Raw genomic sequence first — 253,005 nt, 5'->3', positions numbered from 1 at the left:
TAGGAATAGGCCAGCAACAGTCTCTCAGGATCTTCTCTTCCTCTCTCCCTCCTTTGCCCCCCAAGTTATTTGGTTGTCTACCCTCCCTGCTGAGGCTGGGACTTGATCCGCTCGATGTGTCAGATAAAGCCAGGAGCTGCGGGTCCCGTTGCTGTGGACGGGTCACCCCGCAGCCTGAGGTGACCATCTCTTCTCGCCCACCTCTTGAGGAGCAGAGGTGTGGGCTGGAGGTGGCGCGCCCAAGGCTGGCTGCTCCCACATCTGGGTGGCAGAGGGAAGAGCGCAAAGAAAACTCCTCAGTCTCCCTGTCCTTGGGGCTGGGTTAAACATCTGGGCAGACCCAAGCAACAGGGGACAGTTGTAAAAGCAATTTAAAAGGTTTTCTGGAGCAAGGCCCAAAGTAAAAAGCTTTTTCTAGGCATTACAGTACATATGTTTTCCAGCCCAGGCACAGATACATGCACTCCCTTCCCACGCATCTGACTCTCATTCCAGGCTGTAGTGCTTTATCTGAGGGCGAGAGGCTGAATTTGGGAATGATGCCCAGACACAGAGCCAAAGAAACTTTATTGGCAAGCCTCTGAAAGATTTTTTAATTTGTTTTCTTTCTGCTTTGGAGCAGTTTCTTACCCTCCGTGGCCATCCTGTGGCAGCCTGCAGCTCTGAGGATATCCGCCCAGCTCAGCGAGACAGTGATTCAGCCCCAAAGCGTCTGACACTTGTTGGGATAGCGTCATCGTCCTACGGTGCAGTAAGTTTGTGCTGCAGTAAGTTTGTGCTGCAGGGACCTCAGGGGTTCCAGCTCTCTTTTCAGTTTCGAAGGGAGCTCAGCATTTTTTCAGCTACCGAGATTGCTTTGCACAGCTTTTCATTTTCACCTTTGTCCTCTCAAAGGAAAAGGCTACAAACAGACTGCACAAAGGCTGAGATGCTCCTTTCCATACCACGCTTTGCATCCAGGGGGGAAGGGGTGCGTGGATTTTGGAAACCTGCCTCTGCCCTGCCAAGTTCAAGCCATCTTGGCAGTAGTGCGAGTGGAGCGGTGGGAGAACTGGTAAGCATCAGAAGCTGCCCCAGACCTTAGAAACCTCAGCGTAGGAACAGAAGAAACTGTAGTGCCTTCTTCCCAGAGTAACATCAGTAACTTTATTAAGGACTTGCCACATAATGGTGGTGTTTTATTTCTCTCTCCAGCACACCTTATAACCCACCTTGGGAAAACCAGTTGCTAACCCTGAGTCCCTGCAGAGGAAGCAATCAGCTGCACCATCTGCTGGTTGTACCTCCTGCTGCCTCCGCTCTCAGGCAAACACAGATGAAAACCCACAGAATCACCCCAAGAAAAATATGCACTGGTGTGTTTTGGGCAGGTTTTCAAATCGGGAGTCAGCATGAGGTACAGCCACCCTGCAAAGTGGTTTTCACCTGTCCTCCTCTGAATTTACTTCTCTTGACTCAGCCCAGCTGAGTGTGAGTGTGACAGCTGCTGCTGAGATCCCTAATTCGTGTTTTAAATGACACCCTCTCATAGACTGACTAGTTTAAGTTAAAAGCATTACCACAGTTGGATTAAGGGTTTTCCCCTCCGAAGTATATTGGGGACAAAATTCATGTTATCTGTTTGGGGGATAAGTCTTAGGATTTTGTCTGACATATACCAGGCCTTGGCTTTTATCCCATAATTACTGTATTAAATCAATAATTTATTTTTGAACTATCACTTTTATTTTTAAAAAATAACCCAGTCTTTATTTAAAAGGTAAATATGCCAACAGCTTCAAATATGGACTATAAGCTTATATTTAGACCCTTAAATGTATGCATCTACTAGAGCAGAACCTCACTACTCAAAAATTCACCAATGCAAACAACTGAATTGACTGAACACTCATCTGCAGCTGCTATTGCTGCCCCTGCCATCATTCCTGCTGGAAAATTGAGTTTAATACACATACTCTAGAATTACTCTTTTTTTCATTTTGTCCTTTGAAAAAATACCAATTTGCAATGAAAAAACTCAACAGAATAACTGAAAAGTATTTACTTGCAGAGCAAATCAGCACCACACTGCTGTAATATGAGTTTTTATTTGTTTGTGAAAGATCTGGTCCTTAATTATTGAATTGTGTGGTTCCCCTGTAAATGACTAGGGTGATATGGATGGCTTTTTTCTTCATTTTCTCTATTGGAAAAAAATACAAACAAGGAGTACCTTTGTATGCAGAATTTTCAGTCCTTTTTTTTTTAATTGAAGCATTAAACAAGATTAACTTAAATGACTGAAATGTTTTCTTTAATTCATATTAAATATTTGGATGTCTCTTCTTGTAAAAAAGACTAAGTTACATTTAGCTAAACTGGCTTAAAATGTCATTTAGAAAGTAAGAGTAAACGTGTTTTCAGAAGTTGATAAATAATTTTGATTGACTCAAAGCAAATTTTCATTAAATGAGCTGTCTTTTCAGTCGATGATTAATAATTTTTTTCTCACCATAAGTATCCAGACTTTAGAAGTGTAGGGCATCAGTAATTCTTTCATTTCCATTGTAATAGAGAGCGCTCAGCTTTTGGAAAAAAAACCCAACCCAAACCAAACCATTGTAGATATCAGGTCTAAACACTGACTTAATTGACTAGCTGTGGCTTAAATTTGAAAATGTTGTTGATTGTTCCATTAAACTCCCTCCTGGAGGCACAGTGGTTTTTGCCATACCTTCCCGCTTTACTTTGCTGTTGGTATGGATGGTCTGAAAGGTCAGGAAAATCCATCGTCTTTTTCCTAAGTTAGAAACGACAACAGCAGCACTTCAGGGCAAACTTTACTTCTCCCCAGGGCACGATGGGTGCGGATTTCCCGGACCCCCTGAGAAATATTGCTCTGTGTGCTAAAACAGTGGGATGGGAGTCACTGGCATTCATGAGTCACCTGCGGCAGTTAGCGGTGCCTGGGCTAAAAGATGAACCAGAACGTTTCCAACAGCAGATGGCAGCTCTCCCTTGTCTCTCTTTCATGCACACACCACCACTGTTAGTTCTCTTGAGCAGGGAAAGTAATTCATCCCTTCTACACACTACACTAAAAACGTATTGGACCACCTGCTTTACGTGCTGACCACAGAAAAGCCACGTCACAGGACCCCTTCATCGACGGGCTGTCAGTGTAAAAAGACCTACCCATAAAAATGGCAACACCCTTTGCCAGGAGGCGTAAGATATACTTTAGGTCCTTCTCTTCTTCTTTCAGGTGTGGAAGATAAGGGAGCTGTAATTCACCTCTCAAAAAAGCTAGATGTGCAAGAGACATGCATGACCTGGGTTCAGTGGCTGCCTTTAGTGCTTTTGTCTAGCCCAGCGGTGTGGTTTCAAAGCAAAGCTCCCATTTGCTTCTATGGCTAGTCTGGTTCTCAGAGTGTTGCGGATGGAGTGACGCACTTCACTCCTAAGAGAGAAGCCACAATATGTTTATTGATATAAAAGAGTGATTTAACAAAGTTTGATATTAAATGCGACAGTGGTTTAACAAGATTCGATGGCAAGGTACACTTGATTATTTACTGCATAGAGGACAGGGTCAGACAGAACTGTCAGGGAGACCCTCCCATTGAGTCATGAGGTTCAGAAAGAACCCCCTTGCGTTCTCGGAGGGGTGTCTAGGTGTGGCTGGATGCACTCCTAGTCCCAGACTTGGTGAACGGTTTATGTCTGAAGGATTATATATGCGCAATCAATCCTTTATTATCACTTAGCTAAGATTTCAAAGTTTAGCATGCTATTAATCACTTACCGAGAATCTATTGCGGTAAGGAATCTCTCAAGCTCGAGGAGTAAGGGATCTCTGCAGCAGGTGTAACCTTGAGAGACGTCCCTACTCAAGGGGAGATCCTGGCATGCAGCCTGCTGCTGTGCAGGAGAGCTCAATAGGCCCTGGGCTGTCCACTATTTACGGAGTAAGATGATTGACTCACAGTCATGTTTGCATACTGACTACAGATGTTAGCTTCTTCCAAACTTGGCTTGACTCGGACCTTGACCAGCACTGTGGTTAGGTGGGCGCATTGCTCAAATTAGCCCTTGGCTATTGTGTTGTTATCTGCTTCCCCCAAATCCACTTTGAGCCGGATGCAGCCATCACGACCAGACACATCCATTACGACCACCACTGGTGGTTATCGCTTGAGCAGGGTTACGGGAAATAAAGGTCAGATTGGGGCTGGGCAGGGGGAACACACCACCACACGGAGTGCTTTTGAGGAGCACAAACGAGGTGTCTTCTGGGGAAAGGCAGTGAAATGCTGTTCCACTCTGGCACTTCATGGAAGTGGAAACATCGTCTTCTAAATCCATATGTGGGCTGCACTACTTCAAGATCCTCCAGCATGTTACATAGCACATGTGCCAAAAGAAGACTCTCAAACTATTCAGAGCTCCCACAAGATCCTGAAGTGGTTCTTGTGCTATATGTAAAGGGCCAAGTGCCATAGGCACCTTCCTATTTGCCAGTATCTGCCAGCCTTCAGCTCTTTGCCACCACTCCATCATCCACTGACACTTGTAGTCTGAAATCCTTTCCTGTCTTCAGCTGCTTTCCCTTCTGTTGTCAATGCCACTTGCTGAACCCCTCATTTCTTTTGTCAGATCTTTTTCTTACTATCCATTTGCCAACTGTTCTCTCTTCTGCCTTTAGCCTCCTGAAAACTCAGAGAGTTGTGACTTGGGCCCCTTATGGAAGTGGTAGTGCTTGTTATTCCATGAGAGGGACAGAGGTTTCCTGGGTAGCAGAATAATTTGCTGGCAGAAGGAGGAGGTTGCTAATATCATGACTACTCGTGATATGAAAGCACTGGCAAGCAATAGCCCACAGATTTCAGGACAATAAAGGTGATCCTCTTAAAGTCCCATTACACCTCATTGAGAGCATGGCAGACATGTGCCTACTGTGTGAGCACGACATGGCAGCAGCTGCTTACGTGGACTCTGTCACCATGGTGGAGAACCTGGAGAAATGACAGCGCTTTGACATGGCTCCAGGGTTCCTATTCTTGAATCCCACAGAAGATCCCTTCGAGGTAATACTGTAAAGTACCTTTTTTACCTCCTCCCCCCTATAGCTGGCATCAGCACCCCTTTATGCATACTCCTGTTTCCAACACACTAAGTGTCTGCTTTTCTATACATGTTGCTTGGCAGCGGGGACGAAGCTTCTGACAGAATTACAGCTTTGGGCTCAGATCTGCAGGAAAGGGATGAATATCACCAGACTGCCCAGGAGAGCCGGCACACCTCTAAAAGCAATTCCACAGGGGCTGTGAGCCACAGGAGAAATCATTCACACAGCAGCTACGTGAAACTATCAACAACGATCGGAAACTGCATACCCAGTCCTGACCCAGTATGGATGACTTCACCTCAAAGCCGTGCAACAAACATTGTAATATATGTGTAAAACGAATGGTAGCACGGCTCCTTCATTCGTTCAGCAGGGCTGACAGCTATTCCAGATGCCAGACTGGCTACGTGGAAACAAAGGCTCTGGAGAGGTGCCATGGCCCCACATCAGTGTCTCCCTCCAGAGCCGCCAAGCTGCTGCACACACATCCTGCAGGCAGGCCTGTGGCAGGAGCCGGAGGAGGAGGGAGTTCAGCACCTTCCGGTGATTGACGTGCGAGTCCAGCCTCAGAGAGACAGTCTTATTGCACCAAATTATATGCTACTGTAGGCATAGCCCATGGCCATTTAAAGATCTTGCTTCTCATGATCCACCCGGCCAAGGAAAGGATCCTCAAGGCAGACAATTACACATCTCTCGAGCCCTGAAACCTCCAAGCCCTGCTTCTCTTACTGCTGTTCTCTTCTACTTAAATCTCTCCTTGCCCTAAGTGTAGTCAAAGCAGAAAAACGAGGAGCGTATCTTCTCCTTACAGTACCCTTTCTGAACACAGGTAAAAGTGGGCCTTACACTCCCGGGACCTGCTAGAGCTTGTAGAAGGATGCTACATATCCCACATCTTCGAAAAGGTGGTTGTTTAAATGTACGGCAGTAGTGTGTGGTACCACAGTTGAATTGTATTCGGTGCTTCACACCTACATGTACCTGCTTCTTGTTCTATTGTCATTTCCCATTAAGCTACTGTTCTGTGTTGCTTTTTCTGCTGATCATTCATAATCGTGATATACATACATTGAGTATAAGTCCAACAGTCTCTGCTGCCCACATGGGTTTTTCAGATACATAGACATTAATTTACTGAAAGCATGCCTTGTAATTTTTGCCAGTCCCCTGCATGCACTGTAAACTGAGTTGCGATTGCTGCAGTTTGCAGCTCACTAATCCTCTCTTTTAATGCCTGATTAGGTCCCAAATCCATTATTGTTAGTGAGATGTGGGTGTGGGGAGGGCAGGAGGATTTAATCCTCTTGGCTGAGAGTTAAGCTGCTAGAGGTACACCCGACTGGTGCTGTACCAGTGTATTAATTAGCTTGCCTGGAAATTTCGTTGGTGCTGTTCAGTGAGGTTGTTGAAAGGTCAGACACTCCATTAGAAGTGTTGTGCTTCAGCTGTAAGTCATAGCACTTGACACTTAACAAATCTCTAGGAAAAAAATCAAATAAAGCATTAGCATAAAAGTATTTTTAAAAACTCGAGTCTCCACTTCAAGCAGCATTTGAAAGAACACTGAATCATAATAATTAGCATCTTTGTAGCTCCCTAATTACAAGGATCTCACTTCTTCATTCTTCAAGTGAGCTTCACAAGGACTTCAAGGTAGGTGGAGTAGTGGTCACCACTCCACCTTGCACAGTGGGAAACAGAATTAAAGGTAGTTTAAGTTACCTGCCCCCAAAAGAAGACACCAAGTCCCTGGTGGATGTCTCCATGTCCCAAACCCTGTGAAATGAAATTAATTATCATTAAAGATGTCATTTTATTGCTTAAAGTGTAGCACTGCAGTATGAATGAAAAATACATGCCATCCTTGCAAGAAAATAAAAACATGGAATTAAATGGCAAAAAGGCAGAATTTGTGTGAGCTTTGTGTATGTGTGTAAAAGGCAGTCATCTGCCTTTCCTGCCAGACGGTGCCACCACTCTGGTAAAGCAGTATGACTGTGGTACGGACAACAGCCAAGGGCTTAGCCATCAGATAAAATAGGTGACAATTTCTGAAGCTGAAGGAAACTGCCAGCTGAGCTTTCAAACCCTTGCTGTGCCTGCTCTTACCACCCCTGGGAGGTGGGAACGTGCTATCTCGGACCTCTGCCTCAGCTTTAAGGTAGGACACGTGTGTCTCATAGCCAGGTGAGCTGAGAATACGTGTCCAAGGCGTTAGGGCAGCCCGGGGGACTGGCAGCTGGCGAAGCTGCTGTAACTCGACCGCGTTGGGCTGCGGGTGAGCCCGGAGCAGCAGGGCAGGCTGTCAGCTGGAGGGTCTGCGGGAACAAGCCCTTCTCTCCCACCTTTGCTGCGAACATCCTACGTGTGCTCTCGCCTTGTCTCTCCCTTCCCATCACAGCTAAAAATACGGTGTGTAAGACACTCTGACAAATGTTTTAGAAGTGTGCCTATGGCATATGGACTGCATTTAAGCCTTCTTCAACCATCTCCTCGAGCCCTATTTCCAGATGCTCTTTGCAGCTCTTCTAATAAGAAGGCAGGGTTTAACCTCCTTTTGTCTGTATTGCAAGTGGTAAACTAAATACAGCTAAATGGATCACAACGTAGCCCTTTTTGAAAAGAGAAAACTGTTTAAACCCACAAGGTTAGAGCTAACAGTCGGGAGGCTGCTCTCCATCTCTGTGTGTCTAACACCAGAAACATAAGGCCGGACAATTTATAGAAAAGATCAAAAGAGGGCAGGCGAGAGTACACAATTCCTCCTGTGCTAACGACGCTATCACAGCTAAAGCTGGAAAAGGGCAGCGTGTGTTTTATTTAATGGTTCATATTGCTCCATTGCTGAAGTCACATTTCTGAAAGCAAAACAAATCAGCCGTAAAAGCAGGGAACCTCTGCTGCGGCAACTGTGTATGGCCTGGAAATTCAAAGTTTGGGTCTAGATCCAAACTCTCCCCAAATGCCCAAGGACTTGCATTTTAAGATTTAGATTGTGTTCATTTCTATTTATGGTAAAAAAACCCAGAAAAAGCTTAGCACACATCTATTAGCAGCTGGCCTAGGCTTCTTACGCTATTGTAAATGAGGTTAGCAGGACTCTGCAGAATATTATCATAAGGTTGCAATTAACAATGAGAATTATGCCACACACACTTTACATTAAAGGAAACAGTTGCAGTAAAAGGTTGTTCAATTCAGACATCAAAGCACGCGGTTCATGTAAATTAATAATACACCAAAATATAAACTTTAGATGCACAGACACACCAGTAGTTTATTTTTTAAAAAAGCTCTTGTTGAGAAGGTTAGTCACACTTTATATGAATTTTTCATTTTTGAATATTTTATAAAAGGGCACTAATTTATTATTATCTTGAATACAGACATGATTTTTATGGGTATGAATGTGTCAGGGAAAAACATGAGTTATATGGATATGAACATGTCAAGGAAAGGCATTTTGTTAACTAAAACCCTCTTTAAAAGTAAATTTACTGAGCTATTACATTTTTTAAAATAGTTAACCATATACTAGCCTGTCTGTCTATTCACCAGTTGCTCTCTACTTAGAAGCTATTGATGCTTTATATGCTGTTTAGGAGTAGAACCTTGCAGAATAAGGTGACTTGAAAACTTTGAATTTTTGACTTTATAGCTAACACCTGCATGTGGTTCTCCTTACAGTCAGTGAGATTGCTTCATTAGCTGTAATTGGAAAAAAGATTGGGTCCTCTCTTTTGGAATAATGACACCAAGGTTTCTATATTTAAATCAATTTATATGGAAAGGCTGGTTGGCAAACATATTCTGAATACAGAGAGCACTGAACTGAATATAGTGGGGTAACTTTAGTATTTTAGATCTTTGCCTTGTTTAATTTTAATGTATTAATTTTGCATTTCTATACAGCATCTTTCAACACAGAAGTACTGGGCTAAATTTAGTTCCACTTAATGCAAGCTCCACTAAGTAAGGGCCATGAATGCATTTGACAACATCTTCATGAAGGGCTGTAACAGCACAAAGCACCTTCTTGCAGAGAATCCCAAAGGGAGGCTCAGAAGTCCGTGACATCAGGGGGCAAATGCACGCAGCCAGTGCATCTGTGTCAGCACATCATGACAGCGTTTGCTGCAAGGGTCCTTCCGAGCCACAGTCAGGTTCAAGCTGCTGTTTTCCAGGCAGAAGCCTCGTGGAGGACAGCAATGTAATTTTCCTAGGCCCTCAGTTGAGGCTGCTGGTGTACTGTGTGTGTGTTACAGTATCCTGCTTTCCATACTCCCCCAATGGGGCAAATTATGTCTAGAAAATCTCATTGCAGGACTGCTGAGTATTTGACAGGCCATTAGTGAAGCGAGAAGAGAAAAGCAGTAAATCAGAGCCTGTAATATAGCAAAAAGCAGCCAAGGTGGTTCCACAGGTTGAAAACAATCTTCGGACACAGTGCCAGCAAGGGAAATGTCAGCTTAGCCAGAGAGCCGTTGCAGTGGGAGCTCTCTGACCGGCAGCGGCTGTGGCTGAGCCATTGCTAAGCTCTGGCAGCTCTTGGGCTGCACGGCGGTCTTGCTGTGAATGCTTTGTGCCATGGCCATGGAAGCGGGTGGCGAGGCTGACTGCTGCTCCTCTTGCAGCAGGGGTGAGGAACAGGCCCTCGTGACACCACACTCTACACCCAAATGGTTGGTTGGGCTTCTACTGTCCACCCTGTAAGTCTCGGGATGTTTGCTGGCAAAGATGACAATCATGTTGTCCACTCTTGGTAGCGGTCAGGCATGATGAGAAGTGCAGGCTCACATCTCTTTTCAGCTGGCAGTGCAGTTGAGAGAGGCTAACCCTCTTGTCCCATGAGCCACATGCCAAAATTTGCCAGTCTTATGTCACGGGCATCCAAAGAGCTGGGGTAAGTCCAGCAGCCATCCCTCCTTCCTAGTGATAAATTGAACAAGGCTTGGGTTGGTACTGGGCAGCCTGATTAGTTCAATTTGAGCATGCATATTAGGTTTGCCCCCCAACCTGTGGATTTTGCTAACCCAGCAGAACATGAGCTATAGGTCTGGAGAGGATCTGTGCTTCATCTACTTGGAAGTAGCATGTAGCTGCTGGTTGATCACCCGTTGTGCAGAGAGCCGCAATCTGCTGCCCAGGTTTCACCTAGCTCTGTGTGAGGACACCACGTGCCTCAGCTACGCCCTGTGTCCCTCACATGTCGATATATGCTGTGGGTGGGCTGCTAGAGGTTCTTTCCTTTCTCACCCATGGACATGAGGATAAAAATACGATTACCTGTCACTTGCTTCCCTTCTCAAGCTTAACTGTCCATGAGATGGTGGTTCAGCCAAAGGACTAAATGGATGATTTGCACCTCATTCCCCAGACAGCCACGCCAGCAGTCTGCAATTCAGAGCACTCTATGTAAGAGCGTTGTCTGTTCTATCATGGTTTTGCTGTTATTTTTAAACTTTTCTTTTGCTACATCTCCAAAAAATCTGCAGAGTTAGCTAATTTGGCTTTGTTTACTGCAAGGATTTCAACATTCAATGAACCAGACCGAATTACTAATTTCAAATGTCTGATCTATAGCATGGATAGAGTCTTGAATCAATTACAACTAGCAGAAATGATGTGTGTGCAGAAGCGCAGACTGGTTCTAGCACCATACCTCTTTCCATCTCTACGCTTTTCCCAGGAACTGAGGAGACCTGTTTCAACAAGACACAGAGTCTATGATTTTACAACGGTGCTTTCTAGAGATCGGTTTGGTGGCTATGCCCTGAAGTTCCTTACACTCTAAGGAACAAGGCTCAGCAAGAAACTTGAGAACAGTCTGTCTGACTGGAGCATACATGTTGTATGAGGAGACACCTGAGGATACAATTTTCCTAAATTTTCTTCCTGAATGGGCAGTTGCCTTCCTAGCTGTAGTATAGTCTAGAACCACTGTGAATAAAACCACACAACTGGCCACTGCTATTGTAATTTAAAGCAGTTTCAGCCATCAATGGTTCATACTGCAAAGCATCGGTCTTCTTAGAGCTCTTTCATGAGCAAGGGGACCGTCATGGCTGAAGGAGCTACCTCCCTTCAGGTGAGCCCTGGAAGCCGACCCTATATTCATTTGTTATTGAGTTAACAAGTGTGTTTTGTTCCTTGGGTGAAGCAGATGGGAAGAATACGAGAAACTGTTGCCAGGGTCGTGGCACCTTAATAGCTTTTGATGTTTGTCCACACCTTTCCCATAACTGTGAGTTGCCAAGGTTGACCTGCTCATGCCAGTCACAAGCGCTGTGTTTATAACAAATATGTTTTGTGGCTACCAGAGCTCTTCCCTAAGGTCTCAGCTGCTGGTGCAGAGGAATAAGCCTCTCTGCATGTTTCACTAGCAACTCTTCCTTCATTTGCTCAGATTTTCTACCAACTTTATCACAATTTTGTAATAACTAGGCTCAGGAAACACATTTGCAAAGTCCCTACTAAAAGATTCTTCCTTCTTCTTAAATAGCAATTTACCCTAACATCATATATGAAATAATTGTATGATATGATAAATTCACACCAAACTTTGGTTGTTCCAATTGATCCAACCGTTTTCCCCAGTTAATGACGACAATTTTTTCTGTAAAATAAAAATGAATCAGGTCGTTTTATAGACTTGCAAGCTGAGCTTTTGAATGAATTAATCCAGAAGTTTACGTTTCTGGGGTGGATTCATAGTGCTAAAAGAGTAGGTGTATATGCAGCAGTTTAAATAATCAGACTAAATAATTCACAGTGTATATATAAAGTTGCAAAATAGTCACCTTAAGGAAAACACGTTTGAAGAACACTTAATGTTTATTTTCCTATTATTTGAGTAATTTTGAAAGGGATTTTTCATGGATACAGAGTGTTAAGTAAGAAATATGACAATATTTTGCCTTAGGGGGATTGTGTTCTTATCTTCTGACTTGCAAGAGGCACAGGGTGAAATGTCCAAGCTGTTCTAGCTGTCATAGCTACATAATACCACTTTGAAGTATGTTAATATTCTTTCTGAGCTGTTCCACTGCAACCCTCCCATTACAAGTTGTCTACAAATAACAGAAACAGCTCAAAGAAACCTTAATCTGCAGGGCCGCGCTATGCTGCTTTAGACGCGTTGCAAAAGGGGACAAGAAATTAAAACTAACTGATGTGGTTAAACTGTGGAAATTCACGCGTCTCGAATTCCATGGACTTATTTTAATCAGTCCTGCGATCTGTTTAGTTAAGCTGTTGTAAATCCTAGTGTAAACACTACGAGGGATATTTAGTAAGGCTAAGACAAGGAAGACTTGTTTCCCTAGGCTCTTTCCACAGTCGCGGGAGAGAGAAAAAGGCTTTTCCAGGAGAACAGCTGGGGATGTGGATCCACTGAACTGATCTCATGAAAAGGATGCTGAAAGAGCGATGTCCCTTCCTCCAGGCTGTCTGCTCCCTCCAGCTAGCTCTTGTACTTACTGGGCTTTCCCACCAGCCAGATCAGCTTTCTAACACAGAAGAAAACGATGCTGTATTTTTCTGCTGGGTTAGTCTGCTGCCAGGCTGGTGGCTGAACTGGCACACGGGGTGATCTGGCCTTCTCTAGGTAGGGACTCCCCTCACAGGGTGATGAGCAGTACTTTGAATCATTGAGCATCTTCAGAGAACTCTGTGCCTTATAGGGCATCACCATTATTCTACATTACGTATATGTACATATATATCTACACACACATATATACATACACAGGTATATATCAATATGTATATATGCCTTTTTAAATACTAACTATAGAGACATACTTACCCCTACATTTGCCTAAGAGGGGGCTACATAAGTGTATAAAAACTATGTTGAGGAGCAGTTTTTTTAAAAAAGTGTTGCTATGGCTGCAGTGGCTTTTGTGTATGGTTATTTAAAAGTGGGTTTATGCAGAATGAAGTGACAGGCAGATGGGTATCTTTGTGTGGTCAAATTGCCACTGGCTGTTGGTTCAGCTCTGCTTGCTAGTTATGACAAAGGACAGCAACTCTCCAGTATCCTGGGTGAGCAAGTCTGGAGCTCACTACTCATAGCCATCTTCGGGCAGCTGTGACTCAAACAACCACTCTGAAACTCTCTGCTTGCTTGAGAAAGGAGGTGGATGTGTGTCATTTCCTTGCATAGACACATAAGCATCATTTTCCTTTCTGTTTTTTTTTTTTCCCTGAGATGGCAAATCACTTGGGACCTACAATGCAGTGCAAACTGCATAGCAAGGCGAAGGCTTCTGAGCATGAAAAGACTGAAGGATCTGAATTTTTTAATGGGTCTTCATTTGAACTCCTAAAAAATCCAAGAGGCACCTGAGATGGCAAGGCACTTAAAAATGTTGTCCTTGGATTACACAGTGGGAAAGCAGTCAGTGAGCCTATCAAACAAGTTATGAAACTTAACTCGAGAGGCATGGGAAGGAAATGTGTCATGGAGTCTGGGGCTGAAAGGACCGTAGGAGAAGTAATTTTAAGCAAAAGCAAGTAAGTGCTTGGCAGACATGAAAGGAATACTTGTTCATCTCTATGGGATAGTCTAGCTTACCAGAAAGAAATATTTCAATGGTCTGATATTGGGGATTATTTTTGTCCTTCTTGTTTGTTGTCTTTTGGGGAATTAAATCAGTCAGTGGCATAATCGCAGATTTGAACAGTATGATCCATATCTGATGGGCTGTAACAGTATTATTTCCAGTGCTCTGTTCATTGCTCTGTTGCTTTCCATTTTAATTTACCTTCTTTAAAAAGCACACGCAAGAAAAAGGCAAAAATAAAACAATGAGAAAAGAGAGGGTAAGGAGAGAAGATACTCAGACTTCCAAGATCTTAACACAATTGATAAAGCCCTGAGTGTAAATACCAAAATGAATATCATTCCTTTCTTCTCCCAGTCTTGAAAGCGTTTATGAACAGTATGCCATTTTTCACTTGCTTGGAAAGCCCAAGTCCAAGAATTGTGCTATTAATGAGGTGTGCACAGTGCAGATCCCCATAGCACGTTAGCAGAAGTCTGCACACTTCCTCATTTCTAGGTCAGAGTCTGGGTTTTACCCATAGAAAGGGTAGGTGAAGTTTTGATCTTTATGCTCTGCATAGGATGCCAAAAGGTTTAATCCTTTTGGAAGAGGAAGACTAAATAACAGGTTGGTCCCAAGCCACCCATCTTTGTGGGTCAGCAGCGATCTGGTGCTCTGTACAGACCCTTGGCTTCCCCAGGAGTCAATGGGCAAACATTGTGTGTAGCAAATAGATCCAGATCCCATGAGACCCTCTCTGCTGTTTTGGATCAACTCTGCCAAAAAAGTCTGCCAAAAGTCAATTTGCAATTGTTTCCATAGCTGTGTATTTATAATGAGGTCATTAATTATCCTCCATGTTATTTACAAAGCAGTTCTAGTGATTTTTGGACTTGGCCTTTCCATGCTGATATCTTTGCTCCAGAAATGTATTGACCAGGGCCCTGATGCCCCGTGAGCTCCACCTGGGCAGACTCTTGCTCAGGTGACCTCTCTGGAGATGCAGAACCTCCACCGACCAACCACAATGGATCAGGGCCCAAAGGTTTTGCTTCCAGAAATTTCAGAGGTGAAATGTGCTAGAGCTGGGCAGAGAGGAATGCCAGGAGAGCTGCTCTCTGCCTGTGAAATTAAGAGAAAATGAATGGTCTTGATTTTATGGATGAAATTCTTGGATGTAACTTGTATGGTGCATCCCTAGTGCGTACTGTGTAACTACATATGCCACCATATGCATGGAATGTATCATGCTATGACATGTTTAAGTGCTGACATTGAAATACTTGCATTAGCTGAAGGTGTTATATATTTTTTTACAGTTGCTCATCTTCATAATTACAATCAGGATTTGTATTTCCCATTCAAAACTTTGGAAGAATGTTGATTCTTTTCACTTCCTGCCATGACATTATCTGTTGGACTTGTCTGGTTTTTCCTCTCTGAGATGTACCTCAGCAGGATTTCAAGTAGCAAGGATTTGTTCAAACCACCCACTTTTTGGCAAGCACAAGGTAGAAGCACAAGTATGAATAAATTCCCTAGCAACTCCTAACTTAAAAGACAGGGATAGAGAGATCAGAAAGATAGTACTTAGTTGGTGAGGGTTCAGACTGGTTTGGCTAGAAGGTACCTTTCTATCCACAGGAGAGATACTTTCTGTCATCAAAGACTTTATAACCTGATATACCAATTACATTCGTGTGGGTGGTAGTCTGTGCTCATAGCTGCGCCAGCATTGGCATACCTGTTATTCACCATCAGGTGTAAATACTAACAAGAAGTAAAAAAATCTGTCAATCCTTATCTGGGAGGAAGTGTAGCAGAAACAGAGCATCTCCCAAGGGGTTGTACACTGCAAAGTAAACCCAGCACCTCCATAAATAGAAGTATGGGCCTCCCTAGTCTGAGCTGAAAGTTCATTCTCTGTGATTAGATAGGGGAAGATCTGGGTCTGAGCACTGCACATGATCATCCTCATCACTAAGCTGGTGGTGGGCACCACGGCATGGTTTTCTCCCCTCATTCACAGTTTGTAGGGTCAACATTGCTCCTGCAGGCCTCTTGGTCATAGCCACCACATCCAGGTGAGCAGTACTGGTGCAAATTGCAGCACGCCATGACCAGGAAACAGCCTGTGCACCATTTTATCTTCTAGCTTGGATGCAGCCAAAAATCTAGTGCTCAAGCTGAGCAGTGCAGTCAGTCCTTGGCCTCTGTGTTTTGGGTACCACCTGGGAGATGGAGCAGATGCTGGTGACCATCACACACTCAACATATTGGGCCAAATACGTGAGTGAAACTGTGGACCCTACATAAGGATTAGGTACTTAAAATCCTCATTGGATGTGGGTCTTAGTCACCAGATAGGGTACTGATTAGGCATTTAAATGGGTAACTGTGGCTCTGAAAATCCTTCCTCAGTAGACACCAAGGACCACAGTATCTAAACACCAAATGTCCTTCATTTCCTGACGTTAAAGTTCCCCTGACTTTTGACCACTGTACTCTGGGCCTGCAGATCTACAAACAAGGCACTTGTCCATGTACATCTCATGAGCTTGATACACGAGGCTATCACAGTACACTGAGGAGACTCCAACAGAAAGGGGCTCCCACCAAGTGCAGACAGCTGCAGCTCCCTGAGAATAGCAAACCCAGCGTTGTCCCCCTAGAAGGGGAGAACCCCTCAGCAAAGCACTTACTGAGATCCTAGGAAAGCCGGGTTCATTACTCAGCTATGCCTACAGGGATGCACATTCCCACTTCCTAGGACACCACTCTAACCACAGAGTCTCAAAGAGAAGACGCCTCCCAACTTTCACTTGAAAGATATTCAAGATACATTTTGTCAGAAAGAGAGCAAATACAAATGTTAATATTAAGGTAATCTCTTGAGGGTCAGGAATCCTGTAGTATAAACTTTCCTCCTGGATCTACTGATGCAGATGATTTTCACATGAGTGCACGGATAGTCCCAGGAACAGAGGTTGAAAGTCTGAGTGATTGTCCCAACCACTAGTCAGAGACTGATGCTGGGTGCCCCAGGTCTTAAATGCTCCAAACTTCACTCGTGGAAGAGTGTGCATACAACACCTTCCTCACTATGATGCTGTCTCCCATGTTTTGAAGGAGTGGATTTTAGTGCTATGAAAGTGCTGAGGTCCCTCTCTTGGTGGGGGGCAGAATATGGATCCCAGGTGGATGGGGGCCCAAGTTGGCAGCTCTAGGAAAGACCCTCATCACTGCATGTGGTTGAGGCTTATACAATTCTTTCTGCTCTTCCCCCAGCAACCTCATGATCCTGGATTACACATTGAGGGCTTACTCCTTGTATAAGGAGCCCAAGTACCCAGCACTGATGATGGATTTCTCTGTGAGGTATGGGCACACATTGCTGTGATAATAAGACACTTCCATCAGCTCCTGAACTCGTAGTGCTGCAGGGATGCAGCCAACACAAACCACAGGTCTACATCCCAAACCAAATTGTGTTGTGCAACCTTAATAGGGAATAATAGAATTTATTCGTAAAGCACTGTATGAGCAATAGGAGGAGTTGTTAGTCACTGGATTGAGCAAACAGACTACTGTTGACTTGTCTCTTTGGCCAATCAGTTCTGTTGGTTATCGAACTGTTAAATGCCCAGTAGAACCAGTTGAGGTTCCTGAATATTACCCTTGTTCTCCAGAAGTCAGGGTAGGAAGGACAGATGGCTGGACCATATGCAGCACTTGCTCTGTATATGTTTGTGTCTGTATGTGTGCATACATGCCTGGACTGAAAAACACAGACCGTGTTCTAGTTTATATTGCAAGTACATGATGCAATACTGTACCACTTAAAGAGTGACATTACAGTATTCCAAGCAGGCAGTGTTTTACAAGAATCAATAATCATGTTAATTAATAATGGCTAAAACCTCTACAGACTTGTTTTCCAAGGATATCAAAGTACTTGGCAAGCAGGGAACTAATTCATGCTCCTATATCATCATATTGACTTTATTGGAGATGTTTATGTAGAAAAAGGTATAGGAACATTTGCCTATTTCATACCAATGAAAGCAGAAAAGGTGAGTGAATCTTGTGTGGTTTCTTTTCAGAAAGGACCTGGCATTCCTGGCTTGACTGGATGCAATATTGGCAGTCCATTTTATTCTCTTCTTTGCTCTAACTTCTATGAGACAAGGCTCCTCCTCAGGTCTACCTTTCAGTACTTTTGATATTCTGCTGGATTAGATTGGCGGTTTACTAAGTCAAGAGAGATGATTCAAGATCCCTATTGTCACGTTTGGCCGTGTGCTGGGGTAATCGAAAGGAAGAACTATACTACGGTATTGGCTTTGTGTGGCAAGGTTTTGGTAGCAGGGGGGGTTACAGGGGTGGCTTCTGTAAGAAGCTGCTGGAAGCTTCCCCTGTGTTCGAGAGAGCCCATACCAGCCGGCTCTAAGACGGACCCGCCGCCGGCCAAGGCCAAGCCAATCAGCCATAGTGGTAACGCCTCTGGGATAACATTTTTAAGAAGGAAAAATAGTTGGGACGGAGGAAAACGGCAGCCAGAGAGAGGAGTGAGAACATGTAAGAGAAACAACCCTGCGGACACCAAGGTCAGTGAAGAAGGAGGGGGAGGAGATGCTCCAGGCGCCGGAGCAGAGATTCCCCTGCAGCCCGTGGTGAAGACCATGGTGAGGCAGGCTGTCCCCCTGCAGCCCAGGGAGGTCCATGGTGGAGCAGATATCCACCTGCAGCCCGTGGAGGAACCCACGCTGGAGCAGGTGGGTTCCTGAAGGAGGCTGTGACCCCGTGGGAATCCCACGCTGGAGCAGGCTCCTGGCAGGACCTGCGGATCTGTGGAGAGAGGAGCCCACGGAGCAGGTTTTCTGGCAGGACTTGTGACCCTGTGGGGGGCCCACGCTGGAGCAGTCTGTGCCTGAAGGACTGCACACCGTGGAAAGGACCCATGCTGGAGCACTTTGTGAAGAACTGCAGCCCGTGGGAAGGGCCCACGTTGGAGAAGTTCGTGGAGGACTGTCTCCCGTGGGTGGGACCCCACGCTGGAGCAGGGGAAGAGTGTGATGAGTCCTCCCCCTGAGGAGGGTGAAGTGGCAGAAAATAACGTGTGATGAACTGACCGTAAACCCCATCCCTGTCCCCCTGTGCCGCTGGGGGGGGTTGGTAGAGAATCCGGGAGTGAAGTTGTGCCCGGGAAGAAGGGAGGGGTGGAGGGAAGGTGTTCTGAGATTTGGTTTTATTTCTCATTACCCTACTCCAGTTGATTTGTAATAAATTGAGTTAATTTTCCCCAAACTGAGTCTGTTTTGCCCGTGACGGTAATTGGTGAGTGATCTCTCCTGTCCTTATCTTGACCCACAAGCTCTTTGTTATATTTTCTCTCCCCTGTCCAGTTGAGAAGGAGGGGGAGTGATAGAACGGCTTTGGTGGGCACCTGGCGTCCAGCCAGGGTCAACCCATCACAACTACAGTAGAAAGAAGACCCTGTATGAAGGTATCACTAGTGAAACTGCTCCAGGCATCTTCTACTAGTGTGTGACACCATCTCCTTTCCACTTACCAACCTGTGTAACACCCATCCTAAGAATTTTTTTGCTGCTGTAGTATCAAAACAAGTTCTTAGAGATTGGAAGGTCAATGAAACAAGCAAGCCATGATTTATAAATGAGACATTTGTGAAGGTGAAAGAATAACCACTCTTCCTGGATCCAAAAATTCTCATTCAGTAGACCCTCAAATCCAGGCCAGCCAAGATTGTTTCTCATGCAGGTTTCAGAGCAAATGACTAGGCACAGCCACGCAAAGCCACTAACACACAAGAAAATGAAAAGGAGCAATACATGAGAAATCGTAGAAACATCGAAAAATTCAGGTTGGAAGGGACTTCTAGCTGTCACCTTATCCAGCTCTTCACTCAAAGCAGGGCCAACTACATGGGTTGCTCCGGGCCTCATCTAGTTTTTTACTGTCTTCCAGGATGGAGATTTCCCATCCTTTGGGCAGCCTGCTTGCCCAGTGCTTGTCTGTCCTCATAGTAAATTTTTTTTTCCTTAGTAGGAGAGTTTCTCACTCTCCTACTTGTGTCCATTGTTTTCTGTCCTATTGTTGTGCACCTCCAAGAAGAATCTGGCTGTGGTTTCCAATACCCTCCCATAAGGCTGTTGAAGACAGCAGTAAAATTGCCCTCAGCCTTCTCTTTTTAAGGCTGAACAAGCCCAGTTCCCTCAGTCTCTCCCTGTACATCATGTGCTCCAGACTCCCACCTATCCCATCTGCTGACTCCTCTCAGACCTTTTTGAATCCAGGATAGATCAGTGCAATTGAGAGGGACAGTGACCCACTGTCCAAATCGTGCCCTACTAGAGTAAGGAGCAACTGCACTGAGGTTATTGGGGCATTGTCAGATCTATCTGGGCTCCAAAATATTCCTAAACCAGCAATTTTTAAAATGGCAGCAGTCTCTGGATCAAAAGCGCTCATGAGTGTTGCTGCCAAGGTAGTTCTAAATTTCTGCTCATTGCAGTTACTGCTACGGGAACATTGCTGGCGTAACATTTTCTCCTGGAGTCTTTCTAGAGCACCTGCTTCATTCACCACGTGTGCAGACATAAGCCAGGACAGATGCTCAGGGAAAGAGCTGAAACCCCAAAGCTCACAGGGCTGACGCCCTTTATCAGAAAAGAGGCCACCCAAGTTCTTGATTTAAGGGGGGAGGCAGAAAAAAGTCTTTGGAGAAGAAGCAGCTTCCTTAAAGCGTTTAAGGAAACCCTTTCCAGAGACAATATTAAAAATGCATGGGTGGGGTGAGAGAGAAAGAATTCTTATTTATATATAAAGTTACACATGGAGACAATGTCCAAAGTCACTGAAAAAAAGAGTCTGTGTGTCTCTGTTTTCCTGAGTTATGATAGCATGTGTTTAGTATTATGGCTAATCCGTTTTAGGAGCCAAAGTTAACATCTTCCAAAGCATAAGGGTTTTTTTTTAAAGCTCAGTTAAATTCTAGCAATTCAAACCTATTTAAACACAGCAAAAAAAAAAAAAAAAAGATCTCTGGAAACTCTTTATTTAGTTTTCTGTAGTTGAAACAATTATGTAATTGGATAAGCAATCAGGCCAGTTCAAATTGGTGAAATTTTGCATTACAGAGCAGAACAAATTATATTTGAACCTGGAGAAAATAGTAATATAAGAAATGTAGTGCTTTTTTTCCATTAAGAAAGGATAGCCACATAGCTCTAGTCTAAAGGGGTCTTATTTTAGCTTAAGAAAACAAACCTAAAGACTTCATGGGATGACATATTGTGCACATCCCACAGCACACAGCTGTAACAGGACAGTTGGATGCAATGAAAGGTGGCTAGAGAGGGCATCTTTGGAGGCTTTGCACAGTTCTCACATCCCAGTGTATGACATTCCACTCACTGAGGTTGTTGCCTGTGGGTTTTATGTGCTCAGCATGTTGAAGTGAGCAGGCTCTGGAGGTAGCGAGTCGCAAGGAGGAGATAGGAGAAGTTCGTGCCTCCCCACCCTGTCTTTTCAAGCAGCACAGCCATCAGATCAACAAGATGGTTAAGGCACATATGCGTTTCCCAAATGGCTTAAGTCATTTGTCTTTAACTCAAACCTCTTTTTGTTTGTGGAATAAGGGATTTCACTTTTAACAAGATCACTTCAAACAAAACTGTTGGGAGCTGTGAGTGTGTATATTTTGTTAGGGGCTTTCTGTAGAGTTGTTGGTAGGAACAACATAAAAAGGAAGGTTGTAGAACTGGTGCATTAGGTGGATTTCTTACATAGGAGAGGGCATAATGCTAAAAGGGATGTTACTTTCCCCAAAATCGGTCCTCCCACATCCTCTCCCCTCTGATGGCCTTCAACTCGGAGCTGGCTGGTAGTGACAGTGTCCTTGCCATGGTGCCATGCTGTCAGGAGCTGTACATGAAACACTATGAGAGCAGCAGCACGTAGGCAGGAGATGCTCAGTTTGCCTGGTTGGTTCTGCCAGGACCAGGTCTTCTGCCCTGGTCTTCAGTTCAGGACTAACAGAGTTGGATTACTTTTTCAGACTAAGAAAGCACAGTACTTCTATTAATTGTTGACACGGGAGCTTTCTTTAATGATTTTCTTGTCTTAGGGACTTAAAGACAAAGGTCAGGACTCAGCGCAGCACTTCATAATGCCTGGAGAAGGGCACTGCTGACAGCAAGAGCCGTGATCCCTTTCAGGAGTCAGCTCTGGCAGGACAAGGAAAGCACAAAGCTGGTGGAGTTTCTGCACCTCATCCCTCCCTCATCCAAGGACAGTTAATTCCATATGGTTTAAAGCAGGGAAATTGAACAAGAAGCAAAAAGGCCTCTTAATTAAAACCTGAGGGATTCAGTACGGACTCAGTGCCACCCGGTGTCAGCCAGAGTTCCCATCCATCCAAGCTTAATTTCCTACAATTTGTTTCATCTCACCAAAATACTGCATAACAAATCACCTTCTCAGACAGCACGGGGAGATAAGCTGTAATTCCACAACACAGTACTGGCAAACAAAATGTTATCGAGGTCTCCTTGGGCAAAGAGCAACCCAAGTAGTAAGAAGATGACTTCTGGTGGTTTTCTTCATGAGCAGAGCAATTCATTTTTTTCATTAATCTTGCAGAAAGAGCAAAATACCGAACTGTTAACTTGATTGATACTAGCACTGTCCAGGCTGCCAAACATTTAGCAGCTGATAGCTAATTTGTACAGCTGCTTTCATCTGACTGATCCAGTAACTTTTCCAGAGTTTTAGGGGGGAACATGACCAGATCCAATTTCTATAATTTTTCAGGGAATTGACAGGAGAGCAAGCCAGATCAAACACGGCCATATCCTTTTTCTACACATAAGGCCAGGAGAGAGTGAACCACAGGAAAAAACATGAATTTTCAATGTTTTTAGAACTGGATGGTTCAGCTAATCTCCATCCAATGAACCAAGGGAAACAGAGAGGAGAAAATGCTTTACTACAGATCACCACTTCAATGGCAAAGACTTACTTCTGTGGGAGAAGAGCCACCTCACTGTGATATTTGCTTGTCTTCTCAAGCTTGGCCCCTGTGTTTTATCTGTTCACAGCTTCCTTGCCATTCAGGTCTCTCCACCTCACTCTCTATCTGAAATTCAGAAAGAAAATATTTTTCACAGCTGAAGGCCCGTCTGCTCTGCAAGGATGTTTGTGTTTTGTACAACATTAGAGGTGTGCTCTCCTCTGTGGTTATAATATTATTTACCCTGTACTTACCTGGCCACCATTCCCTGGTGTTATGTACTCATACTTTGCAGGGGGAACTTGGATACACTTCGATGAAATTGCTTTAGGAGAATAAAAGCAGCAGTTTTGTAATTCTCACTATTTCTCAAGCCCAGTTGCGAATCTCCCCATTCCTCCCATGCAGGCAGAGACATCTTCAGACATAAAAGCTTTACAAGGACTTACAGATTTCATTAGGTAGATTAAATAGACACAAAGATGAACTTTGCAGTGATCTTCCTGAGAAGCTGAGCAGTGGATGGGAACAAGAACCTCCTTACCAATTTGAGGTCTAATCACTTTAACCCCTCTGTGTTTTAGAGGCCCGGCCAGCAGATAGAGATGCTCAGGAAAATCAGGCCATCCAAAACTGTTATGAGGGTTCGGTGAGTGCTCTGCCCAGTCTTCAGACATTTCTGAGATCAGTGGTGGGACATCATAGGCTGGTAGGAGTCACAGCAAGGATTAGCCATGGTGTGAGGGACCCACATGAGTTGCTACAGGCTGGAGGGCAGAAACTTTCAAGGTCACATCCAGTCTGCTCGCTGCCCTGCGAGGGATGGATGGGTGCAGGCGTGGGAGCTATTCACACCACCTACTGCTGGGGCTGCCGGACCATGGCTCTCCAACAGTGAGATGTCAACTCTGTATTTAGGTAGCCTATTATAAATGACTTATTTAAGCGCCAAAATAGCCTTTCTTTCCTTCACTCACCTCTTAGAAGAACACAAAGCAGCAAAACTAGCTGGACCCTGAGTGCTATGCTCTTCACCTTCACAGTAAAAACCCAAGTATGTGACAAAAGCAGCACTCGTCAGTTGTGATTTTGTTCACAACCACCTATCACACAGCCTGGAAGCAAAGCCAATGAGTAATGGCACTCCCACACTCAGATGCATAATTGACCAACTATTTATTCCATACAAGAGGCATGCGCACGCGTCCCCCTGCAGACCCCCTCAAAGCAATCTTCCCCATAGGTGTGTCATCAATATGAGTACAATTTGTTTCACAAATAAGCTTGTGTTGCAAAATATAAATGCTTGCTGAATGAAAAAGTCCATCTAGCCTGGTCTTCTCTCTGACACCGACAAGAAGCAGATTCCTGGGGAAAGAGGTAGGAAACATGGCAAGTACCGAGTTACCTATTCCCTGCTTATGCCATCCCAGCCTAGTTGTCTGTAATCAGTGCTTTAAGGACCGTGAGCTATAGGTAGCATCTGAACTATCTTATTTAACAGCTCTCAATGGATTTCTTTTCCCTGAGTTTGTCTAAACCTGTGTAGGCTTTTGGCCTCCACAACATCCTGCAGCAATGAGTCATGATTCAGTTATGCATTGTGTGAACAAGTACTTCCCCTTGATTATTTTAAAACGAATCTGCTACTTGCTCTTTTCACTGGGCACCCTTCAGTTCTCATGTATAACAAATAATGTCCTGTTGTTCCTCAGCCACCTTCTCCACACCATTTGTAACTGTAAAACCCTCTTTATTACCCCACTTTAATCATTCCTCATGTCCTTCCCATTTATTGCTATTCCGTCCCCCTGGTATCAGGAATCCAACAAGATCAGTGCCCTCAAATGCAATCCAATATTTTCTGCAGTACCACAGGGGCAGAATAGTCTGGTGTCACCTATAAATGCCAGCAAGCTTGGAATTAGACAATGGCAAATAGATTAGGCTGTTACACCATGAGATACAAGCTTGCTTTCAGTGCTCATTATGGGCAGAATAAAGCTGAGCAGAGGATTTATTTGGCTCTGGAAGTGCCCTCATTTGGGGAGGCCACCTCGCGTTTTCCTGCCAAGAAGGATAAGACCTTGCCTGCTTTGTGAGCTTTTTGACTGGACCCCAAGTCAGACCTGTAAGCTGTTCTTCCAGTCTTGTGCTTTCTGAGGAGCATGCACAGATGCCTGAACCAATAATGATCCCCTATGAAGTGGATTGATCATTTTATGACCCAAAGGTAAAAGTACCCATGAAAAGACGAAAAAAATCCCCAAACATATCACTTCAGGATGGTGAAACATACATCTACTTCTAAATGCACCAGCTCTCATACTCCATTTTGCTACAGTAAGTTTAACCAGAGCAAAACTGAGATCAGCAGGGCTAATCATCTGAACACTGTGGACAGAACTGTGTCTCCTGGCTAAAACAAACCCACCTTGACTTTATTTTGTTCAGTAACGAATCCTTGGACAAATTAGTCCAAAGTACAGCTCAACAGAATTTAAAGGAGATGATTGATGCCCAGTTATCACCAATATGTCTCTGCTTGTCTTTGAGTCACATAAATGTAAGATTTTGGAAGTTTAAGGCGTGGAAATGCTATTGAAACCACACATCCCTTTGGGTTGTAACTGGAACATCCTTTGGCTCGAGGGTTTGCTGAAAGAACAGAATGAACCTCAAACAACACCAGAAATTGTTTATGGTTATAGAAAATTAGCTAATTATCCAACATGGGGCAAGGATTTGTTCATTAGAACAAGCAAATGCTTGCCATGTTTATTGGCATCTCATGACCGGTTAACAAGCTGTAATGCTTTGCTTTCAAAACAGTTTGACAATGCAATTTGAAATGAGTACGAGTCATGGGACTGACCCCATTGGACTGGTGTAAGATAAGGTTATACCAAAGGAATCTGACAGAAGTGCAGAAAAAATGTCTGCCTACTATGCCCACTGTGTATGTGCCCCTATGAGGTAGCCATTTTAACAAACCTGGTTTTTTTTTTCTTACTTATTAATAGTACAGCCAGGCAGATGAAAGCACAAGTATAAAAATACAAAAATTTTAAAAAGTTATAAATACTGGTAGCTGTAGATGAGCCCTTAAAATAGTGTCAGAGGTCAGGTAGCATAATCTCCTAACCCTGATGGCCAGGGACTGACAGAGTCCAGGCCTGAAGTTTGGTAAAGGAATTTATTCTCCAGAAGTGATGGATTGAGGTTACATTTCAGCAGCAAGGTCACAGCAGTAAGATAAGGAAATACAAGGGAATCTGTTACTCATCATAGGTTTATCTCACTGGCCCACATTGTTGCTACTCCTAATTTGCATCATTGCAAAGGTGAGCTGAAGGAGTTCACCGCTGTGTGAGTGCTTGTGTAAATAAAATGTGATGTGTTTCACCAGCTATGCCAACACTGAGCTCCTCTTCTGTCAGCTTGGGGATTCCCCACGGGGGAAGGTCAGGCACAAGATCAGAAGGGATCTGTGGTGCCCAAACAGGTCTCCTGCTCCAAACAATGTGGGCTTTAATGGTGATGAGCCACAGACCGACCCACAGCACAGCCTGGGCACAGCCCCAGTCCCAGAGCTCCGTCCTGGTCTCTGAGGAGCCAACCACCATACCACAACTACAACCTGCTGGTGGTTTTTTACCTGCCTGGCAAGCCATGGATGAAATCCTCACTGGAGAGCTGTTCCTGGCACCTGCAGCCAGGCAGGCACACAATGATCCCGTTCTTGATGGACTGGGTGCTTGGGCAAGGGTGGGATTTCCCCAGGAACCAACTGAGTTCAGATGCTGTAGTGATGGGTCAGCTAGAGATTCTCAGCAAAAAATACATTAAAACATATTGTCTTGCTTCACTCAGGGAAACAGAGTGAGTGGGGACAGAAAAGGCACCTAGAAGCAGAGCTCAGATGGTTTCTTCTGTAAGATGGTGAGACTGTCCCCAGAAGTGCATTGATTTCTACACTTTTTGCTCTCCAGCCTTCTCAGTTTTTCTGTGCCTTTCTATGCACTGCTAGCCTGTGGCTCTGGGCAGAGGGAGAGGAACTTCTTTGATTTTCCAAAAAGCAAGAACAGACTCTGCCCAGTGCTGGGAACTGAGCATATTGACCCTGATCCTGTTCGTGGTGAAGCTGGAGCAGAGTTAAGGCCCATAAAGTAGAGGCATATCCAACAAAAGAAAGGATGACTGAAATAGCACCTACTCTGGACTGAGCTAGAACTGGCAGAGATAAAAATTGCAGTTCCACAGCTTGAGCTGTGAGGCTGGCTATGAGAAATCTGCGATGGACTTACAACTCCTACTCTTTAGCAATGGAGAAAGATGCCATGTTGGTGTTATGCTTGTATGCTTGCTGTAGAGAGATCCCTTATTTCACTGCTCTGGTAAACTGCTGCCAGCAAGGGGTTTTGTGTGTTGTTTTTATCTCCTCTCTGCTTTCTTTGGTGGGGAAAATAATTTTTCTCCTTTCTGAGTTTGGAAGTTTCTGGCCTTTGACCCCTGTCTGCACATGGAGCAGTTCAGGGTCAGCTCCCAGGTGAGGAAGGGGTCAAAGCAAGGGATATCAGGAGGATGGCTCTGGAGAGCATCATTGCAAACATTTTTGAAGGACACTGAAAAATTGTTCTTGTTATGTCTGGTGTGGAGCCATCGCAGCCAATGAAGATGAGCTCTCCTGCTAGAGCCAAGGGTATGGCAGGGAGCTGTCAGATAACGCTGCTCTACAACTGTGAGCCTTTCTACTCTCAAAGAAAAAAGGGCCTTTCCCTTTATTCCTCCTTTCTGCTCTCCTTGGCTGTCTGTCCTCATTCACCAAGATTGTGTGCTGGAGAGAGGAGAGAGAGGGCATACTGGGTTTGGCTGGCGTAGTGTTAATATTCTTCATAGTAGATTGTATGCTTGCTGCCTGCCAGGGTTAAACGGTGGCGGAGGGAAAAGCAGCAGTTCCTCTTGCCTCCCTCTGCACTCCCACACCCCTTCCAGCTCCTCCGGGAGGTCCTGACGTCTCTGTCTCACTGCTGGAGGAAGCCCCCCCTGGCAGCACTGTGGGGTGGGATAAAGCACCTCACGCCTCCGACTCGCTGGGGCTGAGAGCAGCCGTACACGAAGAAGGCTTTGAGATGCTTAATTTTAAGTTTCCTCTGGGACCTTCACTGCTCTCACCTAAATAAAGCAAATGCTGGCTGAGAGCCCTGCTCCACCTGGGAGCTGAGACCCTGTGCTAGATGGGATGGAAAAGCCTCCATCAGTCTACACTAAGAGTATTTTCTTCGCTCGTGAAAAGTCAACGACCCACGCAATCGTATTGATGGTGCTATGGGAAGAGCAGCTCTCCAGGAGGAGGAAGCTCTGACAAACTGGCCCTGAACAGTCAGCACAGGCTGCTGTTCAGCTGAAGAGCAGCTCAGTAGGGTTTTTAGACCCCCACAAGTACACAGACCTATCTGTAATCTGGACAGTGGCATGGAGGGGTGGTAGGGTGATGACCAAGCATAGGTGCTCCGGGAGGGATGTTTTGCTTTGTGGTCACACTCGGGCAGCATCTCCCAGGGGACCATGGGTTCCCATTGTGCTCCCTTTCAGTGGCAGCTATACCCAAACCACCACGGGGTTGTGTTGGCCAGGACTTAGATGCATCCTGGATATTACCAATAGTGCTACCTGAATATTTGCTGTAGTTGCCACCTATGACTGACAGCTTCATGGGGGAGGGGGTTCCTCAGACCCACATGTGGTGAGGAGCTCTCTGTAGATGCATGAGCAGCAGAAGGATTAAGCATTAGGATTTTGCACACCTCCATATGTAACTGGCAGTGTCGGAGGGATGGAGGGTTGCAGAGCTCACCCCTGGGACTGAGGTTTGTGGGGGACACCAGGGTGTGGATGCAGCAGAGGGACTTGGTACACCTCCCCAGACAGCACCTGCATCCAGGCCAGACCACGGAGAAGTAGGATGCTGCCGCACCTCCGGCCAGGTCTGTGCAGACAAGCTGGCCCCAGCAAGCAGCCCCGGTGCTACTCACACAAATTGTGGTGCTTTCCCACAAGATCAGAATCAGTCCCTTCAGCCTTGCACTGTCATCTTGTTTGCTTGCTTAGCCTTTCCCTGTATATTGCACAGACAGTGCAGGGAAACGTGTTTTTTCTGGTATGGCCATGCCCATGTGCATCTGAGTAGGCTGACATTTTCCCAGCCTGAGCTTTTGCCATTCTAATGGCTTCAGGTTTAATCATAAAGCACTGTTATAAATAATGAATTGTGAGAGACGACGTCTTCCAGTAAATCCCGCTGTGTCTGCTTATGTTTGGATCACCGCATTATGCTAAAGTCAGCTGTTCAGAAGCTATTAATGTGGGGAGGTACGGAGTGGATGAGGGAGAAAGGGAGAGAGTCATTAATTTGCTTTGTTGGGTGATGATTAAGGGGCAGTGCTGGGGTGACTGGTCTGATGCTCAGAGTGGCCTCACTGCTCCATGAGAAACCACGGGCAAAACCAAGGCTAAGTCCAGTAGGAGCTGGATCAGACAGTTGTGTGTTTTGTTCACAGTGTAAGGGGGATTTAAATCATTAATGAACTCACCCGGGAATTTTGATAAAGGGGTCATTTGACTGCCAGGTGAGGGACAGATTAGCAACCAGGGAAGCAGGGGAATGGCAAGGAACTTCAGACAGGGATCAAAGGATATCCCCTTCCACTTTTACAATGGATCCATAGGGATTTCAGGTGGGATCTGCTAACCCCACAGTGAAAATGTTCATATTGCTTGTACATCTGGAACACACCAGTCCTCAGGACCAGGGTACACAGGATCAGCAGTAGGAGCTTGTCCTTGCTAGGAAATGTTTTACATTACACTGACTTTTCTCTGAAAACAATGTCATGATTGGACAAGGCCTGAATCGAATTAAACAAAAGTATTAAACGTCCAAGTATGCTGCCCAGCTCAACTTTGCAAGACCTGCATGACGCTGGCGACCAAGAGCGGACCCATCTGTGTGACAGACACTGTGCAGAGACCCTGAATGAGCACAGGCTTTGCAGGCTATAGGATCAGAAGCCGTACAGCTGGGTTGTAGCACTGCTGTACCCGAGGGGAGCATCTCCCAGCGAAGGTGGGCTCCCGGCCAAAGCATGCGTGGGTCTCATGTCTCCCTGCTCCTCTCTCTGCTCAGTATGTGCTGTGCTGTATCATGCTACCAGCCTGCCAGGCTCACTCACATTTCACTGTACAAAAATGCCCTGAATCTCCTCTTCAAAAGTGGCTCAGTGCAGGTCCCCACCTCCGAAGGTTTGCTTTTATAACACCCCCGCACAGCTAGCCATGGATAATTAATGCTGATGGAAACAAAGGACTTCACGAGCCTACCCAGAAATGGACTGATCGGAAAGTCCTGCTGCTCACTGACCTGTTTTAATGAAAGTAAACGACGCTAATGAAATATCGTGCCGTGAACAACTGCATACTGGCTCCAGTCTGACTTAGCACAATTCCCAGGGCTCTCTCTGCCCTGCGTGGCTGAAGATGGCAGTCACACATCCCTGCCTCTGCCTGGAGATCCAGTTCACAGACCCTTTGTTTCTGGGATATGCACTGTCAGCCAGGCCATCCTGCTGCTCAGCCATTGCCACCGAGGGGTCACTGTCCAGACTGGGGCTGGAGACACAGGTAATGCTTCAGCAGTGCAAAGCAGGGAACGTCTTGTGTCTCCAAATATCCCATCTCCCTGACTTTGACTCAGCCCATCTCCAGGGACCTTATGTGTTATAGAAATCTGGATGGCAAATTTTGGTAAGAACCTGAAATGTTGTCAGTAAGCAGCGCTCTTGAGATAGGAGATTACTTTTTAAATAGCACAAGAGCTCTGGCTATTTATCTACTTGTTCAGCGCTCTCAATTTTTAAGAAAAACTTTATTTAGTTTTGGTGTAGAATGGAACATTTCCTGGTGTTTCAGGATCATTCACATTTTTCACTCATTTAGGTTTTGTGGGGCTGTTTCTCCTTCCCTGCTTTTCCATCCTGAATCCTCCTATCTGGCAGTAATGGAACTTGGAGAAAAGGAGGGGAAGAAAAAAAGAAAACCATTCCCTTTTTTGTGTGTTAAATCACATTGAGCCAAAATGAGAAACACGGTTTTACTGCAGATTGGAAAAATTCCATAGGAAAAAAAAAGAGAAACATAAATTGTTCTAATCATCTGCTGACTAGGACTGCTCTCATGTCCACCAGCTTCCAGTTCCCAAAGCCCTTGCTGAGCAGGCAGTCCCCGTGCCTGCTGAGGGCTGCTGCAGAGCACTTGTCTTACACTCCTGCCTGCAGCATTTCAGCCTCCAGCCAAGACGGAGAGTGCTGCAGACCCCAGCATTTAACCTCTCAAAGGGCTCCTCTGTCTTGGAGACACACCATGCAAATCTTCTCTACTCAATGTGAGTTCTTGGCCTGGCCCTGAAATATTGAGTGGTGATGGCAGAGAAAGGGTCTGTGATGAGTGATCAATTTAAGATGGTAAACAGGCTGTCAAGGGCTGTTCCAGGAAATAATTTTTTTTTTGAGTCATTTTTATGTGAGAACATGAGGACGGTAAGTAGAGGAAGCTAACAAGTGTATTCGCTTGGAATTAATAAAATCTGAGTGAGATACACAGGCTTCCCATTAGCTAGCAGTAGCACAGAGACATCCTGGAACCTAGATTTTAGGAATGGATAAAGAATAACAAACGCAAGTGACGTAACTACTGCAGAAAATCAGATTTTTCAAGGCAGCATTCACCTGTTAGGCTGGTCATCTCCTTCCAGTTCACCGAGGCACACTCCTGTTTGGGATGGCATTTTATTCTCAGGTCAAACCGTTCTGGGCTTGGAGAAGCTAGAGCCTCAACTGCTTCAAATCAGCACTATCCCCATCACCACCCAAAGCCGGGGGAGTTAAGACATTCACACCTGTGGAGTCTTCCTCAGGAGATCTGTGGATTGATCTCAGGGAGGGCGGAGAGCTGAGGAAGGGCTGGGCAACAGCAAAGAGTTTCTGACCTCCTGTCCTGACCCTGAAAGTTTCACCTAGTGTAAGAAAAACTAAGTGTTAATTTTGTTTCTCTCTCTCTTTTTTTTTCCTTACTTTTTCCCAACACCAAGCAAACAGGTGTCCACAACGGGCCTCCGAGCCTCCCCCCCACCCCCCAGGGATGCCTGTATCTTCCCTCATCCAGTTTCATAGGACTCAGCCCTTTCCTTAGGGCACAGCCCATCTCCTGGATGCACTTCCTGGCCAGCCCTCCAGCCACTGGAAAACAGGGTCTCTCCATTGCTTTTAACAGTGCTTTCTGGTTTGTCCTGGGTGAGAATTTAGCTCTTTGACTTTCATGGGAGTTGTGTGGCCCCCGGGTTATGCCTTAGAGCTCCTGGGCCTCTCTGGTCTTGCTATGGATTTGCTTAGGGTGGGCAAGCTGGTAACACCACTCCTGTCACAGGCTTTGTCTAAATACTGAAGAAGACCTAAACAGCTCCTAATACCCCTCCCATACTTGTTCTCTTTGTTTCCCGTGTTATTTCTTCTCTTGCCTTTTGCTGTGACTCAGTCTGGGAGCCTGGGATGAAAGCAGCATCTAACAGCAGCAATGGGAGTGGGACAGCACTGTTACCTGTTCACTTGGTCCCAGGGGTGACGATAAAATTGTGCTTGGAGGAAAGGCTCCGCAGAGCCCATTAACCCAGGGATGATGGCAAGTGAGAGTTGCCCCAGGGCTGCAAGCTGACATAGTCTTTATAGGCTGCTCATTTGTGTATCTGTGTGTGTTTAGTAAGTTGAGTTTGTTCAGTAATTGCTACAGTGAAAGCAAGCCAGCTATAATGCGATGTAATGTTCAGAATTATTTTACTATTTAATATTATCACAGGGAGATTTTCTCTTCCATTGACCCTTGAACACTCTTGCTTTTATCCTGTCATGGTTCTTTGCCCTCTCTCTGGATTCTTCTCTTGTCTCTAGGTCATGTTTTCTCTTTAGTCCCACACTCTCTCATATGAGCGCAAGTGTACTGCCTATCTCCTTCACCCTGACCTTGCTTTGTGCCATCTTCCACACCATCCCCTCCACCAGGAACATCATCTCCAAGGTGGGCTGGTAGTTCTTCCATGCAACATCATCACAACAGACCCGCATGCCATTCCTCACTCCTCTCGCTGGTTTGTGCCATGTTTCTCCTGTACTTTTCCCCCTCCATTTCCCTTCCTGTGCCCTTGGATGAGGTCAGTGCACAAGCCAACTTCTTTGAACTCTTCACCACAATTAGGCAACGAAAGAGCTCCAGGGAGAAGAAAGCGCTGGACCTCTTTGGTGAGAGCCAGGGTGCCCGTGGGCAGGAGTACAGGAAAAGCTGAGGGACCCACAGAGCAGTTCCTGGTCAGAGTGGGGCTGAGTGGTGTAACAGGGGGGCTTACTCCATAGGGTCTTGACTGCATAGCGTGCTTTACTCATCCTCCCACTTCCAGGCACTGGTATCTTTGGCTATGAGTAGTTGTGATAATATTCTGTTCTATTCTATTCTAGTCTAGTCATGTCATGTCATGTTGTCACACAACTTAAATATACTCCTCTTGGATCAGAGCCTGCTGTCTGCTGGACATGACCCACCCATTGCACATACTCAGAAGTGCTAAAGAAAGGTAATAAAAACATATATGTCTTTTCCATCAGTGGATCTTGGGGTGCTCCATGAAAGATGCCTGGACAGTCTCCTTTGCATGAGAGGAAGCTGAGGCTGTTAAGGGTCTTGTCCGAAGTCACCCAGCAAGCCAGGATTCAAATCTAGGGATCCTACACTTCGGTGCAATGCTCTGTGTCGTAGGTCTTTAAACAAAATGGCACAAAACACCTCTCCCTCTATTCTCACATTCCTGGACTAACGAAAGTTACTTTGAAGTCCCAGGTCACGTTTCACACATTGCCTGCTGTGTGTCTGCATCCACCCTCCCCTCCAGACTGGGACCAGGAGGATCATTCAAAGCGGCAGAAGAGACTATTCCACAGACAAAAGCCCCTGGCACGGACACATGAGGGTTATTGCAGGTTCAAAAGCCATGTGTGAGTTCTGCTGACACAATCTGGGCAGGAAATTTTACAAACATGCCAACTTTCCTGTGTAACTTCATTTCTCCTGGAAGTATATGCATTATTCATTCAGGCATATCTTTACTGCATACTTTTCCCATTCCTTTTCAATTTATTTATTTATTTTCTTTGAATTGTGTCTCTCTCTTCCCTTTTCCAGAGAATGCACTGTCATTTCACCACTGCAGAGAAAAAATGTGAATTTTTTAAAAATAAAGAAAAAAAAATCATATTTCAATCTCTTTTTTGAGTATTATGATGACAGAAATCATCATCAACAACCCACAAGTCAGGAAGATCAGTTACTGCCACAGTCAAGCCCTTTACCTCTTATTTTTCTGTTTCTTTTTTATATACTCATTTATTCTTATAAATCCTTCCTTTTACAGCCTTCTGTTCTTTATAAACACACCTTTTTTATACCTTCGGATCACGTTGTGGTTTAGGTATGTTTTTCTGCCTTCTTAAGGTCTGAAACTGTACGGTCTAATGCTTGGTATGGAGTTATGCGACAGCTAGGGGGTTATTAGCAACAAATTAAGCAAGGATTAATTCTTCGCCCACACATTTCTTGCAGCAATCCAATATCTGTTTAGTATGATGATCTGGCAAAAAATACAATGAGCTCTTGGTGTGTTTGTCTGTATGGTTAAGCAGCAGCTGTAGCAAAATGGCCAGGAAGGATTACGGGAGGTGGCCCAACAGCAAAAGGCTTGCAAGTGGGACATTGGTTTGGACAAGTGAAGCCTCAAGAGGTCTAAACAGGGTTAGTCACTTCAAAGGTATTTTTTTAACAGCCAGAGAGGTGACTAAAGGTGTAGAAGCCTTCCATGACAGCATCTTGTTTGACTGATTGCCGAAGATAGAAAGTTTTGCCACAATAATAATTACCATGCATTGCCTAATGGTTTTTTTGGAGGTGGATAATGTCTAGGACTTTGCAAGGGAGAAGCAGGGAGAAGAGGGTTTGGAAAAAGAAGTTACAGCTCCCAAATACACAGCTTAGCTTACGCTGTCAGAAAGATGCCAGAGCATCCAACTGACCCTGGGGCCTGTGCATGGAGCTGGACTCAGAGGACTGAGGTGCAGTACCTGGTGCTAACCTTTTTCCACCTTCTGGCCAAGCCAGCTCCTGACTCAGTTTCCCCATTTGTAAAACAGTGCTAATCATATGTTTACTCCCTTTGTGAAATGCTTGGAAGCCTACTCATAGCAAATGTTACCTACAGGGCTGGTAATGGCTATTATAATGAAATTATAATAAAATTATATATATATAATTTGTATATACATCATAATTAAATTATAATTAAAACTGCTATTAAAATTTAATTTTGTCATGACTTGAGACAACATACACAACAGTTCCCAGTAAGCCAGAAGGTCGCAATTTCTTTCGGTATAGAGCAAAACTACCATTAACTTGAAGCTGGAGTTTTAGTGTAAGCAAACCAACAAAGGAAAACCTAAATTAAAGAAAAGTATCAAGGGATTCCAGGATTGTTAGTATTCTACTGAGCAGTTAAGTTATTTAAGCAGAGGTGCTTTTCAACATTGTTTTGATAAACACATAAAAGTAGGAGTAACAGAGTTCAGTCCTCTGCATCAAAAGTGAAGATCCAGATCTGGTTTTGTCCATATTTTTGTTCTAAGCTCAGCATCCCTAATTCGTAATTCAGACAGATGTGTTGGCTTTTTTGAAACTGGCAAAAGGTTTGATTCTTCCTTAATTTAAGTGGCTGTTGGCTGCCAGTCAGAGGCAACTTTACTCCTTCCCACTGGTTTGCAGTATAAGAATAATTCAAGCTTTGCATTAATTTGAAAGCTCTCTCCTAGAACTCCAACTTCCAGTAGTTGTTCAATTTAATAAAAAAAAATTGAAATGTAAGCCAGGTTGATTTATATATGACTCAAATTCCCTGGGAGCATGATCTCCAAAAAAGAAAAAGAAAAACATTAATATAATGCAACCAATGTCAGATGCAGGACAGAGTTCTCTAACTGAAGATGGAGTGAATTACATTTCCAATTTACCAACACATCAGTCACCTTTGTTTCAGAGGCTCTGTGACATTTAATGAGTTTGTCTTCTTAATGGGGCACTGGATGCATTACAGAATTAGGGTTAGAGCCAGAAATGCATTTAGCTGCTTAATGCCCAATTCCCATTAATTTCAGTAAGAGTGAGGCGCAAAAATACCGCTGTGGGGTCCCTTTGCATTTAGCTGTGATGGCTTTATATATTAGAGGAATAAGGAACAAAATGCAATCTTTTGCTTAAAGTGTTCAACACCTCTTTTGTTGCATTGCTATGGCAAATCTACCAAATCCCATCCCAGCAGTCCCCCTGAGTGGGTGACTTCCCTTCAGACCCCCCGGGCTCCCCAGCTCCCCAGCAAGCCTGTGAAGGACAGGGCTGAGGACCACAGTCAGTACATAACAGATCGTGGGACTCCCTTTCCAAGGTCACCATCTAAACATCCCCTCAGCAGCGGGCCGCCTTCATCCTCCCCACCCAGACCATACCAAGACGTACCTCCAGCTTGCAAGCCGGGGATTTGTGCAGAAATTGGGCACAGTGAATGGGAGGAGGATGACCATGTTGTGATCTTGCTTTGACATCTGGGGTCTCTAGTTTGTACCATGGACCGCCCAGGCCCCAGGGCTGAGCCCTTCCCATCTGTTGGATGTTACCTAAAGGATCTGGGCAACCAGCACAGTGCACATGAAGCCTCCAACAGCAGGCAGCAGAGAGAGCTCAGCTGGACTTGGCTGCAGCTCTCAGGAGCTATTTGTAACACACTTGGCGTGTTTAGAAAGATGCCCTCAGCTCGCCTGCCTTCAAAAGCCTCTCATTTTGCATACAAGTGGTGCTGTGAAATCATGCCAGTTCTCCTGAATTCTCGATGATGGCAACATGGTTCCCATAGTCACAGCCCAAGCGTTGCTCCTACTTCTGGAGAAACTCTTGACATGTTTGTCTCTTTGTGCTGAGACACTATCACCGTGGCTCTGCTCTACGGCTACATGATTAGATAAATTACTGTTTTGTGGAAACTACGACTGGTGCACACTTCTAGTTCAATATCTGGAGGAAGACTAAGGCTTTATTTAGGCTATCTGCTGCAAGGAGATAAAGTGCTCCGTGCACTTCTCACTTAGACATGAAAGCTTTGCCATCATCTGTAGTTTATGACTACTGTGTTGTAGTTGAAGATATGTTAGAGCCCCAAATCAAAACTGGAACTCTCCTTTGGTGGATGCTGCAGAGGAGACAGGCTCTGCCACCCAGTCCCAACATATCTAAATAAGCAAGAAAGTCATCAGGAGAAAGGGAGGACTGTACAGGCTGGGCCTTGAGGCAGAGGTCCTTAGGGCATACTGACCTAACTTAGTGGGAATTAGGAACCTGGATATTCGAGAGGAAGTTTAGTCTAAGGGACTTGCTGAAGGTCACACAAGGAACCTGGAATACAGTTAGGAACTGAAAGAAAATGCCAAACTGTTGGTCAGCACCTGCACCACAAGGAAATTATCTGATAATGTTCTTTATTGTGCTTTTAGAACAATTGCGCAGTTGCCCAAGAAAGACAGGCAGAGGGCTTGGTCTGGCATAACTCAGCTCCTGCCAGTTTTGCCCTGTGAGTATTTACCCTTTAGGACCTATAGGCTTCCTCCTTTCCCTTATCTCTGTGGGTATCTTGGCAGCCATTAAGCTTGAGTAAGAGCTTCCAAGCTGTAATTTCTAGAAATATAGGTAATTATTTTTGCCTTGAGTTGCTTTTGTCAGCAACAGGTGCTGTTGGAGAGTTTTACAATGGCTCAGGTGGGAGAGGTTTCAATAGGGGAGAAGGCAAGGAGAATCCTGGGAGATCTAAAGAGCCTCTGGGCTGAGAGAGGAGTTTTTGAAGAAGGAGCAGAGAAGACTTTCTCTATGGGGAAAGAGTGTGAGCAGGCAGGAGCCATACTGCAGCAAGAGACTGTGGGTAACAACAGTTGATAAAGGGGCTTCATTGTGCTGAAATCTGGTTTATCTTGCTGAAACCCAGTCAGTAGGAAACACCACTCTGGATCTGAGTTTCTCATTCTCCTGTACAACTCCAAGTGAGCCCTTCACAGTGCCACTAGGTTAGTCAAGATGAAAGCTTTCAAGGCTCATGAATACATCAGGTGTACCTTTAAAATGGAAAGAGGTTTTGCAAGAACTAGGAGAAATCAAGATTTAGCATGTGAGATAGAGGTGGAAGCTGCTTTAATTATAGATTCAGTGCACATTGCATTAAGGATTACTCAATAATGAGATGACCACTCAGTCCCCATATAACCTCATTAAAGACTGATAAGCTTGTCTTTTAAACATTTGCTCTTCACTGTGCCAGATCTTAAATGGTTCTCTCCCAATAATGCAGCTGTACCTATTCAGCAGACCTAGCTTTTTTTAGGTTATTGAAGATGCACAAAAAAAATGAATCTGCAATGCTTCAAATCTGGGATCTTAAATGCTGACTGCTTAGCCTCTCAGAGGACCTGTGGAGCAGCTGCTGGACTTCTAAAGATTAAATTCTGCAACCAAATTCCATTATGTTTTTAGCAACATCATCCGCGTCTGGCTGGCTCAGTTACCGGCCTGATGAGTGCTGCATTGGCAGCCCCGCATGGTCAAAGGTTTGGGTCATGCCTCATGTCTGCATTTCAGTTTGCAGTTGCTTTTCCTGCGTCTCCCAGGATGTACAGAATCTTTCTTGGTGGTTGTGAAAGGACCACAGGAGATGCGAACCCGCCAGGATGCTAGCGAAAACTCCGAGGGGGTGGAGGAAAAGTGTTGGAGACTCACCACCAAACAATACCCGAGTGTTTCTGGCAAACTGTCACTCATCTTGAAATGAGCTTAGCCGGTTTCTTATAGGAGGAAAAAAGGCTTATGCATCCTAGACACTATCTGGAGTCAATGCCACCTTTTCCATAGATTACTCCTGTGACTTCAGAAAAGTAACTTATCTTTTCCTTGCCCCATTCGCAGATAAAATAATAACAAAATTTGCCTATGATTTGTCACCATCCAAAGTTAAGGTAAGTCAAGAACATCTCAACTGGAGTCAATGGATTTGCAAGGATGTAAAAACAGGTGAAATAATAGTAATCGATTACAAGTCTGCTTAGAGTTAAGGTGTCCCTGGCTGTGTTTACACCTCACTGCACGATGTGTATATAATACTTGGCACACTATGTCACAATCTCACCTGGAGTCATGAGATGATTCTATCTGATAATTAATAAACATGGCCGCACTCACTGTTGTTTAAATATGACATGCAAAACTTCTAACAGCAGAATAATTTTCTTTTGATAGTCTCAAAACACTTTCAGAACAATACTCTGATTTCTACTTTAAAAATCTGTGCCTTTCAAAGGTCTCATGCAAAGAAAACAGCCCCGCCCCCCTTGTCTCTCAGTCTAGAGAATGAAGGGGAAAAAAGCATTTATATGTCTTTGCATTCCTGCCAAAGTGATTATCAAAGTCTTTAACATTTACAGCATTTTGAAGTGAATCACCAGCCTGCATCTCATCTGAGCATCTATTTTTTCCCCATAATCTGCTTTTAGAGGGGCTTTTAACAGCATCAGACTTTTCTTTCCCATTAAAATGCTGTCTGGATGATTGGAAAATAGAATAGCCAGTCCTCATTGCTTAGTTTCCATAGTGAATGTCTGGAGCAAAGGTCTGTGAGATTATTCAATTACTGCAATAATGGCCTTTGACCTGGTAAAAACAATCCAAAAGACAGAATTCATCTATTGGATTATTTTTAACATTAATCATATTCTATTTAGAAATCACAGTAGAACAGCTAGCGTTCAAGACAGACTGCAAACTATTTGTGTGTACTTTATTGATGTGGCTTAAATTTTTATGTATATAGTTACACAAATGATGTCTTTAGGGATTCCCCCCCCCCTCACATTTATATACTTTGCTAAATGTGCTTCACATTGCAAAGCCTCCTCTCTCAGCAGCACATTACCAGCATTAAATACAACAACTGGTGTGATCTGAGCACTCTGTGTAGGTATTAAATTGCAAATAAAAAAATGTTCTTGATCCTGAAACTGCAGAAGCAAGGCAAAGCAACACCTTTTGCTTGAGGCTGAACTGTTTGTTTCCATGGATTTAATGAAGAATGAAAAGACTCAAACAACTGTCCCCCCTTAACTTTGCCCCCTGTCCACATGTCATAACCTTCCCCATGATTCCACTTCTTGCAAGACATGACTTCGGAAAAGAGTGAATCCCTGCTCAGAAAGGACTTGTCCCTGGACAGATTCCAGGGAAAGATTCCTGGGATCACCAACACACGCACCATCTAGACACGCTCCCCTAATGCCCCCCACGCTGCCGACTGTAGCCGGGGGCCGGCAGTGCCACAGCAGAGCCGTGCCACCCCTCCCAATGCACAGCGCTTACCGACTCGCAGCCCAGGCCCTCCCAGGGAAGGAGGAAAGATACAGGGCTAGCAACAGAGGTCTGTGAGTCTGTAAATCATGACTAGGTTTTAAGTTCAAGTACCAGCTGAAAAACGCTCGCTGTTCTTGCAAACTAATATAGGATCAGATGGTCTTGCTGAAATTTCTGGAGGTTTTTTTTGGCACTATGCTACACCCATAGCAAGGATGCATTAAGGACACTGGCAAAACAAATAAACATCTGAAAAAGGAATTCACATAGCAGTAATTCTGGCAACACGTGGCTTCCCACCCAGCCGTTTTAGAAACTACAAAACACATCTGCTTGGAACCCTGGTGACTGTAAAGAAGATGCACAGCTGACCAGGAGCACAGTGGCCCGCTTTAAACACCTTCATCCTACTGTGGGAAGAAATGAATTTATGTTTTGGCATCTGAGGCAGTGGTATCAAGGGCACCAAACCCTCCACACAGGCTCCCACGGGGGAAACCACCACCTGGCTGCTCACAGCAGGTTTGCTGGATGCCTGACGGACTTGCTTGGTACATCTCACTGGTGGTATAACCATGCAGCAGCATGTCGATTACTGAAAATCAGTAATCGACAGTAATTACAGTGGTCCCGCTGGGCTGATTGAGATGAAGGGATGGGAGCATCCTTCACACCAGTGAGACCTCCCTCGTGCCACGTCCACTCATCCAGCAACCTCCATTGGCCAAACACTGGCTACACCTGCTGCTCCCGCACCCCTGTGACCACCAGGACTCTCATGTGCTTTAAGTGGATGTTTCTTTTGTGTTGTCTCATGCCAACATACTCATTTCCAGTGAAAACCTCCCCATCAGGAGTATATTTGAGGGAGACATGTTTGCTCTCAGATGCACAGTAAAACGAAACTTTTGCTGGTACAAAAGGATAGACGTCTGCCCTGGAGCTCCTGAAATGCTAGGTGAGACAAATCCTGCAAATTGCCTACTAAGAGCAATTGTTATGCTGCGATGTTGTGACTGTGAGGCTGTGCCCTTACACCGGGGCCAAGTCGAGTCCAAATGGATTTAGATGCTTGGTCTGTCCTGGCTCTGCCCCAGGGCTGGATGACTTTCAGAAGTCCCTTTCAGCCCTTATTTTTGATGATGCTCTGATAAAATTTGAGAGAATGAAGAAAAAGTATAACTTTTTTTCCCTTGAATAAAAATGAGTAATTTCTTAACAGAGGCATACCCAATAAATCACGAGTGCTCACTCCGACAGCAGGATATATGGCACCTTGTGACAGGTCAGATATAAATGGCCCAGCAGAAGAATCTGTTTTATGCTGGGTGAAATCAGAAATAATTCAGTCAGAGCAGGTGACATGGCTTTGCTGAGGGGAAAATCAGATGCTAGAAACATGCTGCTGCGTGGAGGAAGAAGCTAAATGCAGAGAGCTGCTACCTGGAGGAAGAGGCTGAATGCAAAGGAGTTCCTAAAAGCCCAATTCTTCCCTGAGAGCCCTCCAGGTCCCTCCCAACTCGCTGGAAGCTTCCCTGCTGCCTCCTGCTTGGCAGGAATGTGTGTGTGTGTGTGCACACACACATGTGTGTTTCTCTGTGTGTGGCCAAGATGCACGAACGGCGTTGCCCTGGTTTATCAGTTAGCCTTACCACTGATAAGGCTCAGTGCTGAGAGCAGACAAGAGTGCTGACGGTGCTCGGCAGCATCCCTCTAGCCAGCGACATGCTGCAAGAGGATTTTCCTGCACCGAGGTTTTGCAGCATCAGTGATCACGGCAGGCAGGGAGTGAACAGGGACCCACCACACAGGTGGCCATTGCTGCAAGGAGTACCGTGGGCATATCTGCTGCCCCGAGAACTCGCAGCACGTGGGAGGTACGAGAGCAAGGTGCAGCCCAGTGTGTGGCAGTCTCAAGGAGGCAACGAGGACAGATTCACGTGATCCGGGGGGATACATCACAGAACATGGCTTTGCAAAAGGTGTTTGTGCTTTACCCCCTCAAAATGTAATGGGATGGAAAAAGCAAAGCAAATAAATTTGAAGCCCACTGCAAAGTGCTGCAGGGACAAAATCCAGGGCAGAAAGGGTGAAAGTGAGCCTGCGACATGACGTCCCTGCCTGAGGAAATGCCGCACAGGCTTAAGTGGTGCAAGGAGTGAGAAAAACAACCAAAGCGCCAGCGGTGGCTGGTACAAATGGAGTGCTGCCAGATGCCAGGTTGAGCATCCCTGGGATGAGCCTCTTGGTCAGCTGAGGATCGTCTTCAAAAACCTGCCCCTGTACAAGGGTTGCGTTGGTTGGTGCAAACCAGGGCTGTGCCCCAACCCATGGGGTGCAGACAGCCCTCACAAATGGGGGTCTTCCAACCCCCCCAAAAAATTTGGGCCCCACAACAGCAGCCACATGCCCTCCTTTCATCCATAGGCTGCTTTCCAAACCCAGCTCTGAAAAGTAGACTTCTGTCCCCAGATTGACACAAGCGGGGTCTGAGCTGCTGAGCACTCTTGGTTTCTATTGGGTTCAGGGCTAACTGGGTGTTTCCATTTAGAGTGATGGTAACCCACTGGTCACGGGTAAAAACTCTTTATCTTAGGACTGGGAATTTCCAGTCCCCTGTCTGTCTTGGAGCAATGACTTTGCAGGGCCTCTGCCCAATTACCCAGCAGCACACCCGGCATTTTGGCCATCCAACTGTTTGAAGCGGTATGCAGCTAGCTGGAAAGAAATCAACGACTTCAATTCAGGAGATGTATAGACAGATTATAAAAAAGCAAAGCAAGCACACACTAGCACAGGCTTCTGTAAAAGCGGTGAGAGCTAATACATCTCGCTGTGTAAGTGCTGCTTTTGATAGGGCTCTAATTAGGAATTTTTATTCAGCATTGACTCTCTTTTATCAAGTCCTTGTCTGCATGAGGTTCTTCTAGGCACAGTAAAATGAGATTCATATTACCACCTTTCTGCTCCTCCAGGCATTTTCACATTGCTTTTCCCCTCTGCAGATGAAAAGCAACACAGTAATAAGCGGCATTTCTGAGAATATACTGCCTCTAGACACAAACTGCATTCACAATTACTTGTCCCTATGGGGAAAATAAGGCGACTGAAGACATAATGATAACAGTACCTTACCTTTGCTAGGCTGCTTTGATCCTGGAGGATCTCACAGAATTCCAGGAAAATCTGATCCTGAAGCAATAAATCATGTGAACTGGGCCCAGCATTTCCAGGATTATTTTTTTAAATACAAACAATGGTCATACATAGACAACGCCTGAGACGTTCTGACTGTCACATCTCTCATGACAGCTTTGCATTAAAAGGGTGAGAGCATATGAAAAATGCCTGTGGATTACCATACACCCAAACGTTCTGGATTTTCCTTAAAAACGGAGTCCCTTACTTGCATTTCCTAAATCACGGCCATGTGCTGTTGACTAGCAAGAGATGTGCAGGTAGGGTGTGTGGCCATTACATGGATGCAGCTGTGATTCAAGCAAAGCAAGTGGGGCCGGGCATAGCCCAGAGATCTGGAATAAAACCATTTTGTTTCGTCTGTGGCTGCGAGGGACTGGAGTTACACCCATCTAGCTGTGGGGAGACCTGGAAGCCCATCTCTGCTCCTGGAAAACCCTTGTCCCAAGTATCCTATAGCCTGGATGTTAGGGAACTACCCTGCTAGAGGGATGTTTGCATTGTACCATGTGGAGAAGGGCTTTGGGCATGTGTCTTCTACATCCATAAGTACAAGCTCTCTGAGAGCAGCTGGAGCCCCATCCCTCTAAGTTCTTGTTTTCAGGGCACAGGCAGTCCTGCACAAACCCAGAAAGAGAAATGTATGTGACAGCGGGAATCAGATTAGGCAAGAGCTGAATGTCAGTGGCATTACACTTTCGAATGTAAGAGTCTCCATTTCCTTCAACCTAGCTTAAAGACAGGTGATGTCAAACAGGTGCTTTGCAGTCAAATAAGACGAGCTTAGTGCCTGGGGTATTCCCATGGTAGTAGTTTTAGCTGTAGTAATTCAGAAAACATCTTAGCTTGAACTACCTACCCAAGGCACTGACCATACCTAGTATTTTTGAGTGAGCTGTAAAGCACAGCAGGGTGATTTAAGAAAAATGGTAGGGGGTCTGGCTCTCCTTATGTAATAAAATAAATACAGACAGCCTGTGTGTGAACAATACACTTCACACCCAACAGGAGCTTGTGACCACAGATTGACTCATGAAAGGGCATGCTAGCAGAGGTGCTGCATACAAATTCTGCCATCGGCAGAGCTGCAGGTCCTAAAGCTTTCTTTGCCCTCACACTGTGTTGGTGGAAAATTTTACTTCCAGTGCCTAGCTCTCAGGCAGGTTTCTTTTCGACTTGGTTCTAAACAGCCTCATTAGACCATTCCTTAGGTGACTTTGGTTGGTGCAGCTTGGCTTCCTGAGCCACCCGCTCAGGGACTGAAACTGAAATGAGAAGGGAAAAAACCAAAAAGTAAGACAGGATGGTTTTGCTTATCAGCTGCAAGTAGATGGTTTCACAGGCCTGACTAGGAAAGTCTTCCCAAAATCTGCTTTCATAAGCTCTCCAATCTGCCCTCCACTGGCTGGCTCACAGAGACTCTGCTGGCTCGGTAATGAGCTGTTATAAGTGAGACTCCTGTAAATCAGATGACTCTGTAGTCATTTGATGCTTATATTTGGCATGCTGAGTCATAAGGACAGAGGTTACATCATGTGAATTTAACCATGCAAAACGAATTACAGATGAAACAGCCGGCACCCGGGTGCGCACTGGGAAGGTGCGTTCATGCTGCATGGGTGGGCCCGAGGCGCAGGAGCTGGCTGCCCTTACCCCATCCACGCCTCACTGTCGATGGGGCTTTGTCCCCCACCTTGGCTCCTGGCACAACTCTTCTTCCTCTGGTAGGAATATCTCCTGTAAACACTATACACGACAGACCTCTACAAGGCCCCAGATAACGGCTGGTCACACACCCAGGTTCAGAGCAGGGTCAGACAGGGTGTCCCAGCATGGACTTACACAGAGGACACTGTATTTTTCTTTAAAACAAAAAAGCCAAACGATGATATTTTCCAAGGCAGGGGTCCCTCTTAACAGCCTGTCCCTGACCCTGCCTGTTGGCTGTACTCTTCCCTCGCTGAGCTACAGCTTCATCCCTGTGGTCCCTCATTTTCTGCACCTTCGTGCCGCCTGAGTGGTCCCCAGCCCTGTGCCCTCTGCCTCCTTGTCTTCATACCCATGTGCTGACTCTCACTCTGTGATAAATGCTAGGCAACCTTTAGACTTCCTGAAGGTAACAATCTTCATTTGAGGGCTTAATGCAGTAGCAACCTCTCTCAGCAACCCCTTTGGATAATTATAGTCGCTGTTAAATACTGCCCTGTGCTGCAGTTGGATGTACCCACTTCTCGCATCGAGCTGTGGGATCTCTTTGTGCCTTTGGCTGCTCAGAGTTCACAGTTAAACCATGTAGACAAGCGGAGGGGAAAACAGCCATATTATCACCTTCGTTTTTCATAGGGGTGGGGCACCTTAGAAGAAAGAGCTTTTCACTCCACTTGTCTTAGAGTAGTTTTGCACCATAAAATAACTCAAAAGCCTGCAAGCTGAAGCTAGGAGTAACCTCACAAAAACCCCAGTGTTTGGATAATGTTATTCTGGTATTCTCTGGTGAAATATTTTGCAAGTTGCCTCTGACAGGACGCTCTTCACTTTCAGTTTTTCCTTCGGATTGCAGAAGGCAGAGAAACCTCAGCACATCTGCAGCAGGGGAAAAATGATAACTTTGATGGTTTAGCAGTCAAGCCACTCACCTAGGAGAAGGGGCACTCTACTCCAGAAAACCATTTCCTTATTTTATCAGCTAAACATTTAATGCAAAATGCACAACAAGGTTTGGCAGCCACCTACATACCCTGACCACTAAGTCACAGTCATATTTGCAGTGGTGCCTGCTCTATCTGATCAGAGTCTAAGTTCCTTGCTGCACAGCAGACCCATTTTCAGCAAGAGTGATGAGAAGTCCCACCAGCCCCCATTGGACTAACTAGTTAGCAAGCATGGATTTGAATCCCTTCCCTCACCAAACCTGGCTCCCCCACTTCTTGGACCACAGCTCCAGCCTCTGCGTAATCACTGAAAAGGAGGAATGACAATTCATTTGAAAAGAAAAGCAGCAGCTCTGGTGAGGTTCATGAAAGGTGCTGTGTCTACACCTGCCCGCCAGAGAGGGTCCCGGGTGGTGGATTCCAGCTCAGTGTAGGTGTCTCCTCACAGTCCTGAAAAAGATGCTGGTCCCATAGAGGGACAAGTTTTCAGGTATAACCTATGCTGGGTGGTAATACCCCTGTGGTAATGATGTCAGCCACTGACAATCACTCTGAAGAAACCAGTGTGTTTAATGGGCCACTGCAGGTGGAAACCAGGAGAAGGGCAGAGGCCACGTGGCCAGCAGAACCTCACCAGCTGCTGGACAGGGCTCTGTTCAAGCACACAGTTACAGAGTCTCTGCTTGAATGCTCCGAATCTCTGCAAGGCACAATGCTGTGCTGAGATGCCCTCACTTTCTGTAGAGTAGGAGGGCGTTATTAGGGAGTCCAATTACCTCTGATGGTACAGGAGTACCTTCCCTCTTACCAACTGCTTATCCCTCCTCCAGCCATATACATATTTCAGTTATGCGACCACTTTTGTGTTTGGGATCATTTTTTTGCTCACAAGCAGAGTATTTTCCTAGGGAGATCAGTACAAGAGCATCACGAGTTTGATTTTCATCCCTATTCTCTGGAAAACAGCACAGCCTGCCCGGCAGCATCAGGCGAACCAAGGAGGAGAAAAGCCATCTCTGCGAGTCCTCCCGGCCGGAGACGGTGCTGTGCATGGTGATGGCTCCTGTCACTGGCAGTGCAGGAATGCAAGTTTTTATGGCAGGCAGTAAGCAGTGGCTGCAGCTGATGGCGTGTCGTGTGCTGGTGGCACGGCCGTCCCTCCCCGTGTGCCTGGCTGAAGCCATAAATCCCTTGCAGCAGCAGCAGCAGCTGAGTCACTCTCATGCTTTCCCTTTGCAGAGGTACAGCACGTCTGAAACAAATAAATAGCAGCAGCCCTGCTGAAAGGCTCCCACCTTACTGGGGACCAGATGCAAGCTCTGGTGGGCAGCAGGATCAGCTTTTCTGAGCTTTTCCCTCCTCCAAGCTTTCTCTCCCTTCTCTCGTCTGTGAGCAAAGGGGGCAAAAATCCCATGGCCACAGCTAGCCCCCATCCTGGTGGGAGAGGGGATGCCTGGGCATGGAGGGGCACAGCTCTCACTGCCAGGGAGAGGTGCAAAAGCAGAGCAAGGGCTGCATGAAACCTCCTTCAGGGCTTCAGACTTTGGCCTCTGTGCTTTTAAGCATGAAGAAAAATGCTCTCCCTTCATCCCTGGGATATCCCCCAGGGCGGGAAGGGTTTTGCAAACACTCAAGATGTGGCAGCCCCACCCAGAGAGATCAGCAGATGTCGGCCCCAGAGCAGACCAGAGGTTGGTCTACAGCAGGAGTGAGCAGAAAGGTGAAATCCCTTGCACAGAGGGAATGGCGGCAGCGCTCGCTGCAGACCAGACCCTGGCCTCTGGGAAGCTGAGCGCACGCCGTGCTCTGAATATCTGATCCAGTGTGAGTCACGGCTCTCCCCTCTGCCATAATGCCTGGCGAGCTCAACAGCAAACAACTCAGCCGCATGCTGCAGAGGTTGCAACACCGAAATGATCCTGCAGCACTTCTCTGTCTTGGGGTTTAATAACAGCCCTGGCCATTTTCCCTCCTCACTCCCCAAGCAGAGCTACTGTGCAATATGAAAGTGCTCAGGTTTTTGGAGAACACCATGTGCAACTCGATCTCCTGAGGATAAGTAATTATAACATTGTCTGCTGGTGCCTGTGGGGACCAGCAACGCACTTCTTGGCAGCACTTACATGTTGTTCAAGGCAGATTTCCTGCATTGCATAGATGCAGGCACTGGCTGTCAGCCACAGGTTGGACGGAGACGAATGCGCCTGCTCAGGAAATTGATAAAGGAACCAAGCGAATGCTTTTGTTTATGAAGCTGCATCACTTGGAGAGCCGTGAGACCCCCTTCCAGAGGCAAAGGCAAAGCGTGGAAATCGCAAGCAGCTCCTAACCTCGTGCCACGCGTTGGGTCTCGCTGGGTGAGCGGCGTGTGTGATCCGGCAGCTGCCACAGCGGTAGCAGCATCCCAGAGCCGGCCGTGGGACGGAGCAGCGCCGTGTCCCTCTGCCACTCCCACCCCTGCTGGGGGGGGCCCGTCCCAGCCTGGCCACCGGTGGGGATTTGGTATCAGCACCATGAGCCACCCCCATGGAGTCACAGAGGGACACCACTGCTGTAATGGTGTGTGTCTGGGGATCCCCAGTGGGAAGGACTGACCCCAGGTCTGTATTGGTTGAGGTTCCAATGCTGAGACCTCTTGTCACCTCAGCAGAGGAGTCCTGAGCAGGAATGAATTTTCTTCCTGATACCTTAACCATCAGACAGTTTTATCCTACATTAGCACTTGCCCTGGAAGCTACTGTCTTAAGCTGTAACAAAGATTTACTTGAGGTGTTATAGATATTTCTATAATCCTCAGTCACAGAGGATGGCTTCTGATTAACTCAGATGTTAACTTTCAACAGCTTTTTGTTCTTTAGTGCACTTTTCTTCTGCCTTACTGGGTGCTTCTTGCCACCTGATAGGCACAGGCTGAGCGTAAATTGCACACATAGCAAAACAAACCCATCAGCCTTCCTTACCTGGTCACTGAGGAATTACCGTGGCTGCACAAACTGTGCATGCAGGGAGCCAGCACAAGAGCATGGCAGTCAGCTGACACTCAAAAGGGCCTTAATTCATTGTCAATTCCTTTGGGAATCCAACTGATGGGGAAGGGAGATGGCCACAAGGATGGTGATGCAATTGTTATGAACTCATCTCTGTAAAAAGTAAAAGGTTTTTCTTTACGAAGCCAGCCTTGGGAAATGAGGGGAATGATCTTGGCATGGATGAAGCCGAGAGAAAGAGAGAGCAGATGCAACAAAGGCTAATGGAGTGGCAGATATTACACAAGTGCTGCATAAATCTGCAGTAGATAGAGAAGACCTATTAGCAAAGATGGACTGGATGGATTTCAGTACTGTGGAGACCCTGGGGTTAAAAAGCCTTTCTCACGTCAGAGATTACTTTGCAGAGATGAGTCATGGATGAACTTTACAAATCAGGCACCCTCCAAGCCCACAAGCTCTGGAGCAGGGTCTCTGGCAATACCCAGAAGGAAGAGGTGCCCACCAGCCAAAGCATTTTCCGAGAGATGCAAGAGCCCAGTTCAAACACTTTCCCTGCTGGGCCGAAGGATGTTTTCATGTGGGGCACAGTGCCTCTGTTCTCCATGGTGTATCCAATGCTTACAAAAGGCTCTTGTGCAGTGAGAGGTCACCTTCAGACACCCTTCTCCAGGAAATGGAGGGAATTGCTCTTCAGCTTCTCACCTACCAGAGGACTCCTCCAAACACTGAGCTATTGTGTGCAAAGGCGGACGGGCACGGCCCCAGCTGTGTTTTGTGACAAAAGTGTGGCTTGGACATGATCTCCAGGAAAGAGTCCATGGTTACAAATCCAAAGTGTGAGTAGGTACCTTTACAGCTCAGAGCTAAGTGACTATACATATTTGCAGGTCCCTGCTACTCTCCTTGTTATTTTCTGCAGGCTAACTTAGGTGATTGCTCCTTGTTGGCTTTGGTGAACCTGACTTGTATGTGCCCAGCTCTCCCGGGACTCAGATCAGAGCTGGATAGGGAAACATGTGAGGTAAAACCCTGAAATACTCAACCCTGTGGCAGCTAAGTCCTCTCACGGTCCTACCTCTATGTCTATCTAGGTAATGCATGTCACCCGGGTAGCTAATAGATCGTTACTTTTTTGGCTGGTTAATGGAGGAGCACTGATCTGACCACTGTGGAAGAAATCTTTCTGCACTGATATTTTCTCTTCAGCTGGGAAGAGAAGATTGGAAAACAGAGCTACAGAAAACTAACAGGTTTTAGATAACCAGTGGGCTTTTTTTCTAAGCTCGCAGTACCTCTTCATAGCCCAATGAAAATAACAATGAAAAATGTGTCCTTGTGAAAGAGAAGAAGTTTCTGTAATTGATTTTCTGGGACTCAAATGGCTGAGACAGAAGGAGAAAAATGAACTATCCTTATAACTGGACAAGTCAGAGTGTGCAAGTAGTTTCATATAAAAATAAAAGCTTTGATATAGTTGAGGTTGATATATTTCACTCAGAAACATTCAGATATATTTCAATGAACCTTTCAAGGTTTTTTTCACAGAACACTAACTAAAACAGTCTTTCTGGGTAAATTGAGCCATTACACCTGTTTGTCTCAAAAAAGAGGCCTGAAACTGAATGTATTTTACTAGGAATATCTGTACTACACTTTTGCATTACTATAGTTTGATGAGAGTGCAGGAGACTAAACTGGGCCTAAGGCTTTTCCATGGTTTACAGCAGTGAAATCTCTTCTGCCCAAGCTTTGATCTCTGCCTAAAGGCTTATCAGGAGGAGGCTACAACAGAAAGCAGAGAGGGGACTGTTGTAAAAGGCACAAAGAGCAATAGTAGAAACTCTCCAAAAAAGAGTTGAGGCACAGAGGACCCAGTCACATCAACAGCAGAAGCTGATGTCTTTACAAATAATAAACATGGAGAGGGTCATTCTCTACAGTCTCTACTCTGTCAGCCTGAGTCAGATGCTGAACTATACTGAAAAGTCCAGTATCTAAATGGCTTTGAACAGCTGGTCAGTGGAGCTTGGCATAAGGAATGGCTGAGTCAGGACATCAAAGCCTGACCCTACAGAGTCTCACTGGAGACTGCATATTTTCCTCCTCCCTTGCCCCATGGATGTGCCGATACATACTCACATGCATGCACCAAATACACGCACAGAAAAAAAAACAAAACAAGTAACAAGATCCTTGAAAATCAAGACCAATATTCTGGAGTCGTTGCTCAGTCCAGCAAAGTGGTGTGGCCCCAAGTAACTAAGGCCCCTGGAAAAGATCTCAGGCTAGAGAAAAAACAGCAGTGTAAACAGCTGGCCTAAATTTTCTTAGAACAGTTCCATTTTCATGCATCTGGACTGTGCAGGCTAAAGGCCAGTGCACCTGGGCTCCTTCAGCATCAGAGAGGCTGCAGCGGAAACCACGTGGTGTCTCGCATCTTCACTTTGGATGTGCACAGTTCCAACAGCTGAACAAATCATGGACGTACTTAAAAAGGAGGGATGGGGCAGGAAGAGGAAAATTGAGAAGGTCTTCTTTTATTTCAGGCAAAATATTTTCATTTTTTCTATCTATTTTTTCCATGCACAATTATTAGCTTTGCCTGCCTGTAGGAACAGTTTCAGGCAACTTCTAAACTTGCTTCTAAGTTCTCCATTCTGTTCTTGCAGTACTGTTTAAAGTAGCAAGACTACAGGATGGCAGAAATGAGTGACACCCATTTGGCCCCAGTGAGCTGTGTTGCCTTACTTTCACATTGCATTTGTGCCAGAAGAGGTTTGTGCATCTGCGATGAGAGCAGCTCTCTAAGCAGATTTTTACCTCGGGGAAGTGACTAGCTGGATGTTACCAGCAGAGATTGTATAACTCAGCAGATCCCAAATCACAAAAGCCAAGTGGGAGAAGTCACTGGAACTTGTCCATGCCACATAGACTAGAACACCTGATCATCTAGAAAGTTAAGTAAAACGTCCTAGAAAAAAAGCACAGAGGCAGATATGACTGATAAGACAATAGGTAATTCAGGAGAAGTTGCAGGATCTTGCAGAATCTCAAATAGCTGAACTGGCCAGAGCATAAATCTAAGCAGAAGACATCTTCAAATAAGAATGGGCACACTTGAGGAGGCCATTGAAGGGGAGCGGGGAGGCACTTGCTGGACCTTCTGTTGGACATGGCAGCATGAACATGTTTCCCAGGACAACGCAGCTCCCCACTGGCCCTAACAGACCTCAGTGGAAAAATCTCCTGCCACCCGTTTTCCACGTTTGCCCATGCAGTGGCAGCACCATCTGACGAATAATCAGGAACTGAGGATCAACACTAAAGAACAGAGGGACTCTCACTTGGAGGCGGAGGAAGACGAGAAGGAGGAGAGGGGGATCAGGGCCTCCACAAGAGCAAGGATATTAATTTGGCTGCTAGAGTGCAAGTGCAGAGAGGAATGTAGGAATCGAGGCTTGGAGACAGTTGTGCAACCTGGGAAGTTAAAATACAGAGTGACAGTGACATCGGGTCCCGTGGAAACGAAGGAGCTTCTCCCACTTCAGAAATGTACTGTTGCAGAGCAGCTGGGGGGCTAGAGAAGACACTGCAAGTCTCACGCAGCCGGCCCCCCTGAGAACAGATGCCGGCGGCTGATCGGCCTTCCTCCAGCTCAAAGTTTCAAAGGCACTAGCTATGTTCCCCACATTTTGCCCATGTATTTGAGGATCAGGGAGGCATTCAGCCCCATTAACCTTTCAGTGGTATGAAAGCTGCAAAGCAAGAGGACAGCTGGGAGTCTTCCTCCCATACATACTGTTGCTGACCTATAGAAAAGTCATCTGAATGCACCGGTGTGTGGAGATGTGGTGAGGGCTGACCCAGCCGACACTTCGAGAAATTGCTCAGGATACCTCCAGGAAGTAGATTTCTAGCCCCTACTCTCCGGTATTATTTATATTTTTGGCAAGACAATGTTGTTATTGTGCAAATTGACGGGCTGGGGGAGGAGATCAGGTGTGCCGCAGCCAACACCAGCCGGCAGCCGGTCCGTGCCCTGCTCTCCCCCTGCCATTGTGCTCCTGCACAGGCTGCCCTCCTCCGACAGCACGGAGGGAACGAGGTGTGCCGGGCCAGAGCCATAAATCCTACTGGAAGAGCCTTACCTGTGAAACGAACTAGATCACACATCCAGAGAAGGAAGTTTCTAGCAAGAAGCCCAACTACTGTTGCTGTCCAGTAAGCACGTACAGAGAGAACAGAATCACAAGCGCCCTTGAGGAGCTGTCTTCACATGTGCTTCAGTGTTTGGAGAAGATGAACTGCAAGGGAAAGAGGAAATCAGACAAAAGAAGTAGGAATGAATGTAGAAAAATAAATAAGCAGCTCAGAACAATTCCAATCTACCCATTATTCAAATTGTCGAGATCCAGAACAGATGTGCTGACCGAGCTTTAACAATGTAAAACTGAAACTTCTTTGGCTAGGTTCAGTTGTCTGAATGTAGGCAAGTGGTGCTCTCTGAGACGACCACGGTATCCTGCCTTGCCTTGGCTGGCCTCTCTGGAAGAAGACAGTTTATCCTGGTCCTGTGTCAGATCTGCCAGCCCCATGCAGATGTCTAGGGGCCCTAAGGTGGCTGGATGGGCACTATGCACCCGTGCACACGCAGGGAAATGGAGAAGCTGGACTGAACCCATCCTGCAGGCTCCCTGTGCAGTAATGGAGAGGTGTGTGCTGTGTCTTCAGCTCTCAGCGCTGGAGATGGGGGAGGAATCTCCCCTCAGAGGTGCATTTCTCTTTCCAGGCACTGTAAAAAGATCCCTGAAAATTAACTTACACTGTACATGTCCCTCTTAGAAAACTAAAGACACTTCAGTTATTCCCTTAGTCACGCAAACATACTCCTCCCCAATACCTCACTTTTGGGTCTTTGTAGACTCAGTGGGAAACAAAGGGTCCAGAAATATCACACCACCAACCTCCTTCTGATAGGTAATGACTTTGCCTCTCTCTGGGACATTGCTCAGTTTGTGGCCTGGTCAGGCCTTGCAGCTCTGCCATGCCACGGCCAACTCAGCCTGGTCTAGGGGACTAAAGTCACGACAAGCAGAGAAGGGATACGGAGCAGCAAGGCTGCACAGCAGATGGAAAAAGGCCCCCAGACAGGCAGTTTTCCCAAACCACAACCCACCGGGGCACTTTCACCAGGGGCTGCTCTTCCCCCGCCACAACCCTTCTGGGGTACTAAATGTCACGAGAAAGGTCTAATATTGTCTTTTTTATCTTATTCTTGTTTGCAGCCCCCGAGGGAGTGTCAGCACATTGCGATTGCTTTTCCCTATTCTTCTGTCATCTGTCCATGTTTCCATGACACGCTTGCCCTGAGGCCACCAGACCCAGCTGCCAGCCCTGAGGGCATCTCCACCTGGCTAAACATAACGAGCAATGCAGAAAGGACGTTTTCAGAGGATGAGACATTTGGATTTTACAGAGAAAGGGCATGCTCAGAAAACTGTAGCATTAACTCTATTCACAGGTTGAAAATGCTTGCAGAGAGCAGCAGGAAGGCTGGCAAGAGCCTAGGGAGGACAGCCTGAGCTTTGTCCCTGCAGAGGTTGGCCAGCAGGTCTCTCTATGTGGTTGTGCAGCTACAACAAACCAGCAGCCCGGCTCCATGTAGCCGGCATGTGCAAACAAAACATGCTGGAGTCCACTAATTGCAGCTCTGTGTGTGCTGTGCCATTTCCAAGTCCTGGTCCCCTCCATCAGCACCTCAGACAACCCCATGTTTCAGCAGCGACTGCACTGTGGTGACACCTGGTCCAAAGGCAAGGAGCTGCTGATTTCTCACCATTTCCTTCATGAAGGGGCTGTCCCTCTCCCTTCATCTACATTCAGGAAGACTCTGTCTCATGGAGTGCATTCAGTAAGCAAGAGGCACAGAGCTTTCATAATGGCCTCAAGAGAAAACGCTTTCCAGACCCAATGCTGCTGTTTATTCATGTTTCTGGTTCTTCTGAGATAAGGAAGATGTGAATCCAAACCCTCACCCTTGCAAAACAGACTGAGAACCGAACCCGGACCATCAGTATGCCAGGAGAGTGCTCCATGGACTGGAGTCTTGTGATAAAAGTGGGTACCACCCTACACCACTGCAGGTGGAGAAACCCTGACCTGCTGGTGTGGATAAAGTATGCTCCAAGGACACCTAACAAAACATTTCTGGAGATACAGTGGCTCAGCAGGCTCAGAATTCCAGGTGGACTGAAATTCTCCTACAGGACAGCTGTGGGCACATGTGGAAGCAGATCCAATCCCTGAGCAACACAAAAGAGATACCTCCAGAGTGTATTTGTGTTCAGTATTAGACAGCAGCCCAAGCAGAGAGCTGGGGTGCTTGGCAGCACAGTGCTGGACTAACTTCTGCACACGTCATGCTTCAAGCTCTGAAACCTCCTTTGAATCTAGTCCCCAACTATGGATCTCTTCCAGGTCCTGCCCTGCTACTTCCTGCACTGGAGGGTGACATATTGGTGCATTCCTTATCGTGCACACTTTCTGCGTTTTACAGGAATTCACTACTGATACCAGAAGCAAAAATAAAGCTAACCAAAAAAAGAACTGCTACAAGAAGTATTTTGGCTTTGTAGATGCAAACACGTGGCTGAAATGAGTAAATAAGGGGAAGCTTCCAGTTGAGCTGTTCTCCTCTGTGTGTGTGTGTGTGTGTGTGTGCTTGCATCTTCATTTTTACTCGTACTGTTGTCATCTTCACTAAATATTTTACTATGTTCAAAAGCATAATTTTTAAAGGGCTGTCAACAGTCGGAAACAACACATGGGTTTTTATTTCTCTGCTGCACTAAGAATAATTCGCTTGTCACATGCCACACCACTCTCCTGATCAGCTCATTCTGCAAATAGAGATAAACCACATCCTATGCGCACAGAGAAACCCTGAGTCACCTCTCTATCTTCTGATTCATCTTCATGTTTGAGCAGCGACAAGCTGGGGGCCTTGGACCAGCTCTGCTGTTCAAGGATTTATGCCATCAGGCATAGGTAGCAGAATATAAAGCTTAAGAATATAGTACTCTAGCAAAATGTTTATCAACTGCCACTACTGCTCCTACCCAAGTGGTGTCTCAATAGACCATGCTGAGATGGTGAAAATCCTCTTTTTAAGTCCTTTTGAGTTCCAGGTGGGTGTAAGGGACTCACACAAGCAGAGCACTTGTGATCTTACACTGCCACCCTATAGTGAAGGCTGTGTCTGTCACAGGCACTGGCCCAGCACTGTGGCAGTTGGTTAATATGGGCTAGTGTATTTAACACAAACTTTGGTCTCATCTCTTGATCCTCTGCAGTAGGTCACCTCATCACAGGCATCTATAGTCCCATAGACACCTGCGGTGGCATTCCTCTCACCTAACTGTGGGTAACTGAAGGGTAGGTCTCTACACCTAAGCTTGGTATCTGGTCTCCCAGGGCATTTCAAGGGGTCAAGGGTCTACAGTCATGGAGTCAAGACTGTAGGTTGCATGGTCCATACAGACAGTGAAGTCAAGAGCACAGTCTCTTAACAACCACATACAGTTGGATGACTACAGTCCTTTGACTACAATGGGACACAGTGTGTAAGCTTTTATTCCATAGACATCTGAAACCATGGGAGTTGAACCCTAGCCTCAGAAGTCCACAGACCCTACTTCTGATGGGAGTCGGCTCTCCTATGCTCTTCTAGGCACCAAATCCCCACAGTCCTGGCTGGGCCCAGCTAACTGGTGTCATGGGGGTTATGCTCATTAAGATGAAGTAAGGGTTAGGTATGATCTAAGCTGGGTGCCAGAAGCAGTACAGCCACACTTGTTGCCTTCCTTGTCATAAATGCCAAGGAAGCCAACTCTAGCATGAAGCCTTGAAGACCCTTCCTACTCTGTGCTCCTTACCAATACCACTGCAATACTCACAGTCAGAAAGCAGAGGTGACAGTATGGGCAAATTCCCTGCCTTTAGCAGCACTCACCTCCTGGCTCACACTGGTTGCTCTCGTTTTCTCCTCAGGTCCCACTAGGATCAGGGAAACTTGTCCCATTGATCTCAGTGAGCACTGGATCAGACCTAATGCACATTCTTGTACAGCAGCTGGTTTTGGTCCCACGCTGGTTGCATGCGGAATGGGCAGCATGATTTCCATGTTTTGTAAAAATTACTAATGAAAGGCATAGAGGGGCTTTGGGATTTTTTTGTCTGATGTGCATTGCATAAATGTCTGAGCGTTATCGTACGTACAATGCTGAAGATCTACGTATAATTTATATTTTGCTGGTTTTCACCCTTGATGGTGTCAAGTAGCTGGCCACAAACTAAAGTTCATTCCTAGGATGTGTCTCGAGCCGCTTGCTTTGTTGGGTGACCAGGGTTTAAGTGTGTGATTTTTAAGGATTGGCAGGTGAGCAGGAATCCTTCTGCTGGCTTCAGGGAGGGTTTGGATCATCCCTGCCTCGCAGGGAAGGGAAAATCCCGGGGTCTGCTCCCCCTTCTTGCACGCCTCTCTGCGTTCTCCCAGGGCAGCATGCAGAAACGTTCCTTGCCATTTCTCCATCCCGTTCCCCCTGGGGCTCTCCTGGCTCTCTCCATCACTGGGAGGCTGCTGAGCTCTCCGTGTCAGCTTGCCCTCTCAACTGGAGCTGAGGGAGCGCAGCAGCCAATCGGGCAGCCGGGCAGCCCGGGTATCCTTCATCAATCTCCCTAAGTGTCTTCGGGCTCTGCTAGGAACATCCACATCACTCCTTTTCTCCCTCCGCAATGACCTGAAGCTCCAGCTCTGCAAGCAGTGATCAGTCAGGCATAATGCAATGCAGAGCAGCCCGGAATAATCTGGTTGGCATCCAAGGATGTATATTCACCGAGAGGCTAAGGAGTGTGTCAGCATTTAGTTTCAGTCTAGCTGCACTTTTGCTGCAGCACAGAATCACAAAGTGTCCGTCTCCTCCTCTGGATTGGGACTGATTCTGCACTGGGATCCTCTGAAAAGACAAAGTTTTCCTCTCTTGTTATTGCTGTACCACCATAATCTACCAAGATGTGTGACTGCTTTCATCTAGTTCTTCCTAACTGGCCAGGATCTCCAGCCAGTGGTGGGCTTATATTTTCTATACTTTTCTGTATTCTGCTTCTGCTTTTCTGTGCTCTGCTAGCTGCGAATCAACCTCCGAGGCAAACCCTGCAGCTTCTAGGGTGTGGCTTTCTCTGATGCTGCATGAATCAGATAAGGAAAAATAGAGTTAAGAAAAGCCTGTCGTTACCTCCTCTAAACTTTCCTCGGTGGCTGCATTATGTTGAAGCTAAGCTTTAGGAAGCCTTTGACTTTGTGTACAAATTAAATTCAGTTGTGTCTAAATTAACTGTTTCGTGTTGCATGCCTTAATTCACATGCTTGCCCTTCATTTCTCATAGCGATTAGGAAGCGACAAGCAGGATACAGTGCATGATACAATCTACCGGGCATTTACAATAGCTAAAAGCTGCGCTGTGTAGTGTATGTTTGCAAATTCAAGGTGTCCTATGCTCTGTATTCAATCTGTCGGCTGAACAATACAGCACTCTGGAAGAAGGGCTTTTTTTCCTGTCTTTCCCTACTGCAGAGCAGAAGGAAATTAGCAATTTTACCTCTTTTTTAAAGGGGAAAATATACACATTTTAATATAAAATATTGCTGAAGCAGAACAGTGATGATTGGAGGAATGACTCAAAAGAGTAATGAAAACCAGTTCTTAGCTGGCAGAAGCGTATCAATAAATTACAAATCTGCTCTTTAGTTTATGTACAGATTAGCCAGTTTTAAAATAAGCAACTCATAGTCTTAAGGTTGTGTCTACAAAAATGCCAAGAATCTGAAATTTCTACAGTATCTTTTTTTTCCTTAAAATATACAAAACCTATGTTTATCTACATTCTGCAATAAATTTCCTCACTATTTATTCTGGTAGAAGAAGTTATAATCTACAAAACACAGTCTGTAAACATTTTGATAGCCTAAAAGTGGAGAGCTTTTTTTTTTTTAAATATGCCTGATTATTTCTGCTTTTCTTTTGTAAATAGTTTAGGATTATATTTTCCACAACAATGGAAAGTCAGAAATTGCTTGTCAGACTCCCAGTCGTACAAAGTAGCATCTTATTGCTTAAGTTGCCTTGTTGAAATCGAGGAGACAACTCAAGGAATAAGTCACTTCTCTCCACCCAGTGAAAAGATACAGTCCAACCCTCTGCTCATTACCTAGTGTTTAGATTAAGTAAATGCATTGGTATAAGGTTATAGCAAATATTTTAGGACTACACCCAGACAGTAATTTAATATGATTTACTCAAAATATACTTGATATAAGTTTTGGAGGAAAGATTTTCTTTCATAAATTTGACTTTTTCAGTAGTATCATTTTCTTAATGTTTGTCTGCCTGCACAGATTTACTTGTTTAGCAAACAAACTAGTTATGTGGCTCTTACTATTTTCCACATCAGAGACATTGTTGGGACTTCTAGGTGCTACTTAACAGAAACAAATAAAAACATAACACTAACAGAGCCCTCCAAATAACCACCCTCCAGGCTTTCTCCACTGATTAGCAAAAAGGTTTGAGGGTTTTTTTTTGCTAAGGAAACAAAATTCTCCCATGTCACGAACATGGGTTGTTCTCTCTCCAGTACCAGCTTTCTGGTGGTGTGAAAGGATACTGCGGTGGGTCACACGCAAGGGGAGCATCTTCTGCACCGGGTTGTGCCACGGCACCAACCGGACCCCAGTGCCTGGCCTGGGAGGTGCAGAGCGGGAGCGGGGCCATGGCACCGACAACAAGGTCCGTGCTGGGAAAGGACATGGCAGGGAAAGCCAGTTCCACGTGAAACTTGACAGGCATCTGTTTTCCAAACAGTTATTGCTGATGTTTCTTGGCAAGGGGTTATCATCCTCAGAGGTCAGGGTGTGGCAGGGAAAAGCAGGTCTGTTTTTCTCAGACAGGTAGGCTGGCTGGCTGCCTGGGGCATGTGATATGCGTTTGAGAAAGCCTACCAAGCCCAGGAGAAAGAGAGAAGTAATATTAGCATGGTGATGAGGCAGGCTCATCTGAACAAGGGTGGGGAAAACCGCACCATGAATCCCACATCAAGAAGCACATATTAAATCCCTTGTTTCCTCCACAGCATGGAAGGAAGGCTTGTTAAAAATAGGCTCGTTTCGTAAGCTGCTGTCTCTGCTGGCTATATTCATCTGCCCTTGCTTTAGCTGGCTGTCATGATGACACAGGTGAGAAACAGATAAACAAAAATTTGCCAGTTTTCTTTATCAGCCAGGCAAGCACAAGCACGCACTCAGATCTGACATCTGGAGGATGCCGGGAGCATTTTGCAGTTGTTGGTGAACACCTAGACAACATTTTCCATGGATAATTTTTGAGTCAGAACAACAAATAAGTAGGAGAAGAGAACGTCTGCATCAGCAAACTGTGGCAATTGGCCAAATCCCAAAATATAAAGGTCTTTCTAACACAAACATTTTTTTAAACCTATTCTTTACCTTGCTTGGGGAGTGATCTAAATGCCCAGAAATTAATGGCAGTCTTTAAAAGACCCCATTCAGTAAGACACTTGAGCAAGTTTGCATGGCCTCCTGATTGCCACAGGGTTGGAGCACAGGGTCAAAGCAAAACATATTTTAGGACTTTGCCAAACGGGCACTTGAACTGCAATGTTGCTGCTTCTCAGCTGCCAGGTTCATCTTTGTGCTGTGTGAGAACAGCACAAAAGTGGGTTCCTGAGATCAGCCAGAGCAGTGAAAGTCCCTGGGCAGGACTCCATTGCAAGCTGGGACATCCAAAAAACGCTAAAAGCATGGTGATATCCCTTCTCCTCTGTTCTTATCTGTGATGCCAAAGGCATGACTAGGGCTGGGTGTCCATTCTGTCTTACGAGCTGCGGAATATGTCCCACAAATTTTGAGGATCCAAAACAAAATGCCAGGTGAGCTGCATTTTTTCTTAGAAATATTTTCTCAAGATGTTTGTCTACGAGTTGCAACAGTGTCTACTCCAGCCCCATTACAAGACAGAGATAAACAAAACCTGTAGGAGCCAGACTCCCAGCTCGGGTGAGGAACACCCTCCCCGACTCTCAGGGGAGGCTCTGACCTGACATGCCAGCATATTTCATTTTCCCTCTCTTTACTTCTTTCAGTGAATATGATGTTAAAATGACACAAGCCGTTTCAGTTTCGGCAGACACTCGCTGTCTGTCCAGCAATGCTTCCCAAATATACGCTCGTTCTACCCATGGTGACACCAAAATAACTGTGGTGCCAGCACAGACTGAAAGGGAATCTGATTCATCTGCTCTGGCAGAGAGCTCCCTGCCAGCACTGTGAATCAGGCTCAGTAAATTGCATCCCTCTGGCTTCTCTCTGTTCTCCCTCCCTCCAGAGTCATCTCCTTGCCTCCAGAGTTTTTATTTTTGGTTATTAGTTTCACACTTCTATTTCCAATGGGTACGCACAGGCCCCTTGGTGACATATGAGCACCAAGTGGAAAAGAAACATCAGCGTGACAGAGTCCCACAGGCAACAAGGCTTTCTTTGTCCATCCACTGTGCAATAAAGTGTATTGCTGTTCTCCGCCTAACTGCAAGACTCGAGGATGGTATGTACCCATTAGAGGCATAGCACATTGTGTTTGCCACAGTTTCTGATTCATGTGAGGAAGGGACATACCCTAGGAGCAAACCAAAACCAGCTGAAAAACGTTGATCTTTCTTTACTGCTGCATTGCAAAACTTCAAGGAGGAGGAAGAATTAACAGAGATCTCAAGTCAGCTTTGGTAGAGCGCTTGTCCCTTAGCAATTTGCACTTGTGATGCGTTTGCCCAGCAGTTTGTGTGCCGTCTGTTTCTGTCCAAGGCACTCTGGCTGCTCCAGCCTCTTTTCCAGGGCCCTTGTTTCTGTGCGAGAGGTGGAAGAATGCAAAGCAAAGGCCAGCGAGAGCCCCCGCCAGCGAGGGCCTCCGGGGCTGCTGCTATTGCTACTCGCTCTGATGATGGCTGCTGCTGCCAGAGATAAATGACACCCCCAGTTCGATGTGGGGACTTGCTGCCAAGACAAACAGTCAAACAAACAGCCAGGCTGGGCTTGTCCATACAGAGGAGCGGCTGCAAAATAAGCCTGGATCTGAGCCTGCGGCACACACGGTCACCCAGTGCCAGTGTCCCACGCAGACGGACCTTGCGTTTCCTGGGACCACAGCTCCGCACGCCCTTGTCCCAGTCACAATCCCGTCCCCGGTGCGTCTTTCCTGTAGCATCTGCCAGCGCAGCCACCACGGGTAACCTGAACCCTGGGGTGCTCGGGGCTGCGTTATTTAGCAGTGGGATATCCCCATGGGGTTTTGGTTGGCAGCGAGGTTGCAGGAGGGTTATTTTCACCCTGGTCTGAATTCGAGTGCACCTTTGGGGATGATGTGGCAGTGAGGAGGTGCAGGGGAGGGGATAACGAGGAGCTCCTAGGGCCAGTATTGCTGTCAAAGAAAAGGCACGTGGAGCTGGTCTTCTGCACGAGGAGCTTCCTCCAACTTGGCCGGCCCATGCTAGAGCCCATTCATCCTAGGAAATGAAGGGCACCAATCTATCAAACACCAAAGGAATAGCCATCTCTCAAGGATACATCCCTGCCTTTATGTCAACACAGACAATTACATAATTATATTCAGTTATGAGACACAGATGAGTTTGAAAATGCCTACAGGATCCTGATTTTTCTAGGCTTAACCCTGTGTGCTTACTACTAGTAGCTACTGCTGCTAAATAGTAGTATCTATGTGCCAAAACTTCCTGGTGTAACAGCTTCATTTTGCGTCGAAGTATCTTTGGGGCCATAAGGGTTGCACAAGTGTAACCTTTCATTCCTGTTTCTCCATTAGTTTGTTCCTGCTAGCCCATGTGCCTGCACAGAGCCTTGCCGTGGGGATAGCAGCCAGGTCTGAGGTTAAAGTAATTAGTCCTGGCTGGGCTTGCAGGGTTTTCTTTAGTACAATTGCACCATTAGATTTCTATCAGTGTGAGTTCCTCTGTCAGAACAGGCTGAAAAAAATCTGTCCAGTTGTTAAAATGACTGTGGGAGAAATATTAGTAAATTTATGCTGGTAAATTAACTGTAAATTATAGCAGGCACTCTTTTACCTGCATTTAATGCTGCATTCCTAGAACACATAAGAAACAAGAAACAAAACTGTTTCATCTGTCCTTCACTGCTACAGGGCTTTCCCTCTCACCTCAACACAAACTTTTTGTAATGAAACACACAGCTGGGATGGACCAGCAGATTAGCCCAGTGTTAGAACATGATGCACACCTGTGTACCAAGAAAAGAAGAGGAAATAGCCCTATCACCTTCACCTTTTTCTTAGGGCAGAGAAGGTAGATGAACTGCATAATCTGGGAAGTTTTCCAGACTCGCTCTCTTTTATTTTTAAAGTTCACGACACACAGCATGAAGCAGAATGCTTTAAGCTACTGTCGCATCACACGTTGTTCAGGAGAGGTGCTGTGAATGTGGATGAATACAGAACAGATCAGGTTCCCCACGCTTTTGTTTTTGAGGTCTGGCAGTACCAAAGCAGTGCTCAGCTTGGACTGATGATCAACAGCAGTAAATCCCTTTGGGACTCAGCAGTAGCGTGAAAGGGGTAAACCCACCCCAGACTCCTGAGGGACGAGGAAGCCTGCTGCCATGGGCTGGAAGAGGAAATGGGATAGCCCTGAGTGAAGCCAATGCTATATGGGGTGGTTTCTCCCAGACATTCATATCCAAGTTCCCTCTGCCTCTATTTAATGAAACAGCAAGAAAGGATTCTTCCACTAACCCCAAATTCAATACAACCATGCCATGGAAGACTCAGCACTTCTGTGGCACCCATTTTTCCAGTGGGATCGATGTTCTGGTAGGACAGGGACAAGAGATGGGGACTCTTTTGTTGACTCCTATTGCTGACTGTGAGGTAATAAAATCAATGGGGATTTCACCACAAAGCCAGGTTGGACCCTTGGTATGTGCCTTTGAGAATATTGCTGCCGCCTTCGTGCCTCACCCTGAAAATTATTACCTTTGTCTTTATTGGGCTCCTATATTTAATTAATGGCTGAAAAGCATCTGGAGAAGGTTGAAGTAGGCAAATTATGCAACTTAAATCCAAGTCTGATGATTAGTATCACCTATTCCCAGACTACAGTCTCTCTTTGATATTGGGAACAACAGCGAGAAAGATGCTGACAATGGTGACATTGGTTTTGGCTCTAGCTGATGGAACATACAGTCATCTCGTATCTTATAAACCCAACTACACCAGCAGATTTACTCTGGATTCACACTAGTGTAACTGGAAGAGGTAGCTGGACCACAAAAAGCTTTAGTAAATGGGGATTAAAGCAATGATTAGGAAAACAAGAAGGATTAAAACACAAGGTATGGAAAAAGATGAAAAAAGCAAGTTTCAGCAGCAAAGTGTGAAGGAGCGGATCTCAAGCTGTTGTGAAGTATAGAGCAATTGGTGATCTGGCCCAACAGCCAAACTTTCTGAGCCTTCAACAGCTGTTCTCTACATTACAGAGAAGGGCCAACAACCTGATGAGAAGGGAGAAGCAGGGTTGGGTTCCAGTCCCTACTCGGATGAGGAGGAGCAGGAGAAAATATGAGACTTGGAGAGCCACACAGATCCTGCATCACCAGAAAGGCAGCAGCAGCATTAAAGGGAGGAGGAAGGAAAAAGCCTAGGAAAGCTTTGCCATGAATGATCATGAAATATGTCAAGCAACCTATAAACAGTCTCAGGGAGAAGCTAAATAACAAGACTTTTCTTGCCTCCCTCCCTCCTTTCCCCTTTGTGTCCTCTCTTAATCCGGAGTGACCTTAGCAAAACAGCACAAGAATAGTTGGGCTCCACCTAATTCGGTCTAAGGATAACTTACCTCCTCCCTACCCTGTTTCCAGTTCTTTGCTTGACTTGTGCCACGTTTGTCTCTTACACTCTGATCTCTGTCCTGTGCCACAGGAGGAGTGAGTAGGGAAAGGAGAAATGATAACCTTTTCCTCAATAAGCAGAGCATGACTGCTATGGGGGGGACCACAGTGCCTTTGCTTGGCCACTGAATTAGTCAAGCAGGGGAAAAGCTGCCATTTGCGTGCCACTATCCTGATTTCCAAAAGGGAAAAATTCATAAAGGAGAATATGCTCCTCACCATCATCAATCTTGCAGTTTAACTGAACTTTAGCAAAATGTTTGCTGGGTTATGTAATAGAGATGGATTACAACAGCCTGCCACATGGCTGAAAACTGCAGTTTTAACCCCTGGACAGACTGCCTTGTGATAGATAAATATAAGCAACATCATGGGGTTGTAAGATTAGTCCAGCTCAGACAAACCTCTAAAACACAGTTTGAGGATCCATCTGAGAGAACTGCAGCAAATGCCTGAGGCCACTTTTCCTCCTGATCTTCTTGGGTATGCACGGCCTTTCTGTCTCTCTTCTCACCTCATCTCCTCAGCGGTCTCGGAGCAGGTCCTCCCATTCCCCAGGTGCCTCTTTCTCAGGCTTCCCACCCTTTCTAGCTGCTGAGGACCCCTTGGAGATGTTCCCTTGCAGCCAGTGAGATTTTTAGTGTCATCCTCTATGGCCCAGCCACTCCTCCTGCAACTGCAGGTGTTGTTAATTACCTCACTATTACCTTAATTCAGTGACCCGTGCCAGGACTGGGAGCAAAGTTGTGGTAGTTTTGGCCGCAGAGCACTGCAGAAACCAAGGCACGAACCTTATTATGGTCATTAGCCCCAAGCCACCATCTCTTCTCTGATGTTGTTATGTGCGTCAGCTGGATGAATCTGCCATAGGCAGAGCAGCACCTTCGTTTTTCAGCATAGCTCCAGCCTAGGCTTTAAAGTCTCTTTACATCTGATCAGCTATTATTTGGGCAGCACTTAAAAACTGGAGAAACTGAGTATCGTAGTTAATTAACTGAGCCAGAAATACAAAGAATGTTTGAAACAGAAGAGAAAACAAACAAAGTCTTGGCGAGCATTCAAAGGCAAGGCAGACTGGTTGCAATTTGCCGCTCAACACACAGAGAAGCTCATGAAGGCTTACAGAAACATGGGTGAAGGGAGTTGCCTTTGGGAAGACCTCGCCGTGAAGGGCTCACATGATGCGAGGCGGGGTTTGGAGCTGAAGCCGCCCCAACCGCCCCACCCTGGGACCTGGGCCCATGAATGACCCAAAGCACCTCATTCATCACGGTGGGGACAGCTGTCAGCTAGGAGACAGAGACCGAGACCGAGACCTGCTCACGGCTTCCAGGTAGGAGCTTACTTCTTGCAGCATGGCTCTCGTTGCCTTGCCTCGCCTCGTGCTGCCTTGCAGTCGCTGCTGCAGACGTGCAGGAGGAGAGGTGGCTGGTGCCCTCGGGAAGATGCAGCTTCTTGCTTCTCTGATCACATACCACATCAAGAGCTTCCACCTGTGTGTTAGGTCTCTTCTTTCTCTTTTCCCCAGCTGCTGAGGTTTGAAAATCTTGCTGGATGTGTGCTAAGGCGATAAACGGGTTTTATTTCCATTCTCCTGGTACTGCTGTTGTGACAAACAGAGGAAAGTAGGGTACCCCCTGTCCTGACAGAGCAATTTACGTGTACATTTGCTTTCTTTACAAACGCCTGCAAAATAGAGAGTGGCAAGGAGATTCTTGAAATGGTTATGAATCATTGAACTTAACTGGCACCCACCCAGGCCCCCAGATGGGAGAAGAGGAGCTTTTTCTAAGCCCTTCCCACATTCTTGTGCAAATAGAAGGGATGAATGATCACCATCCCCAATGCCAGACAGTTTTCTGGGCCAAATTCACACATGAGTCTAAGAAAGCCAAGGGGAACTGAAACTGGTGTAGCTCTCCCTTCCTTCCGCTTCTCACAATGACTATATTTCATATGTTCAAATCCTTCTGGGATTGCTTAGACTGACTTTGTGTAATTATTTTCATCCTTGGATTAAACAGGCCAAATATGTAAGCTGGATCTCAGCTTGTTGAGATTTTATTTTACACCATATTTTGTCCCTTTGGCATATACGTTACACAGCAGCAGATTGGATTTAACTAGTTTTTTCAGAATAAAAGTCTGTCTTTGCTTGAGGGTGTCAATTTTCTAGTAATTCTTGCTGCTCTATCTTGTATGGATACTTGAAAGGATCATGGAAAAGTCCTAAATAGGGCATCTACCCACGCTGGCTCTCAGTAAACACTGTCTGACACCCCTCCAGACTCAGAGCATGCACAGATTTCTCAGACTAGAGGTTAAGGGGGAAGGTGTGACTTGGTGCAAAAGCCTGTAACTACAACCTCATTTCTACCAACTGTTCTTGTCCTTCATTGCTTGTGATCACTGATGAGATGTGCAGATTCATGGACATGCCTAAACTTGGGGGATATTCCTATTTTCAGATTAAATAGAGAATGGCACTCATTGAAATTAAAGACAAAAGGATACAAAGGCTGTGGAACCCCCAGGAAGGAGCAGTGGCTTTGAAATCAGCTTTTAGTTGCCTTGTTAGCTGCCAGTAGGTATAGAAGAAAGGGCAGACTTTCAGTGCATCATGCTATGGGAAGTCCTGAGTCCATCCTGCGTGGAGTGGTGCACTATTTATGCATTATGAAACATTTAACGTGTTTCATCTGCTACCAGGTCAGGGTCAACAGGTGCAGTCAAAATTAAAAACAGTATTTTTGATGTGTACCACCTTTCTGCTGGCAAAGTGCCACTTAAAAGCTTAAATCTTTCATGATTGAAAATTATTTGCTGAGCTGCCAGATATTTCCAAGCTTGCCAGGGGAATAACAATAGTTTTGAAATTTCCAGCTGTGGGTCTTCTGTATGTTGGTCTTTGTTAACTTTTGCTGTGAGCATTTGGGGTCTAAAATGGGAATTGTGTTGTCTGGCCATCACTAGAGACACCTTGGCTAGAGAAATCTTACTGTCCAATTTCTACATTACTATTAATACATGCTCAAAGTCTTCCTCTAGGCTCTTCCCTATGAACTTGAGTGCTAGAGGATTTGTGAAATGCAGTTGTGATGGGCGGAAAAAGCATGAGGGGCAAATCCTAGCTACACACCTGAGCAGACTGTTTCCCACCAGACTCATCTCTCCAAGACTCCCTTCCTCCTTGCTCCACACAATAAATTCCAGCTTCTTCTGCACTGCTGGTATCTGTCTCAAAGAGCTCAGGAGGTTTCCACCATGCTCCTTGTTCAGTCTAGGTGAAGATGTGCTCTCCTTGGCCAAGCCTTGACTAGGTCCAACCTGTACCTGAGCCTAATCCCTCCAGCAGGTATTGCAGTAATGTCTGCCGTAGTTCTTGTCTGCTGTGTCCTCTCTCCAGCTCTACAATCTGTGGGATTGGTCCCAAGCAGGGGCTGATATGCTGCCAACCCCTCCTGCCCTGAGAGATGGATGTACTCAGCAGGGACATGTTTTGTCCAGAAACAGGGAAGTTTTAAGGCGGAACAAACAGGGCCACTGAACTAAGTTAGGTAGCTAAGAAAATCTTGCAGTGGTTGGGAAGGAAGGACTGCTTCAGGCTCCTGTCTGTCTCATGTTGGCTTTTTCAGGACGCATACCCAATGGTCTCACCATCCTGGCTCTGGCCTGTTCTCCTGCTCTGCCTATTGCCTGGTCAGTCTGGTCTTCATAAAGTGACTGTTTCTTAAAATGCATAGGCGGTCTTGCTGGTAAGGCTCTAGGTGACATCTGGTAGGATGACTTTTTCCTTTTTGCAGATCACTGGATGACGATCTTGAGCTGCTGATTCCCAAACCTGTTCTGGTTCGTAGGCACCCCAAGGGCTGTTCTGCAGTGCTGCTGTGTTATAACTTGTTCCCTTCTTAAAAGTCAAAAGCTCCCCCAGATTAAAAAAGTGTAAACTAAGAAAATGAAATATTAATGCTGTACCTGAAATGAATCTCTTTTCCAAGCTGTCTTTTAAGATCTCACTAAGGCTTCTCTGCCATGCAGTTACCCAGGACCAATTCATCCATGCCCTTGCCTCTCTGTCTCACAACACTTGGTCCTCCTCTCTCCAAGTTTACTGGAAAGTTAGGTGGGTGCTACAGAGTGCAAATAAATCTTCAAAGCTGTTGCTGGCATCCTTGCTCTCCCTCCTTCCTCCAAAATCAGTGCAGGGAGTTAGATTTGCAGCTTGGTTGAGATTTAGGCATTTGTGAGGCTGTAAATAAAACATTGTTCGAACTTGTCTGCAGTATCCATGGTCGTCTGGATTTGCTGATTTTGCACTAGGCTCACACTGCTGTTTAAAAGTGAATTGACTGCCCTGTCTCATCTCTTCCTGGATAGCATGACTCACATTAGAAACCTCCTCATGGTTTTCTAATAACTTTATTATGGGGTGTGTACATACAACATCTTTTTGATGGTCTCGGAGTTTGTGAGATGTGGCTAGATTTTCACAGAGACCACACATGATACGATAATAAAACTGACTAATTGCGCATTTGGGATGTTTCACTCTATTCCTTTGCCAGTTTTAAAGTTTCAGGTTGTTGCTTGGGGACTTCCCATTGCCTCCAAGGGCTTCTGATTTTCTGTGGCGCATGACCAGTTTGGAAATGGGGATGGTTAACGGGTGCTTCATTTCTTGCTGAAGAATCTTTAAGGAAGGAAAAGTTCAAAATCCAGGAGAGGACATCCATTATTTTCCGTAGAGAAAAAATCCATTTCTCTTTGAGTGAGAATTCTATATCTGAATATAAACCATGTTTCATTTGCTTTTCCCTGTTGAAATTTTGCTGTCCGGCAGAGGGATGAGAGAACCTTTTCAGCAAGGAGTGAGAGGATACTCAGGAAAGACAATCTTCAGCCTTTCTGCTGTGGTTCCTTGGCAAAATGGGCTATAGAAATAGTCTAAAACAGGGAAAGAATAGTCCTAGGCCACAGCATTACAGATGTGTTTCCAGAATTAGTCTTGAAAATGCTGAAAGCAAGGGAAGCAGAAAGCTTGTGTTTGAGGAGGTCATGCTGGAAACACTGAGCACCTGATGCGAGGTGCTCAGTCCCTCCAGCTCCCTCCTGCAGCTCAGCAGGAGGCAAGGTGGTGACATTCGTGTTTCTTACTGAACGCCTCCAATGAGAAAGGCTCAGAAAAGAGAGTGAAGGAGAAACCCTCTGAACCCGACTGAAGATGAGAGGAGGAGGGAACACGAGATAGATCAAATCTGGTTAATGGTTGTTGTTATGTTGTTGTGTTTACATGCTAGGCAAAATCTGCTCTGCCATCTTATCCCCACGTTCACAGGGGTATAACACAATTGCACCTCCCTCCGCCATCAGCGAGAGCTGAAAGGCACCTGGGGAAACAGATCTGGTGAACAAAGTCTCACCCAGGGTGCACGTGCCATTTTTGCCCATGCATTTTTCAGGACTGAAAGACAAATATTGTTGTTAATAAGCTAAATTATTAGCCCCTGTAGTTGTACTTATTTCTACAGAACTACAACCCTACACCCAGTGAGGCCCATTTTCCACACAGCATGAATCACTTGCTCGTTTTTTGTGCTCGCTAGTTTCACATTTTAATTTTCCATTCCTCTGGCTTTCTTCATGCAGATGAATAATGGACCATTTATAATACATCAACAATGTCAGAGCATACGATTATGGCTTCAGTCCATGTAATCCCTTCAGACAGTTCGCAGAGCACGAACGCCTGTCGTGCAAAGCCACATCCTATTTGCACAAAGAAAACAGAAGGGGATGCCAGCCTGGCAGCTTCTCTCCTCTGCCACTCGAAATAGCTCTCAGGAGCTGAGTCACGAAGTGCAGCCCAGAATAATGAGTGATTCCTTTAACCCAGGGACAATCATCAGCTGTGCTAACAATTACAGATGGAAATGGGCTTCAGGCAGTAGTTTATCGTAAGACACGCTGAGCCCTTCTATTGCTGTAAATAAATGCCTGGGTAAACGTTCTTCAAGTCCAACTAAATAAGGCTGTGTAATCAAACTTTATTCTGTTGCATTAGGGGCTGAGCCTGCTCCTGGAGCACGTAGCTGTGACGACTCCAGTGGGTCGCTGCACAGAGGCAGCCCCGAGGACTGAGCCCGTGCTCTTTTCCCATGGCACTGCAGGACCTGTGCTGGGTGCTGGCACATTCAGCATCCTTGTCTTTCATGGATACTGCTTTAAGGGTAACATGCTTCTCTTCACGCATCCAAAGACCTTCATTAAGGACTAACAGATCAGACTTCAGCATGTGACAGATGCTAATTGCAGTTCTGCTCTTCTATTTCCTTATCACACCTTTTCCTCTGTCGTGTGTATGTTGAGTATTTGGAAAAGGAATACTTTCCTGAAGCCAGGGTTTTGAGTTTGGAAACCTGTAGTGTTGGTGCTGCTTAACTGAATCACGCTATACATAGGATGCAGTCAGCAGAAAGTGATGAACCATGTGTCTGTGTAGTGTGAAATGGGAAGCCTTCGCAGAGCTGCTTGTGAGTTGTCACATGTGTTTGTTGCCCGAGTCACTTACATTACTCAGAAACATAGGGATGTGGCACGCGGGTCTGCCCCGGGGAGGAACCTGGTCCATGCAGGATCCTGCACCTGCCAGTGGGGCTCGGAGGGAGCTCAGGACCGTGTGAGCAGGAAGGATCGCCTAAGTGTTGCCATAAGGAGCACTACAGGCATCCATTTTAGTTGCTTGAGCAAGAACTTAGCAGCAGCTAAAAACTACATTTAAAATTTCCCCGGTAACTTCTGTCTTGCCCATTTATCTATAGGCATACTTATTTTAAATAAGCAACTTTTAAGGACACTTTTTCCCTTTTTTTTTAAAAAAAGAAAGGTGTTTAAACAAAGCTAACATATAACTAAGCTGACCAAGCATGAGGTAGAAAATGGCAAAGCTACATCCCCTCTCCCTTTTTTTTTGCTGTTGTATTTTTTCACTGGTCAATCTAGGTATTTCTTGGGATTCTTTTAATTAATAACATATTTTTTGGTAACTTCCTATTTGAAAAAAGATAAAGAAAAAGCTAAACTATCATTACTTCTTGAGTTAGCTTTCCAAATACTTTAATGAACATTGTGGAAAAATCTTTAAAATTCAGTTCTCCTCCTACTCCCCAAATACTTCCAAAACTGCCTTTTTTAGGAAAAGGAAAATTAATTTTTTTTCTTTACAAGCAAAGAAAGACTGAAAACACAAGCACTCATGTGAGATAACAGATTATGGAAGAATAGGACTCAATGCTGACAGTGTTCAGTTTGCTGTGTTCCCAGAGAAAGCGCTCTTCTCTGCTCCTGACCCCCCAGCCATTTTGGGCTCTGCAGACTTTCTTCTCAGCCTGTGTTCACAGAGATTGCATCAGAAACTGAAGAGGACTTCTGCTGTCAAAACTCCACAGTATATATAACGTCTCCTCTTAAAAAAAATGTGAGTTATTTGCTCTCATTTCATTGATTCCTATCTATGGGCAAATGCAGCCAGAACCAACACAGCACTGTGTACTCTGCAAGACTGAACAGAAACTTTGTTTACCGTTAGCATCATTAACAAATTAGGAGGAATTAATTATTAGGCATTGGGTTTGTTCGTTCAACCGAGCAGTTGGCAGCTGAACTCAAAGACATTAGGGCAGTGGTGAGGAAAGGTTTTTTTTTTCAGTATGTCACTGGTACCAGGGCTCCTTCCTTCCCTCTACTTCGCACACAAATGCTACCTTGCTACCAAGTACTTCACCGGAACCTGAAGAAATCCTATTCATAGTGATCAAGCTGATTTTCTCTGTCAGCAGCATCAAATACAGTTTAGATTCAGTTTCTGGATGTGTATTGAGGAGTCGGGCAGCTTCCATACTAACCATCAGTAATATTTTACTCTTCTCTGGCACTGGCCTCCTGAAAGGCAACATGAAGTATTTCTCACCCCTGACTGAGGTCAGTTCCTGTTGTTCCCCCTGCCCTGTTTAGATGGAGGAAGTCAGGAATGAAGCATTAAAGGGCTCAACCTTGCTCCCATTAAAGTCGAAGGCAAAACTCCAGCTGATTTTAGTGACAACAAACGGGATGAAAAGGCCTGCATCTACAAAGCACCGAGATGCTAAGGTGCACCTTAATGCCCCGAGATTTCATTGCAAGTTTGAGGATGCTGAGAACTGCACAGGGTGAAGCCAACATTGCACCACAAGCACATTGTGGAAGGAGCAGTCTTTTTCTTACTCCCTCTTGGCTGCTGTTTCCCACAGGCTTCCTTTCTGGGGCACCAGCAAGCCAGTTCAGCCGAGTAAACTGAAGTGCAGAAGTCAGATAACTATGCAGATTATCTGATTTTTATTTACCCTGTACTTCTGGCTTTTCCCTTTCCAAGGGAAGGCTTATGTGTAATGGGATGTAGGGCTTTGAGGTGAATTACGTGTCATTGGAAAATCAGTCTCAGCTCTGTAAGGAAGCAGGAGACCTCACAGCCCCAGATGGAATTAACCAAATGTATTTTCATCTCTCACGGATGTTGTTTACACAGTGCAAGCCAGTCCAGAGCGGTGAATGGTATATTTAAAACAAGGTCCTCTAACATTTGGATCCACCCCGTCACTCGAATTAACAGATACTTGATACTGATCAAGTGACTCACTTCATTAAGAAATAAACCCTGCTGTGTTGCTGACCTCGATGGCAAACAGTGAGCCCCATTGTCATCTGCTGAGTCCTTTCTCTGTCCCAGCCCACACGCCCTGAAGATGCACACCGAGTCACGGGCACAGCAGCAGCACTGACCTTGTTTTTCCACGGTGGTGTGTGCCAGCTACGGGCACACAGCAAACCCCTGTGTGCATGAAATACCCTCGTTTAATCCCCTGCAATGGAAGGGCAAACCAGAGTGATCATTCATGATCTGGAGGTAGACAGTTTATTTTATTGGCAGGACAGGAGCTGGTGTTTGCTTGTTCCCAGCTTCAGGGAGTCCCTCCTGTTTTTCCCGTTCACCTGGGCTTCTTGCTTGTGCTCGACGGCAGCATCGGCCAGCTCCTGCCCACAGAGCAGGGCCCAATATTGGCTGCAAGTAATCCAATAACAGGTGGTATTCAAGATGCGTGCAAGGGCCTGGGTTAAAGCAGCCTCAGAAAGAAGTAACTGTAAGAAATGTGCTCCTGTGCCCAGAGCCACTGCTGGCAAACAGCCCTTTCCTGAGCGAGACTGCCCGGGTACAGCCAGGTCCCCAGGTGAATATTTACACCCCTTCCACTACTGAGGACGGGTTTCACTGGGACCCCAGAGCCAGAGGAAAGGGATTATTTCAGTGCAGTTCCCAGTTATTCCTTTATCTGCTCCGCTTCAACAAATGTACTAATCGCTGGTGGTTCACTAAATGCCATGGAAACCCCAGGGCACATAGTGAGATCATCTGCCAGTACTTTTTTTATTTTAAGATTTTTGTTTAAGAATGGTTTTTAAGGCTTTGGGAAAAAAAAAAAACCAAGGGACGGTTCACTGAGAATCATTTCCACAGCTGGAAATAGACTTTGTCATAAGCCCTGATCATACAAGCCCCCACAAAAAAGTAAGAGTTTATACCCCTCCATACAGTGAGTGGGAAAAAGGAAAAGAGCCAAAAAAAATCATAGTGAAGCAACCGAAATGTGCTTTGTTATAACAACTGAAAACTTTTGCTTTTTCCAATGGCATCTGAGCTACTACATGAAATGTTTTTACTGGCCTTTTATCAGCTTTTTATATGAGATCTAGAAACATCAGTGGCAACATCCTTTAACTTTCAATTTGATAGAAAAAAAGTGTCTCGATCAAATACAACAAATATTCCACAAAGATTCTTAAAAGTACTGTTCTCTTCAGAAAAATCCAAGTCAGTAGGCAGTCACTTGAAAATACAGAGCTTGTGAACGTTGTATTTGCAGTTTGGCAGGCTTTAGGGTTGTTTTTCCTGGATTTCCAAACTGAAGAAAAATGACCAACTTGGTGATAACTAGAAGTACCAAAACTGTGGCAAGAAAAGGACTTAAGGCAGCATAATGACATTGCAGAAAGAGAAATAATATGGTTCAAATCATTAATTTTTCAGATACTTGAGCATTACTACCTAGTACAATCAGCTTATTCATGGGTAATTAACACCTATCTTTTCCAGCTTGAAAAGATGCTTTTTTTCTCATGGCGTTGGCTATTTGTCACTAATATTCACTTTTCAGGGAGTAGCCTGGTTCTGCTTTCTATCCAATACCATAGGTTTTGAAATAGTAAAATAATAAAGGTCCAGGGTCAGCCAGCTCCGAACTCCAGTTGAGCGGAGAGTTAAAAACAGCAGAGAGAAGGGAATGAGATGGTTGGGGGGAACATGGAGTAAATATTAACTTTTAATTAAAGCCCTCCACAGCACACAGTCTGGAGATGGATCTCCGCCGGCAGAGGAGGAGGATGTTGGTTAGGTGACCTGTCAGGCCAGGGTGGGCGAGTTGTTCTGCAGGCAATGGCTCTGCTCCGCTCTGCTCTGAATGAGCTAATACGCAGCTGATGGGGCAGGAAGGCAGCAACTCCACGAGGACCGTGGTTTTCTGCAATTCCTGTATGGGCCTTGCTAATTATAGCAGTTTTCCCCCAGGTCTGTGGCCATGGCTGCATTGCCCCTTGGTCTGGCTGGCTCCCTTTTTCTGGCTCATTCTGTCCGGGCTATTTTGGCTGCAGAAGGTCAATGCCAGCACTGTCAGGGGCAGTGGAAATGCATGTGGGGGACAAAGGGAGATGGAGCATATGCCCTAGGACAAAGTAAAAGAAACTGTCCAGAGAGAATTAGTTTCCTTTTTCTTGTCCTCCTGTTAGTGAAAGGATTGGTCTTGGAAATGTCTCATTTTGTTTAATTTCTAAATAATGCTTTCTCTGTTGTTGGTGGGGGTTTTTATTTATGCTGGTTGTGGATCAGCATTTTTAGCTTCCTTTTTTTTTTCATCAGCAAGAATATTAACCACTAAAGTGAAAAAATATGTATTTAGGAGTCCTGGAAGAGAATATTTGACTTTCTGAAAACACACAACTCTTCACTGGGTTTGTTTGGGCTATTTTCCCTTGAGTTTGGCTCTTACTATTCCATCCCTGGATACTGTGGAGTTGACATTTGTTTATCTTCACAAAGAAGAAACCTGTTACTACATGAAATACTAGCAGTTGCAGCTTGCTGTCAGTGCAGCATGCAGGTAGTGTTAGTAGAACCTACCAAGAGCAGGTAGACACTGGAGCCTCTTTTGAGTAAATTCTCAGATGAAAACGTTATAAAGAACACAAGACTAATCTATTTGGAGGACAGACTCCAGTTAGGTTACAAGATACGTGAATGACACCCATTCACTTTTTGGGGGGAGAATTCATCTGAATTGACTAACTTCAGAATGAGGTCTTTGAGTCCAACACTGAGGCTTCTTAAAAGAGGCAGTGATGAAACCTCATTTCCATACCTGGCTCTCTCTCTGTTTATGAGGTTATATGCCTACCTGCACCTGGAAGAGTTCTATGCAAAAAAATGTTGAAGCAAATCAATCAAATTAATGGCTTCTGTATTGCAAAAGAGAAGAAATTCAGAAGAAGTTTGTGTGGCTGGCTAACATACCTTTTTAGTTAAAACTAAATGATTGCAAAATATATAAATATATACATTTCCATGTCTTAACAAAATGTGGAGTCATGGGAGACAAAGCATAGGAGATGTCTGTAAATTGGTGATTAATGTTATATTTATCTTTCTCTGGGCTTGATCTGAGAGTTGGTGGCCAGATCCCTCCACAGCCATCTATTCATTCCTCTCATTGCTAGTCCGACATTCAGTTCCATCTACTCCTCTAAATCTTCTGTTCACACTGATCTCTGCTTTCCCTTTCTTTTTCTCTCTTCTGTGGGTCCTTCTCTTGGCAAACCATTTCTCTTTAAGCTGGGGTCTTCGATTTTTTTAACTCCTTTCTGAATTGTGCTGACAAGTTCACTCCTGTAGCTGGTCTTCTCTGCTATGGAGTCTTGTCTACATGCAGAAGTTTGTGGCCTCATATTTTTCCCCAAAATGTCTAAAGATTCATAATTGCTAAAAAGGAAAAAGAACAGAAAAGATTACCCTTGCATCCTCCACAATAACCTACAGGAATTTCTGTTTCAGAGCATGCGTTACTATAATCGCAGTGAACGTTTTGTCTCTCTTCTTTGGACCAAAGAAAACACAAGAAAATTCCCATTGTTTTTCGTCTCATTTCTCAGTTACTAGTAAAGCAGCACACCCTTGTGAGCAGGCCTAACATCAGTCCATTCACAGGTCAGGGTGTGAATAACACTAATAAAAGAAAGCTTGTGCCATTTGATTGTGTGTTCTCAGCCTTACCTGTGAACCAAGTAAAGAAAACAAAGTTGTAATATAGGAAGTTGGGAAACGAGGTTAGAGGTGGGATAGAGAAATGTGAGATACAATGGTGCTCCCTGGCAAGGCAATAAGAGCAGAGAGGAACTTTCAATATTGCCCCAGCATAATTCAGAATCTCTCTTTTAATATTTAGATGTCTATCAAGAAAAGTAAACACAAAGGGTATTTGGAGTATGCCCACTGAATAAGTCATCTCTGTTGTGCTGGAATAATTTGGAGAATTGGAAATTATCAGCTTGGTCATATTTTTTTAATAGCTTGGTAGACAAGCAGTTGACTCGATAAATACTTTAAAAAAAGTGAAGCGAGCATTATGCATTCATGTCATTCAAATAATGTTAAAATAATTTGATAGTCATAGAACTCCACCATAGTGGCTGACAAGAGGGAAGATTTTAGGCTTGAAGATATGTGGGGATAATACTCCAACATAGGAGTTGCATTCACTGGAGTTACAGCAGCAGGGCACTGCTCAGGCATTAGGGCTTACACGTTCAGTTCCACGATGAAACTGGTGACAATGAACATAGATTTCCCAATACCTTGAAAAAGAATATAGTCATTTCTTCCAGGTTTATGGAAAAACAGTTGGCTTCTCTCAACTTAGCCAGGGTTTTGTCTCATGTGGGCTTTAAAAATTCTTAAAAGATCGAAACAACGCCCATTGATATATTCAGCAAAGACAGCTGAAATAAAGCATTGAATGGGGATCGAGCACACTGCTGCTGTTACACCATGGTCTGTGCCCTGCTGAAGTGCTGCTGCTTGCACCGCTGGCTCTGGAGGTAGGAGCCAATTTTCTGCATCCAAACGAGCTGTCTCTGCATCCAACCACAGTGTCGGGTTGGGCTTCTTGTTTTGCATGTCTGTTTCTAAAAATATATGTTGTTTGCCAGGATGATGTTGAAAGATGGTTCAGAAAGGCTGGACCTCGGTATAGTCCCAAGGACTGAGCACAGAAATAGGGACGGCAGCAGAGCAAGCCAAAAACTAGTTATTAGAGAGGTGGTGTTCCCTTTCCCAGTCATCACAGTTTATTTTCCTGCTGCTGACCACACCTCAGGAGGCCTTTATTGCTTCTGGTCACCCCCATCCTTGAGGCAGCTGTGGCAGGTCTTGCTTGAAACGTCTCGCCTTGAAGAGTCTCACGTCCCCTGTGCTGATGCAGTCCCACCACCTCATCTCCCTCCTTTGCTACCATACTTCCCTGCACTGGCTACGGCCAACATATTTTTTCTTTCTTGATACGGATGCCACACTCACAAGATAGAGGTTGCATATGAACTGCATAGTGCTTCACATAATATTTATATTAATTATATATGATTATATATAGTAGATAATCTAATCAAACTTTATATATTATATATTTTATATATATACACAATATAATCATATAATAAAAACACATTTTATGAGGGACTTCAGTTCATATGCAGACAAACTGTGTATATTAATTAGATAAAATTACACATAGTATTTCTAAATTAAACTATATACGTGATCTTATATAATTAAAATATAATGTATAATTAGATATAATAGTCTACATTACTCACACAACAGTCATTACAGAATTTGCTTTAATATAAGTACTATTGTTCTGTTAGGACCCAGCTTTCACAAAATGCCTGTGTTAAATATCCGCACAGGATGGAAGCAGAGCTATACACTTGGTTTTTACTGTCAGATTTCCACATGCCCTCTGTAGAAACCTTGCGCACCCATTCTAATCTTGGGTCCAGAAATCCGACATCTACAGAATTGCAGGTACTGAAATGTATTCAGAGCCAACAGCATAAAAATCCCCAGCACAACATCTGCCCCAACACGAAATGAGGCTACTCTGTAAACACAGGGGTTTTCCTTTGGCTGGTGTGTTTTTTACCTGTTCACATCCTGCTCTGGTGTGTTGGCAAAGCAGTCAGAGGGATTGCAGGACACTCCCAGAGCTGCTTATGTGTTGTTTGCATTTTGCACCCTCTCTCACCTTACACCTATTTGACAGCGTGCAAACGAATGGCCAAATACTTCTGTGAAACAAGGACTGAAATCTGTTGCTGTGATTTTTTTTAAAGCTTCAGGGTGGAGGAATCAGAGGATCAGTGGAGTTCCTCAGAAAGGGTGGAATCAGCTGTATTACAAATTTCTTTCCTTTGCAGGGGGTGGAGAAATAGAAACAGGTGAGAGGAGGGGCTGGGAATTTTAATAAATTCATTTCTGCTGGCACTAAGCGGCTTTCTTCATGTGTTAGTATCAGGACACACTGCAAAGGCAGCACTAAGCACACCGGCACTCCCACGCTGCAAGCCATGATAACGCTTCATTTGGTGTAAGGTCTCTCAGCTCAGCATTCAAGGTTTTTTTCAGAAAAAATTAAGCTGCTGACTAAAAATGAAAAGGAAAAATCAACTTAGAGAGGACACTAGAACAGCCTTGAAACCCATTTGAACCACGCTGTTGTGACAGACCGCATCCTCTTGTGTGTGCATGCCTGCATGAGAATTTACTAATACGTATAATGTTAATTACCCACTTATGTCCTGAAGCAAGGCTGGGAATGAATTTCAGGAAAAGAGATGTTTGTTTTGTGCGGGCGCCCACATCCCATATACTTTCGGTGCTGAGGAAATTGCCCCGTATCTCCACCCTGTGTACGCTCGTGCCTGTAGCTGTAGGCAGTAAGCTGGGAGAAGAGACGGAGCTTACGGAAACCCGTGTATCCCCGTTCCTCCACGTCCCCCAGCGTGGAAAGCCTGACCAGCAACAAGCCCGGGGTCTATCCGCTGCTCCCGCCTGAGCTGAAGCCGTACAGCTGTTGCCTTAGTAGAGAAAGGGATTGGATTTCACAGGCTGTGTAATCTGCGACAGCGCTCTTTGGCTTGGGGATAGCAACAAGCCTCACCCAGGCTTAGCCATCCCCTTTCTGCCCGTAGAGGAACGCCCCAGTCGACATAGAAGGAAAATTGTTTGCTGAATTTCTGCACAGCCCTCCTTCCAATTGCTGGGGAGAGAGGGGGAGTGAGAAAGAGAGAGAGTTTAAGGCAGGCTCTGCGCTGGTGTTCTGGGCTATTTCAACTTCAGGGCAACTTTAGAGAACTTCAGTTATTTTTGGTAAGTTCTTTTAAAAAAACAAACCCTCCTCTTTCTCTCCCTTTCTTTCTTTCTTTTTAATCTCCGATGCAGATTGCACAAGTTTGCAGTAGATGATGGGCTTTTAAAATTGCAAAGAGATGTGGGCGTGTGTGTTTTGCGTCCTTTGATACAGAAACTGGACATTCTGTTTATAAAGACATAATGTCGCCAGCTGCTGTACTTGATAAGCGAAACCTGAAGATGATGTGCGTTAAGTGATACCGCCACGGAAAAGTATGGTCAGAACGTCAGCCAAGGTGCATCCCACCTGGCGTAAAGCTTTGTCTCTTTCTTGTGTATGGGAAGAAGTGAGATCAGGGGTGAACAAACGAGTTCAGCCTGCTAAAAAGTTTCTGATCCACATTTTTAATGCAGGGGTTTCAAGCTTGTGCACTAAGCCTCCCAAAGCTTTCAGAGGGATGTTGGTTCTCAGTCCTATACACACCCCTCCATTCAGTAATCTCTATTCCAGATCATGCACGTTGTTTTTCTTACTTCCTCTGTCTGTATACTTAACCCACCGTACGATCTCAAAGATAGTGAAACTTTCTTTTGTAGTACAAAGAGCCAGTCCCAGTTGTTGCAATGAATTGCAAGGTGCAAGCTGCAATTTACTTACAGTGAAGTTGGTTTCTGATGAATACGAGTTTTCTGTTATTTGTTTGCCCCATAGATATGTTTGCACTTTTATAGTATCTGTGCTTCTACACAGGAGGAATTCTATTTGTGTGGATATTATATCTCAATAGATACCGTTTGCAACATATATATCACAATATACTGACTTGGCACTAGGATCTCTGTATGTTAGTGGTATTTGAGACTAAGATTAACCTTGAAGCATTTAAAAAACAAGTCCATAACCTTGTCAGTAGAAGTGGGATCCTCTGTGTGTTCCCTGCAAGGCTGCTGAGGCTAGTTCACAAAGTGCTAGGAAATATGCTGGGTAAAATTATTCTCTCTGCCTGTCTAGGTCCTTTGCCCCATCCATGTACCTTAATATGTTTCTGAACACACGAATACAGATGATCAGGAGCAGGACTTGCATCTGTAGCCACCTGCAGGGAGAACGCAAAGTACACGTCCTTAAGGCTTTGATAGAAAAGAGAAAAAACATTACTCACATGAGAGAAACCCCCCAAAGTCTACCCCTCTACAACAAAAATAACCATTCTTCTTTATAATTTATGAAACAATAAACACGGAAAGTTGGAAGGTGACTCTTAAGATATACAGTACTTAGCTTATGATCACCTGTTGCATGCACGAGGGAAAACTTCTCAGTATTGCCTTGCTATATCTCTTACTATAATAAAGAAAAACTATAAGGAATTTTGCAGATCCAAGCAAATTAGAGGAAAAGCAGTTTACGACAGCCAATTTACTTCCAAAATGTGTCCTAACATAGGTCTAAAATCCAGCATGAAAAAGTTTCAGATGTTTAACAGGAAAACTTATAACATCTCAGAATTTATTGGGTTTTATTAGCTATGTTTAAAAATGATAAGTGTGACTGGAACTTTTAATTGCAGTAACTCTATAACAATGGAGTTAACAATAACCCTTCAGCAATAAACTGAAAACTATAAATCTGCGCCAGGCGCTCTGCAGTGCTGACATGTTCCATGATGGCTGTAGCTTTTCTGTAGAAGTATGTAGATTTGTTAGCTAAAATTGCATTTTACTATCTTTGGTGTGGCACTCTCGTAAAGTAAACTCTACTATTATATTACAAGACTTGTGTAAATCTCTGACTGAAGTCGGTTTGACTCTAGTCAGTGCTCATAAGCAATCCATCAAGGATGGCTGCCTTCCAACCTCCTCTACAGTGAGTGTTAACGTCTTTTCAGTCGGACGGGGCAGCAGTAACTTCTAGCACTGATTTGCCAGGGGTTTGGAGATGGCACGTATTTTCTGCTTTTAATTGTCTTGGACGCTCAATCTGTATTCACAACTATGAGGTCAACATGCCTCTATTCACTTTTGGCTGTACTTGAAGCTCATCAGTGAAACAAAATCCAACAGTCTGTAATACATGGTCAGGGGAATAGCTATGATCTGAGTTAACCTCCTGTTGACTTCAGTGGGTTCAGTGCCCCGTGCCCAGAGGCATCCTCCACTGGGAAGCCATGCCAGGAACTTCACAGGCACTTTATTTAACGTTGTCACTGTGAGTGGAGGGAGTAGGATGTACAGCATCGGGATCTTACTGAAGTGTCATGTCATGTATGTAGCCACAAGAATGTATATTCCCATGGTTTGAACCTCTAAAGATGCATAGAGCTTTGGGCTGGGTTTTTTCCCTCATTCTATGCAAGTATAAAACACTGAGGGTTTTAAGTGAGATTTTTTCCAGGATTCCTCACATCAGGAGACCTAAATAATCAGAATATAAGGCAATGTATTTGAAAGGTGTGAAAGCTACTGGCTTACATTATGAGTAAATATTTGAGTAAATAGATTCAATCTATTATTTACATCTGGCTGTTTTTGCATTCCATAATGTCTCTCACATCAGGGAGCAGCAAAATATGCACTGGAAAAATCAGGGTTTCCACCTCTGGGAAGACATCTCACTGTGTTTCTGGGCTCTACGTTGCAGGTTCAATCTAAACCAGTAAGGTTTTGAAAAGCCTCGACATTAGCCCTGCTCTGAGTGAGGAGGGGGTCTGGCCCTCTGCACCAGCCCGGGCAGACCAAGCAAGGGCGAGCTTTTTCTTTCAGGCAGTTTGCCACGTCCCTGAGCCCTAGTGTGCTAAAAAACTGTTTTCCTGACAACATCATCTAACAACTACTGCCTTTCCTGCTTCCTTTAGCTGTAACTTCCAATCTGCCCAGGAGGCCTTTCCCTCCAAAGCCAAGTGGTGGAGCAGCACCGAGCAATGTAGGGGATTCAGCTCCTGACGGGGCTAAGATGAAACCCTACCAAGACTAGGTCGTCATCTCTCCACATGCGACAGAAATTGAGACAACACTCTTGTGGCAAGAAAGATCCTTTGGATGACCCTCAGCTGTGCCTAGCCCCGGTGCAGGAGGATTACAGCTGCATGTAGGGAAAACTTGCTAAATCCACACATTTCCTCGTCTCACTCCGGGTTTAAAGTCAAGGCTGGAATTCGTTATTTTATATTGGAAAACAAAACTTCAGGCTAGGAGAGGACCTTTCATGTACTAAATACTTCCTATCAACACGTTTACTTCCTGAAAGGAGGCTATAGGTAGCCAAGTATCTGGAAGTAACTGCTGACTTACTGCAGAGAAGGGGCCTACAGTTTTCTATCAGAGAAGGGGAACCCGTGGGTTCACCATCCAAATCTGACCGAACATGTAGTCCAGAGTGGCTGGAGCAAGCCAGAGTATGTTACAGTTATTATGGCATGTGAGTAAAAAATAAGCCAAGGTAACTGATAGGGGACCCATCTGCTCCTATGGCATAGGGACGGCAGCTCTGCAGGGAGCGAGTCCCAGGCCACGGTAACAGCCCAGATCCCAGCGAAATTCCATGGAGCAGGAATGCAAGCGCCTGAAGAAGAGCAGGCACCAAGCCCACTTCATCTGCCTAATAAAGATAGCAGTGTCTTCAGAGGGTAAAGTTATCTGTTTTTCAAAAACACAAACAAGGAGATAAGGTTTATGTGATTTTCAAGCCTGCTGATAAATGCTTGAGACTCCAAAGACATAGTAACTCTTCTTCACTGTTGGGCAAATGTTATTTCTTCTCTGTAGTTAAGAGAACAAACACCACTTGCTTTTGATAGCAGTGCACTGTGCCTGACATTTGCAGAGTCAGGGGAGCAGCTGTTATCCATGCAGCCATCTGATTTTAAATACCTTTCTACCTGCCCACTGACCTCTCAGCTCTCCCTCCTTGAAGAGCAGTGTGTTTGCAGCCTCAGTCGACCAGCGCTGAAAAGCAAAGGTTTCAAGCTGCATGTATTTCTTCCCATTTCTACAAGTTCTAGCTAAATAGTCTAATAAACTACTATAGATATAAAATCTTCCACCTTGCAGTGAGTCCTGGAAGCTCACATGTTTTATTAGTCCAACCATCCCTATTTTTCCTAAGTATCCCATACTCTGTACCAGCTGTCATTCAGCTTTCCACAGGTCACCTCTTCATTTATGTGCTGTGTGGTTTGCCCCAGCACCCAGCCCTTTGACTGGCAGCCAGGCAAAACGCTCTACTTTTCCCTCAAAATATGTATATGCAGGAACTTTTGTTTTCCTTGCCTCATGTCATTCTTATTTTAATCCAAAGATCCAGTCTTAGCAGAATTACTTGGAGGAGTGAATTCCAAAGTGGAAATTTTGGCGTGAAGAAGAAACTCAAAGGACATGCATGCAGGAGCAAAAATTAGAGTGTAGTGGCAAATAGGATAATAACTTTTCTACACAGCAAAAACTGCTTTAACTGATGTTTGCATTATATTCTGAAGGGAAAAAATGTCTAAGTGGGATTAGGCATCTTTATTTTGAAAAATAGATAGAAATCAGCTTTTGGTGAACCTCAGAGAAGTTAGCAGCTCTCCCTCAGATCAAATAAGCATCCAAAAGGTTGGGCTGGTTTTTTTGTTTGAAATGTGTGCGGGTTTATTGGAAGGTATATGAGCCAAAGATCTGTGAAACTATCATGAGAAAGCTAGTGGTTTCAATTGCTGATATTTCCTGGTGTGAGCTGAGCTTTCCCTATTCCTGCTTGTAAAATCAGCTGAAAGCAAATAATTTACAAGAACACAAAAATGTCATTAAGCATTCCCCAAATATTTTCCTATATGTCAGAGCTGATCAGATTTATGCTTTAGTGAAAGGTTGCATTGATTTTTATATGAACTGTGTCCTCACACTCCTTAAGGTTGACTTTTTCACATAATGGGCTTGATTATGAGAAAAAAATGATTTGCGCAATGAATAGCTTGGACGACTCGGTGCCTAATTAAAGTAACCAGTTAGTCAGAGCCCATTTTGGAGGCAAACTGGGCATTTTTACATGAGAATGATGACTACAAGTGGCATTTGTACTTGTGGTCATAGATGGCTACAAAGACAATGAGTGATGCGTGCAGTTGTGATGCTAACTTATTAACCAGGCTTCCTATGAACAGACAGTGCTAGAGCAGTCGTGAAGGGTAATACAGTTTTAGGCTCTGCTATTGCTCTCTTCTTTTGGGGCATGTGTTGGACTAGAAAATTATTGACTGTGTAAAGTGGTGTAAAACAGACTTTTGAAAGTTATTTCACACCCAGGTATTTATAAGGGGACATTTCAGTGATTTACAGAGCTGGATGGAGGCAGGACCCCCACAGAACTCTTATGAAAGGAATACATTTAGTAATGGCACTCTGATCTTACATCTATATTTGGATTATATGTCCACAGTGGATTTAACAACTGCTTCAGTCAGTCTAGGAGGAATCTGTGAATGAAATGGTTTGGATAGAGATAGCAGGAGAAACAATATTTTTCTTTTTAAAATTATCCTTCCTCCGAGGTTAAAAAGAAGCTTTTGGAAAACTGCACTGGGTTATGCCAGGAAAGCTCATCACAGAGATTATAATTAGGTAATTAATGCCCTAATGTATACATTGCATGCTTCACCAACCAAATATATAAACCTTATTTATTCTAAATAAACCTTAAAGCCCAGAGAATAAGCCTAGCACTTGCAGATAAGCTCAAGAATGAATGTAATCTCTCCTAAATATACCAGCTTGTTCCTTAGAAAGAAAACAGGGTGCTCGGTGCATGTGACAACAAATCATCCCTGGGTCTCATGGTGAGATCAGAGCAGCTGTCAGGAGTCTCCGAGGAGCCCAAGCAAACTGTCCACAGCACATTTTCCTAGGAGCTCTGCCCCGTGCTTCCCCCTCCTTCTCTCCCTGTCTCCCTTTTTCTGCTTTTCTACTGTGGATAAACAGTCCCAGTCCTGCAGAACCGCTCCCATTCCGACCATGTGGCCAGCTCTAGTCCATGGGGCTCCTCCTGGAGACCTGGACCATTGCTCCCCTTCTGCTGCTGCTGAGCACAGCAGGACTGAGAGCATGGGCTGGTACCTGGATGCATGGGGTATGCCTATTCAGAGACCAGGCTGCTCAGCGAGTATTGGAAAATACAATGTCCCAGAGCGGCAGAATCTCAGCAGCTGTAGGTAGGGGAAATCTCGTAGCACAAATGTTGTTTGGAGGGCAGCAGTGTTTTGTCGTTTTGGGGGCAGCACGCATAACTGCATGTGTCAGCAGCATTTACTGTATATCCAGTCAGTACCTGGCAAGACGACATCCCAGTCAACCTATGGGTCCTGGAGCACGTTGCCGTACAAATGCAGAAATGTCTTTCTCTCTTGATTTAAGAAATGATGCAATCCCTCTCTTTCAGCATAAGACCATGGCTTGCCCAGGAGACAACTGCACAGTGCAGCAGCCCAGAAGGCTGTGGCAGGCAGATGGCAGAGCAGATGGGTTGATGGTTCAGCAGGTGGGGTGTTTGCATGCAGGCAAATGGTGCTCAGCCCAACAGCGTGATGCCAGGGCCATTCAGGGCACTCATCACGGGAGGGACGCAAGGTACTCTGAAACAGAGGGGCTGAAGTAGCTGAGTTGGATGAACTTGTTGGATGTGGACCATAGCTGATGGCAAGGCTTGGGTAGGAAAACCTGTGGAAAAAAATTGATTTCCTATTTTCAGTTTCTAGAGTTTTTTTCTGAAGAAAAGTTTAAATTCATATAGCACCCATGAAAGAAGCTTGTGACAAGCCCACCTTGAAGCCCTTCACAGGCTGGTATCTGTGGGGTCAGTCCAGCTGGCAGAGGCAGCGTTGAGAGAAGATACCCTGGCATAAAGACAGGTTTGGCAGCAGGGAACTCCACAGCACGCCCTGCTGCCACAGCCCACTGCCTCAGCAAGACTGCCTAAAGGTGCCTGCAAACCCTCGTGATGCAGTGGTGGGGTCAAAGATGACCCCAGAGCACGGACAGAAGCAAATGACAGGGAAAGAAAACCAATGATTTTGGATTATTTCCCAAGGGCACTGAGAAAGCAGCCAGCAGGGCCACACACGCACGTGTCCAGCCACAAAACAGTGAAGATCAGCGTGGGTGAGACAACCCCGTGCAGCAAGACCCCCTCCTCACCCTCGTGGGCAACCACAGCCTTTCCAGCCCAGGGGAAACACCTTGTAGGTGTTGCATCAGACCCAGGTGCTGCGGAGCTGTATTGGCACGTAAGCAGCGAGACGTGCAGCAGTCCTCACAGCGGTCAGGGTGTCCGGGGTGTTTCTGCTGACCGCTGCCCCAGCCATTCTCAGCTGTGTTTTATTAATTTATTTGCACTCCTTTGTGTTTGGGGCTCATTGCTGCTTCATGTTCAGTCTCTGCCCTGCTTTGAAAAATGGGGATTGGAGTCAGCAGATCTCCACCCTGCCGTGTGATAGGGAAGCAGCGCTTTTGCAATGCTCTCCCAAGTTCTGACATGCATTGAAAACTGGTCTTCTGCCAGCAGTCCTCTGTGTGGGGAACTGCAGGTAAATTCAGGTGCTGCATGAACACCTCTCCACTATCGCACTGTTATTTCATGGCCGGGGCTGACAGAAGTCAGGCCGCTGGGCAGCACACACAGAGACAGCCCATGAGCCTGGGCCTGGGGCTTTCATTTGCACCAGAGCAAAGGGAGGGCAAAAGAGGTATAAGAAGCCATGAGCATTTTCTCTTTCCTACAAATCCTTCTCTTTTAAATGCCCAGTAAGGGATGGAGAGGGAGGGAAAATCATCATCCTCTAATCCAGAACAGGAGCTGGCTGTCACATCAGCACAAACAGACCATGCTAACTCCTCCACTAACTCTCTTCTTGTGAGGAGACAGAGATGGACTGCGATAAGGTTTTGGCTCTTGGACACACTTGGAACTACGTGCAAGGCTAGCCAGAGCCTGCGAGCTCAGGGGAAGGGAGCTGGGACTTGCTAAGTTGGCACTGAAAATTGCAGCAAGGAGCAAAGTCCTTGACCTGGCTGCAATAGCTTTGAGGAGAAGGAGTGAGAATTTCCTGCTCTGCAGAGACTATGCAGAAGGCAATGTCTCTGGCATGCAGGCAGACTCAAATCTGTCAAACTTACTATTGTTGCACAAAAATGGCACAGCCCAGCCACGTTTGTCAAGACTTACTCTTGTCATTTATTGCTGCTGCAGTCTGATGGCACATCAAGGTTCCCACCATGTTAAGTGATATATAGCCACCTACCCGGATGTGCCTTGGAGGACTTACAAGCTTTATATCAAGCAAGTTTAGCAAAACAGAGGTGGCAGTATTGAGGAAATAGTGGAAACAGTTTTACAGAGAAAGAAGGAAGGCTTTTTTGGGCTGCATTTTGGTTTGTTTCATTGTCTAGAAAATCTCCGAAATTCTCAGTCATAACAAATCCCTGTCGCCTGGAGCAAAGCTGTGGATGCAGTTATCCAGCATATGGGTTCGTGCAAAGCGCTCGTGGTGCAGGCACATAGTATGACTGAGCATGAGCACTGCGATCTTGCCATGTGTTGGATCTCCTGCTGCTCTCCTGCAGAGGGGCAGAGACCTCTGCTTGGAGATCTGAATGCAAAATGTTGTGTAGATTTGTTTTCTAGTCAAGAAAAATGAGGGAGTTCTGCAAAGAGGAGATAAATATTTTAGGCAACCTGCAGCTGCTAAAGTTTTTTTCCCACTGTCATGCCTCTTGGGTGTTTGGGGGAGAGAAGGGTACAATGTGCAATGCTGCATTTCTTTTTAACTTCTGTCCAGCTCCCCTGAAGTACCCTTCGGTAGCCAGAGAAACACATTGCCAGTGGAGTTATAGCAACAGCAGCACAACACCTACAACTCCCAGCTGGATTTTTATGATGACAGGCAGGAAAAATGGAATGGCATTCACTTCAAGGGTGAAAAAAAAAGGCAAGTAAGAGTGTGTTCAACCACTCAGAGACATAGACTGACCTTGGGCTGACAGCAGTAAGGATATTCTGCTGACAGGACATGATGTATTCCCATGGAAATGAGATTTACATTGCTTTTGGAAAATACATGGAAGTGGCCCTCCACACAGACACCATAGATAGCTTAATGAGCAAATTTTACATATTTGGACATTGTAGTCACAAAATAAAGCAAGGGAAAATTAATGCTAATTAGCCATCAGTCTTTAAGCAGACCCGAGTGGGTTCAAAGGAAGAACCATCCTGACATACCTTCCTACCTTTTGACAAAGTAAAAAGGTATAGAGGCTTGTTTTAAATCTATACTTGGAAAAATCATGATGCAGTATTTTTTTTTTTTTAATAGTAGTAGATCAGTCTATTCACTGCTCAGCTGAGTTACAAAAATAGTATTTTTGTAATTAGTGGTTCTTTGCAAACTCATGAAATATATATATATATATATATATATAAACAATGCCTATCTGTATAAAAGTAGTATGTGCTTAGATGAGTTTTGCACTGATAGGCCAGTTGGCAAAGAAATTGCTTTTAGCTGTCCATTAGGGCTGGATTCAATAGAAATGTTGGCTGACTTCACCGCAAGCCTTGGAAACCATCAGAGTATTCAAGGCTTAGGCAGTCAGATGCCTGCTTTAATTTCTATTGACAAAGGAAAAGGAGGGATGAGTAAATGTAAAACATTTCCTTCCAGCGTTGAGCTAAGAGAGGCAGCGTGGTGCAGGGAGGAGGTAGAATCCAGGACATCTGGGTTGTATTTATTGCTGGCTCTGCTGCCAACTTGCTTTGTGACTTTGAGCAAGTCATTTTTTTGCTTTGCTACCTTACTTTCTGTGAGGCAGAGAGAACTCACCTGCTTTCATATAGTGCTCTGGGCAGGTGCAGGGACTTTCTTGGTGACCATGACCAAATGCTGCAGTTGCCAAGCTGGCATATTCATATGCTCCAAGCAGTGCTGTCTCAGTGATTGATACCCCAGAGGGTACAAGGGGTAGCTATGCCCTTTGAGAGCCCAAAGAGAAAGATGCTCATTAAGGAGCACTGTGCCTGCATAAGTAGGTATCCATAAGTACTAGTAACCAGTGCCTTCTGCTACTGCATATCAGAAAGTCATTCAGAGCAGGAGTTGGGTTGGGAACCTCTTTCCCCTATACTTACGATCCCTTATTTCATTTACTACACAACTCCCAGGGAAGAGCAGTTGCTTTTGGGCTAAGTCACAGGGAATGAGGTGGCTATTTTGAAATGGTCTCTGTATGGTGCTTCCAGTACCCAGAGCTCTTTTCAGGCTCTCAACGTGGAGGAAAGAAGCCTGGCATCTTTTTTTTTTTTCTTTTCTGTAAGATGCACTTTCTGCCAAATGTGAAGAACTGAAAAAGCATGTGAAAGCAAAGAGAGAGTCATATATGGCCTTCTGCATGTCACCAGCAATTGCTCTGTAGTTCAGAAGTGATATTTAGGCTATAGCTGGAAAACTTCTGCCTATATCTCATTTGCCTTTGTTTTTCACTTTATACAACACTGACATCATAATGCTACTTGCAGTATACATCAGTTGAATCCATGGCTAATCTACAAAATGCTTGCATTTTTTTCTAAAAGCATTTTCTCTTAGAAGGATGCAGGCATGGTTACTGTTTGTGGTGCTGTGTGGTCTGCTGGATTTTATAAGATGGAATCAAAGCTGATCTCAGTCCATGTCACAGTCTGAATTACAAGATGAATGCGATGTAGCATGCCATATATCAGTTTCATTGAGGCCAACGAATATCTTGCTTGAGTAGGCACACAATGAAATCTTAATACTTCAAGATTTGATCCCATGGCACTAAATGACCAGCAAGTAAGATCTGAGTCGTACAGATTTTTATAAGCTTCCGTTTATGGCATTGTCCTGTTTATCCTACTGATGGGTCAAGATGTCTTTCATGAACATCCCTTTGGAAATAACTGGAACACTAGAGCTTGGGCAGACCTACCTCTCCACAAAGAGGTATACGATCTCTAGACTCTGCTGAGTGTTGGGATAGATGATGGAAGAACTTGCCATGAATTGTGATAATCATATGCCTTTATGTACGGTACAGATCTGTGAATAAAGATGCAATATGTAGTCTAGAGCCAGAGTAATTAATATCAATAGAAAACATTGATGGAAACTGATCTGTATTTATACACTATACAGCAATACTCTCCTTTATTTTTTTTAACTCATGAAGGAAAGGGGTTATTAAGAATAACAGGGCAACATCAGTATAAATTTTGCCTGACATAATGTAGCTTTGTTGTAAGCTATCCTAGTTTAGGAATCACTTTAGCTGTATTGATTTTCCCTCCTCTGCAGGGTACATAATGTATTCTTCTCACATAACATATTTGGCAACCTGAATCAGTCAACTGAACTGGGGTGCAAGACACTTGGGTTCAACCTCTGATTTGGTGGGTGGTGCAGTCACATCGCCTCTCTGTCTTTGCCTCCCACTCTCTCTCTGTCCATCCTCCTCTCCCTTTGGCTCTCCCTGTTAGTTTGACAGAAAGCTCTTTGGGGCCGACATTGTTCTCCATTGTGTATTTGTACAGCATAATGAGGTGTCAGTCTTGGGACAGGCTCTTGGAAACTACCAAAGTATGAATTGTAATAGAAATAAATTAAGTGAATACCAGTGTCCTAGGTGTCAAGGCAGAGTGTAAAAATGATCTCGAGTAAAGTGGTCTGAATGTTTTAAAGAGTGATCCAAAGCTTCTTCAGACTTCAGAGGCTTAAATCTATCCCTTAACATGCAGCCAGGACTTCCTGCAATGTAGTCTAGTCCTGCACAGACAACTTTGAGATGTGAATTAAAAGATGTACTTGAATCATCGTGGGTTAAAGCCGGTTATTCCCACAGTTCCCATTTCCTAATGTTTTCCACTCATGATGTTCTTCTCTTTTAATGTTCATAGTAACTTGTGCCAAAAAAGGTGTTTCCTATCATGTTCTCCTCACATTGTGTGTTGTGGTTTTGTTTTTTTTTTTTATTCCATATTTTTAATCCCCAGAGAGCTAAGGTTAGTCATAAACATGCTTTTGGCTATCAGATTCATGTGTGGTTTGCTATAGCAACAAACAAAAGCATTAGTCAGAAACTGGCATGAAGCTATAAACACATATTTTTTTGTGATATTACCCAGAGTTAGCTTAATTTATGTGGTACACTGTTGCCACAAAAGTGCATCATAGTTAGACTATTGTGCTTGTTGAATAGGAACTTCATAGAAAACCTGAAGAATATGTTACAGAGAAATAAGCAAGTCTGTTAACTGATGTTGTCATCTGAAGATCACAAGCCAAATTCTGCTATTGCACTGGTATAAATCCAGCTGAACTCCTTCAGAATACACATTTAGATCAGAGGACAAAATCTGAATCTATATCTATTGAACAACAGGAAAATTATCATCATGAAATCAAACACTCACTTTGCCTTTGCTGTTTTCACCTCCATAATTTTACTGCAGCAAAATGATTAGAGGTAAGCATTATCAGATTGCGGTAGATGGTTTAAGTTCACTGCCAACACACTTGGAAAACATTATCTGCAGCATGGCAGGGAGAGCGAGGCTTAGTTAAAGATAGTCTCTCTCCAGCTGTGCCTGTGCAGCACTGGGAAGGTGCAGTTTGTGCAGAGCTGGTGTCTTTCCAGCCTGTCTGGGGAAGGGGAGGGATGGCTTGTGCAGCAGGGACTGACTTTCCTGGGGAGTTGGTTGGGTTTGTACAGCATTCACTGAAATCCCACAGCTAGACAGCTACTGGTCCCTGAGCCAGCTAGTTTAAAGGTTGCTGTGAAGGCTCTACAGAAGCGGTGATTCTTGCCTAGGCAGAGTAGGCACATTTCTGTTAATGCTTTATTCCAACCATTTGTCTTCTCTTCACTGCACCTTTTCAGGAACATGAGCCATCCTTTTTTTTGACAGCTGCATTTAATAAAAAAAGCATACATGAAAAATGTGTTTTCCAGTATCCCTGAGCTGGCACTGCTCAGTGAGAACTTAAACTTCCCTAGAAATTGTTCAGATACATTTTCAGACCCCTCTCTTCAGATTTATAGCTGTGAAGTGTTTGTGACCTTCCCTGCTGCAGAGGTGTGCAGAGTAACGTGTAAGTCATATACACATGTGCCCAAGTGATAAGAGTAACAAAACCCTCAGAGCCTTCTTGTACCTACCAGTCCAGAAGTTTTTAACTGGGCCAGTGGTTCCAGCTGCAGAAGATAATCCCGCAGCAACATGAAGTTTGCACATGCGGGCAGAGGCCTTCTGAGAATGGGCTTTTGACGTCCAGGGATCAAGAACAAGTCCTAGCACCAAGCATTGGCCAAGCTGTGTTCCAAAACCAAAGAGTTCTTTTCCCAAACCGAACCTGTAAGCAGAAGAACATGGCTCAGGAGATCCTACGCTTTAGCTCTGGCTCTGTTCACTGTGCTTTGCTTAGTGTTGTTGGTTCTGCGTCCTACGTACTTGAGACCCTGGCGTCTTTTCAAAACCTTTTGAGACAACCTTAACATGGTAGATTTACCTGGTGTGGAAGTGTAAAAGGGCCTGGTTTTCAGTTAGTAGCTGCTGAAGTAGGACTTACTCTGGCTACACATGGGTTATCTTTGCCCTTTTCCTATCTGGCCCCAGTTGCCTCAAGCCCTGCATTGAAAGATGTGAAACACTTGATTTCTCTGAAAACTGGAGAGCTCTGGCTGTTTGTCTTTTTCAAAGATCAGCCCAGTGCTTTTCTGTTTCCTTTACTCCCTGTTGGTCAAATGGGGACAGACCTTCCCCATAAGAGTGTTCAAAGTGTGATTAAGTAGTGTTCAAAATATTTGCAATGAAGAAAAACCAGTGTAGTTGCAGAATGCTGTCAAAACTGACCGCAACAGCACTACATAAAGCAAATATTTCAGTCATTGCTAAAATGTTGTTGACATCTCAGTTCATGGAGGACTTTGGGACTGCAGTATTTAAAAATGTCACAGTAAGGTGGTGGTGGAGCTTTTTGTTTGTTGACGGTAAAGTGAAAATTATTCGACCTTGTAAACAGCAGACAGGATAATTTCACGGTAGCAATTGTTCTCCTTTTCTGGCTTTATTGACTGTAAGCTGTGTGTGGTGGTGGGGCAAGGAACGCAGACACACCTTTCTTAGCAGAGAGCAATAGTCTCTCTGCTGCACATGATGAACTGCAGCACACAGACAGAAAGCGGAGTCCTCGCTGGGGCCATTGGATGAGGCAGGGTACAAGAGAGCATGAGTAGTAAAACACCATTGGTTTTAAAATACTCTTTGCAAGGATGTGCAGAAGAACCTACAGATGGACTGAGGGGCATCTCCAGGTGCCTCCCATTCTATCCACTTCCACTCAAACTCTCCACAGCTCTGCAAATCAGGTGGTTGTTGCCATTCTGCAAAGTGGGCACAAGCCACTGGATTGTCCTCCTGTTGCACAGATTTAAATTACTCTAAAGAAGCCACCTGAGAGAAGAATCAGATCCACCTACTTGCAGTAGATCTCAAAGACTCTAACTGAAGCCCCGGGGTCTTCCTTTTCTTTATGCTAGCTTTGTAGTGGTACAAGTCTGTTGATTTCAGTAGAGCCCTTGATCTAGCTAAAGGTCAAAATGTAATTTACTCTCCCTTATACATTAGCCTGAATCGAGTGCAGCTGTTCATCGAGAAAAACATTACCATGTGTGCTCAAAAAGAATGCATCTTCTTTTAACTGAGTTAAAGAATATTTAACCTGTGTGTGAATAGACCATTATGATAAAGAAACAGTTACTCATCTCCATAAGATATCATTATTTTCTTATTACAGAGATGCTCTGAATGTTTGAAAATGTTATGAATCAGCCTTAGGGTTGATAATCAAATCCAAGAAATAGTCATCTTAGTGCTTTCAAACAACTCCACCCATATCAATTCATTCACCAGTTACCACATGGACGAAATGCAGTGTAGTTACTTTCTCCCCATTTGAGTGTTTAATCAAAAAGAAATCCAGAACTGCAGTAATGAGTCTTCAAAAAAATGGTTTCTCCCTATCATTTGTGCTAGCCTCTGTGAAACGTAAAACTGAAAAATATTTCCTTAACTAAGCTGTGTTTTCCTCTAATCTATTAGGCAAGCATGCTGGTTTGTTATTTTTGGGTGCCTCAGAACTGGTTAGAAGATGCAGAGAGGGAAAATGAGCACTGAATCGTTTAAAAACCACATGCAAAGATTCAAATATTCTTTTTTTCAAAAATATAATGCAACAGAAGTTTGTCATCTTCAGTTTTTCCTTCTATAACTTAACATGCACTTAAAATTCCAATGCTTTTCAGTCTTACATATCTAATTATTTCTAATTTCAAACAGTAAAGATTAAGTTCACAGATTTAATTTGTAAAAGAAGATAGTTATCAAATGGCAAGTTTAGAAAATGCTGGGACAAGGTATACATCTGCTAGGGAAAGACATTCAAAAAAGGTGAGAACCAATGAACCGAAATAAGGAGACATCATTTCTTTAAAAGAATTTGGTAGGTCATCTGTTGAATTCTTTAGAAATCTGACTTTTTTGGACTGAAAACCAAGTTTATAGTCCATTTATTCAGATTTGAATTACATTGATATGAACAGAACTGTACTAATTAAATTATTTATCTGACTCAATGGATTAATTTATCTGTAAATGAGCTTTTATGCTTTTGTAAACTCAGTCTGCATCCAGAAATTCTCTCTAATTTTAAAGGGACTCTCTTACACCACACAAAAAAAAAGAGAAAATGAGCTGTGCCAAATACTATTTTGCTACCACCACTGTTTATTGACAGAAAATATTTTTATCTTAACAAAGTGAGGGAACTGCTAACTTTATCTTTGACATAAAATATTTTCCCATAATAATTTTCTGTCACCTTTTTCCCATATCTCTTGTATTACATATATATAAAGGAATTTAAAAGCTTAAAAGATATTTTCTTCTATGGTGATTTACATCCAAACAAGTTGCCCAGGGAATTTTCTCTCAAACTGAAAACCTGTTTCCAAGGGCAGATGTTTATATAAAAGCCCCCATAAAAGGTTGTGGAAAAAATACAAGGGTTTTGCTGCATTCCTCTTTTGAGAGGGCCTATGCCCAGTATACCAGAGAGATGGCCAAAGTAACATCAGTCCATTAATATTGCTGGGCACTTACTTTTGCACTAAATTTTATCAATGGAGTAAAGAGAAATGAAAGTCTTCCTAGACCATAAGGATCTTTAATGTCAACTCTCTCTATATGTATATGTACATATGTATATGTTTGTATTTATATATAAATACAAAAATTTTTACTGCGCATTGATTCTGATGGGGATATTTTCAAGCAGTGGTTTTGAAGAGCAGTTTGGGCTGAAAAGTCTGTTTGTGACTTGGAGTGGTAAGTGCCATTTATATAAAGCCTGTATCAGTTGCTTCGGGCTTTTTGTATAATGTTAGTAGATCCTCTATTCTTATCTTAAGACCTATTCTTAGGGGACAAATGTGCTCTCTACTAAAAGCACCAAGAATTAGCATCTTCCTTTAATGTGTCAGAGAGAGGACAAAGAGTAGTCAACTTCCCTTGCTACCTCTCCGGGTCAGTACTGGGCTCCCTTAAGAGACAGCTTGGGGTTACGGCCACTGCTTCTCAAGCAATACAGACTCTGCGGCCAGAGAAATTGAGTTTCTAGGGCTGCCAATCAAGCTTACATGGGCAGAACGATCATTTTTAATAAATGTATTCATTTGATTCATTTCTAAATCTGAGCAGGGCTGTGCTTTGGCAGTGGAACAAGCAATCTGCTGTGGGAGAAGCCTGGATTCTTGGGGGGGTGAATCAGCGAGGAGAAGGAATGTGGGAAAGTTAATTTTCATGAGCTTTATGGGCCTTATCTGCAATATGCACCCACCTGCCTCTGCTTCTAGGCAAGTCATGATAAGAGCTGAGTTCACAGCTATCTAACAGGGAGGATAGTAGGAATCAACTGCCCCTGGCTCTGAGAGGAAGGCAGCTTTGCATTCACTTTCCAAGTCTAGTTTGTTATGTAGGTGAAGGGATTTCTTTCAGAGGGAAAAAAGCTGCAACATGCCTAATCAATGTATTGGATAACCAAATAACTGCAGAGTAGTTTCTACTGGGGTTTCTGAAGCTGGTAAGCAAGTGAGAGCACTTCACTTGCAACATGCCCCTGAAGCCCTTCTTGAAATCCAGACTATCCAGATGGACAGTGACACCCTAGGACATTTTAGCTGGGTATCCATGCAACTATTTACAGCACTGGTAGAGACTCAATCACAAGTAAAAACAGTGTATCTCAAGAGAGAAATCTGTTGAGGACCACAGTAGATTAGACCAGTCTTTATGGCTTTATTTGGCTATGAATCTTTAAATCACTTTTGCCCTATCCAAAAGGGAGGTAAGCAATTTTTGTTCAGACTGGGAGCTAGGACATACATAACAACAATTGCTAAAAAGTGGTTCCCTTCCCTTACTGACTTTGTGAGAATAGAGGACCTGCAGTCCTGGAAAAATTGTAATTGATAATTATCAGAGAGGGTCCTAATGTCACATCATCATCACAATAATTATACACCAGAACACCATGGGAATTTATGCAGGAAGTAAAACACACATTGGAAACCCATTCTGTCACGTAAAACGTCAGAGAGGAAAATTCCTGCCTAAGACAAGCAAACACACAGACACAGGGCAGGACATTACACCTACCCTCCAGGCAATTGATAATGCAGAACTTGTGCTTCTGAGAGAGAACCATTCAGTAAGGGAAACAGTACTGAACTTCTGGTCGTCTGGTGGGTGCCATGAGCATTTCTCCAGCTGCCTTTTTCACCCTGCCACTTGCAGCTGTATTTTAACTAGCGAGAGGGGGGAGGGACCAGGAGAGAGAAATTCAGGTATCAACCACTGCCGCCTGCTTTTGCTGTCTCTTTTGGACATCATTCTAATCATGTTCTCACAACAAACTTTGGTTGAGAGCTTATTTTCAAACACTGTGTTACTCCTATGAAGCATTATTCTTTTTTAGCAACAGGTGAAATATTGGACTAATAAAATATTTTAGTAAATATTTTATTCTTGTACCAGAAGAGTTATGTGGATCTGGCCAAACTGCATTTCCTATATAGCTAAGTAACCAAAAAATGGTGATAGCTGGATGAAACTCATTAACCCAGGGTCTGGGAAATTTCAATTTGACAATTGCAAAAAAAATAGTCCCCTGTGCTTTTCATGTTTAAATATGACTCAAGCTGAGAAAGTCTGTGCAGAGTCCCACCAGCGTGATTTATGCTCATGCTCTGAAAGGTCCTATGGATTCTATTAAGTTTATCTTTACCATCAGAGGAAAGATAGACCGCTGTAAGAATAAAGAGCTCCTTTCTGATCAGTCTCACTAAAGGTTTTGCTCCTATTGCGAAGTGTGAGCAGGCATGCTTTTAATGGTTTTAAATCTGTGGGCAGAGCTTATCAATAAATACACACTCACAGGAAAGCCATTCACTCTTGTTTGCATCTGGGGGCTGCTAGTTTCTCTTTTTATGGTAGTGTTTATATCTGTTCTTAGTTGCCAGTGCTCTTCCACAACCTCCTTGATATTAGTCAACCTGTAGAAAATGCTCTATAAAATCCTATAGAGCTCAGTATGGTCTGCAAGAAACCTAAATTCCCTAGACATTTCTCTACTTGGATGTACTTTGCAGAGCAGAGTACCGTTCCTTTTGATAAAAGTAGGAGCTAACTCCACAAACAGGTCTCCGGCCAGGCAAGGAGACTGATGATTGTAACTTACGTATATTTTCTCTTTTCGGGAGGTTTTGAGATGAGATGATTTGAAGGCTTTTAATGAGTACTCTAACTGCCGACAAGGGCAGCTTAACATACCAAGGCATTGAATCAAAACATCTTGTTCATGCCTTGAATGGAAGGAAACTATTCATGCATTGGTTATTTGGGAGTAGCTGCTCCTTGAGCTCTGCTGTGCTACAAGCCCCTGCTTTTGGCTCCGGAGTCTGAGCTACATTCATGGCAGTACAAGTATGCAGCTCAGTGACAGAGTGCAGCCAGGGGGCATTGCCAAACCAAATGCAAAACAAAGGCGGGAGTACAGCTTAAACGCAGGCCTAGCTGGTTCTGATAGCATCCTGCAGATAACAAGGCCTGTTAAACCCCTTTAGCAGCAAAATCTTTATCTTCATGCCACAGACTAGTCCTTTGCCTTCATCCCAGAGAAACAGTTAGGGAGACCAAAATTTCGGGGCTTGGTGGGGAGGGTCCTACTCCCAGCACAGGGCAGAGTGTAAACGCTAAAGGAGTTATCCTCACTTTATCACTTTTTTCTGAGGCAGAAAGGCTACTTTTTCTGCTGTGGCAACCGTTCATTTCAGAGCTGACAAGCTGGTTCGTCTAGGTGGAGCTACGGGGTGCCCCCGCTGTCCCGCTGGCAGTGGTTCAAGTGAAGTAACATTGCATTCCTGAGATGGAGGGCTGGGAGAGGCAGCCTTCTCTGTGACATCCCACCCGCATCTCCCCATTGCCATGTATCCTGCCCGGATAGAGTGACAGCCACAGCATTCCCGCCGCGGTCCTGCCGTGCCCCAGAGCCCTGCCCGGCAGTTGTTGTAACTCAGTCCGTGGGATCTTGCAGGACAATGGAATGAATCCAGGTCTCTGGAATGTGCTAGGAAATCTCTGTAGAAGATGAACCTCTTGATTTTTCGCTGATGGTTTTCCCCAGCATTGTTGGAGCTGCTTACTGGGAATGCCATGGGTGTGCTGGAGCTCATGGTCAAGCCTACGCAGACTGTGCAAGAGTCTGTGCCATGAGCTGTGCTTTAAACCTCGTGGCAGCTTCCTCAAGGAACACAGTGCATGCATGAAAGAGTGTATTTGCAGACACTTTCAGGTTCTTATTTTGCCAACTGATGCTCGCAGGATCGTTTTCCTCCAGCATTGCTTGCTTGGAAGGACGTGACTCCTCCACCAAACTGCCCAGGAGGATTTGGGTGGTGAGGACGATTGCTCAGAACTGCCACAGCCAAGCCCCTCACCCTGCTACACTCATGTGTTCCTAGTTGTTCTTGTTCACGGTCTTTACACTTGGTTACCTGGCATTTACACTTAAGGAAATTCACAGCGGAACCCAAGGTGCAGTGTTAGAGCAGATGCTCTTTGCTGTGTAGCCTCCAGACAGCAGTCCTGGACAATAAATCTGCCATGGTTTGTTTCTTTTTAACAATAGACCTTGAAGCATTACAGTATCGCTAGGCTTTTAGTCCTCTTTAATGTAGCATTAGGTCACCACTTCCATTTGTAAGTTGAGCCGAGGAAAAAAAAACTCGGGGGGAAACAAAGAGAAACAGTGAAATATTTCAGGCCGCTGCTGATACTGAGTAGCTATTTTTGTGCTTGTACATATCATTTGCACAACATTTTTAGTGGGATCGGCAAATTCTGTCCTGACAAGCTAACTGATGCAGTTAACAGAACACAAACAACTCCTTGTGGATTCAGAGATCTTTAGCACAGCTGATTTTGGAAACTGGTGAAAATAGTTCTGTTAAGTGCCAAAAATTCATGTTCGTATTCAGAAAATGGTAGCTGAGATGGAAAAGGTGGTCCTTTTGCTGTCATTGTAACTTTGTCTGTAAGGGCTTTTAAAAAAAATCTGATTTAGGTCATTTTTCAGTCATGGGACCTTTAAGAAAACCAAACCAAGAATGCAATAGCTTATATGCTTGATGACACTGCCTAGCTGAAGTGATGTTTTAATTAGCTGGTTGATCTACATTTATTCGTCAGTCACTAGTCTTCTGGGATATCCTGGGAAACCCAAAGAACCCATTTTAAGGTGCATTAATTTAATAACTCATCAAAATAATAGAGACAGTGGATTGGGATGGGTATTAAAAAAAGACGCAGACATGGAAACTGAAGCACTGAGATTGCCAAAGAAAAAGTACAGTGTTTGAATTGCTGCCTTTTTGCCCATAACCTCGAAGTGAAAAATTTCTCTTAGTAAACTAAAGTCAGGTGAACTTACCTATCATCTGAAAAAGTGCTCTTGAGAGGCCAAGATGAATGCCAAGCATATGCATAGCGTTCCTATTATCAAGTGCTTTCCTGAACTGGGACCCACGATTTTAAATATTCTAACTATTCTAAATATTCCCTATTTCAAATATAAGAAGTGAATCAGAAGGGGCTGCGGGGCTTCGCAGCAGCACTGCTCAGGAGGCTGTGAGAGCTCTGAGGGAAGAAAAGGAATCCCAGTTATTGCAATACCTGCAAGAGAGGGAGAACAAGCTGTGGGAAAAATATCAGGCACACTACCCGTTTTGAGAAAGGGATTTAATTTAAAAAGCAGGAGGAATTCTGGGACAGTGCATTAGCAGTGACTAGCCATGCACACATGAGAAGTAACAGACCCATGACAGGGTGCCAGAGGGCACAGGGACAGACAGATCGGCAGGTACAGGGACTGAGGGTTGCAGGAAGAGAGGTCTGATACAGAAGCCAGCTAAAGCTGTCCATGACAGCAGCGATGCACAACCTTATTTGCAACAAGGCATAAGCACATGAGGGAGCACTGTGAAAACTGCTGACCTACATGTATGAATTCTTTGCTGGGTCAAACACAGTGCCAACAATGATAATGATACTAAATTATTATTGTTGTTGTTTGTCTTGCAACTATTCCCTCCTCCTTCTCCTTATTAATAATACAAATCAGGTTATGTGCCCAGAGTGTGCTTTGCGCTGTCAGACAAGACCTGATCTAATGATGGCTCAGCCTTGCCCACACGTCAAGGCACGAGTCTTCTAACTGGCTATGGGCTCAAAGCTATTATTTCCACAATACTGCACAAACAGGACTGCTTGTTTCTTATCATAGCTAAGAAATGGTAACTAGCAAACTTCAAAATCCTAGTACAGAAAAGGCACAGGTTGTGACCTTCGTATATTAACAAATAATAATAAATGAGTGAGCAAAGCATGCATGTTTTCACCTGTGGACAGATGTTTACCACAGATCAGGTTTCTGTCTGTTAAGAGAAACTAGTTGTTGAAGTGAAGTTAGATAATTCATACCAGTCAGTACATGGCAAGAAGGAACCTCTTCTCCTGGTGAAGATTTTACTTGAGAATGAGCAATATTTAACCTGCATCTTTGTAAGAAATATGTGCATTGCTACCATTGCTACTCGTCAGTTTTAACTGATCTACATTAAAATCCCAGTGAAAACAACACAACAGCAGCATTTTAGTTCTCTCTGACAAAACAGAACAAAATTAAATAAAATAAAACAGAACAAAGCCACTTTTAGCAGGAAAGATAATGCCTAAGAAGTCGATGCAAGGAAAAGTTATATGCTTAAAGATAAGAGCAGATTACTTAAATTCACTACATCCATATGCAAACATAACTTTAGTATAAAATCTTAAAAAGCAGAAAGCCCAAATCTAAGAATTGCAGAGAAAGTGATATAATTTGTAAGCAAGGAAGCTAGGATGATCGGCAAAGGATGTTATTGTTTCTTTTTTAACAGCATCTCTGGAATTCTCATTTGCTGTTTTATTTGATTTTAAAGTGTACAGATTATGGTAATTTTATATGCCAGTGTCCCAATTAAAGTTAGGTTTCTCTTCAGTTTATACAACAAATTAAAGCACAATTCACTTGAATTCAATGACACGGTCACACTTGAAATTGATTATAATGTCTCAAATGTGGTTTTGGAGACTGTTACCCACCAAATGTGAATACCAAAAAAATAACCTGGTTTTATGTTTTTGTGGTTTTACCCAAAGCAGTCCAGCTGAGTTGTTAGATTAAAGATAAAATATTTTTTTTTAAATTGCATTTAAAAAAGCAAATACACTTTTCAGTCATATGATATGAAAATGTTCCAGACTATATAACTCCTACTGCGTACTTTCAAAAAATTCCCTTGTTCTGAAGTCAGTTCAGTGGCTATTAGAAGTAGTCACTGATGTAAATTCCATCTTGTTTATGAAAACATTTTGAACAAAGCATTGATTGTCCAGGGTTTATAAAAAAAGTTAAAACCTATAAAATGTTGGCATCACTGCTATTTGGGGCATGAGAATGACATGCATATAAATCATAGTTTATTGGCACAGTCTTTTATACACAGAAAGAAGGCTTTGCTGAAAATGGAAATCATCAATGTACTGTAATTCCCCTCTTATAGATTTGCTTTTAAAGTACTCTGAATCGGGAAAAAATCTGAAGCAAATCTTAGTCTACAGTAGGAATCAGGGGCACAAGAAGGCTTTTATGACATGGGTTAGCTATGGTAGAGGGGCAGAGTAGGCAGAGTTTGGGGAAATCGGGGTGGATGGAAAGGGCTCGGTGTGGAGCTTTGGGAGGGAAGGTCATTTGTGTAGCTGATGTGCCTTCATGCAATATCTCAGCCACATGTCTATTAGCCCTGGGAACAGTAATCTGTTGCTCCATTTTGTAGGAAAGAGTCCAACTATCACTATTTAGGAGAGGTAACAGTTTACTAAAGGCTTTCACAGGAGGACTCTGTCCCTTCCTACCCATCATGAGGTGGGTGAAAGAGGCCTTTTATGCTGACAGTTTTTCCTTTTAACAGCAGGGGATTTTTCTGGTGACATTTTGGCAAACCTTGATCCGCAGCCCCTCTAGCAAGGACAAGGAGAGCAATTGCCTGCCAATACTTGGCCAAGGATGTGAAGCCACCCTTGTGCCTCATACACCACTGCTTTGCTTGATCAACAGCTGGTGAAAAATACGAAACTTCTCTCCTGGTCCAGGCCCAGATGAGGTGTCATCCAGGCCAGGTCTATCTCTCTATGTCCATGCTGAACAAGAATTGGCAGTGTCACTTGTTGCTTTAAAATGGCATCCCGATGGGAAATAGGTGTTCAGGTGTTCAGATGTTTAAAACATCTGGGTTTAAAAGTTTCACCTCTGTTAGAACCCGTAGGATAGCTGCAGTACCCTAGACTCAAAGGATATGCCCCACTGGATGGTGAAAAGTCAACAGCACAGACTATACAGGACCATTCAAGTCCTGAGAACAGAGCACCCTATACTTGCATTGCTTCTGTTCTAGACGACTAAAATGTCAGTGAAGTTACACCAGAGTAAAACAAGAGAAACAGCAGTGAACCAGCCCAAGAATTCTCCCAGATAATTCTTTCCTTTTTCTTTTCCAGTAGTAAAATTACTGGCAGCCACTAGGGATCAATGCTGTCATTAGCCTTGAAGTGCTGCACTGAAGAGCAAATGCTCTAGCGATCCAAGCAATATTCTGTTAAGTCATTCTACTGGACTGCAGGGCTTGTGGGTGGGATTCTCCCAAGTGAAAAACACAGCAATGCCGCAAGACTAAGTCCTTACTATTTCTTGGAAATTTAGTAACAGCCATAAAATTCACTGTTGGCACCTGAATTTTTAGAAGCACTAAGCAAATTAAACAATCAAGCCTCAGTCCTGCAGCTCTTCTCCTCATATGATGCTTATTAAAATATATGTGGTAAAGAGCTTCATGAATGGATTCCAGAATTTTCAAGCAGAAATGCCTAAAATCAGATTCATAAATCCACACCTAAATTTTTTAACAAGGTTATGCTCATTTCATAATTTTCTTGAGCTTCTGAAAATTGCATATGCTAGAGTTTTTTAAAAATAGTCAAGCCAATTTATGCAGGTCTTTAGTCTGAATTAGGGTCTGCATTAAGACCATTTTCTAGAATTGTCCATCGTAGGCATTGGGACTAGTCCTGTGAAGGCTAAAGGAGGCATGGTCTGGCAACCCTGATGTGTTCTGAGTTGATCCTAGTTCTCTAGAGCTAAAATACCACAGGAGAGCTGATTAAGATGATGTACATGTGACTAATGAGGATGCCTTCTAGTTTATCAAGTTTGGAAACTTGGCGCACAGACTGACATGGGATATTCCCACTGGAAGTACACTACTTCCATTCATCTTAACGAAGTGGTCCATCACTGATCACATGGCATAACTCTTTCAAAACCCTGCCTGTACTAAATAATTTCATCTTCAAAAAAGTCAATGAAAAAATAAATAAATTTTTCTACTCCTTGCTTCATGCTCAGTTGCCGCAGGGCAAGTTCCTCCACCAGCCGCCGACTCATCAGGGTCCAGCCTCCTCCTCTCTGCCCTTGCTCAGGCAGCTTTTCTTCCTCCAGCCCCTGCTTGAGATCCTATGTTGCTCCAGCATTTCTCCTGCTCTGACATCTCTCCTCTCTCCTCCTGCTCTGGTGTGGTCTTCTCTGTCTTTCTCCTCCTCCTGTAGTGGTGTTGTCTCTTTTTCTCAGTGTTTACCACTCTTTCTTAAACACATTTTCACAGAGGTGCCAGAAACTCCTCCGATCGGTTCAGCATTGCAGGTGGAGCTGGCTGCAAGTGGCTGCGTCCAGCACAGGGTGGTTCATGGCCTCCTCCCACAGAGACCACCCCACAGCCACACCACTGCCAAAACCCTAACAATCCTGCCCAATACACACCTCAAGCCCCGCTTGGTAATCCAAAAAAAAAAAAAAACCAACCCCCACAAACCAACTCTGGCTAACTTCTAGTTGTACATTTTCTCCAATCTGGGGAATTTTTCCATCACAAAAGCCTTTACATTTCTGGATATGAGTATTTCTGGTATCTTTGGAAAGATTGACCTGATGAGATTCGAGATAAGGAATCTAAATGAAAGCAAGCCTTTCTACAGCCAGCCCGTCCACATCCCCCAGGCGTGCTGCCCTGGAGGGCTTCAGCTTGCAAGCTGACTGCTCTGTGCTCTGCGTGGCTCCCACAGACACCAACAACCTGTATGCTGCTTTCAGGTTCTGGACGACAGCTGAGACCAGCCGAGCCTCCAGGAGATGCTGATGCTGATGTGGATGCAGAGGACGAAGATTCTGTGAGTTTTTTTAGAGTGGGATTTTTTTTGGAACGGGGTTTTGGCAGTTACCTTGTTAAAATGGGATCCTAAATATTTCGTTTACAGCTGGGTCTTGCTGGCAATTTTTTTCCCCATCAAAAATGTTGTATTTCTGCTTGGGATTCTCCTGCCAGCTGAAAAGCTGGTATGATGCTTCAATATAAAGTGATCTGCTCTTTGCCATGATTCACCAGCATAGGTTTAATACCAAGACTTAGCAAACTATTACATGGCTGTTGACTACAGTAACTTTTCCTTAAAGCTTTAGCCGGTTTAGGTTCCCTATCATTTGACTCCAGAAGGAAGCATGCCAAGCACTTGTCAGCAGAAATTCCTGCTGGGACTCTTTCATGGTTTGCTTGGTTATAGAGAGCAATAAAGTTTGAAGCCACAGGATGCAAAGGTTAAGTGTGCAAATAAAGCAGGGGAGGGAATTTTTATTGCCTTTTTCAATTATTACTAATTGATCTGTCAGTATTCTTAGTCTGTTTAGCCCATAGATGCATACAATACATATAAAGAAAACCAAAATCAGCATACCATTGGTTTTGTCTCTCAGGAGTCTGTCCCTTGTGTTCTTGAGTAATATCCTTAAATGAGAATTGCATTTGTTCTTGACCTAAGGAAAGAGTTACTGGTTACTCTACATCCACCTTTACTAATGAAAGATTTGTACACAGAAGATTATGCCTAAGTAGAAAAACTCTCCTAAAAAAAATGCGTCATCGTTTAATGGTGGATGTTCCTTTCCACCACTCATTTCTTTTCCACAGGTTAATGAAGTGGCAGTAGAAGACATCCGTCCAAGGCCACAAGGATCCTCTCCAGTTTATGAATATTCCATAGAAGAAGAATATTTAAAGGCAAGACACTGAGTTTTCATCACTGAGTTTTGATGCAGGCATGGCTTTACCAAGTTCATTCAAGAGGCTTTAGCTCCTACAACTAGCCGAGACTCTCATGTCACATAGGATGTTGTTGCAGCAATATTGTCTTCCTGTCCCCACCAAAATCAAGGCCATATTCACTGATGGTTTTATATTGTACTGGACTTGTTGTTGGCCATGTTCTTGTTTCTTCGCAAAAAATGCATTTGACTTCATTCCTTAAAGGACCTGGGGCACAGAGTGTCAAGAAATCACAATGATTTTCTATTAGAATATTTAGCTGGCTTGAATCTAACTAATATATATTTCAAAATTGCCTGTACGTCTTGGTTATTCAAAGGTAAAGATTTAATTAGTCCAGTCATGTTAAGATAATCAGGCAATAGTTTGAAATTCATGCTGAAGTCAAATAAATTAAAAAAGGGTACATTCACAAAGATGAAAGCATGAGAAATGTGCTGCATAAGTAACACAGAAAAGCTCCCAATGTCTTAATACAATTGGTCTCTGGAGTTCATTTCATGCAAATTTTGGTACAATGCAGGGAGGCCTTCGCATCTAATTTACGACTGGGAATAATATAGTTAAATCATTCACATTGTACATTGCACTTGTAGATCCCAATTTTGCTCTGTTGCCATTAAAGACAGCCTCAGATCTTAGTCTAAACCAGGCATTTTAACTGGTGTAGGACTTCTGTTGTACTTTACAACAGCACGACTTCTGAACACTAAATAATTGCAAATTATTTTTCAGCTTCAAGAAGAAAACAAAAAACATTCTACAGTCAGATCAAAACAGAGTCATCCACAGGTCAGTCTAAAAGCACTCAGTAATTTTAGGCATGTGGTTTGCAAAACAGTAAAGTTTGTTACAACACACAGACATGGATGGGTGGACAGAGGGAAGGACAAATAGACAGTCACTTTAGACTTGTTTTGACCAGAAACTTCACAAATTGCCTAGCTGTGGCACAGGCATGAACACTTACCTGTCCTGTTTGGGGTCCTTCCATATTTTTTTTTAGCATTCTTTAGCCTTCTCCAGTTTGAGTACAGTACAGCATTAGCTCTTTGTCTTTTCGGGACCATTGACTCTAATTCAGGTGCTTAACATCTTCACAGAAAATACAATCTTCCAGCCCTAAAAGTTTCCGTGTTTCATGTTTTAAAATTACAACCTATTTTCTCTATGGCCCTGATCCAGCATAACCCTAATGCATGTGCTTAATTCTTATTTAGAGCAGAATCAAACCCCCACTGAACAAGTACGTTCTCTATTTTAGGTAATCTTTCTTGAGCTACTGAAAATATACCTGAGGAGACTCAACTTTTTATTGTAGAATAATGTAGAACACTTTGATACAATTGAATAAAAATTGTAAATTCACACTTTTTTCTATATCTAGGAGATAATGGAAGTGACCCTGAAAACAGAAGTGGAAGCTGGTGCTAGTGGTTTTAGTGTGACGGGTGGAGGAAATGAGGGAATATTTATCAAAAAAGTACTTAAGGAATCTCCTGCTTCAAAAATATTTAGTCTGAGAGAAGGTACAGTCTGATTTTCTGTTGTTTTGTTGTTTGGGTTTTTTTTAAATATATCATAAAACAATCAGGTATGTAGCTGTGTGTGCATATAGATACCTACCTGATCTGTCATCTCTTTAGGTAATAGAAATAGTAGATCCCAAACCAACTAATATTATGCGTGAGCTTAACCTTTCCATATTAATAATTTCAAAGATCAGTTTCTTTAAAAATAACAAAATTTGATTTTTTTTTAATACCATAAAAAAAATTTCTAATTTTCACTGCAACAGTGAAAAAGATACATAGAAAGTAGTGTATACACAACTAAAATGAAAAAAAAAACCAAAACCCAACTCATAACATTCATGAAGAACCTGCCTTTGATTCTTTCACAAAAGAGTATGCTGCAAAACTACAATAAATAATGATTTAAACAAGAACAAAAGTCCAGAGTCTAAATACTGAAAAATATAAGAAAAAACCTTTGTTACTGTCAGGGTGGTCAGACACTGCAACAGGTTTTCCAGAGAGGTTGTGGAGTCACCATCCTTGGAGATACTCAAAACCTGACTGCACGTAGACCTGAACAACTGGCTGTAGCTGATCCTTCCCTGAGCAGGGCACTTAGACTGGATGATCTCCAGAGGTCCTTTCCAGCCTTAACTATTCTATGATTCTGTTATGTGAACAGAATTTCATATTTTAAATAAATAGGATGTGGTAATTTTTTTTTGTGGGTATTAATTCAACAGAATTTGAAAAAGGGCAAGAAAACACTGATTAAAATGATGTCTGATTCCACTTGCAGGTGATCAGCTTCTAAGTGCTACAATATTTTTCGATAATATCAAATATGAAGATGCACTCAAGATTCTCCAATATTCCGAGCCGTACAGAGTCCAATTCAGCCTCAAAAGAAAAATTGCTGGGAAAGAAGAGCTAGAACACATTCACTCTACAGCCCACTACAAAAAGGAAAGAATAAGCCAGGTAGATATTTGATTTGTTTACAAAGTTTGGATAACACTGTAGTATTGTGCTGTGTGGAAATAGACCAGAAAATACACACTAGTGTCTTCTTAAGACTTAGGTATGTGTTTAAACTTACTAACATGAATATTCATGAGAACAAAAAAATCCCACACAATATTTGCAGCTTTTTAAATATCCTGGGCAAGACTATAGGTTTTGGATAAAGTCACAATCTTGCGTTAGGGTAGAAAAACATTCTCTAGCAAGTCAGCATTTTTTTGTTGTTGTTAAGTATCCACTGATAGAGCAGGCCCAGATAAGCTCTGTAATATATTAAAATATCAGTAAATATTTTTCTCAAAAGATCACCAATGAAATTTTCTCATAAAAATATGTGTTTAATCACTGATATTTCCATAGACATGATCTGCTCATAGGTCTCCATCACATTCAAAATGATTTTTCTTTTCATATACATATATATAAATATTTTATATTTGTACAGACATATATAGAGAGATACAGATACAAACCTCTACTTACTGCAATATTTTGCAAAGAATGTAAATCTCCAGAAATCTACTTATTACAGTCATATAATCCATTTGTTTTATGTAATTTCTGCCTGAAGTATATATACCATTTTTAGGAATTTTTTATATAACAAGTAGATAGTCTGAATAAAAAGCACATTTTTCTACATGTTTTATAGTATGTATTTTATTTTGTGTTGCATCTGTATTTAGTTTACTTTTAGTCTTCTGACTACTATTTGTTCTTTCAGGAAAAAGAACTCAGTGAGAGCATTCCTGAAGAAACACTGCATGTTTCAGGAAAAGCCATTTCAGAAGAAGACAGGGAAACATTAATTGTAAGCCAAAGGGTAGGAAGGAGCAAGAGACCTAAAAAAGATAGATTGTCATGGCCAAAATTCCAGTCGATTAAAAATAAAAAGATACTGGGGCACAGAAGATCTCATAGTACATCAGATGCATATGAGCCTGCTATACAGGATATTTCCCCTACAAGCACAGACACAGAGTCTCAATTTCAACAAGAAGTCCATATCAAAGAAAAAAAAGGAAGCCAAAAGAAACTGAAGTTCCCTAGCATTGGATTCAAAATGCACAGATCCAAACCAGAACCAGCAGACAAGCAAAAAAAAGAAATAAAAACTACACTGTTATCTGAAAGAGAAAAAATACATAAAGAAGATATCAGCCTGGAAAATCCCGAAATCCTAACTGTTGAATATACCACATCTCCTGCTTATGAAATTAAAACAGGGGAGGTACCTGAAACTTTAACAAAAGACTTAAAAGATATGAAAAATGGCATTCCATCTCATGCAAAAAAATGCCCTGAAGTGGAAATAACCATTAAAAAAGAAAAAGACAAGGAATCAACATCAAAATTTATTGTACCTGAAGTACCAGCTATAACAACACAGATACCAAAGCCCAGTTTAGAAGCACCTGATCTGAAAGAAAGCCCAACGAAACAAACACCACAAGCCTCATCAAAATCCCGAAAAAAGAAACAGAAAGGAACAGCAGATAAAAAGGAACAAGAAAGTGGAATTAACATAGACATGATGGGTCACACAGCACAAGGATCTATACAAGTAAAAGGTCCAGAAATAGGCACTGCTAAAGCAGAATTACACACAACATCTGACACACTGCAAACAGGAGAAAAACAACCAGAAGATGACACACAAATACGAACAATTCAGAAAACAAAATTTGAGATTTCAGTGCCCAAAATAAAAGAGACAGAGACTGAAAAAACCAAAATGGGAAGTGATGTTCCATATTCAGTACCAGAAAAAACAGCTGATACAAGTTCAGAGGAAAGCAGGAATTTGGATGTGAAACCTCACATGCCTGATGCAGAATCAGAAGTATCTACTTGGAAAATACAAATGCCAACATTCAAAATGGCCAAGACACCTAAAGCTGAAATGAAAATATCAAAAGAAGAAATCACAGCTGAATCAGTAGATACTGGAAAAAAAGGACAGATAGAAGAAGATGGCATGTCAACAAGTGATAAAACCTTAAAGATGGATATTGGCATGAAGACAGGAGAAAAGGAGACAGAGGGAAAAGAAAGCAAATTCAGACTCCCAAAGTTTAAATTGCCTACATTTACCTGGGCAACTACAAGGGATGACACAGGTCAAATTGAAGGTCAGATAAGTGAAATCGAAGGAAAATTGCCAAATTTACAAGCAAGTACAAAAAAGGCAGAAGGGCTCGAAGGCGAGGTCAGCCTGCCCACCGCAGAGGTCGACCTCCCCTCCGCCACCGTGACGGCCACGGGGGAGGGCCCCGCGCTGGGCCTCAAAGGCGACGTCCCCGGCGCCAAGACCGAAGGGGCCGGCTGGAAGCTGGAGAAGCCCTCCCTCAAAATGCCCAAAGCCGACATCAAAGCTCCCAAGGTGGACATCAGCCTGCCGTCCGTCGACGTCACCCTTCCAAAGGCCAGCGCCGACCTGCAGGCGCCCGAGGCGGCCCTCACCCTCGAAGGGGAAGCAAAAGGCCCAGAGAAGGAGGCCGCAAAGACCAAGGACGGCAAGTTCAAGATGCCCAAGTTCGGCATGCCTTCCTTTGGCTGGTCCAGCAGCAGAGAAGCCAAGGGCACCGTGGCCGCCGATGTGGACGTCAGCCTCAAGGAGCCCCAGGTGACGGTGCCCTCGGGAACCGCCGAAGTCGACGTGACCCTGCCCGGGGCCGAGATCCAAGCGCCCGGCGTGGAGGTGACCGTCGAGACGGCCGCCGGAGGAGACGGCGAGAAAGCTCGATTCAAGATGCCCGACGTCAAGATGCCCAGCGTCAAGCTGCCCAAAGTCAAAGCTCCCCACGTGCAGGTCGGCCTGCCAAAGGCCGAGGTCTCGCTGCCCAAAGCCCAGGCTGAAGTCCAGGAGGGCGAACTCGCCCTGCAGGGCCCCGACGCCGAAGGCGGCCTGGAGGTGGCTGCCGGCAAAGTTGAGGGCGGCGGCATGAAAATACACATGCCGAAAGTCAAGGTGCCCAGCGTGGTCTTCTCCAAGCCGACCGTCAAGGCCCCCAAACTGGACGCAGACGTCAGCCTGCACAAAGTCGACGCCAGCCTCCCAGAGGCAGACCTCAAGGCCGGCGCCGGCGACGTCAGCATCGCCGCCCCCGACATCAAGCTGCCCTCCGTCGAAGGCTCCCTCGAGATCCAGGCGCCCGAGGTAGACCTCAAAGTGCCCTCTGCCGAAGGCTCGCTCGGCGGGGCCGACCTGGAAGCCGCGGGCCTGAAAGGGAAGCTTAAGATGCCCAAGTTCGACAAGCCCAAATTCGGAGTGTCGCCCCCCAAGGCGGAAGGGCTCAAAGGCGAGGTCAGCCTGCCCACCGCAGAGGTCGACCTCCCCTCTGCCACCGTGACGGCCACGGGGGAGGGCCCCGCGCTGGGCCTCAAAGGCGACGTCCCCGGCGCCAAGACCGAAGGGGCCGGCTGGAAGCTGGAGAAGCCCTCCCTCAAAATGCCCAAAGCCGACATCAAAGCTCCCAAGGTGGACATCAGCCTGCCGTCCGTCGACGTCACCCTTCCAAAGGCCAGCGCCGACCTGCAGGCGCCCGAGGCGGCCCTCACCCTCGAAGGGGAAGCAAAAGGCCCAGAGAAGGAGGCCGCAAAGACCAAGGACGGCAAGTTCAAGATGCCCAAGTTCGGCATGCCTTCCTTTGGCTGGTCCAGCAGCAGAGAAGCCAAGGGCACCGTGGCCGCCGATGTGGACGTCAGCCTCAAGGAGCCCCAGGTGACGGTGCCCTCGGGAACCGCCGAAGTCGACGTGACCCTGCCCGGGGCCGAGATCCAAGCGCCCGGCGTGGAGGTGACCGTCGAGACGGCCGCCGGAGGAGACGGCGAGAAAGCTCGATTCAAGATGCCCGACGTCAAGATGCCCAGCGTCAAGCTGCCCAAAGTCAAAGCTCCCCACGTGCAGGTCGGCCTGCCAAAGGCCGAGGTCTCGCTGCCCAAAGCCCAGGCTGAAGTCCAGGAGGGCGAACTCGCCCTGCAGGGCCCCGACGCCGAAGGCGGCCTGGAGGTGGCTGCCGGCAAAGTTGAGGGCGGCGGCATGAAAATACACATGCCGAAAGTCAAGGTGCCCAGCGTGGTCTTCTCCAAGCCGACCGTCAAGGCCCCCAAACTGGACGCAGACGTCAGCCTGCACAAAGTCGACGCCAGCCTCCCAGAGGCAGACCTCAAGGCCGGCGCCGGCGACGTCAGCATCGCCGCCCCCGACATCAAGCTGCCCTCCGTCGAAGGCTCCCTCGAGATCCAGGCGCCCGAGGTAGACCTCAAAGTGCCCTCTGCCGAAGGCTCGCTCGGCGGGGCCGACCTGGAAGCCGCGGGCCTGAAAGGGAAGCTTAAGATGCCCAAGTTCGACAAGCCCAAATTCGGAGTGTCGCCCCCCAAGGCGGAAGGGCTCGAAGGCGAGGTCAGCCTGCCCACCGCAGAGGTCGACCTCCCCTCCGCCACCGTGACGGCCACGGGGGAGGGCCCCGCGCTGGGCCTCAAAGGCGACGTCCCCGGTGCCAAGACCGAAGGGGCCGGCTGGAAGCTGGAGAAGCCCTCCCTCAAAATGCCCAAAGCCGACATCAAAGCTCCCAAGGTGGACATCAGCCTGCCGTCCGTCGACGTCACCCTTCCAAAGGCCAGCGCCGACCTGCAGGCGCCCGAGGCGGCCCTCACCCTCGAAGGGGAAGCAAAAGGCCCAGAGAAGGAGGCCGCAAAGACCAAGGACGGCAAGTTCAAGATGCCCAAGTTCGGCATGCCTTCCTTTGGCTGGTCCAGCAGCAGAGAAGCCAAGGGCACCGTGGCCGCCGATGTGGACGTCAGCCTCAAGGAGCCCCAGGTGACGGTGCCCTCGGGAACCGCCGAAGTCGACGTGACCCTGCCCGGGGCCGAGATCCAAGCGCCCGGCGTGGAGGTGACCGTCGAGACGGCCGCCGGAGGAGACGGCGAGAAAGCTCGATTCAAGATGCCCGACGTCAAGATGCCCAGCGTCAAGCTGCCCAAAGTCAAAGCTCCCCACGTGCAGGTCGGCCTGCCAAAGGCCGAGGTCTCGCTGCCCAAAGCCCAGGCTGAAGTCCAGGAGGGCGAACTCGCCCTGCAGGGCCCCGACGCCGAAGGCGGCCTGGAGGTGGCTGCCGGCAAAGTTGAGGGCGGCGGCATGAAAATACACATGCCGAAAGTCAAGGTGCCCAGCGTGGTCTTCTCCAAGCCGACCGTCAAGGCCCCCAAACTGGACGCAGACGTCAGCCTGCACAAAGTCGACGCCAGCCTCCCAGAGGCAGACCTCAAGGCCGGCGCCGGCGACGTCAGCATCGCCGCCCCCGACATCAAGCTGCCCTCCGTCGAAGGCTCCCTCGAGATCCAGGCGCCCGAGGTAGACCTCAAAGTGCCCTCTGCCGAAGGCTCGCTCGGCGGGGCCGACCTGGAAGCCGCGGGCCTGAAAGGGAAGCTTAAGATGCCCAAGTTCGACAAGCCCAAATTCGGAGTGTCGCCCCCCAAGGCGGAAGGGCTCGAAGGCGAGGTCAGCCTGCCCACCGCAGAGGTCGACCTCCCCTCCGCCACCGTGACGGCCACGGGGGAGGGCCCCGCGCTGGGCCTCAAAGGCGACGTCCCCGGCGCCAAGACCGAAGGGGCCGGCTGGAAGCTGGAGAAGCCCTCCCTCAAAATGCCCAAAGCCGACATCAAAGCTCCCAAGGTGGACATCAGCCTGCCGTCCGTCGACGTCACCCTTCCAAAGGCCAGCGCCGACCTGCAGGCGCCCGAGGCGGCCCTCACCCTCGAAGGGGAAGCAAAAGGCCCAGAGAAGGAGGCCGCAAAGACCAAGGACGGCAAGTTCAAGATGCCCAAGTTCGGCATGCCTTCCTTTGGCTGGTCCAGCAGCAGAGAAGCCAAGGGCACCGTGGCCGCCGATGTGGACGTCAGCCTCAAGGAGCCCCAGGTGACGGTGCCCTCGGGAACCGCCGAAGTCGACGTGACCCTGCCCGGGGCCGAGATCCAAGCGCCCGGCGTGGAGGTGACCGTCGAGACGGCCGCCGGAGGAGACGGCGAGAAAGCTCGATTCAAGATGCCCGACGTCAAGATGCCCAGCGTCAAGCTGCCCAAAGTCAAAGCTCCCCACGTGCAGGTCGGCCTGCCAAAGGCCGAGGTCTCGCTGCCCAAAGCCCAGGCTGAAGTCCAGGAGGGCGAACTCGCCCTGCAGGGCCCCGACGCCGAAGGCGGCCTGGAGGTGGCTGCCGGCAAAGTTGAGGGCGGCGGCATGAAAATACACATGCCGAAAGTCAAGGTGCCCAGCGTGGTCTTCTCCAAGCCGACCGTCAAGGCCCCCAAACTGGACGCAGACGTCAGCCTGCACAAAGTCGACGCCAGCCTCCCAGAGGCAGACCTCAAGGCCGGCGCCGGCGACGTCAGCATCGCCGCCCCCGACATCAAGCTGCCCTCCGTCGAAGGCTCCCTCGAGATCCAGGCGCCCGAGGTAGACCTCAAAGTGCCCTCTGCCGAAGGCTCGCTCGGCGGGGCCGACCTGGAAGCCGCGGGCCTGAAAGGGAAGCTTAAGATGCCCAAGTTCGACAAGCCCAAATTCGGAGTGTCGCCCCCCAAGGCGGAAGGGCTCAAAGGCGAGGTCAGCCTGCCCACCGCAGAGGTCGACCTCCCCTCTGCCACCGTGACGGCCACGGGGGAGGGCCCCGCGCTGGGCCTCAAAGGCGACGTCCCCGGCGCCAAGACCGAAGGGGCCGGCTGGAAGCTGGAGAAGCCCTCCCTCAAAATGCCCAAAGCCGACATCAAAGCTCCCAAGGTGGACATCAGCCTGCCGTCCGTCGACGTCACCCTTCCAAAGGCCAGCGCCGACCTGCAGGCGCCCGAGGCGGCCCTCACCCTCGAAGGGGAAGCAAAAGGCCCAGAGAAGGAGGCCGCAAAGACCAAGGACGGCAAGTTCAAGATGCCCAAGTTCGGCATGCCTTCCTTTGGCTGGTCCAGCAGCAGAGAAGCCAAGGGCACCGTGGCCGCCGATGTGGACGTCAGCCTCAAGGAGCCCCAGGTGACGGTGCCCTCGGGAACCGCCGAAGTCGACGTGACCCTGCCCGGGGCCGAGATCCAAGCGCCCGGCGTGGAGGTGACCGTCGAGACGGCCGCCGGAGGAGACGGCGAGAAAGCTCGATTCAAGATGCCCGACGTCAAGATGCCCAGCGTCAAGCTGCCCAAAGTCAAAGCTCCCCACGTGCAGGTCGGCCTGCCAAAGGCCGAGGTCTCGCTGCCCAAAGCCCAGGCTGAAGTCCAGGAGGGCGAACTCGCCCTGCAGGGCCCCGACGCCGAAGGCGGCCTGGAGGTGGCTGCCGGCAAAGTTGAGGGCGGCGGCATGAAAATACACATGCCGAAAGTCAAGGTGCCCAGCGTGGTCTTCTCCAAGCCGACCGTCAAGGCCCCCAAACTGGACGCAGACGTCAGCCTGCACAAAGTCGACGCCAGCCTCCCAGAGGCAGACCTCAAGGCCGGCGCCGGCGACGTCAGCATCGCCGCCCCCGACATCAAGCTGCCCTCCGTCGAAGGCTCCCTCGAGATCCAGGCGCCCGAGGTAGACCTCAAAGTGCCCTCTGCCGAAGGCTCGCTCGGCGGGGCCGACCTGGAAGCCGCGGGCCTGAAAGGGAAGCTTAAGATGCCCAAGTTCGACAAGCCCAAATTCGGAGTGTCGCCCCCCAAGGCGGAAGGGCTCGAAGGCGAGGTCAGCCTGCCCACCGCAGAGGTCGACCTCCCCTCCGCCACCGTGACGGCCACGGGGGAGGGCCCCGCGCTGGGCCTCAAAGGCGACGTCCCCGGTGCCAAGACCGAAGGGGCCGGCTGGAAGCTGGAGAAGCCCTCCCTCAAAATGCCCAAAGCCGACATCAAAGCTCCCAAGGTGGACATCAGCCTGCCGTCCGTCGACGTCACCCTTCCAAAGGCCAGCGCCGACCTGCAGGCGCCCGAGGCGGCCCTCACCCTCGAAGGGGAAGCAAAAGGCCCAGAGAAGGAGGCCGCAAAGACCAAGGACGGCAAGTTCAAGATGCCCAAGTTCGGCATGCCTTCCTTTGGCTGGTCCAGCAGCAGAGAAGCCAAGGGCACCGTGGCCGCCGATGTGGACGTCAGCCTCAAGGAGCCCCAGGTGACGGTGCCCTCGGGAACCGCCGAAGTCGACGTGACCCTGCCCGGGGCCGAGATCCAAGCGCCCGGCGTGGAGGTGACCGTCGAGACGGCCGCCGGAGGAGACGGCGAGAAAGCTCGATTCAAGATGCCCGACGTCAAGATGCCCAGCGTCAAGCTGCCCAAAGTCAAAGCTCCCCACGTGCAGGTCGGCCTGCCAAAGGCCGAGGTCTCGCTGCCCAAAGCCCAGGCTGAAGTCCAGGAGGGCGAACTCGCCCTGCAGGGCCCCGACGCCGAAGGCGGCCTGGAGGTGGCTGCCGGCAAAGTTGAGGGCGGCGGCATGAAAATACACATGCCGAAAGTCAAGGTGCCCAGCGTGGTCTTCTCCAAGCCGACCGTCAAGGCCCCCAAACTGGACGCAGACGTCAGCCTGCACAAAGTCGACGCCAGCCTCCCAGAGGCAGACCTCAAGGCCGGCGCCGGCGACGTCAGCATCGCCGCCCCCGACATCAAGCTGCCCTCCGTCGAAGGCTCCCTCGAGATCCAGGCGCCCGAGGTAGACCTCAAAGTGCCCTCTGCCGAAGGCTCGCTCGGCGGGGCCGACCTGGAAGCCGCGGGCCTGAAAGGGAAGCTTAAGATGCCCAAGTTCGACAAGCCCAAATTCGGAGTGTCGCCCCCCAAGGCGGAAGGGCTCGAAGGCGAGGTCAGCCTGCCCACCGCAGAGGTCGACCTCCCCTCCGCCACCGTGACGGCCACGGGGGAGGGCCCCGCGCTGGGCCTCAAAGGCGACGTCCCCGGCGCCAAGACCGAAGGGGCCGGCTGGAAGCTGGAGAAGCCCTCCCTCAAAATGCCCAAAGCCGACATCAAAGCTCCCAAGGTGGACATCAGCCTGCCGTCCGTCGACGTCACCCTTCCAAAGGCCAGCGCCGACCTGCAGGCGCCCGAGGCGGCCCTCACCCTCGAAGGGGAAGCAAAAGGCCCAGAGAAGGAGGCCGCAAAGACCAAGGACGGCAAGTTCAAGATGCCCAAGTTCGGCATGCCTTCCTTTGGCTGGTCCAGCAGCAGAGAAGCCAAGGGCACCGTGGCCGCCGATGTGGACGTCAGCCTCAAGGAGCCCCAGGTGACGGTGCCCTCGGGAACCGCCGAAGTCGACGTGACCCTGCCCGGGGCCGAGATCCAAGCGCCCGGCGTGGAGGTGACCGTCGAGACGGCCGCCGGAGGAGACGGCGAGAAAGCTCGATTCAAGATGCCCGACGTCAAGATGCCCAGCGTCAAGCTGCCCAAAGTCAAAGCTCCCCACGTGCAGGTCGGCCTGCCAAAGGCCGAGGTCTCGCTGCCCAAAGCCCAGGCTGAAGTCCAGGAGGGCGAACTCGCCCTGCAGGGCCCCGACGCCGAAGGCGGCCTGGAGGTGGCTGCCGGCAAAGTTGAGGGCGGCGGCATGAAAATACACATGCCGAAAGTCAAGGTGCCCAGCGTGGTCTTCTCCAAGCCGACCGTCAAGGCCCCCAAACTGGACGCAGACGTCAGCCTGCACAAAGTCGACGCCAGCCTCCCAGAGGCAGACCTCAAGGCCGGCGCCGGCGACGTCAGCATCGCCGCCCCCGACATCAAGCTGCCCTCCGTCGAAGGCTCCCTCGAGATCCAGGCGCCCGAGGTAGACCTCAAAGTGCCCTCTGCCGAAGGCTCGCTCGGCGGGGCCGACCTGGAAGCCGCGGGCCTGAAAGGGAAGCTTAAGATGCCCAAGTTCGACAAGCCCAAATTCGGAGTGTCGCCCCCCAAGGCGGAAGGGCTCAAAGGCGAGGTCAGCCTGCCCACCGCAGAGGTCGACCTCCCCTCTGCCACCGTGACGGCCACGGGGGAGGGCCCCGCGCTGGGCCTCAAAGGCGACGTCCCCGGCGCCAAGACCGAAGGGGCCGGCTGGAAGCTGGAGAAGCCCTCCCTCAAAATGCCCAAAGCCGACATCAAAGCTCCCAAGGTGGACATCAGCCTGCCGTCCGTCGACGTCACCCTTCCAAAGGCCAGCGCCGACCTGCAGGCGCCCGAGGCGGCCCTCACCCTCGAAGGGGAAGCAAAAGGCCCAGAGAAGGAGGCCGCAAAGACCAAGGACGGCAAGTTCAAGATGCCCAAGTTCGGCATGCCTTCCTTTGGCTGGTCCAGCAGCAGAGAAGCCAAGGGCACCGTGGCCGCCGATGTGGACGTCAGCCTCAAGGAGCCCCAGGTGACGGTGCCCTCGGGAACCGCCGAAGTCGACGTGACCCTGCCCGGGGCCGAGATCCAAGCGCCCGGCGTGGAGGTGACCGTCGAGACGGCCGCCGGAGGAGACGGCGAGAAAGCTCGATTCAAGATGCCCGACGTCAAGATGCCCAGCGTCAAGCTGCCCAAAGTCAAAGCTCCCCACGTGCAGGTCGGCCTGCCAAAGGCCGAGGTCTCGCTGCCCAAAGCCCAGGCTGAAGTCCAGGAGGGCGAACTCGCCCTGCAGGGCCCCGACGCCGAAGGCGGCCTGGAGGTGGCTGCCGGCAAAGTTGAGGGCGGCGGCATGAAAATACACATGCCGAAAGTCAAGGTGCCCAGCGTGGTCTTCTCCAAGCCGACCGTCAAGGCCCCCAAACTGGAGGCAGACGTCAGCCTGCACAAAGTCGACGCCAGCCTCCCAGAGGCAGACCTCAAGGCCGGCGCCGGCGACGTCAGCATCGCCGCCCCCGACATCAAGCTGCCCTCCGTCGAAGGCTCCCTCGAGATCCAGGCGCCCGAGGTAGACCTCAAAGTGCCCTCTGCCGAAGGCTCGCTCGGCGGGGCCGACCTGGAAGCCGCGGGCCTGAAAGGGAAGCTTAAGATGCCCAAGTTCGACAAGCCCAAATTCGGAGTGTCGCCCCCCAAGGCGGAAGGGCTCGAAGGCGAGGTCAGCCTGCCCACCGCAGAGGTCGACCTCCCCTCCGCCACCGTGACGGCCACGGGGGAGGGCCCCGCGCTGGGCCTCAAAGGCGACGTCCCCGGCGCCAAGACCGAAGGGGCCGGCTGGAAGCTGGAGAAGCCCTCCCTCAAAATGCCCAAAGCCGACATCAAAGCTCCCAAGGTGGACATCAGCCTGCCGTCCGTCGACGTCACCCTTCCAAAGGCCAGCGCCGACCTGCAGGCGCCCGAGGCGGCCCTCACCCTCGAAGGGGAAGCAAAAGGCCCAGAGAAGGAGGCCGCAAAGACCAAGGACGGCAAGTTCAAGATGCCCAAGTTCGGCATGCCTTCCTTTGGCTGGTCCAGCAGCAGAGAAGCCAAGGGCACCGTGGCCGCCGATGTGGACGTCAGCCTCAAGGAGCCCCAGGTGACGGTGCCCTCGGGAACCGCCGAAGTCGACGTGACCCTGCCCGGGGCCGAGATCCAAGCGCCCGGCGTGGAGGTGACCGTCGAGACGGCCGCCGGAGGAGACGGCGAGAAAGCTCGATTCAAGATGCCCGACGTCAAGATGCCCAGCGTCAAGCTGCCCAAAGTCAAAGCTCCCCACGTGCAGGTCGGCCTGCCAAAGGCCGAGGTCTCGCTGCCCAAAGCCCAGGCTGAAGTCCAGGAGGGCGAACTCGCCCTGCAGGGCCCCGACGCCGAAGGCGGCCTGGAGGTGGCTGCCGGCAAAGTTGAGGGCGGCGGCATGAAAATACACATGCCGAAAGTCAAGGTGCCCAGCGTGGTCTTCTCCAAGCCGACCGTCAAGGCCCCCAAACTGGACGCAGACGTCAGCCTGCACAAAGTCGACGCCAGCCTCCCAGAGGCAGACCTCAAGGCCGGCGCCGGCGACGTCAGCATCGCCGCCCCCGACATCAAGCTGCCCTCCGTCAAAGGCTCCCTCGAGATCCAGGCGCCCGAGGTAGACCTCAAAGTGCCCTCTGCCGAAGGCTCGCTCGGCGGGGCCGACCTGGAAGCCGCGGGCCTGAAAGGGAAGCTTAAGATGCCCAAGTTCGACAAGCCCAAATTCGGAGTGTCGCCCCCCAAGGCGGAAGGGCTCGAAGGCGAGGTCAGCCTGCCCACCGCAGAGGTCGACCTCCCCTCCGCCACCGTGACGGCCACGGGGGAGGGCCCCGCGCTGGGCCTCAAAGGCGACGTCCCCGGCGCCAAGACCGAAGGGGCCGGCTGGAAGCTGGAGAAGCCCTCCCTCAAAATGCCCAAAGCCGACATCAAAGCTCCCAAGGTGGACATCAGCCTGCCGTCCGTCGACGTCACCCTTCCAAAGGCCAGTGCCGACCTGCAGGCGCCCGAGGCGGCCCTCACCCTCGAAGGGGAAGCAAAAGGCCCAGAGAAGGAGGCCGCAAAGACCAAGGACGGCAAGTTCAAGATGCCCAAGTTCGGCATGCCTTCCTTTGGCTGGTCCAGCAGCAGAGAAGCCAAGGGCACCGTGGCCGCCGATGTGGACGTCAGCCTCAAGGAGCCCCAGGTGACGGTGCCCTCGGGAACCGCCGAAGTCGACGTGACCCTGCCCGGGGCCGAGATCCAAGCGCCCGGCGTGGAGGTGACCGTCGAGACGGCCGCCGGAGGAGACGGCGAGAAAGCTCGATTCAAGATGCCCGACGTCAAGATGCCCAGCGTCAAGCTGCCCAAAGTCAAAGCTCCCCACGTGCAGGTCGGCCTGCCAAAGGCCGAGGTCTCGCTGCCCAAAGCCCAGGCTGAAGTCCAGGAGGGCGAACTCGCCCTGCAGGGCCCCGACGCCGAAGGCGGCCTGGAGGTGGCTGCCGGCAAAGTTGAGGGCGGCGGCATGAAAATACACATGCCGAAAGTCAAGGTGCCCAGCGTGGTCTTCTCCAAGCCGACCGTCAAGGCCCCCAAACTGGAGGCAGACGTCAGCCTGCACAAAGTCGACGCCAGCCTCCCAGAGGCAGACCTCAAGGCCGGCGCCGGCGACGTCAGCATCGCCGCCCCCGACATCAAGCTGCCCTCCGTCGAAGGCTCCCTCGAGATCCAGGCGCCCGAGGTAGACCTCAAAGTGCCCTCTGCCGAAGGCTCGCTCGGCGGGGCCGACCTGGAAGCCGCGGGCCTGAAAGGGAAGCTTAAGATGCCCAAGTTTGACAAGCCCAAATTCGGAGTGTCGCCCCCCAAGGCGGAAGGGCTCGAAGGCGAGGTCAGCCTGCCCACCGCAGAGGTCGACCTCCCCTCCGCCACCGTGACGGCCACGGGGGAGGGCCCCGCGCTGGGCCTCAAAGGCGACGTCCCCGGCGCCAAGACCGAAGGGGCCGGCTGGAAGCTGGAGAAGCCCTCCCTCAAAATGCCCAAAGCCGACATCAAAGCTCCCAAGGTGGACATCAGCCTGCCGTCCGTCGACGTCACCCTTCCAAAGGCCAGCGCCGACCTGCAGGCGCCCGAGGCGGCCCTCACCCTCGAAGGGGAAGCAAAAGGCCCAGAGAAGGAGGCCGCAAAGACCAAGGACGGCAAGTTCAAGATGCCCAAGTTCGGCATGCCTTCCTTTGGCTGGTCCAGCAGCAGAGAAGCCAAGGGCACCGTGGCCGCCGATGTGGACGTCAGCCTCAAGGAGCCCCAGGTGACGGTGCCCTCGGGAACCGCCGAAGTCGACGTGACCCTGCCCGGGGCCGAGATCCAAGCGCCCGGCGTGGAGGTGACCGTCGAGACGGCCGCCGGAGGAGACGGCGAGAAAGCTCGATTCAAGATGCCCGACGTCAAGATGCCCAGCGTCAAGCTGCCCAAAGTCAAAGCTCCCCACGTGCAGGTCGGCCTGCCAAAGGCCGAGGTCTCGCTGCCCAAAGCCCAGGCTGAAGTCCAGGAGGGCGAACTCGCCCTGCAGGGCCCCGACGCCGAAGGCGGCCTGGAGGTGGCTGCCGGCAAAGTTGAGGGCGGCGGCATGAAAATACACATGCCGAAAGTCAAGGTGCCCAGCGTGGTCTTCTCCAAGCCGACCGTCAAGGCCCCCAAACTGGACGCAGACGTCAGCCTGCACAAAGTCGACGCCAGCCTCCCAGAGGCAGACCTCAAGGCCGGCGCCGGCGACGTCAGCATCGCCGCCCCCGACATCAAGCTGCCCTCCGTCGAAGGCTCCCTCGAGATCCAGGCGCCCGAGGTAGACCTCAAAGTGCCCTCTGCCGAAGGCTCGCTCGGCGGGGCCGACCTGGAAGCCGCGGGCCTGAAAGGGAAGCTTAAGATGCCCAAGTTCGACAAGCCCAAATTCGGAGTGTCGCCCCCCAAGGCGGAAGGGCTCGAAGGCGAGGTCAGCCTGCCCACCGCAGAGGTCGACCTCCCCTCCGCCACCGTGACGGCCACGGGGGAGGGCCCCGCGCTGGGCCTCAAAGGCGACGTCCCCGGCGCCAAGACCGAAGGGGCCGGCTGGAAGCTGGAGAAGCCCTCCCTCAAAATGCCCAAAGCCGACATCAAAGCTCCCAAGGTGGACATCAGCCTGCCGTCCGTCGACGTCACCCTTCCAAAGGCCAGCGCCGACCTGCAGGCGCCCGAGGCGGCCCTCACCCTCGAAGGGGAAGCAAAAGGCCCAGAGAAGGAGGCCGCAAAGACCAAGGACGGCAAGTTCAAGATGCCCAAGTTCGGCATGCCTTCCTTTGGCTGGTCCAGCAGCAGAGAAGCCAAGGGCACCGTGGCCGCCGATGTGGACGTCAGCCTCAAGGAGCCCCAGGTGACGGTGCCCTCGGGAACCGCCGAAGTCGACGTGACCCTGCCCGGGGCCGAGATCCAAGCGCCCGGCGTGGAGGTGACCGTCGAGACGGCCGCCGGAGGAGACGGCGAGAAAGCTCGATTCAAGATGCCCGACGTCAAGATGCCCAGCGTCAAGCTGCCCAAAGTCAAAGCTCCCCACGTGCAGGTCGGCCTGCCAAAGGCCGAGGTCTCGCTGCCCAAAGCCCAGGCTGAAGTCCAGGAGGGCGAACTCGCCCTGCAGGGCCCCGACGCCGAAGGCGGCCTGGAGGTGGCTGCCGGCAAAGTTGAGGGCGGCGGCATGAAAATACACATGCCGAAAGTCAAGGTGCCCAGCGTGGTCTTCTCCAAGCCGACCGTCAAGGCCCCCAAACTGGACGCAGACGTCAGCCTGCACAAAGTCGACGCCAGCCTCCCAGAGGCAGACCTCAAGGCCGGCGCCGGCGACGTCAGCATCGCCGCCCCCGACATCAAGCTGCCCTCCGTCGAAGGCTCCCTCGAGATCCAGGCGCCCGAGGTAGACCTCAAAGTGCCCTCTGCCGAAGGCTCGCTCGGCGGGGCCGACCTGGAAGCCGCGGGCCTGAAAGGGAAGCTTAAGATGCCCAAGTTTGACAAGCCCAAATTCGGAGTGTCGCCCCCCAAGGCGGAAGGGCTCGAAGGCGAGGTCAGCCTGCCCACCGCAGAGGTCGACCTCCCTTCCGCCACCGTGACGGCCACGGGGGAGGGCCCCGCGCTGGGCCTCAAAGGCGACGTCCCCGGCGCCAAGACCGAAGGGGCCGGCTGGAAGCTGGAGAAGCCCTCCCTCAAAATGCCCAAAGCCGACATCAAAGCTCCCAAGGTGGACATCAGCCTGCCGTCCGTCGACGTCACCCTTCCAAAGGCCAGCGCCGACCTGCAGGCGCCCGAGGCGGCCCTCACCCTCGAAGGGGAAGCAAAAGGCCCAGAGAAGGAGGCCGCAAAGACCAAGGACGGCAAGTTCAAGATGCCCAAGTTCGGCATGCCTTCCTTTGGCTGGTCCAGCAGCAGAGAAGCCAAGGGCACTGTGGCCGCCGATGTGGACGTCAGCCTCAAGGAGCCCCAGGTGACGGTGCCCTCGGGAACCGCCGAAGTCGACGTGACCCTGCCCGGGGCCGAGATCCAAGCGCCCGGCGTGGAGGTGACCGTCGAGACGGCCGCCGGAGGAGACGGCGAGAAAGCTCGATTCAAGATGCCCGACGTCAAGATGCCCAGCGTCAAGCTGCCCAAAGTCAAAGCTCCCCACGTGCAGGTCGGCCTGCCAAAGGCCGAGGTCTCGCTGCCCAAAGCCCAGGCTGAAGTCCAGGAGGGCGAACTCGCCCTGCAGGGCCCCGACGCCGAAGGCGGCCTGGAGGTGGCTGCCGGCAAAGTTGAGGGCGGCGGCATGAAAATACACATGCCGAAAGTCAAGGTGCCCAGCGTGGTCTTCTCCAAGCCGACCGTCAAGGCCCCCAAACTGGAGGCAGACGTCAGCCTGCACAAAGTCGACGCCAGCCTCCCAGAGGCAGACCTCAAGGCCGGCGCCGGCGACGTCAGCATCGCCGCCCCCGACATCAAGCTGCCCTCCGTCGAAGGCTCCCTCGAGATCCAGGCGCCCGAGGTAGACCTCAAAGTGCCCTCTGCTGAAGGCTCGCTCGGCGGGGCCGACCTGGAAGCCGCGGGCCTGAAAGGGAAGCTTAAGATGCCCAAGTTCGACAAGCCCAAATTCGGAGTGTCGCCCCCCAAGGCGGAAGGGCTCGAAGGCGAGGTCAGCCTGCCCACCGCAGAGGTCGACCTCCCCTCTGCCACCGTGACGGCCACGGGGGAGGGCCCCGCGCTGGGCCTCAAAGGCGACGTCCCCGGCGCCAAGACCGAAGGGGCCGGCTGGAAGCTGGAGAAGCCCTCCCTCAAAATGCCCAAAGCCGACATCAAAGCTCCCAAGGTGGACATCAGCCTGCCGTCCGTCGACGTCACCCTTCCAAAGGCCAGTGCCGACCTGCAGGCGCCCGAGGCGGCCCTCACCCTCGAAGGGGAAGCAAAAGGCCCAGAGAAGGAGGCCGCAAAGACCAAGGACGGCAAGTTCAAGATGCCCAAGTTCGGCATGCCTTCCTTTGGCTGGTCCAGCAGCAGAGAAGCCAAGGGCACCGTGGCCGCCGATGTGGACGTCAGCCTCAAGGAGCCCCAGGTGACGGTGCCCTCGGGAACCGCCGAAGTCGACGTGACCCTGCCCGGGGCCGAGATCCAAGCGCCCGGCGTGGAGGTGACCGTCGAGACGGCCGCCGGAGGAGACGGCGAGAAAGCTCGATTCAAGATGCCCGACGTCAAGATGCCCAGCGTCAAGCTGCCCAAAGTCAAAGCTCCCCACGTGCAGGTCGGCCTGCCAAAGGCCGAGGTCTCGCTGCCCAAAGCCCAGGCTGAAGTCCAGGAGGGCGAACTCGCCCTGCAGGGCCCCGACGCCGAAGGCGGCCTGGAGGTGGCTGCCGGCAAAGTTGAGGGCGGCGGCATGAAAATACACATGCCGAAAGTCAAGGTGCCCAGCGTGGTCTTCTCCAAGCCGACCGTCAAGGCCCCCAAACTGGACGCAGACGTCAGCCTGCACAAAGTCGACGCCAGCCTCCCAGAGGCAGACCTCAAGGCCGGCGCCGGCGACGTCAGCATCGCCGCCCCCGACATCAAGCTGCCCTCCGTCGAAGGCTCCCTCGAGATCCAGGCGCCCGAGGTAGACCTCAAAGTGCCCTCTGCCGAAGGCTCGCTCGGCGGGGCCGACCTGGAAGCCGCGGGCCTGAAAGGGAAGCTTAAGATGCCCAAGTTCGACAAGCCCAAATTCGGAGTGTCGCCCCCCAAGGCGGAAGGGCTCGAAGGCGAGGTCAGCCTGCCCACCGCAGAGGTCGACCTCCCCTCCGCCACCGTGACGGCCACGGGGGAGGGCCCCGCGCTGGGCCTCAAAGGCGACGTCCCCGGCGCCAAGACCGAAGGGGCCGGCTGGAAGCTGGAGAAGCCCTCCCTCAAAATGCCCAAAGCCGACATCAAAGCTCCCAAGGTGGACATCAGCCTGCCGTCCGTCGACGTCACCCTTCCAAAGGCCAGTGCCGACCTGCAGGCGCCCGAGGCGGCCCTCACCCTCGAAGGGGAAGCAAAAGGCCCAGAGAAGGAGGCCGCAAAGACCAAGGACGGCAAGTTCAAGATGCCCAAGTTCGGCATGCCTTCCTTTGGCTGGACCAGCAGCAGAGAAGCCAAGGGCACCGTGGCCGCCGATGTGGACGTCAGCCTCAAGGAGCCCCAGGTGACGGTGCCCTCGGGAACCGCCGAAGTCGACGTGACCCTGCCCGGGGCCGAGATCCAAGCGCCCGGCGTGGAGGTGACCGTCGAGACGGCCGCCGGAGGAGACGGCGAGAAAGCTCGATTCAAGATGCCCGACGTCAAGATGCCCAGCGTCAAGCTGCCCAAAGTCAAAGCTCCCCACGTGCAGGTCGGCCTGCCAAAGGCCGAGGTCTCGCTGCCCAAAGCCCAGGCTGAAGTCCAGGAGGGCGAACTCGCCCTGCAGGGCCCCGACGCCGAAGGCGGCCTGGAGGTGGCTGCCGGCAAAGTTGAGGGCGGCGGCATGAAAATACACATGCCGAAAGTCAAGGTGCCCAGCGTGGTCTTCTCCAAGCCGACCGTCAAGGCCCCCAAACTGGACGCAGACGTCAGCCTGCACAAAGTCGACGCCAGCCTCCCAGAGGCAGACCTCAAGGCCGGCGCCGGCGACGTCAGCATCGCCGCCCCCGACATCAAGCTGCCCTCCGTCGAAGGCTCCCTCGAGATCCAGGCGCCCGAGGTAGACCTCAAAGTGCCCTCTGCCGAAGGCTCGCTCGGCGGGGCCGACCTGGAAGCCGCGGGCCTGAAAGGGAAGCTTAAGATGCCCAAGTTCGACAAGCCCAAATTCGGAGTGTCGCCCCCCAAGGCGGAAGGGCTCGAAGGCGAGGTCAGCCTGCCCACCGCAGAGGTCGACCTCCCCTCTGCCACCGTGACGGCCACGGGGGAGGGCCCCGCGCTGGGCCTCAAAGGCGACGTCCCCGGCGCCAAGACCGAAGGGGCCGGCTGGAAGCTGGAGAAGCCCTCCCTCAAAATGCCCAAAGCCGACATCAAAGCTCCCAAGGTGGACATCAGCCTGCCGTCCGTCGACGTCACCCTTCCAAAGGCCAGTGCCGACCTGCAGGCGCCCGAGGCGGCCCTCACCCTCGAAGGGGAAGCAAAAGGCCCAGAGAAGGAGGCCGCAAAGACCAAGGACGGCAAGTTCAAGATGCCCAAGTTCGGCATGCCTTCCTTTGGCTGGTCCAGCAGCAGAGAAGCCAAGGGCACCGTGGCCGCCGATGTGGACGTCAGCCTCAAGGAGCCCCAGGTGACGGTGCCCTCGGGAACCGCCGAAGTCGACGTGACCCTGCCCGGGGCCGAGATCCAAGCGCCCGGCGTGGAGGTGACCGTCGAGACGGCCGCCGGAGGAGACGGCGAGAAAGCTCGATTCAAGATGCCCGACGTCAAGATGCCCAGCGTCAAGCTGCCCAAAGTCAAAGCTCCCCACGTGCAGGTCGGCCTGCCAAAGGCCGAGGTCTCGCTGCCCAAAGCCCAGGCTGAAGTCCAGGAGGGCGAACTCGCCCTGCAGGGCCCCGACGCCGAAGGCGGCCTGGAGGTGGCTGCCGGCAAAGTTGAGGGCGGCGGCATGAAAATACACATGCCGAAAGTCAAGGTGCCCAGCGTGGTCTTCTCCAAGCCGACCGTCAAGGCCCCCAAACTGGACGCAGACGTCAGCCTGCACAAAGTCGACGCCAGCCTCCCAGAGGCAGACCTCAAGGCTGGCGCCGGCGACGTCAGCATCGCCGCCCCCGACATCAAGCTGCCCTCCGTCGAAGGCTCCCTCGAGATCCAGGCGCCCGAGGTAGACCTCAAAGTGCCCTCTGCCGAAGGCTCGCTCGGCGGGGCCGACCTGGAAGCCGCGGGCCTGAAAGGGAAGCTTAAGATGCCCAAGTTCGACAAGCCCAAATTCGGAGTGTCGCCCCCCAAGGCGGAAGGGCTCGAAGGCGAGGTCAGCCTGCCCACCGCAGAGGTCGACCTCCCCTCTGCCACCGTGACGGCCACGGGGGAGGGCCCCGCGCTGGGCCTCAAAGGCGACGTCCCCGGCGCCAAGACCGAAGGGGCCGGCTGGAAGCTGGAGAAGCCCTCCCTCAAAATGCCCAAAGCCGACATCAAAGCTCCCAAGGTGGACATCAGCCTGCCGTCCGTCGACGTCACCCTTCCAAAGGCCAGCGCCGACCTGCAGGCGCCCGAGGCGGCCCTCACCCTCGAAGGGGAAGCAAAAGGCCCAGAGAAGGAGGCCGCAAAGACCAAGGACGGCAAGTTCAAGATGCCCAAGTTCGGCATGCCTTCCTTTGGCTGGTCCAGCAGCAGAGAAGCCAAGGGCACCGTGGCCGCCGATGTGGACGTCAGCCTCAAGGAGCCCCAGGTGACGGTGCCCTCGGGAACCGCCGAAGTCGACGTGACCCTGCCCGGGGCCGAGATCCAAGCGCCCCCATTTGATGTTGTCACAGATTCCTCCTCTGGAAAAGGACATGATATGGGTAAAGCTAGAAGTTCTCTGTTTAGAATGCCTAAGGTTTACCTTTCCAAAAGTTCAACACCTCAGTCACAGAGTAAGTCCAGGGCTGACGTTTCTGTGTCAGAATCTCTTTCCCATTCTGTAACAGAGGAAACTCCTGCTGTTCCTTCTGGCAGTGTTGGATCTAAACTTCTTCCTGACATTAAGGGAGATATTGGCTCTAAAAGTAGTAAATTCAGAATTCCTAGCTTGGGTTTCTCCAGCATTGATATTGGTTCTTCTAAAATTGAACAGGATTCCCCATTACCAAAACGGGATATTACTCTTACTAAATATCAAATGAATATAGCAGACTCTGAATCAAAAATATCATCTCTTGCTGATGAGAATCTTTTAGTAACAGATTTTGAAATTTTAAATGAAGATGGTTCTTTGGAGCAAAGAAGTCTGAAGCCAGGAGGGAAAACAGCAGCTGCTGAAATATCTATGTGTGACACAGAGGTTACAGTTAAAATTCCTAAACTACGAAAACCAAAATTTGGAATTTCTTGGTCTAAGGGAAAATCATCAGAAAGTGATGTTGGTTCCAAAGTGGAATCTGAAGTTTCCAGGGGAAGGATAACATCTGATATGACAGATACTGATATTGAAAAACTAACTCAGATTTCTGATGCCAAATTAGGTGTAAAGCTGTGCAAGCCGTCACCTGAAGTTGTTCTGGATGCACCAATGTTGGATGTCAGTCGCCCATCAATGGAAGTTACCAAGCCAAAATTAGAAGTGGAAATCCGTGGCCCAGATTCAGAGTGCAAGGCAGAACAGGAAGTAGTTTCAGGAGAGAGGGACACTGAGGAGAAAGAAAACAATTTTAAAACATCAAAATTCAAACTGCCTTCATTTAGTTGGTCACCAAAGAAGGAAGCTATTGCTCCTTCTGATGTTGAGGGACAACTGGAAGAACCCACTCTGTCTACTTTATCTGGAGACACAGCATCTGAATTAACATTTCCTACCCCTGAGAATCAATACCTTCATGCGGACTTTGATACATCAACAGAAAAAGATGTTGAAAAGGGCAGAAACAAGAAGTCCCAATTTATCATGCCAAAGATCTTATTCCCTAAAATTAAGGGTCAAAAAGTCCAGGTCTCTCTGCCCATAACGGAAACTGATGTTTGTGGTCCCAAACAAGAAAAAGGTGTTTCTGTACAGAAATCTGAGAAAGGGAGTAGTAGAGAAGGGGCAGGGATGGGTATAAAAATGCCCAAAGTTACAGTCCCAACTTTGGAATTTTCCAAACCAGAAGTCAAAGCTCCCGAAATAGAGATGGATATTAGCATGCCTACAGGTGAGGTCGTACTTCCTACAGGTGAAGAAGGTGACCTGACATTGAAATCAGCTGCTGCTAATGCCAGCCTCTCCACCTCAGATATTAAGATGAAAACTGAAGGCTCACTTGACGTGAAGAGTCCTGACACAAGCGTTGAAAGAACATCAAGTGAAATTGTTGTGGGTGATGTAGAAATAAAAATTGAAGGTCCTGAAGGGAAAACAAAAATGTCTAAATTCCAAATGCCAAAGTTTGGAATTACACATTCTAAAGGGAAAGGGTCAGAAAAGGAGGTCAGTCATACCAAATCAGAAGTCAAGGTTCCCCAACTAAAAGCAATGGTAGAAATAGATGACATTGCTGTTGAAGCACCAAATTTGGAGGTAGAATGTGGTACAGGAACAGAAACTTACAGCTCTAAAGTCAAAATGACCAAAGCTGACAATAAGGCATCAGAGGCTGATGTTCATCTCCCACCAGCTGACATTTCTGTTCCAAAAACAGACAGCGATATTCGGGATTCAGATGCAGCACTAAAAATCAAAGGGGAAATAAAACAAGATGGAGATGGAGAAGGGAAAGAAGGGCATTTCAAAATGCCAAAATTCAAACTTCCATCCTTCAGCTGGTCACCAAAGAAGGAAGCAAGCGTTAAGCCGGATTCTGGAGCAAATTTGGAAGATCATAAACTTGCTGTAGTGTCAAGCAGAATAGACACAGAAGTGAGAGGAACTGAAGCCGATGATCAATGTCCTGGGCCAGACCTTGATCTGGAAATATCTGCAGGAAAAGTTGAACAAAAAAGTCCAATTAAAAAGCCTCAATTTGTCATGCCTAAAATTTCACTCTCCAAGATAAAGGTTCCCAAATCTCAGACTCACTCACCAAAAGTTGAAGCTGATGCTACTATTCCTAACACAGAAAGAGAGGGTGATGATTCAATACAGATACCTGACATAGAAAGAAGTCATTCCAAAAGGACAGAAGAGGGGGCACAAATAAGCATAAAACTGGCTGATGTTAAGATCCCTGCTCTGGAGTTTTCGAAAATAGAAACTGGAGCCTCCCAGACTGAAATGGGAGTCAGCTCAGCAAAGATTGATGCTGCTCTGCCTCCCTCAGAGGGGAGTTTTCAACAGGATGTCCTAAAATTGAGTTCAATCAGTGAAGATACCATTCAGAAGACAAGTATTAAGTTCCCCAAAGGAGAAGCTTCAATTGAACTGAGGAGCCCTGAAACAGTAACAGAAAGATCTTCAGTGGTGGATGGAAGAAAGATTAAATTGGAAGGTCCTGAAGGGAAGATTAAAATGCCCAAACTCCAAAAGCCAAAGTTTGGAATCTCCCTAACAAAAGGGAAGGGCCCAGAGACAGAGATCAGCTCTCCAAAAATAGAAGCTGAGCTACCCCAGCTAAAAATGACAAATGAAATTGCTGACATTGCTGTGGGAGTTCCAACATCAGAACTTACATCTGATATGTCGGATTCTGGAGTAGGTGTTTGTAAGATAAAAACACCCCAAGTTCTGACAGCTGGCATTGAAAGTCCAAAGGTAGACATAAGCCCCCAGTCAGTGTCTAAACCAATGACAGAGGGAGCTATTGAGAGCTTTGAGGAGAAAGAAATCAAATTAAAAGAAGAACATGAAATAAAAGCTGAAGACATTCAGACTGAAGAACATCAGGGATGGTTTAAAATGCCAAAATTCAGAATACCTGCATTTGGCAGTACATCCTTAAAGGAAAAAAAAGGTGATGCTGATACTGAAAGAAGTATGGAAAAAGCTCAGGCAGGCATTCCCTCTGTCAAAGTACAAACTGAAACAAGTATTCCTGAAACTACCTTCTCATTACCACATGCAGTTGCTGAAATTACTATTGGAAAAGAAGGGATTCCAAAATTAGGAGTTTCTGTGAAGACTTCTGATGTTAGCTTGTCAAAGATGGAAGGAGATATTTCATTATCTGCAGAAATAACAGATAGTAGAGTGAATATTCCAAACCCTGAAACTTATGCAGACATAGTTAAGCGCGGTGCTGAAGGACAAAAAATGCATACTTCAGAATTCACAGTGTCTTCAACAGAATTCCTAAGCGCTTCAGAAATTGATCAAGACAACAGTTTAATGAACAGGTTTCCTACTCTGACTCTTCAAGAGTGTAACGTCAAATCACAGGAAATAGAAGTCCAAAAGGTAGAAAGTTCCACTAAGTTAGAGATTTCAGGAGTAGCATGTAAACCATCATTAGCTGAAATTACTCTGGATGCAACGCAGGACAAAATAGATGTTAGTCTTCCAAAGGAAGAGCTAGATGTCCAAAATCAAGAGGCAGTAATTAAAAAAGGAAAGAAGAAGGGTGAGATGAAAATTATAGGAAAAGACATTGAAGGAAGCCAATTAAAAAGGCCTACATGTGAATCGTCAACAACAAAGAGATCAGAAGATGGTGCTTACGTTACAGGTAAGCTGGAAGATCTAAAGGTAGAAGTTCCAGGAGTGAAGATGGATGTTAAAATTGCTAGAGTAGATCCTGAAATGAAATTTCAAGTGAAAAGTGTTGAAAAGGACATGTCTGCAGGGGTGGAAGTGCAAGTAGAAGATAGAGCAGAAACAAGTAAAATTAAAACATACAAGTTTAAGATTCCAAAGTTTGGAGTGTTGCATTCAGAAGTGAAGGATTTTGAAGATGATATCAATTTGCCAAAGTCAGAAGGTGATTCAGTATGTAAAACTGAAATAGGCACAGCAGAAATGCAGTTTCAAAAATCAGAAGAATCTATTGGCCTGAAAAGTCCAGCTCCAGATCATATGGAAGCATCTGCCAGAATAGCAGTGGGAACAGTGGACAAATCACAAGGTGGCCCAGAAGTAAATATAAAAATTCCCAAACTAAAAATACCAAGATTCACTTTCAGAGCTCTCCCAACTGAAGCTGATGTTTCAGTGTCAAAAGTGGTAACAGATCCAAAGGGCTCTAGTACTGATATTGAAGTAGTGCAACTGCAAGCAAGCTCTGCTATCCCTGAAGAAACACCAGAGGCTCCAGAGGGTGGTATTCAAAAAGCAAAAAGCAAAATTCTAACACTGACTGAACCTGACATTAAAACAGCACAGATGACTACTACCACAGAGTCCTCCCTTTCAAATGCAGGGCAAGACATTCATTGGTCATATGTAGAGGGCCAAGAAGTGAGTGAGAAAGTAGAACCTGAACATGTTGCTATTGAAAGGTGTGAGATCTACACTACTGAAATCCTGAAAGAATCAGAGATTCTCTCATCAGAAGTCAAAACTGCAACTTTGGGATTCTCATTGCTCAAGGCGAAGTTGCCTGAATCACATAGCAACTTAGAAGTGCTAGTCGAGCAGCCATCTTCCACAGAAGGTGTATCAGTGAGCAAACCTAAATGTACTGATGAAAGCTTAGGAGTAGCAGCACAGAGAACTGGCAGTGCTGAGCTTAAACTATCTGACAAACCACACAGCAAGACTGAAGAATCTAGTGGAGAAGTAACTTTGCCAAAGTTAAAACCATATGCTGTTGAAGTAAAGCCTTCCAGTAAACTTGAAGAGAGTCTTCCTGATAAGTCACCAGAGGGAATAACTGCAGGTCCTCTCTCTAAAGATGAGGATGTAGTTGAAGCACTAGAAGATGAAGAAAAAGACATAACCGATGAAAAAGAAAAGACTGATAGTAAAAGATCTCCTGGAAGATTCAAATTTTGGCTTCCAAGTATTGGCCTTTCATCTTCTGGTGAGGAAACAAGCACAGATTCAAAAACAGAAGTAAAAAAATCAGTTCCAGAAGATGTGAAACCTGCTGACACATCAGATAATGATTCTTCTAAGCAAACTGAAAAAACTGGATGGTTTAGATTTCCCAAGCTTGGTTTCACATCTCCTTCCAAAAAGGCTAAGGCTGTTGACAAAGAAGAGATGACTCATAAAGAGGGAAGAATCTCAGATGAAGATAGCCCATCAGATAAACCTGATGTATTTTTTGATGCACAAGAAAGCTTATCACCTAAAGAAACAACAGAGAGTGAAAAAGTTGAAATTGATGGGGCCTCATCTAATGTTCCAGTTTCTCGAACTATCGTGACATCTTCAGCAAGAACTGAACTAATCTTGTTGGAGGAGGAAAAAGACAGTCAATCTAATATTCCTGGAGAAACAACCAAATGAAGATTGTCTTTTCTCAACCCTCAGTGGAAATAAGATCATCTACATGTACAGAAAAAAATGTTTTCTTAATTTTCTAGTAACTGAAAATCAAACAAAACCCAAAGCTGATATTCATGAAAACAGTTGAACAGAATTTACCACATTAATTTTCAAGTACATGGATGTGCTATATTGTGCGCTAACAAAAATACCAATTTCTTCAAATCAGCCCCAAAGGCAACAATTACTACAGGTACAGAGGAGCCCATAGTTTTAGCAAAGTCTGAAAAGATACCTGAACCATGAAAGTAAACCATTGAAAGGCTCAATGACAGCAAAAAGACTTGTTAAATAGGCTTCTCAAAAACACACCAATTATGTTTAGATTATAGATTATTTCCAGAATGGAGTATAAACTAGTACTATGAGAACTATACTTACCTGTTTAGATTTTGGACCTTTCTGATCTACTTTTGCTTTCTTATTAAAATATTTTTCTTTATTTCAGCTAAGGTGATATGTATATTCCACAAACATTTTAAAATGCCAAATAAAAACAAAATACTAGTGTAGAGAGATTAACACTTTACCTCTTCCTCTCTTCTCATTTTTTTGATTATTGTGGTGGGTCATATTTAGCCTTAAAAGAATTTTTAAAAAACCAACAGAATAAATTCAAGACCAAAACCCATACAACTAATTCACATTTTTAAGATACCAAAATAAAACATGCTGACAAAGAATAATTATTAAAATGTGGATAAATAAATTTTAATGTATATATTTACTGGATAGTTAAATGCACAGAATGATCTGCCACACTGGTGGAATTGCTTCAAAGATTTTCTGGGAAAGAAGTTGTATATAATTATTTGCTTCTCTGTTTATATTAATGCTTCTCTCAAGAGCATAACAAAAACCAGAGTGCATATGTGACAGCCTTCACATGTATTATTAAAACACTGTCTGTATTCTTAAACCACAATAAACTCACCATATGAATAATAACTCAAGTAGTGCAAGTTACTGATAGTGCTGTTAGCATGTTCTTATTCTGAAAATCCCAGCTTAAAATTGTAAAAGGTTTGAGTATACCCCACTATTTGCTGAAGTGGCTGCTTAATGACAGCACAGTTTCTAAATACAGTGGTAATAGAGACATTTCACTCATTACAGCCCTGAGTTTTATAGATTTGCCTGTGCAGACGTGATTTGTTATAGTAGTTTTCTCATCCTGTATTTTCCTTCTCCATATTCTGCTTGGTACAGGGAAAGCAGACACAGCAAAACATTTAGAAACTGGGTTGTAAAGGAAGAGTACTTGGTTGTCTAACCATCTGTAGCTTGAGATGTTCTTCATTTCTATATCTTTGCAGTAGGCTTAAATAGTCTAAAGAGAACTGCTGGCAGTTATTCTAAAGAGAATGCTAATTATCTCTGAAGAGACTGTTCACATAAGTCTTAGGCACGTATCATTTATTTGGATTTTGCAGCATTTCCCTGAAGTTCCCTTAAGTATAAAAGTCACTGTTCAATAGACCCAAAATTATCACATCAGACAGCAACGGCGTATACCAGGACTGAGGAAAAAGATGGAAAAATTGAGTCCAGAAAAAGGTAATGTATGTAATAAAGGACATCCCGTTCTAACAGCAGCTCACATCTGCCTGCAAAGAAGCCTTCACATAAACTGTTACTCAGGTAGTGTCCATTTACTTAGGCCCACAACTAGGAATCCACCTAGGCAGTACTGAATGTAGGAGTCTGTTGCAAAGGTGACAGAATCAAGTCAATTAAAATCGAGCTCTGAGACAGCAATGACCACAGACCAATAATCACTATGATATTTTTAAAAGATGAATGAAATAGTTAAGGGAAGAGCAGTAGACAAAAGAAGCAGCAATAAAATCTTCCTCCAAATAGGCTACTGTCAGCTTTGGAAAAGGTGAAGGTTAGCAGAAAAGCAACCAGGTTACCAAGGTATTACCCAAGGGTCTGACTGCAGGAATAGCTAAGAACAGGGCTCAAAAGGGTGCAAGGAGCACAGACACAAACCTGCAGAACATCATAGGCATTTTGTGAACAGGCTGATTCTGACCCCACCTGCATATTTAGTTTGAGATGCTCTGGTGGTTCTTTTTAACTGCGGTAGGTTTCCTTCGTTACTGCTACTTAATTTTTAAACATCTGGAAAAGTGGGATGTTCAGGTAAATATCTATGTACAGTCTCCAGCCAAACAAGCCTACAACTGTGATTTGACATGCAAAAGAAGGTATATATGCATTAAAAAGAAAGACATTCCCACCTCAGTAATATCTTGCATAGTTAAGACATGAATACATCTCTATTGTTTGGCTATTTTATAGTTACATTCGAAGCAGGACCTCTCATAAATTCATAGAATCATAGAATCATTTCAGTTGGAAAAGACCTTCAAGATCATCGAGTCCAACCATCAACCATGCCCACTCAACCATGTCCTGAAGTACCCCGTCTACTCGCTTTTTGAATACCTCCAGGGATGGTGACCCAAGCCCTTCCCTGGGCAGCCTTTGCCAATGTCTGACAACCCTCTCAGTAAAGAAATTTTTCCTAATATCTAACCTAAATCTCCCTTGCCGCAACTTGAGGCCATTTCCGCTCGAGGAATTCCAAAGGCAAGACAGCCAAAACTAATCCTGAATGAGATAATACATATGAAGAAGAATGGAATTGAATGGAATGGGATGGGATGGAATGGAATGGAATGGAATGGAATGGAATAGAATAGAATAGAATAGAATAGAATAGAATAGAATAGAATAGAATAGAATAGAATAGAATAGAACAGAATAGTTCAGTTGGAAGGGACCTACAACCAGGCAACTGCCTGACCACTTCGGGGCTGACCAAAAGTTAAAGCATGTTATTAATAGCATTGTCCAAACGCCTCTTAAAACACTGATAGGCATGGGGCATTGACCACCTCTGTATAAAGCCTGTTCCAGTGTCTGACCACCCTCTCGGTAAATAAATGTTTCTTAATGTCAAGTCTGAACCTCACCTGATGCAGCTTTGAACCATTTTCATTCATCCCATCATGGGATACCAGGGAGAAGAGATCAGCACCTCCCTCTCCACTTCTCCTCCTCAGGAAGCTGCAGAGAGCAGAGGTCCATGAGGCAGTGCCCATGACAGAAGAGCTGTATTCCAGGGATTATGGAGATACTTATGACTGTCAAAAAATTAAGTGTACTTTGATATAGCATAAATGGTAGATGAAAAGTTTTCTTCAGTACCTGGATGAAAGCAACAAAGGTAGGATTTATCTGGAACAACTGGGAAAGGAAAATCCTGGGTAATGGGGGAAAAAATTGAAAACAGATAATACTAAAGCTTTTGGAACAAGCTGGTGTCTAATGTGTGAAACCCAGTGACTTTGTAGTCCTGTCAGAACTCATAAACCTATGGAGCCAGCTAGGTTCTGTCTTGCTGTCATCTGCATTGGTGTCAGCAGTGCTGTAGCCACAAGGCACTGCACCAAACCAAGTGCCCTCAGAAATGAGACTGCTGCGAGAGCGGTGCAGCAGATCTGCATGAAAGCCGCTCAGGTAAAGCAGGGCCAGTTCACTTAAGTTGTACTCCATCATAACACAGGTACCTGAGATGAGCTGATCAGAGGACAGTATCCATGCTGAAGATCCTACCCAGCAACTTTTTCAGACATGAATAAACCAATACTGAGAAAACACTTAACTGCCTGCAACCAAACTAGAAAATCCATCCAAGAATAATAAATAGATGCTAATGTATACTACTGGAGGCCCCAGCTTACATTTAGTACGTGTATCACAATCTAAATGAAAGAGACAAGCAACAGGTGGGTGGATAAGAACTATTATTAACCACATTTCATAAATGGAAAAGTACTAAGAGACTCAAAGCCTGGCTATAATCTATACCATATTCTACCTTTGTAATAGAGAGCAAGTAAATTAGAATCAAGTTATGAAGGGGCCTAAAAAGACTCACAAGAAACCAGGGAAATAAACTCAAGTTCCTCTTAGGTCCAGTTCATTGTCTTAATCATAAACCCCTCCTTCACATGTGGAGGAAAAACAACACACATCATGCCAGTGATGAAAATAAGAGAGCACTCTCATAAGCATCAATTTTTCCTTTACAAGGTGCACCTTACCCCACACGATTCTTATATTACCAGAAGACAAGTCTCCCAGCTTGCCCAGGAATTCTGTCCCACTGAACAACTTACCCAGCATGGTCAGATTTGAGCCAGTAGAGGAGAAAGAAGTTTTCTTCTTATTCCTGCAATATGTCTCCCACCCAAACCAGTGAAAACGTAGCTTCGAGTGCCATCTAGAGGAGTGCGCTCCTCTATAGAAAATAGTTCTGTTGGTTAAAGATGCAATTTCTCAAAAAGATTTTCAAACTGACCCACCTTTCACATGTGCTCATTGCACCGGGAAAAATCTGTCCGATGTCGTTCTTGCATGCAAGTATTAATACAGCCCATGGTCGGATATATTTGTTGGTACAGGATAATAAACCCGTGAAATGGAGCTAGTGAAAACCAGCTGGGGAGGTTCTACTTTGCCAGAAATTTTAATTAGTGCATGGAAATCTCAAAATATTAAGCAGCCTCTAGAAAGAAAATTGGGGAGGAGAGCACTAAAAGCACCTGCATCTTCCTCAATATGTTTGCACATATGTGAATACTCACAATATTTCAGTGTTATCTGTAAATGTAACTACATGTCTTAAAAATCTGCCTTAATAACAACAAGCATTGATTTGTCATGATGGATAAAACAATCCACGGAATCTTGGAAGTGTTTGGAAGAGATAACTAAGGAGCAGCCTGGAAACCGAAACACGGAAAATTGGTTGGGATCATCTCCAAAACACCTCATGGGGAAGGGGCCTTATTTGTATGGGGATTTGTGCGTATTCACAAAGATATAAATCAGTCCACACATGCACGATCACAGCAGGTCCCTTTGTCATTCTCTGCACAGGGCAGGGATTCAAAAGTACCAAAACACTTCCTCTGGAGGAGAGGAGGTTGCACCATGAAGGGCAAGCCTGTAGTCCTGCTACCCGGTGCTGTGTCTGCGGCAAGAGAGATGGCCTCAGAGCCAAAATGCAACTGAACAAGGCCCTGCCAGGACGGGAGTGAAGCCACGAGCTGCCACATGCCTTTTTGGGGCTGGAGAGGTCCACTGCGCTTTCACAGCTGAGAGACCCAGTGCCGGGACAAGGCGTGTGCCCGACCCTTCTGTGGAGCCGTGCTCTGGGCTTTCACCTTGAGCTCTCCCACCTCTGCTGTACCTCAGTCCCAAAGCAAAAAAGTTCACTTTGCAACTCCGCTTCCAGTATCAGGCAAAGGTGCACAGCCCTGGCGAGGTTCTCGGATCCCCAGCCCGGCGTCACTTGCACCGCTTCACGGCTGGAGCACATGCCCCGCTTTCCTTTCCTATCCCTTCTGAGAGTCACCCAGGGCAGAGCCGCCACGCAGCGGGGGATATGGATGTAAGGCACCAGATGGCTCAGGTTTATGGTCCCTGTGTGATTGCAGAAGAGAAGGCAGCCCAGAGACACAACGCTGGTCAGGGCCAGCACCAGGACAGCCCTAAAAGAGCAAGGAGGCTCTCCGAGCACTGCCCACAGTGCAGGTGGGATGCCTTTGCCACACCAGCACTGAAGCAGCGGCTTCGCCCCGCTCCCCCCACCCTGTTTGCTGCAGGAGGCCACGCAGACGTGCAAACATCCCCAGACACACAGGGGTCCAGGGCAGCTGAGCTGGAAGCTGGCCCCAAGATTTAAATCCCAGGTATTTAATTCTGGCGACTAGCCTCAACACTTCAATACAGGTATTTCCCGGTACCTCTAATCCCTAAATGCTTTAAAAAATCTGCTCTCACTATTGTAGGTGATTATTTATATGGCTCAAATCTTAAAGTGGCCAGGAGTTTATTAAAAATATGCTTAAACACATATAAGCAAACACTGTTAATGGAACATTAAGGTTGAAATATATAGCTTCCTCAGACAAAATAGCACAGCAATAGCAATCTGCATCTCTGATGTATTAATATCTGGTTATATCTTCCATGTTTGCTTTGATATCAGACAGCTTGTCATATAACACTGTATGCATTTCATTAACTCTGGGATGAGGTAATCATGCAAAAAAGGAAATGTCACACACTGACTAATGGTTTTGCAGGTAGAGTCAACTATAAGTTCTCATGTCATCAAACAGTGTGGACACCACGAGGAAGCAATTTCTCTGACAAAGACACAAAGAAGAAAGCTCCTTGTTTTGCATGGGGAACAAGATTCAAATATATTTTTTGTTTTTATTTTAAATTTATATTTCAATTCACTTCAGAGCCTGCCTCTCCAGTTACAGTCTTTCTGTCCCTGCACATCTTCCAGATTTACTGCATATTTGGAATTCCAGTCTCGCTCAAAAAGGTTTTTTAGTTGTTCCTGGATAGGCAGTTGCTTTCTTTGCAGGTTGGTCAAATTCTGTTTGATAATTAGTCCCACGCCAGCTGTATTAATGAAATAATCTTCTGACCAATTGGAAGTCCCTATGCAATGGAAAAGTAGCTAATTAGAAAACATTCATTTCCCAGTGTTCTGTTTGATCTCCATACTTGTTAAGTCCACATTGCCTGGCTTTGCTGATTTGCTGTACAACTGCAAATCTCATTAGGACCAACAGAGCAGCAAAAATCAGGTCACCTCCTTCTTATTCCAGACCTCAGGTTTCAGAAAGTCAGTATTAACTGCAGCCCTGAAGCTTCATAACCTTCTGATTCCTTACAGCCTGTGACAGAGGTGGATGAATCTACTCATTATAAATATGGAAACAGAGTGCAACATTTGGGTTTTAAGAGGGGTAAAAGCCAGTGTTTGATATGGGTTTCTGTGTTTAAAGAAAAAAAATCCTTAATGGACTTAATTCGCTTTACTTGTTAAAGGAAAACAAGAGGAGAAACTGGACCCTTGATCAATAAATCCTCAGGGGCTGTTCTGAGCTCAGCATGCAATGCCCGCTTTTAAGCCAGGCAAAGTTGGGAATCCAGCTGTAGACATTGTCTAGGGCTCTCTCCAAAGCTACGACAATTCAGAAAATCAAAAACTGTGAAAAAAACCACATTTTATCACTTAGCACTTCTGGTGTTTGCCTTAGCCAGAAAAATCTACTGTCAATTCCAGAAGGTGCTTAGGCATGAAAACAAATTACCTGCATATCTGTCTTCAAAAGACAACTTAGTAAGAAACAAGTTCTATTAAAGGCAAATGGAGCTGCAAGTTCTCAGCCCGTTGGAAGATCAGGCTATTTGCTGGTTTGCATTGCCTGGAGGATGAGCTGACTGAAATGACAGAACCCTTTCATGTTCCCTTTTTTGAGGGATCCTAATAAAACAGTGAAAAATAAACACCATCCTGACTTTCAGGAATTGAGCAGCAATTGACATTACTGTTTTCTCATTTCCTTTCCTAGAGTTCTGTTCAACAAACAGTGCGTGGAATTAATTCCTCCCAGCAATTTCTTTTTATTAAAGCACGATAACGTTCTATACTAGAGCATCAGCTATCACTGCATCATTCCGAGCACACAGTCTGTGAAATTCCTACTGTGTTTCTCACAGGCTGTGCACTCAGACTTGTCATGTTCTGTTGTTAATGGTTCACAACCATATGAAATAATCACTTGCTGAATTTGACCTACATTATTGTGTCCTCTTCACATCTCTACTTCTTCACCCAGGGCAGACATTCTGATAAAGCCATATACTTTGATATGTTTATCTGCTCTACATGGCAAAATGAGGTATTATTTTGATACTGCAGCCCATCCTATCTCAGCCTCAGTCCTATAGATCTGAAGATACTGTAAGTATTTGGAATAATGGAATACATACCAATATAGGCTACTTTATCAGTGACCATATATTTGTTGTGATTCACTCTCCCATGAGGAATATTTGTGTGATTCAGAACTGGAACAATGAAGAGTTTCTGGAGGGAGAGAAATTAAGAACATAAATAGAAACACCAGACTGAGGAACAGACTGGATAATTGGACAATGCAGATTTTCTATATTTTCAAAGAATAGCATAGTACAGAAAGAAGAGAAGAGAATATTCCACACACTGTTATTAAATGTACCATAAAAGAGATTTTACTCTTATCCAAGAAAACTAACAAATAGTACTTCCACTGTACATAAAATTGGATAAGCAATTGAGATCAGATAAGGATAATGTTTCCTTCACAATGTTCAATTAGTGGCACAGCTATTATCATTACAGGGCAGACAATTAAATGCAGTTTTAGGCAGCTGTTTAATAGATACGCATTTACCACTGATTGCTGCTCTTATTTTGTGCTAGAATGGGCTGATCACAGACACGAGGGGTACTGCAGACAACAATAATGCCAAACTTCTTGTGTAAACTCTTACTAAAACCTACATTTCTGTTGGGTTTTGGGGGTTTTGGTGGGGTTTTTTGGTAAAACCATTCCTCCTTACTTCTGTGACTTCTCTCTGTTGTGGTAACTGCACCATGTTGGGAGCTTCCACACCATCCCCACACCACTTGATGCATTCCAGCCTAGTGCCTATGGCCTGTGTGTAATATTTAGTGTTCAGAAATGGGTCCATTTGTATAGGCAGTCAGCAGAGCTCTTAACTGTAAAAAACTGATAGTAATTAGACCCATTTAAGATACTCCATACAGGAAAAGGTCTATGAGAAGAGCACTAAGTTGTCGTATAAACTGTTACTACTGTCATGGTGCTCAGCAAAAGCGACTGCCTGGATAATCATAGAATCATAGAATCGTTTATGTTGGAAAAGACCTTTAAGATCATCGAGTTCAACCGTCAACCCAACACCACTATGCCCACTAAACCATGTCCTGAAGTGCCACATCTACGCGTTTTTTGAACACCTCCAGGGATGGTGACTCCACCACTTCCCTGGGCAGCCTGTTCCAATGCCTGACAAATAACGTCTCAAGTGCTGCAGCTAGGCACATCCCTTGACATCACTAGTAGCTTGCAACAGCTGCTTCCTCAAAGATTATCTCTTGGGCATTATTTTCTCAAGGACCTGAAACAGTCACTGCAACAACAGACAATCTGCTTCTCTAAAACCTGATACTTGTACATGCAACTGGCAGCTTAGACTCAAAAATCAGTGTGGGGCCCATATCCTCAAGCTGTCTTTCCAAAATCAGGTTTCTTATCGTACCACGTCAACACTGATGTGGGCATGTGGGTTGTTGAGAGCACGCAGGGACCTCAGATAGTAGAGCATGGCTGGGTCAGAGCGGGTCCAGCAGCTGACCAGAAGCCGGATTTGTACTCTGTAGTTGAAAGCTGCGCGTCTCAGAGCATTGTCAATGGCTGGCCAGTATCTAGAGAAAAGTGGGTGGAAAAAGGGATATTTTTGAAACAGTTCAGCAGAAAGCTGTGACAATAAACTGAGAATACAAGTGACGCCATGCACAGATGGGATCTCTGATGTCTAGTAAGAGGAGCACTTGTGCCTTCACTGGAGGTATAAATAAGATCTCTGCCTTCCACCCAGCCAGTTCCTTTCACAGTGTGTTTTGAGACCTCCAGTCTCTGCCAAATTGGGTTGAAATGGATCAAAAAGTTTAAAGCTTAGTAAAGTACATGTACACAGATACACACACAGCGTGGTGCCATCATGTTCACTTCCTTAGAAAACTAAAAATAACAATAGCAACTCCAATGTAAAGCCAGATCGTACAGCACAAAGTAAAAAGGACAGTGCAGAGCCCAGAGGAAAGCCTAAGAGCCATTTTGCAGAATATGGCCATTTCAGGATCCTGGAGACTGTTTCTAGTGTCTGCCATGGTCCTGTGCCATCAGCCAGCGTGGACAGACTCTATCCCTCCCCATCCCTCCTGGCCCTCTTTAGTATGCTGTGTGCCCCCAAGGTAACAAACACAGCTGTGCTCTCGTGAACACGGGGCTGTCCATTTTCCTGACACTTGTGTTGGCAATAGCGTAGGGGAAAATTTTTAACATCCTTCACCCAACTACACAACACTAAGAGCTGGACAATGTGCAACCCAGAACTAGTAACTCCAAATGTCCATGTAGCATTTTCTTTCCATAGATCCTAACAAGTGCTGCACAGAGGAAGACAACCATCTTTAGTATAGATTAGAGGACTGATACAGAGACAGGTCCGGGACTCGCTCACAGTCCCATGAGCAATGATGAATTAATTTGCCTAACTTATTCCTTTTGGTCTTATGTACAAAGGCCTGAATTATCTAATCCTCCCTCACACATCGTCCTATTGTGATCAACAGACCAGCCATGTGCTTTCAGGCTCAGGCTGACGTGTAGATCCTGAAAAACTCAGAAAAACATGTTATTTAGAAATGCTATTTTTTAACAGTTTCCATTTTTTAAATATATCAGTTTCTAGTTGATTAACACTCAGGCGTTAAGACAGCAGCTTTGTTCCCTCTGCCTCAGCTGCTGGAGGAACCTAACCTGAACTAATCAGCCTCAATTCATTGCACTACAGCTGGTTGCTGTGGAGATAGCCTGCGCCGCTTTCCCTAGGCCTTTGAAATTCTTGTTTGCATCTGATCAGGCCCTAGATGTCACAAATGGTGGATTAAGGTTTCCGATGAAGAATGAGGAGTATTAACATACTCATTCCTAAGGGGGAAAAGAGACTTTCTGTGAACCTATTCTTAGCTAAAAGCAGGAGATGAGAAACCCAGAGATTCAACCATACAACATAGAAACCAAAAATTCTCTAAGCTGTTAGATTTATAAAAAATATCTTCCAAGTGGAAGCTAGTCTTTGAGATTTTGTTTCAAGGACAGTGGAATTATCTGTGTCTGTCTATTATCCTACACTCTTCCTGCTAACTCACACATGCCCAGCTGAACAAGAGAGGCTTTACATAGTCGTGCCACAGGACATGATGCATGGTATAATTCTGGCTAAATGGCAACCTAGAGCTCACCCTATTCTTTATAAGCCATGTTGTACATAATTATTTTGCTTGAACTTCTTTCTCAGTCAGATTATTTAGACGATTGGAACACTCAGAAATGTTATAAGCAGATAATACTCAGAGCACTTGGTTGCATGTAAACATCCTAATTCAAGCATATCTAAGAGGATTTGGAGTCTTAGTGGTTGCCCCATGACTGACTAACTTTCTGTGTTACTCAGATTTGAGTTGATGTGTAGAGTCTGCATAATTCTGCTGTGACCTTGGGCAGCCCACTGGGACTGTGGCAGTGGTCCACCACACACAATTTGATCACTCCAGATCACCACTACCACCTTCTCTTTGAGAGCTGCTGTTGCATGCATCCAGCATGCTTCAAGAACTTGGATGTCCTTAGATGGAATTATTAAAAAAAAGGTAAATAAAAGCCCAGAAGTTTCTTTTAGAGACTGCTTCAGCTATCATTGCAGAGGTCAGCAAGGACAGTTAAGAATCACCCTCTAAACTATGGGTCAAGTATGTCAAACAGGCAGCAGAGCCAGAAGTCAAGAGTCTTCAGAAGTAAAGAACAGAGAGAAACAGGAGCAGAAGAGAGAAGCAAAGCAATATTTTCTCTGAAAAGTCTGATGTCAGATATACTTCTGCTGTTCCCATTCCTCTCTCTGTTCATAATGCTGGTCTGTTGTATTTTGAATGGAGCTGTACCTGACTGTCCCTAGCCTGGCACTTCACAGTTTTCTTGCTGTGTGAAGAGCACAGGAGGCTTTTTAAAATGCTAGTGAAGCACATGGGCAGTATTGGATACCACCCTTCCTGGAGCATCAGTATTTGACAGTCCACAAGGCGGCCATGAACGCAGAGCAAAGCCTCAGTCCTCTCCACTCTGAATATTTTCATTGCAGAAAGGGGGGAATAGTATATTTTTCCTTTAAATAGTGCAGTTAACTGATATGCTCAGGATTAAAATTGTACCTTTCTGGATGAACAAAACGGCTGGTAGGGAAATATTCCATAACAGAAACATAGACAAATTTCTGTGCCTCACTGATAATACTGATTATAGCAAAGAGGTCATGGGTGCGACCTTCTGGACAAAACGCTGGAGGAGAAGCCTGTAAAGAAGAAAACATACAGGTCAGTGATTTCATCCTTTTTTCTGTCAGACTGTGATTCATTTATATTCAGATCTGTTCAGTTTTCATCACAATAGCACAAAGCACTTGAGGTGGACCACTATCATTCCTCATGCCTTCCATGTCCTGACGGGTCAGATACTTGTTGATATACTGAGCCCACAAGTGATTAAAGGAGACCTGCACCCTTATTCCTTGAGTAGTTCCAGAGATACCTGTGGAATGAATTATTATCCAACTGGAACACAAGTAGCTGCTGAAGAAACTTTTCTGGCCAATGCTTAAACATAGTTTACAGTTTATGTTGCTATTTTGAAACATACTTACAGAAAAATAGGCTTTTGTCAAGACTCCATTAAATTCTACTTCCAGAGGCCGATGCTTGTTAATGTGGGTAGAATAATTAAGAGGCCAAGGGAATGGGATGGTAGCATTAGCATGTCCGAGATCCCAGTAAGTACTAAATGTTTTCCAGAGGTCTTTGGCCAAGCAGCTGCAGTTGTATATCACAGCACCAAACTCTTTCACCTGCAAAGAGAGCAAGCTATGTCACAGCTCCAGAAAGAGCCACCTCCACCCTCAGGGGTTTCTTTGCTGTTTCTCCCACTCAGTCAATATTTTACATCATTATGATTTTTCTCTGTTATGTGCTAGGACACCAATTTTCCCCCAGATTTTTGAATACGCAGCAGCAGAACTTACCTGAGATAAAGATCTCCAGTCCATATTTGCGCTACCAATATATATGTGTTTCATGTCTACAATCCAGAATTTGCTATGCAACACTCCTCCTGCCAAACGTCCAAAATCAATCTTTTTTACATGAGCCCCTGAAGAAAGATGGGGAGGGGAAAAAAAAGTTTAGATACAGCATGGAGATGGTAATCTATACTGCTCCCCTGACAGCCAGAACATGTCTGGATGTCTAATACTTGCAGCCAGTAATAACTACCAAACTTCACAAGCACTTATTCCTGGGAATACAGTAACTTGCAAAAAGTGAACTTTCAGAAAAATCCTTAAGGCCACGACAACGTACACAGAAATCATAAATTAGTGAACACATAGTGCTTGTCCTGTGAACCCATGTAAGCACCATGCCAGAATAGGCCTTGGAAACCAGTTTCTCTCAGATGCCTTTTTGCAATACTAAAGTTCTGAGTGCATCACTGAAGTGAGATAGTTACCTTTTTCCTCTAAAAGCTCAAGGTCAGTTGAATTTGTAGCCAAAGTTGGCATACTTGCTGCAACATACACAGAGATATTCTCTGCGAGTAATCTCTCAAACCTCTTCAGAATATCTTCACCCTGCACGGTACATTGTTTGTTATGTTTTATATTTTGTTATAGAACATTTAGCAAGATCTATGCAAGTACAGTGTTACTAATGGATGTTTCCTTTGAAGAACCCCAACATAAGGAAGGTTAGAAATTTCACCTATTTCAGGAGTGTTTCAAGTAGAGAAAAAAGGGAACAAAGATTCTGATCCAATGTATGCATCCAAGTTTGTTTTCTATTGTTTAATACTATTAGATATAAGGTTTAAAAGTACGACCACAAACATCCCAGACTTCAAAGGTGAATGCCCCAACGAAGATCAACTGCTGGATGCTGATGCTTAACAGATACGCTGTGTCATTTCTCCCTGAGGATAAAAGTAACAGAGACTGTCCTACACTGAGCTGTCCTTTTAGCAGAGATGGGGCTCAGCCTTACATCTCTCACTTTTACTTCTTCTCATGTGGAGGAAATAAGTCGTCTTACAACACCAGAACCACCTGGGGAGGAAGACAAGGAAAGCAGTCCCAGACAGCCCGTGAGGACAAGGAGGAAGGTGTGCCAGGAAGGAGGCAGAGGCTCAGCCCACAGAAATAAACAGGGCAGCAAACAGCACGATTCCTGACACGTGGCTAAACTCTGTACCTGCCTGAAATAGGGTGACCTTGTCCCTTCTGCTTTTCAGAACAGTCCCCCAGACCCTGCTCAGGATTGCCTGCGAGGTTGCCAGCTGCCACAGGCCAAAAGAGAGCCAAGGGACAATTAAACGTGATGGACGGTCACAAGGTGAGCCTGTGCCGTGGCCTCTGTCATTTACTTTTGGTGGCGGAGCCAGAGAGGCCCCTCAGGAAGCCTGGCTGCACAGGGTGCCCAGGAGGACAACCCTAAGCTGCTGTCCAATGGCATGGTTCAGGGACATCTGCAAAGTGGGTCAATGCAGATGCTACCTCTGTACACAGGGGAGAAGGAGACGCTGAGGGAGTCAAAAGTCCAGCAGACTTTGCTTTCTGACTCTTCCAGCTAGCCAGTGGGAATTGGCACATTCCCTTGTGTATATGGGATCCTGTAGGCTCTTCAGCCATGCTACTGGGCTGCCCCTACCACAGGTTGACCATCTGCAAGGTAAGTGAGTGTGATTTGGGGGCTGACCTCTGGTTGCTCTTAAAACACAGCATAGAAATACTCGGAGACATGGACAGAGCCCAAATGGAGTCTAACTTGACTGGAGGAGGAAAGTTGGTGTGCTCTTTCAGACCAGCATGGAACACCTTTCTGGGTTTACAAGAAGAGTCAAGCAATGTCTCTGGGAGACAGACCACGCAGTCAATCTGCCACATGTATGAGACAAACAACAACAGAAGTGCTTGTCATTGATTTTCTCCTACCTGCTTGGAAGATGAATCATTGACGTTGATATCCTTCCCAGTAAGAGACCAATAGTAAGACGCCACGTGAATTTTTTCTTGGGCTACATCAAGGAGTCTCATCCAGGCTTGGTACAAGGGTTTGGCTGCAGTGCTATTTATCTCAAAAGCTAAGTCATAAGGAACATTTTCCACAAGTTCAAAGCTGCAATGGCAATTGTATATTGTGAAGCAAGTGACTGTGACCCAAGCAGAAAACCAAGCACCTGCCAGGCCATAGAGTTGGCCATTTTGGACATCCACCTCAAAAGCAAACAACCTGAGCTGGACAAACAAGATGGGAGCACTCTCTACACCCAGTTTTTATAGCCAAGCATATATCGTACATCGTCCTCCCAAATCCAGCAGAATGGCTTCTCAGAAACGTTCTGAGCGTTTTATTTTACCATCCTAAAGACGAGGAGAAGTGTAGTCCCCTGGGGCTGGATGTCGCTTTGATACCCCCTCCACCCTCTGCCAGGACAAACATCCACTGCCCCCTCCAGCCTCTGAAAGAAGGTGAGCTCAGCAGAGGCTGCTTTGCCCACTGGTCACTCTGCTGCCTTCCACCGCTGCCACAAAGGGAGGATGGCTGGAGGTGGTGGAGTAGCAACACAGCTGTGCTGAACATACAAGCACAGGACCGGTAGTGGAGCTGTGATACTGCCCCTACTGGCCCTCATAACGGGCAACTACTAACGACCCAATGCCTAAACAACACCCCCACTCTTCCCAAATTAGTGGTACTTTATCACTTATTATGCAATAGGAAGAGAACAAAAGCCATGCTGATATTGTCAGCATTGTAACAATTTCTCCACCTGGTGATTACCTTTCCATGTGCCACATCAGGCCTGGCTTACCTGCAAGAGTCATTGGGTCTATTGGTGTCCTCCTCAATTATTGTGGTTCCTGGGACATCTCCATAGAGTGCTTCTTCCTCCTCCAACTCTTCGTAAATGCTGACAACTGCTTCTTCTCCATTAGAATCAACTATGCTGTCCACTCTCATGAAGTAAACAGCGATCAGGACAACACCAAGTATCAAAATTGCCCCTAAGATTTGAAACTAGAACAGAATCCAAGTAGGAGAAGATTTAAGCGATCACCAAGTCACAGATACACCAACTCATGGATGATTATTTGTTGCGGGTGAGTAAATCACAATCTTTGAATAGTAGTTCTGCTTTCAGCTACTGGCAGACAGTATTCTTGGACACACCACTGAAAGGGAGGACCACAAGCTACATAGGGGTTGGTTTATGTGAGGACCATGATTTTAGTTTTGGTTTAATTTCTCCTGCACCAACATATCAAAAATCTGTTTTTTCCCAAACCTTATGATTAGTTTGACGTTGATTAGCTTTATTTTTGCACAAGACAAATGGGTGTTCAACAAATTTTCTTCCAAAATCAAAACAAGGAAATCTGTAGCACAAGATTAGCTGTGGGATGAAGACCAGCACTACCATAAAGAGAAAGTTCATGAAGTCAGAGGAGAAAAAACATGTCTGAAAATGTCAGAAACAGAGGGGCATTTTGTGGTTTCTGAACACGTTCTGGTTTTGTCTTCTAACTTAAACCTCACTTAAGTGAAATTACACAAATCTCATTTATCCATGTGGTGAGTGAACAGTATTTCCTTGTCGTTCTAGTGTGGTGAGTTAGCTTCATTTCCCTTTTTCTGTACTTCCTTTTTTTTCCTAAATGTAGATGAAAAAAAAAATAGCCTGGCCACCTGGTATATCCAGATCTGGAGTCCAGCCACTCACATGCTGAAATGTATAGCACCAGGCTCTATATGTTGCCCTATACTGAGGAGGAAAAGACAGCCACCAGTGCAGATCCATTTCCCCCCAACAATTATCATGTCTGGTTCCTGATGGCAATTCTTGGGAGCTGGGACCATCCACCACCCTGTGATAGGCAATGTGCACTTCAGGGTTGAGCTTTTGAACCTCCAGGCAGGAGAAGCGAGTCTGGGAGTTGTCGTGAGGCTATAGCTATAGATGTGAGCTCCCGAAAGGGTACATATGAAAATTACACAGAAACCAGTTGCCTCTGAAAGCATCTATTTCAGTTTCTGTGTGGATAAAGTTTCTTACTTTTCATTTTCTCTGCTTTTCTCAAGATCTACAGTGTTGCCATCAATTTCAGGCAGTGATTTGAATCAGAAAAACATTTTTAAACTTACTATCTACTTAAATTTTTGCCCTCTGGCTTGTTCTCCCTCCCATTGAGGGCAAAAAAATCCCACCAATTTTTAACAGTTCTGCGTTTCATCCCGTGAACACATTGGAAAGACTTAAACATCGCACAGGTTTTAGTAGAGATTTCTAAGGTAAGAGACCTATTTTGAAGTCACATCTTGGCTGTCACCATGCTGTACACTGTGATGTCCAGGTGCTCTAGGCATGCTGAAAAAACAAATAAATGCTGTGCTAATGGTGAAAGTGAGGCTATTTGTATGAGCAAGGTTTACTATCCTGAGCCAGGGCTGCGGGATTAGGCTCCACACTACTCCCTCTCGGCAAGGTTTGATCAGCCTACTGGATAAATCAATGAGGGTTTTGTCACTCACTTGTTTACAAATAGGATCGAAACCTACATGGATTTCTAAAACGGGCAATAAAATCATTCTTCTTAAGCTGTTATTTCTTTTCAGAAATGTCAATGCAATCTCAGCTTTTCTAAGCAAATGTAGTGTATCCCAATAATTACCGTTTTGACGTCTTTTTGATTGTTCACGCTTAATTTCATGTTGGAAGACTCATTAAACATCAGGGATGTTTTTAATGTTTTTTTCACAATCTGAAAAACAGAAATGTATGCAAGGGGGAAAATAAAACTTTATGGCAACATTTGTACAAAGCCAGTTACAGACTAAAAATGCAGGTTACTGCTATTGCTTCATATAGTGCTCTGAGATTTAAGTACGGATCTGTGCAATATCCTCACTGTATTACGGGTCTTGAGTGACATTAACGGATTGCAAAGTGAGAGGGAGAGACAGGTCCCTGCAGGTTTTTGCTGGTGCTGTCTACACACAAAAATCACTCCAGTGATTATTGTGTAAACAACTGCATCGCTGCCTCTTCAAGTTATACTTCAACACCCACTTTTGTCCTGTTGCAAGCTAACACATTTGCCAACAAGTAATAATTAAATGCAGAAGCTGTGGGTGGTAGTGTACAGCATCAATGTCATCTTATGTGTGACTCTATTAGGCTCCTGCTCTCTTTCTATGCCTGTGAGTTGTCTTCAATGATGGTGTCTTTTCCAGAAGGCACTTGTTAATGGGACAGGGACGAGGCTGAAATATAAACTCCTCTTCTCCCCTGTTGTAACCATGACCCTAGAAAGTAAGTTAACTTCTTTTCTTCCTCAGGCAGTATTGCTCCAATCTTGTGTTATCACTAGCAGCGGCAACCACAAGGGCAAATACCAAATTATGCCAAAACTCAAAGCAGATGATAGGGCAGGGGTAGTTGGCCACTTGCTCGTTTTGCCCTCTGAAAAGGTCAAACCAAAAACTTCACACATGCCCAACGGGTCATGAATCGTGAATCATCCCTGCATTGGCAGAGGTGAATTTACCCCACAGAAGTCAGCTGTCATTTTTCATGCTCAGAAGCAAGAAGTAGTACATCCTGGGGTTTAGTAGATTTCAAAAAGTGCTACCAGATGATATCACCACCTGTCCAGTCCCCAAACTACCGCTTCCTATCCCTGAGCCATCCGGCGTTTGTAGCCTGGAGGATGAACATGCTTAATGGTGTCAGATATGCAGTTGCTCTGTGGGCGGCCACACTCGAACAAGTTTTAGGCAGGAAGGATCCTGCCAGGCTTGTCCCATCCATCTTGCCATACGTTCACAGCTATTGTCACCTGAACTGGATGGGCTCATTGTGTCTGCCCTCCCACACCAGTAAGGCAGCATGGCCATGCATGTCCGTGCTCTGTCCAACTCCTGCCCACTCCACCTTTCTGTATGGACGCTGTGACCGCATGGAACAGGCAGGAGTTGGACACAGCACAGGCATAACCCCAAGGGCTTCTTGTGGGACCCAACTCCCAAGAACTAGTGGGGCTGAACCAAAGAGGTGGAGGATGTCTTGGGAGACAAGGGAGGTGGGTCTGGAACAGTGACTTGGGGAATGTGGAGGGGAATGTGAAAAGAGAGGACCCAAGGTAAAAGAGCAGACAAGGGAGAATGAGAAAGGTGGAGAGGGAAGAAAAGGCATGAACAGTCATGCTTAAAAGCAGGCTAGAGCTGCAGAGATGAAAGCTAAGTTTCCGTTTCAGGGTCTGCTTGTTATTATCAGCTGTAATCTCTACAGCAGTGCCTACTTTCCAAGGCAGTTTTACTCACACTTTTCACTGGCACTTCCTTTTGCTGCCCCCAGATTCAGATGCAAGCTTTTACACTAGAAATAGTTATAAATGCTGGCAGGAAAACACCCATTCTCCCAGCCCTGGAGAAACTGAGCTGCTGCCAGCAGGGAAGGACAGTTGGCCATTCCCTGGTGAATGTCAGGTCCCCATACCGCTGAAATCCCAGTTCATGTTTTAAGCACAGTACAAAGATGCGGTGTCTTACCCCAAAGAGCTTGCAGCCCAAGCGGAGAGGGGAGGTATAACATACCACGCAGAGAAGGCTGTGTGACAGCAACACACCGCATTCCCCCACCTTGAGAGAAAGTGGTCAAATACCAACCCAGAAAACTTAGTGGGAACAAAAGGAGGAGAGAGCAAGAGAGAGGAGGCTAAGGAGTTTGGTAGGAAACCGAGGCAAAGGGATTTTAAAGGAGGAGGAGAAAGGCAGCTGAAAAACAACAGCAGCAGCCCTTCAGCCTAGGCCAGGAGGGCCCAGGGAGGTTGCAGGTCACACTCCACAGCTCACAGCTTTGTCCGTAGCTGTCACAACCAGCTGGGCTATCTGGTAAGAAACAGCCCCCCCGGCTGCCCCGGGCAGATCTCGCCACAGAACCAGAGCCTGAGAGGTGTCGTCTTGTCCCTCTGGCCCCCAACGCTAAAGTGCTCCCCACGATACATTTGGTGACCAAGCAGTGTCTTGGTAAGGAACTGCAGCTGCAGGTGCACTGACAGCCGTGTGATGGCTTCAGAGGGATGGAGCTTGTGAGAAACAACTCGTTTCAGTTCTCTTTTTCAGCAACAGTTACAAAATGGCTTCAAAAAGCAGCATTTCCCTTAAAATATGCAAGCGAACAGATCTCATATGTGCCATAATAGTCATCTACCATTTGATTCAAACAAAGTCTTTCTTAATATCTTTGACGGGTGATGGGTTAGATTCCCAGCTGCTATACAGAAGTCATGAGAACGGCACTAAAATATGCAGCTTAAATTTCAAGAAAGAAAACATCACAGACTCAACCAGAATTCTTGCTAATAATATTGTAGCTGGTCAGTAATTAACTATGGCTCCCTCTAAGCTTTCAGGGCTTTACTAGCTGCCAGTTTCAATGACTAAAGTTCATCCAAGAGCAATAAATACAAGCGCTACTTAGTGTTGCTTCACAGACTGGAACATCAGTTAATACCACAATCTGCTGAGTACACAGAGGAGACTGTTTTTTATAACATTAGGCTGCTTTCTCCCTGCCCCCAAAATAACTTTTGGTACTTCTTTTTTCCATCAGCATCAAACTGTTTCAGATTTTGGATTTCAAACATAAGGATGAGATTTTTCAGTATACAAAATCCTCCCCTGAAGCTGTTTGAAGTTCCTCAGATGAACAAAGTGCATTCATCTCTCCATGACTACCCCCCAACACTCTCAAGATGATGACAAATGTACTTACCATCCTGGAAGACCTCCTCCTGTGTGGATGTCCTACTATAGTCTGATGTTACTCCCAACTCTACTTAAAAGAGGCAGTATACATGCTTTTCGCCAGCAGATTTGTTTCGGGTTCTTCTGGTTTTTTCCTCCTTCTGCTGCAGATTACTTCCTCTTAAACACCAAGTTTCACAATATGCACTGACAGTTAGAGTCCCAAGTTATCATCTAGTTGTTACTACCCAGTTCTTAGATTCCAGGTCCCGATTTCCACCTGTTTGGCATAACTTTCTGCAGTGCCTGACCTAGCTCAAACTCTGTTGAATGGCTAAGTTCTCACTGCCTTTAGTGGTGTAAGATCAGAGCCTGGATCAGCTCTAGAAGACACTGGTTGAAAGGACTGCTCAGCTTCAGTGCAGTTTGCATCCCAGACACGGCAGCATTCTCACTGCTTCATTCTTAACCCACCAGAAGCTTCATTTTAAACCAAGGAGCAAACCCTCCAAAACTGCCTCTCTACCCAGTTCTTGCAAGCACTCTCCTGCCCAATCATCCTTGGACAAACATAAGGGAGCAAACTAGCTCCTTTGAAATAATACAGCTTCAGTCTTAAACAAATGGTACTTCGAATTTGCAGTGACGGTGTTGAGGGAGAAGGTTACATGCAACATTAAGTTTGAGGCAGTTACTAAGAAATTACATCTTCTGTAAAAACCCAAAGGCTGCACCCCAGTCGACACAAGGCAGTATAGCAATGCTGCTGTTACTCTCGATCCTATTGAACTGAAGGATGCAGCTCCCTAGTTCAGTACCTGAGGAAGGCTGCTGTAGGGTGGAGGCAATGGAGAGACAGCTGAGGACTAACAAGGATCACGAGGCTTTATCATACCTTGTATTAAGCTGCTGAAGATGGAAAAGCTAAAAGGAGCCAGAGGATAGGTCAGGTACGGCAGAGAGAGGCCTTTCTCTGGGAAGCTGAAGGTGTTATGAACCGACTGCTTCCCCTGGGACCAAAACACAAGCAGTAACTCAAAGGCGGCCAAAAGTGAGAGAAAAGAAGATAGTGGAGCAGATACAATGATCGTCTGACCAGGCAGCTTTCTGCTGTACACAGATCACCTGTCACTGACACCATCCCAAATCTCTATTAAAGCAGGGCTTAAAAACAAGGCAAAGGCTACTGCCACCCCTTTAGACTCAGGTTACCAGAAAGCTGCAGGCAGGATCCTGCTTGACTGAGGCTTCATCTGCAGTCAGGGAAAAGAGGCAACTCCAGCGAGCCATCATGCTAAAGGTCCAAATCGCCCCTGGGAAGTGTCCCTGTCCCTCCACTGACTTCAGAGGCTGAGCATCCAAACCAAATATTTCGGCTAAGCACCTCATGAGTTCAAGTCAGCGGGTGTGCTGTACATGTCAGCAAGCTTAGCAACGAGTCGCCTTGCTCTGTTTATGTGCAGGACTGAAATCCTGGCACGAACTATGCTGACATAAATCACAAAAGCTCCCACTGACTTCGGCGAGTTCGGGATCGTACCACACAAGAAGCAGCACATTTGTATGAAGTTCAGAACTTATCATTTATTGCTCCAGTATCACCAGTTTAGTTCAAACTGGGAGAGGCTGGGTTATATCAGGGTGAAGAACAGCTTCCAGAAAAAGGACCCGTGTTTCTTCTCCTTGGCAGCTCTGTAACCACTTACAGCACTGATTAATCTCATTGTCCTCCTCCTCTCCAGCTTGCAAAAGCCTGGCTTCCTTCTGCTTATCTGATCTCACATACCAGCCCAACAGCAATTACACATTTCTGATGTTACTAGCAGTGTTGTAGCTTTGAGGGCTTAAGGATGGAAGTGGGTTTGTGGGGAGAATATGATTTATTCGACCAACTCATGCAATTGGATGGAGAAAAGAAAAAAACGACTGGCAAGTTTCAGGGCAAACAAGCAATCTTTTTTATTCCTCCCCTTCCGCATCTCTCAGACAAGGCCCCTTCTACCAGTTGCTCTGGTTGACTTACCACCATCCCACACACAGAGTAAATATATCTGTCACTGTACAGTTGGATGCCACTCTGTGGTTAACGTACTCCATCTAAAAAGCATACTTGGACTCCAGTTTGTTAGAAGGGTGCCTTAAAAGATACAGTGAAAGATCTTTTAATGTCTACGTGGGAGGTGTGCTAAGAAGAAACTGCCAGTTTAACACGTTCTCATCTCCGAGAACTAATAATAGACAAAAACGTCGCTACCACTGCAGAGATTACTACAAAACTACACTTTCCGTTTCACGAGGACCAGGCGGCTGGGCTCTGAACACTAACAGTTGACAGAAGGATGGGAGGCAGGAACAACCAGGGTCCTTACACTTGAAAAGAAAAATGCTCTATTTATACTTTGTGCCAAAAGATTGTATACTCAAATGAGTTGGGGTGGGGTGGGGAGGGAAGTCATTTCAGGCCAAGAATTCAGAAGTGATTCAGCCGACAAGCCTTGAGAAAATTTCAAAGTCTAAATAAAATTGTGATTCTTTTGTTTGGAAATATGTTTAAAGATTTACTCAATTTCCACTTTTTAAAAAAATCAATAAATTCACTAAAATATCTAACCATGATTTCAAACATTTAACTTGAAATATTTAACTTGTTTGGAACCATTTTGTTCAACCTAAAATAAAATGCTGTCAGCTGTATTTTGTTTGGAAAAATATTTCAATTGAAAAAAAAAAAAATCAGTGATTTGCATAGCTCAAGTGACTACAGAGTCTCCTTTGCTGTCTCAGTCTTGTCACTCCTCTCGTGTGGCACTCACCTTCCAGTCGCACATAGGAAAGATGACCTACAAGTATTAGGAAAAGCTTCAATATGTGCTGTCTGCCTTGACTACATCTGGCTTCGTATTACAACAATTACACTCCTCCTCTTCAATTTGCCAAGTACCTGGCAAGGTAGGAAACCACTGGCCTGATGCAACTGTCATCCTCACATCTACCTGAAGATAAACAACATTTTTCTTGCTTACACAGGGTTGCTTTGCCTGTAGTGAAGGCGTATTACGGGCTGTGTTATAATCCATCTTCTCTGAGCCCGCAAGCTACCAGCGGCTAGGAGGGAGATCCATTCCCTGGGAGAAACGTACCACCCAAGAGTGACCTGCTAAGGTTACTGCTGTGCTAAAGCCCCAGGTCCTCTTGCTGAAACCAAATTTCACCTGTGTCTCTGGGTATTTCCTTGTCCACAAAGTGCCCCCAGGTGCCAGCTGGATGCCACATTTTGGGTTTGTGGTTTTTTTTTTTTTTTTCCTTCCTATGGTTCCTATGAGTTGGATGTTGACAGAGGCAGAAGCATTACTGTTGAACAAGCCTTTTCTGGCACCAATTCTTTTGGCAAGCGCAGCATTTTCATTAGTTTCTGTTCAGAAGAGGAAAAAAAAAAAGCTTAAGCACGGTAGAGTCCTAGTGAGTACTATTTTCTTACGTTCACTTTTCTTGGCTTTCCTTGCTCAGCCCACGTCATTCAGAGACCTAAGCAGCCAATCCATTAAAACACTCTTTCTGGATAACCACATCAGGTGTGCCCCTGTGCGCAGGTGTGCTCCAAGTCTCCGCAGGGCTGCAGCCAACTGGTTGTACCCCTCCTAAGGAAAGCAACACACCCCCCAGCCCAACCAACTGCTGCCCCACACCAACCCCATCTCACCAGAAAAAGCTGACACCTGCAGGGCTTTTAACAGTCCACAAATGCCCACGTTGCAAAAGGCACAGTCCTCCCACACCATCGCATAGGCAGGACCCAGCAGATGAGGGTCTGTTGGTAGATCTTCACACAATGTCAAAAAATGAGAACCTGTCTCCGATGACTTAAAGTTTTGCTCCAAGGAAGGATCCTGCAAACCCTGCTCAAGGCAACACTGCCTGGTGTTCCCTTCTATACACGTGTGGAAAACCAGGCTCTATTTCCCAAAGCAGATGAGGACACTGAAGAGCCAGGCAGGATTACAGCTGAATACTCAGCAGGAAGATGCACAGAAGAGATCATTACTTTTGCCATCTATCCTTTATTTTCAAATTCTGCCAGATAGCAGCTTTCATTACATTGCAAATAGTTTTGGCCACAGTTTCACTACCTCTTATGTTTATTCAGTCGGACTTCTAAAAATTAATGAAGTGGATGCACTATTGATTTCAAAAGGGCACTTCACATAGCATCTCAACTCAAATACCACTCAGTACTGCTGGGGAAGCCCACTGAGAAGCAATATAGTTAGTGTATAGCCCAGCCCTGTATTTTAGAGAAGACAGAAAGCTTTCTCTGCAGACACAGCACACACAAACTAAGCTTGAGAAAGCTTTTTAAGAGAGGCAGAAGATTTTTTATTTTATTTTTCTTTTAAACACAAAATCCCTCCCTAAGACTTTAAGCAGAAAAGGTCTCATGTTCATGTATCTAATGCAAGGGTCACCAAAGAATGGGAAGTCTCCCACTGATCCTGGTTAGGTACTAATATTATTTTTTCCCCTTTGTGTTTTAGTTACTGCTGGCAAACAGCGCAATGTTTTTATAAGCTACAGATGTTCTACTTGCTACAGAAGCTGTGCTAGCGCAGAGGACATGGAGGCAGAGTCCCACGCAGCACTGAGCAGGGTGGGGGAGGCTGCAGGCACCTGAAGGCTGTGCAGAGGGGAGGGAAGAAATAATGTCATTTCAAAAGCGCCAGGAAGGATGCAAAGGTCAGACAGAACTGCAGGAGGGAAGGATGACAGTGATGGAATGAAGGGAAAAATCAAAAGAATTTCACAGACACAAACTCATATGTATATACATAAGGTGAGAGCAAGAGAGTGACTCTAATAATGTTCTTCTATAAACACATACCTGCTGAGGAACAATTTAACTACCATTGTTAATCATGGCAATGAAATAAAAGAGTACTAACAATTAAATCAAGTATCACCATACCATACTCAGAAGTAAGACCATCCTCAGGTGGTGGGGACTTGGGGACTTCAATCCTGTAAGTACAGGGGCAGGGGAAAGGGGACTCCTGTACTATTGGAGAAGGATCTGCCCCAGCCATACGTCTCACCAGGACAGATCCAGTTGCACTGTGAGTCTTCAGTTGCTGGCAATTCTTTCAGTACACTGTACTTAACACCAATGTAAACAGGCAGTTGCAAAATTTAGTCCACCAAACACATACTCCCTCCCAAATTAACACATGAAGTCCAGAATCATTGTCACATGATAAAAGAATGATTTATTAGAGCAACTTTATGATAAAATTATATAAAATAACAATTTGTTCTTTTAAAGACATCCACAACATCACCTTGAAACAAAATGTACAGATACTGCCTATAATCCAAACAAAAATAAATTACCATTCAAAAAAAAAAAACAACCAAAACAAAACAAAAGCAGAAAAAAAATCAGGGCAGGAGAAACAAATCAAAATTATACACAGCATTTCAAGAGGGTGTGGAAGAGAGAAAGTCATTAATGGATTCAAGTTATACAAACGTGTTTCAGCTTTACTCTCAGACAGCTCAGCTTGCATTTGTGTTGCATGCAAATGGAATGATCCAGTGAACGGTTCAGAACAGCAGAATCAGCAGCGTAACAACAGCAGAGAGTGAAATAGGCACAATTCAGCACGGGGCACATCGAAAGTGAACAGGTAGTTCTGTCTGGTCTTTGCAAAAGTTATACACATTTACGGAACTTCAAAAATAGCTAGTGTGATCTGCAAACCAAGAAAAAACTAGTAGAATCTTGCATTTAAATACTTTACACTTTATCTTTTTTTTTTTGTCTCCTCTTTTTTTCAGTAGGCTGTATGTAAACATTCCACTAGTTGTACCTTTAATAAAATACTCAATGATGCAGATGTTCTTTTCTCCTGGAGCATGACCATGACATGACATCACTTAGATACGTAGATACGATTTAGGTCCTTGCTCACAAAGCTCGTACACATTCTCACAGGAACTTACATTCATGCCATCAGAACAGAGTAACAGGTTTTTACATTTGAAAGTGTTAAACTGAGAACATGGTTTTCAAGTATAGTGGAAGAGCTGAGGGCTGGGATTTTGAAAGGTGCTCACAGCATACGGAAACCCCAAAGGACCTGAGCACTCGCTTCCCTAAGACTCTGAAAATCCCACCCTTCCTTACATTTCTTTAGTCAGATACAAAACACATGAAAGCAATATGGTATGAGAGTGACCCACAGGTCAGCGTCACCCCTACCAAACTCAATGCAAGGCCCATCTGTAGCTCATGCAAGCCAACACGTATCTTACGCACTGGTCCTGGGCCACCCAGATACACCACTACACGTCTGTTAGGTTCACACTGGAGTCACACAGAGGCATGTTTTCATGGTTGTGTACAGTACTGCTTGTAAGAATGAACAATCAACAAAGGAGTAATAGTCAGGTGGCTAGCTCTTTGGCTTATCTGGAGCAGACAAGTGCAAACGGGGTGTGCTTCAGAAGCAGTGAATACAAGAAAAAAATATATTGCATTTCATCATCGACTAGAAAACTGTTTTAAATGCAAAGATCCAAGGATGAACATTGTGTCAGGGTGCAGAAGCGTTTTATAGTTTGGCTGAGTCACAAATAAAACAAATCAAGCTGTGCATCCTCCCCTCCCTTCACACACGTTTCCAAATTATAAACAGACACCGACTGTTGCATCCTTATTAGTCACTTGAAGAGGTACCATATTTTGCGGGTTGATTTAATTGATGTAAGGTGTCTGCAGGCTCTCTCTCAAGTTCAGAACAGAGCAACCAAGGAAGAAAATCCATCCCTGATGTGTTCATGAATGAAAGAAAAATCAAGCAATTTTCAAATGAAAGTAAACAGAAGTCCCATCAAGGACACATTGTAGAGAAACAAAATCCACTAGAGCATAGCCATGAAGATGTGGAAACATGGTTAACAAGTAATAATAATAGTCAGATGTCTGAGTAATTCACTTGTCTCTACAGCAAAACTGAAACTAACAGCAACACCTTATCTGTGAAGGTCCTTCAACTCCTAGTGAGTTGGGGTAGCACCTGGATGGTTCAAACCCTAACCAAGAAGGGCTTGAAAAATTGTGTCTCACATGTCAGGAATTATACCACCACTTATGATATTCATCAAGGACACAGTCAGGTATTTCAAGAAAAGACAGATCAGAACAAACGACTGAATGAACACGTTCAGATGGTGCGTATATTACAGGCAGAAGAACATCAAGGGCAAATTCTTTTTTTATTCTGCATTCATCTACGTGAAATCCAGCAGATTTCTTCATGGAAGAGCATCTCCATACAAGCAGATGAGTCTTATAACCTACTGAAAATCTTGGAAGAATATTTGCACCTATTGTTTACCAGCCAGCATCTTGCACGCTCAAAAGAAACTAATGGCCTGTTGGCATACTCCCATTCTGGGATCAATTCTGTTTCTGCTGAAATTGATAGAAAGCTCCCACTAGCTTCACCAGGAAAGAAATCACGGTCTTCACTACTAAGATTAAACACTTTGTGAGCATCCCTATTTATTTGAATTATTTTAACAGGTTCCCACTGTTACAACATTCTAGCAGAAAAGCTCAGGTAACTACTGAGGCTAACTAAGGAATCCACTACCCACCCCAAAATATAAAGTCAGCACACAAGAAGCAGTCAAGCTTGGGAAACCATTTTCACTGGTTAAACTACACACTGTATGAGGGCAAAGTGGAACTCATCTGCTCACCTTTCCCAGTAAATGTATCCTCCACAGCTACAAAAATTTCTTTACCTGATTACTGTTTATTGACCAGGAAGAATGAAAAAGGAATTGATACAAGACAGAAATAACTGGGAGCAAACACGTCTGGAAGAGGTCCCCTCTAAAACAAAACTTTTGCTCTTAAAGCAACAAAAATTGCTTAGTGTTTTGCAGTTTAACAGAAAGACAGAATACAAAATCCAACTTTTTTTAAACAAGAAATTGCTCGGTGCAATTGCACGTAACATAGTGTTTCTAGGATTATAACAGACCAAAAATAAAATCCAGACAAAAATCCCAAATGTACAAAGTGCTTGACACTGTTCAATAGTTTCTGAAGAATACCACAGAATGGTGGTCTTCAAGCACTTTTGCATTGAAAAAAATTCCTAACAGAACTAGCCATGAAGGTGGAGCTACATTTAAGCCATTATTTTTTCAGTGCTGTCAAGTGAACACTAGTTCACAGCAACTGTGCAATTAAGTTTATTACATGAGCCATTGGAACAGATGTTTTTCTTAGCAATTAGCTAATCACAAACATCTTAAGTCTTTGGCCCAGCCAAAAGCATTTGTAGCTCATTGTAAAAAGACTGTATATTTAAAAAAAGAGAAAAAAGGAAAAAAAAGCTCAGCTTAAAGACAGCATTTGTACCAAGATCATGAAAATTTGGCAAGCTAAACTGTAAAATCTGACTTTTTGTACCAACCCCAAACTTTGGGCCTGAAACATCATCAAAAATAGTAACTGCATTAGTAGTCTTTACATTCATACCATTATTAACTTTTACACTTTCCCAAGAGAAAAACAAAGGGTTTATTCTGTCTTGTTTTGGTTTTTGGACTAAAAAAAGGATGCACAACTTCAGCGTAGTTGCCTTTTTATAACTGCTGAAAAGGACTTCTTACACAACTGTAGTAAGAGTTTCTCCTAGAAACCCAAGATATTGCACGATCATCCTGTTGGATTTGCACATTGATTCCAACAGAGTTGTAATGCTTCACTTGTACACTTACAAAAAAAAAAAAAAACAAACAAACAAAACCAAAACAAATATAGTACCAAAAAGTGTTTTTTTAAATTGCGCCTCATTACAACTGAATAATTATAAACAGGCCAATGCAAGAACACTTTAGCTTCGGCAGTATTGAATGGAGCGTATGCAAAGCCTGTTTCCTTATGGCACGCTGGAAGAGTGAGTAATTTTCTAAAAATCAGTTTGCCTCTATGCTGAATATGTGCTGCTCCACAGTGCTAGTCTTGTTTAAAAGGCATACACAGACTTTCCAATCACCCTCACAGCATAGATTTTTTTTTTTTGTGCAACGTGTTAGCAATCTAAACAACTGCTCCACACAAACTGTCCACAAACCACTCATACACAATACTAATGCAACAGTAGATTACAATATGATAGCAATACAAAATTTTGTATCAGATCACATATTTCTCTCCATCTGGAATGAAATTCGAATCTTGTAAGCTAGAAGACCCACAGTTCGATTTCTGTGTGTAGTTTCTCATCTGTACTGGGGACAAAGTCTCCAGTGTAGACCCAGAAGTGTTAGCAGTCCTGACTTTAGTGGCTGTAGATTGTTTAGCAGCAGAAGATGCTTTGTTACTGGCAACTACATCCAAGTTTCCAGTAGGGTCAATGATAGCATTTATGACTGGGGGGAAGAAAAGAGACATACAGAGACACATTAGCAGCACTGAGGAGAGTTTCTAACCAGAAGGTTGCTGCCTTCACTTTGAAGGCAGCAGAACTGTAGGCAGTACTCCTGTTCATTTTAGTCACGGTATTTTCTTCATTAGTACCTTCAAGCCTAAGCAGCTTTAACAAGCAAAATCTCTCCCAAACTGAAGCTATGAGGACACTCAACTTTCTGGTTAAATTGGAAAAGACAAACTACAGCAGACAAATGGCAAGCTTTTAGCAGGAGTGCAAAATAACGCCTGTATGTTTTTACATGCCTTTATTAAGCTATTAGATGATGCAAGAGGTTGTTTTGCCTTTTCTATAGCACAGAGCTCTATGTAAAAAATTCAAGTCCAAGAAGTGTAGCACCGTTTACTGGCTGAAAGAGCTGCTAAATATTATTTCAGCAGAACAGACCTTTGCTAGTTCATCTTATGGGGATATGGTAATTACCACAAACAAAGCACTTCCACAGCAACAGCTTCCACATTTCAAAAGTCAACAATTTTCTTAAAAATTGGCAGCACAAGATGAATCTACTGTTTGTTCCATATGCGCTCGTCAGAGAGCAGTGTGCTAATAAACTAAACTTCTGCATGCTTTCCCAGCTTTCACTGGCAAATCAAGCAACATTATTTTATTTTGTGCAACTTACTGGCATTTGAGAGACAAAAAGAAGATTTTAAATGACCAACCTTCGAGCTGTTTTTGAACTCTCCTGAGCTCCTTCAGGATAGAACTGATTTCCTAGAAACAAAAGCATCAGAATGGAAAATTAAGCAACAAAGTACTCAACTGACACAGTAATCTAGTCTTACTCCTTCTGCCTTATCTGATCTCTTGATTCAAAGTCAGTTCCAACCTTGCTTGTTTAACAGAAAAGACCAAGCTAGTATCAGTATCGAGGTGGATTTGCACAGGGACCTCTGCTCTGCATCATTTCACCAAGTGCTACACCACCACCTAGTTCATAGCCACAGTGGTTTCTAGACTTGAAATGCTAGCCAGATTAACTGTACAAAGGCTTCTCCACATCCTCCTTAATACCAAATACACGAAGGTATTTGTAAACTCAATTCGTGCACCAGACAAAGCAATTGGCCACATATACTGCTGTAGCACCGAGCTACACAAGTCCTGAGCAGTGTTATATGTACGCTTAGCATTAACCATATTTGCTGGGTCCATTATTGTACTTAAACCTCTACTGGCAGTCCCCATGAATGACAGTAAGTGGTCATAAAGAGCACAAACACCACCCTAGGGCTAAAGCTTTTTTATTGCCCTATTATCAAACTGTTACAGGTGAAGAAAACAAATATTCATGAGAAACACCTGTCTACTACTGAGGCTGTGTCAACCACATGGTAGGTAATGCTTTGGTAGAGGACTGGGTCTTTGAAGATGAATCACAAAGGGAGAGGGGAAGAATTTGGTGAAATGCAACAGCTGAAGGAACTTACTTTGTCACACTTCAAACAGCAAGAAAAAACAGCAGTTCAACACATGCCAATGGACTAGAAATTTCAGAAAACGATTTGAGAAGGGCCAGAGCTTGTTGGTTTTGTTTCTTACAAGCTTTCATGGACGAAAGCCTTCAGTATTTCACTTGTTTGCATGGTCTTACCTTGTTTGATGTCTTCAGAATTGGCACTTCATTTTCTGAATTCATTTTGGCCTCCATCTCCTCCCAGGTCCTTTCTGAGTTTTGAAACAGAATCCTGGAGCACAAGAAGTGCAGCAGGTCTTAAAATTGCTATCCAAAAGCTGCTTGTTTAAAAGACTTAATTACCACAAGATGTGGCAACAAAGGAGATTAGTGGATTAGCAACCGGACAAAGCGCCTTTCAGATGATTTAGGAACAATCCAAAGTCCTTCCCTAACTGATGTCTTCTAGAGCAACAACAAGCTTTGAAGAGATTTCACAAGCTTGGTGACCTGCAGGCTTTCTGAGAGCCTTACGACAGAGAAGGAAAGGGGAGACAATCCACCAATTTTCTGCTGTATCTTTACACAGACAACATTTCAAAGTTAGGGCACCAACAGGCATTACAAATCCAGCATTAAAATTCCAAAGGCCAAGCATACGAGGAAAAGAGATGGCAAATAATCACACTACCCCTCGTTCACTACACACATAGTTTCCTATATCAAGATTCCCTGCATCTTGATAACAAGACTTTCTGAGGCAACAATGCATTATCTTCCACAAGTAGCAAGTCAACAAACTCAGCAGCAAGTCAACATTTCAGGCCAGGGACAAAAAGTTACTTACTTCATTTTTTCAGCTAGGTTTTCTGTATTTTCACGGATTGTATGTGACAGCTGGGACACTGGGTTCAACATCAGATTGTCAAAGATTACCTAAAACATAAGGGCAAATCAGAGAACTTTTAGCAAAAGTGGCATATTACAAAACTGGAAATTTTTTACAGTAAATGATCTCCACTGAAACATCTTCATCTATGTGGATGATACTTGAAGCTCAAAGGAAGATTAAGATGATATGCAGCTTTGTTGCAGCACTTTGGCAAAAAGATTACTACTAACTTGTTCAGATTTTTTTTCTAGAGACAGAGTTGTCTGCAGTAATGTAACTATTTAAGCATTTCTGAAAGAAAAAGCTTAAGACTTTCCAAGTCTCACAGGCACCTCCCCCCCCAAAGCCAAATCACAATGCAAGAAGTCCCACAAGCAGTCTTACTGAAACCATCTAATGTGATTTATACGAATTCAAGCCACCTTCCCAGCCAGGTATCCCGCCATGTTACATTCTGCTTTATTAAAAACACAACAAAAAACCCACCAAACCCCAAATATTCAAGTCCTATGGCTCAGCAGAGCCCCCAGGCTTCTGCCAGGAAAGCCCACATCAGCTGGGGGCACTCTGAACGTGCACTTTTTATTCAGCCTTGGCACCTCTCTACAGGAGAGTGAGGGATTGCTTGAAGTCAGTCACGGGACAGGACCAGTACCAGTGGCTCAGCCCAAGTTCCCCGTCCATCTGCCCATCTGAGTCGCCTCCAGAACAGCAGAGTGACCATGCTAGAGCCCAGCTCTCCCCTCCTGCCCACACTGCCTCCCCAGAGCCTCTGCCCCAGCTCTTCCTTCCCATCCAGAGCCAGCACACAGAAAGCAAGCAGAAGCAACAGCCGAGTGCTGCATCAGCAGCCTGCTCCTCCGCTCTCCGGCACCATCATCCTGCTAAAGCCCTCACCCCAACACCATCACCAGCCTCAAGTTTCAGGCCAGGCTTCCTCACCCTTTAGCATCATCCCAGTGGTTTCCAGGTTACCCTGCTCTCTCAGCCCAGAAGAACTGCACAAAATTGCATACGCTGGAGGGAGCAATGCAGAACAAGCAGCTTGCTGTCTGCATGGCATGGCACGGCACAGCACAGCAAGCCAGCTGTGCCACAGCACTCAAGCCCAGCTGCAGAAACTCCTTGTAAGGTCCAGATTCTGCCACTGCTGCTCCATGGGCAGCTCTAACCAGGATGCCGGTTGCAGAAAAGTAAGATGCCATTAAACCATAGGTGCTGCAGTTTTCAAAGTGGAGATTTTTGTGTTTTTCTTTAAAATAGCAGTGAAATAGCCTAAGTGGGCTCTGACACTGAATGCCTCCTCCCAAACAACAAGTGACCAAGCCTCAGGTTTTAGTGGAGTTTTACACAAGAGAGGAAACTTCCAGTCAGTACTGGCAAGAAGGGTGATTCTGTTCCTCTTTTTTTTGTTTTTTAAACACTGGTTCTATACCTACAAGTCAGGGCTCTTGAGAAGTGCATTTTTTTTTGAGTAGCCTCCTTTGGCAGCTTAGAAAGAGCAGGTACAAATACTGCAGCTTAAAGCAATGTCATATATAAAGTAAAGAAAAAGGTGGCCTGCCTCCTCACGGTTTCTTGTCCTCGTTTTTCTTGAGGGATCCTCTTCTCTATTATTGTTCATATTTTGGTCAAAATCCTTCAGTTCCACTGATCCTGGAGGCACTTTCTGGTAGTTCAGACTTGCTTCTGGAATGTGCTGCACCAACTTGGAAATAATGAGTAATGAGTCATTAAAAATTAGTAGGGAAGGAGGCACGCAGGCACTCACTGCAGGTATTGCAGATTTTCAGGCAAGCCCCAGAGCAACACTGATTCATTAAGTCTTGTTCAGACAGGTATGGGTTCCTAAGCAAATTATTAGACCCCAATCCTGCAAGCATCTACCCACTGGAGTCATCCTACGAAGTTCAGTGGGGCTATTCCACTTTATAATTTTGACTCTTGAGCACGTAGTTGAAAAGTACGTATTTGCCTTTTTTGAATTTAGCTAAAACTCAAAAAGGCCCTTTTTTCCCATACCTTATGTTTTAATATATCAATACAACATTAAAGCCACACTAAAATTAATCAGAAACCATTTAGTAACACATGGAAGAGATGAAAAAGCAATACAAAACCACTGATAATGCAAATAATTAACAGGAAGAAGAACAGAAAAGACAAGACAGCTACTCCTGTTTAGTTGACTGACAGACAAAAACTCTAAAAGAAGGGGAGGAAAATAAGTGACAAGACAGAGATACAAAAATAATGGGATGGAAAGTGCACCTGAGATGGATATGCCAGCCGAAAAGATCTACGAGCAATCTGTGTTAAAACAGAAACAAAGAGATCAATGCTACTGAATGACCGTGACAGCAAGTATCAAAGAGAACACATGGTTTGGGGTTATTTTGGGCTGAATTCCCAAAAGCGCATTCCTGAGGACCAGCACTCAATGCCCACCCCCGGCATGCACTGAAGCCCGTGGAGGTCCTGGTCACCAACCAGTTCCACAGAGGTGGTCTCGGGCAGCTCCCCAGTTACTTCGAAACAGACTGTGCTGAGTGAAATCCAGCAGCCCTCTGAGCACAGAGAATGGGCTAAACATACAGCCCAGGAGGCTCTTTGGTTGGCAAAGCACACAGCTCTTGCGAGAAAACCATGTGCCATCCAAGGTCCAGGCTCCCCACACTCTACGCAATAGCACTTGGATTATAGACAGGCAGAAGGTATGAGATATTATGGCACAGGGGCACAACAGCCAAAAGGTTTTAGCTAATACGCTTCTCTTTTTTAAGCATCCTTTCATGAAGTGCAGAAACAGTGTTAGGCTGCTTGCAGCGGTGAAACAGTGTCAGAAGGGAATGAGATATTCCTACAGTCCAGCAGTTCTCAGCACAACCAGTTGAAAACACATTAAGGGTAGCACCTGCTCCCCCATCACCAGGAGATTGTCATATGTGACCTGGTCTGTTCTCATGCTTTCTGCTCTGTCACGCCCATAAGCATTTCCTCTCGTCATACCAACATTCATACCAAGTACGTTAAACAACTTAACAAACATAATTGGGCTTTTAAGTTTTTGCTATATCATTGTCAACTTTAAAAAAAGACCAACCAAAAGAATTTTGTGCAGGGCTAAAATTTGCAGAAGTGGCCAGTGATTTGGGATGACCCACTTGACTACACTTGCAGCAGCTGAGCCTTCAATTTGACTGCTCGGCTTTGCAGAAAGTTGGGTCCTGTAAAACATACACACCCAGTACCCATGGCATCCCAAACAAACCATGGCTTTGGTAAACAGGAATCACAAAGGTTTCACCCTTGCTGGACCCTTTTTTTGGTTTGTTTGGGGGTTTTTTGCTTAATTTGTAGCAGTACTCAGCTCAGTATGTCAGGAATCTAGGTTATTATATACTATACAGCCGAGAGCAACAAAACCAAACAAAAACACCCAAACATGCACTGGGGAACTGAAAACCTCCCTGGAAAACATCCAAGCAAACACTGGACATGAAAGGATAGAACATGAAGAATAAAGTTTAAATCTAAGGCTCCACCTTAACTTTTAAGAAAACACTCATGATTTTAATCGTTAACCAAGCTTCGTAATAAAAGTAATTTAAAAAGCAGCTCATTTGAGGCTGAGAAATGCTGTGCCACACACTGGTCTGAAGTAAAGCTTCTGGTATGACATTAAACCCTCAAAAGTGATTCCAGCATCAGCACTTATTTTTCCTGCGTTTTTCCCCACTTTAGTAGAATAGGTATAAATATTTAGTAGCAGAAAAATCAAGAGCTAGCAGAATGGCATACAACACTGCAAGAGCCAGAGTAGTATAAGAGTCACACACAGCAAACATTTCTTATTCACATATTTCCTTTTATCAGATATTTCAATACATTACTATTACAACTACAGTAGCTATTTCTCATCACTATGTCCTTTCCTAGAATATTAATATCAAGTTTTTTAATAAACACTTACAAAATTCACAGTATTTAGCATCACACACACTAATCTTCAGATATTTCCTAACAACTTCCCTGCATTAAGCAAAAATAATTATTTTAGCACAGATTCAGCAGCACCCAGACTGAGGGAAGCATGTCCGCTGATTCTAGTTCAGTTCCAAAGACGTGATGTGTGTTTGTTAAACCCACATCAGTTTATATTACTCCCATTCATAACATGACCCCCAAGATGCACATTCAGGATCCCAAGCTATTCAGGATTCAGCTCTACATCTCAGCATCACAAATAGAAATTCCTGCTGGTTTAACCTGTTCCTGGCTATTCCTGCTGATTTAACCTGTTCCTGGCTATCGCTAATGTAAAGGCACCTCCACTGATGCATACCGGCATTTTGGGCGTAACTTAAATGGCCTCCCAGCCACTGATCCTGCTGAAATCACGGTGCTATCCAACCCTATTTGGAGTGAGTCTATTTAAAAGCCTTTATGGCGGTTTCAGCCACCACTGGCGGAACACGCCACAGGTTATGGCTCTTGATCTGTCTTCACAGGCTGGTACCTGTGTTTACAGCATTTACACCACCGTAAAGATCTAAAAAACTGCTCTACCAGTGGATACTGCTGGGAACGTTACCTACAGCATGACACAGCCCTACATTGGCTCTCCGGACTATTGCGAGGGGGCTGACTGGCACGTCCCACACAGCACACGGCAGTGCTACAAAGCCGCATCACAGAGAAACCCTCAGTTTGCCTGGGTCTGAGCAATTCTGGCAAGACATTCAGCACCACTACCATGAGCTTTGGACCCCATCGTTTTGCACAGAGTAAAAACACTGTGTTTTGGAGGTATCCTTCCTCCTCTAGCAGCAGGGAACATCCCTCTGTATATCCTGACCTAGCTGCACTGTTCAGTGGCACTCGACAAAGAAGGAGGTACCTTGCTTTTCTGGAAGGAAGCGGGTGCTGAGTGCTGGTCATTACCAACCTGAAGCAAACGTTTCATTTGCAAGTCAGAAGTAAGGTAGGTTTGTCACCTTAACTGCTCAAAAAGAATAATACAAAAGGCAGTTTTGGAGGTGTGGCACTTGCATGGAAACAAAGCAATAAAACACTTTATCTCAGAGTCTGAAGTTATTGCGAAACGTTTGTGCACTGCGGCTCCAAACGGCCCCAGGAAAAAAAACCCTCCCTGAGCAGGCTGCAGCTGAACTCAGCTTAACACAAGCACAGCCACACTCGCCTGATTTTCTGGGTATCTCCCTAAACTTCTGCTTTGCACCTTCAGTGAAGGCCACAACAGATTCACAGGGCCTCCAAGCACTCTCTTGACAGGGCAACAAGTTTGGTCCTCAGGTTTGAACAGGTCTGCAATTCTCAGAACAGTCAAAGACAACAGAGGGCCAAGGGGCCCATCTGAACAGCAGATGAAGAGAGCTGTATATTTTCTTAAGCCCACACTGGTGGTAGCCAGGAGGGAATTTGGATTTAACAGCAGCAAAGGCAACTTTGCTTTAGCAGCTGGAGCCTCCTGGTGACCTTGCAGCCAAGTTTGAGCTGAGCTGAGTCCCTGCGCTGCAGCAGTGGTGAGCCAAATTAAAAAATCGCCGCTCTCCTCCCCACTCCAGCGCAGACAAACTGTGCTACACGGTTCAGGAGGAAGCCACAGCTTCACTGAAGAGCCGGAGGACAGCACTTCCCAAGCTAACTGCCCTCCTCCTTGCCCACCTCACTGGCTGGGGAACAGAGTCCTTGCCCTTGCCTATCAATACACAGATGGAGGGAAGGTATTCAAGAAACACCTGCACAGTGTTTCAAGGGCCCTGGCAGAGAGGACACATCAGAGGTACAAAATACACAGCTGGTACAGAGCATGCAGCTAGAGCACTCATTGTCTGAAACAAGAAGGGAGGCTCAGGCTCCCTGCTACGGCAGCACAGCAGGCCCACCCCATCCTGTTCCTCAGTTGCAAACTTCAGGGACCAAAGTCACACTAGAGACTGTAAGATCATTAGGAAATAATATGAGGAATCTAACGTTTTGACACCAGGGCCCTCCTGCTTCCTGGAGGCACAGTAAGGATGCCCCCAACAAAAGCCAAACCTGCCCAGATCCAATACAGCTCTTGACCCATGCAGCCCACTCTCACCTCTTGCAAGGCTGGCTGTGGCACAGGGGAGGGCAAAATAAAGAGCACCCTAAAGAGAGTGCAGTCAATCTTTCTGCTAGTGTTTTTTAGGGGGGCAGGGAGCAAGGGGTTTTTTTAATGCTGCAGCAACTAGGAATGCTGCCCTGGTTTCCCACCGCAACTGTACCCCGCAAACTTGCTCGCATTCAGAGGCAGAGATTGCTGTCATTTGGGATCTTACCTCTTCTCTCGCTGATATGGTGGAAGCAGGAGTGTTGGGCACAGAGCTGAGGGAGGTGCTTGGTCCTGTCCCCGATGAACTCTGTGAGTCTCCATCCCCAGCAACATCGTGAATCTCTCGAGCAAGGATGGCCACATCCTTCACCAAGGTCTGGCTGAGTCTGAAGCACAGAGCATGCAGCAGAGCCATTAGGACACATGATACAACAAGCCTCATACTCATAAAATATAAAAGGAGCAGCCACCAGAAGTCTGTATGAATTATAACCTCTGCAGAGGCTAGGGAAAGCAGGTTTTGGGGGGTGCCTTGACAGGATGCTGAAGAATACTCTGGCTGCGTACAAGAGGAACAAAATAAACCCACTCCCCTCCTGAACCCAGCTTCAAAGTAGAGATTTGATAAAAAGCAAATTCTAGTGACTACACACTACCAGAAAGTATTGGAGACAATCCATAAAGAAGCATTACGTTATTGCTCCCCCATCCATCCACACTACTTCCCTTTTTTTTTTTTTAATTTCACAGAACATGGCCACTTTTTCTTCTTGACACTTCTTTCTTTTCCCTTAAAAAACCCATACAAGGAAAAGCTTTTTTCTTTATTACTTAAATAATAAAATTTCAAACTCTCTTTCCTTCTCCTTTGTGGTTTATAGACTGTAAATCAAAGTATGCCTCCACATTCTCCAGAAGGGCTGAGGGATTACCAGGGTAAGCACAGCATACCTTAGAGGGATCTGGTTTCCAGAAACCAAATCTTGAAACTTCAAGCCCCTTGACAGGTATCCAGTTAACACTCAGCGATTGCTGCACTCTGCTCTACTTGCTCTAGATCTCAAAAACAGTTTCTAACTCTCTGGATTGTTGCTAGCAGAGCTTAAAAAAAACCCTTCAGTCCAAAAGTAGCTGTTGTGGTAATTTTAAAGAAAAGCTTCTGAGAGAAAAAAATAATCTTCCAGCTAGCTACCTTCACCTGAAAGAGACTTTCTTCTTTAATTCGAAAAACGAAGCAATGTAATAAAACTGTCAGCTCATCAAAACATTTCCTTGGAAAGAAAATGCATAATGGAACTAATAAAAAGCAGTTTGATCTGCCTGCCTAAGGTGCCCCCTATCCCTGCTGGTTTGGACGCACCCATTATGCGATTCACTTATTGTAAACAAGTAGCATTTTCCCTTTTAACTCTCTCTGACTCCTCTAAGCCCTTCCCAGTTAATTTGGGAGCAGCAACGGAAATCAGAACTGCAATTACATTACGAAGCAGACTCTGTGACCGAGCCCTGCAACGTGCAGTGCCAGACAAGTCTGACGCAACCATTTATTTATAGCTGCTGCAACCCGAAGCGCTCTCCTGCGCTAGGAACGCTGCTAGGAGGGAAGACGGCATCTCCCACACGCACACTTTGTGCGGCACAGGTAATGCAGGCTGGTTTGAAGGCTGACACACTTTCTAGCAGCCTGACAGCAATGTTCACACAAGAAAAGCCCTTTCGAGATCAGCGCAGCAAGTGATATGGGTGACATGGAAATGCTGACCAAAAGCAGACAGAAGACTGCTTCCTCAGTCGAAAGTATTTCAAGCATGGCCAGTACAAAGGAAGACCAGTATTTCTGGAAAGTTGGCATAACACAGCTGCATATTAGAGATGTCAGACCTCAAATGCCACTGTTTAAAAAAAGGAATCTATTTGCTTTACTGATGAGGTCCTCCAGGCAACCATCAGACCACCAGTATACAATAGGTCCCGTATACAGGGACATCAAGCTAAGCAACAACTCACTTATACACAGGGCCTAGACAGATTTGGATTCAATTGTGCCAAGCAAAGAAGTTTCTGCCCCACAGAGACTGCTTACTGCTCCCTCACAGGCTTCAGGCAAAGCAGCTTCGACAGTTTACATACTCAGACTTTGCTAATCCATTTGACTTCCTCTGCAGAGAATTAGGACAGTTCACACCAACCACTCCATGCACACACAGTGACCTCCAGCAAAAGCAGAGATAAGCAGGTATAGACAGTTCAATCTTTTGACAGATTTCAAGCTACAAGAGAAGACACGTCCACAGCTTGAACAAGAAACAAGCCAAGATACAATGCCCTGCACCTTGGCATTTTCTAGAGAGAAGGTACAACCAGCAGATCCTAGCACAGGCTGTAAAGCTTCATGAAAAACTTCCAAGTCTGAACAAATCGATGTTCAGATAGCAAGGAGGTGGGGGCCACACAAACAACAGGAGAGAGTGCCTCTCCTTCTACCTCCACACATGGGTTTGATTTGAACACCAAGGAAAACTCAACCCATTTTCAACATGTGGGTCAATACATACAGCCCCACCTCACCTGGCTATTTCTGCTATCTCTGCTGTTTGCGCCATGAAGTTGTAGGGGTCAGGGTGGTCATCAAAATCTTCATCATCATCCGTTTCTCTGCCGTTGTGCTTCTGCTTGCTCAGCCCAGAGCCACGTACCCTCGGTGTTTGTGTGGCTGTTGAAGTATGGGAGCGTTTGTGTTTAGGGGAGCTGTGATTTGAGCCATATTCCTCCTCCGAAGTAGAAGTGTAATCTGAACCCTGTGGTCTCCGCCTTGATGCTTATAAAAAATGAATTGGTTTCAGACCAAGGAAAGTAGTAAAGAGTAACTACAAAAGGGCAAAAAGGTAACACAAAACTAGCCCAAGAGCACAAGGAAAGGAGAGTTTCTGTGCAGATTTTAAGTCAAACAGCACATTCTCAGAGCTTATTTCAAAGTTGAGCACTTCTATGGCTCCCATTCACTATACAAATTTGGAGTGGGAAATTCCAATGGAAAAGAAAAATGACTGTGTTAACAACTCCAATGCAGTAAATTATTACCACAGACTTGGCTTTCCATGCACAGAAGCTCTGTGTATAAGTAGCACACGTTTCAGACTCCTCATAGTCCCACAGAAGTCCTTTTCTAAAAAGAGCCCAATTTTCAAGCCTGCAGACACCTTTCCCATTAGCTGCAAGTACAAGCAAAAGGAGGGTTTTTTGAGAGAAGAACAGACTATGGTGCTTGGTGTTATTTGCAAGAGTCCACACTCCCACATTCACCTCCTGCCTCACAATTCACCATTAACGACACTCCACAAGAAAGAGTGTTCACACAGTCAGGACTGGCTCCAACCCCTGGAGCCAAGTGGAAGCTGCCCACTTATCCCAACTGGTTCTGCAGATCTGTAGACACCCAGGTCCTCCTTGCATGGGAAGCATCAAGATGTCCTTATTTGAAAACTGGGCTCCTCGTGTTCGCTGCCTCACTACACTCTCTATGGATACCGCTTCATTCCCTTCCGTCCTTCCCTGGAGAATGAAGACCCACCAAACACAGAACCAGCCAAGTTATTTAAAATTACAACACCTAAAAGCTTCACTGTGTTACCAAGACTAGCATAACACTGAAACACTGCGACCAAATTAAGCCAGCATCATAGAACATACAAACAAAAATAACAAGTTTGGCATGTAAGATACAGGTAAAAACTATAAATAATTACTGTATAGTGAAAAAAGTATTGCTAGACATTGCTATCTCAGCTATAGCTACATAAATGCCTTGGCTTAGGATTTTTTTTTTATATATATATATATACACACACACAGAGAAAAAAAAAATTTGCTCATATTCCATCAGTAGAGATATCTTTTTTTTTTTAAATACAGGTTTAGAATCAAGAAGTCACCCTGTCATTGAACAGCAATTTTAAAATGAAGAGCCTGACTTTCCATCCCTGTATGCCAAGGGAAATCAGAATCAAATCCCTCAGTACCATTCAAATTACACTGAGTAAACAAATCATGTACACAGAGGAGCAGGGGAGACAGGCCCTTAGCTTTCAGAATTCGTAACTTGGATTATTCTGATGTTATCTGTGCATTTCACATGAAGTTACTTCAGATGGCCCAAAACTCTACTGGCATTTCTTGTCTCATGGCCAGATAGTTCATTCTGTTCCTCTGTTAGTGAGATTAACTTTCTCCCGCTGGGAGAGCTGGAAACTATTGTGGTTAGCTGAACGCTTTAAGAAGGCCTTGAATAAATCAGCCACATCTGCCTCCTTACTCCCAAGGCTTTCAAGGGTTATTGTATCATGCTAAAGACTCTCTTGATGGCACAGTGCAATAGTTCAGTTTATCGACGTTTCACTTTTGTTTCAGGAACGGGGTGCTAGGTGTTGATTCACTCTACGTATAATAGCATTAGTATAGGAACACACATCACACACTTGGTACAGCACAACAAAGCACAAAGTATACTAGTATGCTTAGAGCTTATGCCAGGTCCACAATCCTATCGAGGAATTAGGAGGTTAGTATTTTAAGAGCAACTAATTCAGAAAAAGGATTAGCATCATCTGCTGCAACTATGCACAAGGAAAGGTGTTAGCATGCTGCTACAGAGCTCTGGAAATCAAAAACCAATTCATTTAAACCAAGAACTGGCAAACACTTATTTTTCTCCAAATGATTTGAAGTCTGCACTCCCTCTGCCTTTGGACCACAAAGAGTGCCTCCTGTTCAGAAAACTCTGACCACGTTATTTTGCTTTAAATTTGTTATTAACAAGAAGTCAGTAATAGCATCATCTTAAAAAAGGCAAGAGAAGAGACTGTACATACTCTTTTAGCTTATTCACATTCGATTTATATGCATATACATATGTGTAGGAAAAAAATCATTAAAATAAAAGGGAAGCTGAATGCACTAAAACAATCCAAATCAAAACAAGCAGCAAATAACATTTTTAGCATGCAATAAAAATGAATACTGCAAGAAATATAATTATTTCAACTGTATGAAAATATACAAAAAGGACACATCCAGAACTCCAAGACCCCCTACAAGAAACACAGATCTGCTGAAAATAGCATCCCTCTCAACAGGCCTGAGAAACCCAGCCTAAGGGGTTCTTCCTGTCCCTTTGCCCCCCCATCATTCCTAAAAACCTAAGCAAACAGATCTGCTTTACCACATCCATGGTAGGTCAAGGACTATGGGCATAGACCAGGACTTAGACCAAAGGTGTCGGGGACAACCTCTAGATTTCTGATTACCAATTACCATCTTAGTAATCATCTGCATTGTCCCCACCTCTTAATTAAAGGCTGATTTCAATATGACAAATGCTGATATTGCAAGGGTCTGTTGAGTGCACAGCTACAGGGCAAGACAGCCCCCAAACCTCCACCTTGTGGGAAACACAACTGGGCACCTGCCTTACCTATGGCAGAAGTGAATGAAAATACACATTAGTGGGAATCTCTTGGGGCAGTCAATGTGTAGTGTCCAGCTCCACATTTGCATTTACAGGAAGAACAAGGGAACAGCCTTCACAACTCAGGGACATTTATTTCTTGTTCTCCCGTTTCAGACGCCTTCAAATCTGCCACCTTGGACATCAGCGGTCATCAACACCATTATAAGCTCTCTGGGAGCAAACTTTGAATCTTAGAAGTCAAAGAAAAACAGAACAGAATTCCTTGTAGCACTAGAAAGGCATCAAATTCTACCTTTTTAACACAAAAATGGCTAACATGTTCCTGTTCAAAAAACAAAGTCACTAAAAAAAAAAAAAAAAAAAAGAAAAAGAAGAAAAACAGCTATTTGCAATATCCTCACAGACACCACCACAATAATATCTCAAATACAATAATGGGTATGAGAGATGCTCTGCTGTCTCCAAACCCACAGGAAATCTCAGCCTCCATACCGCTCGTTAATGCAGACTTTTGTACTCACCAATGCAGCCCTCGTATTACTGAGACACCAATCCTTGGCAACCATGTGCAGCCTATAAATCAGAAAGAGGGGAATAGAGGAGAAACAAAGCACAAGCACTTACTGGACGAGGAGGAATACTTGACACTGCTTGAACGGGTCCTGCTGAAAGGCTGCTTTGCGGAGGCAGCGGCTGCTGTTTTCCTCGCCGCGGCTCTAACCTCTGAAACACCTGTCTTCCGATAGGACTCGACACTCCGGCCCGAAAACCCTGTCCTCGACTGCGCCGTCTCGGAGTCACTGGGCACCGTAAACGAACCTGCCCGTTTCCTCGGCATGGCGAGGATGTCCAGCCGGGAAAGCTTCTTCGTCTCCATGGACTGCTTGGGGCCTGGAGTGGTGGCTTCAGTGTTGGAGGCCGTTTTCTCAGTATCGACACATTCGTTGTCTGAAGCATCTCCCAGCCGGGCACGACGTAGCTTTGAGGCCCTTGTGGGCCGTGGGGTGGATAAACTGTTGGAGCGGGTGAGAACTTGCTGGATTTTCTGCACATTCGAGGTTGTTTTGCTGTGGTCCTCCTTGGTGGCCTGAGTAAAAGGTTTCCTTCTGGGAACTGGCCGGGTTACCGAGTGCTCGTGGTCAGACACAACTGCATCGGGGACAGGCAAGTAGGGCAAGCTCGAGCTTCTCTCGTCATCCGTGAAATCAAGCGACCCTCGAGTCCCAGCACTCCGCTTCATCTGGAAGCGTTTGGCGGCCTCCGTGCGGTTTGATGACTCTGGTGCTTGCGTTTTCCGCTTCTCTGTCAGCCTGTCCCGAGCGCTGGGCTGCCCGCACTGGTCCTGGATGGACGGCGTGGAGGAAGATTTCTCTTTTTGCAAGCTCACGACCGCTTTGCGTTTTGGGGCGCTCGTCGGGACGTTTTTGCCACTCACCAAGCTGACCGTGCTGGCAGTGTCCACGTCTGAGTCCCCTGACAAGGAGTCCTCCAGCTGACCAGCAGTTTCCGAGGGCTCCAGCTGTTGGCTTTGACCAAGTAATTTGGCTTCCAGTGCTGCCAAGGCAGTTTCAGTGTCCTTAAGGAGAAGATGAGTCTCCTGACCAAAGTCCATACGAGTTGACCGAACAGCCTCTAAATCTTTAAGCAGAGGGTGACTTGAAATATGCGGGAGTTTGTTTTGAGGAACACCACTGCTTGATTTATCTTTGGTAAAACTTTCCTGTCTAACAAAAGATGATGTTTCCTTTCCTGCCATGTTTTCTTGATCTTGAGGAAGACTCTGATGAAGGGAAATAACCACTCTGCCAGCTGCATTTATGTAAGCACTAACATCTTTGACCGGTGGCTTTCCAGGAACTGGTGGGCCAGCAGACTTGAAGGAAAACTCCTGATCCTTGCCATCTTTGTCTGCTCGAGCATGGGACACGCTTAGAGAGAGCTTGGAGGGAATCCCCACATCGTTGCTGTCATCACCAATGTAAAACGAAGTAGAAACTGGCTCACTTACAGCTCTCATGTTTGAGACCCGGGAGGCTCCTGGCTGTCGGCTCTCCGATCTTGTGTCTTCCCCCATCTGCTCTAGCATTTTATTGTTCTCTTTATATTTCTTGCCTTTTTCTGTGCTGAAGCCATCATCAGACCTACTGGCATCACTGAGGCTATCTGGATCCAAGTCTTCTTGGATGAAGAGGCGGCTGCTGGGATCACCATAGGCTTCCACACAGTGGTCCTTCATGATGGTTCTCTTGGTAACCTCAGAATAGGACTCCTGGCAAACCAGGACCGTGGGTGTAGGGCTGTCTGATTTATCACTTGGTGGGAGTTGGGGAAGAAGGCGCCTTGTTCTCAAGGGCACAGCGTTTTCTGGTTCCCCAGGTTTTGGGACTACAGCACTTTCTGAAGAGAGTTAAGTGGACAAGAATCAACTGTTGTAGAACTGTACCACTTACTTATTTAGGAAGAGCTTGATCCTGCAAAGTGTGAGTCCACAAAAGCACTCACAAGACATGCTTAGAACTAAGCTTTTATGTAGTATGAACACGAATAGGGCCTGGCTGGTGCTCGCTTCCTCAGGTTTACCAGTACAGACACCACACTTAATTCCTTTGCTGGATCAGAGCGCTCAACACCTTCCCTCTCTCAAGGTAGGGTTTCAGATTCATTCTCCCATAATATACCTCTCAGTACAAGCATGTACTTTAGAGGCTAACGGCATTGCTGGCATCTGTCTACCATAAACGAGGCCACAGGAATGAGATGAAAAGCCATCAGACAAACCACTGCAGTGATGCAGTGGTTTAAGTGCCATTCTACACAACATAGCCCATTTGACTAAACAGATGGTGTTTTTCACAGTACAAGTTCTCATACAATCCTATCCCACAGCAGTCTCAGGAGAAAGACCCTATAACAGTTAAGAGGCTCTGAATTAGAGCTCACCGCCCCAGCGTGGGTGGGCTTATCAGTATGGACACACCTCATAGAGAGAGCACTCTTATTTCTCCCATGCCACTGGCCAGGACTTCATATCTGATGCTGCCTTTAAATACCAGGATAACTGGTTATTTGACTATGGTAATACTTCAAATGCTCCAGGAGTCAGGTTCTCACACAGTGTGAAAACAGTGGCAATGACCTGTGAAACAAAGGTTTCTTCTAATCTTTACTGAATCTATCTATAGCTGTTGATGTCAAGAAGGTAATGACAAATATTTCCAACCAAAAAAGTTGAAAAAGTTTACAAAAGCCAAAGCAGCACACTTCTCCATTTCTCACGCACCAACAGGACCACAGGGTCTGTAAGCTGTCTTCCCAGTTACAATGGGAGTCTGATCTTCACCCGCTCCCCTCCATACCCAGTTTTCTACACTGATCTCCACGCTTCAAACCTGCCACCCAACAGCAAACTCTAGAACAGCCTAAAATGCTCAGCACAGCCAGACACAGGAGAAGCACACCAAAAAAAGCACAAGTCAGCAATTCAGTCCAAGGCAACTTGCAAAGGGCTTTCATCTGGCATCATAAGGCAGTCTAAAGAATCAGTTCTCGGGGCTAGTTAACACCCAAGGCCCTTTCTTCTTCCCAGGTGTCCTTTAGTCATGTCAAATGTAACATTTAAGAATTTCTTGGATGACTCTGAAATGCAAACCAGAGGCTCTCTCCATCTTTAGTCCACTGGGAACAATTCACTCTGTCCTTCCCATCCCCAAATACATTAGCTAAAACAGAAAATAAGCCACAGCCAGATGCACAGAATCCCTTAATTTCTGCTTTTCATATCATTCTGGCTTAGATTCAGCCACCTTTAAACAGTAACGTCAGGATGAGACTTACCTGTACCTCCATCACCCTGCCCAGAGACAGATGCAGAGTCAGAGTAACTGTCCGCAAGGCTCGCCCACCTAGACACCCACTTCTGACTCCCCTGAGATGCTGCAGACATCTACAAGGTGGGGAAGATGGTGTCAGAAAGATGGTTTGTAAACCAAATCCTAGCCACAAAATCTCTCCTCTCATACACGCATCACTCAGTCTCCTCAAAATGGAAATCAATCTATGCATCACATTTCCATTCAGACAGAAAACCCATCTACACCTCCACCATCCCAGCAAATCCACCTGGACTGCCCATACCTGTGCATCAGCCTGAGACCCACTCACAGCTTTTGAGGCAAATGCCTGGAGCAAGGGTGACTTCTGACTAGTGCCATTTTCACTGATTAGATGCTGATGAGAACCGGAGTCATCTTTTTCACCTTTAATTATTGGTCTAAAGGCTGAAGAGATTCTGGAAAATTCGGGCGACTCAAGAACACCAAAAACCTGAAAAGGTGTTTGCATGGGAAAGATTAAAAACCCAGAAAATAGAAAAGTATTAGCCCAAAATCCAAATCCACAAAGCATTAGTCACACACAAACTATGATCCCAAAGGCCCAGAAACACTTGCCAATGCTTCCATACAAACTATGTAAATCATTTTCTTCTGTACTCCACAGTAGCAGCTTTAAATACACTTATTCATAGAATCCCACTCACACCCACCTCATTATTTCAGTGTGTTGCCTTTAACAGTAGTAACTTTCACTGAAAAGGAGTCCCTTTTCAGCCCTGAGAAATTTAGGATGAGTGTCAGGAAAGCTATTTACCAGCTCATTTGTGGAGAATTAGAAAAAAAATGGGAAAGCACCATCTCCAGGGTCTTTCAAAGACTGTAGCAGAGAGTGGGCTGAGAAAAGCAGCCTTCCACTGGCATGCAAGGCCCTGGGAAAGGATGCACCTCTGAGATGGGTGAGTGTTTGAGCTAGTTGGCCAGATTCCCTCTGGAGATAAACAGGCCTTCCTCAGGAGGTGACCAAGTCCCATGCCTCGGAACTGCTTGTTTCTCTTCCCTGACTACAAGTAGTTCAGAGGAAGATGCCACCATGGAGGTGCCTAGGCTAGGCAGAGATAGCCATAAAGTTCTCCACTCTCACTTCTATTAAAAAAAGTGTGTGTGCAATGGTGGGGGAATAAAAAGCAGAGTCACTTCAAAACCTCAGCAAGTCCAGAATTCATATAATCTTTCTTCCTGGACAGAAACACTGAGGTCCAGTTATTAGTTGTTTCCCAAGCGGCAGGTCTGCACTGCACCAAGTCCATGCCAGAGTCAGGAGCAGAACTTGGCCAGCTTGCCTGCCCGAGTCACACGGCTGCCAAGACTACTCCCCAGAAATAATTGTATCTTTATGGCATTTTTCCTCATATTTACCCACCAGAACAATTAACCATCTAATGTCAGGACAAGAGCCTTGCTGTGGCTTAAACACCCTGCCCTGAAAGCTTCCGATCACATTTCAAACAAGATGTAAGGAACAAATGTAATAAATAAACAAAAGAGGGAAGCTAGATCCAGGCTCACAGTACACCGCATACAAAGCTCTAAAGCCAGGTTCAATTAAGGCTTCCTTTAAACCTCACCATCCTCCTGCCTACACTTCACTAAATCTTCATAGCAACTTGTCGGTTTTGTTTTCATAACAGACCGCAGATGAAAGCTAAACCTGAAAATCAGCCAAACTTTGGTTTGCCCTGGGGTTGCTTAGTTGGGTGGGTTTTTTTAAGCCTCTCCCTCATCTCTGAAGTTTTGGTTTTAGGCTGTCATTCACTTTGCAAAATCCAAGCAATATAGATCCATCTAGGATTGCCTCTGCCCTAGACCACACCCTTTGCTATCTCAACTAGCTGCCACTTGCCCTGCCAGCAAGCATTCCCTTTCGAACCAGGCACAGCCAAATACAGAATCACCTACCACTAAGGCTTGTGAAGGATCAAGAGCACCAGCCCTTGGCCTGCATTTCCTTTGGCCTACCACAGGATGCTGCATCAGTGATGGACTGCGGCTCCCATCTTCGTAACAGCGGGCAAGAGGTGATGTAATGCCAAGGTAGAGGCTTGGGAGCAGTCCTAGAGAGGAGAGCTGCTCCCAGCCACAGCTCTTGTCAGGATCAGCCTGATCTTTATTCTGTTGTTGCCTTTCCCCTACACAGATGGCAAGCCCATTCTTGCACTTTTGCATCCAAATCCCACTTTGGAAGCAAGGCAGCTCTTCACTGTGGGCTTACCTTGCCTTCTTGTACTCTGTGGCTTTTTTGTTTGTTTGTAAGTTTGGTTTTTGTTAGGGTTTTTTAAAGACCAGTCTCTCAGTTTATGGGGGCCTATCCTTAACACAGGTGACCCAGGATGACTTCCCACCCCTCATCATAAACCCCTGCTGCACCCAATTCAAAAGGGAGCAGTCCTTCACGGCAACAGCTAATGAAGTTAGGCCATCCAGCACAAGGTGCAGAAGCCCAAGCCTTCAGCCCTTAGCTCACTGGCAAAGCAGAGAAAAGCAGCATTTACCTGATCTATCATTTTTCGCGCTTCCTCCACCTCTTTATCCTGTGACTCTGTCTCGATGGTGTATGTGCCCGTCTCACTCACACTGTCTTCCTCATCGTTCCTCCTGCCCTGGGCTGACTTTATCTCCGGAGGTGGAGCAGAGGCAGGCTCTGGTTCTGACGATATAACCACGCGTGGAGCTACCGGCACAGGCAGAGGTGCCGGTTTCTCAGCGCTCGGCTTCCCAGACTGAGCAGTCTCCCGCAAGTACTCAGCCATAAAATCCTGCGCCATTTTAGACTTCCTTCCAACGCTCCCATAAGTTTTGGCTGATGCTCTGGAAGCAGAGGAGGACGAAGAGTTGATCCGATCCTCTGTCTTCTCCCTCTTGAAGGAGCTACTTCTTTGGGTCCCGGAGGAGCTGTTATTGGGTTTGCCTGCCTGAGCTCCAAGGTGGGACGGTGGTACTGCATTTCCCAGCTTCTCTGCCGGCAACGCACTCTTGCGCTTTTCAACCTTGGTCTTCAGCCCCGGATCGGTGTCGCTCTGGGACGAGTGAGCGCTGTGTGTGAAAGACTGTGACCGCTTCTTCCGTGGTGTGTCCTCGAAGAACTCGATGACAAAGGCCTGCTTGTTGTGCAGCATCTCGTGGGGATCACGCCTCATCTGGCGCTGCAGCCTGGTTTGCTCCGTCGCACGTTCGCTGCCCGTCGTTGTCTCCTTCTCTGCCTTGGGCGCCACGGGGTCTTCGGAGTCACTCTGCGTCCCGTCCTCGTGCCTATTGCCTGGAAACAAGGTATGTAGATTTGACTTTCATATTCTCAGTTGCTGTGGCCCTGTCATTACCTCCCAGTTGAAATTTATCATTTCAGTTAAAAGAAAAAAATCCTATAGGATTAAACAACTCCAAAGACATCTCCTGTGGTACAGGGATTGCATGCCATCAGAGGAAATAAAAGAGAAGGCAGCTGTCTCCTGACCCCACTTTTTACAACTGGTTAGCTATCAAGTTATTAAAAAACAATTCAAGAACACATTTCAACCCCAAGGGTCTCTGCTTTTGTAACACTGATTGTTTTAGATACCTAATGTTTTGTTTCTTTGTTTTTTCTATTTAAATAAAAATGATGACATTATTTTGCTGTTCTGCCCACTGTAGTCCAAGATCACTTCATTAGGTTCTCTCTGTTACAAAGCAGAAATCTCTCTGCAGTATCAGTAAATAAACTCACACACTGTATCCCATGAAACCAAATCCTCATGATGAAAGACCAGATCAGTGTGTTACGAGCGCATGCACCTCTGAACACCCACATTACCCCGCTCTACAAGGGGGAAATAAACCAGAGGCTAACAGAAAAGTGAATTTGCAGGATTCTTTACTTTCCCTGAAGATGTAAGAATCACACCATGACACCCCCATGAGTTACACCATCCTATCACCAGCCAAGCAAAGGTTAAATCATTACTTTGAGTTCAGTAAGCTTAAAGTAAGTTTATAATTATTTTCACTTACGTTGGCAACAACCATCTTTACAACTTTCTCTATGTATAAGTGATGTCTGCCCCTCAGCATCTCAGTTCAGGACTCTCAAAGTAAGTTAAAAGTAAAACAAAAAACAAACCTTTTTTTGGAGAAGGAAACGGGTGTGAAGGCACACAACACGATTCAGTCAACGACCAGGAACCTGTCATCGGGAGAAGGGGGAAAGAGGTCTCTGCGCTCTAGACTGTAATATGCAGCAAGATAAACTGGCTAAAATACCACGTGTTTGAAAGGAAAACTGCTCAAACCTACTTTGCAAGTTCTCCAGACACATGGGTGAAGACCATTTATTACCTCAAGTTAGCTGTGAAAGATTAGAATTTAATACAAGGTCCATTCAACCCAGGAGTCAGTCCTCTGAAGAGCTTCCTAACACCCTCATGAAGGAAGCCAGCAAACTTTGCATTGTGCCCTGAGGGCTGATAAGCTTCATCCTTGGAAGGGAAAGTTCTTAAATTAAAGGGTCTTGGCTAAGAACTCTGCTGAATGCAAAACAGTGAGGACACAAGGAAAAACACCCACCATGCCCATGGATGCCCCAGCAGAACACCATGCCATCCCCTCAAGCTTCTAAGACCTGAACTCTCTAGTCTTGATACCAGGCTTTACATTCACCACATTGTTCCTGAAAGTGAACAAATGTTACTAATGAACCCTGATGGTGGGCATCTCTGATCCTGAAGACCCAAACCTGGTAGGCAGCCAGCAGTAGCCTCCAAGACATCTTCAGAATTAGCCCTGCCAGAAGAACATGTTACACAGCTATCGCAGGTAAATGACACCCTGTCCTCTGCCAAAGCAGAGGTGGATAAACTCCTCAGGCCACCAACACTGTATGTTTTAATCAAACGTCCAAAGAGTTGATTTCTTGATATGCAAGTTATGCATTAAATTACCTCAGCTTCTTTCCATGCCTTATGGACTGTAAAGAGGCAAGTGCAGTCAGTCTAGTATTCCTGTGCATCGCTCAAGGAAAATCCTAGGATGAGCAGCAGCTGCCTAACTCTCCAGCCTTCTCCAAGAGGAAAGAGCAAAACTACCGAAGCACATTTTTATCTCTGACAATGTTCTCCAGCAAGTCAACAAAATCCAGTATCACAACAACAACAAAAAACCCCAACCCAAACCCCAAAACCCTCTATCACACAGTCACAGTAGATTGAAAATAAGACCCTAAATAATCAAGTCAAGGCACCTCAACACTGTCCCTTATTGGGAAGAACTAGAAACAAACAATGACAACAAAACGGTTCAATTTCCATGCCATGCCAAACCCCAGGGCTGGATATGTGAGACCTTTTTGGCCATAGGGGGTTCTCAAAAAACTGTACACAAAACAGCAAGTTGGAGATGTAATAGGTAAAACTTGTCATATTACAAGGAGGTTTTTTCCAACAAGGACCAAGCAAATACTCCTTTAAGGGAAAACAAGGTATTGCTCTCATTTAAGAAGGACCTCAAGCACTTTAGGTCTGGTAACCTTCAATATGACTTCATCAGTTAAAGTTGCAGTTCAAAACAATAGCCTTTCCAGAGGCCTGCAAGTCAGTGAGAATACAGGAATCGGTGGTCTCCTCCTAGCTGTTCAGTGCATGGCCCAAGAGAGACCTCCAAGCAAGCCCAAACCTTGCAAAATATATTCAAAGTCGCATGAGAATCATGTGAGTCAGTCCCACCAGCTGCACTAAGAACTGGGCTCCAAACTACACTTCAGACCTTTGAAAATCCCCAAAGAATTCCTCACAGTGACACACTTAACAGGACACAGGTCCACAAAACTTGAACTTTTTGAACAGAGCAGTATTTCAGAGATGCTTTAGTTTAAGAGAAGAAACCTTCTTCTACAAGCACAATTTCCTCCATTGGTGATCACGTATATCTCAACTCTATCACCAGTCTCCATGTCAGGACCTTTGGTCATCCAACCAAGTGGCTCTGGTCATTACAGCCATCAGGATGATCACACTTAGCCTCTTCTGGACTACAGCTAAAAAGAAGTGTCATTCCTTCAGCTAGGAGAAGCCAAGAGAAGAAAATCCACTGAAATACCTGTGTTTACCAACCTGCCTGCCTGACCACATGGAAATTATTTTAGACATTTAAAAATCAAAATCTTTTTTTCAATCACTGTTACTGATGAGCTGGCATTATAGATGTAGAGGAACCAGATTAGAATGTCCCCAGGCCAGCATCACACATGACTTCAGGGCCAGGTGAACAGCCTGCTAGCCGGATTCAAAACCATTAACAGTCATTAAAGAAATATTCTTCATCTTGCAAATTTGGAGCAGAGATAATTAAGTCCAGTTCTCCTTGACAGGAGAAGGGTTTTCCCCCTTTATTATGCTGTGCAATAGCAACGGCATGGCCAACAGAGAACTATGTCCACATGACAATAAATTCACTCACCTTTAAGTGTCCTCACATGAACCGGCAGGTCACTCTTTGTACTGTACACATCATCTCCTGGAGACTGCCGTCTCATCAAGCTTGGGTCATTCTGGACAAGCCAGTCAGCCACTTTGCTCTCCGCTGACATCACTTCCGTATGAGCTGGTTCCTTACTATACGGTCTTCTCTGTCTGAGTGAAAATTTAGTTACGTGGTCTTTTATCTTTATTTTACCGGGGGTACCATCATCAAATTCAATGGTGAAAGAGGCATGACTCTGTACAACGGGGGCTACTACAGCATCAACATCCTTTGTTGGGATCTCATGGACCTGTGTTTCTGGAGATTTTGATGGCTGCTGAAATTCTTTAGTTGGAATCTCAAAGTAACTTGGCTCTCTCCGGAAGGCAAACACAGACTGTTCTTGGGCATCTCTATAAGCAGAAATATTACCATTCAGTTCCTCTTCATGATGGGTTATCTCTTTTGATCTTTCTACAAAAGAGGAAAAAAAAAAAAGGCAAGAAAACCTTAAATTCACAAACATTAGCTGAAATGGATTAAAGAAAAATACAAGTTCTGGTTTAGATAGCTTTGTACTCTGGCCTCATCACTGAAATCGGTGCCTATTGCACTGCTGCTGTCTGACCAACATTTGTTATATTCACTTTGTCCTTTCTTCCATTGCTCCCTAAAAAGAGAGCTGAACAAACGCACACATGCACAGTTGTATGTTTTGACAAAACTTATGTGGTTGGTGGCATTTTAAGGTTTCTGTATGCCTGGGCTGATGTGGAAGGAAGATCCTGTTTTACTTTGCTGAATTCACTTACGTGCACACCTACTCAACTTTCCACAGTTCAAAGGAAAAAAAAACCCACCTATTCACAGGCTCGTCAATGAACAGAGGCACCCAAATGTAGGGTTTGGTCTCTGCTAGGCTGACACCTTCTGTCACACAGCCTAGCAGAAACCTACCACTCTCTCTTCATGCCATGACTTGCCCACTAGAACCCCACCCCAACCATGCAGGATCTGCTCTACCAACGTCAAGCACTTCTTTTGCGCACACAATGCAATGGATTATCACCCTCTGAATTGCAGTACTGATCTTAGGGTTGATGGCCAAGAGGCAGTCAGGGCCTGGAGAAGGAGAACAACTCTTTGGGGTGATGGACAAATCCATTAACAACAGCCAGCTATGTCTGGGGTAACTCATGCCTAAAGGTCAATGGGGCACAGTGAAGGGCTCGACCCTGAAGAAACACATGAGATTTTGGATACTTGTCTCAGATTAATACGGTCAATTATGAAAGCTTGAGTGTGCAAAGCTAACCACAGACATGGTTTTGCTGGATAAACACCTAATTCTGTAACATCACCAAGGACAAAACAGCGTTTTCTCAGTAGTACCCAAACTTCTTGGCTAGAGGGTCACTTACTTATTTCAACCTCTTGGGAGGGCTGCTAATGACAACCCCTCTCTGCTAGAGAACAGATACACCGTACATGCATCAAAATAAAACACTTCTTTGTGCAGTAAAGCACCTGCTTGATAGAAACATCAGGTTTACTGCACAAACGAAAAAAGATGCATCTTCTATGCATACAGATTCACAACAACAGGAGTGGTAAGACTAAAATGCTTCCAAGGATGATGAGGTGAGAAACAGACTGCTTCCACACTAATCAAACCCAGTCAATGCATCAGGTCTTAAAGTGCCTCTTCGATAGGAAACTCCTGGGAGACACAGTGGATGGTTTATTCAGGTGGGCTGCATACAATCACAGTTATAGCACTCCCATTTAATTAAGTCTCAAACAAGCTTAGTGAGGTCTTTCTCATCCATACTGAATTACTCCACAACTGCTGTGTCTAACAATCAAGTATTTTAGGGCAAACATTTTAATTTTCCCTTATTACGGTTTCATCAGCAGCAATCTACACATAGGAATGTGCAAATACAAGCACAAAAGAAGTGGTAATTAAAGCCTTGAAGCAGGATGGCTTCACACAGTAAAGATCAAAAGCGTGCAGAAATTTTGTCCCCCCATCTTTTCCCACCTTAAATCACCTCCGTTACCTGAGTAATGTTCCTCTTGCCTTCTGTCCTCCTTGTTATTTGCATCATCTTCCCCCCACCAGGAGGGCTGCCCATAAAGAGGGGTGCGGTAAGTATTGGTTTCTAGGAAGAGGAGAAGCAAATACTTTGACACAGAAAATATCAGTTTACCAGGTTCACAGAAGTCAACAACATGCCAAAAAGGAAAAAACAGCAGGGTCAGATGAGATCACGTACCTGTTGCATTGCAGTTATAACAACAGCAAATTATACATAATAACGAGTATGTTCAGGCTTTTCTTTTTTTTCCCCCTTTTTTCTTTTTTACATTCTGCTGCAAGATGCTGACTCCACCTCCCTTCACCATCTTTCCTAGCTGTGTTTCCCAAATACTGGCTTTTCTCCCTTTCTAGCCTCATTATTCACAGGAAGTGGAAGATTTTTGGCAGGACAGACTACAAAACGCTAACCACAAAATTGCCTGCAACTGACCTGCAAATCAGATGAAAATCAGACTTTTTTCCTGATTTTAATTGGGAAGACTGTAGCTCTGCCCTTTCTTGCCCCACCATGCCCTTGGATGTTCTGAGGCCAGGGATTTTTTCCAACTATTCACCACTCCCACTCTCAGTGACACACATCCCACAACAGGAAATTCTTGAAGCTTTACAAATTTAGGGAAAATGGTAAAACCATCTCCTTACATAAAGAAGTAGTAAACTCTTACTCTCTAAAGCTTAAAGTAAACCAAGTGGATTCCAGAGTCATTGCAGGACAGAGCTTTTTCTTATGAAGAAGCTTCCCCTAAAAGACCCAGGCTCCTACCATTTTCTCTGCTCAGTGAGCACTCACTGGAAGATCAGGGCTTTGCTGCAACAACTGGTACCCAAAGGAGCTGATCCACTGCTGCTCGTTTTGTCTCCCACAAAACAAGACTGTGTTTTGGCAGTGCCTTGAGCTGCTGCTGTTTATGCAACAAGTAAAAAGAATACACCTCAATTTACCTGTGGTATAGTTATTATTATTATTATTATGTTTTTATAATAGTTTAAGAGAAGCAAATAAAGTAGCTTTCATTCTTTCATCTGGAGGTGATAGAAACACAAGGATAGGTCGGGGGCTGAGGTTAAGCTCCAGCTTTGTTAGCTGCTTCTGCCTCTACCCATAACAGCCATCAGCACCCGCTTTACCGGCCACGTCTTAAACCCTGGCTCCAGCTACTGAGCCATAGCTGGGCTTCTACCGCCAGCTGCTGCTCGGCTTGTGGTTTTAAAACCACACACTGCTCTGTGTAAAGCAGCCCCTAAACAGCTCTGCAATTCTGCATTCCTTATTTTAATAGGGACATGACAGAAAGTAGTCATTAGCATAAGGGAAGTCAGGAGAGGAAGGGGAATTAAAGAAGTCAAAGAAAAAAAGAAGCTTGATTTTATGCTGCTGGTTCTAAAGATACACAGACCCAGTGGCCACTAATTCAGTTGTTTTTCTTCTAGAATAGTTCCAGAGATATATAAGCTCATACATTGACAGTCCACAGGCAAAAATTTTGCTTTACAGATGCAGCCTACAGGCCCTTTTTCAAGAGATCTTCTTCATGTTTCAAAATTAACCACGCTGCCTCCCTTCACACTGAGCATCAAAAGAGGCTGAAAGTATTACTCTTTCTGCCTAGAGTGCGTGGAAGATAAACTGTGTTCCCATTATGTAGGCAGCCTTTGAAAGTTCAAAGGAGGAAGCATTTCTCACCGTGAATAAATTGGAATTGCCAAGCAATATGTTTCATAACTGAGGATGGGTAAACCACTCAAGGGAGAGGGGAATTAAAAAAAAGAAAAAAACCTATTCACAGGCTTGTCAATGAACAGAGGCACCCAAATGTAGGGTTTGGTCTCTGCTAGGCTGACACCTTCTGTCACACAGCCTAGCAGAAACCTACCACTCTCTCTTCATGCCATGACTTGCCCACTAGAACCCCACCCCAACCATGCAGGATCTGCTCTACCAACGTCAAGCACTTCTTTTGCGCACACAATGCAATGGATTATCACCCTCTGAATTGCAGTACTGATCTTAGGGTTGATGGCCAAGAGGCAGTCAGGGCCTGGAGAAGGAGAACAACTCTTTGGGGTGATGGACAAATCCATTAACAACAGCCAGCTATGTCTGGGGTAATTCATGCCTAAAGGTCAATGGGGCACAGTGAAGGGCTCAACCCTGAAGAAACACATGAGATTTTGGATACTTGTCTCAGATTAATCCGATTAATTATGAAAATTCATCAGTGGTTTAAGTTGCTGGTGGAACAAATCCTGATCATACTACCCTACAGATGAAATGCAAAGACCATCTTGTACTCGACTCTTGCAAAAGCAGCATCTTTCCCAAGCATGGGTGCTGTTACCACTTTCACCTTTCAAGGAGGTGCCTCATTACAGCTCATCCCTCCAGCACATTCCAGCCCCGTCACAGGATCCCAAAGGCCCCCTAGTCTACAAGATTCTAATTACCTGTTCCAAGAAAATTTTGTTTCCAAAGGGGCAAAAGTGAGCTAAGAGAGCTCACATCCATCCTGCAGGACCCACTTCTTCCCAGAACCTGCTCCAGCCCCAAGATCTGTCCCCCACCTGCGTACTGAACACAGGAGCAGTATACTGCCTTTGTCCCCCAGGAGCTTTTCTGCTACAGGAAAAAGGCAGCTAGGGGAGCAAGTCAACCTCAGTCAGGCTTTTTCTGTTGATGGGGAACTTTGGGATTGCATGGAAAGCTGAAGGAAGAAAAGAGGATTTATAAAGAATAATGAGACAGCGCCTCTGCCTTCTCAAATTTCCCCCTCTACTCTAAAGAGCCCTAACAGGTGCTTGGAAATTCCCCAAATTCCCTCTCTGACAAAAGCTAGCACAAAGCCAAAACCCCAGGGCACATCAAGGAGCACCTACAGAGAGCATGTCAGGTTGGCCAGAGTGCACAGACCTGGGGCCACCAGGGTGGGAGCCGCTCCGTTGCACTCACTGCATGGCAGCAGAAGGTCCCTCCTGCCCCATGACACAGAGCTCACGTGGCCCTACCTGCAATGCTCTGTTACAGAGTGTAACACATTTGCTCACTTCTGTGGGTTTTTTTTCATTCCTTCCCTCTCCCAGCCTCCACAATAAACTGGAACTTAATTTTAAAGACTGCAAAAAGCAGAGATGGAAAGCCAAGGAGTCAGTATCTTGCTATTTGGAGACAGTTTCAATATTTTAAGAGCAATTAATGTTTCCACTGAGACTTCATATTAATTTGCATTTTGAATAACATTATCAAGTGACACAGACACCTTCATTCTCAGCTACTACTGAAAGTGGCCAGATCCTGAGCCAGAGTAAAATTTCCCTGACTTCAGAAGACCTATATGGATTTGCTGCCTTGCTCATGTCAGAAGCTTCTGTCCCTTCTAATTTGCCAGCACAACCAACCTGACACCTCTTGCCGCTCCAGCTCTAACACAACAATATTGCATAAAAAGGGGAAGGGAAAAAAAAAAAGCACGATAGGAAGGCAACTAAACCAGATGGCTGTGACAGAAGCGGGCCAGAGAGCAGCTACATATGCAGTTGTGCCAGGGGGCTTTGCTCTTCACCAGCTGGGATGCATTTTGGGTAGCAACCTCAACCTGGACCTGCAGCATCCAGAGCAGCATGTCTGCCTGTGGCCCGAGACACACATACCACCCTGAAGCCACCATTTGTCTGTTATATTTTAGTGTAAGATGGAAGCTCTTGCAAGAGCAGAGAGACTCGGGGCTTGCCCGAGTCAGCAGCGAAGCAAGGAACGCCAATGAAAACTAACTGCTCAGTCATTTTAATGACATGAGACTTCCTCCAATTGATGGCAGCTCATTACCACCTCTCTCCACTCTGTGCCAGGCTGCCCAGATGGTGCCAATTCATTTAGACATATTTCTTGGCTCATCAATTCAGGCAGACAGCCCGAAAACCATCCTTTTAGATAACTGAATTGAGGTCAGCACAAGCATTCAGCCAGATAAATACTGAGCTACCGGGGACGGTGTAATACAGGGAAGACCACTGCCACACACATGTTCTGCTCCTAGAATTCAGTCTTTGTGGCAGTCACTCAAAAGAAAAAATGAAGGCTGTTTTAGTGCAGAACAAGGGAGGTCTATTTGTTTAACGAGTCTGACAAGAACATAGTCTGTTAAATTAATACAGAACTATTGATTACCTGAAGGAGAGGCACCACAACAAGAGAAAATGAGATGTAAGGATGTGTTTATGGAGAAGTGAATCACACAGCACAACACAAGGGTAGGACCAAACATACAGTCCAGGTGATGAAAGGGAAAGGAGAAAACCTGTGTTAATGCTACTTTCTATCAGCAAGTGGGTAGAAGAGCTTTCATGACAAGCACACAGCTCCCACTGCAGAGGGGTCTGATTTCCTTTGAAGGTGTTCCCTGTGGTCAGGACAGGACCGAGGGCTGTGCTTCACCCAGGTCCTCACAAAGCTTCAAACCGTCACAAGAGAGACACAGACAGCAACAGCAAATTTCTTTGCTGACAGAAGCACATGCAGCTTTGAAGCTGTCTAAAGTAAGTCATAACAAAAGCATGAGAAATCCAGCTTGCTTAAGTCAACCTGGTTTTGATTCATTATTAATAACAATAATGTCCATCTTCAGAAGATGCAGAGTAGGCTTCTTATGGCAGAGGCCTTGGGGAAAAAAAAAAAAAGATGATCTAGCTGTAACATTTTAAAATTAATTCCTTACATCTCTGCTTTTTAACTTCTCTCCAAAATAGAGAATTCAGACCTAGCAGGAATAACCATAAAGCAATTCTCTGACTCTCTGCTACAGTATTTATTTCACATGTGTGTGGCAAACCTAAGCCCTGGTCTTTTGTACCTGCTGTGAACATACGCAAATCCCAGAGGCTTTCAAATCAGGCTGATAATCACAAATTTATTTGTATCAATTACATGCTCAAACCTTTAACATGCTGGAGGTACCACCATCCTAGCTCAGACGAAAAGCGGATACACCACCACCACTCCCCTAAATTAAAGGCTACAGCAGAGCTATGCATCTAAATAGCTATTACCATGATCTCATGGGGAAAGCAGCCAAAGACTATGGAAACCACTTCACAACTGGGCCCAACTCCCACTGCCTCCGTCCACGCTGCCTGCTGACCTCAGCCCCGGACACCAACAAGACTTTCAAGTTGGCCACTCTGTTGAGAAGACTCCCTAATGACACAGACGCTAACCTGGCAAGCAAGCCTATTTCACAGATCCCAGGAGAAGCTCAAGTCCTGCTCCTGCAGCTGGTGATGCCCAACTGCAGGCAGCCGCCACCCCTGGAAACTCAGTCCTGCAGCAGTTACTCAGAGGTTAGTCATCAGATTCAGCATTATCTAGTCCCATCAGCCTGTGAGGGCTTTAAAAAAAAAAAAATTAAAAAAATTAAGATCAGCCTGAGGATTAACTACGTGTTGAGAACAGAAGACCACAAAGTAGCTTATCTCATCCAGTACTTCAACTCAGGTAGTAACAGATGGGGATTGTGAGTCTTAAAATATGCACAGTTCAAGGCTGTACCTGGCCTCCTGATCACTTAAGGCTTTAAACTTGAGAGCTGATGGCTATTTTTAGCATAAACTAGCTGACCTAGTGGGCACTGTTCTTATTCATATCCATATCCAATCCAAGCTCCTTGCCTCAGACATTTCACAGACTGATGATTTTCTGCTTACAGGCAACATACACCCAAAAGCTGCATGTTCAACAGCACAGAGACTAAATGGCTGTTTCCCATTCACGCCACTGATCTCTTTATCCTCAGCCCCTCACCTCCTCCCATTTCTAAGCAGCTCTAATTGTTCACATTGTTTTGTTAAACCTCTTCCCTGAAAGCTTGCATTCCCTCTCCTCTTTTCCACCCCGGCCCTGGGAAGCAATCCTTCTAAAGGCTTTTGTCACCCCAGACCTTGCTTTAATTAGTCAATGCAAATTTCTAAATACCTACAGGCTTAGCAAAACAGCTCTTTCCCCAAAGCCTCTTTCTGCTGCCACTAAGCAAGCCCACTCCCCGTAAGAATCCTACATTCTTCTTTCCACTAATCAGTTTAAATTGCTGCCACTCCTCTGAGCAACCAAGGAGAAACTGTGCATGTGTGCAGCTGAAGACAAGGTGAATTAGTCACATCGCAGATGAAAAAGGGACCCACTGATCATTCTGCTCACATGACAGAGATGCTTTTTGGAGAGCGAGGCAGAGATTTAATGCTCAGGCTCCCCTCTCTTGCTTCTACAGGCTTCAATCCAATCCAGCAAAATACTTCCAACAAAAAGACCTGAATTCCGCCATCTTTCAGTGGGGTTAGCAGCACTCCACAGATTTTTTTGTATCTGTCTGTCAGTCCCACTGCACATGGCATACTTCAGTACTGGCCCGCAATAAGTACTCACAGCCCTTTTTGCCTTAGACCTATGGTCCGTGCCCGCTAATGATGATGCAGGTCTGCAAACCACATGCTAGAGAAATGGGTCACCTTGCTGAAGTCACTCAACGTCCTGACTTAGAAGGTGTTCCAAATATCAACTGCTTACACTATGTAGGTTAAAACCAACCAGTGTGTATTTTGGAAGGTGGCAAGAATAAAAATGAGAAAGTTCATGCAAGCAGGCAGCAGCAAATGCAAACTGGTTCCAGTTACTGGCAAACTGGCCCAGTTACTGGCAATGCTTTTCAAGACCCCCATGTCCCTTGAAAGGCAACTGGAGAGCTCTCTCCCCACTGAGGTCCACCTCTTCTCACCCTCTGTGGTGTCATGGTTAATCATCACCAACTTCAGCCCTTTAACTGCACACTTGTGAGGCAAAGTCACAAATGCCACATCCATGGGGAGGGCAACACACAGACACAGCTAAAGCAACACAAAGAAAGGTTTTGCAGTGCAGAAAATGGGAGTCGGGCACACGGGTGCATGTGCATGTGCTTCCACACACAGCTGGAAGCAACAACAAGACCAGGGAGAAAAATTACGCTGTTTTAGTAAACTATGTCAGACAAAAAGGGATTTTCATAAAGACAATACATGGGAGATTAAGGTCAGCCAACCCACTCCAATCAGTTATCATGAAGCCTTAGTGGATTTACCAAAAGTTGTACACTTTTCTAGAAAGCTGCTGTATCTATCTCTAGGTCACGTCACCCAAGATGCTGTCTCACTCTTTTACTTGCCCATCCTCTTCCCTCCATTCACCTCCCTGCTTCTTCCTCCAACAGACCCAGTGGGCAGTCTCTCTGCTAACCCTAAAACTTTTCAATTGCTCTGCCATCCTGGTGCCACAAGGCCACCACTGGCAGTCAGCCATCACTGGAATGCTTCAAAACCATATTTGTTCCTCCCATGCATCATCAAGCTCTAGAAGGCCACCAACAGATATCTGAGCAGAACTGGGCAGAGACCTGCCAGAGCAGTACATACAAAAGATAGGAATTTGGGTGAGATGGGTGAGACAAGACTGCCAGGGAGGTCTTGGCCCACCATGATGGGGAACAGGGAGGAAGCAAGTTTGACAAAGGGTCTTTAAAGGAAGGCAGCAGTGGGTAAAGAAATGGAGGACAGAAGGAATTTTTCAAATGGAAAAGGTTTGCAGCTGGGGTACAGTGAGCTTGAAGCAAACATCTCCCAGTTTGGCAGTCAGTTTCAATCCCACATATTGGCACGTTAGTAAATACAGCTATTTAAGACCATATGGGGCTTTTTGAAAGAAATGGCTTGTTGCTTCTTCACCTGCCTGCCAGCACCACGCCACAGCAGCCATACATTTTCTACTCTGAGTCACCGTCTCTATTCAAACACCACCTCACGATTAGGAAATTAAAAATAGACCAGACAGGTGCCAAAGAACTTACCAAACCTGCTCAGCCCACAGGTTCTCCAGTGCACACATAGCAACAAGGCATGTTTGAGCCATACACCAGCTGATTTTTTCTGGAGGCTGAATCTCCAAAAACTGAGAGTCTGGAATACTCAGAGGTTTAGAAAGATGACCCTTCTGGAACTGCTCCTAGATGCAATCCCACAACACTGTACCTTCAGCATCATGACCCCGTGCAGGACTCAAGCTGCACTTTGTTCTGAATCTTGATTAACTGGTTCCCAAGCAAGTACCTGTAATTGCTTTCCTCTCTCCTTTCTCCAGCTTTGCTTGCGGGGACTCAGTGTAGACACCATGCTCCATGGGCTGCTCCACCCTCTTCATTGCCGTGCTTTTGTAATTCATCTGAAGTTGGCTGGTGTACTTCTCATGCTGCAGAGACACAAGAAACAGTTGCAGGGTGCTGGCGGGATCCATGTGCTAGCCCATGGAAAAGATAAACCACCCCTCCCCGCACACAGATCTTGCAAAGGCAAATACTGCAGGTAAGTTCTGCAACAAAAAGAAAGCACAACTGAGTAGAGGCTACAGAACAGCAGAAATGCCAGCTGAGAGGCTTTTAAATACCCCATTTGGGATACAATGGAAGATATTAAGTAACAACTCTAGTCCCTGAGAAGGTCACTGTGACTTAGCTCTGCAAAATAGCTAATTAGGAATCCCTTTAAAGAATAAACTGAGAAGAATCAGAACTTAGGCCATTCTCCATTCAGAATTCAAATCATGAAATCCCCTTTGTTCTTAAAGCAACATTATAAATTCTTTCAGGGCGCTCATCTGCATTATCTCAGTTTTTCAGCAAAGGCAATTAAAACATATTTTAATTATTTCTCTCCAAACCCTCTCTCCAGCTAGGAAAGTGATTCTGCCTTAAAACAGGCTCCATATTAACATAGTAAATGAGCTATTTAAAAGTGGGTTTATTACAAGTAAATTAATAAAAGAGTGTACTCATCCAGATTACCCTGAGTAAGTTCAATGCATCATTTGCCCAATTCTAGCTGTTACATTTCCGATCCTCTCCAAGTCCTAAACATGGAACCAGGGCTAAGATGACAGTATCTGCTAGCCAAGAGGTGATGCTTGACACTGATGGCCCAGTCCCTCAGCTGAACATGACAGCTTTCTTGCCTAGAGGGGGTTGCTTTTCCACCTTAGATAAGAGGATGCTTGAATATATCGTACCTGCTACTGAGCTCTTTGTTTAAAAAACACTTCACTCATAAGAGGACTGCTCAGTAAGTAAAAATTGGGAGCTTGAAGGCAAAAATGAGATGACATACAGGAATAAATTAAGCGAACTTTAGCCTGCTGGAGGAACTGTGATGGAGCTGGCCTAAGTCACTATGCTCAGAAAAAGGCATCTGTGCTCCACTTCTGGGAGGGAACAAGTTCTGCTGTGCTTCACCCACAAGCTAATGTGCTGGCTGTTCTTTAATACATTACAGTTTTACTAACCTTTTTTGTTGGCAGTCATGAAAACATAAATAACTTCATCTACATGTTAGGACAGGGATAAGAGAGATCAGAGCTGAGATAACTGGGAAATGTATCTCTCCTCAAAGGAAGGTTTTATTAAGTCCCAATCCAAGGAGAGTCTCACATTGTGGAACATTTCACTGCTGTCAAAAGTATTTTAATATTTCAGTCTACTTGACCATTACTAAAGCACTTAAATTTTTTTTAAAAACGCATCTGCACCCAGACACCCTTACCTTTAATGCTTCTTCTGGGACTTTGTGTTGAATTTGTTCCAGGACATACATGTTTGAATGTACAGAACTCATTAAGGAAACAGCAAAGGAATTGGATGGACAGAGAATTCTAGCATTTAGTCACAGAAAGAAAACAAGATAATAAAACCAGAGAAGCTTAAAATACACAGGGTACTAGAAGTTGCCCGTGCTGTATCCCACCATGGTCTTTGTCATGCATGTTTTGCAAGACAGCGTGCAATCACATCTGCTGGCCAGACCCATGCCAACCGAAGGGCAGCAAAGGGTAGCAAGGTAGGAGAAGCTTGGGGGAGCACGGGCAGCAAAGGGTAGCAAGGTAGGAGAAGCTTGGGGGAGCACTAGCAGCTCCGTGCAGAGCCCAGGGGAGTAATCAGAGCCCTGACTCAACTCACACCCCACTCCTCTTCAGTCAGCTGGCAGCTCCAGGCAGACCACTCTCTCCCCATGGTATCCTGCCCAAGATGGGGCAAATCTCACACACTCTGGACAAGGGAACAGTAGAGCTCAGCTCCCTGCAGAGATGCCTGGGATTCTGGTGCTCTCTTGCCCTGACAAGGCCTTTCAGCCACTGTAGTTTCCTAGATGAAAAGTAAATTAGGTCATGAGCTGCCGTGACCTCTTAGGAAGGGAGGTGTTCAACATGGTTGAGCCTAGGCAATAATCCTCAGCAACACTGCGTAAAAAAAAAAAAAAAAGGAAGCATCTGGCAGTGTCATCATGAACAACCCAATCAGCACAGCACAGAGCAAAGGGGAGGAAAAAGGAAAGATGGAAAATATTAGAGTAAAAATAAACCAAGTGATACTGGCATAGCAGGGAAACTCTGCAGTGTCTGTAAGTGAAACTGTAAATGGAAAAGGGAAAAACACTCTTATGCAACAGCGCACAGCTGACTCTGAGACCTCAGGAGATGCTGCCATCCACACTAAGTTGAACGCAGTATGCACAGAAAGCCCTGCTAAAGAGAGTGGCACTGAAGCAGCAAAGGAGAGGAAGAGATTGTAACTGCCATAGCAACTACGCTGAAGTAAAAAGATGACTAAAACCCACCTTCTTTAAAGTTTCCTGTTGAGGGCAATAAATTCTACAATTCATAAATACAATCATTCATTTCACATGAGTATCCATGTAAGGGCTGCAGGACTAAACACTTCAACTCAGCTGCTTAGCACTCAGAATTGCTTTCTATAAAAAGTTTAAACCTGTAGCGCAGCTATTAAAACCTACCCACTCTCTAGGCACTGGCTTATGCCTTTGCTAGACTGGAGTTAACAGCAAATCTTTACGAGTTTCCCCACACATCTAGAGACCATAAGACACATGACCAGCTACATCAAAAAAACATTTGCAAAGTTACAAAAAGCTAGAACTGAGGTTACCTATGGAACTGTAACAGACCTCATCACGTGTGCACAGAGATGCCACCTTTAATGACATGATCCCAGATGGCAGTGCTCTTTTACTGGGCAGCACTCAGTAAGGGGCTACTGAGTATTTTCCCCCCCCCATGTATGCCTGAACCCTCATCAACTGCACCCTGTTCAAATACTGATCTGAGGGCAAATAAGCTGTGTTTTGTTTCCTGCTGGGGGGAGTGTACTGCCACACCTTTCTTCTTCTTTTTTTTTTTTTCTTTATTTTTTTTAAGATTCAGCAACTACCTCCCTTTTAAAAAAAAGAAATACCACTGTGAACCAAGGATTTGTTATTTCTAAAATGGCAAGAGACAGAGCAACACTAAGACTAAAAGTATGATCTTACACAAGGCCTAAAAACCCCTCTTTTCCAGCAGATCCAGAATTGCACGCACATCAGTTTAAGCATCCCTGTTGCAATAGTGAGTGCTCCTGCACTGTCACTGCTTAGAGCCGAGATACCCTGATCCCTGGAAGACCATGGAGGCTCAGCCTCTCCTTGCTGCTTCAGCTCTCTGGGCTCCAACAAGGTTTGGAGTATTTCAAGGGCTACAGCATGACCAAGCACAAACTCATTATCATGGAGACAACAAAAGGCACAAGAATGTGGCCTCGGGGTCAAGGATGCACAAGAGTTTTCCAGCCAAACACTTCCTCCCCCGCCAATGGTAAAATTTAGTCTCTGCCTCTATTCTCAGAAATGTCTGGACTGTTTTAACTGAAATTTCCCCGCAAAAGAAAAAAGAAACCTGGAGAAGACACTTCCTACTTCTAAATTCAGCCTGAGTGGGTAAAGTTTGGCAGATAGAAGCAACTGAGAAAAAGTTTAAAAAAGGATTAGATTACATGAAAAGGCAGCAATAGGAGCCTTTACTTACCACTGTTGCTCTGCAGGCTCAGAAAGGCATTCCAACATCTATGCTTACAGCCAGTCATACAGTCACATCATTATAAAAAGGAAGGGGAATGAAGGCAAAGGTGTTTTAGCAGACACTAGTAGGATTTGTGACTCTGTAAACAAAGCAGTAACTGCAGCCTAGCCTCCCTCGATAGAGGTGAAATTTGCTGCTGCTAAAGAGAGATTTACTCTTGCATTTTGTGGCAGAAGCAACTTGCACAGGCAAACTTCAATCGATACACAGTCAAAGGTCTGACCACAAGCCCCAAAGCTAAATGGTTAAGGCTGAAGACCTGCAAATTGTCTGAAAGCAAGCATTTGGGTGAAACGATGAACAAAAACACACAAGTTGGATGAAAAAAAAAAAGGAAGATGTTAGTTCACACAAAAGCATATGAAATATGTTTGCTCCCCATCTGGTACCTGCTACAGTTGCCACCCAAATAAAAAGAAAAAATGCAACCCTTCCTTAGAAAGAGACTGAAGAGGCACCTCCACAGTCACTATTGCCAGTGCAGGGCCTGATTCAAAGTTCAATGAAGGTAGCAGGCATCATGATTAATATGCTCTGAATCAGGTCGATGGTGGAGAAACAAAAGCTTATGAGCCATCCAAAGGCTCCAGGAGGCAAAACAAACACCCTTACTCATTAGTCACAACTAGCACTGTTAACTCCCCATGCAGCAAACAGCACAAAACCCAATCAAAGACCACATCCCACTCCCACTTCAGATGAGAAGGATATCATAGCCAAAGCGAATGACATCATTCAGTTTTAGGGTGATGTACTTCTGGTCAGGAATCCTCACGTCATTGACGAATGTCTGCAGGAAAGAAGCACAGGAATGTTTTTTGACTGAGGGTATCAAGGTGATGCATCTCAGATGGTCGGGGCTCCTGGAGGGCACCCACGCCCACCTGCCAACAGCACTGCACACAGTCAGGGTGCACTAGCACCAAGTCAGACAGGTGAGGAGCTAAGTTCCCTAGAAAAATCAACACCAGCAAATAGCTCCCATGGGCAAGTTAGAGCACCCCAATTATGCTTCAAAGCAAAGTGCTCTGAAGAGACCTCTAGGGAGATTCACCTTTCCACCAACTGCAAATGAAATTTTAGTCCCCGACTTGAATACATAAATGAGGTGCCAGAAGTTAGATGCTTCAGATGCTCTTGGTTCTCCTGTGCCCTTCACAAGCAGCAAGAGCAGCAAACGGTGCAACTCATTAACTACCGAGCTGGGAATCAGTTTTCCACTGGATGTCAAACAAGACTGGTGTCAGCCCCAAGGCCTGATAATTTAACAAGCAAAGCCTATCACAGAGGAAGGGGGAAATGAAAATGCACAGGAAAACACGTTTGCTGTGGCGTCACCATGATGTCTGAGGCCACATTGTCCAAGACACCATATATCAGTACAACAGACCCCTTGTGCAAAAGATTCGCATACTCATTTTTCCTATGCTCCAGACAATTAACTGAGGCCCAGAGAAACTAAGTTATCCTTGTAAAGGTGCAAGAAATGTACTTCACAGCTGTGAACATCTCAGATGTCTCGGATGCCTGCTTTCCGAGGGGACCCCCTAAGGAACAATTCTCGCAGAACTGAGGAACAAATGAAGCATTTATGGACATCTTTCATAAATAAACCCACGTACTTTTATTATAACCTGGGCCAAACAAAAATAGATCAGGAACTCAGCTGAAGAAGCACCAGCGTGCTGATGGGAATTAGGCACTCGGTTGCCCCTGGGGCAGTCACAGACACCAGGAGCTACCCTACCTCGCAAGGTGGGATTCACCCAGCCTCACAGACCAGGAACCTGCTGCTGGGTCTTTGTAGCCTCAATACAAATGCGGCTACGCTCTGATGAATCAAAATTATGCTAGAAAATGAATTTACATGTTTCCACCACTGAGGCACAGTCTTCTCCTGCCTTCTCGCCTCAGCCAAGCCAAACACACATGATAAGACCAAGTATTAACCACAGGTGAAAAATAAATGCTAGAGCAGGAAACTAGAACCTCAGCAGACAACAGCCCCCAGCCTCCTGGCAATTTACAGAGGAACCAGGGAACAGGCCTGTAATTTCAGAATAAAAGCAGTGAAGTCAGGAAGGCATGGAATTCCTATTTGCATGAGATTTTTTAATATTTAAAAATCCCCCAACAGTCAGATCCGGAACAGGAATAATTATTTGCTGAATTTTCTGCAAAACAAAAGTCTGCAAGAAAACCCATTTTGATGTTGTTATCTATTCATCCATGGTAACTTCAAATAAAATAACCCAAGGAAACTGCTTGTTGCAGATAGAAACACTACCTTCAAAACCAAGAGATCCATAATAGAGACTGCAGAATCAGCTGAACATTATAATAAAAACAATACAAAACATTTTGACAATTAATATGAACCAGATTATCCAGCAAAGCCATATAATGCATTGTTGACAAGCCATGAAGTAAATTTAAAAAAAAAGCAAATTCTGAAAACTGAATTAAAATCAAGGTCCTCAAAAGTGATTTCTTTAGTTTCAGGGAGGAAAACAGATAAGGACCTCTGTTTCTTTCATGCAAAATAAATTCAGTTTGGCTGCAACAGTCCTCTTCAACAAAGGTGCATTTGACCAACTGCAGAAGACAGGCACTGCTGTAACTCCTTTTACTCCACTGCCCCTCTGAGCACAAGTCTATTATTAAAGTGTTGTAAATTCATATGCTTTAGCGTGTGAAGATAGAAGAGAATTAGTGGCACAAGCTTTCCCTCTCTTGCAAGCAGAATTTTCAGCTGCTATTTTGCCACCATGAGTTTGCCACAGGTTTTCAACCAGGTATCCAGCTAGAGCCCAGACCAGTTACTGGAAATATTCCCGTTTCAGCAGGGCTCTGTGCTTCAGCTATTACGCTGAGAAGGATTAACACTCATTCTTGCTGCTTCCAGATGCCGGAAGAGGCAGAACAGTTGAGATCTGCTTTAGCCACTGTTTTTGTAAAAGTTTCTGGGTTTGTCTTGTGGTTGTGATGGTAGAGGGCTTCTGTTTCTAAGCCCAAAACAATGACTGCAGTAAAACCCCTACTGGGAAGACAATTACGTGAATCTAGCTTGGATCTGCCCCAGCAGAGGAATAGCTCCGCTGGTATGAAGAAACAGTGAAAAAAAGAGGCATGCTATGACATTAGGACAGTTTTAACTATGATGGTGTATTTAAAAATCACAGAATTCAGGTGGGCAGACAAAGCCCTCGGCGAGCTGCCTAACACCACTGTGTGAACCAGGACCAGAGCAAGGGTTAAGATTCAGGCAGGCTCAGCTCCCTGTTCTGAGCTCACATCCCTCGGTCTTCACACAAACCAGGCTCAAGGCAGGCAAAAGAGCAATTTTTATTGTAAAAAAAGAAGTGGTTTTAAATAGCTTCTCCCCAAAGAAATTAAATGTCTCATCATCCCATAAATCACACCATGCACTAACAAATGAATTGCCAAAAGGTCACCCTGCTCATGCTCAACAGCTGTTCCAGAATCTTCACCAGTTTAATGTTAACATCCCCAAAATGAGACTGATTTCCTCCTCTTTTGCAAGAGGGTCTATGATTTTGAGAGCCCTGAAGCATTCTGCAAGGCCACCAAAAGAAAGGGAAAAAGAAACAGAATATTCACCAAAGCTTTGCTCTTCTAAGATGAGATGCTACATGACCTCCATCTCAGGCCTTGCAAGTAATTATGTATGTTCAGCTTAACTCATGCCAACAGTTGCAGTGACCCAAAAGGGTCTAACAGTAGAATTAAGTAACTGCACAAGCGCTTGCAGACTCAGCACGTCGCATGTTCGCCTCCATCAGCCAGGAGGTTTGCTACTTACGCCATTTAAGCTCCCAAGATCCTTCACCCAGTGCTCATCTTTCTCCTTGTCATAGTTGATTACAGCATGCTGCTTATCGACACTGCGGGACTGGCAATGAAAGCACAATGAATGTGAGACCAGTCAGGCATAAGAGACACTGTTAATCAAAGCAACATTTAGACATCAAACTAACTTGATATGGGGTAGGGAGAGAGAGGGGAAAAGCAGGAAGGACTAAATATTATTTACTACTATAAATAACCAAAGGATAAACAGTAAATGCTTCCATGGTTGTTTAAACAGTTCACTGAAGACAATACACTATTTGCATGGAGAGGAAAAAAAAAAATAATAAAAGAAAAAAATCACCAAAGGCTGTCAAGACAACACCATAATTTCAATAAATTATATCAATACACACTGAAAACAAAACCAGTCAAACTGAAAGCCTGGGGGCAGGATCTCAGCCAGTGCGAACTAGAAGAGCTCCATTTTTCACCAGCTGAAGCCGATGGCCTCATCACTAGGGACATTCCTATTTGGGATGATTTCTTCCTATTTTTCAAAAAGCAAAAAATCATTTTCTTAAGTTACAAACCAAACTTATTCACAACAGTGTACACTGTTCCCAGGATTATGTCCCGGAGTTGATTTAAATTCTAGGAGGTTTTCAAAGTTGGAGGGAGGTTAGTAAACCTGGGATGAGAAAGAAAGCAACTCTAGGAAAATTCACATTTAAAGCTAGGTTTGAGAACACTCAACCAGACGGTGATTTGGTGCCACTAGCTTTGCCACAATGCACAAGTACCAAATGCACCTTATCTTCAAAGCAGAGTATGACACTTCAGCAGGAATAGTGTCAGACTACGGAGGAAGAAGTGTTAGAACAAAATCTCTGAATAATTTTGAAATATGGCATAAGTGTAACAGCTATAAAGACACCAGACTGTCTGTATTTAGGCCTACTGCATCTTATAACTTGAACTGTTGCTGCAGTTGACCTCAACCGGTGGCTGGAACCGGTCACTCCATCAGCATGCGCACACGACACTGAGACCTCCCTGGTATCTCAGTCCAAGGGAGGGTAGGGTGTGCTACCAGAGCAGAGAGTCGAGCCAAGCTTTAAATCAGCTAATCCTCCTCTTCCTGGGCATCAACCAACAAGTTCTTAGTGAAAAGCCCTTCCCTTTTGCCAAGTATAAACACAATGGTTTCCACAGCACCACTCTCGGCAAGCCACTATCTACTTCCTTGCAAGCATGCAGAGGCAAAGATTGTTTCAGGGGAATTCCTTGGTGAAAACACAGAGGCTTTTCCCAGACAAACTGCTACCATTTGCAGGAATTTCTTCTGCCCCTGCCAACGTCAAGCGTATTGGTAATATCCCAACAGCTGATAAATGGCACCTCCTCCCCCTGCACAGCATATGTCAGTCCAGGAGACCTGTCCTCCAGAATAACCCTGAAGTACCAGTATGAAGCAAGCACATACTTGGCCAGAAGACTGCCCTTCCACCTTGCAACGTCCCTCTCACCATTCACAACATGCCAACACAAGCAGAGGCAGTGAGGAGAGGGGCAGGTGACTCCAGGCCTCCAGCTGCCTCACTAATACAGTTACCCATACACTGCTGAATTTACAAGGTGTCAGCTCACATGAGTCCCAGCTGAAAAACGAGGCAGCACTTGATGCTTTGCTGTCCAACTGGTGCTGCTCAGACAGCAATCGCTCCCTAAGGAAACAGGCAACAACTGGTGGGACAGGCAGAGACAACATGGTCAGGGACACCCCACTCCTATATCCTGCTATGCCGAGCCCTGAATGCGGGAAGCGATGCACAGCAACGCCCTCGCAGCAGGGGCACACGCAAAACTCTCGCCCCCATGCAATCCCCACGCTTGGTGTCTGACACCGACCTCAAGGTAGGGCAGGTCTTAAGTGTTTGCAGTGGAAAGCTGCTGCTTCTTTCCGCTACTATTCATATTAGATGCAGCCCCTCAGTCCAATTTGCAATTGCTCAAGTGGCTGTGGCACGTATGTGCAGCATTAAGGTAAGGATGGTCCAGGTAGGGATGGTTGAGGAATGCTGTCCAGGGCCCGCACCTCAGCACACAGCCCTGAGGGCATGAACGTCTCCAGCCGCAGGCTCGAGTATCACAGCAGCTGATGCTTCACGAGCTGGGGTTGTACCTGACCTGCCACACGGGCCCTCACACCCTTTGGGAGGATGCGAGAAGCTCTCCTTCCACTGCCCTGCCTGCCCAGGGTCCATCCCCACAGCCACTGGGTAGAAATCCCTTCCCCATCCATGGGCATTTATATAACTACGTTTCATCCTGCTAGACTCAAAGACAACCACGCGCAGGGATCCTGCCTGCACAGCACAGATGCAAGGTTTTCTCTGGTCCCTTTGCTACCCAAAATTGTGGACATCACTGTTCCCAACGGGATGTGAGGGAACTTTGATTAACTGGTGCAGCAGTGTTTGCTTTAGCTTTTTACAGCATGTCACAGACACTCATTTAAAGATTAACAGAATTTAAAGGCAGAACAACCCCTCTAGCCCCCTTCTAAGGGCAGAAAGGCTTCCACACCAAAAAGCTAATCCAGACAAAAAAATTAGGGTGGATTTTATTGGTACCTAGTCACAGGTCATTTTAAAAAAGGGTTTATTTCTGGGAACCAGCTGTCTCCCAAAAATTCAATCTGCCCCGGATCTGGCCCTGATGTAAGTCAGCACAGCCTTTGGGCTGCTGTATTTTAAAACAGCTGACTACAGCCACTCAGGGGTCCCAATCCAGACAAGAGTCATCATAGGGGAGCAGAGATATATTCCAGCAGCACGATATTCCCCTACATAAAAGCAGGAAGAGGTCACCAAAGAAACCAATTTATGCCAAAACCTCCCATCTTCCTTGGAAGTTTCAGCTGCGTTCAAGATGGAGTCAAAATGATACGCAAAATTTGACCCATAGTCCTGATAGTACCTCTCAGCATCTCTTTAGAGAGCACATCAGGAACATGGCAAACTGTTACACAGATCGCGCTTCAGTGAAATTTCATGCTTTTGTGGAGAAGAGAGGAATTTTCTTAGTTTTATGACAAACCAGCAAACATCACAGGAACTGGCAGCAGGAGTTCCTAAGGGCCTGTCTCCAAGGAAACTCAACTTAAAATAACTAAAATCACACCTTATTTATTTTGATGCAGACATGCCAAAGGTCACTCTTACTTGAGAGCCGAGTTGTGGTTTATTTCAACATCAGTCACATTTAACATAAACCGCTCTTGCATGCAGTGACAGCAGCAACCCAGCGGCTGATCATGCTTTTGTTCTCAGAGAGGAACAGACTGCCTCAATCCCACTTCCAAGAAAAGACTAACCAGTTTCCAGACTGGTAACAGCCAAGAGCCCAAAAACAGTACTGCAGAAGTCACTTCAGCCCAGCACGCCAGTGGTTTCTAATGCATGACCCACTGAATCACAGAAAGTGATTTAAGAAGCCTGAGTCAACACACATTACAGAGCAGCCCATGGGTGCGGAGCTCCCAATGATCTGCAACTCTGCTGGAAAGATTTTAGGCATCTATAAATTGAAAAGCTGCAATTAAGTTGACTGAATCACAAATATAAGAGGACTCCCCAGCTTAAATGCACACTTGCACCACATACTGAGCCTTGCTTATGATCAGTCACAACCTCCACAACAAAAGGCAAGACTGATCCATCTGTCAGGAGGGGATACAGGGGTCCAAGTGGGGAAAAAAAAAATGTGAATTTCCAAGAAAGCGTTAAAAAAACCCTGAAGTGCTTATACCCAGATGTCAAAGCAGAAAGTAACTGGTAACCCTCACAGTTAATCTGTTTCACTGGAAGAGCACTCGCAAAAGGGTGAGCAGCACTCCTCAGCTCTGGCAAGGATCACTGAGATTCTGCTTGGACCCAAACAGCAAAACCAGAGCTGGAGCACCTCAGACAAGATCAAGAATGGGAAAAGAAGGCAAGGAAGGGAGGTGTACTAAGCACTAGTGATCTGCAGGCAAGAAATAAGACTACACTCCAAGAGGCCAGGAATGAAGGAGGAACACCGTGTTCTCACCATATCCCAACACTGGACCTGTTATCAAATGAAAACAACTCTTGGGAAAACACAATGTGTGCTTTTCTGATTAACAACATGTACACTTCTCTGAAGGGGAAACATGGACACTGATTTGTTACTACACTAAGCTCATCCAGGGCTTGCATTTCCAGACATTCAAATCACTTCCTAATATAAGGCTGTCCTGCTTCTCCATCATACTATCTACAATGCATCATGTTTTAAATGCGTAGTAGACAAAATGCACGTGCAGCATATATCTGAAGAGAGAGGTATTTTATAGCTCTTCTTTCTTCCACGATCATATTAAACAGATAGTCCAAATCACAGACAGGAATGGCATCTCTGGGTCTGCCAGTCCCACATCAGTACCAACATCTTGGATCATCAGTCTCCAATCAGTCATGCAACCAGGCAGCTCACCTGTGATTCAAAACTGCATGCATCAAATCAGCAAAAGCCCCTACTTAGCATGGGAGCAGCAAAAGCAGCAAAAGAAGTGCGCAGGAGTCTCCACAGAGGTACATATCTTGCTGGCTATGTGTGCTGCAGATACCCTACAGCACTGTGTTTGGTGAAGAGTCTGATACATAGGACCGGGCACTCCGGATGAAAGTATGAGCCGCAGAGATGCCGAGCAAAACCCACAAGGAAACAAGACCTGCTTAGGAAGGCAGGAGGAGAAATACAGCCAGACAGCCTGCGTTTCCCCACAGGGCCAAGGGAGCAGACACAGCTCAGCTGTCTACGTAGATACAGATGCTGCTTCTTCCCCAGGAGAATTACTATGGGCAAAAACGTACTGCTCAGGGTTGAGATTTGGACCACAGCCCTGCCAGTGCCATGAGGCATCGTGGTATTGGAGATAAAATAAACAAATGAGAGCAGTTTCCCTATTCCTCACTACAGTCTGTTGTGAATGTCTGGCACAAGCTAACTGCAGCATTCTGGTGGCAGCATGCAATAAACATTTGCTCAAATACTTTCCATAGTGAACAGGTTACATTTCTGCCAGCACTGTGCTCTGCACAAGTGTCCCAGTAAGGAAATACAAACCTCTCCCAGTGTCCCACTTTAGAAGGGAGACAGACAAAGCCAAATTTAAAAAAAAAAAAACCACCCAAAAAACAAACAAAAAAATCCCTTGCATTCTGGCCTGAAATACGATTTTTGCTCCTCAAAAGTAAAACCATGGATAACATTTAATGACAGATATGAACGCTGGGTCTCTCTCTTTCACCACGATGCATTTCACAGAGTTGTGTATATTGGCCACTTCAGTACTTTTCCAGAGTATTAGTGAATGCTCTGTTCTGCCCCAGGCTGGTTGCAAGTGTGACAGCCCCACAAGAGGCAGCCTGATCGCTCCCAGGGGAATGTGCTGCCAGTTTCTAAATGGCTCTGCCTAAGCAGACAATTGTCTCTTCAGCAAGTGTAGCCACCTCATCCTGGGGCTGGGCTCACTTTACAGCTCCCAAGCTGCAGAGGCTCCTGCCTTCAGCTTTGCTGCAGTCAAGATCACAGGCTTAGTGGATCTGTGACAGGACCAGGGCCTGAGTATGCATGCAAAAAATAAGGCAGTGAACAAAGGAGAGAAATCCCCCAGGAAAATTAAACTGTAATCCCCACATCTTGGCAAAGGGATTTGGAGGCTGGCATAGTTCCCATAAAAACTTAACCCGTTATTCTGGAGTAAAACGGGGTTTTGCTTGCTGGTTCCCCATTCCCAAAGTGGAGCACCAGCTCAAGTGACCCAGGGTCAGGTCCTGACCACAGGCAGGGAACAGGCTGCCTGCAGATGCACTGGCTTTCCCTTCGTTTTACATAGCCACCAAGGAGGCATGGAAAAACATCAACTCAGGTGGGACAGAAGCCTCAATTTCCATAGCGCAGCTGAGGTGTGTGCTAGTGCCCGGATCAGGATCTCGGACATGAAAGGGGCCCCCTTATTCCCTGCCCGCTCCAGAGAGGGACAAGCCCTCCCTTCACAGGCCAGGCTTCCAGCCAGCACCTTGCCAGCTGCATGCAGCCCTCTCACCCCTAATAACCACCTGCCTGCAGTGCCACCATCACGGCTCTCCCTACCCTGCCTCCAGCAACGAACTCCCCTCCCAGGTTTGCCGGTCCTGCCATGCCTCCAGCCTCCTCAACCCACATTTCATCAGACATCGTAATCGTCCCATCAACTGCACATTAACAGAAAACAATGGGAGAGGCAAGAGCCAAAAAAACAACTCTAGGCCTGGAAATACAGGATGTGTATCCTTCCTCCCACAGCTGCTGCCCAGGCACCTAGAAACACTACCTGTCAAAAAGCTGAGCCTTCCCAAGGCTAGATCCTTTCCCTTCTGCCTGTAAGACACCTACTTGCTTTGTGACACCTAATGAATGACTCTTGGCAATTCCCAACGCCCAGGGACTAACTTAGGTGCTGGTTTACACCCTCTGGATAACTGCAGCAAAACAGCACGAGCGGGGCACCACCCTATCCCAGCTACAGCTTCCCACTCTGGCCCTGCACCTTGGTGGGGAAGGAGGTCGGGACACTAAAGGCAGCAGAGATTCCCCATGGCTTTTACTGGGAGCTCCCAATGCAGGAAATACCCGAGTGATGGAGCGATAGCGACTTCTGCACTGCAGTGAATTTACCTAGAAGTACCAGGAAAAAGATAATCTACCAAGTTCACACCATCTACTTCCTCCTAGCATAATGCTGTAGACAAACTACACCACACCTATTCACACTTGTTTATGTCTACACTTACTAAACTACATAGGAGAGACATCATATTATCAAGTACAGCCTGGGGAAGGTAGGATATGTCAGGTCAATGAAACCTTAATTTGACCAGATGTCGCACACACGCAGAGTTCACCATCGCACTGTATTATTTGCAGAGTGTACTGTGCACACTGCGTACCAAACACGGAACAGATCCTGCAGGGAAAAAATATCCGGTAACGACACAATAACAGATTGCATCTTCATGCCTATGTACACAAGGGCAGAAGCAGGATTACACAGGCAATCTTCACACTGGTATGTCGTAACTGCTCTGCAGTGATAAACACTTGACTTAGCAGCCATAAGAATGCTCCTTCGGTGCCTAGAATGCTTCTAATTCCCTAGCTTTTTAACAAAGCAAGCTAAAAAGAGCAAAATGTCTATTCAAGCAGTATCGTTACCATTTATCCGATTCACCAGCAGAACGAACTTGTATGTTCAGCTCACAAGCCCCTGCCACTTGAACTGACTAATTGATACTATAAGCAGCATGCAATGTCCCATATGGACCAGTGACAGATGCTTGGCTAGTAGCTTTCACAGCTATCTGCTGACACCAGAAAAAAAGCAAGTCTTGACCCATCTCAGGCCTAAGGGAGATGCTGCTCAGCAGTCACGTCCTGTAATGCTTGCTTTCCCCACACTGAACAGCTTCTGCCCTATATGCACCACCCTCCACTTCTCTAAGTCCTGCTGCTCCTCCTCTCACTCTGCACAAGTGACAAGACTCCTGGTTGTGCCTCCCCGCTCAGCCAAATCTTAATCTCCTGGTGAGGCTTTATAGAGTAGAAAACCAATGACTAGATGCAAAGATCTGGCCTCTGGCTTCCTGAAACACAGGTCAAGAGGTTGAGCAAGTACTCTGGAAGTATCATTATACTCTTGGCTTGTCCTCACACTTTCCTCGACAGCTGCTTTGACCACTGTCTGAGTCAGGATACCGGGCTAGATGCACCCAGATCTAATCTAGCACAGTTGCTCTTACATCTAAACCCCAGCCTGGTGCATCCTTGCACCTAGCTCTTCTTTGCCCAACCTGCAACAGTTCTGTCCTCCAATATGTCCTATCACCAACCTCACTGCCAGATGAAGCGGCACTTAAGACAATAGTATCAAACAAGTCCCCGCTGACCACATGCAAACTACAACTTTTTTTTTTTTTCCAAAGATTTGGAACTTGGTCAAATACATTTAGATTATTGATTAGGGGGGGAATCACCTCTGACCTAGGCATTCACTCTTGAAAAGCATCACCCCTGCAGCTCTACAATGCTAAAACTTCAAAGGAAGGTTAAACATACTTTTAAATAGTTTACATGAGGAAAACAGCATTATTCTCAGAGTTGCTCACAGTGAAGACCGAAGAAGGGAGCTGATCGCATCCAGAACACACTGCCTAAACAGATGCCTGGAAAATAAACTCTCATCCCAAACAGTTAACAAAGTTTAGCAGAATTACAAGCACTTGAAAACACTGTCTCCTGATAAGAAGTGTCAAGCTGTCTTAAAAGGCACATAGGACAAAGGCATAAAACAGAAAGCATCATGCTATCTGCACCTACTCCTGCTGTAACTCACCACCTGGCGTAGGACAACTGCATGCCCAAACCATTGCTCTAAAGAGAGGGAAATACTCAAGGAAGCACTGGTTAAACATTTTGCTTTCCCACATTTTCCAGTAAACATCTCTCTCTCAAACAAAAACAGGGAAATCATGACCCTGCTTTCCCTTCTGTTAAATATTTACATTCAGCAAAAACGCAAAAGATGTTTTGTTTAGGGGCAGAGGGGAAGGTTTTAACGGTTAAGTGAAAATTTTGAGTTTGCAAAATGTTTGTCCCCCGAGTAAATACCCATCATATTAAGCAAATGACCAAAGCTGATAAAAATGGCAACTGTATTTCCCAAAGCAGGGGCATGGAGGGGAATTACTTTGTTCAAGATGGTCAAAAAACCCTCTGTTTTTTGTTTTTAAAAAAGTAAACTTTTTCAGAGAGTTACTTCCTACCACCACCAACCTTCACAGAAAAAAACACGCTAGTGCAAGTTAGTGAAGGTCTAGATTTCCACAGTCCTGCTGTTTGTTGACCATTACCTGAAGGGAGCCAGTGAGACTGTTGAAGAAATCAAGCACTGTTCTTCAGAAAAAGGGCTCAGCTGAGCCCTTGACTCTGCGTAACAACACTGTGCATGGCAAGCTACACCACACGGCATTTTCGCCCGTGCATTAACATTCAAACCCAATGTAAATCTCGCATTTACTTGTACTAGAAGCTTTACAGTGCTGAAAAAATGTTTAAAATATTTCTAATCCTCTTAGTAGGTATAGAAGTTTTCAAGGTAGATTATGTTTCCCCACTATCAAACCTACTTAATTTTAAGCTTAAAGACTCTGTTTTTCTTCACCTCTTTGTTAACCAGAAAGCAAATCTAGTACCTGTATGAAGTAAGCAAACACAGGCAAAACTAAAGCTTGATTGTTTGGTGACAAAGCCATCATTTTTTGCCATTTAGGGATCTGATACCTTGAGAAAACATGTTCCAAGAAAATATCAAAAGACAAGACACTCCTAAAACAGTAAAATGAGAAAGGCAAGACTGCAAGGTCTCCAGGACAAGGGTTATCTCTGTGTTGTATGTTTGCACACCATCTAATACACATGGTCTCAACAGGGAACCACAAACCATATCACGATGAAATCACTCAGCAGTAACAGTCTTAGAGACAAAAAAACACTGACCAGGTCATCTAGTCCATTCCCCAGACACTGCCAGTCTGCTCCCAGTTGTGCACTTTAAGGGATTAAACGCCAGTATCTTGAAATACATAAGCAAAGTAACTGTGCAGCGAATATACAGTTTCAGGGTCAGTACCACAGAAACACTACAGGTGCAAACACTGTCACAAGAGCTCTGTCTGCCTGCTCTGATAACTGCCCTGCTTCTTAAGCTTTCCCCAAGACAAATGATTGTGCCGGTCTGCACAACGATTTTGTGACATGGACAGTCACAGCAGGAAAAAAAAGTCTATTTTTAGATCTCATCCTCCATCTGCTCAAACACAATTTTGCTTGGATATCAAGTCTCTGTTCACAGTCTCTCTTCCGCACTGAGTCTTACTACAATCGTCTCATTTGGAGCCCAAGGTAGCTCTGGAAAATGTCTTTATAAGCAAATGGCTAGGAAAATAATGTGCTATACTGTTCAAAATAAGACCTTACATGTGATCCTAGAAAAAGCTTTATTATTGGAAATAATAAACTAATATGTTTATAAAGGGTCACATGTAAGTCATCCTGTGAACATAAGCAGCTGGCTTTTACAGACCATCCAGAGTCTTCACTCTGGTGAAATAATGAAAATCTCCTTTAATACCATCACCACCTATGAGCACCCAAATACAACCGCTTCAGTCACACATACTGCTGGCTCCTTCAGGAATCTCAATTCATTGACCTCGTAGAAAAGAGCATGGCAAGTGTAGAGCGTCGCAAGGTTGCTAGTCCACATGCAACACTGACAAGCCAGCTCAGACTTGCAAAGAAGCACGAAATACTCCGTGTGATATAGACTGGCTCACAATCCACGTTGTCCAGTTAACCCCATAAATAACCCATGAAAAAAGCAATGCATTTTAAGCATGACTGATATTTGGGTACTTTTATTTTAGGGTGTACAACTGGAGACATGTGACTCTCAAAGAGTGCTGAACCCTGACAGTAAAAAAAAAAACAAAAAACACACCAAACCTCGAGTACCTTCAAAAGGTATTAAGATGGGCACCCTAAAACTCTGGCCATTTTTGGAAACCAAGGCCACTGTGTATGTTTTCTCCCTTCAAGTCATGAGAGAACATGGCAATCAGGTTTCTGAGCAGTCAAATGCAGACTTACAGAAAACATCAGGGCATTTTTAATGTCTCACCTTTACATGCCTCACCAGACACGTAGAAACATGAAATAAAAGATAGTGTGATTCAGGGGAAAACCCAAACAAATGATCTGCTGTTGAACAGGAGCATGCTTCAGACTCTACCTCTGCAGCACAGCCATGCTATTCACTGCCAGCTAGCAGAGCAGTACAAACACTGCAAACTCTCCTTTTGCGGATACCAACATTTTATTACAGCTAGACAACACCTTGCCTTCCAAGTACACCTTGTACAAGAACTTCTACCCTCCTAAACAGACCTCCTGCTAACATACCATACAAAATCCCTGCAGTAACTACAAACAGCGCCTGCTTGGTAGATCATCAGCAAAGCATTTAGGACATACCTGTGACCAGGTTAGCAGTGGAAATTATGAGGAGGGAGGCCCTGCTGTGCAGACAGCTTGCTAATTTTACCACCCACAGGCACATTTGCCACCTTTGTAAAGGGGCAAAAGGGGGACAGGCAGGTGCAATCAAATATTTTTTTGTATTTAAGTACTCATGGCATGGATCTAGCAAAAACACTAATTTAATTCTGAGCTTCTACAAATTCCCAAGCTAAACTGCTCCTCTCAAAAGCTCTTTGCAAGATTCCAGCTCCATTTGTTTGGAGTGACATCCATTACATTATGCTGTCAAACATCAAACCACAGTCAACACTTCAGACACGTTGGATTAGGTCCAGCAGAGACACATGCTGGTATGGGAAGCACTAACAGAAGCTGCAAGTTTGCCCGAGTAACACAATTACTTTGGGAAGAGGTCACCACCTTACTCACCCCACAAAAACAGCTAGAGTTTTTCTGCTAAACATCAGTATTTCCTACCATAATAAAAAAACCTAAGTGAGAGGTACAAGCACTGACAATTTAACCAAACTCAAAAGGAAAAATAGGCAAACAAAAACCCCTGCCCCCATTCAAATCACACGTACTAGTAAACAGTGCACACATTAAAAGCTACAAAAAACAGCAGCATAATTGCAGATCAGGACGGAATGGTATGTCTTTGCTTACTATTTCTAGCAGCGTCAAGACAGTTAATCTATTTGATTAATCTCCCACCACTACAGCTCCTACCCATCTGATGACATGGCAATTTGAAAGAAACCTCACTTGCGCTTTCACAAACATATAAAGTCTTCATGGGAACCACAGACTCAACATAAAAAAGGAAGTTCCTTTTAAAAGATGTCTTGCATGCAACATCTCTGCAGATCCCCAGAGTTACGTTCACATCTACTGCATCTTCAGAAGAAACAACATAACAAAGCCATGTTACCTGGAGCATCAGTTCACAGTCATCTCTGCCAACAAATATCATCTCCCGAGGGAGCCGATGGCGAATGCCAGTGCTGCTCACCAAAAACCACGAAGTCACGCTCATTTTGGCGTTTGGCACTTAATCTTTATACATCCTAAATACAAAAAAAACATGACACACTGTGAGCTATTAACGAAGTGTGGAAGTACACCAGTGCATAGCTGCAGTTCCCAAATTTCCCTGTGCCACGGGACCCAGCGCTGCCTCTTGCACTTTGTGTTCGTGCCTTAAATGTCTGGTGGCAACAAGCAGTCGTGAAGCATGTGCCAGGATCTGCTGCCCATGTGCCATGTGTAGGAGCTCTGCAGTCCTGGAAGTATTCCCACAGTAAAGTAAGACTAAGGGTCTGAAGAAAGGATTGTTTAAGAAATGAAGCATGCAGCTGAATCCAATCAATGAAATGATGAAATGTGGTGAGGGAAAAAAAAAAAAAAAAAAGAGAGAGACATCTTTTCCAGAACATTTCCTCGTCACTAGCACTGTGCACAAATCACAGCCTGGGCTTCCCTCATCATCGAAGATCTGGACCAGCACATCAGTGAGGTGACATAACCTGGCTCCTCTAACCTTTCACAGTACACTCCGAGGAGCGGTTACACCAATGCCGGGAGGAAAACAGCCTCCCTATTGCTCATCCCACTGATACAAGTTGGGAGCCCACAAATCCATCCATCCTCCCTCCCTCCCTCACTGCATGAGCTGGTCCAAAAACCAAACCACGCCGCTACCCCAGGACAGGAAACACCGGCTGCAATTCCCAAGGGAGGGTTTTGGCGTACACCGCCCCTCGTTTCCCCCGCAACAGGCAGCAGAGCGGGCAGCTGGAACCTGCGAGGGCAGCAGCGGCGTGCGGCACTTATCGGGAACTCTCCCAGCCACACCTGTTTGTTGTCGCTGCTACAGCCCGGCTGCGGGCAGCCTGCTCCTGCGGCCTCTCCTCCTCCCTCTCCCACAAGATCGCGTTTTCCACTCCCGGCTGAAGGAAAATAAAGTGGCACGCATCAGGCTCCCGCCTTCCCCTCACCCACCTCCCGGGATCGGAGTTGCATTCCTAAATGCGCCGAGGAAAGGCGATCTCCATTTTATCTGGGCTGGGCTGCGCTCCCCGGCCCGATCGCCAGCCTCCCCCGCCCCGGCGGCCCCGGGGAAGCGCAGGTGACACCGGCGGGGAGGATGAATGACCTCCCCGGCAAGGCGCAGGCCTGGCTGGGGGGGGGGAACGAGGCGAGACCGCACGTCCCGCCCCCCTCTCTCCGTCGCTGCGGACACGCAAAACCGCTCGGGGTAGCCGGCGGTACGGGCTCCCGTGCCCCGGTCACGACACGCGAGCGGCCCCGCCACACCGCGCCCGCCGCCCGGCCCTGCCGGGAAAACGCCGCCTCCCCGACAAAGCGCCCGGGGAGGGGAGCCGGGAGCCGCCGGCCGAGCCCCGCGGCCGCCTCGCACCGCCCCGAGCAGGGCTGCGGGGCGGCGGCCGAGGCCGGCCGGCCTCCTTCCCGGGGGCTCCGGCCGGGCCGCGCTGGCTGCTGAGGGGAAGGGCGGGCAGCCCCGGCCGGAGCCGCCGGGGGGGGGGGGGGGGGGGGGGGAGCGCGGCGGGCCAGGTGCGCCACGGGGTCCGTCGTCCCCCCCCTCCTCCACCGCGGGGCGGGCCGGGCCCTTTGTCTGCCGGGGCCCGGGGCCCGGCTCCCCCCTCCGCCCGCCGCCCTACCTGCTGCGGCCCTCGGCGCGGTGGCAGGCCGGGCGCCGCGCCCCGCCAGCCGGCTCTGCCTGCCCCGCGGGCCGCTCCCGGCGCCCGCCCCGCCCCGCCCCCGCGCGCGGCAGGTTCCCGACGTCAGGAGGCGGCTCCAGCCGCCGGGCCCGGCCGCGGCCCCACCGCCCCCCCCCCGCCCGCCGCGGCCCTGCCCGGGCCCATCGGGCCGGCCCGCCCCCAGCCCGGCCACGGCCCTCCCGGGACCCGGCACCTGGGCGGCAGGTGCGACGGACGGGCTTTCTGGGTCGTGGCTCCTCAGTGCAGTTACGGCCGTGCCCTGGCTCAGCGTCCCGCCTTTCGGGCGCTCCGAGGGGCTGGCCGAAGGCCGGCGGAGCCTCGCGGCACCTCTCTGACCAGGATGCGGCTGTCCCTGGCCTTGGCAGGCCCCGCAGGAAACCTGGAGGTCCTGGGGCGGGAGATGCTGCCTCCACTAGCCGCTGGAGCGAGGCCCCACACCAGCCTCTTCTCCCGCCCGAGTGGGTCCCGACACCAGCCTCTTCTCCCACCCGAGTGGGTCCCAGCACCAGCCTCTTCTCCCGCCCGAGTGGGTCCCGACACCAGCCTCTTCTTCAGTCTCCGCCGCCCCTCAGGGAGTAGGTTGGCATCCATCTCCACATGCACTCCTCAGGTCCTCTTGCAGGGTAGTACCTAAAGGCAGTTGGCAGGACAGAATTAATCTCAGGGAACTGACCATGAAGAGCCCAAGGTGGGTGTGGTGAAAGGATGTGCCATTTTATGGGTTCTTTTCGGTTGTAGGTAACTAGAAAATTCCTGAAGAGCAGTAAGTGCAGAGGGCAATGACCACTTTTTTTTCCCATCAGGAGGAAGGCTGAGTATCATGGTAATGGATCCAACTATTTGCCGATGCAAAAGCTTTTTCAGGAGAGCCCCCAGCTCCTGCAGAAGTCAGCGGAACTGCAAACAGCAGCAGCTTCACACTGACTCTCTGGATCCAGCTGGCATGGGCTGCTAAGGAAAGACTATAGGAAGTCAGCAAGTTCATAGTGATGTTTCCCCAGGCTTGTATTTCAGCTGGAAAGGCATCTTTGCATTTATACGCTGTACGTTTAGGTTTGACTACCATTTCTCAGTCACCTGTAGGAGCTTCCCTTGGTGTCTTCAGCGCTGTCGTTTGGAATTTTGGATCAGGATGTAACCTTAATAGAGTCTGATGGCATGGCATGGAAACCATAGGTCCAGTACAGCACTCGCTGAGGGCAGTCCTATAGAAGCATCACTCTGTGGGCTTACTCCTGACCTACAGCCTTACTGCCAGGCTGAGGAGCCAGGGAGGGTGAAGCGAGCTGCAGCAGGACCGTGAGGAGGGAAGGAAAACAGCATTTCTTCTTTTCCCTCCTCTTTCTGAAGAGCAGTAGGACTTCATTATTATTTAATTAATAGTATTATTGCCGCCTTTAATCAACATTTGACTTCTTCCCTGGCAAATACATCATGCCTCAGGGTGATTTCAAGGTGTGATTATGTTCAAAGGCTTCAAAGCTGGCTGAGGCTGCAGCATCTGTGTTTTATTGGAGTGCTCTCGGTACCTCCTTGGAGCGGAGCACCACGCCCTTGCAGCATGCCGTGTCCCTGGGACGCCAGGCAGGAGGATGGAGTGAGCAGCCGCCACTTCCGGGGCGCCTTAAAGGCTTCTGCATTGAGCGCTGCCATAAAGTAATAGAAATCCTTTCTAAATGAAAATGGACTTCCACCATATTTGCCAGTTTGTCCTGTTGTTGAGCAAAGTTTTATTATCGATTTAACTGACCTATAGCTCAAGGTTTTATAAATATTATTCACTTCTCGCTGAACCACATCTATTTACTGGAGACGCTGCTCTATGAGCCAATCTGTAGAGCATCTCTATACTGCTGTAAGGAAGTAGAATAATTTACTTCTTTATACAAGCCTGCCATCTAGGCAAATCTTTGTTATAAGTTGCTATAAAAAGGTTACTGTTTGCTTTAGTCTCTCTTTAAGCCTGGTTTTACTGTTCATTTATACATATGTATTTATCTGAGCAGTCAGTACTTCACTATTTATAGAGAAGAAATATAGTCCCCGTTGCCACCATGCGTCTTCTGACCTGATTGAAGATGCAGTTTAGGCCAACACACCGGGCCTGGCTGAATGCTGCATTCCAGCCTCTTTATTTTATTCCAATGATCTAAAAGGAATAAAAAAGCTAATAAGTGGAGTCCTTCCTTCTTCTCTCTCCTCACCCCTCCCAAAATAGTGTGTGGGCACCAGGTGCTGCAGAATAGCCTGGCGCTACACTGTCATCTTTAAATCCCAGGCAGAGAGTGTGTCTTATGGGGAAGAGAAGTTGTTGCACTGCTGTACTTTGATTTTTACTTTTTTTCCTATTGGAACAAGCCCTATTGGCAGCCACTGCAGCGCTTGGGCTGCTCAAACAGACAGGCTGACCAAACACACAACTGCCTTTGAAAATACAATACTATAAAAGTGTCTTAAAACCGTCTTTTCCTGCTGGGAGGAGGGAAGGCCTGGGAAAGACCTCAAGAAGTTGGGTGCAGCAGCAGCACAATGCGGCTCATGCTAAGTTTGTGACAGAAGGTGCTTATCATGCAAATCTCTCTACATTCATCTACAGCACTGTCACCTTCAACTACAAGGGACATGCACCACGGCTGTATTAACCTGCAAGACCCAGGTGGCAGGAGGCTCACTGTACTGTACACTGTGCAGATGCAGATTAAGGACCAGCCTCTGTCCCAAAGCACTCATATTCCCGGTAAACAAGGAGATTGAAGGTGAGGTAAAATGTCCAGGCAGAAGAATAACGGCGGGTCACAGGGCTATATAGGAAAGCCAGATTTCTGTATCCAGAGCTGTTGAATCAGGACATCTGCTCTATTGAAATATCTTTTGTCTGACACCCTGAACCCACACCTATCACGACTTGGAGCAGAACCGCTTTAAACTGCTGCTTCAAAACAAAGATCCCACCATCCCAAGAGGAGCTGAACTAAATCAAGCTCTTTCTGCCAGGCTCTGATGTAAGGGAGATTTTTGACAGAGTTCCTAAACATGAACTGTCTTGCTGCATCTTGCTGCAGAGGAGGCTTCTGTTCCAGACTGATCATAGCCTGATCCAGACATCCCATGTGACTTTCCTCCTGAAGGGCAGTTTTCCCTGTGCATGACCTAAGGGAAAGAAATAATTTTGGTTATTGCTTAGATATTGACATGACAGGTAGCTTATAAGTAAAGGCGTGCAGGACTGCTAGGTGAACTCTGCCCGATAAACCCGTCACAGGCTGGCTGAAATGCAGTGTGCGCCGCTGCATACACATATATTCACAGGCACGTGTGCAGCTCATGAATTCCTGGCTGCTTTGCATCAAAGAGACTGCAGAAGCATACATCAGGCACTGTTCCCCAAGATTATTTCATTTGCTCTTTGCTAACTTACTTTGAGATGCATCATGAGAGGTTCACAAGTAGGTCACGCAGGGTTTCTTAACGCCTTTCTTCACTCAGACGGATTCTGCTCCGCAGTGATGACTTTCTTTCCCAGAAATCCAAAATTGCAGCCAGGCCAGTTCTTCGGGCCCCACTGCAGGGAGCCGTGCACTCCTGGTGTGTGCCTGTAGCGTTCTCACTTTGGATCAGGATTTCTGCCTTGATTGTTAATGTGAGCAAGGAAGATTTGTGGACTTTTGCAAGAGGACACTGCAGGTCTGAACCTGTGTCCTTTATACAGCTAATGGTGCTGTTGCCTGCCAACAGAAAGTGCAGGATGGAGCCATTTCGTATAGAGCCTGAGACCAAAGCTTTTCATCACTGGTTCTGGGTATCAGCATGAGCTGAATCATCATAAAATGCAAATAATCCCCCTTCTGAATATGTACTTTTTAAGTGCCATTTTGAAAATCTTTCCCTTAGTTTTTTTTGTTCGTGTTGATAGATTGATTTTTAAATGACTAGGTATTTGTCAAGATTATGGATGTTAATCTTAATTTTAGTTAGACTGGTGTAACAACGTTGCTGAACTGAGTTTGGACCAGCAAAAGCAGTCTGCCCCTCCTCTCTGTCCAAGCATCAATCTTTCGCCCTGCCCAATATCTCGGTTGTGCTGGTTGCCAACATTCCCGTCTCCTGTACAGCCGGGAACAGGCCCCAATCCTGCCTAGTCAACTGGAAAACAATAAGACCATTCATGTGCATGGTTATTCACTAGCATAAATGTTTGCAGAGATACAGTCTGACTGGAACAGGCCTCTGTCGTTTGAATGGTTCTACAAGATGGTAGATACTTACAATACTGGTATTTTTAACCCATTTGTTAACCAGCTATAGGGACAGATTCTTAGCTGGAGCGTGGTAGCATTGCTCAAAATGGCTTCAGTTTGGCATCCTTGTTTTATACCAGCTGGAGAATCTTTCCTGTATTTTTTTTTTACCCACAACATAGTCCTATGTAACAACATGAAATTTAATTTTACTGCTATGGAATTTACTAAAATAAAACCCTGTATGCATTAACACTTCTTTTCAGAATGTGCAGTATGGCCTTCTCAAGTCATCCTCTTTTATTCCCCTGCTATACCACAAAAATTATTTTCTTTTTATTATGTAGCTGAAATCATACAGCTATTTTTAATTTATGACCCTCATAACTTGGGGGGAAGGGGGGGGCCAGGAAGAAATATCAATGCAATAAAAGAGTAGAGCTGGTATAGTGTGAACATTGTCAGAATGTCTCATCTAGGATTTGTGTGGTATAAAACTTTGCTGAAAGAATTAAAAACATACGCTTAACTGATCTCATTTTTGGCATTTTTAATTAGTGAAAGCTCAGCAATGATGATGTCATGCTGTCTGATGAGATTAGGTCAGATGATACATGGTTGTATGGTGTGGCATCTTAAATAGGAATCACCTTATGGCAAGGCGGAGCGATTTGAATATCACATTTAAAGAAATAGCTTCTCAGGGAAAGTTGATTGGTTTCATAAGAGAAGCAGCAGGGTGTTGAGGACTCCTGTGTGCAAGAATGGGAACAACGGGCAGCTTGAGATCGTCTCTATTTCAGTTTTTTCCTCTTATCCATTCAATTAATTTTCATGTGCGTGCGTATTTCTTATGAGAAAGGTTGCAAGCCTACTTAAACAGAAAAATGATTTCACATGGCCTGGAGAATCCAGTGTAACATGTGTGGCCAGAGGGCTGTACTTTGCCCTCTGAACCATGAGCAAATTCTTTCTCCTGCTCCTCTGTGGTTGTTAGTATAATGCTAAGGCAAGAATATTTGGTTGAATACCAGAAAGGCAAGATTTCCTTAAGCAGTTTTGCTCTAGTAACCACCTCTTTTTCTTTTCCTTCCTTTCCCCTAGTACTCCGCTCATGCACTTGCACATTTTCAGACCCAGCCCAAGGTTTATTTTGGGGGTACATTCGCTGCAAACTCGGTTCTATGCAGCTGATCCTCTGCTACCCTGTCCCAAGGGTCTGCTTGTTCAGAAGATGCTTTGTAGAACTTTATAGAACTTCTCCCATTGGATCAATTTCATGCCTTTCTAGGAAAATCCTCTTGATTCACTGGGGCCATTTGATTCATATTCATGAGGAGGATGAAAATCCTGATTCAAATTTAAACATCAGTTTGTACTAAAGAAAACCAAGGTTGTCATTCAACAGGAGCTCACTGATTTATGAACTGCACAAAGTTGTTCCTTGCCTGAGAGACTTATTAAGACAAGACTTAGACAGTCGGCAATGGGTGAAAGAAAACTCATGAAAAAGAAGCCATTCCTGTATGTTTTGATCAAATTAATGTATTTTACTGGAAATCCAAGACTGCTGAACTTTCTTTGGTGGCCTTATAAATAAGGCAAATAAAGAAGGGAGATTTTAGGTTACAGTGGACAGTTACATCTCTAGAGGAATCATTACAGTTGTCTCTGCAGCCAAGTGTTTGCCCTGCTGACCAATACTAGATCATACCATTCTGGTTTAATGAAAATGTCAGTTCTGCTTGAAACTATCTTCTCGGTTTCTTGCATTCTATTACATTATAATTTTTGCCTGCAAGACGAAAAGCTTTGATGAAGTATTTAACAGATACATTTAAAAAAAAAATCATAGTTCCCTTTAAATTGAAGGATATGTCTACAGTAATATCGAATGTAGCAGCAAAGGCCTTACAGGATGAGAAGGTTCATAATTTGCTGGCCTGCAGGGAATAATTTACTAAATCATTTGGAGATTCACCTGTTTTCTGCCCTGTAAAGTTAAAACCATATTCCACTGTGTTGATCTTCAGCAATGCTCTTCCTTCACTTGAGAATGGTGGAGAAGTATGTTATGAATATGGATGAAAAGGTCAGCAGTGTCAGGATGAGCTAGCCTGCTTCGATGGGGTCAACTGTAGGGGCAGCTTTAGTAATTTATAGCATACAAGCCACCAGTTGGAGATTTATATGCTTGCCAGGCATTTCATAAGAACTCATCAGAGCAATATTTATTTCTTTGGGGAAAACAGTTGGATTAGGAGCACCATCGGAGAATAAAAGCCACCAGAAGGAGACCAGCAGAGCAGTATTTTCAAGATGTAGTAGTAGTGGATTCATTACACGCCGCTTCTTAAAAGCTTCAGGATACTTTGGGATAATCTTCTTCAGTCAGCAGGTGCATGAACTCCCATGTGTTCCACATGCATTAAATCATCTTAAAACCCTGCAAAATATACGTGTTAGCTAACTGCACACATGTGCTTGGGGCTGTCCTTCTCACCACAGATTTTATGAGTAGAAGCTCCATCCATTTCAGGTAAACAGAGCAATCCCTACTGACACAAGCTCTCAGCTAAGCTGGGCGTAGATCATTGTATCATTTCAACACTCCCGGCAAGTCTCAAGTTCCAGGGTATTTCCGTGCTGGTGAAATTAACTCCTGAAAATGGGTTGTGGGTAGGTGGGATAATTGATTGAGCAAGGCAAAGTGACATCTGAAGAACCAGAGGTACCACAGTGTTGGTTATCTGCCAAGAACAAAGCAACTGCATACTTCCTACACACATAGGCAGGCTGCTTTGTTTAAATTGTCCAGAAGAGACTCAGAATACCTCTCACCTCCACTGAGTTTCACTTTCTTGCAGTATTTTTTGAGATTAATAAAATTCTGGGCCCTTTCAATACTTATACCTACAAGATGGATGCCTGCTGGGAGATAACGGCACCATCTGACTGCAGTTGTTAATATCAGCTTCAGTGTTTGGGGATGAATTACTTTTTTTGCAGGAAAAGCTTTAGTAGAAACAACTCTGAACTGATCACATCTGGCCACTGCAGGCAGAAAGACCATGTTGTAACTTACTGGCCAGATCTAATATCAGAGGGCGTAGGAGTTTCAGAGGAGGATCCAGTCATCATCTTTGGCTGATGCCTCTCCTTTTCCTGGGGCACAGCAGATTTGTGCAGGTTTCCTCTTTTTCACTGACTTGAGCTCCTCCATGGCACCAGTTCCAGAGAGAAACAGAGACAGATAACACCAGCAAATGGTGCCTTCAGGAAAAAACAGTGACTGTAACACCAATCGCTGCTGGTCACACCTGCCCAACAGCCAAGTACTTAGGGATGAGAATGGATTATGCTATTAAATCTCACTAAGGGGCTGTAGACATCCTTTTTTGCACTGGGACATGCAGAATAGGTTCTGCATCACATCACAGGCCAGAGCCTTCTCCACAGCACATCACCACCTCAGTCAAGTCTAGCTTCATTTTGCCTTTGCCACTAGCTGCTACAGGTCGAATTTCTTCACTTGAGATCTTGAAGAAACATCCTAGAGCTTTCCACCCACTCACTGTGAGTTGAATTTAAATAGTGACATTCATTAGCACTGTATTTTATCTTAATTTCTCATTCATTCCCAAGGGTTATTTTCCCCACTCTACGTCAGATATTTCTTAATACCTGGGCTTGCATATGCATCAGCTCAAACACATAGTGGAGAATGGAGGAGCCAACACAGCAGAGAGATGCCATGAAGGGGTCCTCCAAGTGGTGTGCTTTGAGACTGGATGGCCAGGAAAAAACAAGTGTGAAAGAAAATGCAAGGAGAGCAAAAAAAGGGCTGAAGACTGTACACCTAGGTGTTGTACAAGACTGAGAACAGGTTGGACATGAGAGTTGTCCCACTTTGCAGCTGTTTTCCCTCCTGTTGTCTGGTACCCAAATAGCCTGCAAGCATTTTGAGTCAGGACTGTCTCTTATACTTTGTACTCTGCATTGAGCTTCTCAGCAATTCTTTAATACAAATAATAATTCAACAGAAGCTAATGTATACCTGCCGAGGTTGAAAATCAGATCCCTTTGAGACCCTAGGTAAACTGGAGATAGCTTCTTATTAGAATTTAGCTATGAAGACAATAAAGTGAGGAGGGGAGAGAGATGATGGTATAGTTAAGGTTGATGACATGGTCTATAATTTATTTGATGGACTGGTAATAGCTGAGCAGAAAAAAAGAAACTGAGCAACACCTTTTACTCAAATGATCGCATTCATAACAAGTCATCTTATTAACATAAGGAGAAGATGAATAGGAAATTCTCCAGCGTGTAGTTCAACTGGTCCTATGATCTGTTTTTCAGCCATAAGCTGATTGCTTGGGACACGTCTGGACAAGGAGAGGAGCTGAGGTTAACCATACTCTGCGGAGAGCTCGCTATGCCCTTTCACAGTGAATTCAGCAAACTTTATGCAAATGTCTTTTGCAAGTATTTGAAGGGAGGAAAAAAAGCAATACAATACTATCCTGGTGCCACAAAAGGACTTTTGAAATTTCCAGTTAATACTTGAAAGCATTTTGAACTCTGACTAATGCATTGGCCAATTATTTGCCAGGTTTCTTTGTTCCACCCTCCAGGATAAAAAGTCACACAGAAGTATGGCTTAGGCTTCCTCGCACCTACAGATCAGCCTTTGCAAACAGAAATGGGCATAATAGCTTTCGAAAAGATGACATTTCCTGCTTTAAAGCAAAAAACCCCAAAATAACACCCAAAATAGCTATCTTTTAAAATACACTTTTTATTTTTCCTTATCAAAAAGTGGGATGGAGTTGGAGGATGAGAGCAACTGTATCATTCCTGGTATGTCGCAGAGCCCCACAGACAGTGAATAGGAGGAGAGGCACTGCACTGGTGGGGCTGGGGGGCTCTCACCGCAGGAACCCTCTGAGCAGCAGGAACACAGTCCCCTCTCCACTGCCCAGCTCACAGCAGCACAAAGCTTAAGCCCAAGAGTGTTCAAGAAGAGAGGTCTACCTGATGTAACATAACCCACTTGAAGTGATGTTGGTACCTTTAGAGCCCTAATCACAAGGTCAGGTCATAGATTGTAGACGTTAACAGCGACAGCGATGATGTCATTGGCCATCAGGCACTTCCTCACGGTGCACTTTTGTAGCTCTGTGCCATTTCTGTACTGTGCTGTCAGAGTTAAGACATTATTTTCTTCCGTCTGTGCTACAGCTGGTTAATTTTTTACTTTAGAAGCACTTAGAGCGGAAGCCAGCTTTTAAAAACATCGTACGAAAGATGCCCGCTGTTGTAAAATAAATTTAAGAATGCTATTGGCTTAAGGAAAGTACTGTGTTGCCTTTCTGACTAATTTAAAACTTGAATTGCAGCCATTTTTAGCTTTAACAAAATCGATAAGACCATACGCTGCGTCAGTCATTGCCCATTTTAATCTTTGAAGTCATTTTGGCAGGCAGTAGCAAAGATAATAGAGAAGTTGTGGATGCCCCATCCCTGGAAGTGTTCAAGGCCAGGTTGGATGGGGCTTTGAGCAGCCTGGTCTAGTGGAAGGTGTCCCTGCCCATGGCAGGGGGGTTGGAACTAGATAACCTTTAAGGTCCCTTCCAACCCAAACCATTTTATGATTCTGTGATTCTATACCAACATCCTGGGAGGTTGAGTTCACCCCTGAAGATCCCTTAGGATTTTCATATTGCTGCAGTCTTGAACAATCAGGTCCTAAAATCAGTCACAAGTACATTAAATAGAACAGGGAAATAAGCTGGCGTTTGGCTCTAGTTTACATTTAAGATGATGCTCGCTTCAAAAGCTCTTGCATCACTAGATGGAAATGTTGCTGATGATGTGAAACAGACTGAGGTGTTCAATAAATATTTTTGTTCTGAATTTGGAAACAAGAAGAATCATGCACTGATGTCGCAAGGACAATGCACTTTCCATCCCATTAGTAGCCAAGGAGGCTATTAAACAGCGTTACTAGAGATAAACATTATTACCTTAAGAGGTCCAGACAACTGTCATCCTCACAACTGAAATGAATTGGCTCAAGGGACCTCTGACTCACTCCCACTTAATATTGGAGGACTGCAAATGTTTCAGAGGACTGCATAAATGCTGCATTTTGGGCAAATCATTAAAAAAAATATCACTAGGGCAACTGAAGTAATTCTAAGCCAGTCAGCTTAGCAATTCTGGGCAAAGTAATGAAATGCTAGTATAGAAGTCAGCAAATAAACAATGTCAGTGGAAATAATAGGGGTCAATACAATTTACAGAGAAAAAGTCTTGCGAAAGAAACTTGATTTTCACTTTTTCTTAAATTACTGGTTTGGTTGATAGCACCTACTAAATAGATGTGAGATATTTGCCTTTCGTAGATTGCTTTTGCAATACTCTCATTATAAATTACCACAATAAGTAATAACATTAAAGTATCAGGTAAGTGAATTAAGAACTGACAAAATGGCAAGTCTTAAGTAAAATACAGACTTCAGTAAAGACTCAGTGAGAAACAGAAGTGTAACCAGGTCCTGATGCTACAGCCAACACCACCCAGCTGCTTTTTCTAAGGTGAGTGGTTTGTGCAGTTTGTGTAAAACTGATTGCAATTAAAAAAAACGGGAATGTCATGGTTTCTGGGAGTGCCAGCTGAAGCTGGTTTTGTACCACTGCCTCCTCTGCAACTGGCTATGAAAAAAACTATCGTGTAACCGGGCTGCAGCTGGTCCCTCCGGGTAGACAAAATCCAGAGCGTGTGCTGGGCAGGAACTCAGCCCTGGGGCCTCTCTCCTGGCTGTGGCAGTAGGGACAAGTGCTGGTCGGATGCAGAAGCAAGTCAATCTGAACCGCTCCACTTCAGCACCTATGTGGAGCCCCCAGATCCTCCTCCGACCCTCTCGGATCAGGAGATTGCCCACTGGCTGGAGACGGGCTGTGTCCTCTTGTGCATTGCTCCTGGAAACCTCCCAGCCCTGCGTGCCGTGGTCCAGCTTCATGGACCCACTGGAGCGCAAGAGGCTTGGCGTTCAGGATCCTGGTTTTCAGTCACCAAAGCAGTCGTGCTGGGAGTACTTAGCACAGCTGAGCGCTTTGTCTGTGCTCTGACTGCTTTTGCTAGACAGCGTAAAAATAAAAAGCCGAGAAGTAAACGTGGAGATGTTAACGTCCTCACTCAGAGAGATTTCATATCCCTGAGAACTTAGGCTCCAAATTCCTCTGCTGGGGGAGGAAGAAAGGCAGGAGAGGTTTGAACACCCTCATCTAGTAGGAATAGATCCCTCAAAACCTATTTACGTTAGCAGAGGGTCCAACCATGTGCATTTATTCTGCTCTGTGTAATTAGCGCTCTTACCTCTTGGTAATTATTTTACTATCCATGAAGGATTACAAAGCCATTAACCTGGAAGAGAAAAAGAAAAAAGCAGGGGCATGTGGGAAGGACTTTGAACACTGAATTCATTCACCAGTTAGAAACAAAAGTGCGTGTTCAGAAGGTTAATTAACAAAAAGTCTGTCTCAAGGCAACTTCTGCTTACTACTAATGGATACCATGAAAATTCATAAATTCACTGCTCCCAGTGGGAGGATTTGCTGACTGCAAATTGCTGCGTGGGACGGCACGTCTCTGCTCCTTTGTGATGGAAAGGTAGGGGATGGCCAGAAAAGCCCCTCGTTCAAGTGAAGGGGTAAATTCCTGCTGACTTCAGCAAGGCAAGTTTTAACAGACGGTGTCCTTGTCTGTCAGGAACACACATCGCTCCGTGCTCAGGGAAAGGTTTAAACTGCAGCCTTTGCTACTTGAAGGGAAACTTAAAGCTCTTGACCTAAAATTAGCACTGCCAGCTGCATTTCGGGCAGCACACCAGCTTTTGCTTTGCTCTTGACGTGAGGTGGGAAGGTCCAGACTACAAAGGCTCCCGATGCCCCGGGGACCGTCTCCCACGGAGGGCAGCCATGTGCAGGCAGAGCCAGCGTGTGATGAGCAAGAGACCCAAGAGCTCACACGTGTTCTAGGAAGCAACAGCTTTCCTGGGAATGGCTGTACCCCATCAGGCAAGGGGCCGGCTAGGCAGCAGTGCCTCTCTGGCCACAGCCAAAGTGAATTCCTGCAGAAAAATGCAAAAATACCTACTTGCACTGGGTATCGCCCAGCTGCCAGCCATTCACAGCTCAGGGGCTTCCTGAGGTCTGTGTAGCTTCCCTCTGCTAAACAGCCTTTTGCTAATTTGCCCAGCCTCTCCTTGAACTCAGAATAATTTTTATCATTTGCGATATAATATCGCAGCAAAGGGATGTAAGGCACATTGGGCCACATTTTGCCTTCCTTTACCAGGGTACAGTGGGCTCCCTGGTACCGGTGGAGGCAGAGGGGACTTAGGACACCTGTATTCGAAGGGCTCACTGCATTTGAAGGCTGTTATAGATCAACTTGCACTGAGTTTTCCTTCAGGCCTTTATGCAATTACTGAGATTTCTTGGCACTGAGCGCTAATGATTAACCTGAGTTGAGTCATGCACAAGGCAATGTGGCTCTGGAAGGCTTCCCATCTCAATCGCTGCGCTCAGCAAGTCCACGAGGTGAATACAAAGGATCTTGCAACTGCTAAGCCTTCTAGGGAAAAGGAGAGGCTTAAAAGAAGTTCAGCAGTCGCCTGCACTGATCACAACCATAGACTTCATAAATCAAGCTTAGCTCCTTTGCTGGAGAAAAGCAGTTTCTGGATAGCTAAGACTTGAAGGGAGACGGCATAGCTAGAAGGCTGGGTTTGGGGGATGGGGCTGGATGTTGGGAAGGTAGGATGGATCTCCACAAAAATGACAGAAGCCAAGGAGCCAAAGAGCAACACAGAAGTGACTCCAGAGCCCACCCTCCTGCAGCAGGCATGGGACAAATAACATAGGCTGTGTGGATGGGTAAAAACCTGGTTAGAAAGACAGAAGGCAGACCAAGAAGGCAGCATCACTCGATATCTGGGGAGAAAACTGGCAGTCAGTGCTGCAGGTGGCATTACCAGTTAAAACAGAGTGGAAGAAAATACAGTGTTCACCAGCACCTGATCCAACGCCCATTTCGATCAGCAGCTAAGCCACTGCTCTTTTCAGCGGGGCGTGATGGGACATGGCAGGGAGTTGCAAGATTTTGCATAAGGTTGGATGAATAACTCTGGCAACACCTCCCCTCACCACTGTTAATGCAGCAGCTCTACAATTTAGATCAGGCATTAAGAGGCTTTCTATTGACCAAATGACACATCATTTGGCCTCACCTGTGTCTATGCATGATATATATTTGTTGCAATGCTTCTACTATCCATACTGTCCTGCTGAAACCACTGCCAGTATAAACTGAGTGCTGCCTGTGTGCTCTCAAGGTGGGATTGCAATAGGTTACCCAGAGGATACAGGATCAAGGCAGGGCAGGAGGTGAGCAATCAGCCCTGTAAGTTCACAGGCAAATAGTCACACACACCTATACTCCCAATGCGCAGAAGCACCCCAGCTGCAGATGGGACGGCATCGGTCCACAAAACTCAGCAACCTGCAATTCAGTTAGCATCTTGAACAGGCAAAATTCAGAGCGGCCTCGGTGACGTGAACATTTCTGCTTTGATTTTCAAGATCTGTGTTGCTTGAACCTGTTTATCTTGTGTTTAGCTCCATGACCTGATTAAATCACAAGTCAGCAAAAGAGGTGAGCTCAAAATTATGGTGTATGCCCAGCAGTTCTCTTTAAGGTATTAGAATAGAATAGAATAGTTCCAGTTGGAAGGGATCTACAATGATCATCTAGTCCAACTGCAATATTAACCTATAAAAAACTATGCATGTTCTCCCTGGAGCCACCTGCCTTGCCTAGTAGATATGCCCAGTACCTCCCAGTAGATTGGGCTTTACTCAGTTACTTGTAGTTTTATCATGAGAAGCATTTATTTTAAAATTTGACATGCCAAGCACGTACCTTAGATTGAAGTTACTTAAGTTCCTCGATGCCAGTGAAGATGGCTTTCTGGAAATCCTGCTTTGTCATGGCTTGAAATGGTGTAAAAGTAGACGGGGACAGGAAGCCTGAGGTGTAAGGACTGGGCCATATTCAGATGCTCTGGGTTCATCCCGATGCTGTTTCACTCCTTCGTAGTCAAAGAATCATAGAATCATTTAGGTTGGAAAAGACACTGAAGATCATCGAGTCTGCTCTGAAGACTCAGGAGTGGGAAATGGCAGGTGAGGGGGCATAGGTGGCAACTTGGCCATCTGCATTTGGTCATATGTCAGTGTCTCTGAGTGAGGAAGATGGGTCAGGTGTGGAAGAGAGGCAGGCATGAAGACCAAGCTCCTACCAGATCTCACCACCTTGTTGAAGCACAGCACATTGCTAGAGTTTCTGAAGGGAGTGGGTTGCTAGCATTTCTCTTCCCTTCCAGTCTTTCTTAGAAATAACTAAAAAGAAACTTGGCTTTGGTTCTGGGCCTAAGGCAAAGAGACGATGGAGGGGTTTAACCCAAATGACTAAGCCTTAAACTGAATACTAAGTGAACTAAGTGAAAATGGGTTTATGAGAGGAAGTTAGAAGTAGCACTGCCAACTTCACCTATAAAAGGTATTATGTCAAATGAGCTCTACATTTTGTGGTTTCAGTCCTCTCCAAGATTTGTAATAGGCTGTGAACTTGTTCCTTCATATATTTGATCACATCAAGAGATATTCATATTTAGAAAATAATTTGGAGAGTGTCTAAATGAGATACGGGATTTTGAGATTCCCTCATGTGTAATGGACTTTCTAAGTTCCTGCTTTTGCTGTGATTCCTTCAGCTGTTTCAACACTGACTCCGCACAGCGCAGCACATGAATACCACTATGATTGGCTTGAAATAAAAATACATAAATATTTGTATACACTAGTGTGTGCTTAATCAAAAGAAAACCCCAACCTTAAAGAATCTTTGAGAATGTGAACTCTATTTTTTGAAAGCTAAATAAACTTATTGTAATGCAGCCCACCAGTGTAAGGCTGGCTTATACCAGTCTAGCCATTTCCCTTCCAAAAATAAATGAAAGAATTGTCACAATCCCTTTTATACTGAAAACTGTGTCTGCATGAAGGAGGGAGATGGGTGAGGAATTGTCTCTCATGTTAATGCCAGTATAGTTAAAGAGGTAGAAACAGTAACGGAAACTCCTTCTGCACCCAAATGATTGCACTTAGGATGTTACAGAGGTGAAACAGGAACAGGGAATGCCTTAAAATGAGCCCTCCTGTGACGGCCACACTTGCTGTGGGATACACAGATGATCGGTTCCTTTCAGAGCACTCACTCAAAATTGCCTTATTTGACTTTCTTACTGCTCAGTATTTCATGTTACTCCCTTGAAAAACAAATGCTCTCAAATTTCAGGTCCTTTTCCCTTCCCCATTTCGCTTTTTTTGGCATAGACTTCCTTAGGTGTATTATAAAGCTTAGCTACCTCCCAGGTTGAGCCTGGGTCTCTGTTAGCCTCAGGCAACTACATCACAACACCCCACATATAAACAGATCAGGCTCTACCTTGAAAATCGCTCTGGGCTTCTCTTCCCGATATTCATCCCCGCAAGGACACTATTCCAGCCCCTAGCGTTAGAAGCTGGCTCATTCCCAGCCAAAACTACTCATGGGACAACCTGGATCTGCTGATCCCAGTGCCAGCATTGAAGCCAGAAGCCAGTCTCTTCACCCTCCCCAGCGCATGGTCCCCGCACCACGCTGTATCGCAGCAGCGTGGCCAGAGACGTGGCCATGGCCCTTCAGTTCCAGTTTGCTTGACTGAGCCCCACTGGCCATCTCTAATACCTTTTGCGTGAGAGGTGATGGTGGAAGAGCATGTGCCATACTGTGCAGTGTGACACCATCCTGAAAATAGTCATCCCTCCTCTTCCTCACCAGGGCTGCTGCTTCCCACCCCAGATACTCCTTGCTTGTGCTAGTGCAAAATTCACATTGGGCACATAAACAAGGAGAGGAAAAAAAAAAAGAAAAGAACAAACCACATTGTTTCAGCCCAGGACAGGTCTTCAATGGCAGGACTGCTCCCTTCAGTGGCCACACTACCTTCAAGTGCTCCTCTCTCATTGCCTCCTCCTACGTTCATCTTCCTTTCACACAGAGGACCAGACTGAGCAGAGTATCACCAGTGAAGTCTCACCAACCTCTGTACCATGGCCTTTATCCCACCTTGTAGCTACTAGAAATACACCCCCACCCCTTACATCCTATGTGTGAACAGACCACTGTCAGGGCCATGGCATGGTGGTGGAGCTCAGTCCTCCTGCCCTCAGAGGAAGCACTGAGGTGTTCTCCTTCCCAGTCATTCCCAAGCGTCGAGCACCTGTTTCATGGCAGAAAGTCTGTTGTTACTCCACGGGCTTATGCTCACAGCAACTGAATTTTATCCCCTTCTCCTACTCTTTCCATCTGTGCCCCACTGGGACACACCAGCTCCCCTGTACTGGCAATGGTTTCCCAGTCTCCTTCTTGAGGAACTGCTCCAGCACCTTCTCCCGAGGCCTTCCCTACTATTCACATTGCCCTGGCCAGTTCCTTACCCCACCAAAACACTCCTACTAATTCTGATCTTAATGCATAATTTCCCAAATGGCACTTTATCAACTGCTCTGAGAGACAAGGCAGGTAATGCATGGATGCAGTAGATCTTATCTGGAAGATCAGTTCTCTTATCGAAGAAAGCTAACAGGTTAGGCTGCCATGGTCGACTTTGGATAAGCTCTGTTGGATGTTATCTCATTTTCTCTTTACTTACTTGTCAGTAAGTGCTCATCCCTTCAAAGTTTCTTTCAAAGCCTTTCATCCCACCAAGGTGAGATTAGTCTAACCTGTGGCTGTCCTGATCTCACCCTTCCTCTCTATTCGTTTCAAGTTTGCACACAAATGGATGTGTTACTTGTCCTAATATCTGCAGTTCTGCAAATCAGACCTTAGGTGCTGCCTTCCTTTCCTGAAGAAGTTTTCAGCAGTATTTTGCCACAGGCTTTTAGCAGACAACAGGAACAACCAAGAAAACCAACCACCCCGGTAATAGGATGGTTTCGGTACTCAAAGGGGGCCTACAGCAAAAATGGGGAGGGACTCTTTATCAGCGAGTGTAGTGACAGGACAAGGGGTAACAGTTTTAAACTGGAAGAAGGTAGATTTAGATTAGATATTATGAAGACATTCTTTACTGTGAGGGTGGTGAGACACTGGAACAGGTTGCCCAGAGAAGTTGTGGATGCCCCATCCCTGGAAGTGTTCAAGGCCAGGTTGGATGGGGCTTTGAGCAGCCTGGTCTAGTGGAAGGTGTCCCTGCCCATGGCAGGGGGATTGGAACTAGGTGATCCTTAAGGTCCCTTCCAACTCAAACCATTCTATGACCTATGATCTGTTCTATGAACATGCACACGTGCATGCGCAGAGTCCGCCTCGCAGTAGACTTTCTGTAAAAGGAGGTGGCAAGAAGAAACCATGTCAGTGTCATGACTTTATTGGAAAGGGGTAGTTTGCTAGCTGAGGAAAGCCAAACCACTAAGGCGCAGTGAGGTGGGGAAGGAAAGTATGGCATCATTTCTGCTGTCCAGACATTGGAAGGTAATATGTTGTCATTGGCCACGTGTCCACCCACCTGTAATATTTATACAGCCTCTCATCGTCTTTTAGCTGAGTGCTCAGGATAATAGGTTTATTCTCTTCTGCAGCAGGAGAATTAGCCTTTTTTCCATTTTACAGGAGAAAAAATAAGGCACAAGGGGACTAGATTTGTGTTATATAATACCATAATAGCATACACATAATAGCCATGTAATGGCTATTTTAAAATCTTTAGCTGCACTCTTCATTATGCACCATTTTTCACAGTGTGGTGAAAATCAAGATGTCCCAGTGCGGGAAAATTGCTTACTATTACAGAAAATATAAAGTAGGTTTTCACAGCAAAAGAAAAAATCCCACAACCTCAAAGGTGGTTTCACTTACCTTTCCTAATTAGCAAAATACATTTACAGTCAAAACACACCCCTTACAGACATTACTGTAATCTATAAGCACATAATATGCATTTTAAGGTGTTTGACTGCAGCAAGTCTTCCATTTTTAATATACCTGGCCACGTCAATGCATTTAACATTATGAAATGTTTGGCGCTCAGTTTTACTCAAAGTTTTAAAGATGAGAGCTACCAACTGCCCCATAGAAAGGCTCAGCCCCGTGGGGTTTTCAGTGCTGTTATCTCCTCCTGAAGCCAGCCTTGAATGGCAGCAAGCACTTACTGCCTGTGTTTGCATTTACTTCCTTAGCTAGCGTCTTGTGCTGCCTTTTACCACGAACTTCATGCAGGTTTTTGCTCCTTTGCTCTGACGATATAATTTTTTGTAAGGCAACCAGGCAGGAGACGGGTAAGTATTACCTCAAATATACACTAGAGGATGCTCTTGGGTCATCAGTGAGAGACAAACTGCTTGCTTCTACTCTCAACCTGCAGCGCTTCAACACGTTTCAAGGCTCAGAATGTGTTTCAAGGCTTAGCCAAGGCTTAGGTGGTGTTTCAAAGCTTAGAAAAGATAAGAAGAAAATGTTCACCTAGGGATAAAAGTGTAATGATGTAAATGACAAAGTAGTGACAAAAACTACTCCCCCCCTGCTTTTGCAATGCTATTACTACTCAATATACATTTAAAATATGCATGCATGCAGGCAGGGACTTAGACATAGTTTCTTTTTTTTTTCTTCTTTTTTTTTCTAAATCACTTACTTATTCATTATACATTAAGTGGGACATAATTTTGACAGAGAATATGGGGCAAATATCAGATAAAGGACACTTCTAAGTCCTCACTTGCTGTAATCGTTATCGTAGACAACAAGGAAGGAAAGGACGAAGTTTGGGGCTGGTTTGTGCATTTCTGCAGCGCTGTGGAGAAGCACCCACTCCATCACAGCACCCATCTCCCACTGGGTAGGAGCTCCCAGGACTCGGCGAAAATCCTGAATTTCAGCCTCAGGGGCTTTCTGTGCTCAGACTGCTGGGCGCAAGCAGGAGCCCCCATCCTCCCGGCAGCTCTTGGCGTGTTTCTGGGTCCAAGATGCTCTCACACAACAGCCTGGAGGATGGAGGCCAGCAGAAAGTTTAAGCACCCGAGATCGATCCAAGATTACAACTATACGTATAATCCAGACACACAGCAGTGCCTTCCCTCCCACTGGTAACGAGGGAACTTCTGCAGAGATTTGTGTTTGTACCAAACGCTTGTTTATAATGGCAGTAGTGTCTTGTTCTACTATGGTTTTATTTTGCTGGTTTGAAAGACCTTCTCTAAAAGGCCCCTTTTCAGCAAACTGCGTCATTTTGCAGGATGAAACCCATTGCGGCGCATTGGAACAAATCCAGTGTAACGAAACACCTGGATGCAAATTGAGACTGTCAGGTAAGATTCAAACTAATAATAAAAAAAGGATTTTAAATGTAGGGCTTGCAATTTCAGGGGGAGTTGGAAAACCCAGTGGGGGGAATTTTTTGTTTTTTAAAAACGGTCCTGGCATTCTCAAAATGAAAGAGAAAGGAAAACCTACCATAAAAAGCCCCATTAATTTCAACACGAGGTGACTAGAGGATGCTGTGTCCATCATAACCATGCTAAAACTCCAGCTCAGGACGCTCTTCAGGGGCCCAGCACCTGCGAGGCTGCAGCCAGGCGAGACCTGTCCCGGGAGCAAGGCTCACTCCAGCCTTCAGCCTTGACAGTCCATCCAGCAGAGCTTATTTCATGCACAAAACTTTCTGTACTTTGCTCCTATCTGAAGGAAAGGTAGATTTTGACCTCTCCCACAGCACAAAGTCACCCATTAGCTGGAGCGACAAGGGAAGCTACCAACACCTTTGCCACCCATGCACAAAACCATCAAGCCCAGTCCATCATAGTGCTGGTATGGCCCTGAGGAGGAAGGTAACATAAACTGTACCACTGTTGCAACTCCTCCGGTGGGGAAGTTCATGCTGCTCAGTGAACTGGGGGTAGGAAAACCAATTATAAAAGCAGGTTAATGGTGTAACCAGTAGTCATGACGCTTGCCTGGGACTGCAGGTTGCAATTCAAGACCTTGCTGCAGTCTGAAGAGCATCTGAATCACTCAAACTGAAGCTGAAACTCCTGCTCTGAACTTCAGACCCCTCATTCGAATTCAAATCTTTTTCCTTGGAAAATGTTTTCCATATAAATCCCCAGATACCTTTTCCTCCCCCAAAGAAGTGCGAAATGTTTGGCCTAAGCAGCTCCATGTGGTAACAAATCCCAAAGGCTAATTGTGTGGAAAAGCATTTCCTTTCATCAGGTTTAAATTTTCTGCCTTTTAGCGTCGACTGCACCCTTTTCCTTGCATCATGGGAAAGCAATGTTTAATGCACAGAGCTGGAAAGAGCCCAAGACCACCGAGCCATTGCGTGAAGACCAGCGGGCTGCCAGCAGCTTTAAACAACTGTTGATCACCACCACCACTGAATTCCAAACAGATTACCAAAAAAGGCCAAGGCCAAACCCCTATTTCTAGGCTATAAAAACAGATTCTTCCAACTGTTGTTACGGTGAGGAATTCTGCTCGTTTGCAGATGACAGGCAGAGTGGAGCTGTCAGTCGCTGGCAGGAGGAGAACACCCAAGGCTTGAGAAGTTGTACCTTTCACCTTTATTTTGCCTGGGTAGTTGCTAATATCGCAAACAGCTTTTCAGAAGAAAATGCCAAATCAATCCTCTTTTAGTTTGAAATGAAGCAGTAGTTATTCTGACTTTCCCCAGCAGTGTCTATAGGATGTCTTTGCAATGTGAAGAGGTTTCCTCCTCCCTCCCCAAATTCACTTTGTCCTCCCAAGTGTCTGCGGGGGCTGGTGGCTCTAAGGGTGCATTGGGAAAAGCCAGACCAAGGGATGAAGGGAAAAGCTGACAGTGTCCCTGCTTTGCTCTTGCTAAGGAGCAGCAGCAGCTCTGGACAGAAGTTCGTTCAAGCCCACCAGCCCAGTCTGGTCTGAACAGGTTCAAGCCTGTCTTTCATGGGAGTGAAGCTGGGACGGCAACACAACAGGCAGCTTCAAACCAGGCAGCCCACATCGACCTGCGGGCAGGGGGCAGAGGGCCCTGGCTGTGGCTATGCCAGAGCAAGGGGGGTCCAGGCTCAGGCCCCCTTTTCTGCTGCCACCTGCTTATAGATGCTCAACCCTCACCCTACGGCAGAGGTGGTCCCCAGGGATGGGGCAGGGTGGAGCACATCCATCTTTTCCTTAAGAATTCCAAAAGCAGCCTTGTAGAAGAGGTCATGCGCCCAAATCCAGCCTTTCTAAGAGCCAGGAGAGCAGCAGCTATGCCAAGCATCCCCGTATCAGGCCTCTAAACACAATTTTTCTCCCAGTTTTGAAGCAAGACAACTTAAAAAAAGGCAAACTGGCCGCCAATACATCAAACCAGTGTGGTTTCCCCAGCTCATTCGTGTGGCTGACACCGGCCAATGAAGCCAAATCTCCTGGCTCCATGTGCTTCTTCCCCACGTGTGCCGGCAGCAGCAAGCCTTCTGCCTTTGGCCGTGCCCACGCCAAGCCCTCTCCCGGGGAAAGATCCACGCATGCTGGGCAGGAAGGGCAGCAGGCAGATCGGGAAGCAGCAGAGCCCATCCCACAGGGTTCCTGGAAAGTTTCCTTCCTTCAGGTGATAACTCCTGTATCTGGGCTCTGCAGAGCTCGGGCAGAGACACTGAGTGTGTCCCCACCGGGAGAGCTCCGCGGCATTTGTTCGGACCAGGCAAGGCAGAGGATGCCCTTGTGCACGTAGCTCTGCTCACCTTCCTCCCTGCCCAGCCACTGCTGACGGGGATGAAATAACTAGCTGATAATCCTAATAAAAATGCAATTAAAAATTAAGCATTACCACCCAAATCCTTTGCTGTAACAATGTACAGGGTAAGCTTACAGCAGATCAGTCAGCAGCTCCCAGCTATCCTGTATTCATGTGCATAAACTCCACTTTTCTAAAATAGCTGTTCCTGTAACCTGCATCCTCAGATAAACCGGCACTGCTTTGCTCCCTTCCCTGAGAATATGTGGTATGTGGGGGAGAAATGCTCATCAGAGGCAAGAAAGCTCTGGGGTAAATCTCCTTTTATTATCCGTAGATGTAAACAGAAAAGTGAAAAGTCAGCTCAGAAAATATCTGACTACTACACATGAAAATGTGGTGTTTGGGGAAGCTATCTGAAGGGCAGCAGCCTTTCCGAGGCTCAAGTCTGCTTCCATTTCAGTCAATAAACATGAACTTCAGCTAAACTACTTAGCAGAGATTTCTTCACAGATCCTTCATTCAAAATCTTTCGGTGAAAGAAAGTATAATTATGGGTTTTGTAGGTTTATGGCCAAGAAAATGTAACCAGGTTATTATAATGGAAATGGTGTCACTCATATCACCACAGGGACAATGCTGAAGTTGTGGTTGAGATGGAGCTATGGATATGCATTTTTGGGGTAAAGTAAAAAAATACACTTCTGGCTCTACAATATAACCAAATATAGAAATAAGTAAATTTCAGAAGTCAGAATTCTGAGAAATTTTTTTGAGTTTCTGAGGGAGTTTTTTGCTACTGAAGTTTGAAAACGGCTCTTTTTGCAGGGGGGGGGAGCTGGACTGGCTGAATTACAGTTTTGAATACAATCTCCTTATTTAACTGGTCTCATTTCCTCAGACAAAATTCCTCTAGGGTAAAAAAATTCTCTACTTCATCCATACTCACAGTTATCTTTGCTTTAAAAAAGTTTCCATGTTAAGTTCAACATGAATGTCTTTTCTGTACACATCCCACACACATTCAGATGGGCAGTTATGCACGTTCATAACCTCAGCAGTTAAAATTTTGTTTAAATACAACTCGCCTCAAAGAACTCCAGAACAAGCCAAATTTGTTGCCTGCTGTACACAGGCTTCAAAGCAAGGTCTGTTTGCATTCACATGTCATTAAAGACAATATTGATGAGTTAATGAAAGGTAGAAGTGGAGCAAGGCATCAAAGAGTTGACAACAATCCAGGGACAAATTTTATACTGAGAAAAGAGCTACTCTAGTCTAAAGAAGCAGAGAAAGAAGTTGAAGCAGCAGCAAAAGTGGGGGCAGATGCTAAGGCAGCCTCTGCATGCAGAGGGGGAGACAAGGGAAGAAACTGAGCTACAGGTTCTGCTTGTTGTCAGCTAAAACCAGCTGAAGACATGCAGATAATTTTCCCGTCCCAGTTTATTTCCCTTTCTTTATGCTTATGATGCAAGTACAGACTAACATGATTTTAAACAAAGCCTGACCTGTTGCATAAATTCAAGTTCTACAGATAGTCTTGAGGAAAAAATAAAAAGATGAGTATATGAAAACCAAATATTAATACAGCTGGTTTCTTTAGAAGTGTGGAGGTGATTTTGTTACGTTTCTCTCTAACAAATAGCCAAATGGATATTATTCCCTTGTACCTCAAAGGATAAAGACTTGACCAGACTCAGCTTGAGGCTGGGGGAGAACGCACGTTCTGTCAACATTCGTCTCTGAGATACCTTCAGATTAATTTTCCTTCTGCTTTTTCTGTTGCCTTCCCACCACTTTTTCCCAAGTGCCTTCTGTAAAGCGGCCTGTGCTCATGGCACCCTAATACCAGGGTGGAGGGGCTCATCTGGGCTTGCTAATAACCAGCTGTCCCTTCTGTGCTGGAGTGAGAAGCTGGGTTTGGTTTAGTTCAGCTTGTTGCACTGTTTTGCACATGCATGAGGTTTGAGGAATCGCACAACAGGCCTAGTTTGATTTTTTTGAGGGGTTAAGAGGCAATACAGAAAACAACACATCAGGAATCCCATGACCTGGGTTTTCTTCTCCCACATTCCACGCTACAAATGTTTCATGCCCTCAATTCGGTTTCTGGGTTGCTCTGGCACTTCTCCCAGCCCCAGCCTCAGCAGCCGGGTACGTGGAGGAGCTCAGCACAAGGACTAGACCCTGCTCTATCACCGCCCCCATTCAGGCATTCCCAACACTACCCGGAGCCCAGTTTGACTGAAACTCAGCTCTTGCAGGGAGTTCATCCACGCTGAATCGCCTTGCTCCATCGCCTCTTTCTGCGCAGCATGGAAGCGCTTCCCAGGCGGGTCTGCAGGGCCAGGCACCCAGGGCAACATCCCGTCCTACTGCTGGGAATAGCAGAGTTCTCCTTCATTTCACAGGACCCAAGATTTCACCCAAATATCTTTTGCTGTTTGTTTTTCTAGGGAAAGAGGGCGTTCTGTGGGAGATGACAGTATTGCAGAAGTGATTTCAGCATTATTGGCTCTACCACAGCCAAGAGACAAACGTTTTCTGCTATTTACCCCTCAAACTCTGGTCAATATTTACTGTATTGCCCTCAATGCATTAGTGAAGATGTTCACTCACATCTGCTGCTTGCCAAAAAGCAAGTTAATTTAACTCGGTGATACAATTCAAAGCAGTTTGAGTCGTCTACATCCCTGGCTATCAGTGTCCAGACAGACACCGCATCCATCCACGCATGCATTAATAAAGACTTAAAAATAGCCCATTGATTCCTCTAGACCTGAAATAACACGTCTGATCCCAGGAAAGCAAAAGACCCAACAGGGACGACCTCAGCCGACGGGGTGCAACGCAGGTGGTTTTTCTAATGTATCTTCAAGTGGTGTTGGCTGGGTCCTCCTGCTCTCCTGGAGCCTGCGGCTGGGGAGGGGGCACTGAAGATGCTCCCACAGTGCTGGCACTGCTGCCTTGGCTGGGCTTAGGTGCTGACGAACGGCAGATCAATTATTCATCAGCTAAAAGGCAGACTTCTATTACAACAGATGTTTCTCCGAATGTTTGACACTGCCCATTAACTCACCCTTTAATTTTAATTGCTTAACTAATGGCTATGTTCAAGGTTAAATGAGTTTAAATCTTCATTCTTCTCTTGTGCCACTTAATATAAAGATACCGACCAACATAACGGAGAAAAGGGAGGGAGAAGGAACCGAACCAAGTATCATCTTTGACGGGATACAAACAAGCGGCCAGTTAATCCTCTGCGTGCCTGCCTGGGGGTAGGCACAACACTCGGACCTGGTTTTCTCTAAAGCAGAGAAGCGATGGAAGGATCCCTCAGGCTGAAGGTGGCCGTGGAGTTGCAAAGCCGGGCTGGACCTGGGACCGCAGTCAGGAGGGAGGTGGCGTGGGGCAAGCGTCCTTCCTGAAGCCAACACAGAGAGGAAGCGCCTGCTCAGGGAGGTAGGAAGCGTTTGTTTCAAACACGCTGTTTAGGTAGCCTCCAAACTGAGAACTCGACTTACGTGAGTAATTTAGGTTTGTAATTCATGGCGGTGTTGGCCCGGCACGGCGCTCCTGTGCTTTCAGCTATAAATATTTATAGCCCATCTGAAGAGTGGAGTTTGCTGGCCGAGGGGGAAAGAGATCACGAGGAAGAGGAGACCTTCACCTTCCTGCCTGGGGCAGTAGGGAGGGATTCGTCTCTCAGAGGGTATGACCCTGAAGAAGTGCTGGGCTGTAGGGCGGGGGACGCGGTCCCTGCCTCGCTGTTGCCATTGCATCCTTCTGGCCGATTTCTCTGCTCGTTTTGTACCAGGCGGGACTACACAGCTCGTGCTCGGCATCTTAGCAAGATCACAAACAGATGAATTTCTGCAGCATGCGTAGCTACAGTCTTGCTATCTGCCAACCAGTAAATACCGTGCATTTTAGCTCTACAGCTTGGTACCCCCCAGGAATGAGCAATGTAGGTGCTGCTAATGCCACAGAAAGAAGCATGCCCCTGTCTCCTCACTGCTGCCCACCGCAGGCACTAGGATGTCCCCACAGCAGTACCCACCTTCACGGCCGGGATCAGTCTCCTCAAATCACACAAGAAGAAAACATAAGGATGCATCTTCGAGAGGCCACATCACCAAGCAGGTTCAAAGACACCCTTCGGCATTGCATCTGTTGATGTAACACAAGAATATGTTGCACCATTTTTCTAGCAGGGCCCATGGATTTAGTTTGGATAGTTCAGATCTGCCGCCCAAAAATACCAGGGGCAGGCATCCCACCAGTACCAGTGGGAATAATGGGAGGGGCAGGACCAGACCCAGCCCAGGGAGCAGCAGCACCACAGCACCCCGTCCCAGGAGAGGGACTTGACACACATGGTCAAGGAAAACTCTTTATTCGCTGTGTCTTACCACACTAAGGACATGAGAGAAGGAAAGAGGAAGAAGGCAGAAGAATAAGCATTTTTTTTCAACATAGAGGAGAAAAGGAAGCACATCTCCTTCCTTTTTGTCTTGCTTTCCTTCTTTTTGTCCCTCTTTCAAGAGGTGAAGGAGCAGAGACTAACACACACCATTCTCCAGGTTGTTCTCGTCCCTCAGGATACGTTGGTCCAGATACTTCTTGTCTGGTTTGTGAACAATTTGGAGACCAGAAGGTGAGCAGACCCCGTGCTAGGGCTACAGGAGGCTAGGGCCCCATCTCTGCTTTGCTGGTGTAGATCTAGATTGATTCAGCCATTACAGCCAAACCAGGCTCTAACACTATGTTCCTACTAGGATTTTGTAAAAACCCTTTGGTTACACCCCTCACTCAGATTCAGGAAACCTAGTCCCCACTTTTTGTCCTGGAAACATTCAAGGTAGGGTTGGATGGGGCTCCGAGCAACCTGATCTAGCTGAAGATGTCTCTGCTTATTGTAGGAGGGTTGGACTGGATGCCCTTTAAAGGTCCCTTCCAACCCAAACTATTCTATGGTTCTGTGATTTACCAAGGAGGTTATAACCAGTTGCTTCACTGCCATCACACATCAGCCACCGCTACGCCCGTGACCTAGGGCATGCCCAGGCCTGGGCTTCCATGTGGGAAGAGGGAAAAACATTAAAGGACATCAGCCTGTCCCCTGTTGCCACAACCAGCATTACACCGCAGCTGTTAAGATCAGGGCTGGCCATGGTTAAACATCCCTCCGGGTCCCAGGGACAGTTCAGCATAAGAAGAGATGCTCCGTCTTTCCTGCCAGAGTCTCCTCCACCCCAAAATGGCACCAAGGAGAGACAGCTGAAAACCTGTGACCTTCCAGTTTCGCATGCAGCAGGAATGTTTCCCAGCCCTTCTTCCCAGCTAAGCAATTATAAAGTGGAACAAGCCTCTTTAGTTTAGTTTCTAAACTGAAAAGAAGTTCTTAGGTTTTTTAAGGGTTTTTTTTTTCCCCTAAGCAGGCTCACGAGGACATCCACTCATTTGATTTTGGCTCCAGCTCAGCAGCGTTCGGTAGTGACAACCATCAATCCTGCCAGACAGCCGATGGCACAGACTGCTAGGAGTGGGCGATCTCAATTTTTTGCAGCTACACTGCAATTTGCGTGGCGGTTCAACGCTAGCTGGCAGGCAGCCAGGCGTTCAACATCCTCCTCCCACCCAGAAAGGTGTCTCTGCAGAGCAAGGTGCCGGGGCTGCGTGACGGCTGCCAAGACCACGGCATGAACCGTGCCAGTCCTGCAAATAGACGCCGGATCGCAGAGCTGTTAATCCTACACATTTCGGTGTCGCAGAGTTCACCAGTGAGATTTTTTTTTTCCCACCCACCAAGTTCAGCCTGAGTGGTATTAAGTTGAATTTTATGGATGGTTCGGTGCAGCCCAATTTTTAGCAGAAAAGGGGAAGGTTGCACCAAGCACCGGCAATGTCGAGGTCCAGCTACCAGCTCATCCCTACCCTTTAGCGAATGTTGGATTTCTGAGTACAGAAGTGAGGATTTCATTCTTTGTTCTTGAACTCATTCTTTCCATCCCAGGGGCCAGTGGAATGTAATCTCTCCAGATGCCAGCACCTCTTAGGAAATTGTAATATAGCAGCTATGCACTGTAAGTGGCTTATTCATACATGGAGAAAAGAATAGTAATATCCTTGGGGGATGTTTTTGAAATGGTGCGCGGTGACACAATCCTGGGGACAGGCGGGATTTACTTCAGCTGAGGATCTGTCCCCAAAACACACTCATTTTCAAGAGGAGCAGCAGAGCTGGCGTTTCATATTTTGCTCTTGGTTTGTTTAAAGTCTTTTCTTGCTGTTTAAAACCACCAGTGCTTCCTTCCTGGGGAGGGAGGCAATGCTTTTAGGGTTACTGTAAATAATCAGAGCCAGAACAATCGGCTGAGTAAATTATCCTGTCTGCTGACACTAACAGACTCCACTGAGCTACCAGGAACCTGATCAGCTTTTTTTTTCCCCTCTTGCTACTATTATAATAAAAAAAAGATTTGCTGAAAGTCCTTCTTTGGAGCAAAGCAAAAGAAATGCCTTGTGGAAAGCAATTCCAAGGAGCATTCTCAAAGCTCTCATTGACCAACTCCGAATTAAGAGGTTTGTCGGGAAGAAAAGGCATGCAGGAGAACAAGGGAGCCCGAAGAGCCAACTGACGGATTACCACACGACAAAGCTAAAAGGGAACTCCAAACCCTGCCAGCGCGGCTGCCCGCAGAGCCTGCCAAGAGCCAGATGCTGCCGCAGGGATAATATCCTCCAGGGCTGGGGAACCGAGCGCTTCTCAGCCTGCTGAGCTGGGGACAAGGGGATGGAGGGGCAGCTGTGCACCCCAAACCCATCAGGTCTATAGGAAAAAGCCCAGCGAGAGCTGTAGGCAGGTCTCTTTGAAAAAAAAAAAAAACAAAAAACAAAAAACCAAAACACCCAGGATATCTACTTCTTACCCAGAAACTCCTTGGGGGGGGGGGGGGGGGGGGGGAAGCTGCAAAAAAAAAAAAAATTCAGAGTCCTTCTGGGTAGTGTCTTTCCTCCTTATGCAAAGCAAACTGCCACTCGCAGCGGGGGGAGAGCAAACAGGTCAGGCAGGGGAAGACATGACACATAAGCAAGGGAATAACCAACACGCTTTGCAGAATTAGGAACCAAACAGCACATATTCAGGAGCTCAGCGCTCACCCCGCTCCAAGCAGACTTTTATTAGTAACCAGCTCCGATGGCTCTGCAGCAGGATTATGCTGAGAAAAGGGCAAGTTAACACAGACGCATCGGTGTTAACATTACCCTTGAATGGAAGTAGCATAAACACAAAATATTTGTTTCGCTGCTACTGTGCAACATCTGTTCCCGATGTCTTACTCATTCTCCGCTCTCCCTCCCTCGGGGTTTCAAAGTACACAAGGAAGAGGGAGAGGCTCGCAGGTAGCTGACGCCGTTGTGCCCGCTTGGAAGTTGTGCAACATCAGAGCCCATTCAACAGCCTTTACGTGGGCAAAAGCCTGCACCGCTGCACTGGAGTTTGTCCCACCGGGGCAGAGCTTTGCAGGATACAGCCAACGAACTAGACGCTTTCTATAGTGAGTGCGTTGTATTTTCTGCAATTCGGTACCTCCACACGTAAAAATCTATGGGGATGGCAAACCTGAAAACTGTTACCCGAAAGGCTGCAAATTTAATACTTTACTTAGCAGATTAAAAAAAAAAATCTTAAAAAAAACGTATTTTAAACTTGTATTTTAAAACCCACTGAATCAGCCAGCTTTGGCTGCAGTGCCAAAAGCCAGCGATGCAGTAAGAGCTCTCCCTACATCTACTTTTCTTCCACAGAACCCTTTAACACTACACAGTTGTAAAAGCTAAGGGAGTTTGTGCCAGGTCATGATGTGGAGACAGGCTCTCCCAGGGAAACTCCCGGCACTGACATTTTAGCAGCAAGGCTTTTAGATATGTCAACTTGAGAGGAGAATTAAGAGATCCAGATATCATGACTGTGCATGAGATCGTCCTGGGGGACAGATTCAGGGTTTGTAGTTACATTCCTGATACCTCCCCACACTCCCCTGTGCTCCATCAACAGCACACAGCCGCATCACATACCCTGAAGACCCACTAAATGGAGAAAAACACACACAAAAAAGCATATTTTGAAAAATAGTTTGCCAAGGTAAATCTCCTACATTTCCTTATTCTGAAAGCAGTTGACATTTTTTGTTGGGTTTGAAATAAATGAAACAAAACACCAGAAATTCTGATTTGAACGTGAATAACAAAGCATTGCAAGAACTTGCCAGTACGCTATTGGAGGCACAGCAAAACACCGCAAGAAAGTCACTGTGCTCATACTGTACTTCAGAGCAGTGTTCAGTAAGTTTTGGCATCTTTTGATGTTTGCAAATACTGTAGAACAAAGTGTCGTCTGATCTTTTAAATTCTAGTTTTACAGGCAGCAAGGCTTAAAAAAACCGAGCCCAATAATACAGGTGGCTTTCGTTGTTGAAAGTCTCGGGTGACTTTTTAGCCTAATTTTAGAGGTAACAAGAGTTTCTGATTCTGCTGATGCTGAGGAGTTAAAACGCAGCACTCGGGAAGTATTGCAGTTTCTCTGCCTCACTGGAACTTGGGGCTACTGGGAGCCCGAGCACCTCGGCCCCGTTAGCACCAGCAACAAGCAGCAGCAGCTCTATTACCATTGTTTTAGGGTGAGGCCATGCCCAGAGCCTCGTACTTTGCTCCAAAAACCAATTGCCCCTTTTGTGTTCAAGCCTGCAACCTCAGATTCCTCCCTCCCCCAAATTGTCCTCATCTTCACCATCTCTTCGGACGAGTCTTGCCCTTGCAGGAGGGGATGGAGAACCGTCTGCAGACACT

General features: G+C 45.8%; 3 protein-coding genes across 12 annotated transcripts; 1 reads left to right on the top strand and 2 right to left on the bottom strand.

Annotated features, from left to right (window-relative positions):
- The first annotated feature begins 57,533 nt into the window (after positions 1–57,533).
- Positions 57,534–136,930, top strand: AHNAK2 (AHNAK nucleoprotein 2). Its single transcript, XM_052783368.1, has 8 exons — positions 57,534–58,231; positions 106,594–106,670; positions 107,465–107,554; positions 108,335–108,391; positions 108,987–109,128; positions 109,916–110,097; positions 110,864–112,259; positions 116,400–136,930. The coding sequence occupies exons 1-8, from the start codon at positions 58,177–58,179 to the stop codon at positions 135,941–135,943; spliced, it is 21,543 nt and encodes a 7,180-aa protein (XP_052639328.1). The 5' UTR covers positions 57,534–58,176; the 3' UTR covers positions 135,944–136,930.
- Positions 136,931–141,876: 4,946 nt separating this feature from the next.
- PLD4 (phospholipase D family member 4) lies at positions 141,877–157,304 on the bottom strand. 5 transcript variants are annotated; one of them, XM_052783364.1, is made up of 12 exons: positions 156,595–157,291; positions 153,491–153,580; positions 151,633–151,838; positions 150,752–150,935; positions 149,275–149,395; positions 148,790–148,917; positions 148,415–148,615; positions 147,927–148,066; positions 145,196–145,361; positions 144,473–144,568; positions 143,861–143,957; positions 141,877–142,519 (listed from the first exon to the last, which is right to left on the bottom strand). In XM_052783364.1, exons 1-12 carry the CDS (start codon positions 156,595–156,597, stop codon positions 142,311–142,313), a joined length of 1,641 nt encoding a protein of 546 aa, XP_052639324.1. In that variant the 5' UTR covers positions 156,598–157,291; the 3' UTR covers positions 141,877–142,310. The 5 variants fall into 5 exon arrangements, 4 of the variants coding, with proteins under 4 accessions (XP_052639324.1, XP_052639325.1, XP_052639326.1 ...); XR_008234592.1 differs by having other exon boundaries at positions 142,259–142,519; positions 144,414–144,568; positions 156,595–157,304; XM_052783365.1 differs by lacking the exon at positions 144,473–144,568 and having other exon boundaries at positions 156,595–157,283.
- A 4,953-nt stretch (positions 157,305–162,257) lies between these two features.
- CEP170B (centrosomal protein 170B) lies at positions 162,258–222,072 on the bottom strand. 6 transcript variants are annotated; one of them, XM_052783363.1, is made up of 19 exons: positions 221,982–222,072; positions 220,232–220,367; positions 208,148–208,237; positions 205,036–205,114; positions 201,957–202,015; positions 200,475–200,613; positions 192,313–192,414; positions 190,247–190,723; positions 186,313–187,076; positions 184,065–184,253; positions 183,765–183,873; positions 180,555–182,327; positions 177,032–177,176; positions 174,690–174,849; positions 169,925–170,068; positions 168,316–168,404; positions 167,667–167,760; positions 166,735–166,786; positions 162,258–166,010 (listed from the first exon to the last, which is right to left on the bottom strand). In XM_052783363.1, the coding sequence occupies exons 2-19, from the start codon at positions 220,334–220,336 to the stop codon at positions 165,775–165,777; spliced, it is 4,806 nt and encodes a 1,601-aa protein (XP_052639323.1). In that variant the 5' UTR covers positions 220,337–220,367; positions 221,982–222,072; the 3' UTR covers positions 162,258–165,774. The 6 variants fall into 6 exon arrangements, with proteins under 6 accessions (XP_052639323.1, XP_052639319.1, XP_052639317.1 ...); XM_052783359.1 differs by lacking the exons at positions 205,036–205,114; positions 208,148–208,237; positions 220,232–220,367; positions 221,982–222,072 and adding exons at positions 170,632–170,670; positions 187,917–187,979 and having other exon boundaries at positions 201,957–202,009; XM_052783357.1 differs by lacking the exons at positions 205,036–205,114; positions 208,148–208,237; positions 220,232–220,367; positions 221,982–222,072 and adding an exon at positions 187,917–187,979 and having other exon boundaries at positions 177,032–177,281; positions 201,957–202,009.
- Between the last annotated feature and the right edge of the window lie 30,933 nt (positions 222,073–253,005).

This window comes from Harpia harpyja, chromosome 3, assembly GCF_026419915.1.
Source record: "Harpia harpyja isolate bHarHar1 chromosome 3, bHarHar1 primary haplotype, whole genome shotgun sequence".
NCBI lineage: Eukaryota > Metazoa > Chordata > Aves > Accipitriformes > Accipitridae > Harpia > Harpia harpyja.
This window is presented reverse-complemented; position numbering and strand designations above follow the sequence as displayed.

Excerpts from the sequence above, each read along its gene's own strand:
- CEP170B (XM_052783363.1), bottom strand. The coding sequence starts at position 220,336 with ATGAGCGTGACTTCGTGGTTTTTGGTGAGCAGCACTGGCATTCGCCAT. Across the intron at positions 183,874-184,064 it reads GGTCTCAGGCTGATGCACAG|ATGTCTGCAGCATCTCAGGG; the intron begins GTATGGGCAGTC and ends CCCACCTTGTAG. Across the intron at positions 167,761-168,315 it reads AACCTAGCTGAAAAAATGAA|GATTCTGTTTCAAAACTCAG; the intron begins GTAAGTAACTTT and ends CTTGTGCTCCAG.
- AHNAK2 (XM_052783368.1), top strand. The coding sequence starts at position 58,177 with ATGTGTGACTGCTTTCATCTAGTTCTTCCTAACTGGCCAGGATCTCCA. Across the intron at positions 107,555-108,334 it reads TAGAAGAAGAATATTTAAAG|CTTCAAGAAGAAAACAAAAA; the intron begins GCAAGACACTGA and ends ATTATTTTTCAG. Across the intron at positions 110,098-110,863 it reads AAAAGGAAAGAATAAGCCAG|GAAAAAGAACTCAGTGAGAG; the intron begins GTAGATATTTGA and ends TTGTTCTTTCAG.
- PLD4 (XM_052783364.1), bottom strand. Across the intron at positions 143,958-144,472 it reads AACAGAGAGAAGTCACAGAA|AAACTCTTCATTGTTCCAGT; the intron begins GTAAGGAGGAAT and ends CTCTCCCTCCAG. Across the intron at positions 142,520-143,860 it reads TGATAAAGTAGCCTATATTG|GGACTTCCAATTGGTCAGAA; the intron begins GTATGTATTCCA and ends TCCATTGCATAG.